Here is a 288,358-nt window from a genome sequence, read left to right as displayed (position 1 = left end):
GAAGCAGCACCATCCCCCATGTCACCTCTGACATCTGGTTGAAGAGATTATTTCCTCTATTAGCATGTGTGCTTGGAATTGTTAACCCAACTGCTGGACTATTCTGTACAGGCCCTTTCTGCACAGGCCCATTCCGCACAGGCCCATTCTACACAGGCCCATTCCGCACAGGCCCATTCTGTAAGGTCCATCCTGCACAGGCCCATTCTATATAGGCCCCAGAGATTGTTGAAGATCTCAAAGAGCCAGCAGGGCTTAGAGATTCAAGTGACTCACAGACTGTAAAGATCAGTTTATGAACTTATTGTTTATGGGATCCACCCTCATTAGTTTTTTTACATAGGTAGTTCCTCAAGGATGACCTTTCAACCTAAGAATATGTGGCCATTCTCAAACAACCTTTCCTGTTAATGAACACAGTATTTTCATCCTAATAGGATTCGGTGTAAATGACATTTACATTTGCATTGTGATAAATCCACAAGAAATTGGAAAACGGATCATCTCAATTCTTTAAATCCATGAAATCGAGATGAGACGAAGCATTCCGAATGGATAGGCCTGTTAATAAGGAACAAAGAACAAAGAACAACACAGCACAGGAAACAGGCCCTTTGGCCCAACAAGCCTGCGCTGCCATTTTAACATTGTGAGTGCCCTCTTTTACCTGTGACCTCTGTCTACGCCTATTGGACTCCACAATAAAGGAATTATAACCAGAATGAGGGACACCTAATGTATGATCACCTCTGTGCTTGCTGATCTATTGACTCCAGGTCCCGTAAGACCTCCATTAAATTTCCTCCTATTAATTTCTTATCCTTGTATTCAAATTTCTCAATGCTTTGTTTTAAAGTTTAGTTATTGATGTCACAAGTAGGCTTACGTTAATACTGCAATGAAGTTACTGTGAAAATCCCCTGGTTGCCACACTCCGGCACCTGTTAGGAGGAGAATTTAGCATGGCCAATGTATCTAATCAGCACATCTTTTGGACTGTGGGATGAAACTGGAGAGCCTGAAAGAAACCCACACACATAGGGGGAGAACATGCGGACTCCATACAGGCAGTGACCCAAGCTGGGAATTGAACCCTGCACTGTGAGGCAGCAGTGATAACCACTGTGCCACCATGCTGTCCTTGTCCTTTCCTATCTCTGTAATCTCCCCCAGCCCTACAACAGGTTTTGTTACCAGACTGCAATTCAGAGGGCTGGAATGACTATCCTTTCACTTGTTGTCTTCAAAGTTCAAGTTGGATCCCATGAAATCTGATGGCATAAGTCAAACATTAACAAGGAAATCTCCTGATGATTACCACCTACCAGCCTCCCTCAGCTAATGAATCGGCACTCCTCCATGTTGACCAAACCTTGAAAGAAGCAGTGAGAGTGGCAATAGTGCACAGTGTTACTCAGGGTGAGGGGGTCCAACGTCCATCACTAATAGTAGCTCAGTAGTAGCAGCGTTGCTCAAACAGAGTGAGACCTGAAGAACATGGTCGGCACGGTAGCACAGTGGTTAGCACTGCTGCTTCACAGCTCCAGGGTCCTGGGTTCGATTCACAGCTTGGGTCACTGTCTGTGTTGAGTTTGCACATTCTCCTCATGTCTACATGGGTTTCTTCCGGGTACTCTGGTTTCCTCCCACAGCCCAAAGATGTACGGGTTAGGTCGATTGGCCATGCTAAGAAATTGTCTGTTAACGTCCAGGGATATGTAGGTTAGAGGGATTAGTGGGTATAATATGTAGGGATATGGGGGTAGGGCCTGGGTGGGATTGTGTTCGGTGCAGACTCGAAGGGCCTCTTTCTGCACTGTAGGGTTCTATGGTAACATGGCTGCCTTATTGATCTTGTGGCAGATGGAGAAAGGACCAACGTGACAGAAAATCCTCACCCTCACCAGTCAACGTTACGGATTCATCTCTCCATAACAATATTGGCAGAAGTGACAACGCACAGTGCTTGTGGAGTCAAAAATCCCATCTTCACTTTGACAATACCCTCCATCTTATTGTGTGGCACTAACATCATCCCAAATGGGATAGAGTCAGCACAGATCCAGCAGCTCACAACTGGGCTTCCATGAAGTATTGTAGGCCATCAGCAGCAGAATTATACTTCACTACATCTGTAACTTCATGGCTGGTCATATCCTCCACTATATATATGTACAATATATATATCTCCATTACCATCCAGCCAATTGATCAGTGCTAGTTCAATAAAAAGTGTTGGAGGGCATGCAAGGAACAGCACAATGCGTACCTCCAAATGATGTGCCCATCTGGTATAACACAGCAGGAGCAGCATGCTAAAGACAGAGTCAAGTGATCCCACAGTCAATGGATCAAAGCAAAGCTCTGCAGATGTGCAACATCGAGCTGTGAATGGTGGTGAATAAGTTAACATCTAACAGGAGGAGGATACTCGCCTTATGACCATTACCCCATGCCCCTGTGACCATGCCCATCCCATTTTCAGCCCAGTACCCCCATCATTGAGACTGGGACGGTGCCCAGAGCCTGCACACTGGGCTGTGACTGATCCCCATTGAACTCATAGGCCTTGCCCCTCCCCAGAGCGAGAACAATACATCCTGTCGCCTGGCCCGTGAAGCCCCGAGACTGCTCTTAGTCTCTCACCCTGACATTTCAGCCTCAGTGTCTGGACTGTGATTGCCTCAGAGTATTGTCCTAGGCCCCCACCACCTTCATCAATCGATCAACTTTAAATGATGCATTCACCTCAGAGTGATGAGCAAGATGCAGATGGACAGCTGCACGCCACCGATATTCAGCTGGGGTCCAGACCGGTCTAAATCCCCACTGGGATGGGATGTAATTGGGAAGGAGAATGTGATTCTGATGACCTGTATTTTTAATGAGCTAATGCATACAGATGCGGTTCTCTACATGGACTAGCAGGAGATCCAACCCACCATCTTCCCACCAGGGAATTGTTCAGGAGAAAATTCCAAACTGATTTCCCACCAGCAGGAAATATGACTTTTGGGCTGACTCCAAATTTTTCACTCCATAAAACCACAACTGGAGAGACTGGAAAATTCCGTCCAGAATAACTGCCCATTTCATTTGTTGTTGCGTAACATTAGTGGGTCCAAACTGGCTGCTGCTTTTACGTTTAACAATACTGCCACATAATAAGTAACCCATCATCTTAAGGCTGTGAAGCTACCAGATAAACATAAGAACATAAGAAATAGGAGCAGGAGTAGGCCATCTAGCCCTTCGAGCCTGCCCCGCCATTCAATAAGATCATGGCTGATCTGAAGTGGATCAGTTCCACTTTCCCGCCTTCTCCCCATAACCCTTAATTCCCCTGTCTATCAAAAACCTATCTACCCGTGACTTAAATATATCTAGTGAGGTAAACTCCACCACTTCAACGGGCAGAGAATTCCAGAGATTCACCACCCAAAGCAGAGGTGTACTGAAAGCTCCAAGTCAAAGAGAGTTTCAAGAGAGGAAGTGAACCTCCCCAACACACCCTGTTCAACACATCTAGGTATGTCCTTGGAGCAATGCCACTGCATACTTTGCTCCAGTGTGACTCACTTTTTTGGCATGTTAGAAATGGGTGTGCTGATTGACACTCACTCTTCATCTCATCCAAAGTCCAATACAATAATCTCTTTAGGTGAAGAGTAAATTTCTGATTTGGTGTTAGAAGCAGAATGGTGGGGTTGTAAAGGTAAAAAAAAAAATTGACTCCGTGCAATTCGACATGACAATTTCTAATATGAATTAATGTTTTTCAGACTAGGTTCAAACAAGACTCAGTAATGTAATATCTTCACAGGTACACATTTTCATCTTTGATGACACAGATGTCGCAAGGGTAGCTGTTGCTTAAAGCAGCGAATCACTGGGGAGAACAGGAGCATGAAGTGTGGAGGCAGCAGCTACTCCCAACGGAGTGTCAAGGTCATACACTCTAACCTGATAAAGCTCAATGTCTCAGGTCGTTTGGATTCTGCAGATTACTACTGAATAACCAATGATTAAATTCACTGAGTTACAATTGCATTGTATACAGTCAACCAATGTTATTCGGAATATAAAATACAAACTCGGCTCTGAACAACTGTCATATTAGACTCAAAATGTTATCCATGTTTATCTAAGCCAGACCTGCTGCATTTTGCCAGCATTTTCTGCTTTTATTTCAGATTTGTAGCACCCGCAGTATTTTGCTTTTACAGTAACCAATGTTGGGAATTTATTGTCATAAGCTTTTATGATTATGCACAGATTATTCGGTCAATTTAATAAGACAGTCATTTATAGGTTATATTTTCATATATTCACGCTCATCAAAGTAAGCCCTGGGTCATCAAAGTGAGATCTTTCCATTGTGGATATGCAGTGTCAGCTGCAGGCAGTATCTACGATACAGCACAGTTAGAAAGGAACAGCAGGGGGAAGTTTAGTTCAGTCTGCTCTACCATTTAATTAGATCAAGGCTGATTTGAGCTTCAATTTCACTCATTCATTGGTCTTTATTACTTGATATTGTTATTTTACCAACCTCTGTCTGAAAACCTCCAATTCTTCCATCATCAACACGGGGAAGGATTATTAGAATCCGACATGCCTTATGTGGAAACTTTCTTCCTGATTTCACTCCATATGGCCTAGCTCTGATGTTAATATTTTGTCTCCTTCTTACCTCTCCTACCAGAAGAATGAGTTCCTTCTTGCCATCTGCCTGACCGAATCCTTTCAATATTTTAAGTACCTTCTTCAGAGCACACCTCAATCTTTTATACTCAAGGTAAAAAGAGTCAACCTTTTTTTGCAACCTGACCTCATAATTTAACCCTTAAATTTAACACAAGGGCTCCAAACCTATCCCATTTCCATCTTCTTTCAGTTCTGATGAAAGGTCATCATTCTGCAATGTGGATTCTGTGTCTCCCTCCGTACATGCTGCCTGACCTTCCAGGGTTCCTAGTTTTTCTGGTTTTCATTTCAGATTCCCGGCGTTTACCATGGGTACAATTCACCCGTTTGTACTCTGCTCCAGCTGAGCATGAAAACGGGAATGTTTCACGTTGGCACTGGCAGTGCTGAAGGTGTGATTCAGGCTATTCAAATTGGCCAGCCTGGCACCCATGTGAATTATGCAGATTCTCCGACCCCAGCGGTCTCTGATTCTCTGGAGTCCGGATATGCGGGAGGAGAGTATAAACACTCCCCGCAGCCCCCACTCTCAATTCATCATCAAACTGGGCGGTGAACAGAGCTGCACCTCACTTCCTGGATGTGGAAATCGACAGGATGCTGTCGCGAGGAGGAGGGGCACCCTGTTCCCAAGGATTGGCAGGAGACCCCATGCCAACGTAGAGGTGGAAGCCTGGGAAGCGATGACTGAGGTGACAACAGCCTTACCAAGAGGACCACGCTTCAGTGTAGGAAGAAGGGTGGCACGGTGGCACAGTGGTTAGCACAGCTACCTCACAGTGCCAGGGACCCAGGTTCAATTGAGTCACTATCTGTGCAGAGTCCGCACATTCTCCCCTGTGTCTGCGTGGGTTTCCTTCAGATGCTTTGGTTTGTTCCCACAGTCCAAAGGCACGCAGGTTAGATGCATGGCCATGCTAAGTTCTCCCTCAGTGTACCCAAACAGATGCTGGAGTGTGGCGCCTAGGGGATCTTCACAGTAACTTCATTGCAATGTTAATTTGCTACTTGTGACACTAATAAATAAATAAGATGAATATCCTTCTTTGAACTGCAAGTGTGAGTACTCACCTGTCTTCCCCTGGCATTCCATAACCTCTGCCAACAAACCCTCAAGCACCCAGCTACCAGTATCTCTTTAGCACCCCGTCTCTTCACCCCGCCCCCCCGACTCTGAAAATTGCAGGGGGTGCCCTGAGTGAGCACTGGCTGACTGTGAGGTCGGATTGGCCTGAGCTGGAGTGAGTCCGATGCACCCTTATCCTGATGACCTATCCAAAGTGAGTCTATCATTTCACACACCCTTGATTTTCCCAAACACTGACCCCATCTGCTTTCTCTTCCAAGATCTCAATCAGATGAGGCCTGCCCACCCGGGGATGGGCCGGGCTCCTGTCCAAGTCCTCAGAACGCCCCGGACTTCCGGGGACGACACCGAATTCTCAGCACCAAGCACCAACACAGAAACACTCACCTTGGTGGGATATGTTTGCGGACAGGCCTCAGGGGCCCTCTCTGGTGAACATTACACAGATGCCGCTGCACATCAGCTGGAACTTCCAAACAAGCTGGAATTTGGAAGTCTGCTGGCTCCCAGGAACCAGTTGCCCCCAAGGCAGATGTCGATTCTCTGGGAAAGCTCATCCCAGTGTTGCTACAGATGCAAAAGCAAAGCCAAGCTTTACAGGAAGGGTTTCCAGAACGTTCCAGAAAGGGCAAGGCCATCTGGAGGAGTCTCCTCTCACAGGAGATAGTTCCAGCAGTAGTCTCAAACCAACACTGCAATGGGCAAGACATCTGAGCCACAGCTGATGATGTCCAAAGCTTGGCTCACTCCGTGATGTCTATGGCTGAGGCGCAGGACAGCAGGGTGCAGTCACACACGCATATGTTCCAGCTTCAGAGAAACATTGCTGAGATGTTCCAGAACTTGGCATGGTCACAGAGGACCATGGTTAAGGGCATCGCCAACATAACTTAGACAATGGTGGCTCTCCAGGACTGGCATCATCAGGTGATGTTGAGGCATCTGGGACTCACTCCAGCAGGCCCACGATCGATTGGTGGTACACCCCTGGCATCTTCCAAACTCCTGGCCCCTTCCATTGGCTATACCTTACACTGCAGTCCTGTAGCCTTCAGGGAGCTGCTGGCCACTCCTTGGAAAGTTTCACTCCTCACAATCCCTCCCTCACTCATAAGGAGCTTGTGAGTGTGATACTATCTAATCAAAATGCTGTGTGACCCTTCTCCTGGATTTCCCGGTTGAAGGAACCTCCTCAGTGAGGTTCCCTTGAGATTGTTTGTCTGAGCTGTGGCAGCTGGTTGTGTGTTCCGGATAATTCTGTGCTGGTAAGTGTCTCCTCTGAAGAAGCTGAGGTGGTACCACATCCTGAGGGTTTTGATCAGAGAGAGATTGTGTGCCTTTACTGGAACCTGAGCTGCACTGAGTGGTCTGGTCACTGGTTACAGTCAGAGTCACAGGCACTGAGATCTCCACTGAGAGTGTTAATATTATCCAGAGGGAGAAGGATGGGGGCAGAGGGAGTAGCTATGGGCAGGGGCAGAGGGAGCAGCTATGGGCAGGGGCAGAGGGAGCAGCTATGGGCAGGGGCAGAGGGAGTAGCTATGGGCAGGGGCAGAGGGAGTAGCTACGGGCAGGGGCAGAGGGAGTAGCTATGGGCAGGGGCAGAGGGAGTAGCTATGGGCAGGGGCAGAGGGAGTAGCTATGGGCAGGGACAGAGGGAGTAGCTATGGGCAGGGGCAGAGGGAGTAGCTACGGGCAGGGGCAGAGGGAGTAGCTATGGGCAGGGGCAGTGGGAGTAGCTATGGGCAGGGACAGAGGGAGTAGCTATGGGCAGGGGCAGAGGGAGTAGCTACGGGCAGGGACAGAGGGAGTAGCTATGGGCAGGGGCAGAGGGAGTAGCTACGGGCAGGGACAGAGGGAGTAGCTATGGGCAGGGGCAGAGGGAGTAGCTATGGGCAGGGGCAGAGGGAGTAGCTATGGGCAGGGGCAGAGGGAGTAGCTACGGGCAGGGGCAGAGGGAGTAGCTATGGGCAGGGACAGAAGGAGTAGCTATGGGCAGGGGCAGAGGGAGTAGCTACGGGCAGGGGCAGAGGGAGTAGCTATGGGCAGGGACAGAAGGAGTAGCTATGGGCAGGGGCAGAGGGAGTAGCTATGGGCAGGGGCAGAGGGAGTAGCTATGGGTAGGGGCAGAGGAAGTAGCTATGGGCAGGGACAGAGGGAGTAGCTATGGGCAGGGGCAGAGGGAGTAGCTATGGGCAGGGACAGAGGGAGTAGCTATGGGCAGGGGCAGACAGTAGCAGCTGGCCTGTTTTGACAATGTAATGTTGGATGTGATACGCACTGTCAGCACATCTTTTACCTGTGACAGGGGTAGATGGTTGTGTGCAGTAACCTCTGCGTACCCCAACCCTCCTCTGCTGTGGGACTGTGAGTGAAAGGAGTTCATTGAGCTTTGCCAGCAGTTTGTGCCCATTCAGGCTGGGAAGGCAGACGGCCCGTGGAGCGCTCACACACCCTGTGAGAGAGAGGAGTTCAGAGAGGGCTGGCAAAAACTGACAATAAAGCCAGGGTGAGGCCAGATTGTGAGTGTGCTGCTATAGAGGGATGCAGGGGTCCAGATGGACATGGATTAACACTGAGCAGAAACCTCACAGCTGTTACATGAGACAAAGAGGCATAAATACAGGAGCCTGAAGGTGACATGGTGGGACACAGTGAGAACTGGTTAAATGCACCATTGAGCCAGTCATCCAAGACACCCCCATCCAGGGGGACCCTCCCCCGAGGTCAGCCCCTTCCCTCCAGCTCGAACTCTCGCTTCCACCAGTTGAGATGTTCAAACCAATCCTCATCCTCCCAATACAACACTGAGAAGTTTTAAACAGGCCACTTACCCCCTTGTTCCCCCTCAGAGGCCATAGCACCAGGGCTTCGCTTTCCAGGAGCAACACCAAATTACAGTTGGCTGAGGAGGTGGGTGCATGGTGGGTGGAGACTGAGTGGGCCATCCAGCTAATGGTATTGAAATTATGGGTTTAGCATCATTATCAGGTTTGCGCCTCTTTGGGTAGGAACCCGACTGGGGCCTACCCAGTGGGATGGACTGGATGAATCTGAAACACTCCCACATCTAGCATAGATCCCAATTTGGAGCCAGTGCCCTCTTCGGGGGCATTGGGATTCCTGCTAGTCACAAGTGGGTGAATCCCCCACCCCCATATTTTGTTTTTGTTTTCAATGAAGGTAGCTGTGCTCTGAAAGTGTGGCTGACTTCTCTTGAAAATGATGAGCAGGTAAAACTCTGGCATAGAGGAGAAAGCAAACTGAAAAATCCCTCTCTGACCCCGTTAACTGATTATAACTGGTCCAGGAAAGCTAGCAGGCATGAATTTCTGCAGAGTTTCGCTTGCTCACCAAGTGGGAGAGACACCATCGTGACCTGGATGTGGGTGAGTAAATATTTCAGATGTATCGGCTTGTCTGCGAACTCCACCAAGGCGTGTCCTGAGAACAATTGCCAAATCTTTGTGTGTTACACAACTTTTTGGGTTAACGTTGTGCATCTTCCAGGTGTGAGTATCTGGCAGTGGAAGTGTTTAGGGTGGCAACAGAAGACAGCAGATCATAGAAATGTAGAAACTAGAAGCAGGAGGAGGCCATTTGGCCCTTCAAGCCTGACCATCATGGCTGAATGTCAAAATCAATAACCTGATCCTCCCCCTTCCTCTCATATCCCTTGAGCCTTTGGCCCCAAGAGCTATATCTAATTTCTTTTTGAGATCTCGCAATGTTTTGGCTCAAGTATTTTCTATGTTAGGAGTTCCATTCTTCCACGACCCTCTGGGTGAAGAAATGTCTCCTCACCTCAGCCCTAAAAGGTTTACCCCTTATCCTCAAACTATGACCCTCCTAGTTCTGAACTCTCCCACAATGGGGACATTCTTTCTGAATCTACCCTGTCTAACCCTGTTAGAATTCTGTAAGTTTCTATGAGATCCCCTCTCACTCTTCTAAACTCTAGGTCAGAGGATCTAGGCTACATTGATAGTTTCTGGTTGGGAACCTGGCTCCTTATGTTTACTTCTGAGCAATTATATTTATCAAAAGATCTAAGATTTGAATGGTTTTACTTGTTAGTTCTTCCACCGTTAATGACCTTTGTATATGAAGTTGTCTATAGTCATCACCTCCATTCAAAACCTTTCTCCTTTAGGTTTCCTTCCTTACTTCCAGAACTCATTACCAGTGATCCAGTTGACCCAGGGTTCAAGCGGGGTGCGTTAACCTCCTTCTTTGAAAGGAGTTTGAAAGTTCAGGTGAGAGAAATATGAAGGCACAGAAATAAATTCTTATAACGTTTATCCAAGGATTTATACACATTTGAGTTACTTCTGCTCGGCAGGGAGTGCTAAACCTTATTGCTAATTTAAAATAGATCTCTGGACCAACCCTCATGAACATGACAAGTCGTTTCTTGATGTGCCCCAAGTCTCTCCAAGGAGTGCTATTTTTATTTTCTAATATCCTTAGAACAGGCTGCAGCTGAAGAAAACTCTATTGAAGACACATACTGGGAATTTCATGCGTACGAATAAACTCAACTTCATATACTAACAACAGCAATATCATGAATGGTTATTTATATCATTCTTTGAAAACCTTACTGTAAAAAGAACTTGTGCTTCAAAATCTGGATACAGAGCTGGATATAGGTTTAATACAGAGGCTTAATTACTGTTCCACAGTATCAACTGCAGTTTCACATGGCTTATTGAATTGAGGGGAGATATATGAATGTAGCAGTGATATATTTAATCACAGAATCCCTAGAGTGCAAAAGGAAACCATTCAGCCCATTGAGTCTTCACTGACTCTCTGACAGAATATCTTACCCACGCCCTATTCCCATAACTCCGCATATTTGCCATGGCTAATCTATCTAACCTACACATCTTTGGACACTAAAGGGCAATTTAGCATTGTCAATCCACCTAACCTGCACATCTTTGGACAGAAAAGGTTAATTCTCTGAACAAAGTGGTATAAAATATGGTATATTTGCCAATATTCCATATTGAATTATGTTACCATATTACCATAGAATCCGTACAGTGTAGAAGGAGGCCATTCAGCCCATCGAGTTGGCACCAACTCTCCAAAAGAGCATCTTACCCAATAGGATCACTCCCCATCCTATCCCCATAACCCTACACATTTACTATTGCGAATCCACCTATAATACACACCTTTGGACACTAAGGGGAAACTTAGCGTGGCCAATTCACCTAACCTCCACATCTTTGGACTGTGGGAGGAGATTGGAGCGCTCGGAAGAAACCCAAGCAGACTCTGGGAGAACGTGCAAACATCACACTGTCACTCAAGGCTGTAATCAAACTTGGGTTCCTGGTGCTGTGAGCCAATCACTGTGCAAACATGCCATCCATATTGAGGATTTTTACATAACATATCATTAAATTAAAGAGTTTTTTTTTAATATACCATATTAATATACCAAGTTAAATGGTATGTTTGAATTACAGTCTTTTTACTAAGGTGTCTCTATTACCCTTTCACAATCTGTGCATATCTGTGTACATGTTAACCCTGTTTCTCTCTCCACAGATGCTGCCAAACCTGCTGAGTTTATCCAGTATTTTTACATCCCATGTCCATCAGAGAGAATAAATCCTTTTAATGAAGGAACCATCATGTTCAGAGAACTTCTACCCATAAATTTTGAGTTGAGATGCCAGAAGTGGAGGAATGGTGTTATAAGTGACTACATTAACTTGTTGTCTTCCAATAAACTTCCTCAATGAAACATGAGATTCCTTTGGAACTTCTGTCAGAGGTCGGTTTCATCTGCTTCTTTTGGCAGCAGGAGCCTGTTCAGTGCACAGGACAAGGGGAAAGCTCTGTCTATGTCACTTTGGAATCTGCTGCTACTCTGGGATGAGTCTGGGTTAAATAATTTGGATTAAATCCCTTCGTTATTCTTGCCTCTTCATGTGATGGTTATATGCGAGAGTTTGAGTATGAGCAAACATGATGGAGTTCTGTAACTGGGAGAAAAGCAAGGCGCAAACTCACCCAACTACTTGGAAGTTATTACTACTTCTTTAAAGTTCAAGGTAAGTTAGCATGATGATGCAGAGTAATTTATTAAACAACAGAAATGGATACAGTGCCTTTCATACCTCATGAGAGCACTTTACAATCAATTAGGTACTTTTGAAGTGTAACCACTGCTGTAATGCAGAAAAGGGCACAGCCAATTTCTGAAGAGCAAGCTGCCAGAAACAGCAATGAAGTAATGTCCTGGCAATCTGTTTTATAATGATATTGGTTAAGAATAAACATTCGTCAGGACACCAGGGAGGTATCCTTTACTCTTCTTCAAAATGTTGCCATGTGAGATCTCTTGTACCTTTAATAATGATTCTTTAATTCTGCACTGTCTTGGTGGAAAAGCAGATGCCCGTGACAGGATTGCTGAGCTCAACATGTCAACCCACCCCAAAATCTAACTGAGAGTACATTCCTCCAGCATGACACAACCAAATGTTCAGCTAATGATCAGCAGGCAGGAAATGAATGAGGCCTGGTCTAACCACTTTATGGTGCAAAGGATCTTAGGCGAGAATGATTCGATAGTACGAAAATACTTCAAGGTAGGAGCCTTTTAGCCAGGTTGGGACACAAACGTTGGGTGGGATTTTATGGCTTGACTCATCCTGAACCAATGAAATCCCTTCTGAAATGAACAGACCTTCCCATGCTCTGCCCCTCACCCGCTCCGATACCCATGGTGGGCAGGACGGTAATGTTTCAGCCATTGTGTTTTCAGTTACTTTGCATTGGAAATGGACCTAAGTCTTTCAAAACTTATGGAACAAAGATGACTTTTGATCCAACCATGCTCACTCTTTTCACAGACTATGTATAACCTACCCTACTTCCAACGTTGGCAAGTCACCGAGGAGGAAAGAAAAGAATTTCTATTTCAGAGGAGCTTGATTATATGCTCAAAGGCAGTTCATTTATTTTTAAGTGTAATCATTGTTTTAAAGGAAAACATGGCAATCTGGCAGTGCATAGCAAGATCTCATTAACAACAAATTAACACTTTCTCTTGCTGTGGGAAGAATGTTGGCCCAGGTACCTTGCTCTTTATTCAATTATTATAATTGTGAAGTATCTATCTCACAGGGTTCTCTGTTTCCTCACCATAATTTTTGAGGTATATAATTTACACCAAAATTAAAGCTGGGAATCGGCAGAACTCCCATGGAAATTTTAATCTGGAATCATCTATGTCCAATTAAATAGATGCCTAGGGCCTTGGCATAACATCTTATCCCAAGGGTCAGAACTGCTAACAGTGCAGCACTCCCTCTGTACCTCACTGAACCCACATTATGTGCTCAAATCTGTAGTGGGGCTTGAATCCACAATCTTTCAACTCAGAGGTGGAAGATGCTTCCACTGAGCCAAGAAATCATTTTTTCCTGAAAATATATACTTTATTCATAAAATTAGTAAAAGTACATTACAGAACATTCTGTAAATTATAGGAAGTGCAATAAAATTCAACCTCTCTCCATACAGAGTGTTCCACTCTTAGTTGTCTCAACACAATTGTAAAATTCTTGATATTTACAATATATATTCTACATCAGGCATACAGCCGGAGGACAAAAACGTTTCAAATTGAAAATTCCCCTAAAACGTGCAATAGAATTTAAGTTTTCTGCATACAGCAAGTTCCTCTCTGAGGTAACTCAACACAACTTCTATAGTCTTGATTTTCGCAATGTCCAATATACAGCCTGAGGGTTCCACGTAATTTCTAGTCCCTTAATGCACTATGACTAAAAGCCTTAGATAGTGACCATTCCATTGTCCCTTTAAGGTGGCTGCCCCTACCTTTAGCTCATCCTTCAGCACATAGCCCTGCAACACTCGGTCAAGGACGCTTCTTTGCACTGGAGGACCTGTAGGTTTCAGGAAGGCTGTAGAGTATCTTGTAGATGATCTTCCAGCAGAAAGCCTCTCTTTGTTGCAAAAACCCGCTTAATTCAGAACATTTCTAAAAGAACATTACAGAACATTTGAAAATGGTCATTGCGGAAATTACAATGATATTTAAAATTTCTACATAGACCGTGTTGCACGTGCTTCAATACAGTTGTGGCAGTGTAAGGAGCAAAGAGTCAACTGCTCCTCCTGGCTGCACATTAAAATAAGTTACAAATAAACTTCCCTGTTCGCTAGCAGCTGCTGCTTCAGACATAGCAAATCACTGAGAACTCAAAGCCCTGCATCAGCTCCATTCAGCACTGACACATGTCTCCAAGGGATCCTTAAACAGGCAGTCGGTGTCTCCTGACCATATTCAAGGAGCTTGATCTGTTTTAGGTAATTGTCCAGGATGCATAAAAACAATGGGACCAATGAATTTCAGAGCGCTGCCTCTTCATCAGGCGAGTGGGATTTCAATTCACAAACAGGGCATATAAAAACACAAACTCAATTTACAAAATAATGGTTGGAATGCGAGTTTTTACAGGTAATCAAGTCTTAAAACAGTCAATGTAAGTGGAAAGAGTATTAAGCAGAGGTTAAGGAGATGTGTATTGTCTCCAGCCACGACAGTTAGTGAGATTTTGCAAGCCTAGGCAATACTTACACGAAGTTCAGAGGCCGAATGCATTCAGCCAAAGGCATTCAGCCTCTGATCTTCGGGTAAGCTTTCTCCAAGGTGGCCTTCATGACACACAACACAGGGTTGCTGAGCAGAGACTGATAGCCAAGTTCCGCACACACGAGAGCGGCCTCAACCGGGATCTTAGGTTCATGTCACACTATCTGTAACCCCCATGACTTGTGTCTTTATATGCCCTGTTTGTGAACTGAAATCCCACTCACCTAATGAAGGAGCAGCACTCCAAAAGCTAGTGGATTGTGCTACCAAATAAACCTGTTGGACTTTAACCTGGTGTTGTGAGACTTCTTACTGTGTTTACCCCAGTTCAACGCTGGCATCTCCACATCATGGCTACAATGAATTTAACAGAGTGTGCATTGGACCAGGCCAACCCATTGCCTCATTGGTTAGCATTGCATCATTTAATGCACATATTTTATCTGTAAAGTATAGCAATTTCTATCACATTCCTTTAAAGGACAGCTCAAATACCTTGTTCAATATTTCTTCTATGAGCACCTAGCAAAGACATCTTCCTGGTTGTATGGTTGTCCCAGGAGTAACACTTTCCTGGCCAATGTTGGTGTCCCATTCAGATCTTTCTTGCTTGTCTGTGGTCAGACCACACTGTGGTGGGAGTTGCAGGGTTGTGAAACATGCTTGCAGGCCTGTGTATTCCTGGACCTACCCATGAAGATTGTGACAGATTCAGGCTCAATACTCCTGATACAGAGCTTTGGGAATTAGTGCAGGGTGTAGAGTGAGGCAGAACACTGGGACTAAGGTGGGATTGGTAGGGAAGACAGGCAGGCAACAACAACGCTTTGTGGGAGAGAGCGAGAGGACATGGGAACTCAGGTGTATTCAGTAGGGGAAAGAGACGAGCACTGGGATTAAGATGGGGTCAGTGAGGGAGAGATGTCTAAAATGGGGTCAGTAGAGAGGCAGAGGACAGAGTTTAAAAACAGTTAAATAGAGTGCATTTTCTACTGATTTCATATCTGTACTGTTCCCTCCCCAAAAAAAACTTTCTGTTATAAACAATTGGTGAAAGTACTCCTGTAATACAGGGAATTCCAGGATTTTGAGTGATATATAAGGGTGGAATCAATGAAATGAAAATTAGGAGAGTTCTATAGAAGATGAGAGATTAGTTACACCAGTTTACTGTCCTGACAATGAAACCTCAAATCATATTCAAACCTTAAGCTGCTCCCAAGGTTTCATAATAGTGAAAATTCATAACTTGCAAGTGATAGAAGTCACAGCAGATCCATCTTTAAATGGAAATCATGAGGAATTCATTAAATAAATCAGGATCCTAACTGTAACATACAATCATAGAACCTCTACAGTGCAGAAGGAGGACATTCAGCCCATCAAGTCAGCACTGTCTCTCCAACAAAGCATCTTACCCAGACCCTATCTGTGTAACCCCATGTATTTACCCTGCTAATTCCCTTAAACTAAACATCTTGGGATGCTAAGTGTCAATTTACCATGACCAATCCACCAAACATGCACATCTTTGGAGTGTGGAAGGAAACTGCAGGAAACCCACTCAGATGTAGGGAGAATGTGCAAACTCCACACAGAGAGTCATCCAAGGTTAGAATTGACCCAGGTCCCTGGAGCTGTGAGGCAGCAGTGCTAACCGCTGTGCCACTCAAGGTATCTGAGTCTTGATAAGCTGGCCAACATTTCCAAGCAACTCCATCCTGTTTGTGTTTATATGTTTCGATCATTCGTATGTCCTGTTTGAATTTCATGGTTCTGGAGGTTCTTATTGCTGTTGTCTCTGGGGCAAATGCTAAAACAGGATTTGGATTGGGGATCAGGATTCACAGATATAACCAGACAAAAATCGATAGTGAGTTGAAGAAGGAAACATTTGGAAAAATAACCAAAGATTTGGCCAACAGAGTACTTTAAGCAGAGTATTAAAGGAGAGCAGAGACAAAGAGGTTTGGTGGTGGTTTGATTTGAAGACAAGGGTCAGAGTTTTACCGTTAGGGAATTGCAGAGTGGGTGTCCATGAAGGGCAGTGAGTGGAGGGCTGATGGGTGAATGGGACCTGGTGTAATTTAGGATATGAGCAGGTGGGTTTTGGATCAGCTCTAGTTTATGGATGGTGGCAGTTGGGAGAACATTAAAATAATCAACTCCAAATGGCAACGAGGTTTGGTGGTGGGGTGGGGAAGGATTTGGGGGGGGGTTGGAATTCAAGAATTTAAGGCCATGTCAATGGTTTTGTTAAGGGGAAGTCGTGTCTGACGAATCTATTGGAGTTCTATGAGGATGTGTCTAGGGCGGTGGATAGAGGAGAGCCGGTGGATGTGGTGTTTCTTGATTTTCAGAAGGCGTTTGATAAGGTGCCTCACAAGAGGTTATTACAGAAGGTCAGGGGACATGGAGTTGGGGGTAGGGTGTTAGCGTGGATAGGGGATTGGCTGTCAAATAGGAGGCAGAGAGCGGGGGTTAATGAGTGCTATTCGGATTGGCGGTTGGTGACTAGTGGAGTGCCCCAGGGGTCGGTGCTGGGGCCTCAGCTATTTACCATTTATATAGATGATCTGGAGGAGGGAACCGAGTGCAGGGTGTCGAAATTTGCTGATGACATCAAATTGGTGGAATGGCTAATTGTGCGGAGGGTGTGGAGAGTCTGCAGAAGGATCTAGATAGGCTGGGCGAATGGGCCAGGAACTGGCAAATGGAATTTAATGTTGGCAAGTGTGAAGTTGTCCACTTTGGTAGGAATAATGGTAGGAAGGACTATTACTTACATGGTGAAAAGCTGCAGCAGGCGACGGTGCAGAGGGACCTCGGGGTCCTTGTGCATGAGTCGCAAAAACCCAGCCTGCAGGTGCAGCAGGTGGTCAGGAAGGCGAATGGGATGCTGGCCTTCATAGCGAGGGGGATTGAATATAAAAGTAGGGAGGTCTTGCTGCAACTGTACAGGGCACTGGTGAGGCTGCAGCTGGAGTACTGTGTGCAGTTTTGGTCGCCGCACTTACGCAAGGATATTTTGGCCTTGGAGGGAGTGCAGAGGAGGTTTACTAGGCTGATACCGGAGTTGAGGGGATTGAACTATGAGGAGAGGCTGAATAAACTAGGCTTGTACTCGTTAGAGTTTAGAAGAATGAGGGGAGATCTCATTGAGACATATAAGATGATGAATGGGATAGATAGGATAGAGGTGGAGAGGCTCTTCCCACTCAGAAAGGACAGTAGGACTGGAGGGCACAGCCTCAAGATAAAGGGGGAGCGGTTTAGAACGGAGTTGAGGAGGAACTTCTTCACTCAAAGGGTGGTGAATCTCTGGAATTCTCTGCCCGTTGAAGTGGTGGAGGCTGCCTCGCTAAATATATTTAAGACGCGGGTTGATGGGTTTTTGATAGGAGAGGGGATTAAGGGTTATGGGGAGAGGGCGGGAAAGTGGAACTGAGCCACGACAGATCAGCCATGATCTTATTGAATGGCGGGGCAGGCTCAAAGGGCTAGATGGCCTACCCCTGCTCCTATTTCTTATGTTCTTATGTTCTAAAAGCATGACGAGAGTTTCAACAGCAGATAATGTCTGTCAATGGCAGACATGAAGATGGATAAAAGGTTTCAATTATATCAAAGATATAACCTGATACAGTTTCAATCTGATAATCCAGAGAGTTGTACTTTATCTCTGGGAGCTGTATCATCTCATACCAGTCACAATAATTACTCTATCCACCTACCTCGTAATGAAATCTCACCTACAGTACTTTGTTACTCATTAGTCATCTTGCTTTTAGTGTATATCTATCTGGAGTTTGTCATCATTGCTAAATGGTTACGCTCCAGTATCAACACTTCTCTTTTTTCATCAGCTTTCATGCTCCCAAGTCTATTCATCTTACATTGCTGCCATTGATTTGTTTCATATATTTATTCACACAGATTCCTGGCTGCTTTCCGAAGCGCTTCATTTCACCTACTCTCAATCTTTAGACACTATTGTAACATACTTAACTTTGAGTTAGCAATACAGAGGGAAAATCAGAAAACTAGGAACAAAGAGAATGCATTTAAATATGTCAGGGCAGTCTTCATCATTTCTAGGTCAAAATCCTGGGACTCTCTATCTTACAGGAATAACTTCACCAACTGAACTGGAGAGATTCAAAAAGCCAGTTCACTTATCAAGGGTAACTAGAAACAGATAAAACTGCTAGCCTTAGCTGCAATGTCCAATCCCAAGAATTCATTAAGAAAAGGATTGGTTACGTAAGAACATAAGAACATAAGAACATAAGAAATAGGAGCAGGAGTAGGCCATCTAGCCCTTCGAGCCTGCCCCGCCATTCAATAAGATCATGGCTGATCTGTCGTGGCTCAGTTCCACTTTCCCGCCCTCTCCCCATAACCCTTAATCCCCTCTCTTATCAAGAACCCATCAACCTGCTTCTTAAAAATATTTAGCGAGGCAGCCTCCACCACTTCAACGGGCAGAGAATTCCAGAGATTCACCACCCTTTGAGTGAAGAAGTTCCTCCTCAACTCCGTTCTAAACCGCCTCCCCTTTATCTTGAGGCTGTGCCCCCTAGTCCTACTGTCTTTTTTGAGCGGGAAGAGTCTCTCCACCTCTATCCTATCCATAACGTAATAAGACATAGGAGCAGAATTAGGCCACTCGGCCCATCGAGTCTGCTCTGCCATTCAATCATGGCTGATATTATTTTCATCCCCATTCTCCTGCCTTTTCCCCATAACCCCTGACCCCCTTATTAACAAAGAATCTTAAAGACAGTCAATGACCTGGCCTCCACAGCCTTCTGCGGCAAAGAGTTCCACAGATTCAGTACTCTCTGGCTGAAGAAATCTCTGTTTAAGGTATCTCATCTCTGTTTAAAATATGTCTGTTTAGCCTGAAGTTGTGCCCTTTGGTTCTAGCTTTTTCTACTAATGGAAACATCCTCTCCATGTCCACTCTATCCAGGCCTCACCGTATCCTGTAAGTTTCAATAAGATTCCCCCCTCATCTTTCTAAACTCCAACGAGTACAGACCCAGAGTCCTCAACCGTTCCTCATATGACAAGCTCTTCATTCCAGGGATCGTTCTTGTGAACCTCCTCTGGACCCTTTCCAAGGCCAGCACATTCTTCCGTAGATATGGGGCCCAAAACTGCTCACAATACTTCAAATGGGGTCTGACCAGAGCCTTGTACAGCCTCACAAAAGGTCATAAATTCTTGGGGACACGCACATGAAAGGAGGGCATCAACAATACTGTAATATGGGACCACTTACAGACACACACAAGGAGCTGGCTCCTGATTTATACAATAGCTCACTTCCATAATCTCAGGTCTCATTTAAATGCTTCATCTGGAGTTCAGTTTCTTTTGTTAAATGAACAAATGTGGCAGATTGCACAGTGTCCCAAATAGCTAATAAGATGTGAGGCCAGTAAATTTGTTTTTATTTTTGGTTGATTGACATAGGACAGTTGTCTGTCAATATAGCCTGTCCTAGAAATTTGGCAGCATAGTACCAAACTTTGGTATCTTGAACAGTCTCCTAAGCCGGTGTGTCTGGCAGCAAGTGCATTCTCACTACAAGCCAGGAAATGCAAAATGCCAGTTGTGTAGTAACCATGCCTGCAATAGTGATTGGACTCTTGGCTGTCATAAATAAGGAACCTAATCCTCAGCAAGGCTGGCTTGTTCAGGGGGGAAAGCTGCATTGAAGAAAACCTAATAAATCATCCTTGAAGTGATGGCAGCAGCCTCAAGTCAACTAGTGTTTTATATATTGTTACCTGAATGTGGAGCTGGGAGGTGTAGGTTACTCCCAGTCCCACATTGAAAGCATGTTGGCCATCATTCATATATTTTGGAATTATAGCACTGAGGTTCTACCTAACCCATGTATTATGAAGGATGGGTCTGGGAACACTGCCACAGAAACACTCCAAGTAGTTAGACCATGCTGTACCACCTCATGGTAAATGTATGCGGAAAAACACCTTTGACCACAAGTCTTATCAGGCAGTGGTCTGCATGTAATGTCCGACAGGCCCTATAAGACCATCGTAAACTGCCTGTAACGTTTCTTTTACTGTATTGAACATCTCAGAGTGCTACTTGATGTATGTAAAGAATACTGTGCTTTGTCTGATGGCTGTTTTGGAATGTTTGTAATGTTCTTGCAGAGTTCTTATGAATAAAGTATATTTTTGGGAAAGGAAATGCTGGAATTACAGCAGCACAATCATCAATATTTTCAGGCAACTCACTGAATTCCACCTGATCAATTTGAGCAAATACCTTGTGGGCAGCTAGCTGAGCTCAGGCAGGTCCCGGGACAGAATGGGGAGTCACATGGGATGACAGTGGAGCTCCAGTGTTGAAGAGTTTGCGAGGAGGAGCGGAAAGAATTCAGGAAGACATTGGTAGCTTAACAGAATGGGTAGAAAGATGCATTTTAATGTGAACAAGTATGATTAATAGTTTCGGAGAGAAAAACACAAGTAATGGGCATAGATACTTCATAAAAAGACACTAAACGGTGGGAATCAACTGAGGGACTTGGGGTCAAACACATAATTCTCTGAAAGTGTGAGTACAGATAGATAAAACCATAAAAAGGGCTGTCAGTCCTGTACTTAGGACTACAAAATGCATGGAAATAAATGTCATGAAAAGTTTGTCAGAACAATGGTTAATCACAGTTCAAGTACTGAGTGCACTTCGTGCCACCCTATTATAAAAAGAACAATAGCTCCAAAGGCCATTCAGTACTGATTCACCAGGCAACGCTGGGGAAATATGTTCACAAGGGAGTATAAATCTGAGATTATTGCCCTTAAAGGCAAAAACAGTATTTCAAAGATTATAATGCAAATTGAATTACATCTTCCAAATTGGACACCACAACCCTTTATTTAAGGCCCGGTACAGGAGCTTACCTACAAACATATAACAAACAATTCCTGTAGTACATGAACATGCAAAACCAGCAGGATTGATGTAAACACTTTGCAGTTAATTTGGTCAAAGCATTGGGAACAGGTATTAAATAAGGAAGAAGTTAAGAACTGAGGAATTTGAGCATATTCTTTCAGTGGGGATAGGGAGGGGAGGACAGCACTTCCTGCAGATCAATGGTGAGGCCCCAAGATACACCTGATATTGGGCCTTAATTATCATCAATTCACTGCAGTGTGGAACCTACAGGTGGCTCTGGATAACTCTGGCAAAGCGAATTTGATGATCAGATTTCAAGATTGTGCTTTTTATGTTCAAGTTCAAATGACTGATATACACTTAAAGCATGAACTTACTGACCATTCATGCTCCCGTTGCAGCGAGCACCCAAATCTCTGTTCACTGGAGCAGAATGGGAACATCCCACCAGTGTGAACAGCTTCACATTCCGGCCTGAGAACTACATTAACTCCAGCTTCCGGCAAAACCCTCCAAGCTAGGAATTGGCCTATTTGAGCTTTTGGGCCTAAAACAGGCTGTAAGCACCAGAGGGTGAAGTTCTGAGGCTTGACCACAATCAGGCTTATTTTAATAAGTGAAATGAGTAGCTGGCACCTGTTGCCTCTTTTCAGGCAACTCACTCAATTCCACCTGATCAATTTGAGCAAATACCTTGCGGGCAGCTAGCTGAGCTCAGGCAGGTCCCGGGACAGAATGGGGAGTCACATGGGGTGACACTGGAGCTCTGTGGAACTTGGGACACTAATTCATGATCTACCTGGGTCCACGTGTCGATAATATATTGGGCCACATCTTGTAGCAGGTATACACGCTGACTACTTCTGAAAGTCCATGCCTGCCTTTCTGGTTGGCTGCATTAGAAACTTGCTCTCTTGTTTGCAGTGTGAATACATCAGTAAGGTGAGTAAGGAGGCCTTGCGGCGAGGCCCACTCCCAGAAAAGTCAAGCCTCTTTTGGTATCATGAGCTGAAGAGATACCTCCCGAGATCTATAACCACAGCTAAGTAGTTTTGAGCCGCTTCATATTTTTTTCTTTGATCCAATATTCATTACAACTCCCCCAGCACCATTGGCTCTTCAACAGCCTTGTCTTTTAGCTCTTAACAGGCTTTTAGCTCTTCGAGGGCATTGATGGGACTAAAGAGTGGGAGGGACAAGGGTATGTGGGACATTAATGGGGTAAAGCTGAGGGTGTGGGGTAAGATCTGACCTGGAAATGCTGAGATTGGAGAAGAACAGAGTTAGGCTGGGGGGGAGAGGAAAGAGCAGGTGGATGTTAGAAGGAGGGGAGGAATGGGGAAGGGAGAGGAGGAATGGGGGAGGGAAGGGAGATAGGTGAGGGAGGGGGAATGGGAGAGGGAGGGTGGAATGGGGGGGAGGGAGGGGAGGAATGGGGGAAGGAGAGGAGGAATGGGGGGATGGATGGGGGAATAGGGGAGGGGAGGAATAGAGAATGGGGAATGGGGGAGTGGGGAATGGGGAAGGGAGGAGACAATGGAGAAGGGAGCGAGAATGGGGAGAGATGGGGAATGGGGGAGCGAAGGGAGAATGGGGGAGTGGAAAATGGTGGAGGGAGGGGAGAATGGGGAAGGAGGGGGGAATGGAGAGGAAGTGGGCAATGGGGAGGAAGGAGGGAATGGGGGGATTCGAGAGGGAGAATAGTGGAGGGAGGTGAGAATGGGGGAGAATGGGGGAATGGGGGAGGGAGGGGGAATGGGGGAGAGAGGGGGGAATGGGGGCAGGAGGGGCGAATGGGGGAGGGTGGGGAGAGTGGAGGAGGGAAGGGGGAATGGGGGAGGGAGGAGTGGAATGGGGAGGGAGGGGGAATGGGGCAGCAAGAGGCAGAATGGGGGAGCCGCAAGTGCCAAAAAGATGGCTTTTGCGAACATTTTTGAAGATAGTGAAGAAAATTTGGAGTATATTAATAATACCATACATAAGTATGACTCGATATGAATACTAATTGCTTTACATTAGTAGATAGGTCCCTCCAAGGAGTTTACAGTTCTCAGCCTGTCTGAGTAAATTCATATAGTTAACCAGAATATAGACAATATCTCAAGACAGAAAACCTTTTAGCTCTCTCTGTTCTCTGGAGAAGGTGCAGAAAGCAATGATAGCTGAGTTCCCTGATGTGTCTGAAGACACTCTTATGACTTATGTGCATTTTATGTGGTAGATTTTACCAGTTAATACCGCTGGTTTGCAGATTTGTACGCTAGACACACAATTTCCCCTTGATTCTGATCTCCACACCAGGCTGCCTGACATATAATTCCTTTCCATGAAGCCCCAAGTCTGCCACATACGTATAACGGGATTGAGATTTTACATCTGAACACATACACCATTTATCCTCCCTGCTCTCTATCACATCTTTCTTAGTCACCATTTCTGCCTCGCTGTGGTGTAACCATGCAAGTAAATGCACATTGCCTGACAGCTCATTGAAGAGTGACATGTTTTACACTAAGCCAAGTAACTGATAATGAGTAATATTGTACTAGAATTGGCAACCAGGCTCTGGATAAACAGGAGAATAGCACATGGTCTGTTTACCTCACGGCATGGCTTAGAATCATCATATATAACAGAGTGAACTGATTGATACAATAACAACCCTGCAGATTAACCGGCCTATTTTCATTACAGTAATCAATGTTTCATCATTGTCGCTTCAGAAAAAATCCCAAACGTCTCATGGAATGTAAACAAAACTGTCCTGGTGCATCTTCCCTTCCGAGAAGCAATTTTCCCTTTAAAACAATCCTCACGCCAAGATTTCTAGTGCATTCAGCTGACAAAATGTTTCTACAGGGATGTGACAATTGTCCAAAGATTTTGATATCCCAAGGAGTAGGTAAGGATTGTCAGTTTTAACTTTGATTTCTAACATGTATAGAGCCCGGTGTGAAGTGTACCTGCTGAGGGCTCTCAGTGAGTTTTACTGTTCCTGTACTTTGACTTCTCCTTTTACATTTGTTAACTCTGTCCTTTTCCATATCCTTGTATACACACAAGCTTTCTACTCAGCCCCAGGATCAAACCCATCAAGAACGATTTTCGCTGACCATGTTGAAAACTCGCTGAGATTTCAAGTGCAAAGTAATAATTCGATGTGTCTTTAGACACCTTAATTCCTGCCTTTTATTGGATAATCACATGCCCTAACATTGCAGCCCTGGACTCCTCAGCAACCCCACCCTGCCCCAACAGGGAAAAAAAACCGAGTGCAGACCTGTATTCTCATCTCCCAGCTTTTACTGGTGTTCTATTTTAAGGTATACAAGACCAGTTTGGACCAGTATTCTTATTTCTCCATTTTCCCTGTTATTTTCATTCTGTGGATTCTGACTGTGTCCTGAGTTCTGTGGGTTGGAGGTTTGAAAAGGGCTTTTCTGTGCATTGTTTCTTCATTGGTGGACAAATTGTAGGCCAGATTGAGAGATCTGGTAGTGTCAGCAATTGGAGATAGCTGAGCTTATAGCTACACTGACCGAAACTTAACAGTCATCATAGTTCAGTAACAGTCATTTTTGACTTGATTGGCATGTAAGATAGGCCAGTCCTACAACATTGAGCACTCTTCCCTGCCAGTTTACAGTCCTGAAGTCTCACAACACCAGGTTAAAGTCCAACCAGTTCATTTGATAGTAAACCCACAAGCTTTCGGGATTTGCCCCTTTGTCAGATGAGTGGGGAGTTCTGGTCTCAAACAGAGCATATAAGAGGCACACTCAGTTTACAGAATGCTGATTAGAATGTGAGTCTTTACAGCTAACCTGCTATTCAAATCTTAAAGATGCAGTCAGTGTGAGTGGAGATAGCATTAAGCACAGGTTAAAGAGATGTGTATTGTCTCCAGATAGGACAGTAAGTGAGATGTTGCAAGTTCAAGCAAGTCATGGGGGTTACAGATAGTGCAACGTGAACCCAAGATCCCGGTTGAGGCCATCCTCGTGTGAGTGGAACTTGGCCATCAGTCTCTGCTCAGCGACTCTGCGCTGTCGTGTGTCGTGAAGGCCGCCTTGGAGAACACTTACCCGAAGATCAGAGGCCGAATGCCCGTGACCTCTGATCTTCAGGTAAGCGTTCTCCAAGGTGGCCTTCATGACATACGACAGCGCAGAGTTGCTGAGCAGTGACTGATAGGCAAGTTCCACACACGTGAGGAGGGCCTCAGCCGGGGCCTTGGGTTCACGTTGCACTACCTGTAACCCCCTTGACTTGCCTGGGCTTGCAACATCTCACTTACTGTCCTGTCTGGAGACAATACACATCTCTTTAACCCGTGCTTAATGCTATCTCCACTCACACTGTCTGCACCTTTAAGACTTGAATAGCAGGTTAGCTGTAAAGACTTGTATTCTAATCAGTATTCTGTAAACTGTGTGTGCCTTTTATATGCTCTGTTTGAAACCAGAACTCCCCACTCACCTGATGAAGGGGCAAACCCTGAAAGCTCGTGGGTTTATGATGAAATAAACTGGTTAGACTTAAACCTGGTGTTGTCAGACTTCTTGCTGTGTTTACCCAAGTCCAACGCCGGCATCTCCACATCAAGTTTACAGTCCTGGCCGCAATGGTGAAAATGACCATCAATAAATCTTTGATAAAATCAGAAAATGCTGGAAATACTCAGAGGTTCATCACGCCAGTCGAGCAGCAAGGCCAGCCAATAAGATCAGTTGAGAGGCAAAAATCAGGTTTGCGCCCGGTTTTTTGGCGCTTGTGATGTTACCAGCATTGAATTGCCAGCGAAATCAGCTTCGCGCCATGTTCAATTATCAGGATCTTATTTAAATCTAATCAGTGAGTCCTGGGTGCGATTATCCGGGCTCACTTACACTTACCTGCTCATCGGTCAATATCCTCACCAGCGTGGACCTTGTATGGCCCTCACCATCAGGGACCTTACCTGATGGTCTCGCAGGTAGGACTGGAGGTCATTAAAGCCCCCAGTGTGGTCAGAGGCAGGACTGGGTAGTGCCCTTTGTCCTGGCATCACCAGCCTGGCACCCTGGCACTACCCACTGGGCATTAACCCTCTCTCCACTCACATTGTCTGTACCTTTAAGACTTACCTTTAAAGACTTGCATTCCAATCATTATTTTATAAATTGAGTTCGTGTCTTTATATGCCCTGTTTGTGAACAGAACTCCCACTCACCTGATGAAGGGGCTGAGCTCCAAAAGCTAGTGGCTTTTGATACCAAATAAACCTGTTGGACTTTAACCTGGTGCCATGAGACTTCTTACTGCATAGATCAGTATGCCTTCTGTATGACTTAGGTACCCAGATCATTGGTTTTGTAATATCATTATTTCCTGATTTGATGCAACTGAATGTTTCTGCTCTGGCACAATGTGGAGTCCTGGCCTCTGCTAATACTGCCTGTTCAGTTCTAGTATAATTGTAAATATTTACCTTTATTTATGTTTTTTGAGAATAGTTGACTGAAACTGAAAAGTTAATTCGAAGGGTAAGTACTATAGTTGGATTTAATCTGAAAAGATTGAAAGTATCTAAATACAAGCAGTCCTACATTCTGAGAAAATGTTGCTTCCTTTGTTGCGATGTACTCAGTGGGAATAAACCCTGTGCTCTCAGGCTAATATAAGCGTGGTTTTCCGAAACAGTCTCCCACTGCAGTAACAGAAAAGGAATAGAACATTGATTTATATTTAACAAAGTATTACACTCTCTCCAGAAGCCCTAGACAATGAGGCACAGTCCCTGGAACAGTTTGTTACAGGAAGCCACCTATGTCAGACAAATAGCATAGATCAGGCTGCAACATCAGCAGCCCCTCCACCAACACACTCTCACATTGTGACTGCAATTCATATTACAGGCTGCACTGCAGCAACTCAATAAGGTTTCTCAATACCAGATCCACCAGCCTGAGGGAGCAGGGCAGTCAACGCATGTAAACAGCTTCAAGTCACACACCAGCCCTGAGCTGGATTTACATTATTATTCCTTCATTGTTTCTGGGTAAAGTCTTGGAACTCCTTACTCAGCAGCATTGTGGGAGCTCTTTCTCCTCCTAGTTTAAGGAGGCCCGATGTGGCCTTCTCCAGGGCAACTAGAGATGGGCAATCAATGCCCAATGCTAACTCATATCCTCAGTTTGAACTATATAAGTCCTACTGGAATCAAGTACAAAGGTGCCACTTACGATATTGAAAGCAAAACAGCTCAATAACCACTTCCCAGCCTGTTTATCTCCTGCATATATATCAGTTTATACATTGCTTCACTACCGTTCTCTGTCTGAACTAGGTTGACATTTTTAAGCACTGAGGGATTTCTGTGACAAACTGGTCCAAGTTCAACTGGAGTTGTGAGGTTGCAGAAACAATTGTTTTTGTGTTTGTGTGGCTGGGAAAGCAGGTATAGTTCGATGTTGAGGGGAACAGACCATTCAGCGGCTCCTGCTGACAGTGTGAATGGTTGCCTGGAATGGATCTCTCAACGCAGAAAATCAGAATATGGCTAATGGTCTGACTTGGATGGCCATAATCATAATTGGACCTGTTCCTCATGTTAATCCCCCCTAGCCCATCCTCGAGCAGTTGAGGGTTGCTCACATTTTCACCTAGAACACTGCTTTTGGAAAACCTAGATATGTTCTATGGAGCTCTAGTAAACACTTTACACTGTTCAACATTTTCTACCTACTGTCCACATTCTGAGTGGGCCTTCCCCTTTAAGAGATGTTGCATGTCCATAAGTGACACTGAGGTAACTGATTTTCTGTCCCCCAAACATGCACACATCCACTAAGCAACAAGGGGAATGCTGATTGGCCATCTAGCTTTAATTATCCAAATATAGACCAGGATAGCAGGAAAGGACAGTGAAGGACAAGGGTTCCAGAAAGGTATTCAGGGGGATTTTCTACAGCAGTATGTTTCAATTCAACATGCAAAAAGGACTTGGTCCTTGGAAATGAGGTAGGCCAAGTAGATCAAGTGCCAGTGAGAGAATATTCAGGGGCGAATGATCATGGTGTCATAGGGTTAACAACGGGAAGGGACAAAGAACAATCCAAAGAAATAATAATTAACTGGGTTTAAGCCAACTTCAGTAGTGTAAGAACAGGAAAGGGCTGAATAAATTGGAGTCAAAGGGTGGCAAGGAAAATGGTCACTGAACAATGGGCTAGCTTCAAGGAAGTGGTGATTTGGGCACAGCTAAAGTTTAGTCACTCAGAAGAGAAAGATGGGGTAAATAACTCCAGAGCTCCCTAAATCAGCGATAGAAATTAAAACGATGAAGAAAAAGACGTCGGGTAGAAAATTCAGTTGAGAACCGGGCTGAATGTAGAGGGTTCAGGGGGTAAATGAAAAAGCAAAGAGGGCATATGGAAAGGGTCGGCCAGCCAACATTAAAGGGAATCGCAAATTGATTTACAGGTACAGAAATAGTAAATGTGTGACGAAAGGAGAAGAGGTGCTGATGAAGGATAAAAAGGGAATTTAAGGCTGGAGACAGAGCGCATGGCTGAGATGATAAATGAGCTCTTTGCAATATGCCTTTATCAGGGAAGAAGATGCTGCCCAGGCCCTGGTGAAATGAACATAGAACATTACAGTGCAGTACAGGCCCTTCGGCCCTCGATGTTGCACCGACCAGTGGAACCAATCTAATGACCCTCTAACCTAAACTAATCCAATGTTATCCATATGCCTATCCACTGACCATTTGAACGCCCTTAAAGTTGGCGAGTCCACAACTGCTGCAGGCAGGGCATTCCATGCCCTTACTACCCTCAGGGTAAAGAACCTACCTCTGACATCTGTCCTATAATTATCACCCCTCAATTTAAAGCTATGTCCCCTCATGTTAGCCATCACCATCCGAGGAAAAAGGCTCTCACTGTCCACCCTACCTAACGCTCTGATCATATTGCATGCTTCAAATAGGTCACCTCGTAACCTTCTTCTCTCTAATGAAAATAACCTCAAGTCCCTCAGCCTCTCCTCATAAGACGCTCCCACCATACCAGGCAACATCCTGGTAAACCTCCTCTGCACTCTTTCCAATGCCTCCACATCTTTCTTATAATGCGGTGACCAGAACTATACGCAATACTCCAAGTGCGGCCGCACCAGAGTTTTGTACAGTTGTAACATGACCTCACAGCTCCGAAATTCAATCCCTCTCCCAATAAAAGCTAACACACCGTACGCCGCCTCAACAACCTTATCAACCTGGATATCAACTTTCAGGGATCTATGCACATGTACACCGAGATCTCTCTGCTTGTCAACACTACCAAGAGTCCTTCCATTAGCCCTATATTCTGTAATCCTGTTACTCTTACCAAAGTGAATCACCTCACACTTTTCCGCATTAAACTCCATTTGCCACTTCTCAGCCCAGCCCTGCAGCTTATCTATGTCCCTCTGCAAACTATAACATCCATCCTCACTGTCTACAACTCCTCCGACTTTGGTGTCATCAGCAAATTTACTAACCCATCCTTCTACACCCTCATCTAGGTCATTTATAAAAATGACAAACAGCAGTGGCCCCAAAACAGATCCTTGAGGTACACCACTCGTAACTGAACTCCAGGTTGAATATTTCCCATCAACCACCACCCTCTGTCTTCTATCCGAAGTGGGAGGCAATTCAAGCAGCAGAGGGCCTTCAAATTGCTGAGGTGAAGGATTGTATAGGCTGGTTATACTCAAAGTTGATAAAGCAGTGGGACCAGATGGGATACATCCAAGGATATTGAGGGAAGTGAGAGTGGAAATTGCAGAGGCACTGACCATAACTTTTCAATTTCCCTTAGACGTAGAGGTGGTGCCAGAGCACTGGAGAATTGCAAACACTTCACCCTCGCACAAAAAAGTGTTTAAAGATAAGCCCAGCAAATATAGACCTGTCAGTTTAACTCTGGTGGTGGAGAAACTTCTAGAAACAATAACTCAAGTCAAAATTAATAGCTATGTGGACAAATTAAAGAAAGCCGGCATGGGTCTCTTGAGGCAAAATTTAACTGTTTTTTTGAAGAGACAATAGAGAAGGTTGATAAAGGTGATAGGCACTTCCAAAAGGTGTCTGATAACAATACCACACAACAGAGCAAAGTTATAGCCCATGGAATAAAAGGGACAGTAACAATATGGATACAGAATTGGCAGGAAGACAGGAAGTAGTTAGTAAAAGAAGCAAAAGCAACATGAGAGAAATCTTTTATATGTAGCATTTGCTGTCCATCCCTAATTGCTCTTGATCTGAGTGACTTGCTAGACCATTTCAGAGGACACTTTATGATCAACATTGCTGTGGATCTGGAGTCACGTGTAGGCCAAAGCAGGTAAGGATGTCAGATTTCCTTCCCTAAAGGACATTCGTGAACCAGCTGTGCTTTTACAATGATCAATGATAATTGTTGGTTTCCATTACTGAGGCTGGCTTTCATTCCAGATTTGATTAAATTCTTGAATTGAATTTAAAGTTACACCAAGCACCAGGGAGATATTCGAACAAATAGAAATAAATGGGTATATGATATGTTAGCTATTACAGAGATACGGTTACAATTTGCCCAAGGCTGGTAACGGGATACGCAATTGTATTTGACATTCCAGCAAAAGAGTAAAGGAGATAGGTAGCTCTCTTAACATAGTAGTACAGTACCAAGAAATGATCTTGACTCAGAAGATTAAGATGTAGAATCAGTTTGGGTGGAGATAAGAAACAGCAAGGGGAATAAATGATTGTCCACAATTTCTCCTTTTGCATCAGAGTTGAACAAGTACTTAGTATTAGTGATTTAAAGATGTCTTAATAAAAATGGTGATTAAAGGTTAAACTTTTCCACCTATTGCTGGAGTTAATTATTGATTACATATATCAATTATTGTATGAGCTCCGACAGCTCTCTGGAGAATAGAAGTACAGGCAGAGGGTCAGGTTGATCTGGTTTTCAAACCTTCCTGCACAATCAAGTGTTAAATTAGCTCTGTCTGCTGGTGAATTGGTTCAATGCTTTTGCAGACAGGTTCTCTGGTAAACAGAAGTTACTGGAAGATGCTGCAGCAAGGCTCTGTATATTAAACACATTGTGCATGCAATGATCAGTAACGCAGGTTTTTTTCCATCAGAAACTAACAGTAGCTGATAGTGATGGTCTGTTGCTGAGTTGTGCTAGCAGCAGTCATATGTGAAAATCATTTTCCGTTTACAGGGAGCCTCCAGCAATACATGCAAGAGAAATGGGGATTTTGAGTCATGGTTACTGTGGCAACATCTTATGAGTCACTGGGGCCTGTCAAGGTGGAGCACCTGTATTATGTCATGTTCAATTTTGCAGCTTTCTGCAAGCTTGTGTGTTTTCCACGTTTATCTGCAGATAGATCTTTTTTATACTCTGGAAAACAAACTGATTAATGGGATTTGGGGTCTGAGGGCTGGGGGAGGGGAAGAGATCAATCAGTGTGGCTTTTGAATAATTATTGAAAATTGGGAATGGCTGGAATATCCGTGACGGGTATTTTTTCCAAACCTGGGAATTGAGTTGCGCAGTGCTTCCTGTTTGCCTGGGAATTGGAGGTTCCAATATGGCACGTGTGCAGCAGTCTATCTACAACAGGAAAATGCCATGCACTCAATTGGCTTCAACATCCTAGGATTACCCTGAGAACATGCCTGCAACTACGATTAGATTCAGAGTGGATGCAAAGGCCCAAAGACAGTCTCAGTCACTTGGTGACATGTCACAACGCTGGACATGCTGAGGTCTATTTCCTCCGGTCACTATCAGCTGACTCACTGTCCTTAAAGGAGACTGCCACAACAAAATGGCTGAGCAAATGGGCTTATCAGATTGTAGCATCAGGGCATGCAGGTGCACAATCTCGATCATTTCCTGTATTTAGGAGAAGGACGTCTGCAAAATTACTACATTTAAAAATAAAGACCCAAACTGATTGAAGCCATCCATTTTGCTTCTCCCAGCTGCACAGCAGACATGATGTACGCCAGTGTGAATCAACCTCAAGTTTTATTCAGTGTAATGCCGATGTGGAAACGGCATTTTGGGGAATTAAGGGAATGTTTGGGATGGATTCAAAAATGGGGGCAGCAGCTTGGCTGGAATTCCTCCTGCCTGCAGTAAGGAGGAGGATGCCATTCCCCAGCAACAGGAGCACGAATCAGTGCTTTTCCCTCGGAGGATGTGGTTAGATGGATCTGCAGAGGTGGGCAGCAGGAATATCCCGCTTTGCTGCTTAAAGAGAATAAAAGTTCACATTAAACCAAATTTTAAAAAGCTCAATTACAAATCTCACAATCAAATCACAGGTTAGTAACTATAGAGATATATTGGGCCTCATCAGATTGTTCACTATCTGAAATTTGCTTGGGCTTGGCATGTCTCTTCATGTTCAGAGCTGCGGCAGTGAACTCAGGCACTGGTATTTAGTGTGCAGAATGACACTGCCTCTCCAATCAAGGGATCACCTTTGCTTTCATCAAACGTTTGTGTGTTCACTTGAAGGGTAAACCTTGAGTGGTAGCGATCTCAGCCTCGAGTGGGAAGCTTACAGACTGAATCCCATCGCACAAGTGCTGGGCTGACACTCACCGATTTACTCGTATCCAATGGCAATGCAGTGACAACTCCCTCTCAGTCATACTTAGTGGGTTCTTCTGGTAAGAGGCGGTGAGTCAGGCTAACAACCTGACCAAGTCAAAAAGAGACTTTGTCATGGAAACAGTGCAGAATCCAGTCTGCTGCTTATAGAAACAGTGGGTTGACAGCCACTAGACAGTGAAGAGAAAGAGTGTCCATCTTTTCATAGGGTACGTGCTCTGCAATTCTCTCCCTCTTATTAATGCTGAGCTTGATGTAGGTCTTATTGATTGTGTTCTTTTTTAATGTAAGATGTGATTAATCTGGCAATGGAACTAAACATTTAGCACTAGTTTAGTGGATACATCAGCAATAGGTTTAGTTAACCTTATGGTGATTCATTAAACATTCTCTCTTCTGGACAGATCGAGGTAGATTGAAGTAAGTTTAAAAGCTTTGATCTTATTTGGTGTTAAAAAGACTTCAAACAAACCTATTTACATATTACCCCCAGACCAAACCTGCAGCTGCATCACTTAATATATATATTTAAAAAATTATAAATCCTCTTTTTCTTAACCACTTCCAATCTCTTATCACCATGAATGAAAGCAAGCTTTAACATTTCTCCAGGGACTCAAACTTCAAGAGCTGTCAAGGAAAGGCTGATTTATTTTTCAAATCAGTGGCAATTTTATCATTGAATCCTCTTAACTGTGACTGGTCTCACTGGGATTACTGCAAAGACAGAAATGTGCTTTAATGATGATCAGCAATATTAAGAAGCATTCAAGGGAGAACCACAGAATTCCTACAGTGCAGAAAGAGGCCATACGGCCCATTGAGTCTGCACTGACTCGCTCAAAGAGTATCGCACTCAGGCTCACCCCTCCAACCTATCCCTGCAACTCTATGAATTTACCATAGCTAATGCACCTAACCTATGCAGCTTTATTTAGCATGGCATAACCAGCACATCATTCAGATTGTGGGAGGAGACCAGAGCATTTGGAGAAAACTGGAGCATTCAGTTAGCACAGTGGCACAGTGGTTAGCACTGCTGCTTCACAGCACCAGGGACCCAGGTTCGATTCCCAGCTTGGGTCACTGTTTGTGTGGAGTTTGCACATTCTCCCCGTGTCCGTGTGGGTTTCCTTTGGGTACTCTAGTTTCCTCCCACAGTCCAAAGATGTGTGGGTTAGGTAGCTTGGCCATGCTAAATTACCCCTTCGTGTCAAGGAGACCAGCTAGGATAAATGCATGGGGTTATGGGGATAGGGCCTGGGTGGGATTGTGGTTGGCGCAGATTCGATGGGCTGAATGGCTTCCTTCTGCACTGTACACTAATACCCATGCAGACACAGGGAGAATGTGCAAACTCCACACAGACAGACACCCAGGTCCCTGGTGCTCTAAGGCAACAGTGCTAACCACTGCGCCACCACCAGGAATAGAGATTCAAGTGGAGTATAAATGTCAGCATAGACTGGTTGGGCCGAATGGCCCGTTTGAATGCTATATATCCTATTGACTAAAACGTGGGGTAGGCCATTCAGCCAGTTCTGCCATTCTGTTAGATTACAGCTGATCTGTACCTCAACTCCATTCACCTGCCTTTTTTCCATGTTCCTTGATACTCTTACTTTAACAAAACTAAATCAATATCAGTCTGAACATTTGCAATTGACTCAATATCTATACCCCTTTGGGGGCTGTGAATTCCAGCTTGTTGCCACCCTCTATATGAAAATGTGCTGGCTGATTTCACTCCTTACCCAAGCTTTGCTCTAATTTGAAAATGTTGCCTTTGAACTGATGATTAAAGTATTATGGATTTTATTCATATCGACTTCCAAAATTCATTTCATAAACTCCTTCATAAGATAGTGCCAGCTAAAGCTGAAGCTCATTGAATTGATAGTAAATTATTGAGTTGGTTAGAAAATTGGTTAAATTACCAAGAGATGGAGAGAGACACATTCCCGAGTTTGCTGCTGACACAAAGATAATTTGCACTATATGCTGTGTAAATGGAAGCATAAAATTGCAAAGAGATGTTGATATGTGAAATGAATGGGCAAAACTATGGCAAATGAACTTCAATCTAGCCAAATTTCAAAGTAGGTCATTCACTTAGTGTTAATTGTATAGATTAACGTGTACACAGGTGCTGGGGGAGGCACCCATTGGATATGCAGTGGTCTGTCCTGCAATTTAGCATGTAGAGAGGAGAACAGAGAATCACATCACTGCAAACAAACAACAGCTGACACTTCTAGTAGCTGAAATTAACTCGCTTGTGAATTTGTATTCTACAATCCGAACATCAAAAGGACCTGTCACTGTGGAGAAAGTTTACATGTTTAACTGAAACCAACTACGGAAAGTAGATACTAATGTGAAAAAAAAATACTCTTCTATTATCTGACTGGGCTGTTTTTGATTACACTAGCGCCGTATGCTCCTGATCTTTGGCTAACTGGTGTGGAGGAATGCAGCGGGAGGACCTCCTTATTGGTCTGCTCCTGATTCCAGCCAAGGTGGTTATTAATAGGTCCAGGTAGTGGGCAGCTCAGAGGCTCAATCAGCCTGACTTCCTGCCTTTCCTACACAGCTACTTCTCGGCCCACTTGAGACTTTCTCTGGGCAGTGAGTGCCAGATAGGGGACAGTGAATGGGTGGAGTGGGGGGGTAGGGAATGGGTGAGAGGGCAGGGAGTGGGCGGGCTGGACTGCATTACCACCCCCAGAAATCACATTTGAATTGAAATTGGTAAGTTTCCTCTGAAGTTTTCATTTTGGTTTCAGTGGTTTAAGAGTACCCCTATCAAATGGGGCACCCAATTGGTTTATGGATGCCAAAAGGAGGTATAAAGTTAGGCTAATTGACACTGTTGAACTGGAAGCTATACATTTGTAATATCTCACTTTGTGATCTAAAAGTGAGGTTGATTTCTGGTTGTCTCCTTCACTAACTGGCCGTAAGAGGATTAAATATTTTGGGATCAAAAAGGACAGAACCTTCCAAATGGTGAAAAATTAATAGTACTGGAGGTTCAAAGAGATTTTGGAGTCCAGATAGTCTGATCACTAAGATACCTGACAGTTACTGAAAATAATTTGAAGAAGTGACTGGAATATTAGCATTTATTCCCAGAGGGCTGGAGTATAAGCTGACAAGTCATGCTTCAGTTATCCAAATCTTTATTTAGATCATAGCTGGAGTACTGTAAGCAATTGTGATGGGATGGATGGATCTCTGGGCTTTGGCGTGAGTGCAGTAGAGGTTCACCACAATGATACCTGGACTCCAAGAAGGACAGATGATGCAGAATTTGCAATCCCTGGAATTTAGATAATTCTAGGGCATTTTGATCAAAACACTAAAGAGAAGAGCTTGGAGAGAGAAGGGAAATTATTTCCAAATGTTGGGGAATCTAGAACAAGGGAGTTTAATCTAAAATTAGAGCCAGATTTTTCAGGAATGAACTGAGGAAGCACAATGAGGTAGAAATTGGGAATCTCTTCTGCAAACAGAATTATGCTTGAGCACTTGTCAGTTTTAAGTTTGAGGGCCCGATCTTACCATTAAGTTGTGTCTGTTTTTAGGTGTGAAAACTTGGTAAAGTTGGGCGTGAGGCAAGTAGTGCAATCTGCACCCACCTCCGCGCTGGTTCCTTCTTTATCAAGGCCCAAAAATGGCTGCCCAAAATGGGCACAGCGGCCATTTAAATACATTTGTATATATTTAAATTGGATTAATGGGCTGCACACCCAACTTTACCAACACGTTCACCAATCCCGAATTGGCGCGAAACAAGCATCCTCAATATAAGTCCGATTTGAGTCCTCCATCTGTGAGGGTTAGTGAGGGGGTAAGTGCGGAGCATCTCTCTGCTGCTTACGGTGTCCTTTTGTTGTGGTCATTTTCTGTTTCGGGTCGGTGGCTCTGTGAGTGTATGAGGGTGGGGGGCTGTTGTTCTGCAGGGTCTCTGATGTCTGACTTGCAGCACAGACCCAGTTCTCAGCATTGACCTCGGATCTTGCGGTGCTGCTGGGTCCTAGTGCACTCAGCTCACTTCCAGCTGAAGGATGTGCTCAAAGCCCTTGCAAATTGAACTGCCGCAGCCTCTCAACTTTATCAGGAGCTGTGATTGTGGGGAGCATGTGGCTGGGGGAATTGGGGGGGCTGTGAATGTGGGGAGCCTGTGGCTGGGGGAATTGGGGGGGCTGTGATTGTGGGGAGTGTGTGGCTGGGGGAATTGGGGGGGCTGTGATTGTGGGGAGCCTGTGGCTGGGGGAATTGGGGGGGCTGTGAATGTGGGGAGCCTGTGGCTGGGGGAATTGGGGGGGCTGTGATTGTGGGGAGTGTGTGGCTGGGGGAATTGGGGGGGGCTGTGAATGTGGGGAGCATGTGGCTGGGGGAATTGTGGAGGGGGAGCTGTGACTGTTGATGAGCTCGGGGCAAGCAGCGTTCCTTAACCTCTACATGCGTTTCTCTCCATCTCCCCTCCCATTCCTTCAGAGAGACAAGATGGCTTTTGCGATGCAAGCCATTGACCTTGCTGTTCTTTTGGTTGCTGCTGGAGCTGAGTATGAGGAGCTGCAGGAAATATTGCAGGCACGGGAGGCCGGGGCCTTATCACTTGGAGAAGTAGAGGAAGACGACAACCAGAGGCAGGAGGTGGCAACCATTCACCCAGTGGAGGGGCACAGGAGAAGGAGGGAGAAGAGACTCTGGCAGTTCAGTGCAGAGTGTCATTTGAGTAGATATCGGACACTGTGTGCCACCGATATCTCTGTGTCTGAAAGGAGACAGTGCAACACCAGTGCAAACTGTTGTGGGACGGTGTGGGGAACCCCACTCTCGGTGGCTGTTAAATTGACAGCCGCTCTATGCGACTGGCTCCTTCCAGACTCTCAGCGGAGATGTCTGTGGCATCTCCCAACCAGCTGTGCACACCTGTGTCCAACAGGTCACAGAAGCCCTGTATTCCGGGCTGGGCAGTACATCAAATTGAACCTGGACCAGGCCCATCAGGAAGCCCGGGCTGCAGGAATGCCTAATGTACAAGGGGCCATCAACTACACACACGTCACCCTCAAAGCCCCCCTACAGAATCTGCAGAAATTCATCAACAGAAGAGGGTTCCACTCCCTGAATGTTCAACTCATGTGCAACCATAATATGAATATGATGCATGTCTGCGCAAGACATCCAGGTAGTGTGTACATGATAGCTTCATGGTCAGGAGTTCTATCATCCCAGAGGATTCAAGGAGAAGCCCAGGCTGGGAGGGGTGACTTGTGGGTGATATGAGTTACCCAGTTTGGGCATGGCTGATAATGCCTGTGCGGAGGCCTGTGTCTGAGGCGGAGGGTGGTACGTATATAGAATGAAGTGGTTGAGGCAGAGACATTGACAACATTTAAAAGGTATTGAAATAGAGAGATGGATAAGAAAGTTTAGAGGAATATGGGCCAAATGCAGGCAAATGGGGATAGCTTAGACGGGAATTTTGGTCAGCATGGACCAGTTTGGGCTGAAGGGTCTGTCTCCATGCTGTATACTCTATGATTCTATGAATTTGACAACTCTACATAACGTATTCCTCCTTCAAGGGCATTTATGCCTACTCTAAAAATGTGTAACTCACAGACTGCGGGATAAGCTTCTTGTATTGAGGAAAATGGGATCTGACTGAACTCATCATAGACCATGCTGAGATTGAGTTTCTCACATGTATGAGTCATAACCCCACCCCCTTAGCCACCAGCACCCAACCACCAGGCCATGGTGCCAGGCTTCCAGAGGCTGATGTAAAAAGGCCAACATCTAACCCTCTAGTTCAAGCCTGCAAGACAATTCCCTCCGGAATTGACACTCGGGTATATTTTTTGGGTGGATTATAGTATTGGTCCTACCGTTCTGTACTGCCTCTTTTGGAATATAACAGCAGGGATCTCCAAATCAGATTCCTCGGGAGAGACTGGGGCTTGAAATCAGGAGGAGGGGGAGAGGAACAGCGTGACAAATGGTCACTAACTGTCGTGTCTAAAAAGGAACATGAAACAGGCAAAATAGTTAGACCCTAACAGTTAATTTGCATGCAACCTCTCATGTGAGAGAAAGCCCCTTTCTCCACACCAAATGTCCCAGGGAAATGTAGAGCCTATTTCATTGCCTGGACAATTTTCTAGTATATATTATTGCACACACTTATGAATTTTTACTTTCATTAATCATTATTCCTTGTTAATCAGACTTCCACTGGCTGTCAAACACTCAAATCTTCTGGCAAGTCTATACAAGAATGGCTGCATATAATGCATATAATGCATATAAATGATATTCCCCATGTTGCTACTGTAATTATTATTCAAAATAGCTATAAAGGCCTTTTGTTGTTGTTCTTTTTTTTCCTTTGTTCCATCAAGTTTTAATATTAATTTGTTCCCCGGTGTTTGAAGTTCAGAGTATTGAAGATGAAGAGGTGAGAAGCCCGTGTGTCACATGGATGTTATGTAAGCTCAGTCGTGTTGATATGAGGGGATCAGAGTGACGGTCAGTGGAAGGGCAGCACTGCAAACTGGCGGGATGGGGTGAGCAGCCACCCCTGACAGTAGCTGCCCCAAGAGTCAGGCTTAAAGAGCGTCCTGTTTTTCAAGTGCAGTCCTACTATCATGCTTTAACTGGGCACTAAGGTTACAAACAGTTTGGTTATGGGGAGGGGTGGGGAAGGTGGCAATGGCATGGGGGGATAGTGGAATGTAGTGATAGTGAAGACAGAGTTTGTTACAGCATCTGTAAGTAATAGCTTTGAACTTTCTCATGTTCAGTACAGCTTATTCTGCTCAAACTTGCTCCCAATTTAAACCACTTCCACCTCTTCCCCTTGTCTGCGAGTGATGAGGAAGAGACAGCAGTAAATCCATCGGGAACTCCAGAGTTAATGTTATAGGAATTGGAAGAGATGCTTGCTTTGGGATGGTTAGGTGAGAATGTAACCAAACCGGATGTGAGTTGCTAGTAAGGAACTTTAGATCTAGCTAAAGACTTCCGACACTTCCGCCCTTTCAGGCAGGTATTTCATACCCTGCTAGGGGTTGGCACAGGGGCAGATGGTGCCTGAACATACTGGCACCAGTTGGCGTGCCAGTTCTGCTGATCACATTCTAAATGCCGGCCATTTAAGGTTGAGACACTTTCAGGGGGAACAGGGATACCCGTCCCCACAAGGCATGTAACTAATTAGGCTTTTAAAAGCCTCATTAATTGCAACTAATTCCAGTTGGGATTTTCCAGTTGGCCTGAAGCATTGGCGGGCAGTTTAACTGCCTGGAGGCCAGCAACCAGCAGTGGGTGGGGGAGCCGACTGGACTGGCTACGAGAGTAGCCACAGCCACCCAGTGGTGGCCTGGCTGCAGGCAACGTTTTTACATTAAAATTTCACAATGGTTGGTGAGAGGGAGCCTCCATGATGAAGCACACTCTCTGTAACTTACCCTCTCCTGCACCCTGCTGCTCTTCTCAAGCTAGGAAGCCTTTTGGTTGGCCCTCTAACTTTGAGAGCCTGTCCATCTCCGTTAATTGGATAGCGAACCTGTCTCCATACCAACTGAGGGGGCACTTCATGAAAATTTCAAAGAGTGACTGTTTTACCTGGGGGTATGATTGGCACCCAGGAACAGTCCCAGTTTCTGTTCCCCACTCCCAGTGCAAAAATAGAGTCATCTTACCAAACGCAGGAAATAATCTCACATCATGAGACTCCTGAAGATGGCGTTCACACCAGAGCGAATACACACTGAACTCCTGAGGAAAATATGAGTGTGAGTTTCTGAAGTGGATTCATGATGGATGTGGTTCAGTGTGGGGACACTGATTTTATAAACAAACTGCAGTAATGTCTCAGTGAGCTGCTCTTACCTGTGGGCCCAGTGCAGCACAATTACCGTACCAATAACCGTAAAACAAAAGAACATCCTTCAGAATTGTGAACATCAAAAATTACAGTACCTTTTCCATGGAGAGACTAATTAACATTAAATATAGAAAAAATTGACATAAGTCTGAAGGAGAAAAGTAGCACTTGTATTTATATAAAGGTTTTTATGACTTCCGAATGTCCCAAAATGCTTCATACTCCACGGAATACTTTTGAAGTGTAGATGCTGGTGTAATGTAGGAAACACAGCAGCCAACATGTGCACAGCAAGACCCCACAAAAGCAATGTGATAATTACCAGACAGTCTGTTTGAGTGAGGCTAATTAAAGATGAATAGTGGCCAGCACACCAGAGAGAGACACCCTTGCTTTTATTCTAAATAATGTCATGGGATCCTTTGCTCGACCTAAAAGGGCAGGCAGGATCTTGTTTTAACAGTTCATCCAAACAGGGCATTCTGACAATGCAGAACTCCTTCAACACTCCACTGAACTTTGAGTTAAGAATAGTGGATCGTCTGGATTGGGTTTTTTGCAGAATGTGTATATCGATCAGAGATATAGACTACTATAGTGATTAGCCTGGATCTTCTCGTCCCATTTTGTTGCCAAGCTTGATTTTCCACTCAGAGACCTTCAGACGTCAATCATTAAATGATGTCCTAATGTATTAATCAGGATTCCATGTAATTTGCCCATTAGCACCCAATGATTATCCTGTCCATAGAACCCAGGGGTGTAAAAGACAAACCAGAGCATCGACACGGACGCCATAATCTCATGTAGGAACACCATCCACCAGCTACACGGTACAAACTCTTGTGACTTGGCCAACATTGTCTATCTGATATGTTGCAGGAAAGGATGTCCCGAAGTATGGTATATTTGGGGAGACCATGCAGGCGCTATGGCAAAGGATGAATGAACACCTCTCAACAATCACCAGGCAAGAGTGCTCCCTTCCAGTCAGGGAACACCTCAGCAGTCACAGGCATTCAGCTTCTGATCTTTGGGTAAGCGTTCTCCAAGGCGGCCTTCATGACACGCAACAACACAGAACCGCTGAGCAGAGACTGATAGCAAAGTTTCGCACACATGAGCTCAGCCTCAAGCGAGATCTTGGGTTCATGTCACACTATCTGTAACCTCCACGACTTGCCTGGGCTTGCAAAATCTCAACTGTCCTGGTTGGAGACAATACACATCTCTTTAACCTGTGCTTAACCATCTCTTCACTCACATTGTCTGTACCTTTAAGGCTTGATTACCTGTAAAGACTCGCATTCCAACCATTATTTTGTAAATTGAGTTTGTGTCTGTATACGCCCTGTTTGTAAACTGAACTCCCACTCACCTGAAGAAGGAGCTTAAGGCTGTGACAGGTGGTGCTGCCAAATAAACCTGTTAGACTTTAACCTGGCATTGTGAGACTTCTTACTGTGTTTACCCCAGTCCAACGCTGGCATCTCCACACCTAAAATTGCCAGTGATTGCACTGTGTGTAGAAATGCATTTAAAAATTCTTGTATGGGTCCTCATTATTGTAACTGGGGGCTCATTGTGTTTTTTATTATATTTCTGTTTTCCTTATCAGCTCATACTTACCCAGCAGGTTCTGTGTTGACTGGTTCTTCCTTCCACTTTGAGATGCAGCAGAGGAATCCTCCGATCACACAGGCAGTCTAGAGGTAGGTGAGCAGGATGAAAAGCAGGATACCCAACCTGGTCAGGATGGATGGGGTAGCCATACTGAAAGATCTGAAAGACTTGCTGGTTAGGTGCATTGGCCATGCTAGATTCACCCTCAGTGTACCCAAACAGGTGTCGGAGTGTGGCGACTAGGGGATTTTCACATTAACTTCATTGCAGTGTTAATGTAAGCCTACTTGTGACACTAATAAATAAACTTTAAAACATACAGATTGTACTCATTTGACAGCACCTCACATTTACAGAGAATCACCTCAGTGGAGCTGTCAGGAGGCAGTAACCGAGCTATACCATCTCTTCTAAGACACCTGCATTAATATGCACTGTGGGATTGAGAGTGCCATGGCAACAACACATAGCGATGCTCTAAACTTGTGTCTGTTTCCAGGTGTGCAGCAGGAAGCTGCCACAGGAAGAAAGAACTTGTATTTATACAGCGCCTTTCCTGAGCTCAGGGTGATGAATGCTGTTGGATCTTATCACAGATACAGCACCTGACCTGAGCCTGAGCCTGACCTCACAGGCAACAAAATGGACACGTTCATACATAGAACATGAGGGGAACATCGCGTAAGCAGTGCCCTTACGTGCTACCAGCTCCAATATGGGACCATATCATACCTCAAGCCACTGCAGTACAGGAGTGAAGTTTGACTGTGGGTGGAGTGCAAGGTGAGATCGGTGGGCTAGAGGAGAGTGGTGGGGGGTTGGGGAGTGGTACTGCAGACAAGGGGGCAATGTGAATGTGCAAGATTTGGTGGGGTGGGTCAGGTGAGGTCTTTAAATGGCAGGCAGAGAGACAAGACATGCATGAAGAAGGCAAACAATGCAAGGCAGAGGAAAGACCAAAGGGAATCTGACAAAGCTGTTTGAGAAGCTTACAAACATTGGATCAAAGGAATATCACATTGTTTACTGGGAGGGAATAGACAAGGACTCCAGTGGGTAGTGGGTAGAGGTCCAAGTAGGGTTTGTGCACCTTGCTGGTAGTGGGCTCGTGGGTGGGTGGGGTTGAATCGAGGAAGAGATTTCTTCTTGAGGCTGCTTGCCTTTTCTCTCTGGGTTGTTGACCATTCTGCACAGTCTGGTGAAGACAGGTCGGCAGGAGAGAATGATATTAGTGTGCTGGACCGGTGTTTAAATATAGTTTTGAGACCTTTGAACCCATCAGCTGACAATGGGCAGACAGATCAGGTGGTTTGGAGAGAATTCTCCTGTGCATAAAATTCCAAGCAGATAAGCTGGCGCGAGTTCCTGTGATTCTGGGAAAGGACAGTCAGAAGTCTGACAACACCAGGTTTAAGTCCAACCGATTTATTTGATAGTAAACTCACAAGCTTTTGAGGTTCCCCTCTTTGTCAGTGGGAAAGGAGCCATTGGAGCTGCCTGTCCCCTATTTAGAAGCTCAGAGACCTACACAAGATTTTGAATGGTGTCTTGTTGGCAGAGGTGTAAAGAGGATAACCAGAATCCTGTCCAATTTCTTTTCCGCCTGCACATATTGATCAGCTCTCAAAGTATCACCAGCGTCTGTTCTGGGGGAGCATCTTTTACTGGAACATATTAAACTGTCATAGGGAATCACCAGGGAGGCCACATTTACAGTGACATACAGAAGAGACCAGAGATAAGAACATGGCTGATTGAGTGAAAATGTACAAAACAGTTGCACAAAATCAGGGAAATATAGATGTCCAAATATCACAGGGTGAGACAGAGAAAAAAGGCCAGGACTTTACACTGGAGTGGAATTAGCCACACCCCAACCCCCACCCCAGTGAGTAGGGATAATGAGGTCAGAGAATAGGGAGAATGGATATATACTCCACCTGCTAAAATGTGACTCATAATGCTCCCAGGATCTGTTTGAGATTTTCACTGTGTTAATAAATGACATAGAGAGAGAGCCACGTATTCAGCTTTGCTGATACCACTGTTAGGTGGCACAGTAAGCAATGTAGATGGGAGTAGAAAGTTGAAAAGGGACTTCAATAGTTTGGTAAGTGTGTGGGTGAAAGAGTGGCTGATGAGATTCAGTGTGCGGGAGTGTATGGCCAGCCCCTGTGAGAGGACAGCTTCAAAAAGAATTAGAAAGGCTAATAGAATATTGACCTTTATCTCAAGGTGGCTGGATTACAAACAGGTGAAATTTATGTTACAGACACACAGAGCTCTGGCTAGGTTCCATGTGGAGTACTGTATTCAATTCTGAGCACTGGACCTTGGTAAGGATGCGTTGGCCCAGAGTGTAGAGCAGATTTACCAGAGTGAGAGCAGGGTTAAAAGGGTTAAGTCCTGAGGACAGACCACATAGACTAGATTTGTATTCCCTTGTGTATTGAAGATTAAGCAATGATCTAATTAAGTGTTTAAAATGATTACAGGATTTGACAAGAGTGGACAGAGAGGAACTATTTCCACTGGTGGGGGAGTCCAGAACAAGGCGGCATGTTACTAAATTACATCTATAGTCAGATCAGTGACGATGTCAGGAAGAACTGTTTCACACAAATAGGAATCTGGAATTCTGTCTCCTAAAAAGCTATTGAGGCTCAGTCAATTGAAAATTTCAGAACGGAGATTGAAATTTTTTATTAGGCTAGGATTAAGAACTAAGCTGTTGGATTAGTTAGACTCAACCACGATCTAGTTGAATGGCACAATTGCTTGAGGACCTGAATAGTTTCCTGTTTCTCTATTCTTAATAGTAATACGTTTGCCAAGACCCAACAGGCCAGGTTGCTGCTCTAGAGTTCTTAGTCACATTTAAATCCAGAGACAGGAAGTTTGAATACTCAGTTCCTTCAGAGGTATAGGATACCTCCCTGTCACCTGGCCCAAAATTGGCGTTTACAAGTTTAACCATGGGCTAATGCTGTTTGGCACCTACAATAATGCTTGTGGAGGATTCATTGAGTGTTAAAGTGCAAACAGACACCACAGTGAAGACTGCTTCCCCCAGACACTGACACTACTTCACTTGAGTGTCAAGTCAATCCCTGACACTGGATTAAGATTTAAATTCTCTTTAATGATACAAACTTGGGTGGAAGGGTGAGCTGTGAGGAGGATGCAGAGATGCTTCAGTGTGATTTGGACAGACTAAGTGTGTGGGCATACGCATGGCAGATGCAATATAATGTGGATAAGTGTGAGGTTATCCACTTTAGTAACAATAATAGGAAGACAGGTTATTACTTGAATGGGTGTAAATTGAGAGAGGTGGATACTCAATGAGATCTTGGAGCCTTCGTGCATCAGTCGCTGAAAATAAGTGTGCCGGTACAGCAGGTAGTAAAGAAGGCAAATGGTATGTTGGCCTTCATAGTGAGAGGATTTGAGTATAGAGATGGGAACTGCTGCAATTGCATAGGGCGTTGGTGAGGCCACACCTGGAGTATTGTGTACAGTTTGGATATCCTTATCTGAGGAAGGATGTCCTTGCAATAGAGGGAGTGTGGCAAAGGTTTACCAGGCTGATTCCTGGGATGGCAGGTCTGTTGTATGAGGAGAGACTAAGCTGGTTGGGATTATATTCATTGGAGTTTAAAAGAGTGAGAGGGAACCTCATAGAAACTTATAAAATTCTAACAGTGTTAGACAGGGTAGATTCAGAAAGAATGTCCCCAATGATGGGGGAGTCCAGAACTAGGGGTCATCTTTGAGGTTAAGGGGCAAACCTTTTAGAAGTGAGGTGAGGAGAAATTTCTTCACCAACAGGATGATGAATGCATGGAATTCACTACCACAAAATGTAACTGAGGTCAAAACATTGTCTGATTTCAAGAAGAAATTAGATTTGGCTCTTGGGGTTAAAGGGATCAAGGGATATGGGAGAAAGAGAGGGGGCGGAATCAGGATTTTTTTGATGATCAGCCCAGATCAAAATGAATGGCGGAGCAGGCTCGAAAGGCTAAATGACCTACTCCTGCTTCTAGTTTCTATGTTTCTAAACCACAGCACACTGCACAACAGTGGCATGAATGCACTCTCAAAGCTCCACAATCAGAGATACACAAATAAATATTAGAGACGAGCACAAAACCTAGGCTGACACCCCAGTGCAGAATTGTTAGAGAAGGCACCTTCTGTTGGGACATAATACTGAGGCCCTATCTATCCTCTGAGGTGGATGTGAAAGATGTTAGAACACTCCAGGTTGCAACACACATGTAGAAGGGTATATTGCTACAGCAACTCGGACACCTTGCGTGGTCCAATTGGTTGGATGGCTGGTGTGGATCAGATCGGCACAGGATTTGAATTCCTGGTTCTGGCTGGGGTAGATTTGGGGCCAGCCGCCATGCCCTTCCTGAGCAGGAGACAGTGGATCTAGCTTTGAGCAGAGAATTCAGGAAGAAAAAAATTCATTGCGGATGTTCTATTTTCCAAAATATCCTTGATTTAGGAACGGCTCTGTTAGTTTGAAAAATTGTACATGCAATTCCACTATTTAGGAAAGGTGAGAGAGAGAATTATAGATTAGTTAGTTGACATCTGTTGTCTTAAAATTATGAGAGTCTGTAAGGATAAAGTGATTGAATATCTTGAACATTTTCTGCTAATCAGCGAGAGGCAGCATTGATCTGTAGGTCACGCCTGACAAACCCGATTGAATGTTTTGAAGAGATGGCTGAAATAGTGTCCACTCCACTGACTGTCCACGGATATTATTACCTGGACATCCAGACAGCATTTGATAAATGCCTTGTCAAATAATGTTGTTAGCTAAAGTTGAAGGTCATGGAATTGAAGGCAGATTATTGATGAGGTTAGGAAATTGGTTGAGCAGCAGAAGAGAGAGCGAGCAAGGATAATAGGCAGTTACTTTAATTACGACCTCAAGAACATAAGCAGGAGTCAGTAATTCAGCCCCTTGCGTTGCTCCGCCATTCAATACAATTATGGCTGATCACATCTCAGCCTCAACTCCACTTTACTGTCCGTTCACCACAGCTCTTTAAACCCTTAAAAAACTGTCCACCTCTTCCTTAAATTTACTCAAAGTCCCGGCAACCAACATGCTCTGGAATAATGAATTCCACAGATCCATGAGCCTTTGAGAAAAGTAATTTCTCCTCATCTCTGTGTTAAATCTGCCACTCCTTATCTTAAAATGATGACCTCTTGCTCTCGATTGCCCCAAAAGAGGAAACATCCCTGTCATGTTTAATTTGTCAGTCCCCCTTATCATCTTGTACACCTCAATTTAATCTCCTCTCATTCTTTAAGATCCAGGGAGTATAGGACTAAACTGCCCAATCTCTCTTTGTGAGACAAACCTCTGACCAGTGGTATCATACAAGGGTTCATTTTGTTCCAACAGATTTATTAATGATTTAGATGATGGGAAAGAATATCACATATCCTAGTGACATAAAGATAGATGGTGTTGTGTACATGGAAGCATAAAATTACCAAGAAATATTAATAGATAAAATGAATGGGCAAAACTGTGGCAAATGGATTTCAGTGGTGGCAAATGTAAGGGCATCCCTTTTAGACCTAAGACAGATAGAATAGAATACTTCTGAATTAGGAAAAGTGAGCAACAATGGTCATCCAAAGAGGCTTTGGGGGTTATGTTCATCACCTTTTAAAATGTTATGAGCTGGTACAATCAAATAATGAAACATCAAATAATCCGACCTTTACAATTCAAGGAGTAGAATACCAGTGGCAGAGGTTCTGCTCCATTTATATAAAGCCCTGTCTAGACCACACCTAGAGTATTATCTGCGCTTCTGGGAATCATACCTTGGGAAGGACACCTTGGAGACTGTGGCATAGATTTACCAGAATGATACCTTTGCTGTTTGTAGTGTATGTAGACGATTTGGAGGAAAATGTAACTAGATTGATTAGTAAGTTTGCGGACAACACAAATGTTGGTGGGTTTGTGGATAGCGATGAGGACCATCAGAGGATACAGCAGGATACAGATCAGTTGGAGACTTGGGCGGAGAGATAGCAGATGGAGTTTAATCTTGACAAATGTGAGGTAATGCATTTTGGAAGGTCTAACATAGATAGGAAATATGCAATAAATGGCAGAACCCTTACGAATATTGAAAGGCAGAGGGATCTGGGTGTACAGGTACACAGGTCACTGAAAGTGGCAATGCAGGTGGAGAAGGCAGTCAAGAAGGCATACGGCATGCTTGCCTTCATCGGCCGGGGTAATGAGTTTAAAAATTGGCAAGTCATGTTGCAGCTTTATAGAACCTTAGTGAGGCTGCACTTGGAATATAGTGTTCAATTCTTGTCACCACACTACCAGAAGGATGTGGAGGCTTTGGCGAGGGTACAGAAAAGATTTACCAGGATGTTGCCTGGTATGAAGGGCATCAGCGATGAGGAGAGGTTGGAGAAACTTGGTTTGTTCTCACTGGAGCAACGGAGATTAAGGGGAGACCTGATAGAAGTCCACAAGATTATGAGAGGCATGGACAGAGTGGATAGTTAGAAACTGCCTACACTTCCCACACCTCAGAAAAGCAGCCAGCATAATCAAGGACCCCATGCATATCAGACACATGATCTTCCATCTTCTTCCTTTGGGTAAAAGATGTTAAAGTTTGAGAGCATGTATCAATCGACTCAAGAACAGCTTCTTTCCTGCTGCCATCAGACTTTTAAATGGACCTTCTTCATATTAAGTTGATCTTTCTCCACATCCTAGCTATGACTGTAACACTACATTCTGCACTCTCCAGTTTCCTTCTCTATGGAAGCTATGCTTTGTCTGTGTAGCGTGTAAGAAACAATACTTTTCATTGTATACTAATACATGTGACAATAATAATCAAATCAATTATGAGGCAAGGTTACACAAACTAAGATTGTATTCCCTGAAATTTACAAGACTAATGGCCTTGGATGATTTGATTAAAGCTTTTAAGCTATTAAGGGGATCTATTAGTGTAGATAGAAATTATTTCTACTGTTAGAAAGAGTCTAGATCTAAGGATATTGCCTATATATTGGGTGACTTCCAAGGATGAAATTGGGAAACACCTCTACAGGTAAGTTAGTTGAAGTTTTGAACTCTGTTCTGGAAATTGCAGTTGATGCTGGGTCAATTGTCAATTTTAAATCAGAGATTCAGAGATCTTTGTTAACAAAAGGTGTTGAGGGAAAAAGGACAAAGACAGACCCTGGAATAAGGTTGCATATTAGTTAGGATGGCACAGTGGCTAGCACTGATGTCTTATAGTGCCAGTAACCCAGGTTCAATTCCCAGATTGGAGCGCTATCTGCGTGGGATTATTCCGGGTGCTCCAGTTTCCTCACACAGTACAAAGATGAGCAGATTAGGTTGATTGGCCATGCTAAATTGACCCTAGTGTCAGGGGAATTAACAGGGTAAATGCATGGGGTTGCGGTGATAGGGCTTGGATGGGATTGTGGTCAGTGCTGACTCAATGGGCCGAATGGCATTCTTTTGTACTGAAAAGATTCTATGATTCGTAAGAACCAGGAGCAGGACTAGGCCCCTCGAGCCTGCTCGGCCATTCAATAAGATCATGGCTAATCTTTTTGTGGACTCAGCTCCACTTACCCGCCCACTCACCATAACCCTTAATTCCTTTACTGGTCGAAAATGTATCTATCCTTGCCTTAAAAATATTCAATGAGGTAGCCTCAACTGCTTCACTGGGCAGGGAATTCCACAGATTCACAACCCTTTGTGTGAAGAAGTTCCTCCTCAACTCAGTCCTAAATCTGCTTCTCCTTATTTTGAGGCTATGCCCCCTAGTTCTAGTTTCACCTGCCAGTGGAAACAACTTCCCCACTTCTATTTTATCTATTCCCTTCATAATCTTATATGTTTCTATAACATCTCCCCTCATTCTTCAGAGTTCCAATGAGTACAACCCCAGTCTACTCAGTCTCTCCTCATAAGAGAGCGCAGTGGAGATTTACTAGGATGCTACCGGGACTTGATGGTTTGGTTATGAGGAGAGGCTGAATAGACTGGGACTTTTTTCTCTGGATCATAGGAGGCTGAGGGGCGATCTTATAGAGGGAGATAAAATAATGAGGGGCATGGATCAGCTAGATAGTCAATATCTTTTCCCAAAGGTAGGGAGTCTAAAACTAGAGGGCAAAGGTTTAAGATGAGAGGACAGAAATACAAAAGTGTCCAGAGGGGCAATTTTTCACATACGGGCTGCTGAGTGTCTAGAACAAGCTGCCAGAGGTAATAGTAGAGGCGGGTACAATTTTGTCTTTTAAACAGCATTTAGATAGTTACATGGGTTCGCTGGGTATAGAGGGATATGGGCCAAATGCGGGCAATTGGAATTAGCTTGGGGGTTTTAAAAAGAAAAGGGCGGCATGGACAATTTGGACCGAAAGTCCTGTTTCCATGCTGTAAATCTCTATCATTCTATGAAGCCAACTCTCTCAACTCCAGAATCAACCTAATGCATCTCCTCTGCACCCTCTCCAGTGCCAGTATATTCTTTCTCCAGTAAGGATCTAGCACCATGAGCTCACTGAGTGGCAGAACATTGTGCCTACTCTTGTTCCCATCTTCCTCAGCCAACAGCCGGAACAGATTGTCTGATCAACACAACATTGCTGTTTGTTAGGGCTTGCTGAATGTTAAATAATTGCTACATTACTATAATAATTGCTATATTACAACAAAGGCTATACTTCAAAAATAGGCGTCCTGAAGTCATGAAAGGCACCATGGAAATGCAATTTCTTTTAGTTTATTTTAAAACCTCGAGCACTGTTAGTGATACACAAAGAATGATCACTAAAATACTACTCGATGCAACAAAAAACGGAAGAGTTCTCCTCCCATTTCTCACAAGATGGGTTGTTCACATGTCCGATTGTAAAGGGCGCAAGATCCTGGGAGGAATCCCCAGTCTCCGCCAAAGGAAAAGTGATCCCATCGTCCTCAGTTTTAAGGAATAAGCCTGTGATTTCCTTCACTTTATGGAATGAAGGGGCGCGAAGGCAAGTGTTGGGGATGTGCAGCTGAAACTACATGGCAAACGGGACAGAGATGTCAAGAATAAACATGGGATTCTGCACGCTCTTTTCGATCTAGACATGAGCTACGTTGGGCACGGTATAAGCGGGTTAGTCTAATGGCAGGCGTGAGCTGGAACAACACTTTATGGAGTTTGACCATTCTGGCTGCATCTTCAGGGAATTCAGTGGTGTGTGGCTATTGACGGAGGGTTACTCAATCTAGTCAAAGAACAAAATCAGCCTGGGAAACAGGCCCTTCGGCCCAACAAGCCCGCGCCGCCATCTCAACACCACCAGTCCACCTCTCTACCCATGACCCCTGTCTAATGTTTTATGGCCATCCAGATTGAGGGAAACTGATTTAGGGACAATTTATTCCTGCCAATCAGCCTAACAGTAATAATAAATTATTAAAATAATTTAATAATTAAATATTTAATAATCAATTAACAATCAGCCTGAACCGGGACAGCTATTTGCTGGAGGCCTGACTTTCTTTCTTTCTTTCCCAGCGCTGGTAAACAGGAAGCTGATGCCAGCTGTGATAATGGAATTATCCAGTGGCCCTCAGCACTTTATTTGCTCACCATTTAAACAGGCTTTCCACTGAGAAAGACCTCTCGGAGCTCAGCAGGACTGGCGAGTCGGGTTGGAATATTCCCAATTTGCTCTTTGATCCTTCGTGTTTCTTCCAGCTGTAATTAGGATTGGATTTTGATTGTAATTATTTCCGGTTATTTTCAGTCTGCATCACGAATGAACCGAGGTTGTTTTACATTTGAGAGACCTCAGTTCCTTATATTGTTTTTTGTTGCATCAAATATTAATTTAGTATTCAGAAACCTTCAGCTCAACGGTTTTTATTATGCGCCCAGTTGTGACTTCCTAACAGTAGAGTGTGTCACTAAATTCGGAAGCGGAACTCCACCTTAGTGCTGGGATGGAGTTGAGAGACTTGTTCTTGTGCTGTGTGACTCATCTCAAGTGTTGAGCATAATTGAAAGGACCACAGGAGTGATCTCCGTAATATGTATCATTATAATTTCCACTGGTAAAAATACACTTCCCAATCATTCAGGCCAGATATTCTTATTCATAATTGCATTACTGTTTGCTTGTGATTTGGTGTTGTGGCTCCATCAGTTGCTGCAATTTATTTTGTATTTACATAACTCTCCATTCACTGAACTGTCTTGTAAAGAGTTTTAGCAAGGTCATGATATAAATAGTACCTAAGTGGGGCTAATTGCATTTGGACACTGTCTCATTACACTGATTGCCTAGGTTGACTGGCATCAGAGCACCTTTGTTGGAACATCTGGCATCCTGTTTACATCCTGTGGATTAAAACAACCCCTTCCTGTTCCATTAGTAGAGTCTGGGGAAGCTTGAGCGCTGACATTAGACACATTGCAGTTTTACTGATGGCATGACAGGCTAATCCCTCCTGCAGCTTGTCATGTGGATCAGCTAATCCTAGTGGCTCTTTGGCACTTTCTAAATGAGGTTTATCCAGAATAATGCAGTGGGAATTTTGTCTTTGGGCAGAGTGTAGAAGGGGCAATATTAGATCAGTCACTTGTTAATTCAGCATCTGATTTTAATTTCTAATCTGATATCGACTGTTTCCACAATGACCACTCTAAGTCAAAACTGGTCTCAGTGAGAAAGAAAATCTATTCCGTTCCCATCTGTGCAAGGCTGAGTGAGTCATCAATCTTCTGCTGCTGGATAGCTTGCCCTTGGGGACAACGGCTCTCACTGGGCCCGAGTGGCACAGTTGTCACAGATCCATATCAATCTGCACCTCCTGCTCTCAATTGCTTTGCAGAGCCTCTGAACCAATGACCTCTTCTTGCGTGTCTGCAGGGCTGCTGTGCAATGTTCCCTGCAACTATGTAACAACCCAGAAGTCCCTGTCAGGTCTCGTATATGTCCGTCCCTTTAAATAAAGGGGCAGCGCACTCTACAAACAAAAGAGGGAATATTGGTGCTGCTCCGATAGTGGACATTCTTCAGAAATGACACAAGCAGATCGTTGAGGTGAAGATCATCTCTACTTTTTAAAAGCTGCAGGCATATTTCCGTACAACCTAACATATTACACAGTTTTTACAAAGAATTTATGCCAATGTTATTCCAATACATATCTGAATGAGCTGACCCAAGAAATTTTGATCTAAATTTACTACAGGCCATCAGAGAGTGTAACTTCTCTTCAATTGGGATGTAAGTGGTACAACTGACCATTTAGAATTTCTTGGCATTTCTAAGTATTTAACTACATTGGACTCTGCTTCCAAATAGTACAGCATTTTTCAAAACTTTGGTAGATTAATGCAAATCATTGATTGAGAATGGATAAAATATATTTATACAAGAATAGTCTACTGTCAGTTCTTAAAACAATGGTTTTAATTGGTTAGAGTGACCCAGTTAATTGCCCTCTGGTTCGACAACCGAGATTGGTATCAGCCTCCAACCCCTTGGCCTTCAGCTCTACCATTGGTGACTGTGTCTTCAGCTCTCTAAAGGGCGGCACAGTGGTTAGCACTGCTGCCTCATAGTGCCGGGGACCCAGGTTCAATTCCTGGCTTGGGTCCCTGTCTGTGCAGAGTCTGAGCTGTAGAGAATCGAAGCTTACAATGTGGTTGATGGTGACTGATGGAGCAGGTCTTGTGTTGATGATCGATTCACTGAATCAGGCTGTTTACAAAGTGGTGAGTCATGAATTAACTGACCAAGACTGGTTGAGACGAATGGAATCACTGAGTCAGACTGTGAGCAGATGAAACAGCAGACCTGGATTTTCAGCACGGCTTCCACTGCTACTGGGGGACAGCTCTCACCTTAACTTTCTGATGTTGTGAGCATTTTAAAATGGCAACATCTGGTGTTTGAAGACATTCGAACTAATGCTAAATTCCTCATCCTGGGGTGGTAGAAGCCTAGAAATGACGTCAGTTTGCTTAGTGTCACCTCTACACTTTCATTCAGGCTACACAACCTTGCTAAGATTCTGTTTCAGCTGGGTGGCTACTTGTAATGTATAGTTTGGGATCCTATGATGTGCCATGCACTTTTTTACAGGGTGGAAAGAGCTCTAACCAGTGTGTAATATGGAGCTGCTGATATGACCCTGGAAGTGTTTGGTGAGGCTAAAAGGAGCAGGTGAACCCTACCTAGATTGCCTAACCCAGCACCAACTCCACTCCAGGTTTTGACTGTTGCCCAGTATGCCTTTACCCAGCTGAGAGTGCTAGATTGTGGATTTTCATCCTGGTGAAGATTGATTTAAAATTAGCTCACCACATCGATAGATTGACTAACGGGGACTCGTTATGCTTGTTTATATTGTTACACTCATCCTAAGTCATTAAAATATTGACATCTCCAAACATTTCAGCTGCTGTTCAGAGTTTGAATGTTATGTGTATTGAATTGTATCAAGACTGAAAATGATATGGAAATTGGAAACTAGAATGAATTTGTTCAACATTCTATTTTTCAATCTGAAGACTTTGTACATGGGATCATTGATTAATTGCTGCCTTTTCTCATTGTATATTGAACTTTGTAATATTCCTGTTTAGCCATAACCCCAGTGCTCGTTGATCTACATTGGTTACTGATCCACCAACACCCTGATTTAAAAATTCTCATTCTCTTGTTCAAATCCACTTATGACCATATCGCTCCCTAATTCTGTAACCTCCCCTAGCCTACAACCTTCTGAGAATGCTGGTTTCCTCCAACTCCAGCCTATTGTCCATTCTTTATAGCTTTAAATTAAGGGGTGGTAGTTATAGGACGGATGTCAGGGGTAGGTTCTTTACCCAGAGGGTGGTGAGGGATTGGAATGCCCTGCCTGCTGCAGTTGTAGATGCACCTAGTTTGGGGGCGTTTAAGAGATCCGTGGATAGGTTTATGGATGGAAAGGGATTGGTTTAGGTTAGAGGGTCATTGCTTTTTTAATTGGTCGGCGCAACATCGTGGGCCGAAGGGCCTGTTCTGCGCTGTAATGTTCTATGTTCTATGTTCTTCACACTCTTCAACCAACTCTACAGCAGTGCCTCCAACTGTCAAGGTCCTATGCTGTGATATTTTCTATCGACCTTCCAACCTCCCTCTTCTCCTTTAAACAATCTGTAAAATCAACCTCTGACCAAGTGTTTGGTCATGATGTGGAGATGCCGGCATTGGACTGGGGTAAACACAGTTACAAGTGTTTAGTCACCAGTTTTAATATCTCCTCCTTTTGGAATTTTGTCTGATTATGTTTCTGTGGTGTATTTAATGTAATATGAATGCAAGTTATTGTTGTTAGTGTTTGCCAGCTTCGATGTTCGGTATCTCCTAACTAAATTAATGCTGTTGTTGCTGTGGACTGTACAACCTGGCTTGACCTTAATCTCCATCAGTGAGTGGCTGGGTTGAATGTAAAATCCAGTAAGTAGGTCACTACAAATAGGGTCACTGTTGAGCTTTAGGTCAGACACATCTGCTAAGGGCAGATTATTGGTTAAAAAAAAATGGTATTGTATCTGGTCTGTAAGGAGAAGATTAGTTTGTAGAGGTGCTGCAAAACTTTCAAGGGAGAAATAAAAACAGAAAATGCTGGAAAATCTTGGCAAGTCTGGTAACATCTGTGGAGATGGAAACAGACTTATTGCTTCGAGTTCAGTATGATTCTTAAGTGAAGTTGAGTTGATCTGAGTTTTTTGGTAATTTTCTGTTTTTACTTTAGATCTCCAATGTCTGCAATATTTTGTTTTTATCAAGGGAGAATTTTGATTTAAAACTGGTAATTGTAACAGTTGAGGTGGCAGGTAAAAGAGGTGAAAAAATGACCTTTCGGATTAGGTGACATATGAAAACCACTGGTGATTGTGGCCAGAAGAAATTATACTTGTGAATCTTTTCTGCACTCCCTCCTGCACCCTCTTTAAAGTTGTACCCTTTATTTTATATCGTCTCTCAATGCTCATTCTACCAAAATGAATCAAAGTAACTTCATTGCAATGTTACTGTAAGGCTCACTTGTGACTAATAAATAAATAAACTTAAAATTCCCTTCTTGCAGTAGAAGTGGATTATGAGGTAAGTCATCATCTCATGTGGCAGCAGAGATTGTGTGTGATTGAGGTGTTTGTTGAACTGATTATGTTTTGTTTAGCTGGTATATTCCAGCAAGCGTCTGCATCAGATGATTGGCTATTGCTTTAGGTTTTAGTGAGCTTTCTCACTCCTTGTTTGGAAAAAGATAGATTTGCATTTATATAGCATCTTTTCACGAACGCTGGATGCCTCATAACGCTTTACAGCCATTTAAGTACTTGTGGATGTATTCACTGTTACGATGTAGAAAATGCAGCATCTGATTTGCAATATAGTAATCTGTCTTTTAGCAGCGTTGGTTGAGCATTTGGCCAGGTCACTACACCTAAATCCATAGTTTTTCTTCTCAGTTATGCCATGGGATCTTTTATGTCGACCTGCAAAGGCAGGCATGGTCGTGGTTTAGCATTCCATCAGGACTGCGCTGGAGCGTCAGTCTTCATTATTGTGCACAGACCTGGAATGGGAGTTCAGACTCCAACGTTCTGACTCTGAAACATGATTACTACAAACTGACTAACACTCAGTAGATCCTGATCTCTTTAGGAGTGGGTGAGTTAAAGAAAATAAACTGTCTTTGCCAAGGTGTTGACATGCTTTCTCTCCTGTTCTTGTTCCCCTTAGTCTTTCATCTTGCGTTTTTCTTTAAATGAAAACTGTTGTCAACTAAAACAAAATGCATTGCATCAGTGTAAAGGGCCTGTTGCCATTGTAACAAGTAGACATGCATAGTGACTACTGATAATATTCATGAATGAGGAGGGTATATAGTCCAGACAGTCTGAGTGGAGATGACAGCCATTCAGTAAGATACTTGCAACCATTTGGGTAGCCCCAATCCTTCATTGTGTGGGTCCTGAGAGATCATAAAACCCACTCACCATATCAGATTGACCATCATACTGGCTGATATAAAGATGGTTATGGATATGGAAGAAGCGTTCACATCACAGCCTGACAGACCATTAATCAGCCTGTGAAATCTTCAGCTACTTCATTCATACTAGTTACCAAGGGAAGATTGTGAACAACAGCAATCAATTAGAAATGTCACCTACTGCCACAGACTGTTTTTATTTTAATTTGGCAACAATGACCAAAATGTTTCTTACATTTTCCTCCTATTTTCTCAAGCTTGCAGTTTGTAGATGGTTTTGATGTCACTGTCCCACCATGGTGATAATAAACACCCTTCTCTTAGCAGAGCGGTTCAGTAATTCCACACACACTCACTGATCATCTTCCTCAGCAGCGTGCTTCCAGATCACACTCTGTCGAAACTCAGGTCACAGTCAGTCAGGTCACAGAATGTGGAACAGGATACATTGCTCTAACCTGGGTTGATTACATGGCTAAACTGCCATGGCAGTGACTGATTGGCCAATTAACTTAGACTGGTATGTTGCCAGAAGTGATTGATGGACTCGATGACTCAGACAATGAATGCAGTCTGTAGTGACGGCCACAATCACTGATTCATTTGCTAGCCTAGTTGGCAGTGACTGGAATTTATTGGTTCACTGAATACAAATCTGTCCTCTCTTGATCTGTCACTTTCTTCATGTAGTTCTTCTGGACATCTTAAACATGCAAGAGGATCGTAGAATCCTTTAGAGTAGAAGGAGGCCATTTGGCCCATTGAGTCTGCACTGACCACAATCCCACCCAGGCCCTATCCCCATAACCCCATGCATTTACCCTAGCTATTCCCTCTGACACTAAGGGACAATCTAGAATGGCCAACCCGTCTAACCCACACATCTTTGGGCTGCATTTTAATTTTCCTCATGCAGCGGACACCTGGGTGTTAAAATTAAAAGAGATCCACGGATTTCTCTTGTTCCATCCTGTTTATTTTACAGCCAGGTGGCTGAGGCCTTTCAGTGACTTGGGGTGAAACTGAAAGTGACCTGTCACTTTGACCAGCCCCAAATGTCCAAATGGGTGAAGTCTTCCACAGTGGACACCATTCTGTAAAAGCTGCCAGGCACCCAGCAATACATCAAGAGATAATTCAACACAAAGGAAAAATAAACCAAACTCTGATTTTAATTCTGGGCTGCAGTCAAGTGAACAGGGGGAGGACAGGAGGGGAAACTGCCCAAATGTCAGCAGCTGAGACCCAGCCAATTTAAACATCTCGTGCTGGTGAATGTGGCCTATGCACCTGATTACATTCAGAAATCGTCAGTCTGACCTTCTGCTCCGTGCACTTTGTGGCAGGCCTCTAGGAGCCTGTTTTAAAGTAGGAATAAACTACCTCTTAATCATTGGGACTCTCTTAGATTTGCTTGTTACACTGATGCAAGGTAGATCAAATAGGGGAATGAATCAGAGGGCACCCCACAGCTTTGCTGCTGCTTCCCTGCAAGTCCTGGAAAGAATACTCAGGGCAAGTAGAGAGGCAGAGTTCTCCAGTATTCACAGAAGCGTCCCCTGGGTCACCATCCAGCAGACCTGGCCCGGATCAAGGCAAGTAGCACAAACCCCTAGGGCTATGCTTCAGTGTAGGGAAACATTCAATAATCTCATCAGAGCAGCAAGGCTGAGTACACCTCATCATCTTTCTCTCTCAATAAGTCTTTCACACTTAACATTACTTTCCCTCCATTACATCTGTCAACATATAATCACAAACGCTCATCTTTTATCAATGCACCATGCACATTATCACCATTCTCCTTTGATATCTTCATTCTTGGACAGCCACCGATTCCTCCCATTATTCCTTCCTCATCCAAATATATTCAAAGCTGAGTTTGACAGATTTTTGACTGACAAGGGAGTCCAGGATTATGGGAGACAGGTAAGGAAGTGCTGTTAAGGTCACAACTAATTCAGCTATTGTCTTATTTCTTAATTCTTTAATGGGATATGGGTGTCATTGGCAAAGACACAATTGATGCCCATTCCTAACTGCCCTTGAATGAAGTGGCATGCTTGTCAATTTCAGAAGGGAGTTACAGGTCAACCAAATTGTTGTGGGTCTGGAGTCACATGTAGGCCAGATCAGGTAAGAATGGGCAGCAAAGTGGTAGTGTGGTTAACATTGCTGCCTCACAGCACCGGGATCTGTGTTTGATTCCAGCCTTGGGTGACTGTTTGTGTGGAATTTGCACATCCTTCCCATGTCTGTGTGGGTTTCCCCCAGGTGCTGTGATTTCCTCCCACAGCCAAATGGCCTCTTGCTCCTATTATGTTCTTACTTCACACTGTTGCTTTCTTGTTCATCACCACCTTATCTTTATTCCGGCTTTCCGTGCAGGTTAGCTGGATTGGCCATGCTAAATTTCCCCTTCGTGTCCATAGGTGTGTAGGTGGATTAGAGCTGTGTGTTGTTTAAGGGGATAGCTGGGAGGGGGGCCTGGGTAAGATGGTCTTCATTTTGCTTCTTCTCCACCTCTCAGCACATGCATTATATGCATTTGCCTTAAGCGCCTCCATTTTCTTTTGCAACAGTCACTCTGTCTCTCTTTTGCAGGGCCAAAAATGGCAAAAGAAATGTCCAAAGTCATAGTTCTCACTCAAATGGAGCCCAAAACTCTAGAGATTATTGGCCCAAGCAAAGACATGGGTGTCAAGGAAAGTTTATCCAAGCACGGGTCAGCAAATTGCTTGTAACCAACCCCTCATTCATCTTGGAAAGTATTCACCTAACTTCACAACTTCGTTACATTTTCACAGCTGCCTGTTGCTGATTCCCAGCCTGTCAGTGTATTAACTCTGTGCGCATTCTTTAGTGATTGGACCTTGCAGGATAAGACAGTTTGTTTATTTCAGGATGTCCCAAAACACTTTTATAGCCATTTTTGAAGTAGTCTTAATTGTACATAGCAAGGTCCACACAAATAGCACTTAAATAATTGGTTTCATTTGGTGTTAGTTGATCTCCACTTCCTAGTCTTCTTTAAAATGCCCTGAGATCTTTTATGTCAGTCTGAAAAGGCAGATATTGCTGCGTGTCAACCTCTCTCAATGACAGCATCTCCACCAGTGTAGCACTCAGAATGGCACTGAATTGTCACGTTGGATTATGTGCTTAAGTCTCTTTAGTGGGGCTTGAACAACAGATGTCTTATTCAGAGGTGTAAGTTTTGCCACTAGACCATGGCTGTCTCACAATCAAAATTCAATAAAATATAGATAGGTACATTATATCGTTAGGTGCATTGACCATGCTACATTCTCCCTCAGTGTATCCAAACAGAGTGTGGCGACTAGGGGATTTTCGCAGTAACTTCATTGCAGTGTTAATTCAAGTCTACTTGTGATAATAAATAAACATAAACTAAGGACCTTTTACTGGTATTTAATTTTTCAATTCATTCTTAGATTCAGATGTCACTGATAAGATCAACCCTTTTGTCATCCTAAGTGGTGGTGGAATGACTTCTTGAACTGTTGATAGTGATTTGATTTAAACTGAGTAGCTTGCTAGATAGCTTCCGCTATCAGTTCAAACTCAACTAAGAAACTAGAGTCACATATAGGTCTGAAGGTATAAGGGTGGCAGGTTTCCTTCCTTAGAATACATTGTGGAATCATAAAATGGTTCAGCACAGGCCATTGTGCCAGTGTCATCTCTTTGAGTTATCAAAGTAAGCCCATTCCCCTGCTCTTTCCCTAGAACATTTCTTCCCATTAGTGAACTAGTTGGAGCTTTTCAAATAACAATCCATATTTACAAACTTTTAAAAAGTGAATTAAAATTGTGAAATTGTCAGTGGAACAATTTGAACTCATGGGGCTAAATGTGTATGTTCAGGAAAGTGAGAAACTTTGGAAGCCCTGCCCATATACGCACTTCCTTGTGCGTAGGCAGGGTTTCCAAGACCTGGTTTGAAGGCCTGCCATACTCTGTCGGAAGATTAGTTCAGCCCTCCAACATATTTTTTATGCCTCCATAATATTACTGCCGCGCCTCTCATATTCCCCATGCTCCCTAATAATTCCTCAAGCCCACTCATACACGGCAACCCCGCCCCCCACCTCCACCCCCACCCCCAACCCACCTCACCTACCAATCACCCAGCATTCACTGAACAGACCTCAGGAGCTATGTCTGTGAAATGGGAACAAAAAATTTCTAACAATCTAATGCAACGATCATTCAAACATCCTTCATTGGGAAAAAAATTTTCATTCCAAATAAAAATAAAGCAAATTGAATCGCTCAAATGGTTAATCTGTCGTGAAAACAAATTTTATTCACTTCCCACTTTTCCATACAAAAGAGCTCTGAATGTTTAAATCACTTCAGATCATTACACTAGAGAATTCTAATTGTGTTTTGCTTAGCTCTGAATGCATAATAGTAGTTTTCCCAGAGAAAACACAGCATCTAATAACGGCATCTTTGATTTGATTTATTATTGTCACGTATTAGGATACAGCGAAAAGTATTGTTTCTTGCGCACTATACAGACAAGGCATACTGTTCGTAGAGGGAAACGAGAGTGTGTGGAATGTAGTGTTACAATTATAGCTAAGACGTAGAGAAAGATAACTTAATGCAAGGTAGGTCCATTCAAAAGTCAGCAGCAGGGAAGAAGTTCTTGAGTTGGTTGGTACGTGACCTCAGAATTTTGTATCTTTCTCCTGACTGAAGAAGGTGGAAGAATGTGTGGGGTCCTTAATTATGCTGGCTGCTTTGCCGATGCAAGGGGAGGTGTAAATAGAGTCAATGGATGGGAGGCTGGTTTGCATGATGGATTGGGCTACATTCACGACCTTTTGTTGTTTCTTGTGGTCTTGGGCAGAACAGGAGCCATATCAAGCTGTGATTAAAACAAGCAAGAATGCTTTCGATGGTACGTCTGTAAAAATTGGTGAGAGTCATAGCTGACATGCCAAATTTCCTTAGTCTTTTGAGAAAGAAGAAGCGTTGGTGGGCTTTCTTAATTATAGTGTCAGTATGGGAGGACCAGGACAGGTTGTTGGTGATCTGGTCACGTAAAAATTTGAAGCTCTCGACCCTTTCTACTTTTTCCCGTTGATAGAGATTGGGACATGGTCTCCTTCACATTTCCTGAAGTCAATGACAATCACCTTCATTTTGTTGACATTGAGGGAGAGATTACTGTTGCTGCACCAGTTCACCGGATTCTCTCTCTTATTCCTGTACTCTGTCTTATCATTGTTTGAGATCTAACCCACTATGGTGATGTTGTCAGCAAACTTGAAAATCAAGTCAGAGGGGAATTTGGCTACACAGTCATAGGTGTATAAGGAGTGTAGTAAAAAGCTGAGAACACAGCTTTGTGGAGCACTGATGTTGAGGATGATCTGAAGCTATCAAACCATTAAACACTTACCTCTCACAACATTCCCAACTCCTCACCAGATTTTCCACCAGGCGGGGTTTTCAGAAATCTTCCAAAACCTACTGGGCTTGACAAAAATATTGTGGGATAGGAAATACAGATTTCTCATGAGCCTTATTGTAGGAACCCCGATGTCAGCGGAGTCACAACCCAAGCTCTCCCCTCCCCACCTACCCCCCTGTGCAATGGCCTTAAGAAAATGGCATGGGGTTGGGAAAGCAAAAGAAATTCAAATTTGCAGCTAAAATAACCAAAGTTTTTGCCACTCCTGATCCTAATCCAGCCTCCAGGAGGACATGAACAGCAGACCCATGGTGTATGCATTACAAGTCTTGTAGCATAATCACTACACAACTAGTTAGCCGATGAGAATTATCAAGGCATGTGAAATTTGGTAACCTACAAATTGAATGTATTTAAGGTGGAGGTAGGTAGATTCTTATTGGGCAAGGGAATCAAAAACTTATTGGAGTATATGGGAATGTGGAATTCGGAACAAACAGATCAGCTATGATCTAGTGATTGGTGGAGCAGGTTCAAGGGCCAAATGGCCTCCTTCCTGCTCCTATTTTGTATGTTGTATAATTACATCATTAACTTACTAATCTGCCAAAAGTATAGTCTTTAGATATCACCAGTGGAAAATTGAAGGAAGATGGTTCAGAATTTCAGTGGCTACTTTTGCAGCCGCCTATTCCTTTAAATAACCCCTGGTAACTGATCTCATCTAATTTGATGGAGTGATGAGTAGTGACAGAGCGAGAGGTTCTAAATGTAATAGAGGTAGATTACCAAGCACATTCACCAAGTTCACAGTGAGCAGGGTTCAGAGTTGGGGGTTCAACACTGGAATATTGATGTTCCCCAAAAGGCGGTTCCTCACTAGCAGTGTGTGATTGACAATGAGATTGAGATTAAAAAGGTGCCAACAAAAAAGAATGGAAGAGTTACTGATTCCAGTGGCCACCATGGATATGCATCCTCAAGCAGTGCTAAATAATGTCCTCACAAATTGATCAAAGAACATAGAAAATTACAGAACAGAAAAAGGCCCATCAGCCCTCCAAGGCTGCATTGACTATGCTGCCTGACTGCACTAAAATCCCCTATCCTTCTCAGGACCACATCCCTCCATTCCAATTCTACTCACGTATTTGTCAAGACGCTCCTTAAAAGTTACTATCATATCTGCTTCAACTACCTCCCCCGTCAGCGAGTTCTAGGCATCCACCACCCTCTGTCTTTAAAACAAAACTTGCCTTATACATCACCTTTAAACCTTGCCTCTTGCACCTGAAACCTATGCCCCCTAGTAACTGACTCTTCCACCCTGGGAAAAAGCTTCTGACTATCCACTCTGTCCATGCCCTTCATAATCATATAGACTTCTATCATGCCTCTCCTCAACCTCCGTCATTCCAGTGAGAACAAACCAAGTTTCTCCAACCTCCTCATAGCTAATGCCCTCCATACCATGCAAATCCTGGTAAATCTTTTCTGTACCTTCTCCAAAGCCTGCACATCCTTCTGGAAGCGTGGCGACCAGAATTGAACACTATATTCCACATATGTTTGAACTAAGGTTCTATAAAGCTGCAACATGACTTGTCAATTTTTAAAGTCAATGCCCCAGCCGATGCAGGCAAGCATGCCATATGCCTTCTTGACCACCACCTGCATTGCCACTTTTAGTGACCTGTGTACCTGTACACCAGATCCCTCTGCCTATCAATATTCTTAAGGGTTCTGCCATTTATTATATATTTCCTATCTGTATTTGACCTCCTAAAATGCATTACCTTGCATTTGTTCAGCTCAAACTCCATCTGCCATCTCTTCGTCCAACTCTCCAACCAATCTATATCCTGCTGTATCCTCTGATGGTCCTCATCACTATCCACAAATCCACCAACCTTTGTGTCATCCACAAACTTACTAATCAAACCAGTTACAATTTCCTCCAAATCATTTACATATATTACAAACAGCAAAGGTCCCAGCACTGATCCCTGAGGAATGTCATTTGTCACAGTCCTCCATTCAGAAACGCATCCTTCTGCTGCTACCCTCTGTCTTCTATGACAGTGCCAGTTCTGTATCCACCTTGCCAGCTCACCTCTGATCTCATGCAACTTCATCTGCACCAGTCTGCCATGAGGGACCTCATCAAAGGCCTTACTGAATGAAGTCTATGTAGACAACATCCACTGCCCTACCTTCAACAATCATCTTTGTCACTTCCTCGAAAAACTCGATCAAGTTAGTGAGGCATGACCTCCTCTTCACAAAACTATGTTGCCTCTCGCTAATGCCTCCACTTGTTTCCAAGTGGGAGTAAATCGTGTCTCAAAGAATCCTCTCCAATAATTTCCCTACCACTGACATTAAGGCTCATTGGCCTGTAATCAGCTGGATTATTCTTGCTACCCTCCTTAAACAAAGGAACAACACTGGCTATTTTCCAATCTTCTGGGACCTCCCCTGTTAGAAGTCTGATAACACTAGGTTTAAGTCCAACAAATTTATTTGATCGTAAACTTACAAGCTTTCGGGGTTTGCCCTTTGTCAGATGAATGGAGAGTTCTGGCCTCAGACAGAGCATATAACAGCACAGACAGTTTACAAATTACTGATTAGAATGCGAGTCTTTACAACTAACCTGCTATTCAAGTCTTAAAGATGCCGACAATGTGAGTGGAAAGAACATTATGCATAGGTTAAAGAGATGCGTATTGTCTCCAGACAGTACAGTGAGGTTTTGCAAACCCAGGCAAGTCATGGGGGTTACAGATAGTGCAACATGAACCCAAGATCCCGGTTGAGACCGTCCTCGTGTGTGCAGAACTTGGCTATTCTCCAGAATTGGTTGCATTCTTGGACACATGCGTCTCCATTAAGGACAGTCACCTCAGCACCTCACTGTACCACAAGCCCACAGACAACCTCACAATGCTCACTTCTCCAGCTTCCACCCTAAACACTTTAAAGAAGCCATCCCCTACGGACAAGCCTCCGTATACACAGGATCTGCTCAGATGAGGAGGATCGTGTTAGACACCTCCAGACGCTGAAAGATGCCCTCATAAGAACAGGATATGGCGCTCGACTCATCGATCGATAGTTCTGATGTGCCACAGCGAAAAACTGCACCGATCTCTTCAGAAGACAAACACGGGTCACAGTGGACAGAGTACTCTTCGTCGTCCAGTACTTCCCCAGAGCGGAGAAGCTACGACATCTTCTCCGGAGTCTTCAACATATCATTGATCTCACCAGGGTCATCCCTATACCTCCACTTCTTGCCTTCAAACAAGTGCACAACCTCAAACAGACCATTGTTCGCAGCAAACTACCCAGCCTTCAGGAGAACAGTGACCACACCACCACACAACCCTGCCACAGCAACCTTTGCAAGACACGCCGGATCATTGACATGGATGACATCATCACGTGAGAACACCTTCCACCAGGTACATGGCACATACTCTTGCAACTCGGCCAATGTTGTCTATCTAATACGTTACAGGAAAGGATGTCCCGAAGCATGGTACATTGGGGAGATCATGCAGATGCTACGACAACGGATGAACGAACATCACTCAACAATCACCAGGCAAGACTGTTCCCTTCCTGTTGGTGAACGCTTCAGCGGTCACGGGCATTTGGCCTCTGACCTTCGGGTAAGCGTTCTCCAAGGAGGCCTTCACGACACACGATAGCGCAGAGTCGCTGAGCAGAGACTGATAGCCAAGTTCCGCTCACATGAGGACGGTCTCAACAGGGATCTTGGGTTCATGTCGCACTATCTGTAACCCCCGTGACTTGCCTGGGTTTGCAAAACCTCACTTACTGTACTGTCTGGAGACAATATACATCTCTTTAACCTATGCATAATGCTCTTTCCACTCACACTGTCAGCATCTTTAAGACTTGAATAGCAGATTAGGTGTAAAGACTCACATTCTAATCAGCAATCTGTAAACTGTCTGTGCTGTTATATGCTGTCTGAGACCAGAACTCTCCATTCATCTGACGAAGGGCAAACCCCGAAAGCTTGTGAGTTTACTAACAAATAAATTGGGTGGACTTAAACCTGGTGTTGTCAGACTTCTTACTGTGTTTACCCCAATCCAACGCCGGCATCTCCACATCATGACCTCCCCTGTTGCCAGTGAGGATACAAAGATTTCTCTCAAAGGCTCAGCAATTTCCTCCCTTACTACTTTCAGTTTTCTGGGGTATATCCATCAGATCCAGGGGCTTTTCTACTTTAATACTTCTTGAGAACTCCAGTACCACCTCCTTTTTGATCTCAACATGACTAATGTTGATCATTTCCATGTTTTGCCTTTGGAACTGCTGGTTGGAAAACTGTTTGCTATGGTGCCCAGATTCATAATATGCAACAGTGGCTGGCAATTCTCCATGGCAGGAGAGCAAAGTTAGAAAATTATCCCTTCAATGTCTTTGCCATTTACTTTAAAAGAGTCACCACTGCCTCTGAAATCAAAATTTTTAATAAAGATATTTTCTATAGTAAAATTAAGACATTGTAGCCACGTTTTCTTGTTGTGTCTTTCAAAAGCAAAAATAAGACATTTGATACCTTGTGAGTACAATACCGAAAAATCTCATGCTGAATTATGACGCAATTACATCCTGTTGTAGCAATAATGTTATTAGGTTTGCAGTATTGTACAGTGATTCGCTGATCATACAGTTCATTGATAGATGATGTGTTGAATTTTCAGTGATTTTGACAGTAGTTGATGGAGAGCACTAAGTTTTGCTGGAACATGATGTGAACCTAATTTTGGGGTCTTCGGCAGGACGGGAGACAGGGAGCCATTTGTATTCCAGACTTTGAGTGGGAGGGTCCAAATCCCAGCAATAATGATTTAGCAAATATCCAGCAGCTGTCTATTAAAAAAGAACATCCAACATATCAATCACACGAATAAAGAACTGACATAAAATAAAAAATAGATAAGACTGAATTTAAGCCCTCTCAGAGACTTTGTGCAATGGAAAGCACACACAGGAGTAAATTCATCAAATCACACTTTAACATAACTCTGGCTACAAATGGGGTAACTCCTCAAAGCGCTGTGGATTATGAATCAACTGAAGCTCAAAACTGAAGTCAACAGATGGGGGGTGGGTGGGGGCTTGAGGGCTGGTGGGTGTCAGTTTTGAAGCTACCTAGGTGTTAGATTACGTTTAATTTCTTCACCAGCACAGTACTGAATGAGTGTTGGACTACTGGAAAGCTATCTTTTTGATGAGAAGTTAAACCATAACCTGATTGAAAAGATTCCACGACAATATTTTGAAAAAGTACAGGAGAGATTTCCTGGTGTTGGAGCCAATAAGAACATAAGAAATAGGAGCAGGAGTAGGCCATCTAGCCCTTCGAGCCTGCCCCGCCATTCAATAAGATTATGGCTGATCTGTCGCTGCTCAGTTCCACTTTCCCGCCCTCTCCCCTAACCCTTAATCCCCTCTCTTATCAAAAACCCATCAACCCGCGTCTTAAAAATATTTAGCGAGGCAGCCTCCACCACTTCAACAGGCAGAGAATTCCAGAGATTCACCACCCTTTGAGTGAAGAAGTTCCTCCTCAACTCCGTTTTAAACCGCCCCCCTTTTATCTTGAGGCTGTGCCCCCTAGTCCTACTGTCTTTTTTGAGCAGGAAGAGTCTTTCCACCTCTATCCTATCCATCCCATTCATCATCTTATACGTCACAATGAGATCTCCCCTCATTCTTCTAAACTCTAATGAGTACAAGCCTAGTTTATTCAGCCTCTCCTCATAGCTCAACCCCCTCAACTCCGGTATCAGCCTAGTAAACCTCCTCTGCGCTCCCTCCAAGGCCAAAATATCTTTGCGCAGGTGCGGCGCCCAAAACTGCACACAGTACTCCAGCTGCGGCCTCACCAATGCCCTATACAGCTGCAGCAAGACCTCCCTACTTTTATATTCAATCCCCCTCGCTATGAAGGCCAGCATCCCATTCGCCTTCCTGACCACCTGCTGCACCTGCAAGCTGGGTTTTTGCGACTCATGCACAAGGATCTTTACCCTCAAACGCTATCACTAAATCAAATTATCTAGCCATCAGCTCTGTAGAAGAATCATGTGGATTCAAAACATTTACTCTGTTTCTCTATCCATAGATGCTGCCAGACCTGCTAAGTTTATCCAGCATTTTTGGTTTTTATTTCAGATTTCCAGCATCTGAATATTTTGCTTTTATCTGGCCATCTGATTGCCCTATGTAGGATCTTGTGCACCAATTGGTTGCTGTGATTTTTTACATTGCAACAGTGATTACGAGTATTCAATTTTGTTTATTTATTAGTCATAAGTAAGGCTTACATTAACACTGCAATGAAGTTACTGTGAAATTCCCCTAGTTGCCACAGTTTGGCGCTTGTCCGGGTCAACACACCTAACCAGCACATCTTTCAGGATGTGGGAGGAAACTGGAGCACCTGGAGGAAACACATGCAGACATGGGGTGAACGTGCAAACTCCACACATACAGTGACCCAAACTGAGAATCGAACCCAGTCTCTGGTGCTGTGAAGCAGCAGTGCTAATCACTGTGCTACCATGCTGCCCATCTTATTGAGGTTGGGAAAGAAATTATACATTGCAACCTCCTTCTCCTTTTCATTCTGTACATCCTTCAATTTGTTTCCTCCAAATTGTTTTGAGTCTGCATCCAGTTGCTGGCTCTGCCCATTGATTGCCACTGTGAAGCAATTGTTTTTTTTCCCCTCCTGCTGCTGGCAGTGCTTGGACATGACCCTCCATCCAGCAGTTTCTGCTCACCAGACCTTTGTTATGGGGGGCCTGCTGTGATTCATGAGGGGGAAATAATATCAGGTGAATGTGCCTGATAATATGTAAAAACATCCAAACAGGGATTCTTGTTACGTCATGGTATGAAGGGAAATAAACGGAATGGGAAATCCTGCTGACACAAATTGCATTTTGGGACTCCTGAGGGGTTTTCTGCTTCTGGAAAATGGGAGCAGAAAATCCCTCTGAGTCTGCAAAAGAATATAGAAAGGTTAAACGAGCAGGCAAAAAAATTGGCAGATGAAGTATACTGTAGGGAAATGTGAGATTGTTCACCTTGCAGTCTCTCTCCATTTAAAGAGTATTTTGTTTTCCTACTCTACCTGCCAGAGTACTACTGTAAAAAGTCTGACAACACCAGGTTTAAGTCCAGCCGATTTATTTGATAGTACACTCACTAGCTTTCGGGGTTAGTCCCGAAAGCTAGTGAGTGTACTATCAAATAAATCGGTTGGACTTAAACCTGGTGTTGTCAGACTTTTTACTGTGTTTATCCCAGTCCAACGCCGGCATATCCACATCAAGAGTACTGCTGTACAGAAGGACCTGGGTGTTGGTGTGCATGAATCACAAAATGTCAGCATCCAGACACAGCAAGTAATTAGGAACACAAATGGAATGTTGGCCTTTATACAAGGAGATGGAATGGGGAAAACTTGTTACAAGTGTAGAGGGCATTGATGAGACTGCACAAGCACTGCATGCAGTTTTGAATTCTTTATTTGAGGAGGGATATAATTGCTTTAGAAGCAGTTCCGAGAATATTCACTAGGTTGCCTGCTGGGTAGAATTTGTCTTCTGATGAAAAGTTAAGCAGGTTGTGCCTTAATCGGAGGTTATTTTATTGAAACGTAGCATAACACCGAGGGGGGCTTAACAGGGCAGATGCTGCAAGGATGTTTTCCCCTTGTGGGGAAATCTAGAATGAGGAGACATAATAGGGGGTCTCCCATTTGTGACAAAATGTGAAGTGATTTCTTCCGAGGATCATTATTCTATGGAATTCTTCTCACTGAGAACGTTGAAGGCTCAGTTAAACAGAGTTTTGATCTACAAGAGAGTCATGTTCTGGTCTAGGAAGGAAAGTGGAATTAAGGCCACAATCAGAACAGCTAGGATTTTGATAGATGGCAGAGCAGGCTTGCTGGGCCAAATGGTTTATCCCCGATCTTTACTAAATATTAATTCCATTAAGATGGTCATTCTCATTAGATTTTTGGTTTCCCATTATTTGTGCTTTTTTCGTCTTCTGGTGTGAACAGACACTTCTCTTATTCTCAAATATAATTTCTCCTGTCTCAGCCTCTAAGGGACCCCACTTCTACCAACTGCTTCCTTTTACATATTGTAAAAGCTTTTTACAATTTGTCCTCATATTTCTTGCTAGTTTGCTCTCATTTTGTTTTTCTCTTAATTTTTTCATCATCTTTTGCTGGTATCTAATCTCTTCCAATCCTCAAGTTCATTATTCTTAGCAACAATACTAGTTCCTTCTTTTCATCTAAATACCATCTTAATCTCTTTAGTTAGCTGGACCATTTTTTCCATGCAGCTTTCCTCAATTTTTGTTTGCCAATTGCCTGGGATCTGATTGGTTAGCTTTGCTCTCCTTCCTCAGTAGTGTAATATGCCGACTGCTTCTACCCACTGGTTGTCTCTTTCCAGCGACTGTTAAATCCTCCTACCTCAGCACTGAACAGCTACTGCCAGGACTCTCACTAGACCAGAATATCGATCACAATTCTTGTTTCATTCCCATAAAAATCTTTAATGAACAATTAGTCAAGGTGACAGCTCTCTGATGAAAAGAGTGCCCTTAAGATATTAATGATCATCTATATGTTGACTGCTCATTAAGCACACTAATTCCACTGTGAACCAGAACACTGTATTTCAGTGGGGTTCCATTTCTGTCATCCTTAGATCTGAAATATTTTAATTGTCATGAAACATTAATAGTCCATCTTCTGCTACGTGATTATCCTTCTGACCAGAAATCTCCATCCCCTTCGTAACCATAAATGTTAAAATTCTGTTTGCTTTACAAAATCAAAAAAAAATCACATACACATCGAAAAAATGAAACATGTGCTGAGAATTTCCACAGATGTTCTCTCCATCTGCTGTCTTAACTTTGATGGAAGATCAGCTGAACTCCTCCAGGGCTGATTTTGGCCACAGCAAGTGTGGCTGAAGAAAACCATACACTAGCTTCTTGCTGTGCACTTTTTGAAAAGAGCCTTTCACTAATTTATCACTTAATAACCATGGGTGGTCAATGGGCTTGAATTTGATCGTTACCACACCAGCATAAAAGGCAAAAATAATGCAGGAGGAGCTATCTAATCATTCCTGTGACATTCCAATATTCTCTGTCTGTAGCAGCAGAATTTCATGAAACGGTGAAGATAGAATTGGGGTTGGATGGGGTGGAAATAGGGATCATCACTTTCCCTGAGGACTCAGTTGAAAGGAACAAGCTACAAGAGTTTTGAACTCTTGTTGCTTTAGCAATAGTTCAATTATTGTACTACTGGTTACTTACTGACTGAGACTTCTGTGTAATTGTCGCAATTGTAAATAAATTCATCTTTTAGCTTTAACCTCAACAAAGTTTTCTAACAACAGGATATTTCTTGTCTTTTGGGAGCGAATGGGAGACTGTGGTCTACGCAGGTTACAGTGTATGGGTAGCTGTGACTGCTGGGGAATACATCATACCCTATTCACATTAAGCAAAATGTCCAAATTTCAGTTCACAAAAAATGCAACTTTTTTTAAAGAAATTCATTTTGCTGTGTTGAGAGAGCTCAGATTATACTAGTGCATTACTCCAATTTGGGTTGAGAAGGAAAAGGGAAAAATAACAACCAGAAAGGGAAAACAGAAAGCCAATAGTGAGCTATAAATGTCCTGAACAATATTGATCCTTCAATTCAGATCACTAAACCTGGTCATCTGAATTTATTTTTGTTTGTGACATTGCTGAACGCAAACTGACTGCTGTGTCTTTATATTGTAAAGTGGCTAACGTTTCATATAGGAAGTCTGTAATCAAAGAGTTAACCAGTAAAAAGCTGCAAAATGTGATCATCATAGGACAGAAATGTAGGTAGAATTCTATTTTTGAGCATGTGGCACCAGCCTTGAGTCAATGCTTCTGTTGAATTTAAAGCTGATGAAGCATAGCCAAATTAATATTCATCAGCTCAGGCAGATTAATTGTGGTATATTTCTGCAGTTGGCATTTTGCCTTTTTAATTAATTCAGTTGTAGTTCACATCTATTAGCATAAATTATGTCACATGTATAATGGTGCATTTATTTACATATATGTCAGTGGACCTCATGTGGCACTATTCAAAGACACTGGGCGAGATTACAATCTTTATTTCCTAGACACTAAATGTCATTGGCAGAGCGCAGAACGAAGACTCTAGTCAGGAGAACTGAAGGCCTGCTCCTGAACCGATGCCAATTTTGTGTCCACTAAACCAAACATAGGAAAATAAGGTGTGTTCTATTACTGGTGCTGAGTCCTCTCCAAACAGTTTTACTCAATACATCCCCATTCAGGTGAGAAAGTCTACTTCTGTGTGCCTTTGGCGACTTTACTGCTCCTTGCTATTCTCGGCCTGTTTCTATAAGAGGTCAGCTTTCATTTCTACTGCCAAGTATTAACAGCATTGGTAATGACCTCAAAATAGGGTCAGTGGCTTTACCACACTTCTAACACTAATAATGAGGCTGCCAACTAATTGAAACAAGCAATGGCATGGGAGATCCACAAGTATGTGTTCGTGCAATATATACATATATTTATACACATAAATGATAGAATTATTCATTTTAGATGGGATTTACTGTACAGCCCCCTGTATGTTTCGTGGCAGTGGAGGCAGCCTGCCATTGGCCGATGGCGGGATCTTCTGGTCCTTCCATTGTCAACGGGGTTTCCCATTAAATGCACCCTCACTGTTGGGAAACGCAAGGTAGGGGTGCGCCATCGACAGAACCAGAAGATCCCACCAGTATGAATGACCAGAAAATTCTGACCACTCTAACAGCATTGAAGAAGGTTTAGAACTATCCTCTTAGCCATATTCACCTGCCCTCTCCCTTTCCTCTTTTACATTTGGTTTATCAAATACTTATCTATTTCTCTTTTCTAAATATGTATTTGACTTGCAGCACAATTTCTGTCACTCCAAATGTTAGCCCCCAGATTAAAAAACTCCCCTAATCTAGGAGTGAAAACTACTTGAGTGTTTTTTTTTGCACACAATCTCTCTTGACTTTGGGGAATTTGAGACAATGGTGGGAACTCTACCATCTTGCCCGCCACGGAATGGGAATAGGTGAGGGTCCGATAACGGAAATCTCTGTTGACCGCGGTGGAAATTTCTGGTCTCGCCCAATATGTCAAAGGGTTGAGGAATTTGATAGATTAGATACATATAAATTATTTCCTCTGGTGGAGATTTCAGAACAGGAATATAACTTAAAATTAGAGCTAGGCCATTTAGGAGTGAAATTAGAAAACAATGGTTTGTCAAAAGAGGGATGGAAATCTGCAACTCAGCCCCCAGTAAATGGTTCTATGAAGAGACTGTGGATGCTGGGTCTATGAAATTTTCAGGTCTGAAATTGAATGTTGTCAGGATCTCAGAGGATCCTCTGGCCCTCTGGGTGCTCTGGTTTCCCTCCACAGTCCAAAAAACTTGCTTTCCAAGTGCATTGGCCATGCTAAATTCTCCTTCAGTGTACCCGAACAGGTGCCAGAGTATGGCGACTAGGGGATTTTCACAGTAATTTCATTGCAGTGTTAATGTAAGTTTACTTGTGACACTAATACATAAACTAAACTTTTAAAAAAATTGCTACAAAAGTGGGCTAACTGAGTTGAAGTACAGGCCAACCAGGGTCTAAATAAATGAAGGACAGATGCAAGGCTTTGAATGTCCTATTTCTTTTATATGTTCTTTAACTTATAGTGAAGAATAAAAATGACTTGAATTTTATTTTAGCAAATCCTATAATTATGAATGTTTGTTCCAGTTTTAATAGCACCTCAAGGAATTTGTTACAAAGTAGTAACTATAATTATGATAAAGAATTACTGAATGTGTCTTTAACATCCAAGTTATCAAGGAACATTTGTTGTGGAAAACATGGAATGGAATATTGTAACAGATCAGTGCAGGAGAAATGTGATATTTCTATATTTTTGCTGTCAGGGTATCTGGGTTAGGACATGGCTATTGTACATCACTGTCTAAAAACTCTCTTCTAACAATGCAGTTCCAACAAATTAGCGTGTCCAGGAATGATTTAAGATCCTGCAGGTTGACATAACTCAACTCAAGCTGGAAAGCAGTGTTGGAAATTGACTTGGTCATATTGTTAGAATGAGCGCATCAATCTTCAGAATTCTTGACCTTTGGAGCCAATTATCAGTTACCTTCCTTAACATAGTTAAAATATTTAAAATTAATAGCAGGATCAAGGGAGTAGTTGGTGTAAAAGGGAAGTGTTTTAAACATCAGTTTTTAAAGAAAATAAAGAATAGAGCTTTCTCTTCATGTTGGGCGTGCAGTCGGGAGATTTCCTGGCCCTACTCATACTCATGCCAACATATACCAACTCATGCTCCTACCCTCATCCCCTTGTCCCTTCATGCCAACCTAGCCTTTTAGCCATCGCCATGACCTGGCATACCAACCATTTGCCTCCACCCCTTCTACGCCAACTATTCTTGGATACTTCCTTGATAGCTGTGACATTTCCTTGATATTTCTTTGACAGCTTGTCAGTTCCAGTGATGTGTGGGTAATGCCTGAGTGGCATTTAATTTGGCAAGTCTTGCCAAAAAGAGGCAATGTAAGGCTCTAACGAGACCCCCGTCACCTCCATAAAATATCATCTTTGGATTGAGACTGCCACTTGTGTTGAGGGAATAAGCTTCAGTGCTGACTGACATGACAATAAAGTCATAGGGTAGTATTTTACTATTTTTTGTCTAAGTGCTGGGTGGACTTGAAACTGGGAGAGTTTCAGATCCTTCTTTTGAGTGTTTTTTTTAAGGCCCCCCCCATACACATTCTCTGCCTGCAAAATTCTGAGCAAGCCTGTTGCTTGCTACAGAAGCCTGTGGGTGGGGCTTAATGAGCCCAAAAGCCTGCAGAGGGAGGTAGTGCACATGCGTAGGCCTCTGATGCTGCACATGCTCATTAGCAGTAGTAGGGGTCTGACAGATGAAGAGAGCGCTGTTAGGTCCCTGCTAGTGCAGGCAGCCTGAAGCAGCTCTCCTCCACATCCCCACCACCCGCTCCCCTCCACCTCCCCTCCCCCGCCATGTAATTGCAAACTCCCTCTCCCTCCGATTGCTATAAAATGGCAACAGTCTCCCTTCCCCCCACCATTCCCTCTTTAGTCGTCCCCACAGGCCCCTCCCTGGCATTGCCTGGTGAGCACTGCCCAGGTGCCAAGGTGGCAGTGCCAGTTTGGCATTGCCCACTGCCCAAAAATAGTGGGAGTACAGCTACCACTAAAGTCAAACACTTGTCCCATATCTGTGAATGGTATGATATTTCGTGCACATCCAAATTTTATTTAAAGCTTGTAAAGGTTTCTGGTCTCCACTATCTTCTCAGGCAGTGCATTTCAGATTCTCCCCATCCTCCGATTTTTTGTTTTCAAATCCCCTGCCCCTCACTCTAAAACTATGCCCTCGTGATTGACCCCTGAACCAAGGGGAACAACTGCTTCCTATTTACCCTGTCCATATCCTTCAATTTTATACATCTCAATCATGACCCCTCTCAGCCTTCTCTGCTGTAAAGAAACCAATCCCAAGCCTATATCTCCTTATAGCTCAAATGCTCCATCTCCTCTTTGCCCTCTAGTGCAGTCACATCCTTCCTATCGTGAGGTGACCAGACCTGCACACAGTACTCCATCTGTGGTCTAACCAACATCTACACGGCTCCAACAAAACCTCCTTGCTCTTACTCTATGCCACAAGTGATAAAAGCAAGTATCCCATATACCTTCTTAACTACTGTAATTACCTGCTCGGCTGTCTTCAGGGATCTGTGACTAAGTATCCTAAATCTGTTTGTTCCTCTGAGTTTCCTAGTGTCATTCATTAACTACTCCCGTGCCTTGTTACTTCCAAACTACATCACCGCACACTTATCAGAGTTAACTAACATCTGCCACTGCTCTGCCTGTCTGACCAACCCATCTATATAATCGTGTAACCTATGACCTCCTTCACTATTAACGAGCCTACCAACCTTGGTGTCATCTGTTGCTTATCATTCCTCCCCATATTATCATCTATATCATAAACAAACACTAAAGGACCCAGCACTGAACCTTGTAGTATGCCCTGGATAACTGGTCTCCAGTCACTCAAACAGCCTTCTACCATCACCTTTTGCATTCTATTACTAAGTCAATTTCAGATCCATTTCACCAAATTTCCCTGAATTTCATAAGCTTCAACACTCTCAATCAGTTTCCCATGTTATAACTTATCAAAGGCTTTGCGAAAATCCATATAAACTACATCAACTGCACTTCCCTTATCCATAAACTTGATGCAATTTTCAAAAAATTCTATCAAATTTTGTTAAACATGACCTCCCTCTGACAGAGCCATGTTGCCTATCTGGCCAGCACGTCAGAAAAATCTTTACAGGCACCAGGAAGACACTACATAAAATTGGAAAGTTTGCAGAGGGTCTCCAGAAGTCACAATAACAGCGTCAATTCAGGTTTTGATAGAGAGTAAAGTAATATATTTTGGTATGGTATATAAGCAATGATCATTGTTTTATTATATAATTTCACAAAATATTGAAAGTAAAATTATAATCCAAATTCTTCTGTAGCAGTTTGAACTAAATCCTCAATCTAAAGGCATTTTTACAAAAACAATGTTTGTCCAGCTGACCTTCTGTATATTATTAAATAAAATAACCACCAGCCTTTTAATTTTAAAATGACAGCAGTGTCATTAGTTGCCTGGAATAGCATTACGTTTCCTTTTGATCTGGGCTTAACTTAAGATACTTCATACCAATTCCTTTATCTGTTCCAAAGTAAATCGTTATTGAGTATTCTTTTGTTGGCTACGTACAAGTTTTTGTGAAACTTGTGTAACTTGACAAAATTATACTGTTGCTGGTATGGGTGAAGCATTTATTGTTGTCTGCCATGGTTTAATTGGAAGTACTCTCGCCTCTGGGTCAGAAGGTTATGACTTCAAGGCCAATGCTCTTGTGTGGTAGTGAGCTGGTGTTCTGCTATCTTTTGAATGAAATATTAAACTCCTCAGGCAGATATCCCTTGAAATTATTCTGAGGAAAAGTAGGGGAGTTATCCTCCATGTTCAGGCCAGTGTTTATCCCTCAATCAGCATCACAAAATCAGATTATATGGTCATCATTACACTGCTGTTTATGGGAGCTTGCTGTGTACAAATTCACTGCTCTCTTCTCCACGTTATGACAGTGACTTAACTTCACAGAATTCAATTGGCTGTAAGGTACTTTGGAATGTCCTAAGGTCATGAAAGGTGACAATAAATGCAATTCTTTCTTTTCCATCCAAATTGCAATCTTCATTTATTGACCTTGTTTGTGATTTTATCTTCAAAGTCAAATATGGTTTATAAACATGAATCTCTTAGTTGAAATTCTGGGATTACCTTTGAGAAGACTATTGCCTTTTGAGTTTTTCGTTAGTTTCAAAATGGGCTTCACATTGAAGAAGAAACTGAGTACGTTGTAATACATGTTTTGAAATATGTCTTTTGCAGTAGTGGCACCAATATTGTTGTTTCAGTAGATATGTAGTGTGATCCCAAACTCTTCGTTCCTCTGACTTTGGCCCAGACATTTAAAATTATAGTCCACCCACTGCTCCAGTTGTTCTACCTCTGTCCTCATTCAAACTCTGGCTTCTAATTCTTGGCCCCTTTACTTTTCTATCCAAGTCTTGTGACCCATTCTCCTTGGAGGTGGCAGAGTTAACTAAAAAAGCAAAATACTGGGAATGCTGAAAATCTGAATAAAAACAGGAAATGCTGGAGATATTCAGATCTGGTGACATCTGTGGAGAGGGGAACAGAATTAGCATTTCAGATTAAGGTCCTTTCTTCAGGACAGTTCCCATCCCCAAAGATGTTGTCAGATCTGCTGAATATATCCAGCATTTTCTGTTTGGCATTCCCACCTACCCAAGTTTGATCAAGCAGATGCAGCACGGATTCGTGAAGGGGAAGTCGTGTTTGACGAATTTATTGGATTTCTATGAGGATGTGACTAGTGCGGTAGACAGAGGGGAACCGGTGGATGTGGTGTTTTTAGATTTCCAGAAGGCGTTTGATAAGGTGCCGCACGAAAGGTTGCTGCAAAAGGTTAGGGTGCATGGAGTTGGGGGTAAGGTGTTAGCGTGGATAGAGGATTGGCTGTCTAATAGGAAGCAGAGAGTTGGAATCAATGGGTGCTATTCTGGTTGGCGGTTGGTGACTAGTGGAGTGCCGCAGGGATCGGTGCTGGGGCCTCAACTATTTACCATTTACATAGATGATCTGGAGGAGGGGGCTGAGTGTAGGGTGACGAAATTTGCTGATGACACAAAGATGAGTGGAAAAGTAAATTGCGTGGAAGGTGCGGAAAGTCTGCAGAGAAATCTGGATAGGCTGAGTGAGTGGGCAAGGACCTGGCAGATGAAGTATAATGTTAGCAAGTGTGAGGTTATCCACTTTGGCAGAAATATTAGTAGGAGGGATTATTATTTAAAGGGCGAAAAGCTGCAGCATGCTACGGTGCAGAGGGACCTGGGGGCCCTTGTGCACGAATCGCAAAAACCCAGTCTGCAGCTGCAGCAGGTGATCAAGAAGGTGAATGGAATGCTGGCCTTTACAGCGAGGGGATAGAATATAAAAGTAGAGAGGTCTTGCTGCAACTGTACAGGGCGCTGGTGAGGCTGCAACTGGAGTACTGTGTGCAGTTTTGGTTGCCGCATTTGCAGAAGGATATATTGGCCTTGGAGGGAGTGCAGAGAAGGTTCACTAGGCTGATACCGGAGATGACGGGTTAGCCTATGAGGAGAAATTGAATAGACTGGGTCTGTACTCGTTGGAGTTTAGAAGGCTGAGGGGGAATCTTATAGAGACATATAAGATAATGATTCTCTGGATTCTAGGATTCTCTGGGAGGCAAGAGAAGTGATTGCAGAGCCTCTGGCTCTGATCTTCAGGTCGTCGTTGGCCTCTGGTATAGTACCGGAAGATTGGAGGTTAGCGAATGTTGTCCCATTGTTTAAGAAGGGGAACAGAGACTTCCCCGGGAATTATAGACCGGTGAGTCTCACTTCTGTTGTGGGCAAGGTTTTAGAAAAAATTATTAGGGATAGGATTTATAGTTATTTGGAGAGTAATGAATTGATTGGAGATAGTTGTTAGATATGTTGCCTGGTATGGAGGGGAGATCCTATGAGGAGAGGCTGAGGGATTTGGGGTTGTTTTCGCTGGAAAGAAGGTGGCTAAGAGGGGATCTTATTGAAACATATAAGATGATTAGAGGTTTAGATAGGGTGGATAGTGATAGCCTTTTTCCTCTGATGGAAAAATCTAGCACGAGGGGGCATGGCTTTAAACTAAGGGGGGGTAGTTATAGGACAGATGTCAGGGGTAGGTTCTTTACCCAGAGGGTGGTGAGGGATTGGAATGCCCTGCCTGCTGCAGTTGTAAATGCGCCTAGTTTGGGGGCGTTTAAGAGGTCTGTGGACAGGTTTATGGACGAAAAGGGATTGGTTTAGGTTAGTGGGTCATTGTTGTTGTTTTTTTTTAACTGGTTGGCGCAACATCGTGGGCCGAAGGGCCTGTTCTGCGCTGTAATGTTCTATGTTCTATAGTCAGCATGGTTTTATAGCGGGTAGATCGTGCCTTACTAACCTTATTGAGTTTTTTGAAGAAGTGACCAAAGAGGTGGATGGGGGTAAGGCAGTTGACGTGGTATATATGGATTTTAGTAAGGCGTTTGATAAGATTCACCATGGTAGGCTTCTGCAGAAAATGCAGATGTATGGGATTGAGGGTAATCTAGGAAATTGGATCAGGAATTGGCTAGCAGATAGGAGACAGAGGGTGGTGGTTGATGGTAAATATTCGTCATGGAGTTCGGTTACGAGTGGTGTGCCTCAGGGATCTGTTTTGGGGCCACTGCTGTTTGTAATTTTTATTAATGATCTGGATGAGGGTATAGTTGGGTGGATTAGTAAATTTGCTGATGACACCAAAGTCGGAGGTGTGGTAGATTGTGAGGAAGGGTGTCATAGTTTGCAGGAAGACTTGGACAGGTTGCAGAGCTGGGCCGAGAGGTGGCAGATGGAGTTTAATGCGGAGAAGTGTGAGGTAATTCACTTTGGTGGGAATAACAGATGTGTTGAGTATAGGGCTAACAGGAGGACTTTGAATAGTGTGGACGAGCAGAGGGATCTAGGTGTATGTGTACATAGATCCCTGAAAGTTGGGAATCAAGTAGATAGGGTTGTTAAGAAGGCATACGGTGTCTTGGCGTTTATTGGTAGGGGGATTGAATTTAGGAGTCGCAGCGTCATGTTGCAACTGTACACAACTCTGGTGCGGCCGCACTTGGAGTACTGTGTGCAGTTCTGGTCCCCACATTACAGGAAGGATGTGGAGGCTTTGGAGAGGGTGCAGAGGAGGTTTACCAGGATGTTGCCTGGTATGGAGGGGAGGTCCTGTGAGGAGAGACTGAGGGATTTGGGGTTGTTTTCGCTGAAAAGAAGGCGGCTAAGAGGGGATCTTATTGAAACATATAAGATGATTAGAGGTTTAGATAGGGTGGACAGTGATAGCCTTTTTCCTCGGATGGAGAAAGCTAGCACGAGGGGTCATGGCTTTAAATTAAGGGGTGGTAGTTATAGGACGGATGTCAGGGGTAGGTTCTTTACCTAGAGGGTGGTGAGGGATTGGAATGCCCTGCCTGCTGCGGTTGTAAATGCGCCTAGTTTGGGGGCGTTTAAGAGATCCGTGGATAGGTTTATGGACGAAAAGGGATTGGTTTAGGTTAGTGGGTCATTGTTTTTTAACTGGTCGGCGCAACATCGTGGGCCGAAGGGCGTGTTCTGCGCTGTAATGTTCTATGAAGGGGATAGAAAGGGTAGAGGTAGAGAAATTCTTCCCGCTTAGAAAGGATAGCAGAACTAGAGGGCACAGCCTCAAAATAAGGCGGGGGGGGGGGGGTGCAGTTTAGATCAGAGTTGAGGAGGAATTTCTTCACTCAAAGGATGGTGAGTCTCTGGAATTCTCTGCCCATTGAAGTGGTGGAAGCTACCTCACTGAATATATTTAAGTCACCGGTAGATAGGTTTCTGATAGATAAGGGAATTAAGGGTTATGGGGAGAAAGCGGGAAAGTGGAACTGATCCACTTCAGATCAGCCATGATCTTGTTGAATGGCGGGGCAGGCTCGAAGGGCTAGATGGCCTACTCCTGCTCCTATTTCTTATGTTATGTCTCTCGTGACACGTTGACAATTTAAATTTTATCCAGTGAGATTAATATTAATATCTTCATTACTACTTTTCCATCTGAGACCTGGAGCCCACACAAATGAGGGCACCTAGACTTAGAGAGAACAGCAAAAAAAATGAGTTTAAGGAAAAGGAACAGTAAAAGAGTCTCAGGAAAGGATCCGAAGGGAAGACAACAAAGAGATCAATCAGCAAAAACTGAGATCATAATGCTGGGGGAGAATGACAATGGAGAGAGCATAAGAATGACAAAAAGTAGGGTATGACATCAGGGAGAGAAATGTGCTGCGTAATGGATTATGGGGGAGAAAAAGGAGGACAATTTGAAAGAGAGATCCTCATACATCAGTGATAAAGATCCAAAAGAAAATTAACCAAGTGATTATTCAAAGCAAATCAGGTGAGGGATCCACAGACCAGGAATACAGAGGAGCACAGGGCCATATTTAAAATAATGATCCTGATTTGCACTTCACTATAATAGTAAATGCAATGATTTTATTTTTGGCAAATCTCAATGATCCTAATATCAAATAAATAATGGTATTCATCAAATCACTCAAAAATGTCTCACATTACTTTCATGTACATTGACTTCTATTGTGAAAGCAAAGAAACATATTACGTGGGTCATTCTGCTGTGCATAACTGTGGTTCAGATGGTTGAGACAGGGGATAATGAGTGAAATTGATGATTGAATGTAAATTTTCTTTCCATTTTGGCATCAATTCATGAGGTTAACTAAAAATAAAATCAATAACACATAACTCTCAGAATAGCCTGACATCACTTTTTTGGATAAGATTATTTGAGGGTGCAGGCTCCTTTTAGGGATTTCAGCATGAATAATGAAGTGCTCTCACATGACAGGACTGAGATGGCAACCTAGATTGTGTGATCATTTCCTCAAATGGACATAAATCCACATCCCACTGACTCACACGCAGCGAAAACTTAAGAAATTTATAAAAAACACTTAGAAATAATAATACTCAGGAGCAGATGATGGGGCTATGTAATGCAGGAAGGTTCATGTGTGTTAGTCCCTCTCTGCAGTTTAATGTAATTTTGAGTACCTTCAATATCATGTTGTTCAGATCAATACCAATGCAGTTTCTAGATCCATTTCCAAAACAGCACAGAAGTTTTTCTTGACCAGCATTTCTGCAAAATAAAATTATAAATATTTATATTTCTCCAGTTTTGTACAATTTAACTTAATTTTCAGTATAAAGTCAGCAATCCTTTTTTTAGATTGTCTGGGAGTCTCCAGAATCCAAAATTAATCCTATGCAGGAGAAAAATCATTCAGGCATTTAAAAAAATTGGAAATGGGGGAAAAAAGGCTTGACTTTAAGCATCAAGAATTGTTCAAAGTTTGTGTGCTTCCCAATTAATAGTGGAAAGCATTGCACCATTGACTTGTTCAGTGACCAATGACAGGAACATTGAGGTGAGTCATGTGATGAAACGTCCCAAAATACATCTAATCAGAATTTTACAACTTTATTTCAACAGCATGAACAGCAAAATCCATTTTGAACAGATTATATTCTCTGGGGAATATGGTGATAACTCGGACAGGGATGGTATTGAGATCTGCCATTTATAGTTCCTTAGTGGCTTTTGATCTCCATATTCGAAAAGCCAACATCTGCTTGTGTAGGCTAAGCTCTTTATCAGGAACTCAGATTAGTAAAGTTTACTCTATAACATCAGCCTTTAAGTGAAAATCATGTTCAGTTATATAATACCCGTCATGATGTGAGGATGTTCTGAAGTGCTTTACAGACAGTTAACTAATACTGCAATGTAGTCAGCGTGTTTTGAAAATCCTCACAATTTGCATTCATTTAACGTCTAATCTCAGACACACTATCTCAAACAGTAGCTCTCCCTCGGTGCTGCACTGACCTGTCAGTCAAATAATGTGCTCGTTTTTCAACAGAGTAGAACTTAGTCCACACCTCTGGGACAGAAGGTTGTGGTTTCTAAGTAACAGGAGTATTTCTAACCATTCACTCTCTTTTTTAAGTGTAGCTACTGTTGTAACGATAGCCAATATTCACGTAGCAAACTTACACATCATTAATGAAAATATGGCCAGATAATCTATTTTTTTTTAGGGTACTGGTTGAGGGATAAATGATGAAAGCTATGACACCAGGGAGACGCCTCTCAATGCCAAGGGCTCTTCTACATCCAGCTGGAAAGGCAGAGACAACTTTGATTCAATGCTTTGTTTGAAAGCAAGATACCAGTATTGCTAACCAGAATGAAAATGATTGCATGATTTCCCCCACCAACCATGCTTGGAGACCCTACAGCAGTGGCTATGATTGATTTTTGCACATTTAGAAGTTTGCTGGCAAAATCGTCCTATTATAAGCCAAGTGATGAAAATGATTGTTTTTGTTCTGAAGGTACAAAACATACTGACATACTGTCAACTGTAATCCAGGCAGGAAGATAACATGGGACAACTATGTCTTTGGTGTTATGCTGCAATTACACAATCATGAGATCTTCAAACCGTCTCCCACTCATCACAATAGTCAGTCTGATAAAGTATATTCGATCACAGCAACACACTACAAGATGCAGACCACACTTCAAGATGCAGAGGAAATTAAGGGGCCTGATTTCTGTATTTCCGACTAATAGGTGCTAATTGTATCCTGCTGTCTGGAATTTCAAATTAATTTACGGGAAGGAAGAGGATGATTAACCAATGGCTTACTCCAGCACTGCTTGATTGGGCTTTCAAACTGTCCTGTTTACTTCTCACAGAAAGGCTAATGATAGATGATGGGGCTGCTACTGTTTTTATACTGCTTGGATGATATGATCAGTCATTCATGTCACTTTCAGCAATTGCTGCTTCCACCTGGCACTCACTTGCTGCGATTACAAGTGATTGAACAACTTTCCTCTATGCTGTGACAGATTTCAGATGGCTGAGACAGAGGATAATGAGTGAAATTGATGATTGAATGTAAATTTTGTTTCCATTTTGGCACCAATCCATGAGGTTAACCAAAAATAAAATCAGGCAGTAACTCCTAACTCTCAACTTCCAAACTGAACTGCAGTTATCAATATTTCCCAATGAACCAGGAGAGAGCTTTCAATAAAGTACAAAATGAGGTGAGCTCACATTGTAGAGCAGGAAATAGCTTTTACACACCAAAGCAAAACTGCACAAACTAAGAAGCATAAATCTTTCACAGGACACTGGGACTCTGGCTTTGTCAATACTAGGACACAAACAATCTATAATAATATTTCAGGAACACTATTCAACTCAAAATATGCCCTCTACTAAAGAGCAGAAGATAGATGCAGGGACACAACTGAAAGACGTAATTAAAGTGGGAAGAGGCTTATATGTAGTACAAACAGCAACATACACCAGTTGGAGCAGGTTGTCAGTTTCTGTGCTGTAGATTTAATGGCTAGGAATTCCTGCGCCTATTTGCGTTAGGTGGGTTAGGCAGCAGGAATGGAAAATATCATGAAGGCCAAAGCCATGTTTCACAACAACAACAAACCAGGAAGTGATTATCCCCTCAACCTTCAGTGATGGGCCATGATTCCGGATGTTCTCAATTCTTTGGGAACATTACGTGCGCAGTAGGTAATGGGGAATCTGTGGATGTGGTGTATCTGGATTTCCAGAAAGCATTTGACAAGGTGCCTCACCAAAGCCTGCTTCATAAGATAAAGGTGCATGGTGTTACAGGTAATGCATTAGCATGGATAGAGGAATTGTTAACTAACAGAAAGCAAAGAGTGGGGGTAAATGGTGTTTTTCTGGTTGGCGATTAGTGGCTAGTGGTGTGCCTCAGGGATCAGTGTTTGGACCACAATTGTTTACAATTTACATAAATGATTTGGAGTTGGGGACCAAGTGTAGTGTGTCAAAATTTGCAGATAATACTAAGATGAGTGGCGGAGTAAAGTGTGCGGAGGACAAAATCTGCAAAGGGATATAGATAGTCTAAGTGAGTGAAGTGAGTGGGCAAGGGTACGGCAGATGGAGTACAATGTTGGTAAATGTGAACTCATCCATTTTGGTAGGAATAACAGCAAAATGGACTATTATTTAACTGATAAAAGTTGCAGCATGCTGCTCTGCAGAGGGACTTGGGTATCATTGTGCATGAATCACAAAAAGTTGATTTGCAGGGGCAGCAGGTAATTCAGAAGGTAAATTTTGTCCTTCATTGATAGAGGGATGGAGTTTAAAAACAGCGAGATTATGTTGCAGCTGTATAAGGTGCTGGTGAGGCCACACCTGGAGTACTGTGTACTTTGGTCTCCTTATTTGAGAAAGGATAAATTGGCACTGGAGGGGGTGCAGAGGAGATTCACTAGGTTGATTCTGGATTTGAGAGGGTTGGTTATTAGGTAAGACTGAGTAGACTGCGGCTATATTCATTGAAATTTAGAAGAATGAGGGGAGATCTTATAGAGACATATAAGATTATGAAGGGAATAGATAAGCTAGTTTCACTGGCAGGTGAAACTAGAACTAAAGGGCATAGCCTCAAAACAAGGGGGAGCAGATTTAGGACTGGATTGAGGAGGAACTTCTTCATCCAAAGATTGTGAATCTGTGGAATTCCCTGTCCAGTGAAGCAGCTGAGGCTATCTCATTGAATATTTTTAAGGCAAGGTTAAATAAGGTTTTGAACAGTAGAGGAATTATGGGTTATGGTGAGCAGGCAGGTAAGTGGAGTTGAATCCATGAGAAATCCTTATTGAATGGCGGAGCAGGCTCGAAGGGCCAGATGCTCTATACCTGCTTCTATTTCTTCTGTTCAATGATGCAAACCTCATAGCAATACATTAGCATATAATTACGATGCCCATACATTGGAATCACCTCCCCACACAGCTCAAAAATAATGTCAGAACTGGTCTCAGAAGGCATGCAGCTGGTGAGCAGTTCTGCTAGGGGAGCTTGGAAGTGAATACAGTGCTTGGTGGGTGGTTGGGGGGGGTGGGGTGGGGGGGGGGGGGGGTGGGGGGGGAGGATTCAGGGTAGTACTTGTTTAATGCCAAGGTAGTGCCAGCTAAATGGCAGGGTGTACACCTGGGTGAAGATCGTTTCCTGGTTTGCTAGCTGTGTACTGGGTTGGCCTTCAAAAATGGTACCCGGGTCATCACGTGTCTGATTGGATGGCAGGTGAGCAAACCAGAGGCTGCCCATCAGCAACGTCTTATGGAAGCTGTGACTTCAAGTTATTTCTAAGTCCCAGACTATATAGCAAAGAAAGTTGCCATTGGTGGCTTCAATGCCACCTTTCCCACCAGACACCAGCCTTTGCCAATATTGGAGAAAATCATGGCCAGTATGTGAATCTTAGTGCCCTCTCCCATGGCGAGTTTGGTATTGGGTGCGGAATTTAATCAGGCAGCTGGGTGCCAGGTGGGGTCCCCACTATTATCCAGTCAGTCCATGGTGAAAAGCCCAGGGTTCTGTGCTAACTGCAGCTCCTCACCCCACCACCAATGGCATTAACCTAGTGACAGACATTGGGTTTGCTATGCAGGAAGCATGACAAGCAAATCTATACTAGCTTGCAGACTCCAGTGGGTGAGGGAGGGGAGACAATGGGGCCTTCCCTCATTCAAAGGTACTTGTGTCTGATCTAGGGACCTGGCATTGAGAAGGGTTGGGTGCTCCCTCATGAGAGCCTGTGGCCTAGGATCCATCAACAACCCTATGCCTTAAGTGGATGTAGTACCAGCAGAAGCATTGCTCCTTGGTGGCACTATCATTCAATATAGCTGCTGACCGCTAATTGGTCAGTAGGTCTTGGCAGACAGGATTTCTGCCTCTGAAATCTTTGATTCCAGGAAGGTTTGCCTCGGTCCAGTTAAGTGCTGCAGTAGAACTTAATGCGGTGGGCCAGCTCCAAAAGAGGTAATGCTGGTTCTCCAACTGGCAGACAAGTCTCCCATCATCTGCATTAACTCCAGCCTTATATAATTCTACATGATTAAATGTAATGAAATAAATGTAAAGTTATTTTCTTTGACACAATGGGTCGGATATCCGTCTCCTCATGGAGGCATGAATTGACTCGCAAGATGTCTCATTTCTTCTACAAGAAAAGCAATTTCCATATACTTTCTGACTCCATGCCCCTTTGTGGCCTTTTTGCGGGTTCGGAGGGCCTTGAATGCAAAACAAACATACGCATCTCTTCTGAGGTCAGAGTCCCCATTGTGAGGACCACAGGAAAATTGTATTTCCTCCTGCACACTATTTTCATTGTGCTGTTGTGGGCCATCTTGCATAGTTTCTGACCACAGAGAAGTCTGCTGAGGAACATGGGAAAGCTGAGGAGTGACATGATTGAGATGTACAAAATTATGACGGCTAAAGATAGAGTAGACAGGAGGAACCCTTGGCAGAGAGTTCAAAAACCAAGGGTTCTAGATTCAAGCTAAGTGGCAGAAGGAATAAAGGGGACATGCAGAGGGTAGTGGGTATCTGGAATTCACTGCCCGAGTTGGTGGTGGAGACAGAGAACCTAAACTCTTTTTCTGTGGGGCTATGGGCTGCGTGAAGGAAGATGCGATTAGAATGAACACCTGGATGTCTTTGGTCAAGATGGGATGAATGGCCCCCTTCTGTGCTGTATAATTTCTATGGTTCTATGGAGTCAGCTAACATTCTGACAGGTAAGTGAAAAATGTTTTGACATCTACAAATGTTACTATTAGATGCTACATTTTAGCGTAGATGCTTTGGTTAATTAGAGGACTCGGTCTTTCACAAGTTATGTTGACTATTACATTGACTAGCATTGTTTAAGCATTGACATGTATTACAGTACTTTTTTTATTGGAGAAAAATTTAAACCCTCCTGTTTGTTACTGTGATGTAAATGCACAGACAGTTCTGACATTTAGAACTTTCAACAGCAAAGTTTTGTTATCAAAAATTCGAAGCAGGGAAGAAGCTGTTCTTGAGTCGGTTAGTACATGTCCTCAGACTATTGTACCTTTTGCCAGATGGAAGGTAGAAGAAAGCATGTCCAGGTTGCGTGGGGTCCTTGATTACACTGGCTGCTTTTCCAAGGCAGCGGGAAGTATAGTTAGAGTCAGTGGATGGAAAGCTGGTTTGCATGATGGGCTGGGCTTCATTCACGAGCCTTTGTAGTTTTTTGTGGTCTTGGATAGAGCAGGAGCCATACCAAGCTGTGATACAATTAGAAAGAATGCTTTCTATGGTGCATCTGTAAAGGTTGGTGAGAGTTGTAGCGGACATGCCAAATTTCCTCAGCCTCCTGAGAAAGGAGAGGCACTGGTGGGTTTTCCTAACTATAGCGCCGGCATGGAGGGAGAAGGACAGGTTGTTGGTGATCTGGACATCTAAAAAACTTGAGGCTCTTGACCATCTCCACTTTGTCTTCATTGATGTTGACAGGGGCATGTCCTCCAATACGCTTCCTGAAGTCAATGACTATCATCTTCTTTTTGTTGGCATGAGATTGTCATCACATCAGTTTCTCTACCTCATTCCTGTAATCTGTCTTATCATTGTTTGAGATCAGACCCACTACTGTGGTGTCATCAGCAAACTTGAAAATCAAGTTGGATGGGAATTTGGCTACATAATCATAGATGTTCAAGGAGCTGAGAACATAGCATTGTGGGGCATTAATGTTGAGGATGATCTTGGAGAAGGTGTTGTTGCTTATCCTTACTGATTGCAGTCTGTGGGTTAGGAGGTCTAAGATCCAATTGCAAAGGGAGGAGCCGAGTCCCTGGCCACGGAGTTTGGATATGAATTTTGTAGGAATAATTGTGTCGAAAGCTGAGTTGTAGACAATAAATAGGAGTCTGATATAGGTGTCTTTGTTGACTAGGTGTTCCAGGGTTGAGTGTGGGGCCAGAGAGATAGTGTCCACTATGGACCTGTTGTGGTGGCAGGCGAACTCTAGTGGATCCAGTCAATCTGGAAGGGTGGAATTGATTCGTGCCACGATTAATCTTTCAAAGTATTTCATGATGATGGATGTCAAGAGCCGCCGGATGGTAGTCATTTAGGCACACTGCCTTACTTTCTTTGGTACAGGGATGATGGTCATTTTCTTGAAGCAGATAGCAACCTCAGATCGGTATAAAGAGAGGTTAAAGATGTCTGCGAATACCCATCAGCTGGTGCACACAGGATCTGACTGCTTGTCCGGGTACTGCATCTGGGCCAGATGCTTTCCTTGGGTTGACTTTTGAGAAGGCTGCTCTGACGTCTGCGATGCTGACCTCAGATAGAGGTTCATCCGAGGCTTCTGGGATAGAAGGTGTGCTCTTGCTGACCTCTTGCTCAAGACAGGCATAGAATGCATTGAGCTCATTGATTTTACATGCCTTCATCTTGTAACCTGTTATGTCTTGCAAACCTTGCCATAGGCAGTGAGAGTCCATGTGACTAGCCTGGGACTCTAACTTGGCCCTGTGCTGTCTTTAGGCATCTCTGATAGATCTCCATGTGTCATATCTTGATTTCTTGTACAGGTCAGGGTCGCCTGACTTGAAGATTTCAGACCTGGACTTTTCAGCTAGCAGCGGATATCCCTGTTCATCCATGGTTTCCAGCTGGTTACTGACTCTTGTGCTAGTTGAAAATTTCTCAACTGGATAACTTCTTTGGCAGACAGTCTTCTACTCACTCACTAACGAATTCAGTTACTGTAGTGGCGTACTCGTTCAGGCTGGTCACTGAGTTTTTAAATATGGACCAGTCAGGCTGTTAGTTAATGTTTTGATAGCAGTAGCTATTATAAATATTTAGTTAAGTTTCAAAAACTATTAATGGTTTGAGCTCAGCAGGTGTCCTATTAATACAGCTGTTCAGGCAAATGATGAAGGTTTTAAAGAGGCTTTGATAACACAATCCATCTTTGATTTGGTTCCTGGCTACATGGTTATTTGTTAACACAACTTAATGGACATTTAAGAGATTTTTTTCTGCAGGAGTTATTTTCTTTGCAATGTCACTGAGTTTATGAATGAGTTTTATATTAGATTGTCACATGTTCAATTTTTTACATTTAAAATAATTCCCATTGCTATTACATGCGAGTGTACATAGTAGATAATGGATGAATGGTTATGGAAGATACATAGAGGAGCATTGCAGTGGGGTAAGGGAGGTTTAGGGGACTTTAAACAATGTTGGGAGCTAGACTGCTGTCACAGACTATTGAGATTAGCCTTCCATCAGCTCCATGGCTGGCAATGCAATAAATGTTACTTTATCCAGGAAGGCTGGTATTGAACCTTCTCCTGATTCCTTGCTCAAATGGAACAGGGCATGTGAACATTGAACCAGATCTCTACTCACCAGATTGGGCAGTGCAAGAGGCCTTGCCCCAGATAGGCAAGGGTTTCATTCACATGCAAATGTCAGCAGTGTGATCATATGAATTACAACATGACATCACATTACCATGGATTTGCTGTCCTATCCTGATCTTGCCAGGAGTAGCAGGTCCAGAAGAGTGCCTCCAATCCACCAATGGCAATCACCCATCTGCCCCAAAATCTAGAGACTGTGTTCACTTGTCTTCCATCCAACTGTCTCACCTTTAATAGTGGAGTTGGAATGAAATCACTAGAAACATAGAATGATTCAGCAAAAAAGCACATAACACCTGTACTGGCTTTTTGAAAGAATTATCAAACTAATTTCATTTCCCTACTCTTTCCTCCTTTTCAGCATTTATGCAAAGCCCTTCTGAAAGTTGCTGCTGAATCAGCTTCTAACATTCTCAGTGATTCAATGTAAAATCTCACCTCTGGTTCTTCTGTCTATTATATTAAACTTTTGTCCTCTGGTTACTGACTCTTGTGCTAGTTGAAAATTTCTCTTTTTTTACACTATCAAAGTCTCTGATAATTTTGATCAGCTCTAAGAATAGCTATAGTTTTGTTACTCTTTCCATATAACTTGCCTGGTGTCCTTTAATGAGGCCTAGCAGTTAAAATGACTCTAGACTCATGTTGGTGAACTGAGGAAAGACTAATGCTTTCGCTACAATCCCAATTAAAACTGATAAACACAAAATACTGTGGATACTGGAATCTGAAACAAAAACAGAAAAATGTTGGAATATCTCAGCAGTTTGACAGCATTTGTGGGGAGAGAATAGAGAGAACGTTTTGAGTCTAGATGACTCTGATGAAGGGTCATCTAGACTCTAAACATTGGCTCAATTTTCTCCCCATTTAAAATTGGGCCATTGGATTTATTAATCATGTCAGCCATGTTGGTAAAGGAAAATAATAAATAGCAAATTGTCACAGTAAATTTAAACTAATCTTGTAGAACTTTACCTCCAAGCAGATCATCTGGGAGCCTCCCATTTGGGCAATTCTCTACCCCCACGCCATAGAATTATTCCTCTGCCTGGGGCTGTAGGCTCGTTTTGAGCTTGTTTCTGAATCCTTGATCCTTGTACCTAATCCTTGACAGTTGCAAACTCTACTAAAGGTGTTTGCTGACTCAGACTTTAATCGCTGACTAGTTGGATGGGTCATTAATATAGAGGGAACATTGGAAAGGTTGGCTGCACTTAAAAGTTGATATGTTACCTGGACGAGATGAATGCACGTGAGGATACTGAGGGAGGCAAGAGTGGAAAGTATAGAGGCACTAGCTATAATCTTCCAAACCTCCTTAGGCTCAGGCAAGATGGCAGAAGACTGGAAAATTGCAAATGTTTAAAAAAAGGGAGCAAGAATAAACCCAGCAATTACAGGCCAGGTAGTCTAACCTCAGCATTGGGAAAGCTTTTGGAAATTAACAGAATGGAAGAGACATCACCCTGGTGTTAAAAGCATTGACCCCCATGGATATGGGAAGAAATATTGTATTTATAAAGTCCCTTACCTCTAGACATCCCAAAGTGTTTGCAGTCACCGTCGGAATGAAAATACGGCAGGTAATTTGTGCACAGTAAACTTCCATTAATAGCAATGAGGTTATTGATCATATCTACTATTTCAAAAGTTGATCGAGGATTAAATCTTGACGAAACTATGGGGGGGGCAACTCCCTCATTCTTCTTCAAGTAATCAAAAACCTAAGCGTTCTGCTGAAGCATGGTCCATTGTAAATGAATGTTAACAGCAGGATTTTAAACATTGTTTTTCCAGCCTGTAGCCTCCGTACTCCAGCATCACCTCTATCCTGAGCTACTGCAATCCCCTAAAGCTACAGCCAGAAGTTTGAATGCAAGTTTGGTCATCACTTGCTGCAGGCTGCTCAATCTAGCATTAGACTAGAAGAGGTCCATTACTCCTTGCTCATTTATATAGGCATCAAATTCTTTGAACGATAACAGGAATGAAATCTACAAAACTTTCGTCCTTGTCACTGTAAACTCCAGCTGCAATGTGTCATTTTGTCATTGTTATACAAGTAAATAAAAAAACTGATTCATTTCCTAGCAGTTTCCTGCTGCAACTATTTTAGTTTATTCTGAAAGGAGCTCTTCTCATGATAACCTTTTACTCAAAAGCTTTCTGCCGTTCATTAATTTAACAGTGTAGCGCATTGATCTATCCTCCCAGGAAGCTGTGACTCACACCTGACTCATACTCAGTCAAGCTGCAGCCTTCAACCCACTTCCTGCACAAAGCATCTGTTAGATTCAACTCAAAGATTAGCGTAACATCACTGTAAATCAGAGATGATAAGTGCACAGAGTTTGCTGATTCTGCTCAGCAGGAAAATGCCTCTCAGATAATTGCTGATTATGTATCCATACATCAAGACCAAATACTATCTTTGCTCATCGAAGAGCAATTTCCCTGACATATGGCGTATAAAACAAGTTTTCTTTATCTCTTGGTGCAAAACCTGGAGTAGGCTTTGAACCCCAAATCTTGTAAAAGATGCGTACTACAAAGTGAGCTAAAATTACATCATTAAATGCTCCTCTTAAATTTGAAAAGAAAATGTTTTAAATACTCACTATGCTAGGCAGCATCTGTGGAGAGAGATCTGTTAGTTTTAAATATCAAATAACTATCAAATAAATCAACTATCAAATAAATCAACTATCAAATAAATCGGTTGGACTAAAACCTGGTGTTGTCAGACTTTTTACCCAGTTTTAAACAAATACAGAGACAGAAAGTACAAAGTATTTCATTGTGGAAGACAAAAAGGATGATGGGACAAGGTAAAAGGGGGCAGTATTTGGACAAGTAAACAATAAAAGATGGTCTAGACAATTCCAATAGCAGAACTATTACTAGTACCTATTATCGGAAAAAAAAATGGGAGAAAATGGTTACGATCAAAACTTTTCAAAATCCATGTTGAGTAGTAAAGTGCTTCATCAAGAGACAAAGTGTTGTTTACTCAAGCTTCCATTTAGTTTCTCTGGAACAGTGTTGAATGTCAATGACAAGTCCGAATGAGATGGCTCTCTTTAAAAAGTCAATTTGAATTGTTAAAACAAAGATATTGACCTAAGGTGGCTATCATAAGTCATCTGAAATTTGGATGGCAAGCTAGTCAAGTTTCTGGAAGCTTCTAATAGTAGATTACAGGCCAGACCATACCCTTGTGGAATGATAAACCTGCAATCATGACTTACCCCAAAAGAAGAAGGCTTTAAGACTTTCAGGAAATAAAGGATAGCTCACAAAACTGATTATGCACATGGGAAGAGCTAAGGGTCCCCATCTGCCTCTTTAAAAAAAAAAGTTCATTTATTAGTCACAAGTAGACTTGCATTAACACTGCAATGAAGTTACTGTGAAAATCCCCAGTTGCCACACTCCGGCACCTGTTCGGGTACACCGAGGGAGAATTTGCATACCTAATTCACCTAACCAGCACACCTTTTGGATTGTGGGAGGAAACCAGAGCACCCAAAGGAAACTCACACAGACATGGGGAGAACATGCAAACTCAAATAATAATATACAAGAAAAAGAAAAAGAAGACAAGGGGCCACAAGATAAGGCAATGCATCACAGGAGGCAATAAGGACTGGACGTGAGCCGAAAGAAAAAAGTGGTAGAGAACATGGAAAAAGGGTTATGTCCTCTCTCCGTTCAATCCCAAGAACCACCCAATTTTTCTTGGAGCTATCTGTAATCTCTGAATATATTTACTCCTCAATTTCCCCATAACTATTTGGGAGCCTATAGTACCACCCTATCAGTGATTTCTCCCTTCTTATTTCTCAGTTCTACCCAGATGGACTCAGTGGGCGAACCCTAGGATATTTCTCCTCAGTACTGCCGTGATGTTTTCCCTAATCAGATATGCAACTCCCTCACCTCTCTTACCTCTTGTTCTATCTTTCCTATAGCATCTGTACCCTGGAACATTGAGCTGGTAGTCCTGTCTCTCCCTTAGCCATGTTTCAGTAATACCTATAATATCGCAGTCCCATGTACCCATCCATGCCCCGAATGGCGAAAAACTGCAGCATGCTACGGTGCAGAGGGACCTCGGGGTCCTTGTGCATGAGTCGCAAAAACCCAGCCTGCAGGTGGTCAGGAAGGCAAATGGGATGCTGGCCTTCATAGCAAGGGGGACTGAATATAAAAGTAGAGAGGTCTTGCTGCAACTGTACAGGGCACTGGTGAGGCCGCAGCTGGAGTACTGTGTGCAGTTTTGGTCGCCGCACTTACGCAAGGATATTTTGGCCTTGGAGGGAGTGCAGGAGGTTCACTAGGCTGATACCGGAGTTGAGGGGGTTGAGCTATGAGGAGAGGCTGAATAAACTAGGCTTGTACTCATTAGAGTTTAGAAGAATGAGGGGAGATCTCATTGAGACGTATAAGATGTTGAATGGGATGGATAGGATAGAGGTGGAGAGGCTCTTGCTGCTCAGAAAGGACAGTAGGACTAGAGGGCACAGCCTCAAGATAAGGGGGCGGCAGTTTAGAACGGAGTTGAGGAGGAACTTCTTCACTCAAAGGGTGGTGAATCTCTGGAATTCTCTGCCTGTTGAAGTGGTGGAGGCTACCTCGCTAAATATATTTAAGACGCGGGTAGATAGGCTTTTGATAGGCAAGAGGATTTAGGGTTATGGGGAGAAGGGGGAAAGTGGAACTGAACCACTTCAGATCAGCCATGATCTTATTGAATGGCGGGGCAGGCTCGAAGAGCTGGATGGCCTACTCCTGCTCCTATTTCTTACGTTCTTATGAATCCATCTGCCTTGCCCAGCAAGCTTCTTGCATTGAAATAAATTCAGTTTAATCTGGACTGCCCTTGCTCTCTGTCTTGCTTTTGCCTGATCTGTCTAGTACTGGGATTACTGACACCGCCTTTTCTATTTTTTGTGCTCTCCAACTTTTGTGCTGTCCTCTTCTGTCTTACTACTGCTTTGGGGTCCCCCCTCCACCACCCCGCAAAACTCGTTTAAAACCTCCTGAGTGGCTCTAGCAAATCTCCCCGCCAGGATATTAGTACCCCTCCAGTTCATCATTAAGCTCCAAAATGACCTCAAATCAGCATTGCATGATGATTGATGTCATGGTCTGCTTTCATCATAGCAAACAAAATCTACTCACTCAGCAAAAAGCAAAGGAAACAAAGTCTATTTCAAAAGTTTTCTCCATGAAATGGAAGTTGACTAAAACTGCAGCCATTTCTTCCAATAAAAAAAATGTATTTTCCAACAAAATGCAGTAAGTGGAGGATAGTTACATACACGGTGTATGTGTGTGTCAGTTAGTTACAGCAATGGGGTCTCCAAGTGTGACTACGGAGGTGGTGTGTGTGTGTGTGTGTGTGTGTGTGTGTGTGTGTGTGTGTGTGTGTGTGTGTGTGTGTGTGTGTGTGTGTGTGATCTTGCACCTGTGGGAATACAGAAATCTCAACAAAAGCCAGTGCTCATGCCTCCTGGCTTGCTTGCCTTTGCAAAAATTGCATGGGGTCACCTGGATAGATCTGTGGGTGAAGATCGAGCTACTGCATGGATCCCCAGTGGAGCCCTGGAAGAAGCCAGTGCTTTCGATGTGGTGGAGTATGATGGTTACGTTTACTGAAACTGGGTCTACTCCCAGGCCCTATAGTACCAAATCCTGCAGACCACTTGAAATGTGCAGACGTCAGGAACACGGGTTCTCTCATATGCAGATAGGACATAGAATGTTGATACACCCAGGCACCTGCTGTCCCTTTGTCTTAACGGTTCCGTACCTCACTTTGGCAAATCAAGCACCTCCTTCACTTTCTTCTGTCCATAAACAATAATGTAGATGGGGTCAACCTACTGGACTACCTGTTGCCAGGAAGTTTTTATAGCCATGAGTGCAGTTGTTGGCATCAGGCCTCCTCAAAGAGACAGAAGAGTCGGCATTTATTTCTAAAGCTTCATTTTTGTTCAAGGACTCACCTGTGATTCACGGCCCCTACGGACATGCTGGGGAGTCCTGGTCCCTGAAATGATGTGGGTTGCACATGAACATTCACCACATTCTTCTGTCATCCCCATCCCACATGGCCAACTTCTGAAGGTTCCGCCTTCAGCCAAGGCACTGGGATCATCATGACCTGCACACCAAGACTTGTTTGGCATGACCACAAGGGTGGATGTTCAGCTTCAGTTATATTAACCTAAGGAAGTGCAGCCTATGATGCATGGTGCTGATCCCTATCAGCACTGTGTGAGGGAAGTTTGCAAACTCACCTCGGAATGCTGAGCGAAGTGCCGGTCATTTAAAAGTCATTGCGAAATGCGTTGTTCTAATTGCACGCTGATGTGGACTCTTAATGCAGTGTGAATGAAGTATTATGGCAAGAAGGCATTGTAATGACAAGTTGATGATATTTACGACATTCAGTGGGAGTCAAAGCAGTAGAAAGACACAAGAGAAGGTTGAGGACAGCACAGAAGTTAGAGAGCACATTAAGTAGTAGAGGCAGTGTCAGTAATCCTAGAACCGGACAGATCAGGCAAAAGCAAGACAGAGAACAGGGGATGTCCAGATTAAACTGTATTTATTTCAATGCAAGAGGCCTGATGGGCAAGGCAGATGAACTCAGGGCATGGATGAGTCCATGGGACTCGGATATTACAGCAATTACTGAAACATGGCTAAGGGAGGGACAGGACTGGCCGCTCAATGTTCCAGGGTACAAACGCTATAGGAAAGGTAGATCAGGAAATAAGAGAGGAGGGGGAGTTGCACATTGATTAGGGAAAACATCACAGCAATGCTGAGAAGGGATATATCCAAGAGTTCGGCCACTGAATCTACATGGGCAGAACTGAGAAATAAGAAGGGGGAAATCACTTTGATAGGATTGTATTATAGGCCCCCAAATAGTCAGCAGGAAATTGAGGAGCAAATTATGTAAGGAGATTACAGACAGCCCCCCAAAAAAATAGGGTGGTAATAGTAGGGGATTTTAACTTTCCCAATATTGGCTAGGACAGCCATAGTATTAGAGGATTGAATGAAGAGAAATTTGTTGAGCGTATTCAGGAGGAATTTCTCATTCAGTATGTGGATGGCCCCCTAAAGAGGGGGCAAAACATGTCCTCCCTCTTGGGCAATTGGGAAGGGCAGGTGGCAGAATTGTTAGTGAGGGATCACTTAGGGACCAGTGGCCATAATTCTATTAGTTTTAAGATAGCTTTGGAGAATGATAGGTCTGGCCCAAAAGCTAAAATTCTAAACTGGGGCAAGGCCAATTTTGATGGTATCAGGCAGGAACTTTCAAAAGTTAATTGGGGGAGTCTGTGGGAAGGCAAAGTGGCATCTGGTAAGTGGCACGCTTTCAAAAAATGTGTTAACTAGGGATCAGGATAAGCACATTCCTCTTAGATTGAAGGGTAAGGCTGGTAGAAGTAGGGACCCTGGATAACTCGAAATATTGAGGTCCTGGTTAAAAAAAAAGGAGGCACATGACATGCATTAGCAGCTGTGATCAAGTGAATCTCTTGAAGAGTATAGGGGATGCAGGAGTAGAGTTGAGAGAGAAATCAGGAGGGCAAAAAAGGGGACATGAGATTGTTTTGGCAGATAAGGCAAAGGAGAATCCAAAGAGCTTCTTAGGAACAAAGGGCAAAAGAGTAACTAGGGAGAGAGTAGGGCCTCTTAAGGATCAACAAGGTCATCTATGTGCAGATCCACAAGAGATGGAAGAGATCCTAAGTTAATATTTCTCATCAGTATTTAGTGCTGAGAAAAACATAGATGTTAGGGAACTTGGGGAAATGAATAGTGATGTTTTGAGGGGTGCACATATTACAGAGAAGGAAGAGCTGGAAGTCTTAAAGTGCATCAAGGTAGATAAATCCCCGGGACCTGATGAAGTGCATCCCAGGACACTGTGGGAGGCCAGGGAGGAAATTGCGGGTACCCTAGCAGAGATATTTGAATCATCGATAATCGCAGGTGAGGTGCCTGAAGATTGGAGGATAGCAAATGTTGTGCCTTTGTTTAAAAAGGGCTGCAGGGAGAAGCCTGGGAACTATAGATCAGTGAGCCTCACATCTGTGGTGGGTAAGTTGTTGGAAGATATTTTGAGAGACAGGATCTACAGGCATTTAGAGACGCAAGGACTTATTAGGGATAGTCAGCATGGCTTTGTGAATGGATAATTATCTCACAAATTTGATAGAGTTTTTTTGAAGGGGTAACGTAAGAACATAAGAACCAGGAGCAGGAGTAGGCCATCTTGTCCCTCAAGCCTGCTCCACCATTCAATAAGATCATGGCTGATCTTTTTGTGGACTCAGCTCCACTTACCCGCCCACTCACCATAACCCTTAATTCCTTTACTGTTCAAAAATTTATCTATCCTTGCCTTAAAAACATTCAATGAGATAGTGTCAACTGCTTCACTGGCAGGGAATTCCACAGATTCACAACCCTTTGTGTGAAGAAGTTCCTCCTCAGCTCAGTCCTAAATCTGCTCCTCCTTATTTTGAGCCTACGTCACCTAGTTCTAGTTTCACCCGCCAGTGGAAACAACTTCCCTGCTTCTACCTTATCTATTCCCTTCATAATCTTATATGTTTCTATAAAATCTCCCCTCATTCTTCTGAATTCTAATGAGTATAGCCCCAGTCTACTCAGTATCTCCTCATAAGCCAACCCTCTCAACTCCAGAATCAACCTAATGAATCTCCTCTGCACCCCTTCCAGTGCCAGTTTATCCTTTCTCTAGTAACAAGACCAAACTGTACACAGTACTCCAGGGGTGGCTTCACTAGCACCTTATACAGCTGCAACATAACCTCGCTGTTTTCAATCTCCATCCCTCTAGCAGCGAAGGACAAAATTCCATTTGTCATCTTAATTACCTGCTGCACCTGCAAACCAACTCCTTAAGATTCTTGCACAAGGACACCCAGGTCCCTCTGCACAGCAGCATGCTGCAATTTTTTACCATTTAAATAATAGCCCATTTTGCTGTTATTCCTACCAAAATGGATGACCTCACATTTACCAACACTGTACTCCATCTGCCAGACCCTCGCCCATTCACTTAGATTATCTACATCCCTTTGCAGACTTTGTGTCCTCTGCACACTTTGCTCTTCCACCCATCTTAGTGTCATCTGTGAATTTTGACACACTACACTTGATCCCCAACTCCAAATCATCTATGTAAATCGTAAACAATTGCAGAATGGAAAACAAATGCCAGTCATGTCCTAGTTGACCCAGTTTTAAATAAAAAAATTGAAATGCACAGGGCAGAGACAGATTGTGTGTGAAGCTCGCATAAGCATGGGCTTCATGGATCAAAATGCTGCTTAAATTACTATGGTTCTACATTTGAATTCCATTTGAAAAACTTGCTTTCATCCTACTCCTAAAAAAATCTTACCCTTTCCACTTGTCATCACCTTTATTCAGTTTTCCATTCATAATTCCTCAGATAATGATGCAGTCATGCATACATCTAGCAGGACCAGAACAAATTTGGGTTTGGGTTAAGTCAAACCACACAAATATCAGGCAATAGCCCTCTTCAACAAGAGATCATTTAAACATCTTCCACTGTCATTCAATGGAATTACTGTCACTGAATATTCCACCTTCAACGTGCTAGGGTTTCTCACTGACCAAAAACTTCCCACTGACCAGGAGGTCCAGCCTCAAAATACTGTGGCTCCCAATAGCAGATCAGTGGTTAGGAATTCTGCGGTGAGTGATAACCTCCCAACTCCTCACGTCTTTCCACCATCTACTAGGCACAAGTCAGGAGTGTGATGGGATACTCTCCTTTTGACTGAATGAGTGCAACTCCATCAAGCAGGTCAATACATTCACAACAAAAGGATCCATTTGATGGCCACTCCATCCAGCAATTTGAATATCTTTTTCCCCATTTGGTGGCTGTAGTCTGTAGTGCTTATTACCTACTTAGCATCATCTAATTACGAAGGCTAGAAGTGACTGCTTCTGATATCAGATTGGTGTATTTGTAAGGTATTCCTGTCAGCCTCATGAAAGCTGTTCAATGTTTATTTTAAACTGGTCAACACATCACTTCCAATCTTGCTTTACCTTGTCTTTTGTACTTTGGCCGAGAGAGTGGCTTGGTTTCTCAGCAAGGTCATAAATCCAAGCTTCACCCAGAAACTTAAGCAAATAATCAAGTCCAATACCTGTACTGTACTACTGGAGGTGCCATCTTTCAGATGAGATGGTAAACTAAAGTTTGGTAAGAAGTCTCACAAGTGAGGCTTCTTCCCAGTCCAATGCCACAGCTCCACATTAATTTAAAGTCCGCTCAAGTGAACTTTAGATCCTTGGTACTATTCAAAGAAGAGCTGGGGAGTTTGCCTGGTTTTCTAGTCAATATTTAACCCTCAACCTAGGCTAAAAAAGCAGATCATTTGACCATACATCTCACTGCTGTTTTGTGGGACCTTGCTGTGCCTAAATTGGTTGCTGTATTTCTCATTCAGCAGTGCTTCAAGAGTATTTCAATGACTGTGAGGCATTTTCAACGATCCCCGGTTGACAATGTACTGTGTCAATGCAAGTCCTTCCTTTCTTTACTGCTTGGAGCCTTGATGAGGTAATGCTGTACACTTTGGGCTTGGCCCTTCAATTAGGTTAAATTAAAAATAGCTTCCAGCTTCCAGTAAAGAACTAAAATCTTACCAATTAAGGAAGATATCACTCAGAGATCATAGATCCCTACAGTGCAGAAAGAGGCCCTTCGGCCCATCGAGTCTGCACTGACCACAATCCCAACCTGGCCCAATCCCCATATCCCTACATATTTTACCCACTAATCCCTCTAAACTAAGCACCTTAGGACACTAAGGGGCAATTTTCAGCATGGCCAATCAACCTAACCTGCACATCTTTGGACTGTGGGAGGAAACCGGAGCACCCGGAAAAAAAACACACGCAGACACGCGGAGAATGTGCAAACTCCACACAGACAGTGACCCGAGCCGAGAATCGAACCCAGGTCCCTGGAGCTGTGAAGCAGCAGTGTTAACCATTGTACTACCGTGCCGCCCCTCAAATAAACAGTATGTGAGGCTACTGGTGGCTTCATTAAAGTGGCTCTCAGTTCGTGTGATGAGCTATTCATGGATTGCATGCTAGTCAACAAATTTCTCACTCACGATGGGAAGCAGCAGTTTCGGCCAATAACTCTGAAGGCTTCATGGCACCTTGTGTAATATTTTCCTTGTGTCTTCCGGCATCATGTGACTTTGTCTGAGACAGATTCTAACTTATTGCCTTCCACATGACAATACAAACATGAGCCAATTTCATTCAAAAGACCGATGAAATAGTTTAGTTTTCAATTATTTTGTAATGTTCAGTTACTGACAAGATAGTAAACTGTTTCACGTCTTATTTAATCAGTAGCCAAACTATGTAAGGAAACGTCAAAAATCTAGTACTCCCTGAACACTTTCTACTAAAGTACAGAGAACTATTTGGATTTAGTAAAATTAATTATGTGCTTCTAATTAATATATTCACAAGATCGTTCTAGATGTGGATGACTATTCAGCCAACTGAATTCATGCATCCAAAAAGTGATCTGAATGCAATCTCCAATTGGACCTTTTAACTGTTTTGTAAATAGCTCCAGGGTTTTGCTTTGACTATTCTATCTGGAAGTTATTTACTCTGTGTAACAAAGAATTTTATGTTATCTGTCCTCAAGTACCTTTCTGTAGTTTAAATCCTTTGCCTAATTTCACTCTGACATCTTAATTTAACGACAGCAAAAACAGAAAATGCTGGAAAATCTCAGTAGGTCTAACAGCATCTGTGGAGCGAGAATAGAGCTGATGTTTCAAGTCAGGATGACCATTCTTATAATCTATGCCTTAATTTTCTATTGGATCCCCCAATCAGCCTCTTCTGTTCAATAGAAAACAAACCCAGCCTATCTAGTCTTCCCTTGGCTGAAACCTTCCATACCAGTTGCATCCTGATAAATCTTCTCTGCACCCTCTCCAATGCAATCACATCTTTCTGAAAGCATGGCAACCAAAACTGCACACAATGTTCCATCTGTGGCCAAACCAATGTTTTATAAAGTTGTACCAAGACTTCCCTTCGCCTATATTGTGTGTCCTGGCTAATGACGGCAAGCATTCCATGTGCCTTCTTCTTCACCCTATCTACCCATGCTGCCACCATGAGGGAACTATGGACTTGTACACCAAGGTCTCTTTGTTCCTCAATACTCCCTAGGGACCTATCATTCATTGTTTATATCTCAACCTTATTAGACTTCCCAAAATGCATCACTTCACACTTAGCAGAATTAATTTTCATCTGCCATTGCTCTGCACAACTTGCCAGCTGATCAAGATCAGTCTGAAGCCCAAGACTACCCTTCTCACTATCAACAACACCACAAATTCATGTGTCATCTGCAAATGTATTAATTATACCCTCTACATTCACATCCGAATTGTTAATGTATATTACAAACATTCAAGGGTCCCATCACCAATCCCTGTGGTACATCAATGGTCACAGGCTTTCAGTCATAGAGTCATAGAGGTTTACAACATGGAAACAGGCCCTTCGGTCCAATTTGTCCATGTCACCTTTTTTTAAACCCCTAAGCTAATCCCAATTGAGCGCATTTGGCCCATATCCCTCTATACCCACTATACCCTTGTAACTATCTTTTTAAAAGATAAAGTTGTACCTGCCTCTACTACTACCTTTGGCAGCTTGTTCCAGATACTCGCCACCCTCTGTGAAAAAATTCCCAGCTGGACACTTTTGTCTCTCTCTCCTCTCACCTTAAACCTATGCCCTCTAGTTATAGACTCCCCTACCTTTGGGAAAAGATATTGACTATCTACCTTGCCTATGCTTCTCATTATTTTACAAACCTCTATAAGGTCATCCCTCAGCCTCCTACGCTCCAGAGAAAAAAATCCCAGTCTATTCAGCCTCTCTTTATAACTCAATCCATCAAGTCCCGGTAGCATCCTAGTAAATCTTTTCTGCACTCTTTCTAGTTTAATAATATCCTTTCTATAATATGATGACCAGAATTGCACACAGTATTCCAAGTGTGGCCTTACCAACGTCTTGTACAACTTCAATAAGACGTCCCAATTCCTGTATTCAATGTTCTGATTGATGAAACCAAGCATGCCGAATGCCTCCTTCACCACTCTGTCCACCTCTGACTCCACTTTCAAGGAGCTATGAACATGTACCCCTAGATCTCTTTGTTCTGGAACTCTCCATAATGCCCTACCATTAACTGAGTAAGTCCTACCCTGGTTCAATCTACCAAAATGCATCACTTTGCATTTGTCTAAATTAAACTCCATCTGCCATTCGTCAGTCCACTGGTCCAATTGATCAAGATCCCGTTGCAATTGGGAGATAACTTTCTTCACTGTCCACTATGCCACCAATCTTGGTGTCATCTGCAAACTTACTAACCATGCCCCCTATATTCTCATCCAAATCATTAATATAAATGACAAATAACAGCCCAACACTGATCCCTGAGGCACACCACTGGTCACAGGCCTCCAGTTGAAAAACAACTCTCTACAACCACCCTCAATTTTGTTTCCAAAGGCAAAGGCAACCCTCCACCATCACCCTTTGCCTCTTATTAAGAAGCCAATTTTGGATTCAATTTGCCACCTTGCCTTGGATCCTAGGCGCTCTAATCTCTTGGACCAGCCTTCCGTATGGGACCTTGTTGAAGACCTTACTGAAGTCCACGTGAACCACATCAACACAATTAAATTAGTTAGACAGGATCACCCACAAATCCATGGTGGCTATCCCTCCTTAATCCCTTTGATTAATCCTGTGCCTCAGATTTTTTTTCCAAATAACTTCCCTACTACTGACTAACTGGCCTGTAATTACCTGGCTAATCCCTGCTGTCCTTCTTGTACAAAGATACCACATTACTTATCCTCCAGTCATCCGGCACTTCAGCCATGACCAATGAAGGCTTAAATATCCCCATCAGGGCCCCTGCAATCTCCCCGCTTGCCTCCCATAGCCTTGCATAAATCTCATCAGGCCCTGAGGATTTATTCCTCTTTATGCTCGCTCAAACATCCCTTCTAATTAATCTTAGCGTGCTCTAAAGTTTCACCATCCCAACTAAAATCACCAGCTACAATGTCTTTGTCCTGTTGATAGGTTTTTGATAGACAAGGGGATTAAGGGTTATGGGGAGAGGGCGGGAATGTGGAACTGAGACACGACAGATCAGCCATGATCTTATTGAATGGCGGGGCAGGCTCGAAGGGCTAGATGGCCTACTCCTGCTGCTATTTCTTATGTTCTTATGTTAATGAATACAGATGACAAATATTGATTTATGGCCTCATCCATGTCCTCTGGCTCCATGCACAAATTGTCCCTTTGGCCTCTAATGGGCACCACTCCCTGCTCATCCTCTTGCTCTTAATATACTCATAAAATGCCTAGGGGTTTTCCTTAATCTTGTCTGCCAATTATATTTTGTGGCTTCTCTTTGCTCTCCTAATTTCTTTAAGTTCCCCCTCCCACATTCTTTATACTCCAGAAGGGTCTTCCTTGTTTTTAGTGTTCTATATTACCATATGTTTCCCTTTCTTAACCAAACCCTCAATATTCCTTAACATCCAGTGTTCCCTCAACAAGCTGCTCTTGCTCTGCATTCTTAGAGGAACACTTTAGCACTGAACTCTCTATTTAACTTTTAAAAGATTCCCAATTTTCAAACGTAGATTTACCTGCAGGTAAGTGCTCCTAGTCTGTGTTTGTCAGATTCTGTTTAATGATATTGAAATTGGCCTTTCCCCAATTCAGATGCATATATACCACAAAAAAAGGTACAAACCTGCCAGACCATCTTTCTGGTTGGAATTCTTCAGGATCTTCAAAGATTTCAGGATCCCTGTGGACAGCAAAGGCGACGAACAATGCTAAATAACCCTTTGGGACCATGTAACCACATAGTGTGGTGTCCTGTCAGAAACAGCATAAAAAAGCAAAGATTTAAAAACATTCTCAATTTATAAAGACCACTTTTAAATTTAGTTTAAGGCAAGAATCTTACACATAGATGTATAGCACCATATCACATTTCTCAGGACATTCCCATGAATTATCTTTGGAGTACTGTCACTCCTCTTACACAGACAAAAACTGCAGCCACTTAATACCAACAACTTGTAATATATAGAACCTTTATCATCATAATTTATCCCAAACAGTTTTGCAGGATTGTCATCAAGCAAAACGTGAAACTGAAACTAGAAGAATCAAGGCAGATAACAAAAGCTTGAATAGAGGCAGATATTATGGAGCATCTTAAAAGGGAGAGGCAGGGAATTTCTGAGTTTAGGTCTACACCACTAAAGGCACGGTTGCCAATGACAGACTGATTAAAATTCTGGATGTTCAAGGGGCCAGACTTACAGATATGCAGATATGTGAAGACTGTAAAGCTAGTGCAGTTACAAAAATAGTGAGGGGCAAGGTCATGGAAATCTTAAAATCAAGGTGCTGCTTAGCAAAGAACCAATGGTAGATCAGTGATGGGAGTTGAGTTAGGACATGGACAATATTGTAAATTGAGATCATCCAAAACAGTGAGTAGATCATAGGGCATTGGCCAGGAGTGTTTTGCAATAGTCAAAGGTACGATTGAGAATTTTAGCAGCAAATGGACTGAGGCAGAAGTAAACATATGGAGATCGAAATAGGTGTGGATGTGATTGAAAGCTCATCTCAGGTTCAAGTATGACAGCAGGGTTAGACACAGTCAGATCCGACCTTGGACAATTGGCAGGAAGAGGGATTGTGATTAGGGAACAGAGTTTGTGACAGACACTAAAGACAATGGGGACGATTCTCCCCAAAAAATTAAGTGTCGAATTTGTGTGAAAACTGCAGTAAATCACACTGTTTTTCTCAGTGGGAGTTCAGAGAAGAATCTCTGACATTCTGTACACGGCTGAGTGTATTCGTGTAGATCATATTGGAAATCAGTGGGCAGGGTCTATTCCTGCTGAAGGGGCCAGCAGCATAACGCTGAGTGGGCCACAGTGCATGCGCCAATCTGCCAGTGCAGACATCACCACATGCGCAATAGCCCCTGTCTGCCGGCCTTCTGTTGCTGGCCAGCCCCGCGATCCCCACAACACTGGCTCTCTCACCACACCATGGCCTGATCATTAGCCCCCTAAACATGCCCGGGCCAGCCCTGGCACTCATCACTGGCCCTAATCTCCAGCATCCAACTCCCTGACCTCCCCCCCCCTCCCCAAACAGCAGTCCTGATACCCTTGCCCCAATCACTGGTCTCCCTCCCACCTCCACTGATTCGACTGCAGAGTGGCAGTGGGACCCTCCACCCAAAATGATCACCCCATCAGGCTCTGCCCCCACCCCCATCAGGCCCCATCTCCTCGGCATTGCCAAATGGGCAGTGCCAAGGTGCCACCAGGCATTGGCCCCTTGGACAGTACTGGACACCCAGGCTGGCACTGCTAAGGTGCCAATGCTTGGGGACAGCCCCCTTCACATGACCCTCCATCTGGCCCCAATTGCTCCCCTTCAATCCAGCGGGATTGGGCCGCTAGAACCCCACAAGTGGGGAGCCATTGTAATCCCCATTGGAGCGAAATACTCCTGGTCAGGGTGGTGGGAGGCTAGTGGGCCCAAAGACATCAGTCCCAGGCCTGCTAATTATATTTAAAGTATATTAAAACTACCACGTGCACGTATTATGCAGCTCTGCATCTATTTCCAGGTGGGACTCATGGCACCAGACATCCGGCACTGGGAGACACATTTTGGAGCCAACGCCTAGTGCAGAACATGCTAATCCGGCCCCGTTTAAACCTCCCATCTCACCTTGATAAAAAAAATCAACATAGCAGGATGGGAAAATTGCCCCCCCAAAGGCTTTGGTCTTCCCAAAATTTGGTTGGAATAAATTTCAAATGTGTAGTATTAGATGAATGACAAACACTCTGATAACTTAGACCAGGGCTCTCCAAACTATGGCCCTCTGGTCACATCCGGCCCGCAGCAACTTGAAATATTTATAAATAATAAAACTAATTATTTCCCTTCATTTTTTCCCAACCATACGGTCGGACAGTTGACATGTGCAGTTCCTGTCCACCGCACTCCTTGCCATATGACCACAGTGGTGTCAGCTTGGCGAACCCTTATTTTCAGTCAGATATACCCTTCAGTTATGGAAGGGAAAAAGAAAAGTGGACAGTGAGTGCCACCTGTTTAATGAAGAATGGGGCATAAAAACTTCTTTGTACAAGCAGGTGATAAAGCCTTGTGTGTTGTATGCAACGAAACAGTTGCAGTTTTGAAGGAGTACAATGTATGTCGGCACTATGAGACCAAACATGAACCAAGTTATTCCCAATTCACAAGAACACAGCGCTCGGAAAAAGCTGAATCAATTCAACGCAGGTTGCTTTCCCAACAAGCTCTTTTATGCAAAGGAGAACTGAAAATGAAACTTTAACCAGGGCCAGTTACAAACTAGCTTATGCGTTCGCTAAAAGAGGGAAGCCATTCATCGAGGGAAGCCATTCATCGAGGGAGATCTCATCAGAGTCTATGATAGAAGCAGTGGGAAAGTTATGCCCAGAAAAAGCAAACCTGTTCAAAATCGTCAGTCTTGCGACAAATACTGTTGCTTGTAGAATTGAGGATATAGGAAGCAATATATTTCATTAAATTGCAGACAAAGCAAGAAATTTTCACTTGTATTCTCTCGCACTTGATGAATCAACTGATGTGTGTGACACATCACAACTCCGAGTTTTCATCCGTGGCGTTGACAGTGAATTTAATGTCACACAAGAATTAGCACCAGTGCATAGCATGCACAGCACAGTAACAGGAGAAGACATCTTCAAACAATGGCAAAAAACTGGTTTAGAATATAACCTGGAGTGGAATAAACTGCAATGCATGACAACTGATGGAGGAAAGAACATGTCTGGGGTGAAGAAAGGTTTAGTTGGACAAAATTACAAAAGCTTGTAAGATTGGTGGATGTCAAAGCCTATGTTTCTGCATTGCACTATCAACAAGCATTGTGCGGAAAATATGTGGATACATCTTGCGTTCTGAAGCCTGTTGTTTCGACAGTGAATTTCATTCGATCTCACAGGCTTAATCAATGCCAGTTTCATGATTTTCTGAAAGAAACTGATTCTGAGTTTGTTGACTTGCCTATTATACTGCAATTCGATGGCTTAGTTGTGGAAAGGTTCTATCATGGCTCTTTCAGCTCAGAGAGGAAATTGATTCATTTCTCACAGAGAATCGACCCGAATCACTTATATCAAACACTGACTGGCTTTGGAAATTGGCATTTTTTGCAGATGTGACAAGCCATATGAATCAATTGAATCTGAAGTTGCAAGGTGAAACAAATTTGATTTGTAATCTATTCGCGCGTGTCAAGGCATTCAGGGCAAAACTGATGCTATTTCAAGGACAGGTGAAAGTTCATAACTTGGTCCATTTTCCATGTTGTGAAAAATTTCATGAAGAAAGTGAAGCAGAATTCCCTTTTTCATTTGCAACAGAAATCATTAAGGATTTGCAAAAACAATTTCAGGAACAATTTTCTGATCTTGATGGAAACAGATGAAATAAAGCTGTTTTAAAATCCACTTGACTGCAATGTTGAAACACTCCCAAGTCAGCTTCAAAAGGAAATTATTGATCTCCAATCAAATGACATGCTGAAAGACAAATATAAAGAAGGAAATCTGATCCAGTTTTATAAACCTTTGCAGCCTGAGCAGTTTCCAAATTTGAAGCGATTTGCTTGTGAATTTGTATCAGTTTTTGGTACGATGTACCTGCGTGAACAAACATTTTCAAAAATGAAGGATGTCAAGTCCAAATATCGAGCAAACTTATCTGATGAGCATTTGAAGTCCATGCTAATAATTGGCTCCTCAAGCTTGAAACCTCAGTTCTGCAATATTTTGAAATTAAAAAAGCAGTTCCATCATTCCCATTAATCATGTGCAAAACTTCATGATTTGTTGGTTACGATTGATAACTCCAATTGCCAGAATTGTGTAGAAAGGTGCAGACGGAATTTATTTTTGTTAGACCTTTACTAATGGTTCAAGTTTATTTTGAATTTCTTTGCTTTGTTTTACTGAAGTTCTTTCTTGGGGCATGTTTACTTTTCTTATTGTGTGCCACAAAATTTGGCAAATTCTCATTTCAGGTTAACACTTGTAAAATTTCGGTAAATAAAATTAATTAAAAAATGAATAGCCTGTTTTTCTCATCTGCAGTTAAGAAATTGATTATTTTATCAGAGCATTTGCTAATGTTTAACATTTTTACTCATTATATATCATTTCTCAGTCTAAGCATGGCATTGTTTCTTTGTAATTGTCACATTTCTCTTTTGTTTTGAATCAGATCATGCCGATTACAAAAAAGATCCAAATAAAGCTTATTCATTCATTTAAATTTTATTCATTCATTTATAAAACTAATTTTTTTTCCTTGGCCTGCGAAAATGTGTAAAATCTACAATGTGGCTCTCATACTGAAAAGTTTAGAGACCGCTGACTTAGGAAATGGAGAGGCCAAGAGAGGTGTTTTTGAGGTACAGTTGGGTGTCAGCATACATATGGAAACTGACATTGTTTTCAGATAATGTTGCTAAGGGGCAGCAATTAGATTAGCAATAGGAGGTGCAAAGATAGGTCCTTAGGGGACACCAGAAGTAAAGATGCAGAAGCAGGAAGTAAAGCCACTGCAGAAAACTGGCTACAATTACAGAAGAACGCACCTAGGCCATTGTAATCCTACCAATCTGGGTAAAGGTGGAGAAACATTGAAGTGGGATTGTGTGCCTAGAGCAGCAGGTCGAGAGATAGTTTACTGAGTTGTTTCAGCACAATGGCAGAGGAGTAAACCTGATTGGAAGGTTTCAGACATGAAGCTCCAGGAAAGTTCGATGTGGATTTAAGATACAGCAACAACTTAAAAGACTTTCAAGAGGTTGGAAAAAGTGTGATAGCTTACAAGGATGGAGAGGTCCAGGATTGGCTTTTTTGCAGACAACAGCAGATTTATAGCAGAGAAGGATAGACCATACCCAAGGAGTATTAGTATTAACAGCTATTAATATTAATATAACAGCTAACGTGGGAGCCAAGAATGTAAGTTGGTGATCTACAGTTTAGTGGGAACGGAGTTGAGGGAGTAAGAGATAGGTTACGTGGATAAGATAAGCTCAGAGGGCATGAGGGGGTGATAGGAGAGAAACTAGAAAAAGTTGCATGTTCAGAGCTTGGGTGGGAAGAGGAAACCTTCGAAGTTATTTAACTTGGAGACCTCAGGGGAGGGAGGGAAACGGCAAAAGCAACTAATTAGATACCATGTTCAGGATTTCCTTGCACATTGTGTTGAAGATGAAGGTGCAGGAGATGGGAAGAGGTTTAAGATGGTTTATGGTAGAAAAAAGACTGGGGTTATCCACATTTCAGGATAAGCTGGAATAGTGAACAGTTTTGGCAGATGAGCTGGGTTCACTATTGCTTTATGTGGAGCAGCCAGATCTGCTGGTGAATGGCTGATGTAGCTGTCTGAGTAAAAGATTAATTCTGGATCAGAACAGATCTAGTCTAGTGCAATCCCACCATCTGGATAAGGGTGGAGAGGCATTGAAGGAAAATTGTTCGCTTACTGCAGCAGATTGAGAAAGACTGTAAAAGACAGTGAACATAAGAAGTAGGAGCAGGAGTAAGCCATCTGACTCCTCGAGCTTGTTCCGTCATTCAATAAGATCATGGCTGATCTTTTGGTGGACTCAGCTCCACTTACTGTCCATCATCATAACCCTTAATTCCTGCAGCAGGCGATGGTGCAGAGGGACCTCGGGGTCCTTGTGCATGAGTCGCAAAAACCCAGCCTGCAGGTGCAGCAGGTGGTCAGGAAGGCAAATGGGATGCTGGCCTTCATCGCGAGGGGGATTGAATATAAAAGTAGGGAGGTCTTGCTGCGGCTGTATAGGGCATTGGTGAGGCCGCAGCTGGAGTACTGTGTGCAGTTTTGGGCGCCGTACTTACGCAAGGATATTTTGGCCTTGGAGGAAGTGCAGAGGAGGTTTACTAGGCTGTTGCCGGAGTTGAGGGGATTGAGCTATGAGGAGAGGCTGAATAAATTAGGCTTGTACTCATTGGAGTTTAGAAGAATGAGGGGAGATCTCATTGAGACGTATAAGATGATGAATGGGATGGATAGGATAGAGGTGGAGAGACTCTTCCCACTCAGAAAGGATAGTAGGACTAGGGGGCATAGCCTCAAGATAAAGGGGGGGCGGTTTAGAACAGAGTTGAGGAGGAACTTCTTCACTCAAAGGGTGGTGAATCTCTGGAATTCTCTGCCCGTTGAAGTGGTGGAGGCTGCCTCGCTAAATATTTTTAAGACGCGGGTTGATGGGTTTTTGATGAGAGAGGGGATTAAGGGTTATGGGGAGAGGGCGGGAATGTGGAACTGAGCCACGACAGATCAGCCATGATCTTATTGAATGGCGGGGCAGGCTCGAAGGGCTAGTTGGCCTACTCCTGCTCCTATTTCTTATGTTCTTATGTTCTTATGTAAACCTATCTATCTTTGCCTTAAAAACATTCAATGAGGTAGCATCAACTGCTTCACTGGGCAGGGAATTGCACAGATTCACAACCCTTAGGGTGAAGAAGTTCCTCCTGCACTCAATCCTAAATCTGCTCCCCCTTATTTTAAGGCCATCCTCCTTAGTTCTAGTTTCACCCAGCAGTGGAAACAAACCTCCCTGCTTTGATTTTATCTATTCCCTTCATGATCTTATACATTTCTCTAAGATCTCCCCTCATTCTTCTAAATTCCACAAGTGTAGTCCTGTCTACTCAAGTCTCTCCTCATAAGCCAACCCTCTCAACTCCAGAATCTCCTCTGCACTCTCTTCAGTGTCAGTATATCCTCTCTCAAGTAAGGAAACCAAAACTGTACACAGTACTCCAGGTATGGCCTCAACAGCACATTGTACAGCTGCACCAGAACCCCTCTGTTTTTAAACTTCATCCTTCTAACAATGAAGGACAAAATTTCTTTTGCCTTCTTAAATACCTCTCCCCAACCTGTCTAAAGTCTAAAGTCCTTGAACTTGCTGTAGTTTCCCAAATCCAAGCCAATCTTTTCTGGAGCTTCACGTTTGAAACTCTCCAATCAAGTTTCCATTCCTGCAATAGGCAGCTGTGAATATGGAGTAGGAAATTTGGACCCTTGCTGCACGCGTGCTCTGGTTGCAGAATTGGGAGCTATCATGCTGTAACTTTCCCTCTGATCTGCACTTGAATCTTATGATGATCCATTACCAGCATGGCATAATCACATAAATATCGAATGGTTTTTAATATCGTAAGAGCTCCTCTGGAGTGGAATCGGACAATGCTCAACACCAATCCAATGAAGCAGACATTAGGATAGTGTGGAAATACTCAATCAAAGACATAGGTTTAGTATCTTAAAAAGAGGGGATGTGGAGAGGCAGAGGGATTTAGTTAGCAAATTTCAGAGTTTAGGATGCAGGCTGCAGAAGGAACAACCATCAATGGTGGGGGAATGCAAATTAGAGTTGCATAATGTATCAGAATTAGGGGACAGCATTGTTCTCAAATTGTTGTAGGGCTGGAGGAAGTTAGAAATAGGGAGAGTTGAGGCTGTGAGGAATTTGAACATGAGAATGAGGTTTTAAAATCAAGGACATGTCTAGATGGATGACTCTGCGATTTAACTGGATAACTTTTTCAAAGGTCTGGCACAGCACAATGGGCATGCACCCTCTATCTGTGCTATCAGATTCTAAGAGATTTCATTAAATACATTTGTTACCATAAAGCTACAAGTCAATACCTGTTTTGCAATTCTTCGACCACCAATAAAGGATGGCCAGAGTCTTTCAACCTCTAGCAGCACATGGTTCAAGTAATCTTCATTTTCTTGAGCACGTTTACGAATATTGATCTAATGAAAGACAAAGGCACCAACATCAAAGGAGATCATGTGACAGCAGTGGTACCATCCCTACATTTGGATCAGAAGCTCTGGGTTCAAGTATTCTTCAGGACTTGATGGCCATGGACGATGTTTTAAAACATGGCTAAAAGGACTGATCATCAGCCTGCAAGTCCTTTTGATACACACAATGATATGCAATAAGAGCAAGAGATTTTCCTGGTCAGTCAAAACCAATGTCGTCTTAGGGCATAGTACCTGGAGGAGGAGGTGTCATCCAAAACACTACAGGATAGAAATTGCAAGCTCTACTGCTGCTGTGAACCTTACCAGATTGGGGTAAGGCCATGTACTATAGCTACCAATTCTGCAACTGAAGCACACATGTAGAAGGGCCATCTAGCAATGAGACTACTATTTTCTGCTCTTCTGTTGTGTAATGGTTGCTATTCTCCTACACAAGTTTCATTCTGCACTATTCCAGAACAATTGTTAGCTAGATATTTCAATGTTGGATTACAGAATATTTTGGGGATACGATGGCATAGCGGTTAGCACTGCTGCCTCACAGCGCTAGGGACCGGGTGCAATTCCCAGCATGGGTCATTGTCTATGCAGAGTCTGCACGTTCTCCCCGTGTCTGCATGGGTTTTGTCCACGTGCTCCAGTTTCCTCCCACCATCCAGAAGACTTCTCCTTCAGTGTACCCGAACAGGTACTGGAGTGTGGTGAGTGGGGATTCTCACAGCAACTTCATTGTGGTGTTAGTGTAAGCCTACTTCTGACACTAATAAATATACTTTAACTTTAAAATCTTTGGAAACTCCATGAAATCATATCAGCCAAAAACATTCAATTTGGTGAGTTTAAGTGACCTCAATCCCTGTCTGGATACAGAATAATTCCATGTATAGTTTATTCTGCTGTCACATCAGCCCAAAGCAATTACTTGTGATTTTTTTCTCTTTCAACTGCAGTTGCCATCCCAAGTGCTCTGCAAGCACCAATTATACGAATGGTCTGTTAATTTGTTTTTGATGGCTTAAATCCTGACCAGCGGACTGGAGAACTTGCTGCTCTTCAGAGTTTGTGAAATTTGATCAAATAAGGGTAGGCTTTTGAAAATCAGCTCAAATTCACAGTAACAGCACTGTGCCCAGAAGAAGTTGAGACATCTGAAGTACCTGTCCTGAATTTTCAGTGTTAGGAATTTGTATTGTATGTTTTTTGGCTTACTGTAGAGCCCTGCTGTGGTAATGTATGCATGGAAGTATTCTTGCAAGGTTTCACCTGTTCATGCACACAGTCGACATAATGAGATATAGAGCTGAAAATAATGCAAGCAGACACAAGACTGAACACACACCACAAATAAAGTTCCATTCATTGTTACGAAAGTGTTTCTAAGTGTCATGTCTCCAAATACACAACAAAACTGGAGACAAGAATAATGGACGTGCACTTGCTAAACTTGAAAGCAGTTTAAGAAAAGTCACATGGAAGGAACAGCACAGTGGCTAGCACTAGTGCTTCACTGTGCCAGGGACCTGGGTTCTGTTCCAGCCTTGGGTCACTGCCTGAGGAGTTTGGTGGCTGCTGGAAATGTGGTTATAAAATGCGCACATGGGAAATCTGTATGAGGAAAAAAATGGTGGGCGAATTTGGCTGTTCTGTGTGTCTGAATGAAGAACTGGTTGTTGAAGGTGAGGACATTGTGGTCCAGGATGAAACAGATGAGTTATAAAATTGCATCTGGAGATTACGACAATTGCATTGCTGCAACTGCCTCAATACTCAATGCCGACAATTGCCAATCTCCAGATGCAATTTTGCAACTCATCCGCTTCATCCTGGACCACAATGTCTTCACCTTCAACAACCAGTTCTTCAACCAGACACACAGAATAGCCATGGAGACCAAATTCACACATCAATATGCCAACATCTTCGTGCACAGCTTCGAACAAGACCTTTTCACCACACAGGATCTTCAACCGATGCTATACACTAGATACATTGATGACATTTTCTTCCTTTGGACTCATGGTGAACAATCACTGAAACAACTATAAAGATGACATCAACAAGTTCCATCCCACCATCAGACTCACCATGGACTACTCCCCGAAATTGGATGCATTCTTGGACACATGCATCTCCATCAAGGACGGTCATCTCAGCACTTCACTTACCGCAAGCCCATGAATAACCTCACAATGCTCCACTTCTCTAGCTTCCATCCTAAACACATTACAGAAACCATTCCCTACAGGCAAGCCCTCCGTATACACAGGATGTGCTAAGAAGAGGTTCGCAACTGACACTTCCAGTTGCTGAAAGAAGCCGTCATAAGAGCTCCAGCTCGGGTCACTGTCTGTGTGGAGTTTGCACATTCTCCTCGTGTCTGCATGGGTTTCCTCCGGGTGCTCCGATCTCCTCCCACAGTCCAAAGATGCGTGGGTTAGGTTGATTGGTGATGCTAAATCATCCCTTAGTGTACTAGGATGCTTAGGTTAGAGGGATTAGTGGGTAAATATGGAGGGATATGGGGATAGGGCCTGGGTGGGATTGTGTTTGGTGCAGACTCGATGGGCCAAAGGGCCTCTTTCTGCACTGAAGGGTTTCTATGATTCTAAGAGGATATGGCACTCAACTCATCGACAGTTCTGACGTGCCACAGTGAAAAACTGCACCGACTTCCTCAGAAGATGAACACGGGACACAGCGGACAGAGTACCCTTCGTCGTCCAGTACTTCCCAGAGTGGAGAAGCTACGACATCTGCTCTGGAGCCTTCAACATGTCATTGATGAAGACGAACATCGTGCCAAGGCACACCCCCACTTCTTGCCTTCAAACAACTGCACAACCTCAAACAGACCACCGTCTGCAGCAAACTACTCAGCCTTCAGGAGAACAGTGACCACAGCACCCCACAACCCTGCCACAGCAATCTCTGCAAGATGTGTCGGATCATCGACATGGATACCATCATCTCACGTGAGAATGCCATCCACCAGGTACACGGTACATACATTTGCAACTCGGCCAACTTTATCTACCTGATACGCTGCAGGAAAAGATGTTTCGAGGCATGGTACATTGGGGCGACCATGCAGATGCTACAACAACGGATGAATGAATACTGCACGACAATCACCAAGCAAGAGTGTTCTCCTCCTGTTGGGAAACACTTCAGCGGTCACGGGCATCCGGCCTCTGATCTTCAGGTAAGCGTTCTCCAAGGCAACCTTCACGACGCACGACAACGTAGAGTCGCTGAGCAGAGACTGATAGCCAAGTTCCGCATACATGAGGTCAGCCTCAACCAGGGTTTTGGGTTCATGTCACACTATCTGTAACCCCCACGACTTTCCTGGGCTCGCAAAATCTCACTAACTGTCTTGTCTGGAGACAATACACATCTCTTTAACATTTGCTTAACGCTCTCTCCACTCACATTGTCTGTACCTTTAAGACATGATTACCTGTAAAGACTCACATTCCAATCATTATTTTGTAAATTGAGTGTGTATCTTTATATGCCTTGTTTGTGAACAGAACTCACACTTACCTGATGAAGGGGCAGTGCTCCGAAAGCTGGTGGCTTGAGCTAACAAATAAACCTGTTGGACTTTAAGCTGGTGTTGTGAGACTTCTTATAACATAAGCCAGCCAGGGCTGTTGCCATAGAAGACAACTCTGTATAATTAACAAATATTTCTCATTTAAAACATGTATTTTGAATTTGCAAGTTGGATGTGTTTTACTTTTGGTTACATTTTGAGAAACTTCAGTCAGTGACAAAATACAGCAGGCCCTGGTAGGAAAGGAACAATAGTTCCACTGAAAGCAGTAACGCTTTCAGCAGTGGTCGGGTACAAGATAGCTATCAACGCTAGCCTTATGAATAGGGTCATTCAACTCTGAGATAATGCAGGTGGCAAGCAGACAAAGAATTCCTCAGGGTTGGATGAAAGTCACATGGATTCAGGTCGGTGGGAATTATTCTTTCATTTCACTGTCCAGTGTCCCATATTGCTCCTTTACACAAGGGAGGTAACGTTGTAATAAATGACAAATGAAATCCTGTGAGGTCAGGATGTGTATTGTTATTGGCTAGAGTTAATGACAGGATAATTTTGACTGATTTGTATTAATGATTATTGGATTATGTCTACTGGAAAGGTGGCAATATGATTTTGGGAATGTATAATTGCCTTCACAGGGATATTGTTCTTCAGACTGATGTCTGACTGCTCGTACTTTTACCCTGAGTGTGGGGCTTCCTCATATCATTCTCCCATTCAATCGTTTCATTAAATAAAGTCACGTCTTCAAAATCAGTACACTGCATTTTGAGTCTTTGTATTAGCTTAAGTTTAAGCAAATACATAGCCTCAAGGGGGAACGCCCATCTTCATTAAATCAGGATATCCTGCTGCTGAATGCTGGTGTAAATATGTAGAATATTGGAGCTATGGAAGAAAGGACACAAATGAAAACAACAAATCAAGACAACAAAGTAAAAGGAAAAATATCCTCGCCGTATACCAGGGTCAAGAAGAACAGTGACATACCAGTACTATAGACAGATACTGGGTCATTCCACTGCTGGAAGGATGCCCAATAAAAATGAAAGTTGACACTGGGTCTGCAGTCTCGCTGGTGCCAGAGACTAACAACAATGAGAAACTCAAACACATTTCCTTAAAGCCACTAAGGATAGAGGGCTGAAGATGTGCACAGAAGTGGTTCCCCGATGGGTCGGGCATTTGACTGAACTGGGCTAAAATCCACATGATGGACATTGGAGAATGGCTCATTTTCTGAAAATCTTTAAAAAGCACACTGTTATTTTCAATAGAGAATTAGGAATCATGAAGAACATTACAGCCAAACTAAAAATAAAAGATGAAAGCCAAGCAAAAATGTTTGAAGGCATAGTCTGCATCATATGCTATTAGGCCGAAGGTGGAGGCTGACTTGTAGTGACTTGTGAAAACTGGAATTTTGGAACTTGTTGATATCAGCAAATGGGCTATGCCTATTGTTCCAGTTATCAAGAAGAATGGATCCTGAGGATTTGAGGGGACTTCAAGATCACCATAAATCCTGAGTTATGCATTGAACAGTATCCATTACCTCACACTGACAACCAGTTTGCAGGATTGGCATCAAGCTAAAGTTCCAGCAAAAAAAAATGTGGACAAGTCGTCACAGGAATTTCTGACAATTGTGACACAAAACGGCTCGTTCCGGTCCAAAAACTGCAATTTGGTATCACATTTGATCCTGCATTGTTTCAAAGGGCAATGGGTCAGATCCTGATCGGACTGATTGGAATCAAGTGTTATTTGGACATCTGAGATGAAGAGGAACATCTTCGAAACTTCAATGCTATTCTCCAGGGATTGGAAGACTGATGTCTGAGAGCCCATAAGGACAAGTGTGAGTTCTTCCAATTCTCTGGAGTACTTGAGACATGTGACTGACACAACTGGCATTCATAAATCTCTTTCTAAGGTTAAGGCCCTTATTGAGGCACCTGCACTCCAGAACAGAAGTCAGTTACATTCCTTCCTGGGATTGTTGAATCATTATGGAAGATTTGTCCCAAACTTGGCAACAACTCTGAAAACGTTACATAACCTCTTGTGCCAGGATACGATGTGAAAATGGTCAGACCAATGCAATAACACCTTCATACAAGCTAAAGAAACATTACTTAAGCCTGAAGCTCCCATGCACTTTGATCCGACTTTTCACCTTCAGTTTTATGATGCATCCCCCTATGGTGTGGGGTTGTGGTGTCTCATATCATGCCATCGGATAATGAAAGACTCATTGCTTTTGCTTCTTGAACCTTGAGCAAAGCAGAGAGTAACAATGCCCAAGTTGGATGGAAAGCACTGGGAATCATCTTCAGAGCCAAGAAATGCCATCAGTTCCTGCAGTGGAGAGAGTTTACATTGCATATGGACTATCGCTAACTCACTACCATTTTTGGGCCACACACGGAAATTCCATCACCTGCAGTAAGATGCAAATTTGGGCATTGCTCTTATTTGCACACACATCATTAAAACTGCCAATCATTGGTAACATTGCAACATGGGCGGACTTTGACGATTACCACTACCTAATTCTTCAGACTGCTTGAAGAGGAATACATTCTACTTTGAACATTTAGTCAACACACCAGTCACACCTAAGCAAGTGAAAAACACATTCGGAATGACCCTGTCCTTTTACAAAGACAGACTTCAGGTCCAATACCTAGCCTGAAAGTCCAGGAGAATGGAGTTGTCAGTGCAGTCAGGTGTTTTCAATAGAGGCTCAGAATGATTATTCTGCCGCTGTTGAGGAAACTGGTGTTAGAAAAGGTACATGAAGGCCTCTAAGGATTTGTATGAATGAAACAAAATGGCAAGGAGTTATTTCTAGTGGTCTGGACTTGATGCTGAGATTGAAGAAAAAGATAGAACATGTTCTTCCTGTGCAAAGCTAAGAAACCTGTTACCCTTTAGCACCACTGCATCTACAGGAATAGCCTGAAGAGTCTTGGCAACATGTGGGTTTTGCAGATCCTTTTGAAGGATACATGCTTTTGGTAACTGTTGACCCTCACACCAAATGGCCAGAGATTGCTGAGAAGATCACTGAAAGGCTAGAAGTAGTGTTTATTTGCTTTGGATTTCCAGAACAACTGGTAAACAATAATTAGCCTTGCAATTTTGAGAACTCTGTACAAGAAAATGGCATTCAACACATTACGTCTGTGCCATATCACCCTGTTACTAATGAAATAGCAGAACATTCACCCAAACCATGGAAGATACTTTCAAAGCAACCAAAGAACAAGGTTCGCTTATTTAACGTCTTGATAAATTCTTACTGGTCTATCAGAGTACAGCACATTCCACAACTAAAACCTCTCCTGCATTACTTATGATGAAAAGGTGGGTGCATTCTGCATTCAATTGTCTGAAACTTCCAAAAACCAAGGAGATTGTGCGATGACAACACCAAGCACAAGTAGAATGGCATGAAAGCAAGGCAAAGCACAGAGTTTTCCACAAATGATAAAGAGTTTTGGCCAGGAATGGGTTTCAAATGCAATCCTTGTGCAGACTGGACCTGTCTCATATACTGTCCATACCTCAGATTACATTATCTGGAAGAGACGTACAGTCCAACTACTAGCTGCGCAAACAGATCTGTCAAGATTGGAGCCTGTCAAGAATTCAGGCTCCGACTTTGAGAGTTAGGACTTTCTATGACCTCTATGTCACCAGATACCATTGAAGAAGTCAACACCTCACTCTCCCTATTCAGGCACAGAGGCAACCTCTAGTTCCTAAGTCAATGCCAGTTAACCAACCGCCACTGATGCCAGTGCGAAGACTAAAACGTCAGAGGTTCACATCAGAGTGAAGAGGAAAACACCAGAGGTTCACGGTCAACTGTTCATAGAACGATGATCTCCAGACCGCCTGATATTTGCAGTAGTGATTCACTCGTTGACAATTGTTATGTTGAACTTGTTTGGGGATGTTTAAATTAAAAGGAGGGGGTAAGGAAATGTTACGTATTTGTGTTTTGACTTTCTATAGTGCCCTGCAAAGAAGTATTTTTGCGAGTTTGACCCATTCACATGCACAATCAACATAATGAGATGTAGAGCGGAAAAGCAGCAGACACGAGAGCGTACACAAACCACAAATAAAGGTCCATTCATTTTTACCAAGTGTTATGTCTCCAAATACACAACAGAATTAGTATTCTGAAAAGCATGCAGTAAAAGATTCTAGTTAACTAGAAAGAGTGACTACATAAATGGTAATCATCTTTCAAAACTCAAGCCCGTTGAGGAATGCAGTCACTTTAATGTGGAATTAAATACATCATGTCAAACTCCACTTAATTCAGGGCAAATGTGACTGATGTCCCAAACCTCCTTTATGTCAATAGTAAATTCACTCTATAAGCATAGCATCATACAAACTAAAAAGCATATTTTACTTCAGATTTGACTTTGATACATTTTCTGTTAACATATTAAATACTGATCTACAATAACATTCAAGTCTTTATGTCTGCGCTTTTGATGAATCAGTGGGTTAAGCTGCTGCATGTGGGGTAGAGGATCTTACTTCAGGTGCTTCTTTCATCAGTTGCATCAAAAATTATTATACTTGCAATATTCGGGTGCTAAGTGTACCAGTAAAGACTTAAAGTATCTACTTGACCACAGGTGCAGAAAAACCTCACCAAACACAAGACTCATAAACCTAACAGCAGTCATTCCTTCATTGCATCACCCTCTGTGGGTGCAGTGGGTAAATCTGTGTCAGCAACAATTCCCTGAAGGTTTCCTCTAGAATGTCACATTGTCAGCGTATCACTCTGTTTATGGCACTGAAGGAGTGGCATGGGTAGAATGGCATGGGAAAGATGGACAATAACGACTGCCAACGTAGTCTCCTCTCCCAACTCTGTCTTAAGAAGCAAAGTCAGGATCTTGCTACATTTTGTCATTTGAAATTTTAATTAGATGATTTTCAACATGAGTTTGCAGGAGTGAACTAGTTGTCAGGGTCAATATGACAATGTGAAGGGATGGAGATGGAATGGGAAGATGGATTGAATTTCAATTGGGAGGGCATGCACACAATGGAATCAAAGGGGTGATACAGGACAGATGTGTTTGGCGTGGGGGAGGCTGGTGTGATGATAAATTATTATGCTTGATCAATTCTGAGTTGAGTTATCATTACTGACTTTGTATATGTATTCGACACCTGACTGAATGCTGTCACCCCTGGGAGGGTAGTTGGAGCATTGTCAATAGCGATTACCTCATTTCATTACTTTCTCCAAGAAGTTAAGACCTCATATTAGTCACCACATTGATTCACCCAGCACTCAATGAAATTGGGGTGCAAATGGGTTAAAATATTGGCAAATAACTTTTTTTCATTTATAGAATCATAGAATCCCTACAGTACAGAAGGAGGCTATGTTAGCATTGCGCTTGCCTTGTGTGGTTTGGGCAGTCAGTAGCACTTATCCCAAGTAAGGTTCTGACTGAAATTTAGATGTTGGGATCCACTGATATCATTTGGGCACCTTGACGTTCGTTGCCCTGTGCTAGCGTCACCAGGAGTAGCAAACATGAATGCGCAGAAGGCCTAGAAGAGGTCCTATGGGCCTGGAAGAACAGAATCACAGAAAATTCTCTTTACATTACCAGAGGCTTTTCCCCAAGTTTATGATGATTGTAATTCTGACAGTCACAGGTCAGATAGCTTATGTGGACTGCAGCTGATAGCAACCTGAAGGTAACTTCTATATTGAGAGGAATAGTGAACCAAAGCTCCCTGTTCAATGGAGACGTGCTCAAAAGATGTAACGTTGGCATCCTCTGTGGTCTCAGTCAAGCCAATGGTGACTTAGATGATGGTGCATCTTCCAGCAAATTGTTATCAGTGCTGTTATACCACAGGAGATTTCAAAGAGATGTGCTTATTTCGACTTAAAAACTCAAAAATCTTGATTTTTTTTTAGAAGGGTACCTCCTAATTTATGACCTGGTGGGAAAAATCTGACAAGCAATGTGTGGATGAGGGAAATTCCACAGATCCTAGATGCGGCACCAGCAATCTACTTAACATGCACGCCACCTACTGATTAATTTGCAATGTTGCAGCATTCATTTCAAAAAAATACACAAAGGTCAGCTTTAACATATTGCTGAGGCCCTCTTATGGCAAGAGCCAAGACTTCACATCATTGGTATATGTAATAAGGCTTACAAAATCAAACTGTACTGTACACGGGCTTAGCAATGAAAAGTCTTAATATGTATTATTGGGAATGATTCGTAAATTTAGTTATGCTGTTAAGAAAATCAAAGTTGGCATTCTTAAGGAAGAAAACATGGCGGGCAAGCAGCAGATAAGAGAGTAGCAGGCAACTTGAAAATGGGTAGTTTAAGGTAGACTGGGAAGCTATAGGTTAAACAATCTGCTAGAGTTGAAGTCTTAAAAAGGGATCTGTTTGCATGTTACAGTTAAGTTGGCCCAAACTAAAATCTCAAAAGATATTGCAAGTCATCAACCAGGTTGAGGGAACCAACAGAAGACAAGACCCAGAACTCCCAAGATCCATGGGAAAGATAAACAGGTGCATGTTGAACTTGTATATCATACCATTCTTTAACTAATGAACTGTTAAATATCAATCTTTATGATTCAATAAACCTCATCTGTTTGCATTCTAAATTAGTGGCCATCTTTTTTGCCAATATAGCTATTTCTAAACAAGAATTTTCTGACTCTGGAGTTTAGTACAGTCTAAATCCTTACATCTTGTTCTACAACTGAGGGAAAAAAAATCAAAACGATTTGACACCATCCTAATACTCAAACCTTTATAAGAACATTACCATAATGGTTATGTTACAAGAAAAGAAACCCACGGGCTTGAATCTGTGATTTGGAGATGTGTGTTCAAATTCTACCAGAACAGCTAGGGAATTTAAAATCAGTTAATTAAGTAAATCCAGAACAAAAAGCTAAGAATTAAGAGGCTGAGCGCACACTGCCATCAGGGCTTTGAAGATGCTGTTGACTATTTTGTCCTTCTGCCAGTTCAACTGAATAGCTGCAATACTTCAATTGGCACATTTGGTACCCAACATTGAAGAGGAAGAGGGAAGCTGCGCTTGAAGTAAGGAGTGAAGATAGATTTACCTCTACATATCCCAAGCTATTTGGCGGCACGGTGGCAGAGTGGTTAGCACTGCTGCCTCACAGCACCAGGGACTTGGGTTTGATTCCTGACTTAGGTCACTATCTGAGCAGAGTCTGCACATTCCCCCAGTGTCTGTGAGAGTTTCCTCTGGGTGCTCCGGTTTTTCAGACTGTGGGAGAAAATGTGCTGATTAGGTATATTGGCTATGCTGAATTCTCCCTCAGTGTATCTGAACAGGTGCCGGAGTGTGGCGACTAGGGGATTTTCACAGTAACTTCATTACAGTGTGAATGTAAGCCTACTTGTAACACTAATAAATAAAATAAACTAAAAATGATTGGCATTGTGTTCAAAGAGAATACCAGCTGAACAATGTCCGACTGGGAGCATAGTATTAATGAATAAACTCAAATTATTCTTTATGGCTCAAGCCTGAATGAAGTCATTTTTTATATTCGTTATAATTACATTTCTCCCGAGATTATTTGCTCCTCTAATTCTGGTCTCCTGTGCATTCCAGATTTTAATCACTCTACCATTGGCGATCTTCCTTCAGTTGCCAAAACCCTCTGGAATTCACTTCATAAATCTGTCCACCTCTATCCTCCTTAAAATATACCTTCTACAATCAAGCTTTTGCTCACCTATCCCAATATCTCATGTGACAGTCAAATTTTGTTTGATAATGTTTGCATGAAATGTTTCAGGTATTTTATACTATGCATTCTATAAATGCAAGTTGTTTTGTATCAAGGCTGAACTTTCCCAGAAAACATGCTCTAACGCTTGCAGCAATTACAAACATAAACTAAATTAACAATTCCACCAAATGGTAAGTCAATAAATTAGAAATGATTAATTCCACAGATAAAATCTGAAGAATGAATAAAAACAAATAAATTGATACATTTGTAGGTTGATTTTGTAGCCTAGTTTAACCATGGTTTAAATCATGACTAATTATCAAATAAACCTGTTAGTTTACATTATGGAATCATAGAATACCCACAGTGCAGAGGGAGGCTATTTAGCCTATCGAGTCTGCACCAACTCTAACAAAGCATCCCACCCAGGCCCTAATCTTATAGTTCTACACATTTAGCCCACTAATCCCCCTAACCTACACATGTTGGAACACTAAGAGAAAGTTTAGCATGGCCAATTCATCTAAGCTGCACATCTGAGGATCAGTACAAATAATTGGAATATTTAGAGACCAGCATATTAAAATACTTGCAAAAGAATTGTAAAATAACATGTTCAAACGCACCAGTGAGAGAGATAAAGCTACAGAATAGAGGAGAAAAAGAGATAGCCTGGTGACTAGTGGTCGGTACTTGGTCAGAGTAGCCCACAGTATATAAAGAACTGCAAGAAGGATAGGCAAGTAAATACTGCGGGTTTAAAGAACATTCAGTAATATTACACTACATGAGAAAGAAATGGTCAGACTTGCGAAAAGAAATACACAGAAACAAACAGTAAATTAATCAATTTGGTAATTATGGCTGACAGAGATCAATCTAGATCACGGTCTTAGGAATTATAAAAAGGAGAGATGAGTGTACCTTGTCTTTTCCAGCTAGTTCCACTGTAAAGGAGGTCAACAGCGATGCAAGTGCCTTGGGGATTAGTGCTGATATGAACAGGAGAAGGTGCTGTGCTGCGCTGGTGCTTTCTGGGAATGGTATGTTCTTTATTTTGGAGACGAGCCTGATTAAGTTAGAAAGACAGAATTTCATGTTTAGGTACCACAGTTATTAACTACTACTGGACTAACATAACTACAAGAACATGACCAATAAAAGGTTTTTATTAGAAAACTTGAATATTGCGGGGAGGGGAATTGTTGCACTAATTAGCTATTCAGCATTTTCTATTGGCATTAAATGAATTGCTAGAAGATTCGGGGGCTAAAGTTCCAGCTGGCAGAGGTGAAACAATAATCAGGCAGGGGATGAGACTAGCCCTTTGCACTAGGGTTGTGTTGATGCTTGTGAATGTGGTTTGTCTCAGCTAGGGTAGAGGAAAAGATCAGAGCGGCCAATGAGGTAAAAACAAGGCTTTACAAGGTGCAATTTTTCAAAGCCATCTTGGCCTTTTGGCCAAGATGAAGCATCAGATCAAACCCAGGAAGGGGTGAAACACCTTGCCCTATCAGCTTCAATCTTGCTTGATCGAAGCCAAGGTGGGGTGCGAAGTTTTGTCAGCTTGGATCTCATTTGCCCCTCATGTGGGGACCATGATTGGATTTAATTTGAATTGAATTTTTTTGATTCGAAGCAAAGTACCAAAAGGTACAAAAAAAGGCTAAAAATCCAGCTGGCCTACGATTCATAATCTGCCCAGGCAGGTTCCATTGGACGTGGGCAGCTTGCTCAATTACTCTGATGGTAGAATGGATCTAAGCATCTTTTTAATGCTAGTTTCCTCTGCACTAATAGGGGATCAATCAGCATTCTGATGATAGCTCATGGTACAGCCAGTCTGCTCTTATGGATTTATGTCAGAATTCTACCAGCACACCTGTCCTGGAATCTCTGTTGGTCTTGGGCAGGAAGTTACATGCCTCAGTGGGGGCGAGGCGGTAAATTCCGGCAATAGTCTTTATTTGAAAGGAAGTTGTACAGAATACTGGAATTTAAAACATGGTAAATTCAAACACCAGACCAGAGACAATGCTCCAAAGTGACTGTCGTAGCACTGTGAACATTAGAGGTGGAGATGGACAGGAAGGGAGATACCGTTATCAGACCTCAGAATCTGGTCTGTATGCATAGCAGCTGTTCCACAAAATGTTTAATGACTTCAAGTGGGTGATCAAGATCAGTGAATGCATCATCACTTATTGCATCATCAACCACCCATGTTACTTAATGCATCATGCCATCACACAGAACTCACACCCAACGTTCAGGTATTCCACCTCACTCCCACGCACCTATCAATGCTGTCAGCCTCACACCCACCACCCTCCCTGCTCTACATACCTCAAGCTATGTGGTTACCATGTATATCACTACACAATCAATCAAAGGTGTTCTGCAATCTTTCTTGCAGGCCAAGAGCACACAATACAGTGGACAAGTCTATATCTCCTCAGCCCAAAAGAGGAGATGGCTCTTCCCAACATGAAGTCAGCTGCAGTGAAGTGCCAACTAATCTAACTGAGAATATTGAAAACAACTTTATGTTCCTGCCTTGGGCCCCTTTTCAGCTCCCAGCTCATCATCATTTTGCTATCTGGTATGACAAGAAAATTGCTGATCACATAGGATTATGCCCGATTGTGAGGAGTGCTTTTGGAGTTGGGTGAAAACAGGGAGTTCAAATGGTAAGTTATAAGGAGGTAAGTAGTCACTAAACTTGCCTTCAGATGAGCTAAAGTAGTTCTTATTTGGGAAGTTAAAAGCTGCACTTCAGTGCATTCCTGGAACAGGTATCAGCTGAGTCAGCTCTCAACTGAACTTGGTTGGCTGTTTGTACAACTAGTTAAAACTAATTCCAGGGCTTGTAAGTTGTGCCTATAAAAACAAAGGCCTCACAATGCTGCTCTGTGTGCACAGTGAGTGCTGCCTGATTGTGAGGAGTGCTTTTAGAGTTGGGTGAAACAGGCAGAGGCTACAAGAGAGAACGCTGATTGGTCTGGGAGTGTTATTCTTGATTTTCTGAAACTGACAGAGAGTTTGGACTAAAAAATCTTAAGTGACATCACAGGAGGGCTGTGATTTGAATGGCTAACAGGAAGCTGTACTAAATTTGAAAACCCATTTAAATTACTGGTTAGACATTACATTGAGACTGAGATAATAAGGAGATATAAAACTTTTTAAAAAAGAATTTAAAACCCAAATTAAAAACTAGTTAAATAAGAGAGAGAGATGGAGGATCAAGTGGTGTGTTGTTCATGCATGATGTGAGAGCTGGTGGACCCCATTGTGATTCCAAGTGAGCATGTCTGTAGTAAATTGGTTGCTTGACGAACTCTGGCTCAGAGCAAATGAGCTGGATTCTGAGCTTCAAACACTGCAATACATCAGGGAGGAGGAGATACCTGGACACCATGTTCCAGGAGGCAGTCACACCCCTTAGATTAAATATCTTGAATTCAGCCAGTGGACAGGGATAGGAGGGTGTGGCTGCAAGTGAGGCAGGTAGAGGGATCCAGGAGGTAGGGTTGCAGGAGCCTCAGTCCCTGAACTCGTCCAACAGGTTTGAGATTCTTGCTCCGTGTAGATGGCAATGGAAACTGCAGGGAGGCACGGTAGCACAGTGGGTAGCACTGTTGCTTCAGAGCTCCAGGGACGGGATTTGATTCCCAGCTTGGGCCACTGTCAGTGTGGAGTTTGCACATTCTCCTCGTGACTGCTCTGGTTTCCTCCCACAGTCCAAAGATGTGTGGGTTAGGTTGATTGGCCATGCTAAAAATTGCCCCTTAGTGTCCTGTGATGTGTAGGTTAGAGGGATTAGTGGGTAAATATGTAGGGATATGGGGATAGGGCCTGGACGGATTGTGGTCGCTGCAAACTCGATGGGCCAAATGGCCATGATCTAATGATGAGCAAACTCACCACAGCACCATGGTATAGGGAGCTGCTCAAGTGAGGGAAAAAGAAGAAATGTAGTCATAACTGGGGATACTATAGTTAGGGGCATTGACATTGTTCTGTGACCAGGATTGAGAGTCTCGAAGGTTGTGCTGCCTGCCTGGTGCTCGGGTTCAGGATATCTTTCTGCAGAGGAACCTGGAGTGGGAAGGTAAAGACTCAGTTGTCATGGTCAACATAGTTACCAATGACATAGATAAAACAAAAACAAAGGTTCTGCTAAGGAAGTATGAACAGCTAGGAGCTAAATTAAAAATCAGAACCAAAAATGTAAATGATCTCTGGATCACTGCCTCAGCCACGTACTAATCGGCACAGAGTCAATAAGATTAAGGAGGTAAACATGTGGCTCAAAGATTGGTGTAGTAGGGATGGGTTTGAATTCATGGGACATTGGCACCAGTATTAGGGAAGAGGGGACCTGTTCCAATGGGATTGTTTTCATCTGCCTCGTGCTGGTACCAGAGTCCTGGAGGGGGGCGGGGGCATCGGAGAAATAGAAAATCAAAGTTAAAGGAGAGGGTAGAAGTGCGGATTAACCGAGCTGAGGGTTTAGGAGAGGTTCGTAAAGTTTCCAAACCACGTAATAGAACAGAGAGTATAGAAAATGGCAGGAATCTAACTTCAGACAGAGCAAAAAAGGTGACAGGTATCGGAAGGGAGATGGTCAATGCAGGACTGAGGGTGTTGTACCTAAATGCGTGCAGTATATTGAGCAAGGTAAATGAGCTTGTTGCACATATTGAAATTGGCCAGTACAATATTGTGGGCATCACAGAGACATGGTTGCAAGGGCTTCAGGGCTGGATCTAAATATCCAAGGATATGTCTCCAACTGGAAGCACAGTAAGAAGTCTCACAACACTAGGTTAAAGTCCAACAAGTTTATTTGGTAGCACAAGCTTTCGGAGCATTACTCCTTCTTCAGGTGAGTGAGGAGTTGTGTTCACAAACAGGGCATATGAAGACACAAACTCAATTTACAAGATAATGGTTGGAATGCAAATCTTTATAGCTAATCAAGTCATAACATAAGAACATAAGAAATAGGAGCAGGAGTAGGCCAACTAGCCCTTCGAGCCTGCCCCGCCATTCAATAAGATCATGGCTGATCTGTCGTGGCTCAGTTCCACATTCCCACCCTCTCCCCATAACCCTTAATCCCCTCTCTCATCAAAAACCCATCAACCCGCGTCTTAAAAATATCTAGCGAGGCAGCCTCCACCACTTCAACGGGCAGAGAATTCCAGAGATTCACCACCTTTTGAGTGAAGAAGTTCCTCCTCAACTCTGTTCTAAACCGCCCCCGCTTTATCTTGAGGCTATGCCCCCTAGTCCTACTATCCTTTCTGAAGTCTTAAAAGGTACAGACAGTGGAGTGAGTGGAGAGAGGATTAAGCCAGATTAAAGAGGTGTGTACTGTCACCAGCCAAGACAGTTAATGAGATTTTGCAATTCCAAGCAAGTCATGGGGGTTACAGATAGTGTGACATGAACCTAAGATCCAAGTTGAGGCCATCCTCATGTGCGCAGAACTTGGCTATCAGTTTCTGGTCAGTGATTCTGTGTTGTCATGTGTCGCGAAGGTCACCTTAGAGAATGCTTACCCGAAGATCAGAGGCTGAATGCCCTACACTGCTGAAGCGTTCCCCGACAGGAAGAGAACATTCCTGCATTGTGATTCATTCATCCATTGTCAGTGTCTGCATGGTCTCCCCAATGTAGCATGCCTCGAGACATCCTTTATTGCAGGATATCAGGTAGACAATGTTGGCCAAGTCACAAGAGTATGTACCATGTATCTGGTGGATGGTATTCTCACGTGAGATGATGGCATCCATGTCAAAGATCTGACATGTCTTACAGAGATTGCTGTGACAGGGTTGTGTGATGTCGTGGTCATTGTTCATTTAAAGGCTGGGTAGTTTGCTGCAGACGATGGTCTGTTTGAAGTTGTGCGATTGCTTGAAGACCAGAAGTGGGGGTGTGGGGAAGGCCTTGGCAAGATGTTCGTCTTCATCAATAACACGTTGAAGACTCCGGAGAAGATGTCATAGCTTCTCCACTCTGGGGAAGTACTGGACGAAGAAGAGTACTCTGTCCGCCATGTCCCATGTTTGTCTTCTAAGGATGTCAGTGCGGTTTTTCACTGTGGTGCGTCGGAACTGTCGATCGATGAGTCGAGCGCCATATCCTGTTCTTATGAGGATGTCTTTCAGTGTCTGTAGCGATCTTCCTCATCTGAGCGGATCCTGTGTATATGGGAGGCTTGTTCGTAGGGGATGGCTTCTTTAACATGTTTAGGGTGGAAGCTGGAGAAGTGGAGCATCATGAGGTTATCCATAGGCTTGCAATACAATGAAATGCTGAGGTGACCATCCTTGATGGAGATGTATATGTCCAAGAATGCAACCGATTCTGGAGAGTAGTCCATGGTGAGTCTGATGATGGGATGGAACTTGTTGATGTCATCATAAAGTTGTTTCAGCAATTGTTTGCTATGAGTCCAAAAGGAAGAAAATGTCATCGATGTATCTAGTGTATAGCATTGTTGAAGGTCCTGTGCAGTGAAGAGGTCTTGTTTGAACTTCTGCATGACGATGTTGGCATATTGAGGTGCAAATTTGGTCCCCTTAGCTATTCCGTGTGTCTGGATGAAGAACTGGTTGTTGAAGATGAAGACATTATGGTCCAGGATGAAGCAGATGAGTAGTAGAATTGCATCTGGAGTTTGGCAGTTATGAGCACTGAGGCAGTTGCAGCACTGCTGTTGTCGTGGGGCATGCTGGTGTAGAGTGCCGAGACATCCATTGTGACAAGCAGTGTTCCTGGTTCAACTGCTCCATGTGTGCTGGGTTTCTGTAGGGAGTCCGTAGTGTCGTGACAGAAGCTGACAGTTCTTTGTACAATGGGTTTCAGGATGCTCTCGACGTAGCCGGAGGGGTTCTCATACAGGGTCCCAATGACTGATACAATGGGATGGCCAGGTATGTTGGCCTTGTACATCTTTGGGAGGCAGTACAGATCTCCAACATGGACAGTACATGGGATGAGAGCATGCTCTGAAGGCCCGGATCAGTCTGTTGAGTTAACAAGTATGTTCTTTGGTCGGACCTGTGGGTAACTGTCTGTAGTGTTCCTCATTGTTCAGTTGTTGGTACACTTCTTTGCAGTAATCTGTTCAGTATGACAATAGATCCTCCTTTGTCTGCTGGTTTGATGACAATTTTGTGGTTGGTCTCGAGCGCGCAGATGGCATTGCGTTGTGCTTGGGTGACGTTTGGAGCTGTACTGAGTGATGAATCTGGTGCTGACGCACCTCCTAACAGCTTGGGTATACATGTCGAATCAAGGGCAGCGGCCTTCCGGAGGAGTCCAATTCGACTCTTTCCTCTGCGGTTGCTGCACCATGAATCTCTGTCGGCTGTTCCAGTTCATTGGCTGTTCATTCTGTTTGCCGTTGCCACTTCCACGAACCCCAAGGAGGTCAACGTATGACTTGTTGGACATATGCATTTCTGTGTTGAGTTTGTACATTCTCCGTGTCTGCATGGGTTTCCTCCAGGTGCTCTGGTTTTCTCCCACACTCCATAGATGTGCGAGTTAGTGGATCGGCCATACCAAATTGACCATGGTGTCGGGGGATTGGCAGGGTAAATGGAGGTTACAGAAAAAGGGCCTTGGGTGGGATTGTGGTCAGTGCAGACTCAATGGGCTGAATGGCCTCCTTCTCTACTGTAGGGATTCTAATGATTTTAAGAAGAAGAATCAGGCATTAAAAGACAATTGGGTACTTCTCAAAAGAGACTGTACTGCCACCAAATGATGTATTCCACTATAGACAAAAAAAAACCTGTCAGACTGCTATTAACTCTCAAGCATTTTGAAATGCACATCCAAAATGGACATACTGAAACTTACGTCTACACAGATCACAGTGTTTTAGCATTTGTAGAGAAATTCAAAACACACAACACAAGGTTATTGCACTGGAGCCTGCTTCTGCAACCTTATCACTTCAAGATTACACACATTGCAGGAAAAAAAACAATGTGATAGCGGACTTGTCACCTAGAGTTCAACTCGGCACAAAATCATCTCAAAAACTGAATAATGCAAGATTGGTTCCAGGCTGTGCAACACAGTGCCCAAGGTATATGCAATTGTTTGAATATGAAGGTGTATTTATTTTTTTCTTTCTTCTGAATGAAATTTTTTTTGCCTTGGCAGAGCGACCATAGAATCCTTATCAAGAATAGGGAATCATAGAATCCCTTGTCAGTCCATCAAGCCTGCACCAACATCTCATGCAGGCTCTATCCCTGTAACCCCACGTATTTACCCTATTAATTCCCCTGACACTAAGGAGCAATTTCGAATGGCCAATCAGCCTAGCCTGCACATCTTTGGACTATGGGAAGAAATCCATGCAAACTGTAGCAGAATGTGTCAACTCCACACAGTCATCCAAGGCCAAAATTGAACCCGGGTCTGTCACTGTGAAACAGCAGTGTTGCCCAATAAAGCATTACAAAAACCCATGTTTTTATATCAAAAAGTAAAATGATTGAACAACACTTTTTTTAATTTCTTAAAATATTAGTTTCTAAGATGTCTGAATATTTGCATAACTGTTCCCTACAAATTCCAACACATTTAGAATGGCATTAGCTTGTCTAGAATATCCCAGCAGAGATAATTAACCTAGATAAGTGTGAATGACCAATCTCCTGAACCAGTCACGAAACATCCAGCAATCCATCATCTGTGTATTTTGCTAGGTGTGGAGCAAACTATTAGGCTCAATCAATTTGGACAACGAGAAAGGACATATACAATGAACTTGGAAATGGTTTGCTATGACAATGTTTGGTTAACTGGACAGTTTGCGAGAGGTGATAAGTATTGAGCAAACAAACCCCTATTTGTCCGATCCAAAGCCAGTAAACCAACCGGAGGAGACTGCTGCTACCAACCATGGAGATCAGCTTCACCTTAATTCTCTTCCCCATCTACTCACCCGATTCAGAACCGTTCAACCATTCTCAATCTTTTCTGCCTATTTATCTTACATATATCCAAATTCTTTTCCTTCCAACAATGCTGTATTGTTTTCCATGCATTGCTGACCAGACAGACAAAGATTTGAATGTAAAAAAATTGCTAAACTTGTACAGCTAAACGAATATTTACCTTGACAATAAAACCAAACTGCTGGGATTACTCAGCAGGTCTGGCAGCATCTGTGGAGTAAGAGTTAATTTTTAAGAATGTTATTCCTTTCTCAAAGTTACAAAGTCAATGCAGAAAGTGGACAGGGCAAGCCCTTAATTCATTTCCTTGCTTGCTTGAAAATTGAATCCAATTTATGATCCCCACAAGAGTGACAAGATTCAAGCTGACAAGAGCAGGTATAACGCTTGATCTCAGCCAAAAGTCCGAGATGTCAAGTCTAACATGATTCTTCTTCAGAGTAGCTCTCCATAGGTGTTGTATGGCCAAAGTATTTCTAGCATCCATAATATTTCGATTTATTGTCTAGACAATACTCACCCATCCTTCTCACTCTTGAGGCGTTCATTGATGATGTTAAGCAGCTTTTCTTTCGCTTCCAGGGCCTGAGTAAATGCTGAGGACCACACTGACACTTTCAACTTCACAGGAGCAGAGATCAGTCCTATAAATCAAACAATGTCATTGCCAGCTATGTAACAAAAGAAAATCCATTTCAATTGCATCTAATGATGTGCTTTTAAATACTAACTTGCTTGACTGGGCTGTTCAATATATCATGCTAGCAGCTTGCATTCCTGTGACTGAATCCCACACAGCTTTCTTGCACATTTCCAGTATTTTTCTCCCCTGAAACTAACTTGCATATATACTTACTGGGTCTGACCCTGCTCAGACAAGGCACAGACAATAACTGGTTTTACCCTCTCTCTACTCACTAGGTTAAATGCGTCACTCAATCCCACTTCATTGAGCTATAAATTAAATGAAATCTGTGTATTAGGTACAATGTAAATATTGCTCATGTTGGTGAAACAGCACCTGTAAAAAATCAAATTAGTGTTATTTGTATTGCTAAAATTCTCAAAATAACTGTTGTGGTGATTATGCTTTAAGGGCAACATAGGACAGCAAGAGTCACCTGGCTTGGGGACCAATTGGGACTCAAAATGGGTAATTACCCCAGAGGATGGAGTCCCCTCTTGGATAGGACACAAGCAGAGAATACGCTTCAGCCACAAGGCTGCTGTACAATTCCTAATTGATAAATATCTTTTATGTTCATTAATGAAGTCTGTGAAAATGCATCATTACAGCTTGTTCTTTAATGTCTTCTCTGGAGCTTTAATTCCTTTTTGCTGATTTCTCTTCAGGTTCAATAGGTCCGAGTTTCTTTTGGAATCTTTAATTTCTGGATTTCTTCCAAAGGGAATCCAGCATGTTTTTGTTGGACATGTACATTTTGCAAATGAAGTCTTCAGTTCCACTTGTCATAACTCCAGCCAAACTTTTTTGGCTTCACTGTTGGTCAGGTCTAGATGTAATGATTCACTTTCACAGACTTCATTAATGAACATAAAAGGTATTTAATTAAGAACTGTACAGCAGCCTCATGGCTTTAGCTTGTACTCTACTTGTCTCCTACCTAAGAGAGGACTCTACTCACCGGGGTAATTATCCATTCTGAGTCCCAGTTGGTCCCTCAAGCCAGGTGATCCTTACTTTGCTGTGTTATCGTTGAAGGGACAATCACCACAACACCAAACTCCCTTGCTGTGCACAATACTCCTTGGTTATCTGCAAAATATTTCAAGTAGTTATAGCACGTTGCAAAGCACTCTGAACAAGAGTGCAGAAAAAGCAGCAGCATCAGAGTACTAAGGGGCTCCAGGTTAGGTTTCTCAGCATCATTATCTGGGCTTGTAATTTAGTATTTGTCTTTGAAACACTTTCTGATTAGGTGGTACTGGTTGACAGTACAAACCAAAGGCTGGTCATCTTTCAATAGTCATCTTTGATGACTGCTCTAATTCTCTGGCAAATCCAATCCCAAAAGATGCCAACACTAGATCCTTTACATCCAAAATTAATCCTCATAGAGAAAAGGAAGGTAAGACTTTAGGAATCAGTCAACTATGATATGTCACTCAATACCATGCACAATAGGTAATCTAATAGTTGGGGAACATTAGGGGAGTTTTTCTTTATGTATCCATGGGACATGAGTGTCACTGGCTGGCCAGCATTAACTGCCCATCCCTAGTAACCCTCGAGGTGGTGGTGGTGAGTTGCCTTCTTGAAACGTTGCAGACCACTTGCTGTGTGTTGACTCACAATGCCGTCAGGGAGGGAATTCCAGAATTTTGATCTAGCGATTGAGAAGGTACAGCAATATATTTCCAGGTCAGGATAGTGAATGGCTTGGAGGGGAACTTGCATGTGGTGGCATTCCCCTATACCTGCTGCCCTTGTCCCTCTAAATGGAAATGGACGTTAGTTTGGAAAGTGCTGTCAAAGGATCTTTGGTGAATTTCTGCTGTGCATCTTGTAGATAGTACACATTGCTGCTACTGAGCTTTGGTAGTGAAAGGAGTGGAAGTTTGTAGATGTGGTGCCAATCAAATGGGTTGATTTGCCTGGATGGTGTCAAGCTTCTCAAGTGTTGTTGGAGCTGTACCCAAATAGGCAAGTGGGGAGTTTTCCATCACACTCCTGATCTGCGCCTTGTAGATGGTGCACAGGCCCTGGGGAGTGAGGAGGTGAGTTACTTAGAGTATTCCTAGCCTCTGGCCTGCTCTTGCAGTGTTTATGCAGCGAATCTAGTTGAATTTTTGGTTAATGATAACCCCAATGATCTTGACAGTAAGGTATTCACTGATGGGAACACCATTGAATATCAAGGGGCAGTGGTTAGAGTAACACTTATTGGTGATGATCCTTGCCTGGGTACATGTGGCTCAAATGTTACTTGCTGCTTGTCAACCCAAGCCTGGAGATTGTCCAGATCTTGCTGCATTTGAATATGAACTGCTTCAGTATCCGAGTCGTCGCGATTGGTGAACATTCATCGCAATATCATTAGACACAATGCAAGGCACGTATAATGGTAACAAATACATTTTGTCAATGTAAGTACACAGATACAATGAAAGGAAAGCTAACAATTGTAAATCAAAAGTTTAAACAAATGACTGAAACAATGTTTATGATACATACTCCTTTCTTTCCTACTGGAACGTATCAAAACGTGAGAATCCACTGATCAGAACCAATTCAAATTAAGAACAAGTTTAAAGAAAATAACTTGCATTTTATATAAAGGTTTATGCAGCATCTTTCACATCTTCAGAACATCCAAAGCACGTTACAACCAATGAAATGTTTTTGAAATACAGTTATTATAATGTTTTGGAATCTGCCAACCATTTTGCTCGCAGCAACATCCCACACATATCAAATCAGTTCACACCAAATAATCAGTTTTTGACTATCTTGGCCAAGGAAAAAATATTGATAACAGGATGATCCTCTGCTTTCCTTGAAAAGGTGCTATAGATAATAAAAAGGCTTTTTCTAGAGAAAGTAGAGGTCAGGCAGTTAAGGGATGAAGGAGGCAAACCTTTACTGGAAAGAGAAGGACTGGCAGAGATACTAAGTAAGTTTGCTTCATTTTACATAGAGCATGATATTGGGATTGTAGAAATACTAGAAGTGGGTGTAGAAATGTCAGGAGAAATTATTATTCAAAGAGCAATGGGACTAAAAAAGTTGTTCAAACTGAAGATGGCAAATAAGCAGTCCACAGTTTACAGTGAGGAGCCCAAGAGAAACTAGCGAAGTAATAAGGAGGCTACGTCTACAATCTTCTCAAATTCTGTATGAAGAAATCTTGTTTGGGGTGGGGGTAACTACTTCAAAGGCAACAGACGTAATCCAAGAAATTAGCTATTGGTAAATGTTGGGGTATTCTATTTTGGCAGAATAGCACCATACCTGAGGATGAACGGGACATCCTCTTGCCTATTATTAGTATAGATGCTTAACCCTAGCAAACCTTCTGGGGCAAGCTTCATTAGAATAATTATAATAGCCTCCTAATCAATAAATTGAGAAGCACCTCTGGCCAGAGGAGAGGTCAATAGCATCTGAAGAGATCAAATATTTAAAATTAAAAAGTTATTTTGTGCACTGGAGATATATTCAATCACACTTGAAATTCTATCCACCATAACAAAACCTTGCCTTATGCCTAGTGCTAGTGTTGTGATATTAGAATAAGCTCCAACATTTCCCAACTGTGATCCATTTTTGTGGCTTGCAAGTTGCTGTGATCCCAGACTGAGAACCAGGTGAGAAGAACGAGAGCCATTTGTGAGGGGAAAGGGGAGAGGTGAGGGATTTGTGAGAACAAAGGGAGATTTAAAAGAGTAAAGCGTTTATTCAGCAAGATTTTTAAAGTATCTTTTCACAGACCTTTTCAGGCTTCAACAGATCTCTGCTAGGTTAAGCTGAACATCATAAATAACGCAATGATTGAAAGTAGCCAAGCAGCTTCTAGAACTCACGGCATTGGAGCACCATGCAGCCACTGGTCACGACTCCAAATTCTGGTCTTCTGACTCCACTGGGGTCTGGGAAGCACTGAATAAGCCACTGAGGCTTTTTTTTTAACCATACCACTCAGACTAGTTTTATAATCCTAACTCTAAGATTGTTCAGGAAGACATTACTGAGAATTTTACAATGGAATATTCTCAGTTACTGCACTTCAGTAAGAGTCAGAACGTTATGCAGCTACACCATATTCCAGTGTGCAAGAGCATAATCCAGGCCTACAACACTGCAATACTGAGAGAACGTAACACTTTTGGTGAGACAATAAATCGAGTCCCAACAGCTCACAGGTAGATACAAGAGATTTCGAGCAACAATGTGAATATTATTTTCCTGTTATCCGGCTAACATTTATATCCATCCATCATCAGAACAGATTATCTAGTCATTTATTGCCTTGTGGTTTACAGAACCTTGCATGTTTATTAAATTATCACCATAACAGCACAACGTGAGGTGGCTGAGGTGCTTTGGGATGTTCTGAGTTTGTCACAGAAGGAATATAAATGCAAGTTCTTTCTTTCATTAACCCCAAAAAGATTAAAAGGATTGGAAGGTGTCATCAATTAAGCAATCTTTAACATTATCCAACTCTGTTACTGGCTCAGCTCATGCTGAAACACTCGTTCATGTTTTTGTTACCACTGTATTTGACTTTTCAAGCATACATCAGTCAGGTTCTATTTTACCATGTCCTCTGTAAATACAAGGTCATAAGAACATAAGAAATAGGAGCAGGAGTAGGCCATCTAGCCCCTCGAGCCTGCCCCGCCATTCAATAAGATCATGGCTGATCTGTCGTGGCTCAGTTCCACATTCCTGCCCTCTCCCCATAACCCTTAATCCCCTTGCCTATCAAAAACCTATCAACCCACGTCTTAAAAATATTGAGCGAGGCAGCCTCCACCACTTCAACGGGCAGAGAATTCCAGAGATTCACCACCCTTTGAGTGAAGAAGTTCTTCCTCAACTCCATTCTAAACCGCCCCCCCTTTATCCTGAGGCTGTGCCCTCTAGTCCTACTGTCCTTTCTGAGCAGGAAGAGCCTCTCCACCTCTATCCTATCCATCCCATTCAACATCTTATACGTCTCAATGAGATCTCCCCTCATTCTTCTAAACTCTAACGAGTACAAGCCTAGTTTATTCAGCCTCTCCTCATAGTTCAACCCCCTCAACTCCGGAATCAGCCTAGTAAACCTCCTCTGCACTCCCTCCAAGGCCAAAATATCCTTGTGTAAGTGCGGCGACCAAAACTGCACACAGTACTCCAGCTGCGGCCTCACCAGTGCCCTATACAGCTGCAGCAAGACCTCCCTACTTTTATATTCAATCCCCCTCGCTACGAAGGCCAGCATCCCATTAGCCTTCCTGACCACCTGCTGCACCTGCAGGCTGGGTTTTTGCGACTCATGCACAAGGACCCCGAGGTCCCTCTGCACCGTCACATGCTGCAGTTTTTCGCCACGTAAGTAATAGTCCTTCCTACCATTATTCCTACCAAAGTGGACCACCTCGCACTTGCCAACATTAAATTCCATTTGCCAGTTCCTGGCCCATTCGCCCAGCCTATCTAGATCCTTCTGCAGACTCTCCACACCCTCCGCACAATTTGCCGTTCCACCAATCTAGGTGTCATCAGCAAATTTAGACACCATACACTCAGTTAATAAGAACATAAGAACATAAGAAATAGGAGCAGGAGTAGGCCATCCAGCCCTTCGAGCCTGCCCCGCCATTCAATAAGATCATGGCTGATCTGTCGCTGCTCAGTTCCACTTTCCCGCCCTCTCCCCATAACCCTTAATCCCCTTTCCTATCAAAAACCCATCAACCCGCGTCTTAAAAATATTTAGCGAGGCAGCCTCCACCACTTCAACGGGCAGAGAATTCCAGAGATTCACCACCCTTTGAGTGAAGAAGTTCCTCCTCAACTCCGTTCTAAACCGCCCCCCTTTTATCTTGAGGCTGTGCCCCCTAGTCCTATTGTCTTTTTTGAGCGTGAAGAGTCTTTCCACCTCTATCCTATCCATCCCATTCATCATCTTATACGTCTCAATGAGATCTCCTCTCATTCTTCTAAATTCTAACGAGTACAAGCCCAGTTTATTCAGCCTCTCCTCATAGCTCAACCCCCTCAACTCCGGTATCAGCCTAGTAAACCTCCTCTGCACTCCCTCCAAGGCCAAAATATCTTTGCGCAGGTGCAGCGCCCAAAAATGCACACAGTACTCCAGTTGCGGCCTCACCAATGCCCTATACAGCTGCAGCAAGACCTCCCTACTTTTATATTCAATCCCCTTCGCTATGAAGGCCAGCATCCCATTCGCCTTCCTGACCACCTGCTGCACCTGCAAGCTGGGTTTTTGCGACTCATGCACAAGGACCCCGAGGTCCCTCTGCACCGTCGCCTGCTGCAGTTTTTCACCTCGTAAGTAATAGTCCTTCCTACCATTTTTCCTACCAAAGTGGACCACCTCACACTTGCCAACATTAAATTCCATTCGCCATTTCCTGGCCCATTCGCCCAGCCTATCTAGATCCTTCTGCAGACTCTCCACACCCTCCGCACAATTTGCCGTTCCACCAATCTTGGTGTCATCAGCAAATTTCGACACCCTACACTCGGTTCCCTCCTCCAGATCATCTATATAAATGGTAAAAAGCTGAGGCCCCAGCACCGACCCCTGGGGCACTCCACTAGTCACCATCCGCCAATCCGAATAGCACCCGTTGACCCCCACTCTCTGCCTCCTATTTGACAACCAATCCTCTATCCACGCTAACACCCTACCCCCAACTCCATGTCCCTCGACCTTCTGCAATAACCTCTTGTGAGGCACTTTGTCAAACGCTTTCTGAAAATCTAGAAAGACCACATCCACCGGCTCTCCTCTATCCACCGCCCTAGACACATCCTCATAGAACTCTAGTAAATTTGTCAGACACGACTTCCCTTTAATGAAACCGTGCTGCGTCTGCTCTATCAAGCAATTTCCTTCAAGATGCCTCGCAATTTCCTCCTTAATGACAGATTCTAACATTTTACCTACCACAGATGTTAAACTAACCGGCCTATAATTCCCCGCCTTTTGCCTGGCACCCTTCTTAAACAACGGCGTAACATTAGCCGTTTTCCAATCATCCGGCACTTCCCCGGAATCCAGCGACGTTTGGAAAATAACCACCAAGGCATCCACTATCACCTCCGCCATTTCTTTCAGAACCCTCGGATGCATTCCATCCGGTCCTGGGGACTTGTCCACAATCAGCCCCTCCAGTCTGTCGAGCACCGCCTTTCTAGTAACAGTAATGTCATTAAGACCCTCCAGTCCTACCATCTTTCTATCGCTAACACCCGGCAAATTATTCACGTCCTCCTCCGTGAAGACAGAAACAAAAAAGTTATTCAATACCTTAGCCATATCCCCATCCCCTACCACTAGGTCCCCTTTCTCATCCTCTAAAGGACCAACATTCACCCTAGCCAGCCTCTTCCTTTTTATATATTTATAAAAACTCTTGCTATCCTTTTTTATATTAAGCGCTAGCCCAGCTTCATAGTTTCTCCTACCCTTCCTTATCAACTTCTTTGTCAATCTTTGTTGACATTTAAACCTCTCCCAATCCTCTTCTCGCCCACTACTCTTAGCTACTCTAAATTCCTCCGCTTTTTGTTTAACACTTTCCTTCACCTCCTTCGTTATCCATGGCTTATTACCTCTCCTCCTACTATCCTTTTTGACCATCGGAATAAATTTCCGTTGAGCACCAAGAAAGATCTCCTTAAAGATCCTCCACTGCTCCTTAACAGACCCTCCCTCCAACGCGCTCTCCCAGTCCACATTCGCCAATTCTTCTCTCATCCTACCGTATTTCCCTCTATTCAAACAAAGGACGCGTGTCCGGGAACCCACTTTCTCCTCCTCCATCTGCACCAGAAACTCCACCATACAATGATCACTCTCCCCAAGAGGATCCTTCACCACAAGGTCCCTAATTCTACCCGCCTCATTACATAGCACCAGATCCAAGATAGCTCGCTCCCTCGTCGGCTCCAACACACACTGTTCGAGGAAACTATCCCGGCAGCATTCCAAGAACTCTTCCTCGAGCCCCCCACGTCCAACATGGGTCGACCAATCAATATGCAGATTGAAATCCCCCATAACTACGGCCGTCCCATTCCTGCACGCCGCACTTATTCGCGCGTTAACAGCCCGCCCCATCTCCAGATCATTATTCGGGGGCCTATAGACGACACCCACCAGCGTCTTCCTCCCTTTGCTGTTCCTAATCTCCACCCACAACGATTCCACCCTTTGCTCCTTGGCTCCAATATCATCCCTTGCTACCACCGTGATGCTATCCTTAATCAGCAGAGCTACGCCCCCCCCTTTTCCCTCCTGTCTATCCTTCCTAAACACTTGATAGCCCTGTACATTCATCTCCCAGTCCCTGTCACCCTGCAGCCACGTCTCTGTAATGGCCACCAGATCGTATCCATTTGTGTCGATCTGCGCCATCAGCTCATCCACTTTATTCCGAATGCTTCGTGCATTCAGATAAAGTGCTTTCATCCCAGCCTTCACCTGGACCCTATTTGCCGCAACGCCACCAACTATACTCACGCCCCCTACTCCCTCTATTATTGGGACATCCTCGGCCTCTTCCCTTACATGTACACTCTCCTTAACTTTAGACCTCGTAAGGTCACCTACCCTCACACCCTCCCCCCCACTAATTAGTTTAAAGCCCTGTCTACAGTCCTCTTTACTCGATTCGCCAGCACTCTGGTCCCAGCACGGTTCAGACCAACCCCATCCCTCCCGAACAGGTCCCACCTACCCCAATACTGGTGCCAATGCCCCATAAATTCAAACCCATTCCTCCCACACCAATCCCTGAGCCACCCATTCACTTCCTTAATCCTGTCAACCCTACGCCCGTCTGCACACGGTTCAGGCAGTAGCCCAGAGATGACCACCTTGTCGGTTCTACTTTTTAATTCCATTCCCAGCTTTTCATACTCCCTCCCCAGATCCTCAGTCTGCATTTTGCTTACGTCGCCGGCACCCACATGTACCACAACGACCGGACTCTCACCCTCCCACTCCAGGTTCCTCTGCAGCCCAGCTGCGACATCCCGTACCCGAGCACCAGGCAGACAACACATCCTTCTGTGCACTTTGTCATTGTGACAAAGGACAGTGTCAATACCCTTCACCCCACTATCCCCAATAACTACTACGTTCCTTTTCCTTTTCTCTTTGCCTATGTCCTGCTGCAGCACTGTACCGTGTGCAGCTTGCTCACCAACCTCACCTGCCTCGTTCTCGTCCAACTTGGAAGCAAGAACCTCAAACCTGTTATGCAGATTAAGAGGCTGAGGCCTCCGCTCCTCACCCCCCTTCCTCTTCCCAGTAGCCCCCTCTTGTCCCTGACCCTTAGAGTTAGCCAGTCTAGGGGGGGTGGATGTCACTTGCACCCCATTGACAATGGCACCCTCTCTCCCCTTGATGAGCCTCAGTGTCTGTAGCTCAGAGGCCAGCTCATTTACCCTGAGCTGGAGCTCCTCCAGCAACCTGCACTTACTGCAGACATGGTCACTGGGATGAACCCTAGGGTCCACCAGTTCCCACATCATACAGAAACCACACATCACATGCCCCTCCATTATTTACTGTAGTAGTTTTGAAAAAATTTTTTTTTTGGTTTTTTTTTGGTTTTTTTTGTTTTTCAAACGAACTCACCTGGCCTTTTTTCTTTCCAGCCCTTTTTGATATTAAGCCCTAGTAGCTCACTCAGTTCCCTCCTCCAGATCATCTATATAAATGGTGAATAGCTGAGGCCCCAGCACCGACCCCTGGGGCACTCCACTATTCACCAACCGCCAATCCAAATAGCACTCATTGACCCCCACTCTCTGCCTCCTATTTGACAGCCAATAATCTATCCACGCTAACACCCTACCCCCAACTCCATGCCCCCTGACCTTCTGCAATAACCTCTTGTGGGGTACCTTGTCAAACGCCTTCTGAAAATCAAGAAAGACCACATCCACCGGCTCTCCTCTATCCACCGCCCTAGACACGTCCTCATAGCACTCCAATAAATTCATCAGACACGACTTCCCCTTAACGAAACCGTGCTGCGTCTGCTCTACCAAACAATTCTCCTCAAGATGCCTCGCTATTTTCTCTTTGATCACGGATTCTAACATTTTACCTACAACAGACGTTAAACTAACCGGCCTATAATTCCCTGCCTTTTGCCTGCCACCCTTCTTAAACAACGGCGTAACATTAGCTGTTTTCCAATCTTCCGGCACTTCCCCGGAATCCAGCGACGTTTGGAAAATAATCACCAAGGCATCCACCATCCTCCGCCATTTCCTTCAGAACCCTTGGATGCATTCCATCCGGTCCTGGGGACTTGTCCACAATCAGTCCTTCCAGTCTATCGAGCACCGTCTCTCTAGTAACAATAATTTCATTCAGGCCCTCCACTCCTACCATCTTTCCATCGCTAACAGGTCATCGAAAACTCTGCTGCTGCCTAAGCTCCAACTCTCAACAGATCCTGTAAACCCATCACCCATTCTTGCCACTCTACATTGACTCCCAGTTAAGCAATGCCTTGATTGTAAAATGCTCATCCTTGATTTTAAATCCCTCGTGATCTCATCTCTCCTAGCTCCACAACTCAGATGTCTGCATCCCTCTAGTGACACCCTCTTCAACACAATTTTAATTACTTCATCATTCGTTGTAATGTACTTAGCTGTCAAGGCTCCCAAGCTCTGGAATACCGTGCCTAAATCTTGCTGCCTTTCTACGACTTAGCATATCCTTTACCATCTACCATTTTGATGAAGCTTTTGGTCATCAGCCCCAATATCTCCTTATGCAGCTCAGTGACACATTTTGCTTTATATCACTCTGTGAGAAACATTTACATTAAATATGTTATACAAGTGTAAGCTAATAAAGCAGAGCACAAAAATTCTAAGGGAAACTGGATAGGAGATCTAATAGCAGGAATATAGATGCATGATACGTACAAGAGATTGGGTTAGTGGCAAATTAACAGCGTTGGAGATCAAGAGTGTAAGATTAAGTTCAGTGGAAAATTAGAAGTACTCATGTCATGAGCGGAGACATTAGACCACACGGTTCACATTGAAATAAATACTACTGTGGAACTGATGGGCCAAGGGGCACATTTCAGTACTGGATTACTCCGAAATTCTATGATTTCATATAGTTGCCACCTTTTGTCATTCACTTGAATTAAAGCCTTACCATGCCAGTGTTGCGTTGAAAGCTGTGTAATCTGTTTGGAGAGTGCTGCAGATTCCTCTGCATCAACATTAAGAAAAATTCCTAGCACCAGTTGTGTAGCCAAATGCTTGAACATAGTATAAACTTCAATGGGCTCACTGCTGGTAGAATAAGAATTTAAAAAAAAAGTCAAAACTCAATAGAACAAGCCATGCATTTAAGACATCTTTTGGAAGAATAACTTTGGCAAAAATCTTTTGAGTATCTGCCAATCCACTGCTCAAATACCAAGTGAAAATTCAACCATTTTTTAAACGACTAAATGAGATTATATAAGTGTACATATAAAGAAAAACTTTATAAATAACTCAATGTCATTTTTTTCTCCAAAGAAATTTCATGATTTTAATTTAGATATACAAATAATGTAAACACTGGACATTTAATGTTAAATAAATTGATTTTGCATCATTTGATTTGAGTTATTCTGAACTAAAGAGGATTGGACTTCATCCATCAATTCTTCTCAGGATGTGAGAAACATGGGCACAGCCATATTTGTTGTCCGTCCCAATTGTCCGCCGGTGGGTCTTCCTGAACCACTGCAGTCCTGGGTGGTGATGATGGTCCTGCAGAGTTCAGTCAGGAATATCAGGATATTGACCCAGTAAAGATGAAAGTATGGCGATGCATGTCCAAAATAACATGCTTTAACATAACAAATTTTCCAGGAGCCTGAAATGATCCACAAACTGCTTCAGTCAGAAAGACAAAATAAATCATTCATCTCCTACCAAAAGATAAAATGCCTACTTGGACCCTGGCCTAAATTCAACTCCTGTTCCACATTATGGCCAGGATCTTCTGAGCAGCACTGATAGTAGTCAGATTGCTGCTCTTCAAAAATCCCAGCTCATTGTTGTGCATTTCTTCCTGATAGTCCAGTGGGGAGGGTACAGTTTTCAGGGTTCAAATGTGTGGTCTACCCAGGTGTTAAACTAGGTTTCAGTCAATCATTTCCTGGGTAACTGCACAAATTAGAGCTGCGGAACTGTCCTATGTCTCAGACTCCACCTCAGAGTTTGTGAAGGGTCATAAGGAGCAGGAAAATTTCCCATTGGAATTTGAAACTTGCAAAGCAATTCCCACATTGATCTACGGGTTAGGACTTCTGCAGGGTCCCAAAGCGCAGTTTCAGCCATTCACCCAGTCTATGATGATCCAGAGACTGGGGAAGATTTGGTCCTTTATAATTATTGACTATGTCCTCAGGGAAACTGAAATGTATAGTTAATACTTCGGATGTAAACAAAACTGCAAAGTCAGTATTTATTTTAAAACCTACTTGATAACAGAAAACGCGGTTGAGAATGATTTCTGCTCTATAAATGAGGCAGCTCTCATTTACAGCTAAGAAATTGTTGTTTGACTTCATTATACCAAAAGCATATTTGCCAAGTCATTATTAGTTTGATTATAATCGCAGGTTACACACAGTCATTGCGGCATTTGCCAATTAGTTCTGATAGTAGAATGAATGATGAATAAATTATGAGGGCAGAGAGATTCAACAAACATTTTATAGGGACTTTTATGTATAACCTTATTAATTAATTACAAGGCAAACATGTGGTGCTGAAGAAATTGCTATTTAAGTAACAGGTATTCAGAACTAACAGCTACATCAAAATTGCTAACTATGGAATTTTCAACATCAGCAAAGGCATCAGGAAAAGGCACTTTAATATTTGTTAAAAGTACACACACCTGCTACCAACTCTGTCCTCTCCCACCTCCCCACTCCTCCCAGCCACTCCTTAAATCTGAACCAGTTTATAGGACATTAGCATTTTGTTCAATTGAATATCTAATTTTGTCAATGACAAAGGATATTAAGGAGTGAGAGTGTAAAATAGAGACATTGACAGATTCTTAAAATGTGCACAAAACTGGTGGACAGATTTCAATGCAGGCAAGTGAGAGATTACCGATTTTGGAAAAATAAAGAACAGGTCCAAGTATTATTTAAACAGTAAAATGCCAAGAACAATGGCGATCCCAAAAGATTTAGTGGTCCATGTATACAGGCTACTACATCTTTTGAACCTGACTATTAAATTTATCAAAAAAAACAGTAAATGCTATGTTGGCTTCATAGCTAAAGGATCAAAATACAATGGCAAGGAAGTTTCATTACAATCATACAAGACCCAGGTTAAGCCAGATACGTGCCATGTACCAATCCAAGCACTGCTCATTAGAAAGGGTATACTGGCCTTGCATAAGCAGATATTATGTAAACTAGGAAATATAAGGGATGATTATTTAGCCTTTTGTTTAGGATTTTTAAAGGAATTGATAGCATGGATAGATAGCAACATTTTTCTCTGGAGGGAAAGTCCCCGACAAAGGAAGATAACTTTAAAATCAGAGCTAGTTCATTCAAGAAAGAAGTTGGGAAACACTTCTAAATGCAAAGAATAGTAAAAATGTGGAAAACTCTCCCCAAAAAATTAGTAGATGCTAGCTCAATTAACAACACTGGGGGCATCGTACCAAAAAAGGCAGTGTTGTTTCCAATGAGAAAACGGCTATGTTTCTCTGTTTATTTTTTCCAAATCTTACAACGCATTGCCTAAAATGATCAAGGGGATAAGTTTGACACCATCATGCAAGAGGATTGGCTGACAAAGGCCAGCTGCACTGAGATTGGAACATTCCGGTCACAACAGGGATAAACATTGGAATCGGTACTTCTCTCCCTCCATCCCCAGGGAAATCCCACAACATGTTTGATGTCACGCTGGGAGAGCAGGGAAGAGTCCCATAAAATGTGCTCACTAATGGCATGCTAATATTTTAAAATGAGCTTCCTGGGGGTCCCATGGCATGTTTCACATTACACTGCTGGTGAGGGGACTGGAAGATCAGAGCTCAGAAATTTACTAGTGCAAATAACGCTTTGAGCCTCTCTGCATTTTTAGCGCATGCAATCATTCCCACAGATGCAGAGCACATGCTCAAAATTGCCCAAGATTTAAAAGGTTTTTGCTAGTCAAGGGTAGAAAAGGATGGCTAGCGTCAAGACCACATTGAAAAGAAGAACAAGATCTAGATTTTCACCACAATGGAGAATCTCTCAGGTGTGGCAAAAATCTTAAGTTTTGCATCTTCAGGGACAGGGCACATACTTGCACATTTAATGGAGGCAATTGGTCATTTAAATTATTTTGGTAGCCAAAAAGCAAGAATCCCAACGTTTTCAAAGCAGATCTAGTTAAAGCAGATCTGAACTTGGCACATTTCTTTGTATAGTCAGGAGCCCTTTGGACAACTCTAGTTTCCCTGTAGAAATTGCTTTATTGTATTCACAGCCCCACAAGTGCCACAAAACAGATTTCAACTGTCTCCCTTTAATCCTTGGGAATAGAAGGTTGGTACTCATGGTCTCACAGGGCAATTATTTTTGCCCTACTGACTCATGACCTGGAAGAAGGTGCATGGTGCTTCATGCAAAAGAACATAGAAGGTGATAACCTTGTACAGAGGTCACCGAAGCCAGTTATCCTGAATGGCTGAAGGCCAGAAGATTTGAAAGGAGAAGCTGCTGCCTCTGTACCAGGCAGGAGTAATAAAGGCAGGGCAACCAGATACTAGCTTGTAGGTATACAAGCCTTGGACACCCTATCTCAATATTACAAAGATATAGTGTTGAAGGTGACTGAGGCTAAGCTGAGAGATGGTGAAGGATATATGTCACATGGTCTAGCAACAAGCCAAATTTCATCAGTCAAGTTAACCATTGCTCTCAACTTCTACACCTCAGGCTCTTTGCCAGGTTCTTTAGGAGCTAAGTTTGGTATATGCCAATCAGCATCTCACAGCTGCATTAAGGTTGTTAACTGAGCCCTGCTTAGTTGTGTTGAGGATCACTCCAATTTCTTGATAGATTTGGCGTTGCTGAGTCAGAAAGCCATGGTCTTTTCCCATTACCAGGCTTCCCTCAGATGCAGGAAGTTGACTGCATGAATATTGTCAAAGGTTCCAACACATATCAACCTTCAATGTGCTTCTATTCAAACAGGTGGTTTGTGACCACCACAAGATCTTCCTTCATGCACGCATATAAGGTTCCCTCACAACTCCTTCAGAGGAAAGCCCTCAACACACTCAGCTACTTCAGCCACTAACAGAGATCTGTGGTTATCTTCTAGAGGACAAGGCTCAGCTCTTTAAAATCCCCCTTCAGTAGTCCACAAACAGCGTCAGAATGCAATTATATTAGCAGTCATATCATCATCAGGAGTACCATTGAACAGGTAATGGGGTGAGGGAGGGGGAGGAAGAGATGAGCGTGGAGAGGCAGCCTCTGTCCAGTCCAAAAATTCTGAAACAGAAAAGAGGCTGCCAATGGCAGCTGCAGTTAGGAAGCATGGCCATGTAGCCAGGGCTTACTCTGTGCAAGTGGGGATCATCATCAGACAGGTCCTTAAGCAAAACAGATTCTCAAACGTCCTCTAATATCAGCCGGTCCCTTCTGACATACTTCCACCTAAAGAACATTGTACATTAACACCACAATTACTCAGGGACTGCCCAACCCCCATAAGTGAACAATAAACAGTGAGTTGGGATCAGTCACATGCCAACATTCACTTGACTGAAACTCTCATCATCATATTGCAAACAAACACGGAACTAAACAATTTGCAACCTGAATCTCCCTAAATGAACGGCAATGCCTATAAAAAATGGGCCCATGATGGCAATGTGCACAGTCAAACCATGCCCACAATGCTGAGATTAACATGTTAGAATTCAAACCCTATACATGCTGCTAGCATTATATGTTATAGCACATGCAGATAATATAATTCACACACAAGGAACCTGAAGGAGGGAAAGGGTTAATGAATTTTGTATCTAGAATATATCACAAACATAACCTTTCATCATGGCTGATCTTCCCAGGCTTACACTGCTCCTGGCATTAATGTAAATTACTTGTTCATGTCTTTCATTCTTTAACTCTCAAAGACAAATGGTCAGATGTGAATGTAAAGACAGATGATCAGGAGTGTGAATACAAAGTCAGATGGTCAGGTGTGAATGTTATTTTGCAGACATTGCAAGCCTTGCTTGTTTATATTAATCACACAGGTAACTTCAAAGACAGAGATGCTGAAGCAGTCACATGCGTTGTAATTGAAGGAAGATCAAAGATTTTGACCGGAATTGGAAGTTTGTGTCATGTTTGTTATGAAGACTCATGATGTATAAATACCTGCTTGTATGTGTGTTCCATGAGAAGTCTGGCAGTCCATTCTTAGGAACCAGTTCTCCCAAAGTCTGGAATAAAAGCCAGCACTTTGAAATAAAAACCACTGTATTTTGACTCACTAACAGTCTCAGGTATTATTTTACCTACAAAGAACATATAACTGCACAACAGTATGTCTTTGAAAGAGCTTTGAAAGAACCATCGATTCCGACTGATAGTCCAATTTGATATGGATAGCACGTGCAACATTTCCAGCTTCCAAATATCTCTGCTTACTGCACAAAGTAGTCATGATGTGGGTATGCCGGCGTTGGACTGGCGTAAACACAGTAAAAAGTCTGACAACACCAGGTTTTAGTCCAACCTATTTATTTGATAATATACTCACTAGCTTTCGGGGTTACCCCGAAAGCTAGTGAGTATATTATCAAATAAATAGGTTGGACTAAAACCTGGTGTTGTCAGACTTTTTACTGTGTTTACTGCACAAAGCACATCCTGTGACACCTAGAATGCAAATACAACCCTGTAAGATTCAGGTCCTTCTAAGCTGCAGCTAAGTCAGTGTGCAGCACTGCAGTGCAGGTGTATGCTCTTCACCCAGCATTCATGCTTGAGATGCATCTGTTCATGGAGTTTCATCATTGAGCATCTTTTAAAGTAATGCATGAATGGACAATAAAAGATAAAATGGGCATCTCAGTGCTGGAGCTGTTGAACACTGACATCTTTTATAATACAACAGAGAAGGAAAAAAAACTCTCCAATCCATCACAAATTAGTCAACAACCTTAATCCTGTTGACAACATATCAAGATGGACCTCAGCATACTGGCCTCATTATTACTGGTAAGAACTGCTTTCATAATGTTACCATTCTTTCCGAGCTCTCTCCTGTACATACATTTACTTACACCATACATGCCTTGGTATATATATTCATGACATTCTCAAATGTGCTGTGTGAAGTGTAACCATACTAAACCCAAGATGGTGCCCTTCAGTCCCTTCATCCTCTTCAGAGACCTGCACAGCTCTAGGTTGGACTTCAGGTGGGGTTGATGAGGCTAGCTGCTAGCCCACAGCAATCATGTACTCCAGCAACTGCTGTGCTAACAGTGCAACTATCCTGCTAAGGGAATGTAGCTCATGTATTCCATTGATGTCAGTGTTCATAATCTGAGCAGGCTGATCCAGGCTGTTGAGGGTGGTTTGCACCCTTTCCTGTTGAATATTGATCTTGCATCCGCTTGTGTTGATGCATGTGTCTGACCATGGGATTGGCCAATCTCTCATGGTCACAACTCGAAGCAGAAATCATACTGGAGATGTACTCACTCCTCCATTCCCAGTATAAGAGCTTTCACAGCCTCAGGAAACTCAGTCACATAACTGGTGGTAAATAATGGTGGTATCTAAAAACTGTGTCACAATAGATGACACCTGAGGCTCCATGATCTTGCCCAATACAGCATCATTCTGATTTTCCTCTCTGCTCAGAGGGAGACTGTGCACAGATGATACTGACATATCCTCCTGTGCGCTGGTGCAGTGACTTTCATCCTGTGCCACCAACTTTACACGTGCACTCTGATATGCTGATACCCAATTTGGTGAAGTATGGACTAGTCAGATGTGACGTTGCCTCCTCAAACATCTCTTTCTCCTCTTAATGCTGGAGGGGTGATCTAGTCCAGGGTGGGATAAGGGAGCAGAGCAGAAAGGTGTGCAAGACACAAAGGGAGTTCTTTAGGTATGGCACTTCTCTATGTGAAAGAACGCTCTGATGCCTACCTTGACCATGCTTGCACTGCCCTTCTGATACGACCCCATCCTTGCACTCCCACTGTGCTCAACAAAATAACAGCATGACCTCCACTATTACCACTGATGACTGCAATACTGCCTTCATCAGTGCTAAGAGTAACACTATCACCAGACAGCTGTTCTGGTACCCTGGTGATTTCCATGGCCATTTGTTCCATCAAACTGATACATTTCAGTCAGGCTGACCCATCCCACGGTCTGGGCCATTTTTCACACTTTCAACTGCAAAGACAACATGAATTTGTTAGCCTGATATACAGTGCATGAAAGGATATTGTTCTTCACTGTGTTCATTCACATGTGTTCTGCACACACATACATGAGCTATGTGCACATAAAGCCTCAATGCTGAAACAGAGGTATGTGCCATGTCTTGCGCCTTGGCTTGTAACATATACATATGATCCCTCCTTTAAAGCTGCTCATGTTCCCAGAACACAATTTATTGAATCTATTCCTACAGAATCCAAAAGTGCTGATGGTCTCCTGCTGCACTCACCACAGTTAATGTGAATCCAGGTTGCCTTGGCTGCTGCAGGAATATTATGGTAGCAAGCAGGGTAGAAGCCTATTCTCCTCAACCACTTTCCATCAAAACTTGAATATCCTGGCCACAAAAATATTGGTCAGCTGGACTCACCCCCTCCCCATGTGCCCCTTCTATGAACAAAAATGTAAGGTGAACAGAGTCATGAATCAGATGATAGTGCTCTCACTCACTTTTGTATCAACACTAACAATTTGCACCATATTAATGATTACTGGTAAGGTATGGCATATAAACTGGTTCTGTGCAAATGCATGGTGCCATATATGTTGCAGCTGTGAATCCAAGGTAGCATGTTGTGCTCCGTAGCCTTACTGGTTTCCTCCTTCTTAGTCATAGTTATGTTGTGACAGTGACAGCGTGCAGATATAACAGACCTAGTCAAGGGTCAACTGTGTTGATAAATGCTGATAAACATGTGGCAAAAGGGATGGGATAATGAGCATAGCACAGTTCATCGTTTAACCACCCATTGGGCCTTGGCAGCTAACTACACAACTGCATAATATCTGTATCAGGTAGTGGCAGCAAGACCATGGATGTCATCTCCATGAGAATCCATGCCATGCTTTGACTGGTTCACTAATACACTTTGATTAGACAGCAACAATGACATTTCTGCCATTAATAATCATTCATTAGTTCTGAGGTTGCCCACCTCCCCCACGCCCACTGATTGAAAAATCAGAAGTTGGGGCAGACATGTAGTTGACCCAGAAGCGAAAGTCTGGGCCGAGGCCTGATGGGCCTAATGACCGATTCCTGTGTTATGGTACCAGACTTCAGCTTCAAACCTCATATCCTAATCATTACCAAGTTAGCTTCATCAATACCAACATCACAGTCTTATTCATCAGGAGACAGGTTCTTAAAAACTGAGAGGTGGTATAAAACTTGAAAAAATATTGACAGTTTGTATGTAATCTCCATTAGTATCCCATCTAATCATAAAAACACACTTAATTTCCTTGTTTAACCTATGATTGTAAAAACAGATGTGCTGCTCAGATTCAGGACATGTCACATCTTTCCCCTGTTTAATTTCCTTTTTGCCCCAATCCAAATCAAGGCAGATTAACATTCCCATCAGGAACTTGAATTTCAGGCTCTTATGTAAATATAAAAACATTCCTAGCTGTAAACTGAGACCTGATGATAGCATCAGTTGTTATGAAAATCAATCATACTGACATAACTACTGATTCAGCATTTAATGATTTTTGGAAAAAAATATATTCAGTATTTCAATGTTTTAAATTATGCAAATTAACTTTGCAAAAGAAATTAGAAATCAATTTATGACCATAAAATGTTTTATATGTACTTTTACCCAACATGAATGTAACGTGTAGTCATTTAATGTATATTTTTACACAAAGGTTGTGTATGAACTGTTCAGTAAGTGTAATACTGTAATTGTTTATAAGTACATGATGTGCTTTCAGTAGTGGAATACTTGCCTCTTAGAAGTGCTGTCTGTAGGAAACAGTCAGGGGATGAGAAAAATATTTTTTTAAATGCCAGCAGCAGCTTAGGGAGTTTGCTGGGCTGCCTCTGTAACCAAGTGATGATCAGCAAACAGCAAGTCAGTGACCCAGCTCCCTGAGCAGCAATCAAAACAGCTGGAAAATGTGCAGCAATAGCTAACAGCTTGTTTCTATTTTAATTCTTCCCCAGTGCAAAGGTGCAGGGTCAACAAATAGATCAAGGATTTAACAATTGGTCTCAGTTTTAATTTAAAGTGACTCTGCCAGAGGGCAAGTAAATATATTAAGAAGTCTCCTGCTTCAAATCAATTATTCACATTTGACATGGTAGAAAATATGTTGAGAGGATGTAGGAGCCTGTGAAATATCATAAGATTTGATGACACACCACCATCCCCCGCCCGTCACAGGCTCAATTTCACTAAGAAATTGCATCTTTCATGATTACATTTTTTTCAAGAGTGGGCACATCTACAACTTGCTTATTAAACTGCTCATTTCTGCCTTACACTATTCCCATAGCAATTGACATACATTTCTATTCCTTTGTGACCTCTAAACCCCTCCTTAATAACCTTCACGTATTGACACTGAATAAGCTCCAAACCACCCACATTCTGGTCTGTTTATCCAACATTCCCATCTTCAATGGTCTATATCAAATCTCTTTTCGCATCACAAAATTGAAATCCTCATCCCCAGCTATAAATCTATGGCCAAAACCAAGCCACTTCAACTCAACTTGTGCACATGCAAAGATTGACTTTTTACCTTAAAAGGCCCAAAGCACCTGTGCAAGAGGGAAAGCAGTATGAAAACCCAGGTCAACTGACCAGGTGCAGAACACCATAACTAGCAAGTGGCAGAGAAAACAGGGAGAGGTCCCAAAAGGAAGTCCCAAGTAAGAGACAGAGAGAGACATGTCTTCGTTGAGGAGAGAAAAAGCAGAGAAACAGACAGAGCTGTAAAGAACCTTTAAGTGAAGTGGGCTCAGGAGAAGCCACAGTAATCAAAGAGGGATCAGGAGAAGTTTTGAAAGACCAAGTTGGCAGCCTAAGATTGGTGGCTCTGTGCTGCAAAGGCATCTCTATAGAGCAACAATGTTTTATCTGACATGGCCAAAGAACTGAAATTTTGCTTTGAATTGGTGTTTAAGTGTAGATTTGGGAATCTAGGGGAACAGAATCGCAGGAGACAAGATTGAAACCCTACAAGGTGGGCCATCATTGAAGCCATCAGATTTGGAGTGAACTTTGGAGAGAATTCCAAGAGGAGATCTCCGAAGGTGTAGTCTGGACTCCTTAGAGAGAGAGAGACAAAGTTCAGTGAGATTGATTGATTCAGATTTTACTAATGTCTGGGTTGGTTGTTGACAAATCCATTGAATCTATTTTGATAGTATCTGACAACTATTGTGCAGTGTGATTTGTTCAACCACAGTTTGCCTGTTGTTTCATATGAACCTCAAATTAACCTTGTTAAAATATAAAATTGATCATGGACTATCTAGCGCAGGTGGTCATTCGGCTCTTCTAGTCTGCACTGATAGAATGTAACCAACGATAACATTGGATCTGTTGTACTGTGACCAATGGTAACAAGCTGTAAAGACCAGCTTATCCAATAAACTATATAGTCTATGACAAAGTGATGTGGTGGTCAACTGACGAGCTGACTAAGGATCTGTTGGGAACTGGGGGAAGCTTAGAATGGCCCAGGGTGAGGCCTTAAGTGTTGGAGCAATGAAGTTTCTTTATTAAACCTTTTTCTTTGATTTATAAGTTGGAGTAATTCTTGTTTAATTTTATTGCCTACAATTGAAGAGTTCCTTCTGGCGGATCAACATGTACTGACCCTTATTCATGCTTACCCTGTAACCCCACTTATTTATTCTGCTAATAAGAACATAAGAAATAGGAGCAGGAGTAGGCCATCTAGCCCTTCGAGCCTGCCCCGCCATTTAATAAGATCATGGCTGATCTGTCGTGGCTCAGTTCCACTTTCCCGCCCTCTCCCCATAACCCTTAATCCCCTCTCTTATCAAAAACCCATCAACCCGCGTCTTAAAATCCCCTTAGCCTACATATCTTGGGACATTAAGGACAAATTTAGCATGCTCAATCAACTTAACCTGCACATCTTTGGACTGTGGGAGGAAACCAGAGCACATATTGTAAACTGTTTCATCTTTCTGACCTTGTAGAGTAAATTTTATATTTGTTTGCCCAAAACCCATGAAACTTTGTGACTATATTGACTGAGAAAGTGTCTGAAATCTCAAATTGTTATTGGCTCCCTCACACCAGTAGCTTGGGAGTCTGCCCAAGGATCAGGTGTCTCTAACTGGCCTCCTTTGAAACTTCCTTCTCACTTCTCCCTTGAATAGACTTACTTGGGAAATTTCCTCCCAAAACATTTCTTTCTATGTTCCTCTCCATATTGAAAAACATTTTCAAAACCGCTTTTGGTTACCTAATTTAACTTTCCCCCTTAACTCCAGGCTATTATCGTTAATAAAGGAAAGCCAAGTACAGTTATAGGAGATGGCAGCTTTACAAACTTGTAAAGTAACTACCTATGAAACCCAGGTTTATTCCACATTGGACTGGACTGTAGAAATGGATGACACAAAACAGCCACAACAAGCCTCTAACATCCAACATGTCAGATCAACATGCTCTGTCAACAGGTTGGCTCAGTGCAGCATTCTTAATGCAATTAAAGATGGTAATCTAGATTGAGGATGGAATGCTTCATTGGTGAAGCCAACTTAAAAATGCCAGAGTAGCATTTCTGCTAGGTTACATAGATTCATGGATCATAAATTGCCCAAGATTAGCCAAACTAGTGTAAAAAAATTGCAGAATTTAAAATGTAAGTTACAAACAGGGTCCAGCACAAACTAATCTTTCATAATCTTTTGCTGGTTTGGTCAATCACTATTTTAGGAAGGTTGCACAGGACCGACTCACAAAACTAGCCATATTCCAGATTGAATCACCTTGACCGCCTTTGTTTGCATCTTTTGCTGCAAAGGCCTCAGGCCTGCTCCAGTCAGCTTTTCTGGATTTGATGGGGTTTCTTCCCACAGTCCAAAGATGTGTAGGTTAGGTGGATTGGTCATGTTAAATTGCTCCTTAGTGTCAGGATACACGGGGTTACAGGTATAGGGCTTGGGTGGGATTGTTGCTGGTGTAGGTTCAATGGGCTGAATGGCCTCCTCCCGCACTGTAGGGATTCTATGATTCTACCTTATCATCTACAGGGCAGAGGAGGGAAGGAAAATGTTTTCTGGAGCCAGCTGGAACTTTCAAAGTCCTTGGGGATGCAGTGCACAGCTAAAGGGGGGGAAGAAACTGGAGTGTCAAAAAGCAGCAGCAAGGTACAAGTGCATGTTAAAATGCCTTTGATCTGGAAATTAGAACAATTCCACCCCTAAATAGAAAAGGGGGACAGTATATTAAAAGGATACATTATGTCTTTGTAGCAAATGAGATAAGAACTGAAGTAAGGCAGAAAGGTTATTCTGCTCACTGTTGTGGTCGACAAACTTACAATTTAATCAGAAGTTTATCATATGCTCCAGTTACCAAATCTTTTTTTTAAACCAGAAAGTTGAGCTGGTTGGAAATCATTTCAATCCTGACCCTCAATCATTACACTGAGGTACAAATTTCACTCAGCCGTCCAGGAGCCAGTCTCACGCTTTGTGCCAGGTTGAGAGGATCAGCAGAGCACTGTGAATAGGGCCCAGCTTTCAGAGAAATGTCAAGAGACCATTTGGTTTGTAGTATAAATTGCTTAATTATACAAATGAATGATGTAGAGATGCCAGCGTTAGACTGGGGTAGGCACAGTACGAAGTTTCACAACACCAGGCTAAAGTCCAACAGGACCTGATAAAGGGGCAGTGCTCCAAAAGGTCTTGTTACCAAATATACCTGTTGGACTTTAATCTGATGTTGAGAGACTTCTTACCATACAAACGAAGTTACTGACCGAGACCAAAATTTCTCTAGAAGAAGCTGTGCAGCTGGCCCAGGTGCCTGAATGTGCAGAACAGGGTGTAAGCAAGTGGCAAGGTATGCCAAATGAGGTAAAACACTTGTGGCAGGATATGGCTGTTTTGAAGGGCAAATCAGATGTTGAAGAGTCTAGTAAAATGGATACAGCACCGAGGGCAGAAGCTCGTTTTCAGAGTTCGAGTGAACATTCCCAAGAAGTGTAGGAGTTGTGTGTGTTTCAGGTGCAACAAAGAGGGTCACATTACAAGCATGGTGCAGAATAAAGTTGTCAGGAAAGAATCACAAAAAAACCCCACAACGACTAGTTTAACTCCTTCAAAGCAAGTAGATGAGGAGCCTAAGGACCTGAAACATTCACCCTTAAAATAGGTCCAGCTGAGTAAAGTACTGCCTATAGAGATAGCCTTCACGGTAATTGGCAGATCTCTTAAAATGGATATTGGGACTGCGCAATAGTCATAGGGGAGCAGGCATTTCGTTCCCTTCAAAAAGGCCTCCAGCCATCGAGATTGAATGAGTCTGGAGCTATATTGTTTACCTATACCAGAGAAACATCGTAGATTTTGGGGCAGCAACAGTCAGTGTCCTAAAAGAATCAGACAGCACAGTTACCTGTCTTGATAATTAAGGGACACTGACCATGTTTAATGGGGCTCAAGCAAATTAAACTGAATTGGTTAGAGATATTAAATCTGCACGATGGAGATTTTCAGGAACTATGTAAATATTCTGAGGTCTTCCAAAATGATCTAGGACTTATAAGATGAGGTAAAACTAAAATGTATTTGAATCCAGAGGCAACGCCAAAGTTTTTCAAGACTCGCGTAGTGCTCTGTGTGCTTCAACATAAAGCTGAAGTTGAACTCAAAAGACTGGAAGATTTAGGTATCACAAAGCCTATTCAATTCTCAGAATGGACATCACCCATTATCCCGATCCTTGAGCTGGATTAAGGACTGTAAGAATGTGGAGACTATAAATTGAGAGTCAATAATGGAGCTCAAATAGATAAATACCCCACTCCTAAAAGACCACTATGCCAAATTAACTGGAGCATTAAAATACACCACGTTAGATCTCAGTCATGCTCATCAGCAATTGGAATTGGACAAAGGTTGGTTACCAGCAACACTCTCAGCCTGCAGCATTTTCCAATGCGTGAAAAGTTTATTTATTCCAAGGCATCCTGAATGTAGTGGTTAATCTTGATGGCATTTTAATTATAGGAGCTTTATGTAAAGAAGACAGGGCACATTTGGAGGAAGTTTTAGGATGTTTTAAAAGGCGTTAGGCTGAAATGGGAGAAATTTACTTTCCAAACAGACAAAGTTACCTATGTAGAGTTTAGGGTAGATGCAAAAAAACAGTTTGCATCCTTTGCAAGACAACGTAAAAGCCATCCACATTCAACAAACATCTCTGAATCAAAGTCATTTCTCGGAATGGTGAACTATTGTAGGAGGTTTTTACAAAACATATCAACCACTTCAGCCCCACTCCACCAATTATGAAAGAAACATCAACATTGAAGGCAGGGAGAGGACAAGAAAGGGGCATAAATAAAAATCAAACAGGCTCTGCAGTCATCAGCATTATTGGTGTACTACAATCCAACCATGCCCTTGGTGGTAACTTGCATTAGTGAATGAAGTGGGAGTAATTTTGTCCCACAGAATGCTTGATGGAGCAGACAATTGCCTTTGCCTCAATGGACCTTTGTCAGATGTGGAAAAGAAATATTCCCAGATAGATGAGGCAAACTTGGCGGTCATATATGCAATCAGAGTTTCATCAGCACATTTATGGTAGGCATTTCACTACAGTTTCAGACCACAAGCCATTGCTGGATTTATTCAGAGAAGATAAGCCAGTGCCACCAATAGCTTTGACAAAACTGGAAAGGTCAGCTCTCTTATCGGCAGTGTACAATTATACTTTTCAGCATCTTCCAGGGACACATATGTGGATGTGCTCAGCAGGTTGTCCTTGCTGGTTCTGCAAGAGCCAGTGCTGGCACAGCATATGATAGAGACTTTGCTGGTTTCAATGAAACACAAGGACATGACAGAAAGAGACCCAGTATTATTGGAGGTAAAGAAGATAGTCATGCGAGGGATGTGATATGAGAAGTCAGAGCTGCTTAAGCCCTACCAATAAAGAAGGATGGAAATAACTGTGAAAATGGGATGCTGTTGTAGGGAGTCTAGGGTTATAGTCTCACCCCAAGGAAAATGACTCTTGTTGCAAGAACTACATGGCTCAGATCCGGGTCAAAGCAGAATGAAATCACAAGCCAGAAGTTGTATTTGGTGGCCAGGCCTGGATAGAGAAATAGAAAGGATGGTTAATCAATGGCGAGTTGTCAAGCTCAATAGGTTTAGCCACCACCAGCTAATATGCACCTTGGGAGTGGCCAGGAAAACCCTAAGCAAGAATACAGACTTCACAGGACCATTTTTGGGCCATATGTTTCTAATATTAGTGGATGCATGCTAAGTGGCTGGATATCTAATTGATGAAGTCCACGATGGCCGCTGCCACCACTGATAACTTGAGAAAAATCTTTGCCATTCACTGTATTCCAAAGGTTTCCGTATCAGACAATGGCATATCCTTCACGGCGATGGAGTTTCAGAAATTTGTAAAATCAAATGGCATTCACCATGTTAGGTCAGCACCTTACCACCCAGCCTCAAATGGGTTAGCAGAATGCGCTGTGCAAACTTTCAAGGCATCTGTGAAGAAACAAGTCACTCTACCCTTACGTTTTGCCAGCTATCTTATAACATCATACCAAATGTGACCGCGGGGGTCACACCAGCCGAGTTGCTAATGGGAACCATTTAAGAAAGCATTTATATATTGCCAGATTTGGTGGGGTGGATGGAGGCTAGGCAAGCCTCTCAAAGAAAATCATGATTCAAGAAAGAATGACAAGCATTTTCCAAGTCGAAGATTTAGTCATGCTCAGAAATTTTGCAGGAGGATGGCTGGTAAGATGGCAGAAAGACCAGAACTGGTCTCCTATACAAAAGACTTGCAAGGTTATGGCTTCAAAAAACATGTAGATCGCTTGATGAGGAGAATAGTGTTGGATTCAAGGGATCAACAAGAGACTCCAACAGTAAATTTAGATTGACCAGGATTAGATACAGGGGTCCTGGGTGTAAATGTGGAAGCAGAGCAATCAGTGGTTTCTGTACTGAGAACGTAGCAGCTACCGAAGATGATCTAGACCCTGGGTTGACAAGTTTGTCTTTCACCTCATTTCGTCTCTATTTTTCACTTCCAGACAAACCTAACTCAGAAATGAGAAGTTCTCCTAGAAGTTGCTTTCGGGGTTTCCCTGGTTTTATTTTTAAACTGTAGCTTACGTTAATGATATTTTCCTTTGGTTTCCACCTTAGGTGACTTCAGGAGTTTTTTTTTGGGGGGGAGAGGCGTGGAAGGGGCAGAGATGATAGAAAGATTGTAGGAACATGGCCACTTTAAGGGAATATTTCCCCAAGGGCCACATGCTCAGGACGGATCCTATTAAGCAGCAGGGTGGGGAAGCTGAGCCAATTGACTGCCAGAATGCATATCCCAGGGAAGGATCTGCAGTTGGAGCTAGGGAGGAGTGTTGTACAATCGTGTCGTTATTCTGTCTGATCATGTTTGTAGAAATAGTTGTGTGTTTGTTGGCAATTAATCCTTTTGTTCTTAAACTCATCGACTCACCCTTGATTTACTACAAACTTACAAGACCAAAACAGCACAAAACATGGACCAGAGTAAACATGGTATATCATTTTGAACACATTACAGAAAGGTCAGTGGAGCTATAGGAAATGCAATGCAGCTTTGACTAGGGATGGGAAGAATTAGTTATAAGTTGAAACTGAGATATGGTAACAGGTTAATACAAGTTTTTAAAATCATGACAACTTTTGATTGTCAATCAGTCTTTCAGCATTTGCAAAGTCTGAGCAGTTATCAAAATAAAGTTACCAATGAGAAAGTGAAGTGGGGGTAGTAGGAAAATCTTTGATGAAGTGGATGTCTGCACTGTTGAATGTTTTGGGAATGGTTAAGACTGAAGCCATTGTATTATTTAAAAAAAAGAAAAACAGGGTACATATTTCAAGAGAAGGGAGATGATAGGAAGAATGAGGTGAATAGTGTTTGTTAGCTTTGGATTCCAAAAGAACTCAGAGTGGAGTGGAAGTACAAATCAGTTATTATGCAAATGAATGCGGAATTCTGCCCTAGGGACTGGGTGATCTATATGTTGCTATTATGGGACAATTGGTCTCTTTCTGTGCTGTAAACCTCTCTGGTTCAACAGGCAAGTAGGTTCAGACAGGCTTAGTTTGAATAGATGACACCTAGGATAATAGAAATAAAGAACAGAGTTAAAGCCCTCCCAATGTATCACAATAGCAGAGTGCAGCTGAGTCTTGACCATTTGGAGGGCCGAAGGGCCTGTTCCTGTGCTGTAACTTTCTTTGTTCATGTCAGGAAGGTGCCAGCTTCCATCCATGCTCTACACTTAGTTAACCTCAATAGGTTATCTAATGTAATGCATGCATGTGAAATGAATCAGCATCATAGAGCCTTACATTCAGCTCACCATTCCTCTCCTTTAAGCAAGCTATACAATTAATCACACTCCACCACTCTTTTCCTTTTCTTCGAGTATATATCCCATTGCTTTCTGAGAGTTACCACTTAATCTACATCCACCAGCGGCAGTAACATGTCAATACCAGGTTGCTAAGAAGTTTATTCACGATAGAGGCACAAGTTAGTTATACAGGTCATTCATTGCATTATATGCAAATTAATTAAGATGTCAATATTTTTGATTTTTCTCCTTTTAAAGTTTAGATTGCATCTTTAATGCATTAAGTTTAAGGTTTTTCACAGAAGTGCAAGCAGACCAAAACTGACACCAAGCCAAAGAGTGAGAACGAGTTTAGCACAAAAGGTAGCCATTCAGCTCAATATGCTTGTGCAGGATCTCTGCAAGAACAAATCAGCTAATCCCATTCCCCTGTGCTTTCTCCATTGCCCTGAAAATTCTCTCTCTTCAGAAGCTTATCCAATGTATTTTAGATAGCCCAAGTTGTATCTACCTTCATTATACTCCCTGTAGTGCATTTCAGATGTAAATCACTTTCAGAGCAAGAAACATTTTCTTCATGTTGCTGTTGCTTCTTTTGCCAACCAGCTTCAGTCAACATCTGCTGATCCTTGGCAATTCTGCCAAAGGGAACAGTTTCTCTCTAACTACACTATCTAGACCTAAGAAGGTTTTAAAGACAGTTGGTGATAAGCTTGGTTGAAGACAGAGGAGGAGCAAATGAATTTGGATAAGGAATTCCAGAATTTATGATCTAAACAACTGAAGGCATGGCCTCCATTGGTTGAATAAAAGGGATCTAAAAATACATAAGGAGACAGAATTAGATGGAAGTAGAGATCTTGGAGAATTGGAGACATTTAGAGATAAGAAGGGACAATTGCAGCATTTTGGGATTTTCAGAAGGCATTCAGTCAATCAGATTTTAAAGCATAGTTTTGAGAAAAAATGGAGCAGCATGGAAAAAAAGTTGGTTAATGGGCAGGAAATAAAAAATGTAAATAGATATTCCTCAGATCATTAAGAGCAAAATTATGCTAGTGCTGTTCTGGAACATGGGCCTCAATTTTCAGGATGGTGGTCTGTCAATGGGGAACACATCCCCACCAACTTTAGCATGGTGGCACAGTGGTTCGCATTGCTGCCTCGCAATGCCAAAGACCCGGATTCAATTCCTGGCTTGGTTCACTGTCTGTGTGGAGTTTTCACATTCTACTTGTGTCTTTGTGGGTTTCCTCTGGGTGCTCCAGTTTCCTCCCACAACTCAAAAATGTGTGGGCTAGATGAATTGCCATGCTAAATTATCCTTTAGTGTCAGGGGGACTAGCTAGGGCAAATGCATGGGGTTATGGGGACAGGGCCTGGGTGGGTTTGTGGTCAGTGCAGACTCAATAGGCCGAATGGCCTCCTTCTGCACTGTAGGATTCTATGATTCTATGCCTGATATCATTTCAGGCTGACAGGAGTTGATTGGCAGGAAGCAGGACCACCAGTCATCACTGTCGAGAAAGCCTAAAGGCATCAGGGTGGTTATGAAGGTCTGGAGGTCTCCTACCAATCCCTCATCCAGGCTAAATACTGAGCAGAAGACCAACCAAAAGAAACCATTACCAGCCTTCATTTGTAAACTAAACTGTTTAGTTTGTAAACCGTGATCTGAACATTCCAAGTGAGAAAGAGAAAGAGAACAAGTCAGGAAAATATGCATCATTTTTTAATCCCACCAAAAAGTTATCCAGATAAGTCAAACTGATGTTCTTACCTGAGCGAAAGGTCCTTCAGATTCCTTGTACAAACCCTGAATAATAAAATAAGTCATTTACAAAAAGGTGTCTTTTATAAGAAAATTCAGTCAAATGACTTATCAACTTCTCATCTGAGACTTCACTTAGTAGACGCTCGCTCAACAGGAGGTAGAACACTAGGTGCAGGCTGATTAACTGTCGTTAGCAGTGTATTGGAGCTCCTAGATATAAAAATGGACACTTCTGTCTAATGAGTCTCCATGCCCAGAACAGAATCTCAGGAAACTAACCCCATTGTTCAAAGTTTATATAAATTGGAACAAGTAGTTAAGGAATATATTTAGTTTAGCCATAATCAAATAATTTTCCATATTCACTGGGCTCTGAGGAAGTGCTGGCTGATTGGAAAACAGCTACTGTTACGCCGCTGTTCAAAAAAGATAGCAGACAAAAGGCGGGTAACTACAGGCCGGTTAGCTTAATGTCCGTAGTTAGGAAAGTGCTGGAATCCATCATTAAAGAAGAAATAACAGGTCACCTAGAAAAGAATGGTTCGGTCAAGCAGACACAGCATGGATTCCCGAATGGAAAGTCGTGTTTGACGAATTTACTGGATTTTTATGAAGATGTAACGAGTGCGGTTGACAGAGGGGAACCGGTAGATGTGTTGTTTTTAGGTTTCCAGAAGGCGTTTGATAAGGTGCCTCATAAAAGGTTGCTGCAGAAGATTAAGATACATGGAGTTGGGGGCGAAGTGTTGGCTTCGACTGAGGATTGGCTATCTAACAGGAAGCAGAGAGTTGGAATAAATGGGTGCTTTTCTGGTTGGCAGTTGGTGACTAGTGGCATGCCACAGAGATCGGTGCTGGGGCCTCAACTGTTTACCATATACATAGACAATCTGGAGGAGGGGACCGAGTGTAGGGTAACAAAGTTTTCTGATGACACGAAGATGAGAGGGAAAGCAAATTGTGCGGAGGACGTGGAAAGTCTGCAGAGAGATTTGGATGGGCTGAGTGAGTGGGCAAGGATCTGGCAGATGGAGTATAATGTGGGCAAGTGTGAGGTTATCCATTTTGGAAGGAATAATAGTAAAATTGACTATTATTTAAATGGTGAAAAATTACAACATGCTACTGTACAGAGGGACCTAGGGGTCCTTGTGCATGAATCGCAAAAACTCAGTCTGCAGGTAATCAAGAAGGCAAATGGAATGTTGGCCTTTATCACAAGAGGAATGGAGTATAAAAGCAGGGAGGTCTTGCTGCAATTGTACAATTGAGGCCGCAACTAGAGTACTGTGTGCAATTCTAGCCCCCTTATTTGCGAAAGGATATATTGGCCTTAGAGGGAGTACAGAGAAAGTTCACCAGGTTGATACTGGAGATGAGGAGGTTAGCTTATGAGGAGAGATTGAGTAGATTGGGCCTGTACTCGGAGTTTAGAAGGCTGAGGGGTGATCTTAGAGACATATAAGATAATGAAGGGGCTCGATAGGGTAGAGGCAGAGAGATTCTTTCCACTTAGAAAGGAAACAAGAGCTAGAGGACACAGCCTCAAAATAAGGGGGAGTCAGTTTAGAACAGAGTTGAGGAGGAACTTCTTCTCTCAGAGTGTACTGAATCTCTGGAATTCTCTGCCCATTGAATCAGTGGAGGCTACCTCGTTGAATATGTTTAAGTCACAGGTAGATCGATTTCTGATCAATAAGGGAACTAAGGGTTATGGGGATCAGGCGGGTAAGTGGGACTGAACCACTATCAGATCAGCCATGATCTTATTGAATGGCAGGGCAGGCTGGAGGGGCTAGATGGCCTACTCCTGCTCTTATTTCTTACGTTCTTATGTTTTAAACCCAGCAGTTACACATATTGCTATATTTTATCAGAGAAGCGATTCCATTAACGGGTGATGAGCAAGGAAAGGGGGATGTCAGATATTGGCCTTAGGAAGATACATCTGCATTGAACACCATTCCTTTAGAAACTTTGGAAACATGCTCAAACTCAGGTTGCTAGGTGGACAGAAAGGAAAAAAGGTCTTGCTTTCAGAACTTGGCAGATTGCCAAGGGGTCCTGTCCCCAGATCAGCCCAGCCCCCTAGGTTACCAGCATCTCTGCGAGATGGCAAGCTCTGTATCACTGCTAAACTTGGCCCCAACTAACCAAAATTCCCCAGTTTTAGGAGTTACATCTGTCTAAGTTGATGCCCCCACAGGCTTTCCCAGAAAACATCAAGTTCAAGATTTGCCAAATCAAAACGCTGACCAAGTCTGGAACTGTTCCAGTAAACTTGCAGTGGGAGTTCACAGGAATTGCCATGGATTTTCAAGGTCTACATACATTGCGATACATTGTAGTCATTAAAGTACATTCATGCATTAAAAGGAGAACCACACTTCAGATACATGAAAACCTTCAACAGAGCTCCAGTTTTGCATTATTGCTCAATTAAACAACCATAATCAGCCTTGCGTATTTAATGCATACACAGACACATACCTGTTAATATAATCTGCATAGGTAACAACTGCTTTTCCTTTAAACAGCTGCATTAATGACAGCCTTAATAATTGTGCTTCTTCTCCTAAAAACCAGGGAGAAAAAAAAACTTTTGGTAAAAACACCCACTGAAAATGCATTTTAAAAGCCTCTCTTTGGGGATCATGGCTACAAAATACCATTCACTGAAGTTATACATTGATATTACCAATTAAAGTCAATTGACAAGTAACTTTTCTTTACAAAAGGATATCCCAAGTGTTTCAAATCCAAAGAATGTGAAATATGTTAACGAAGGGATTGAAACAGAAACTTTGCCAATATTCAAGAATAGATTAAACAGATGATTGAAAAGGATGAGAACAAGAGGGAGACACCTGGGATTAGGGTTATTGTTCAGGAGTGGGATAAGCAACAACAGAGACTGATTAGACCAACAGTCTATTTCCATGTTCTATTTCAATTTAATTCAAATAATTATTTTTGAAGTGCAGTTAACTGTTAGATAGACAACACAGCAGCCAATTTACACACAGCAAGGTTCCACAAGCAGCAGTTACAATTCAATTTGCTTTTTGTACAGTTAAGATTCACTTTTGCTCAGAGCTAGAGGAAAAGGTCTTTATTTTTTGAATTGTTACCAATGCATCTTTTGTATCTATCTGAATAAGCTCAGGGCTTCAATTACATCAACAATACAGCACTCTCACTCCTTCAGGACCGCACTCTTCTTACATCCTGGTTTGAACTCAACTGGACTCAAACAAAGCATTAAACAGAGGGTCCCATCTGTCTGCCCCGCTGGATGCAAAAGATCCCAAGGCACTACTAGAAGAGTAGGAGATGTTATCCCGTGTCCTGGCAAATATCTATCCTCAAATCAATATCACAAAAATAAAACAGATTCTTATTTCATGATAGTATTGTTAAACATATTCAGAAATGTTGGCAGAATATGCATGTTAGTTGATGACAACATAACCAAAGCAGAAACAGCAGCAGAAGGCTCTGTGGCAGAGTACAGCTAACTGAGGCAAACTGACACTTTGCTAATTATTTTTTGATGCTCATAGCTTAACCATCTTTATAGATATTCACTCATGAACATTTTAAATCCTTTTTTTCCTTCCAAGTTTTTAAACTATTTTTAGTTTAGTGTTTTAAGAGTTAAGATAACATGGTGTAATTGTTCTATCACTGATTATTGTTGAGAATTTGAATTAAAGAAACAACTTTTGAAAATTTATAGGTAAGGTGTTCCAGTCTTAATCAATATGGCACAAGGAGGCCATTCAGCCCATCAAGTCCACACCAGTTCACTGTATAGCCATCTAATCAGTTCCATTCGCTCTGTTGCCCTGCATGTTTACTGCATTTTCCTCAAATGCTTATTCAATTTCTTTCTGGAATCATTGATCTAGTCATGTTCTAGACATGGTGCAAGAGTTCATCCTCACATATCCCTTGCATCTGTTTCACAAAATCTTAAATCTGTGTCCCCTAATCCTTGTACCATGAGCTAATCAAAACAGCTTTTGTCTACCATAGCCACACCAATCACCCTTGTACACCACTAACAGATCGCCCTTCAACCTCCTTTGTTCCAAGGAGAACAATCCCTTCTTCTCAAACCTAACCTTGTAGCCAAATTTTCTCATCCCCAGGACCATTCTGATAACTTTCCTCTACATACTCAAGAATCTTCACATCGTCCCTAAATATATAGAATCTTTACAGTGCAGGAGGAGGCTGTGTGGCCCATCAAGTCTGCACCAACCACAATCCCACCCAGGCCCCATACCTCCCATCAACTCCACATATTTACCTTGCTAGTCCCCCTGACACAATGGGCCAATCAACCTAATCAGCGCATCATTGGAGTATGGGAGGAAATTGGAGTATCTGGAGGAAACCCATGCAGACATGGGCAGAATGTGCAAATTCCACAGTCATCCGAGGCCAGCATTGAACCTGGCCTCTCTGTGAGGCAGCAGTGCTAACCACTGTGCCACCATGCTGCTCCAAAAGTGATCGATATACATGGAGTCAACAAGTGGTTGCAGACTAATTATTCAAATATGTCCAAACTACAGGAAATTTCATAGTCTTCTGTGGATCTTCTCTTGACTGAGGAGTCCAATGCATAATTGGCATGGATGTTCACAGAACTGGCAGTTCATGTCATTGTTGGTGCTTGGGGAAGTTTGTGCCAACTCTGATCATGTGGAATGTTGAGAGTTTGGCATAGACAGTCCTCGAAACATACAACCAAATTTCAGTGCCCGCCTGCACAGGCCAGTCAGCTGCAGCGCTCGCCCAAGAAAGATGACCTGCAAAGCATAAGTTCACCTTTCTGAGTAATGGACAAGATGTATGAATCTTGGTTTCTCCATAGTGGACGGCAGCTCTAACAGCAGATTACACTAATTCATTCAAGTAAGGATCTTCACCGTTAAGCAACCTGGTTCATTGGATGGGTGGGGGTGGGGGGAGAGAGAGAGAGCGAGAGCGAGAGCAAAGAGAAGTAGGGATAATAAGATTGATCTCAATCTCTTTTGATTTCTTTGATAACCATCTAAAATGGCTGGGTCATTCAGGACACCTACACTCCTGTAACATCATGATTGGTTGAACAGCAGGCACGCCCAACAATCCTTAAGCCTCAAGGCATTCAAGGGAGATTATCTCACCAATAACTGAAAGAGTAGCTACTTGTCTACAAGCTGTTAATGCATTCATAGTTTGATGGCCAAAATATGCTTCTGGACAATACCACTGCAGATGTAGGCCATTTAGGATCAGCTCATGGCCTGCTGGAAGGCCTGTAAGAGACAGAAGTCTTCATATGTGACCTTGTGGTAGTTGATTCTGGAAAACATTGGCCCTGATTAAAAAATCTAGAACATTTCCTACATCAGTGCAACAACTGCACAGCAGTGCAAAATATGAAAAAGAAACCTCTTAGCCTGAAGTCCCTTTTATTGAGCTTGTTTCATGGGCAGGACTTTGTATGCATTCATCCAAAATTAGTGGTTTTGGAAAAGCTATCACCAACTGATATAGTAACAATCCAATATTTAGTTGGACTTATTCAACTCCAAGCAGGTTTCTCCCACAAAAGTGCTCAGAAATTTAATACAAAATGCTTGAGTGGAATTGGAACTGAAATGACTCAAAAGTAGCAAACATCAGCAGCATGTCAATCTTTATGTTTTATCTTTATGTGGTCAAGTAGGCGTATGGCGTACTGGCCTTCATTAATCGAGGGATTGAGTTTAGGAGTCGGGACATAATGCTGCAACTTTGTAGGACCCTTGACAGACCCCACTTGGAGTACTGTGCGCAGTTCTGGTCGCCTCATTACAGGAAGGATGTGGAAGCTATTGAGAGGGTGCAGAGGGGATTTACAAGGATGTTGCCTGGATTGGGACGCATGCCTTATGAAGATAGGTTGAGGGAGCTAGGTCTCTTCTCCCTGGAGAGACGAAGGTTGAGAGGCGACCTGATAGAAGTTTATAAAATGTTGAGAGGAATAGATAGGGTGGATTCTCAGACGCTATTTCCCAGGGCTGAAATGGTCACTACGAGAGGACACAGGTTTAAGGCGCTGGGGAGTAGGTACAGAGGAGATGTCAGGGGAAAGTTTTTCACTCAGAGGGTGGTGAGTGAGTGGAATCGGCTGCCGTCGGTGGTGGTAGAGGTGAACTCGCTGGGGTCTTTTAAAAGATTTCTGGATGAGTATATGGGATCTAATGGCATTGGAAGTTACAGATAGTTTATGGCTTGGTAGGTATAGATGTGATTGGCGCAACTTGCGGGCCGAAGGGCCTGTTTGTGCTGTAGTGTTCTATGTTTTATGTTTTATAATTTCAAAAGGAAGAAGTTACTGCTGCAGAATGGACAAACATTTGCTAATACATGAAGAGCACCAACAACTGTGATGAGATAAACAATCAAAAAAGAGCTCCTAACTATAAATTTGAAGATTACAATGGCCTATAGGTGATAAAATGGAGCACTGTCCTTTAAAACTGATTGTTTTCAAGCCACTAAACACACCACAGAGACTTCAAAGAATGTTAAGACTCAAAGTATCTTCTAAAAAGGACAGAAAAAAGATAGCCCAGCAGACAAAATGAGCAGAGCATAACTGCCACACACTAATGTTTGAGGTTTTATATGCAAGTTGGAGAAAACTATTCACTGCAAAGCACTTCCAGTTGGAGATTCAACAGCAACATCTTAAATCTTGCTGCAGTAGATGATCTGATTGAGAAGCAATTGTGTCATTCAGCAAGGAAAACCTGGGACTAAAATTAGAGATACTTGAATGATGTCACCTTTACTTTGATTATCAAGGTGAATTAATTGTCCAATGAGACTTGATATTCAAAAGGACAGCAATTAATGTACCAGGTACTTTGTGTAAGAATTAAGTAGCTCATTCAACACAAAATGTCACAATGTTGTACCCATAGAGTTGACGCCAGCATCTATTGGCCCAGGAAAAACAACTTTGACAAATATATTGGGGCATGTCCTAACTGTACAGCTCATTGTAGTTTTCCAATTAACTATTACTGCAGCATGAGATTTTAGCTAGGCTTTGGTCAAAGAAATGAGGCAAAAAAATGAGTTACAAGTCATACCCTGCTTTTCGTATGTGATTATTATAGTAACTTTATTAGGAACAGTGTTCTAAGAGAACCTGAAGGGATGTGTGCAGCATTTGGAATACCAGACATGCTAGTAACAGATAGAAAGTTAACAATTTGTACTCACTGAACTGGCAGTGTTTGTCAAAAGATGGGCAACTGAGCCATTGTCTAATGGCAAAGCTGAGAATGGTGTTAAAAAGTTGTCAATCTATTTTTAATGAAATACAGAATCTGATCATAGCTTCTGGCTCTGGGAGATTAGCACAACGCATCAAGTGTAGGTATAAGCCCATCATTAATGGGTTAGAGATACAAGAACTGCTTCCAATGAAGGAACACTTGCCTACAGTCTCAAAACTTGACAAAGGAAGACATCCCTGCATCTCCAGGCATGAAGCAACACCAGCAGCAAGACTACGAAAGGAATTCTAAGCAAGTTTGAAAAATACACCTTGACAATACAATATATATGGAACTCCTCGGCCTGAGTACTTGAGATTGCTGACACGTACATTTGGTGGGTCCCAGAAGTTTTGTACAAGTCAGAAACTCATTATACTGCAGGAATTGCCAATAGTTGATTTAAAGTGATGACGTAGCAATAAGCAAGACTCTTGTGATTGAGATTTCTGAAATCCAGTTTGCTAGCACTCCACTGAACTGCCCAGTCTCCAAGGAAATAAACAACAACTTTAATACCATGAACACCTGGTAGTTGATCATAACTACAGACCTGGATGACCGTGTCAGCCTCCATTGCAAATCAGGAACTTTTTCAAAAATCTATGTATGTTTAGGTTACAATTCTGGAGTTCCTTTCTTGAAACTCAAATTGTTAGTTACACACTACAACATGGTCAGACCACAAGGCCACCATCCCCACAATGGAAAGAATGGATTATAAGCTGTGTACAAAACCCTGTGAGGCTATAAGTGTGTAGCATCCGAGTTATCATGGGATTCATCATAATACCAGTCAGGTGACTTTTTTTCCTGTCTCCTTCTGCAGTCCATTAAAACATCAAGCACTTACTACAACTTACCTTGCTACAGGGATTGATACTTGATAATTCTCGCCTACTATTTAAAGAGTCTCAACAGATTGTGCAACTTGTGGTTCCACAGGAGCACTGAAAGCTGCATCTCAAATAATACATTTCTAATTCATGTGTATACTTATTTAAAAGCAAAACTAACTCCTCAATCTTGTTCTACCAGCTTTTTGTACAATGTGGAATGTGTCATGTGTCATGATTCAACACCCTCACGTGAAGAAATTGTGCAGTAGCTACAATTTGCCAACTCCATAATACCACAATCTGCACTAGAGGCAAGTTTAATCTTGCTCACCTCCTTCAAACGCAAAAGAACTGATTATATATATTCCTTCATTTATCATTCATGAAACCGTCACGTAAAGATACACTCCAGCATCCGTAGGCCATCTGTGCATTTTCAATTTGTAACCAAGCATCTAGGGGAGATATATTAGAGGAATGGCACACATTTTGTTTCAACTTATGGAAGTAAGAGAAAACAAAGGAATCAAGATTTTTCTCATGCTGAGGCAGAAGCAATTGGCTTTCAGCCAATTATAGTGACATCAAAGTGAATGATTCTAAGCGCTTTGCAAGTTTCTAAAGAAATTCATGACTCACAATGACTTAGCAAAACCCAAAGCAGTTCATTCAGTGACCACAAATCAACAAAAACTTGTTTCCTTGATGAATACAAGTAGTATCCTCCACTATTAATTTTACTGTGATCAAATAGATTACAAAATTAAGCGCATTAGAAAGCTTTTAAAGAAAGGAAAAAGGGAAAGTATCTTATTTTTATAAAATAAAATGTTATCCCAAAAGGAAAAGGTAATTTGGGTGGCAGAGTGGCATAGTGGTTAACACTGCTGCCTTACAGCTCCAAAGACCTGGTTCGCTTCCCAGCTTGAGTCACTGTCTGTGCAAAGTTTGCACATTCTCCTCGTTCTGCATGGGTTTCCTTTGGGAGTTCCGGTTTTCTCCCACAGTCTAAAACTGTGCAGGTTAGGTTGATTGGCCATACTAAATTGCCCCTTAGTGTCCCAGGATGCATAGGTTAGCGGGATTAGCAGGACAAATATGTGGGGTTACGGTGATAGGGCTGGGTGGGATTACTGTCGGTGCAGATTCGATGGGCCGAATGGCCTTCTGCACTGTAGGAATTCTATGATTCTATGAATAAAACAGGGAAATAAAAATATTGGTCCGAACTGTTTTCCCTTCTGGGTTGGAATATGTTGATTGGGCTCCTAGTGTCAGCATCAAACACTTTCCTGGTCTGATGTTATAATAATTTGCATTTATGTAAAGTTTTATTTTTATATACATATTTATATTAAAAACTTTCTGGAAATACTCAGCAATTTTTGACGGGGAGGAGGCATGGGTTTGGCGATGTTCACGTAGAGGACGCCAGTTACTAGTTGCCTTTATTCAGCCTAGCTTTCTCCAGCCATCTTGGATTTGACAAACTGAGGCAAAATGCCTGGTGAAGCCACAGAAACCGTTCCAGCCACAGAGCAAGAAATGCAGCAGCCTCAAGCTGAAACAGGGTCCGGGACAGAATGGACAACAATGAGTCGATACCAAAACTGGAGGAACAGCAGACAGCTGCACAGCAAGCTCAGGTTGCAGCTGCAGCCGGAATAGATGAAGAGCCAGTCAGCAAAGCAAAACAGAGCAGAAGTGAAAAAGAGGCATGGAAAGCGATGTCAAAGCTAGGGCTTTGCCAGGTTACTGGGGTAACTAGACTCACAATAAGGAAATCTAAAAACATCTCGTTTGTCATCACAAAACCAAATCTCTCAAGAGCCCTGCATCAGATGCCTACATTGTTTTTGGTGAAGCCAAGATCAAAGGCTTATCTCAGCAAGCTCAACTGGCTGCTGCAGAGGAATGTAAGGTACAGGAAGAATCTATTGCCAATATCCAAGAAAACACACAAATTCCAACCGTACAGGAGGAGAGTGAAGAAGAGGAGGTTGATGAGACTAGTGTGAAGGTCCAGGACATAGAATTAGTCATGTCCAGGACATAGAATTAGTCATGTCCCAAGCTAACGTGTCCAGGGCCATGGCTGTCTGAGCATTGAAAAATAATAATATTATAAATGCTATTATGGAATTGACCATGTAAACGTCAGAAAATGCAGGAGTGAGTACCAATCCCATTGGTGCAGCTTCAGTACATTTGTACCATTTATATTGAAAAACTTCAAATAAAAATGTGGCTTGAAATAATTAAATGCAAAAAAATTTTTTAAAGTTTTTAAACTTACAAAATGTAGCATATAGATATATAATCTGACACGGTCACAGGAGGAGGCATTAGTGCAGGTGACCAAAGGAGTAAGTTTTAAGCAGCATCTTGTTTTTATTCCAATTCAATCCAAACAAGTCCAATTCAGAGTCTCAACAAGTTGAGACATTCCCGATCCAAGCTGACAAGACAGGGTTCTCACCTCCTGTCTTGGGCTTGATCTACATGATCCAAGCTGATTGGAGTAGGCATAGCTCCTCCTCCAAGGCTTGCACCTTAGCCAAAAGGCCGAGATGCCACTTTCAAAAATTGCTTCAAATGAAGCTAAGATGTAACCTAATGACTTCAACCAAGCACAGCATATCAATATCACACTTGAGCACCAACGACATACAGCATGAAGCTCCTTGCATAGTTACAACAATGAGTACCAGTCACAGCCTCAGAAGCAACTCCTGCATTCATTCTGAATGTACTCATAATCAAGATTGTCAATTTGGTGGCAATTGTGTTGCAAACTCAGGTCCATTAAGAGCTGGACAAAGATTGCATTAATTAGGTTTGCAGGTTTACCAGCTTAGGAGAAGCAGCGGAATCAGAGAAAGCAAATCAGAAATCACAGAACAAGTAAACAGAACAACAAATGAAGTTTCACAGACAAGGCATTAAAGAACTGCAAGTGGGCAGCATGTACTCCATGAATAGTGTTGAAATAACTACGAATGAAGTATAATGACATTAAGAGGTCTTAGTACTCAACATGTCCAACCAATGCACAGCAGGAATAAAAGCCAATAAAACCAATAGCCCATAACACCAGAAGACAAGTTAGAGGAATTCATGATCACATTGCAGAAGGATCTCATCAGGGCACACTTTCAGTATCATGCACAGTGCTGGTCAAGGAAATAATCAAGCATTAGGGACAGTATAAAGTTTAGGAAACCAAACATCTTGTTTTGTCACCTTGAAAGTAGTCTTCCAAAGAGGTGGTCTTGTAGAGGTAGATAAAATAGCTTTGGGAATGGAAAAAATAAATCCAGAGCACTACCGCACAATGCAAAAGTAGTATTCAAACCAGTAAAAACACTTCTAGGATTAAAGTGAGGAAATTCTTCTTTACACAAAGGGCAATGGACTCTCAAATAGACTGAGGAGTTTGAAACCCTGGACTCATTTAAGGTTGGTGGACTTTGGGTCCTTTGAGATGGATGAATTATGATAGGCTAAACAGACATCTGTGGAATTGCCTTGTTTGATGCAAGTCTATGTAACGAGAAATTCAATGAAAACAAGCAAATATATTTGTCACTACGGACTCAATTTTAAGCCTACCTGTCTGGCAGGAGGGCAGATTAAATCTGTTAGAGAAAAAAACATGAAAAAACCTAAAAGTAGCACAATAATCTGCAATTTTACCACAAAGCACACCATTTAACATAACAGTTCCATTATATCACATACGTGCAGGAGCAAACTGAAGCAGGAAATCTGGAGACCCAATATAAAGGAGAGACACCAAGCAGTCCAATCACAAGAATCAAGGGGTTTTGGAGACATACTTGAACATGTGTCTCCATGTGTATGCTGTTTAAAAAGACAGACATCTTGGGTTTTTCTGACCTCACCTCAGACATTAAATTTAGTTTCAGATATTATAGTGTAAAATTGCTTTCAATTCAATTTTGATAAAAATATTTACCATTCTTAAGGACCTATAACAGATGATGTTTCCTGAATGTGGTACAGGGTGCCTTCAACAAATTAACTTATTTCACAAATACAATCAAACATATGGATCTACTACAATCTGATTATTTACTTCAAATTACATTCAAATAAGTTTGTACTATTTCAAGAAATAACTTGCTTCAGCACTAAGCCCCCATCCCTGCAAGTTGCAACATCATTCACAATTCTCATGATCTCCATTATTCTATAGTCTACGGCACTTCAGATCTTAGGACGTCACCCACAACTATCCTGGTATAAGAGACCATGAAGCTTCAGACAAAGATCCTGGGGCTTATTTATATCTTTCATGGGGCATGAACATCAATAAGAAGGCTAGTATTTATTACTGATTGTCCTAGAGAAGTGGAAATGCCACCGTTGGATTGGGGTGGGTATTGTAAGAAGTCTCACAACACCAGCTTAAAGTCCAACGGCTTTATTTGGTAACATGAGCTTTTGGAGCACTGCCCCTTCATCAGATGAGTGGAGAGTTGAGTTCACAAACAGGGCACATATATATAGACACAGACTCAATTGCAAGATAATGGTTGGAACGTGAGTCTTAACAGGTAATCAGATCTTTACAGGTACAGACAATGCGAGTGGAGAGGTGGTTAAGCACAGGTCCTGACAAACAAGGGACATGGCCAGAGCACCCTTCGTCATCCAGCAATTCCCTGGAGCAGACAAACTACATCTTCTTTGTTGTACAACATGTCATTGATGAAGATGAACATCTCGCCAAGGCCATCCCCATACCCCGACTACTTGCTTTCAAACACCATGCAACCTTAAGCAGACCAATGGTTACAGCAAACTATCCAGCCTTCAGAGCAGCGACCATGACACCACACAACCCTGCCACAGCACTCAGCAAGATGTGCCGGATCATCAACATAGATGTGATCATCTCACGTGAGAACACCATCCACCAGGTACACGGTACATATCGGCCAATGTTGTCTACCTGATACACCACAGGAAAGGGTGTTCCGAGGCATGGTACATCAGCGAGACCATGCAGACGCTACGAAAAGGGATGAATGAACACCGCTCGACAATCACCAGGTAGGAGTGTTTCCTTCCTGTTGGGGAACACTTTAGTCGAAGGCATGCAGCCTCCGATCTTCAGGTAAGTGTTTTCCAAGATGGCCTTCAAGACACAACGCAGAATCATCAAGCAGAAACTGATAGCCAAGTTCTGCACACGAGGACGGCCTCAACCAGGATCTTAGGTTCACGTCACACTACCTGTAACCATTTGGCCTGGGCTTGCAAAATCTTACTAACTGTCCTGGCTTGAGAGAATTCACACGTCTTTAACATGTGCTTAACCCTCTCTCCACTCACATTGTCTGTACCTATAAAGACCTGATAGCCTATTAAGACTCGCATTCCAACCTTTATCTTGCAATGGAGTCTGTGTCTATATATGCCCTGTTTGTGAACCCAACTCTCCACTCACCAGATAAAGGGGCAGCCCTCCGAAAACTCACGCTACCAAATAAACCTGTTGGACTTTAATCTGGCATTGTGAGACTTCTTACTGTACCTTAGAGGTGGTGTTGGTGAGCTGCCTCAAGAACTGCCGCAGTGTGTTGTTGTTGGAATGCTCACTGCGCGATTAGGGAATTCCAAGATTTTGAAGGAATGGCAATATAATCCCCAGTCAGGATGGTGTGCAACTTGGAAGAGAAGTCACAGATGGTGTTCCCATATATCTGATACCCTTTAAGGTGATATACGTCACTGCTGCAGCATTTATATCGTTGGTCCAGTTCAGTTTCTGGTCAACGGTAACTCACGAATGGCAGACAATGTCAAAGGGAGATTATTATTTTCCCTCTTGTTGGGTATGGCTATTGTCTAGCATCAATGTGGCCTACATAACATATATACCACTTATCAACCCAAGCCCGAATGTTGTTGTGAGCCTGAACTGCTTCAATATCTGAAAAGTCATAAGTGATACAGAGCACTGTGCAAATCAACAAACATTCCCACTTCTGGCCTTTGGAAGGAAGATCAATGAAGCGGCTGAAAATGGTTGGACGAAGGGCACTATCCTGAGAGCCTTCTGCATGATATACTGGGTCTAAAATAATTGGCCTCCAGCAGCTGCAACCATATTTCTTTGTGCTAGAATCAACTCCAATCACTGGAGGGTTTGTTCCCTCTTACAAAGCTCCAATTTCCATCATCTTCAATTTTTTGAGGGCAACTTGATGCTACACTCAAATGCTTCCCTGAAGGCAAAGGCAAATCAGTCTTAACCCATTTCTGGAAATCAACCATTTTGTTCGTGTTTGGACCTAGGTTATAACGAAGGGGTCTGGAGCAGAGTGCCCCTGACTCTTCTCTGAGCAAGCTATTGCTTGACAGCACTGTCATAAACATATTCCATCACTCTGCTGGCTGAGTAGACTGATCGGCTGGATTGGATTTGGTCTGCTGTGTGGAGAAGACAAAGGGAAGTTTTCCACATCATTGGGTAAATGCCAGCATTAAAACTGTACCAGAACAGCTTGACTACGGATGCATCCAATACTGGAGCACCACGGCCAGGATGTCGTCAGGGTTCATAGTCTTTGCTGTATCCGCTGTCTTCAGCCACTTCTTAAAATAAGAACACAAGAACATAAGAAATAGGAGCAGGAGTAGGCCACCTAGCCCCTCGAGCCTGCCCCGCCATTCAATAAGATCATGGCTGATCTGTTGTGGCTCAGTTCCACATTCCCACCCTCTCCCCATGACCCTTAATCCCCTTGCCTATCAAAAACCTATCAACCCGCGTCTTAAAAATATTGAGCGAGGCAGCCTCCACCACTTCAACGGGCAGAGGATTCCAGAGATTCATCACCCTTTGAGTGAAGAAGTTCCTCCTCAACTCCGTTCTAAACCGCCCCCCCTTTATCCTGAGGCTGTGCCCTCTAGTCCTACTGTCCTTTCTGAGCGGGAAGAGCCTCTCCACCTCTATCCTATCCATCCCATTCAACATTTTATACGTCTCAATGACATTGAATGAATCGATTTGGCTGAAGACCACAATGCTGGGGACTGCAGGAGGAGAAAGAATGTGTCATCCACTGGTCACTTTTGACTGAAGGTGGTTGTAAATGCTTCAGCCTCATCTTTTGTACTGACACACCAGGTTCCTCCTCATGGATGATGGTGATATTTGTGGAGCTTCCTCCTTTAATTAATGGTCCTCTACCATTTATGACTGGATGTGGCAGGACAGCAGAGCTTTGATCTGATTGAATTAAGCATCTGACAACCTATCACATGATGCTTCTATCGTTCAGTTGCAAATAATCCTGCATTATTTGCTTTTCAGGTGTGCCTGTTGCTGCCCTGACATCAATGATCAGTGTAGCAGAGTATGATAACGATAGAGTGAGGGACATGCTGGGCCACAAGGTTATCGAGTGGGGTGAAATACAATTCAGTTGCTGATCACCCACAGCATCTCAGGGGTACTCACTTTTGAACTGTCTTCTCTGTACTCAGTCCTTGCCATTTAAATGCAGTTGGATCACACACAACATGAAGGGTACTCTCAGAGCAAAGACAGGACCTATCTCATGAGGACTGATTGACACAGTCAGTCACTCATACCAACGTTGTTGTGAACACCTGCAACAGACAAATCAGCAAGGGGAAGATCAAGTAGGTTTTTCCCTCAATAGTTCCCTCAACTATTGCAAGCCTCATCTATACGACCATAAGATACAGGAGCAAAATTAGGCCACGTGGCCCATCGAGTCTGCTCCACCATTCAATCATGACTGAATTTTTTCTCATTCCCATTCTCCTGCCTTTTCCCCATAACCCCTGATCTCCTTTTCAATCAAGAACCTATCTCTGTCTTAAAGACACTTAATGACCTGGCCTCCACAGCCTTCTGCAGAAAAGAGTTCCAGATTCACCACTGTCTGGCTGAAGAAATTCCTCCTCATCTCTGTTTTAAAGGATCGCCCCTTTAGCCTGGGGTTGTGCCCTCTGGTTCTGGTTTTTCCTACTAGTGGAAAATCCTCTCCACGTCCACTCTATCCAGACTTCGCAGTATCCTGTAAGTTTCAATAAGATCCCTCCTCATCCTTCCAAACTCCAACAAGTACAGATCCAGAGACCTCAGCTGCTCCTCATATGACAAGCTCTTCATTCCAGGGATCGTTCTTGTGAACCTCCTCTGGACTCTTTCCAAGGCCAGCACATTCTTCCTTAGATAAACATTCCAAAACTGTTCACATCTGGTAATTGTGTCCTGCAGAATTCCACAAGCTAGGTTAGCAGTGGCACTATTGAGCTACTCTTTGTGATGGACATTTCGTACCTTTGGTACCCTGTGCTTCCTCCAAATGATGAAAGAACACTATCCATCAGCTGTGGCGGGATGGGATGTTTGAATTGATGCCATGAGCCAATGTTGAAGATTTTAAGAGCCAGTCCCTTCCAACTCTATACCACTCTTCCCTACATTTACTGATAGGACATAGCATATCCAAGGATGATAATGGAGAAGTCTGGACTATTTAAGGAATGATTTGGCAAGCATGACTATGTCAACTGTTACTTTACTAGTGTGTGGGGCAGTTTCCCTACCTTTGAACAAGCCCCCAGATATTAATGTGAATTATTTTGCAGGATCAACTCGGCAGTGAGACCTTGTCGACGGTTCATCCAGCTTTATTTTTATTCAACATTTTTGCAGCTGAAGCAATCCATGTCGATATGCATCAAGACCTGGGCAACATTCAGTCTTTTGCAGCAATGGCAAGTAATATTTATGCCAATCAAGCCAGATAATGACCATAGCCAACAAGAGAATCTAACCATCTCCCTTTGACAGTCAATGGCATTACCATCACTGGATTCCCCACTAACAACATTCTGGATGTTACCATTGACTAGAAACTGAATTAGACGAGCCATGTAAATGTGGCTAAAACAGCAGGTTTTACCTCCTCACTCCCCAGGCTTGTTCACATGGCACAGGTCAGGACTATGGACAACACAGTGGTCAGCACTGCTGCCTCACAGCGCCAGGTGTTAGAATGTAACCAGTGACAAATTTGTATTGGATGTAATGTGACCAATGGGAACAAGATGTAAAAGTCAGCTGAGCTAGTAAAACATGGAACCAATCGCAGAGTGATGTAATAGTTGGCCGACCAACTGATTCACTATAAATAAGGAACTATGTAGAATTGTTGGGAACTTAGAGTGGCCCAGGCAAGGCCCCAAGTTTGGAGTAATGATGTTTCTTTATTAAACTCTTTCTTTGATTTATAAGTTGGAGTAAGCTTTCTTGTTGTTTCAGTAACTACATTTTGAAGAATTCCTTCTGAAGATACATCAGGGATACAGGTTCAATTCCCAGCTGGGGTCACTGTCTGCGTGGAATCTGCACATTTTCCATCTATCTGTGTGGGTTTCCCCTGGCTGCTCCAGTTTCTCCCACGGTCCGAAAGACGTGCTGGTTAAGCACATTGGCCATGCTGAATTCTGCCTCAGTGTAACCGAACAGGCTCCAGAGTGTGGCGACTAGGGGATTTTCATAGTAACTTCATTACAGTGTTAAAGTAAGCCCACTCAGGATACTAATAAGCAGCCTGCTTAATTGGCACCCCATCCATCATCTTCAATATTCACTCATCCCACCACCAATGCACAGCAGCAGTAATATGTGGCTTCTTAAAATAAACAATTGTACCATTCCTTAGCTATTCTAAACAACAACTTCTACAACTCCTTATCCAGTTGTCAGGATTCACATCTTAGTTCAATGTAAGAATACTTTCAGGCATGCAGAACATTAAATATACAAAAGGTATATTTACTCACATCCACAGCAGACACACAGGTGGAAATACTTTAGTTCAACATTAATGTGCTCTGCGGTATGAGCTTCATACAGTCACAGCCATGAATCTGATCTCATACAAGCTTCTGTAATGCTTTGTAAAACTAGGGTTAACTGGTTTGTGGTTAAAAAAATGTATTGCTGCAGGAACATGAATGAGCTACTTGCAAAACACCATCTTTTTACTTCTGATCTCCTACTACTTCCAGAGCAGCATGTATGTAAAAATTCAAATCACCACATTATGTAAAAATTCAAATCATCTCAAAGCAGTACACCATTTTCAAAAATACAACTTTCATCTCTGCAGATCAAGCCTTGCCTCATTTATCCAATTCCCCAGCCCTAAAGCTCAACATGTATACCTGAATACTGAGAGAGGCAAGGGGAAAATTGCTGAGGCCTTGGCCTAAATCTTTGTATCCTCTTGAGCCATGGGTGACGTCCCAGAGGTTTGGACAGTAGCTAACATTGTTTCTTCTTCCCTCCTTAAACAGAGGAACAATCTGGAAAATTACAGGTCTGTGAGCCATATATCAGTGGTGGGGAAGTTATTAGAGAAGATTCCTCACATCAGGAAGAGAATTGGCTTACTATGATAGGCAGCATGGTTTTGTGAACGGGAGGTCGTGTCTTGCAAATTTGATTGAGTTATTTGAGGAAGTGACAAGAAAAACTGGCCAAGGCAGGACAGTGGATGTTACATATATGGACTTTAGTAAAGCCTTCAGTAAGGTTCCTCATGGCAGGCTGATACAGAAGGTAAAGTCATATGGGATCTGAAGTGAGTTAGTAAGATGGATACAAAACTGGTAGAAAGCAGAGTAGCTGTGAAAGGGTACTTTTCTAACTGGAGGTCTGTGGCAAGTGGCAATCCACAAGTTTCAGTGCTGGGGCCTCTGTTGTTTGTAATATTTTAAATGATCCGGAGGAAAATGTAGGTGGTCTGGTTAGTAAATTTGCAAATGATACAAAAACTGGGGGAGTATAGCAGGATATAAATCGGCTGAAGACCTGGGTCAAAATGTGGCAGATGGAATTTAACCTGGACAATTGTGAGGTGATGTAATTTGGAAGGTCAACTGCAGAAGGAAAGTATACAGTAAATGGTAGAGCCCTTAGAAATATTAGCATACAGAGGTATCTGGGTGCGCAGATCCACAGTTCCCTGAAGGTGGCAACTTAGGTGGATAAGGTAGGCAGGAAGACTGGTCTTCATCGGTCAAGGTATTAAGTATAGGAATTGGAAAATCATGTTGCAGCTGCATAGGATTTTGGTAGGTCACATTTGGAGTATTGTGTACAATTCTATTTGTCACACTACTGGAAGGATGTTGATACATTGGGAAGAGTGTGAAGAGATTTACCAGGATGTTGTCTGGTTTGGAGGACATGGACTATGAAGAAAGGTTGAACAAATTTGTTTTCAGTGCAGCATCAGAAGACTGGGGCAGGGCGGGGCGGAGCAGGGCAGGGCAGCAGCACCTGATAGTGCAGGAGGCGGCCATTTGGCCCATTGAGTCTGCACCAACCACAATCCCACCCAGGTCCTATCCCCATAACCCCACATATTTACCCTGTTAATCCCCTGATACTCAGATCAATTTAGCATGGCCAATCAACCTAACCTGCACATCTCTGGATTGTGGGAGGAAACTGGAACAGCCAGAGGAAACCCACGCAGACACGGGAGAACGTGCAAACTCCACACAGACAGTAACCCAAGGCCAGAATTGAACCCAGGTCCCTGGCGCTGAGAGGCAGCAGTGCGCATCACTCTGCCATCGTGCTGTTAGAAGTTTATTAGCTTATGACAGGCTTGGATAGAGTGGAAAGTCAGAGGACCCTATTTTACCTTTTTTGATTCTAAGTGCTGGGCGGACTTGAAATTGGCAGTGTTTCAGATCCGACTTTTAGACCCATGCTTAGGTGTCCCCATATGCACTCTGCCTGAAAAAATATCAGCAATTCCGAATCGCACTGCACAAGCCTGTGGGCAGGGCTTAACACGCCCAAAACCCTGCAGCTCTGATTGGCGCCTACAACTGTGCATCCGCAGAAAACAAAAAGGTAGAATGCGATCCCCTTGCCACATCACTCCTGGGCTGGATAATGCCTCCTGCTGGCCCCTACAGACATTGCCCCACTCCCCCAACATTAATAACCCCTTTATCCACCCACCCCCTCTGCCACCCTGACTTATCATGGGCCCCTCCTCCTCCTTCCCCATCCCTTTTCCCCCCTCCACTGATCTTAGGTAGAGTGGCAGTTGATCCCCACTTCCTCCCCACTGATCTCAGGCAGAATGGCAGTGGACCCCTCCCTTCCCTCACCCCCAATCTCAGGAAGTTTTACCTGCGTTAGCTGAGGAAAGCAGGAAATGTTGGACAGGCCCAGTTTCTCCATCCCTTGGAATAGTCTCCAGGAATACTTTGATTTGATTTATTATTGTCACATGTATTTTTCAGTGTATATTAATACAAGTGACAAGAATAAATCAAAACTTGTGGTGATTTAACCTTCAGCAGAGGGGCAAGGTTGGCCTTCATGAATAAACTCAGCCGATAAGCGATTTGAACTTGCACTGTTGAAATCACTCTATCATATAAGTACTGCGAGTGATTTGGCTGATTCCCAGTCACTTCGAAGAACAAAGAACAGTACAGCATAGGAACAGGGCCTTCAGCCAACAAAGATGCCTCTCTAATCTAATATTTTCTTGCCTTCACATGGTCCATAATCCTCTCTTCCCTGCCTATTCATGTATCTATCCAGATGCCTCTTGAACATTGTTATAGAAACTGCCACTTCCGACAACGCGTTCCAGGCATTCACCACTCTGTGAAAAACTTACCTCTTACATCTCTTTTAAACTTTCCCCCTCACTCTGAACCTATGCCCCCGAGTAATTGACCCTTCGACCTTGGGAAAAAGCCTTCACGAAGGTCAACCTTGCCCCACCGCTGAAGGTTAAATCACCACAAGTTTTGATTTATTATTGTCACTTGTATTAATAGACAGTGAAAAGTACATGTGACAATAATAAATCAAATCAAAGTATCCCTGGAGACTATTCCAAGGGATGGAGAAAGTGGGCCTGTCCAGCATTTCCTGCTTTCCTCAGCTAACACAGGTAAAACTTCCTAATATCCATCAGCTCTGCCCTTCAAAAGGAACATTCATCATCATAAAATGAATAAGCAATTAAATTTCAATTTAGGGACACTCAGTGATTACAAATTTTAAACGATATTACATGTCTCTTTCTTTGTAAACCTGAAAATAACAATTCAGATCCTACAAGTACAATCTACAAGTTGCAACTCACCGAGGCTCTTTTGGCAGCATCTCCCAAACACACAGCCACTATCATCTAGAAGGACAAGGACAGCAGACATGACACTGCCACCTGCAATTTCTCTCCAAGCCGTAAACCATTCTGTCTTGGAAATATATTATCTTTCCTTTACTGTTGCTAGTTCATAATCCTGGAATTCCTTCTCTGACAGCACTGTTGGTGTATAAACGCCACATAGACTGCAGTGGTTCAAGGTGGCAGTTCACCATTACTTCCACAAGACCAATATGGGAGGGCAATAAAATCTGGCCCATCCAGTAGTGCCTACAATCCTTACCAAAATTTACAAAAAAGCTGAATGAGCTGAATTTCAGAACTAAAGCAAGAATGGCTGCTCTCAATATTGAGCCAGCATTTGACTGAATGTGGCATCAAGAAGCCCTAGTAAGATTAAAAGCAATGGGAATTGGGGAAATGCCATCCACCGATTGTTGTCATGCTCAGTACAGAGGAAAACGGTTGCGGCTTTTGAAGGCCAGCCACCCCAAAACATCACTACCAGAGTTCTTCAGGGCAGTATTCAACCCAATCAGCTTCAGCTACTTCATTAATGACCTTCCCTCCAAAGTTGGAAGTGGAATGTTCAATGATTATACAGTGTACAGTGCCATTTGCAACTCCTCAGATAAAGAAGCAGGCAGCGATCATACGAGAGACCTGGACAAAATTTAGGCAAGTTAAGTGGCAAGTAATATTCACACCACTTAAGTATCAGGAAATAACGAGAGACTAGTGATCTCCTCATCATTCACTGGTAACACATTGTCAAATTCATCCTACAATCAACATCTTGGAGGTCTTCATTGACCAGCAGCATTACTGGACCAGCCATATACTAACTAGCGACCAGAGCAGATCATAGGCTGGTGAGTGACCCAACTCCTGAGTCCCAAAAGGCTTTCAGTATCTTTAAAAACAACATCTGCGACAAAGCAGCCTGTTTGATTGGTACGCCATCCACTGCCTTAAACATTCACTCCTACCACATCCTGATTGCACTAAGATGGACTGCAGCAAGACACGGGAGCAGCACTGAGGCAGAGGAAAGATCAAACAATCAAATGACTGCCGCTCAAGGGCCATTATCAGTCTGTACATTCCCTCTTGGTGAGCCCTGAAGCTGGGGAGATCTCGTAGTTAACTCCTCTTGACTACACACGTTACCCGTTGGAAGCATTAATCAGAAACACAAGCACCAATTTTCATGACAGAAGCAATCAGTGTAAGCTAATGTAAAAGCAAACCGGAAGCTACCTAACTCTCTGAAGGACGAGACTGCCGTGGAATTCAATTTCTTGGCTTCATCTGTATGATTGTCATCAGTCTCCCATGTCACCATGGCATGATCTGGTCCACAGGTGGGAAATAGTTCAATTTCCTGCAACTTCCTGTTGCCCAAACAGGAATAATCTCCAACATGAAGCTAAATGGTTGCGTACAAGAGGAAGAGGCTATAATAATACCTGGATTCCACATCCCCATTAGTTTATCTGCATAAACAAGGGAAACACTCATCATTGGTGCCTGACTACACTATTTTAGCCTGGTCTTCATATTTAACAAAAGGTTCCACTGCCGTTCAGCAGACATTGAACTCAAACTATCAAAAAAAACCCCAGCAAATTATCATCAGGATCCCCATTGGCATAGATGGTGGTGAGAATGCATCAAGTATCACCAGCGGGTTGCGAGTTTCAAATCTGAGAAAGAAACGAAGGGAAATAGTCAAGTGTGAATAAATGGAGGTGCAGATTACCCACAACCTTATAAAATAATAGAAGAATCCTAGGGGGCTGAAGAGGTCTTGTTTCTACCATGCCAGTTCAAACTTCTGTCTGATAGTAAAATCTGAGGGAAGCAATGTTCTGAACAATATTTATCCTTCAATCAGTATCATTTACAGATTATCCCATTATTTATTTCATTGCTGTGTGGGAGCTTGATGCCAGCAAATCGGTTTTTGTGTTTTCTACACAACAGGAATTACACTTCTAAAGTAATTCATTCGCTGAAAAGCATCCCAAGGATATTAAAAAAAACAAGTTCTTTGTCTTCATTTCTAGCTGATTCAAAGAAAAGCAGCAGCCTGGAATCACTTTTCTTCCCCCCATATTTATTCTAATGTTAAGCCCCTCTCCCCCACAAAACAAAACACTCCACAAGTTTCAGATCATTCAAACAGGTCTCAACTGCAATCAGTCCTTCTTGCTGAGTTCTCTGCTCTTGACATCCTGTTCTGCATTCCCCTCACTCTCAAAGTACCAAATGCCTCAATATGCCAATTTCAACACTGTCATCCTCATTTTCAGAATGTTTCAGAGCCTCACCTTACCCTACTTTGGTGAAGTCTTCCTACCCTCCTCACCTCAAATGTTAGACATCCCTTGCTGACTCTACCAAATATGGATCTTCCCTTCAAACTCTAGACACTTCCTGTGTTCTACCCTCGTCAGCTTCCTCCCAAGATTCTTTCAACCTCAGTACTGCCACTCTCTGGGCCTGCTAGATAAAAGGTAGTGTTACGTCCAGAGTGCCAGAAATAAAAGCCCCAACTTTTTCCAATGAGAAAGATGCTCCTCAGCTCATACATTTGTAGGCATCAGCCTCTACAAGTCTTCCAACAGCTGCAGTTTCTGCTCTCTTTTGCCCTTTAATTTCCTACCTCCTGCAATGCCAACAAATTTTCCTCCCTTGTACAATCAGCTGTCTCTAGACAGCAGGAAACTTACATGCATGGTAAATTACTGCTGACCTAGGAAAATAGCTCAGAAGTGCTTTGGAATCATACCTTTGCTGAAAATCTAACTATATGTTTTCCTTACGATGATAAATGCTTCCATTTGTCCAAAGGCGATCCTGCCCATAAAATAGTTGGCCCTAGATTGAAACATCTACTTTTCACCCCTTCAGTGGTATTTATCATAATCTGCACAGGGAACCATGAACATGTGAAACCAGCTTCAATTGCCTATACCTGCAGTGGTCAGCAGTCCACTGAAGCCAAACCCAGGTATGTCTCTCTTGTTGATCCTTAATGATTTAAATTTTTGTTGAAATTAGGCTAAATTCAGTCAATTACATCATAACAGGCCTCACCCACGTGGATTCAATGCCTGGTCACCAAAAGGAATCAATCTAAGCCACTTAAAAAGCAGAACCAAGAGTATTAAATCAGAAAACTGAAGAATGGCATACGTCCTAACAACCCCAATTACTTGTGATGCTGGAGTGCCATAATGAGCCACAAATAAATTATAATCAATTACGCTCCTTCATTGCACTCATCTATGGGAGATTTTTAAGTTCAGACTCATTGTTATGTTTGTGAAAACTTGAACTTGGCAAATCAGTGCAGTGTCCATATATTTTACTGACCATGCCCCAGCAGAAACTCCATACTAACATTGTACTTGCTTTCCTCAAGAAAAATACTGGAACATACCATTTATGAAGCAGACGGTGTCTCCAAACAGCTTACACATAGAGGTAGTATAGGAGGTGTCAAAGACATTGACTTTCTCTGTAAAATAGTGACACATAAATGGCATCAAACTATGAACATCTGACAGTAAATATTCTCCTTCAGTGTCCTCCATACACTTTTACACATTCAGAAAGATACACCATTGTAATGAGCTTACCCTCTGTTGTTACTAGATTGGCACCATATAATTCATGCATAACTGCAGAAGGATCCTTTTCAAATACTGACATCCTAGCTGCAAAAGCAACAATTGTAGGTTACAGCACATTTCATTAGGTATCCAATTGCTCCTGAGAGTTGTTCAATAGCACACCCATCTGTTGAATGTTTCATTATAAGAAATAGGACACTTGCACGTGACTGGGTATAATTACAAATTAATTAAGATTGGCACAATCACATGACTGTTGCTGATGCAGACTACCTATTTTCTATATAGACATTACCCAGTCACAATTCATACCAAAGCAATGCTTTGAGAAAATTAGATCTTCTTATAGGCATTTTTTAGTATAAAACACGATTAATGCAACTCTTATTCATTGTGGTATTGGTGATGTCCAAAGTGCATTGTGTTTCATCTTAGTTGGTTTCCATCTCTCAAAATAATTCGTAAATAATTATTGGTCCTAATCTTCAGACTGTCACTGTACTACTCAATTACTCCAACTTCTTGGGGTTGTTAACAGCAACATAATGTTACAGGACAACAAGGAGCAAAAGGGATACCCCCCAGCATGTTGGTAAAGATTGCTAATTGTACGTCTGTGATCATCCTCAATCAGTAATTGCCGCCCAGATTACAGGCTCATCTCACAGATCGTGTTGACAATTATACTCCAAACTGCAGGCCATATCTCCCCAACAGTGGTGCGTTCACAATTTGAGCCGAATGCCAGTTGTAAGCAGCTGCGTGCTAAAGCTAAATTTGTGGGGCTGTTTACATTCAAGGTTCCTTCCGATCTCCCAATGTAACTTCAGCAGGAGGTCTGGAGTCACGGCATGGGCATTTCTGAACTGCAAATCGAGGGCAAAGGCCCCAATCAACACTCTAGAAAAGCAGAATAGAGATACTTCCTTTCCTAGTCACTCTGCTGTGCTTTGGCACTAGCCTCAGCTGTGAATTCAGGCTGCAAGTCAATACCACCTCCTGTCAGTCATTACATTTATAACCATCCAAAAATAATTTTGAAATATTGACAACTAGATAGTGGCAAAAGAAATCAAGCCAAATAATTTTTAGAAATTGAGGAGTATTTTCCTAGCATCAACTTTCAATTAATGTCTGCAAACAATAGTAACTGGCAAAGATTAATGGAGGAGAAATTGGCAGTCAGCCCAGCACAATGTGACATGACCATCAGCCTATTTAAAAATTTGCACCATCATGCACACCTATAAATTATTTCAATTTAAGCAATGTACCTCAGTGGCTCAACCATTGCATGCTTTAGCCAGTGCAGAATGGAGTCATCAACCAGGAAGGCTCTATATTTGATTTCTGACCTGTGCTCAATGGGCTCATGTTGACAACCAATTAACTTAAACACTTTTACATCAAATGACAAAAAAGCAAAATGAAAAAAATGTCAAGGTTTCTCGGTAATAACTAGCAGTTAATCTTTCTAGAAAGTCAGCACAGCTAAACACTGAAGTGGTCAGCTTGGGCTTGACTACAATGTTTCTCAATGTTCCCCTGATACTCAATAAGTAAATCGTTTAAATCAGGGAGCAAGTCTTTTTATTACAAAGCACAAGTTGGAGGTGAGCTACAATATTATGGGCACCCATTCTGCAAATGGAATACTGTCTGAGTAGGGGTCCCCAGCATGGAGGGATTGATGAATTCACCCACTGCTGGCCACATATAAATGATAGAAACTCTGGATGAGATACTGGATGCTGATGGTGCCCATACCTTCATACCCAGCACAAGTCACATTACCCAGGCTATGAGGAAACAAAGTTAGTTAAGAATTTAAGATGTGGCAAGCAGAGTGGAAAAATTAGAGATTTTTTTAAATATACACAGTGAGCTATGATCAGCATTACACTGCCTGCAAGGGTAGGGGAAGCAGATTCAATTGTAAGTTTCAAGAGCAAATTTAATAAATAGTCAAAAAGATTATAGGGCTATTGAGAAAGAGCAAAGGAATGGCACTAATTGGATAATGCTTTCAAAAATCCAGAACAGAAATGATGGGTCAAATGGCCTTCTAACATGTACCGTACATTAAACACTTTACAGTTACAATATCCATATTTCTTTAGCATTTCAAAGTTGTGTTCCTTTTCAACATATTCTCCAAAAAAAGGGCAGTGTGTTTTACAGCTTTTATTAATGTCGAAGTTACATAAGAATATAATCCCCTTTAATAAATACAGGACAATTTACTGACCTACACATGCCCAAACAAACTATGTTATCAATTGTGCCCGAGGCTTGAATGGAAATGCGTGAGCTTCATTGTTGACTTAATCACAACAAATAAAAGAAATAATGTAACGTAATCAGAAGTAATTCAGTCTTCAGGCTGAAATGTTATCACAATGCATACATGCCTCACAATGCAATAGTTGTCAAGACTGAACAGGTTAGGCACTATTACCTGAAAATCCAAGACAAATTCTTCCAACTAAGAAATTCTGTGCTTTGCTTTGGGACACCCCAAAATCCAGCCACTCGCCGGTGATGTTCAGAATCCACATCATGCAAAGGTATTTGCTCAAAGCATAATGTTCCAAAGTTGAAGACTTCAGTCACTGTCTGCCCACAGGCAAGGTGATATAAGGCCATTCAGCCTCTCATGTCTATTCTGATATTCAGGGCATCACCAACCTGCATCTCAATTCAATGTACCCAGGCTGATTTATTTTCTTAACTAAAAAAGCCAATCTCAAAAGTTCCATCTAATCTAGCATTTAGAGCCACTGTTTTTTGAAGGAATAACTTCAAGATTTCAACTATGATTTATGATCACTTCCTGATTTCACTCACTCTAATTTTAAGATTGCGTCCCGTTGTTTTAGATACCCTTCCCAAGGCCAATACATTCATCATGAAATACAGTGCCCAAAACTGAACATAATACTCCAGATGAGATCTGACCTAGAATTGAAGCACAACTTTCTCCCCTTTGCATTCCCAGCCTAAGATGAAAAAGAGTTTGGCATTCCACTAGTCTTTATAATGAACTGTGTACATGAACATCCTTCAACTCTTCGAAGTTTCTAGCTTCTCCCAGGTACAAGACGAATCAATCGTGTAGTTCTTGGATGCAAAAGTAAATGACATCACACCAAACTCCATCTGTTGGATTATTACTCACTTAATACACTTATGTCCCTCTATTACTTCCTTCTCTGTTCACGCAACTTACCCTACCATCTGCAAACTTGATATAACCTTATGCTTCTCCATTTAACTCACTGATTTTATTGAGGAAAAACTGGGGTCCTACAACAGACCCCTGGGACCACTGTGTCACATCCTGTCAAAGAACATCCAATTAGCACTAATCTACGCCTCCCACTTAACTTATTTCCAACCCACGTCATAAAATTATCACTAACTTTTATTAACAATCTCCTGGGAAGAGCCTTATCAAATGTCTTCTGAAAACCAATTTAAGCAACATACATAGACACATCCGTTCCATGCTATTGATGGTCTCAAAATAGAAATCAAAGATTAGCTAAACATGATCTGTCTTTCACAAATTCACAATCAACTTATACTTGTCCAAGGGCTGTCAGTTAGTCAATCTATTCCCAACCTAATATTAAAATCACAGGTCTGTAGGTTCCCCATTTTGCCCTCTCTTCCTTTTTAAATAACAGAGCAGCAACATATCAAGAAAAAAAAGGAACAATTTCTGAATTGAGTATTTGGGAAAATTGTGATCAATGCACCTGCAATTTTATCTATGTCAAAGTTACACATGATATTAAAGTAAGGATGGCAGAGTGGATCACATCAATAACTGCATAGATTTCTTAAACAAAAATATGTAGGAGTCAAAGCTTAGTGTGGGCATAGAGACAAGACCAGCTTTGATACGACTGAAATATTGTTTTAGCAGAAACGCTGCTCTGGTACTGAAGTAACATCAATGCATAGAGACTGATTAGATAATAGTGATAAAACACAAAGAACATGGTTACCGCCAGCACTGGCAACCAGTTCAAAAAGATAAAAAATGCAAATCATTGATGTTGATGGCAGAAGAAAAACAATATAGCCAAATCTTTAGGAGGGAAAAGGATCATTAGATTTCACTTGATTAACAAGTCAATCCTAACGTACATGAAGGATAAAGAAAATGAAGTCGCTACAACAGGATGGCAATATGCTCTCAACACTACATAGACCTTAGTGTAAGCAGTCAGTTCCCAATCAGAATTAGGACAAAGGATGCAAGACAAAAATAAGGGAAAGGTGATAGTTAAAATATACAGCAACCTGCAGACAGAGCTGTTACCAGCCAGGCTTCTGTCAGGCTGATGGGTTCCCACTCACATAAGAGCTGTTTAGGAACCCTGACATGGAGAGGCCCCAACAAGATCTGGTGCCCTTCAGGCACTTAACTGGGCACTGTCAGGTCATCCAAGTGATTGAATTATCCATGGCAGAAGTTCTACCCACCAACAGTCTTCAAAAATTAGGATAATAAATATAAATAAATGTCCAGGCATTTTGCCTAATTCAATAATTATTGACTAGTAAAGTGTGATGTGTCATCCACAATCCCAACCTCCTTTGGTCTTTGGAAAGTTTTGATGCTGCATTGCTGGAGTCCCAGAGCAATCTGCTTGTAACATCCAGCCTGTCAACACCAAACCTGGACTCTAGACTGATAACACTGCCTGCTTTAAGTCTGAACTTTCTCGAAGTCTTGTTCTTTTGAAGATTCCTGTCACCACCTAAAGATTGGATCATATCTTAGTACACAATCACAGAATTACATTAAATCAACATCTTGGGGTTACCACTGACCAAAAACTGAACTGGACAAGTCCATGGCCTAGGACTTTGCTCCTGGGTCCTCTACTTCCTAACCACTAGACTGCAATCAGTAAGGAATGGTAATGACACCTACTCCATGATTATCATCAACACCGGTGCCCCCCAAGGCTGTGTCCTCAGCCCCACACTATTCCCTTTATGACTGTGTGGCCAAATTCTTCTCCAACTCTATTTTAAAATTTGTTGATGTCACCACTGCAGTGGGTCGGATATCAAACAACGACAGGACGGAGTGCAGGAAAATGATACAGAATTTGGTGAAATGGTGCAACGACAATAATCTCTCCCTCAATGTCAGTAAAACGAAGGAGGTGGTTTTCAATTTCAGGAAACATAGTGGAGAACATGCCTTTGTCTATAGCAATGGTGATGCAATGGAGATAGTCGACAGCTTCAAGTGTTTAGGTGGTTAGATCATCAACAATCTGTCCTGAACTTACCATTCTGTGCCACTGTTAAGAAAGCTCACCAATGTCTCTACTTTCTCAGAAGGCTAAGGAAATTCAGCAGGTCCACTATGACTCTCACCAATTTTTATAGATGCACCATTGAAAACATCCTATCTGGATGTATCATAGATTGGTATGGCTCCTGCTCTGATCAAGACCACAAGAAACTACAAACTGTTGTGAACGTAGCTCAGACCAACAAGCAAGCCAGCCTTCCATCCATTGACTCTGTCTACATTTCCAACTGCATCAGGAAAGCAGCCGACATAATCAAGGACCCCACACACCCCAGATACACCTTGTCAGGAAAAAGATATAAGCGTCTGAAAATATGTACCAACAGACTTAAAAGCAGCTTCCTCTCTGCTGTCAGACTTTTGAATGGTCCAATCACATTAAGTTGATCTTTCTCTTTACCCTACCTGTAACTGCGACATTATATTCCGCACCTATCCTTTCCCTTTTCCTCCACGTACTTTGCAAATGGCATATTTTGCCTGGTAGCATGCACGAGACAATACTTTTTCACTGTATCCCAGTACGTGACAATAAAACAAATATGGATACTGTGGCTACAAGGTCAGAGGCTAGGAATCCAGTGGCGAGTAACTCACCACTTAACTCTCCAAAGCCTGTCCAAAGATTGCCTTCATCTATAAGGCAAAAATCAGGAATATTGTCCCCTTGCCTGGATAGTGCAGTTCCAACAACACAAGAAGCCTGGCACAATCCAAGACAAATCAGCCTGCTTGATTGGCACCCCATCTATAAACATTCCTCCACCACTGATGCTTAGTGGCAGTTTTGTGTACCATTTACAAGATGTACGGCAGTAACTCATCAAGGCTCTGAGATCACACTTTCCAAATCCACAACTAATGCCATCTGGAAGAGTATGGGCAGCAGGTACATGGGAGTTCCCCTCCAAGCCACTCACCATCCAGACTTGGAAATATATCACCATCTCTTCACTGTCACTAGGTTAAAATCCTGGAGCTCCCTCCCTAACAGCACTGTGGACGGCACTGGCTCAAAAAGGTAGCTCACCACAAGCTTAAAGGACAACAAAAGCTGGCCTAACCAGCGAAGCCCACGTTCTTTTAATTTTTTTTAAAAACCGTTTTGCGTGATCACCAACTTTGAAGAAATGTGGCAAATCCTGCTTTCAACTGGCTGAACGCACTCAACTTTAACTCCAACATGAATGCACTGTCACAGGGTTCCAAAATTCTGAGCACTGATATTCACTTTTTTCTTGTCTTAAGTTATTCCTAGATGTAAAACTCTTTTCTTTCCTATCTTCTCCTTGGGTACGTAAGTATTTGCGAGAACCATCCCCTGGGTTTGAATATACAAATAAGCTCTACTTCCGATTTAACGCTAAAGAAAATTTGTTGCAATTCACTTTAAAATTGACTTTACAAATAGAGGTTTGAAGCTAGAGGTTAGAAGCTAGTTCAACAGACAGCAGGAACAAAAAAAGGAGTTCAGTTTGCCACGCTCCATTATCTGTAACATTATGAACACTCCCAAGTACTGTACACTGGAATTACAGACACAAGTCAAAGAATCAACCAGGTGGTGTTTCAATGTTTTGGAGAATTCCCTATTCATGCACAAAAACCTACTCTTCAAGCTGGCTATTGTATAAATAAAAACATTTAAATAACTTACACTTGTGACACATACATTGGGTAATTGTAGTTAGCTGCCCAGGATTTTCTATCCATTAGTGGACAAAAGGGACCCCCATATGTTCTAACTAGTCAAAATGCCACAGCTCCATTCTGTGAGCACCTGTTACCAAATTCACCCTTAAAGCTCATTCTCACCCAAAAGGATTTAAACAATTTAAATAATATATTCCAAGTTATTCAGCCAGTTAGTAATAGCATGCAATCACTGTTCATGGTCCTGCTTGGTTAAACACGACTCTTTTACCTTCACTTGTCACAGTCAACAATAATTGAAACTTCCAGCAATTTGACAGGTTAATACTTACCACACAGCAGTTCTTTCATTCCTTTCACAGAACAGATAAATAAAGTTGGCTTGTTGAGGAGGCGTGCTTGGAAAATTCTGCTTCCGTAGCTATGTATTCGACTGTTGCAAAAATGCATTGGATCTTTATAGAATTCTAATGATTTATCACTCATTAAAGCATATCCTGAACTTCCAGGAATCCTGATCCCGATCTGAGACATTGTGCTGGCTGTTGTGCAATAATCTTCCTGAAAATATGAAAAGGGTATTATTCTCAGCCATCGTCTGATAAAATTATACAACAGTCATTCCAAATGACATTTTTCTTATAGCACCATGCAGCTTAATAAGTACCAGTGCTAAAATCTTTGCAGCAAGGCCTGAATCTACAACATTCTAACACAGAGGCAAGAGTTCAGTTAAGACAAACTCTCTGAAAAAGCAGGATGAGAAGTGGAGTGAATGACAATTCTAGTACTGCTGCAGGTGTTGATGAGTATTTCAGCAGCAGAGGTAATGGATCAGTGTAAAAAGAAGATAGCAGAAGGCAGGAGCGGCATAGACTGTCATCAACGTACACATGGAAGATAATTCTATGCTTACAGAGACATACATAGAACATAGAACAGTACAGCACAGTTCAGGCCCTTCAGCCCTCAATGTTGTGCCGAGCTACATCCAAACCCAAGATCAAGTATTCCCACTCCTTATAATTCTGGTACTGCTTGAAAGTTCCTAAGTGTCCAACTCCACTATCACAGCAGGCAGTCTATTCCACACCCCAACCACTCTCTGGGTGAAGAATCTACCTTGGACATCCCTCTTATATCTCCTACCATGACAATGTGCATTTGCCAAGTAGGAAGAGATCAATCATTGTGAGAATATATGTATGTGTGTGCATATATAGAGATAAATATCATTTAATATTGGCAAATCTAGGGGAATATCCAGTATTATCAGTAAACCCAGAGGGAATTTAGGCAGAGCATAAACCTTTACCCTGGACCCCATTGAATGCAAGTGCAAACAAAGAATTTACAGCAAAATGTCTGTCTAAACATAAGCAAATCTCCAGTGAAGTTCCATAGATTTTTCGTTGACACCTTCCAAAAACCACAGAAATTAGGTTTGTTAAATAACAAGTCACCAGTGAGAAGACACTTCATAAACAAAAGCTTTTGTAGACAGACATTAACATCTCCAAAAATAGGGTTACACCCACTCTTATGCAAAGCAAGGTGAAAGTTCATCATTACATTTAAACAAAAATAAAGTATTATAATTACAATTCTCAAACTAAAACAGAAACACACCTTTTGCAAGCTCTTGGCATCAAAAGCAGCATCAGAATGGTTAACTTGAACTCCACAATGTTACACCTACTTTACAAGAAATGATGATCTAAATACAGAAGTGTAACCACAAACATAGCTTGGTGCCAGCTTCCCAAATGTTTCAGCAATAGTCATGTCCAAAAAATGCAACAAGGACGATTGTGGATGAAAGTCCTGGAAATACGGAAGCACAATGATATTGAGTGAGTACATGGAATGGCCCAGCTATAGGCAGCTCAGCCCAAAACAAAATAGGAATGTGAAAAAGAAAAAGGCAGGTGTCACACAACTGAAATCTTATAGGGAAATATATTTAATGCAAACAAAGAATCTCTCATAGACCACTGGCTGTGAAACTCTTTAGGATGTCAAGAACGTGGAATGTCCTCTCTAAACGGTTGTTCCTTCTTTATGAACACCTATTATTTCCTGAACATTTTATTGCATTTTCTACTATAGAAATCAGCTTTGCAATCACAGAATGACGATTTTAAAATGTAATATTTTTGAACATGAGAGGCACACAACTATTTAAGTGCCTTTCTTGTTGTTTTGTTGGCATTGATTGAAGCATTGATGTTGGCCAGACTGAGGAACCTCTCCTGGGTTTTGTTTTTGAGCATACAAATGGACAATTTAACATCTCGTTAAAATGGCATCTCTGACAATGCAGCATTCCCTCAGTACTGCATTGAATTGGGCAAGTTTGAGTTACTAGAATGTGACAGGAACCAAGATTTTTCAACTCGAGCAAGAACGCAACTAACGAACCAAACCAAGGTTTAACAAAATTACCAGATTCCGCCAGTTATTCAGAGCTTAACAGACAATTTCCGATTCATCCCATTATTTAACCTCATCTTAAAATAACATCACAAGTTCACTATTAAAAAAAAATGAGTAAACTTATAAAGAAATAAACAGAAATATGTTTCACAGGCATCCTCTTACCAGAAATAAGATCAGGTGCAGCGTTCAGACCATTTAATTCATGGTGAGAAAATAAAGCCAGTGCTCCCCCAAGTCAAACACTCCCTGTCAGAGTACACTGATCGAAAATTATTCGTTAAACTGTCAGGTGTCTCTTTGCAGAAGACAATTAACTTTACGAGCATAAAGGATTGAGCTTTAATTTGAAACGGTCCAGATGCTGCATGATTTATTTCCAGTTTATATTACTGTTAACCTTCACCAGAGATTTCTAAGAGGCGGCAGAGGAACAGACACCAAGCACTGGAAGAGGATGGACAGGGACGCGGTGGGTCCAAGACCACCCAGAGACCTCTCACCCTTTCTACCGACTGACAGCTACTAACCGAGCAGCGGGTCCCGAGCCAGGCGGGCGGGCAGACCTCCCTCTCCTCTCCTCTCAGAGCACTCACTCACTCACTCACTCCCGCTTCCTTCTCCTTCGTCTCACAAAGCAGCAGCTCCCCAACCACCGAGCGACAGGTGCACAGGTAGGCGGGCCGACTGACCCCGCCCCTCGCGGCTGTCAATCACAAGCTAGACCACCCCTTCAGGGTTGTCACTCACTAGCTGCCGTCTCCCCCTCCTCCGGGATGTCAATCACGAACTTGCCCCGCCCCTCAGGGGGCTGTCATTCACGGGCTGGCCCCACCCCCTCCTCAGGGCTGTCAATCACGGTCTAGCTCCTCCCCTCCTCCTCCAGGCTGTCACTCGCGGGCTCGGCCCGCCCCTCCCCCACAGGGCTGTCAATCACGGGTTGGCTCCTCCCCTCCCTGTCAGAAGTCTCACAACACCAGGTTAAAGTCCAACAGGTTTATTTGGGAGCAAAAGCCACTAGCTTTTGGAGTGCTGCTCCTTCGTCAGGTAAGTGGGAGTTCAGTTCACAAACAGGGCATATAAAGACACAAACTCAATTTACAAAATAATGATTGGAATGTGAGTCTTTACAGGTAATCAAGCCCCAAAGGTACAGGCAATGTGAGTGGAGAGAACATTAAGCAATGGATAAAGAGGTGTGCATTGTCTCCAGGCAGGACAGTTAGTGAGATTTTGCAAACCCAGGCAAGTCGTGGGGGTTACAGATAGTGTGACATGAACCCAAGATCTCGGTTGAGGCCGTCCTCAAGTGTGTGGAACTTTGCTATCAGTCTCTGCTCAGTGACTCTGCGTTGTCGTGTGTCGTGAAGGCCGCCTCGGAGGACGCTTACCCAAAGATCAGAGGCTGAATGCCCGTGACCGCTGAAGTGTTTCCCAACAGGAACAGAACACTCGTGCCTGGTGATTGTCGAGTGGTGTTCATTCATCCGTTGTCGTAGCGTCTGCATGGTCTCCCCAATATACCATGCCTCGGAACTGTCCTTGATGGAGATGCGTGTGTCCAATAATGCAACTTGTTCCGGAGAATAGTCCATGGTGAGTCTGATGGTGGGATGGAATTTGTTGATGTCTTCATATAATTGTTTCAGTGATTGTTCACCATGATTCCAAAGGAAGAAAATGTCATCAACGTATCTAGTGAATAGCATCGGTTGAAGGTCTTGTGCGGTGAAGAGGTCTTGTTCGAACCTGTGCATGAAGATGTTGGCATATTGAGGTGCAAATTTGCTTCCCATGTCTGTTCCCTGTGTCTGGATGAAAAACTGGTTGTTGAAGGTGAAGACATTGTGGTACAGGATGAAGCAGATGAGTTGTAAAATTGTATCTGGAAACTGGCAGTTGTCGGTGTTGAGTACTGAGGCAGTTGCAGCAATGTCGTCGTCGTGGAGGATGTTGGTGTAGAACACTGAGACATCCATTGTAACGAGGAGTACTCCTGGTTCAACTGCTCCATGTGTGCTGACTTTCTGTAAGAAGTCCGTAATGCCATGGCAAAAGCTGGGGGTTCTTTGTACAATGGGTTTCCTCCCCTCCCCCTCAGGGCTGTCAATAGCAGGCTGGCTGCTTCCCCCCCTGCTGTCAGGGCTGTCAATCCCGGGCTGGCCCCTTGACTTCAGGGCTGTCAATCCTGGGCTGGCTCCTCCCCTTCCCCTGATGACTGTCAATCCAGGGCTAGCCCCTCCCCTCAGTGCTGCTTCCACCTCCTAATGCACCTGAACAGGTGTCATCCACCTGTTCCTCCTCTGTCATTGGTCAATCAGGGTGATTGATGGAAAAACTGTGCAATCAGCCAAGAAATCTGAGTCTGCCCCTCAATTGTCTCCCCACCCTTACGGCAACTGTTCATAGACAATCCCTAGCGTGCAGGTGGCCATTCAGCCCATCGAGCCTGAACTCTCCAACAATGGATCTCACACAGTTTCTATCCCCTTAGCCCCAAGTATTTATCCCAGTAATCCCCCTGACACTAAGGATCAATTTAGCATGGCCAATTCATCTAACCTGCACATCTTTCAGATTGTGGAGGAAACTGGAGTACCTGGAGGAAACTCACTTTGACATGGAGAATGAGCAAGCTCCATGCAGACAATAACCCGAGGCTGGAATTGAACCCAGGTCCCTGGCGCTGTGAGACAGCAGTGCTAACCACTGTGTCACAGTGCTGACCCCATTTCTGCTAAAAGAAATGTATATATTAATTATTTAGTTCATTGTTTCTAATTGACCCCCAGTGTCAGTGAACTTTATGCACCCAGAATGTTAATCTGTTTTGAAGACTCTGATACTGCTTTCACACTCCCAAGTTAAACATTTTTGAAAACTCACTGTGGTTTGGCAGTGAATCTATGTTTATATGGTACAAATCAGGTGTTACGGACTGAATGAGCCCTGGAGAAAAATGGATTGGTTCTCCTTCAGGGAATCTTACATTGGGTCCTAAAGTGATTGTCAGGTTGATTCAACAGCAGCACTCTTGCCACAAGTTCAAAGGTTGCCAGTTCAACCTCTACTAGTGTTGAACACCCTTCAGCACAGTGCTGAAGGAGCATTTGCATTGTTCGTAGTACCAAATTTTGGATGCAATATTAAACTGAGGACCTGTTTGGCCTCTTGATAAAATATTCCGTGGCACCATTTAAAAATCAGCAGTGTCCTAATCTTTAGAATCATGGAATGATTAATCACAGAAGGAGGCCATTTGTCCTGTTGTGTCTGTGCTGGCTCTCTACAAGAACCATTTACCCTTCAACCAACATGTAAAACTGACTATCTGGTCATTTATTTCATTGCTATTGATGAGAACTCTGTGTGTGTTTACCACAATAATAATACTTGAAAAAAGTACGTAATGGTTGTAAAGCAATGTATGATATCCTGACACCATGAAGCTCACAATACAACTGTAAGTGATATTTTCTTTCCTGAGATGAGTGCGCAGTGTGGAGTGTGAAAGTTGCCTCATACCCAAAGCCATGGTTAAAATGTAGTTACATCCTAATTTCAGGAATTTTCTACTCAACTCAAATAAATACACCCACACTCACTTCAGAACTGCAATTTTGCAATCTAATTTTAGCAATTCTCCACTAAATTTTTGTTACAAAATGACTCAACTTTTTCCAGGAACTGGTTCAAAATAAATCAATTTGAGATTAAGCTCAGTTCTTAGAAAGGTACTATTTGAATATTGAGTATTTGGTCACATTAAGTGTACGTGGTTTATATAGGGGTATAAGAATTGCTAGAGGGAAGAAGACCAAATCTTCTGCTGTATTCATACACGAAAAAATGCTGGAAATGTTCAGCATTCAAGTCAGCAATGTGGATGTCAACAACCTTTAATCAGAACTGGTAGAACTTAGAGATGGAACTGGTTGTTTTAATCCAGTATAGAGGTAGGGAAAGGGGTGGGGATGCAATAAAAGGGAGGATCTATTTATAGGGTGATAGGGATTAAATGATTCATTGAATGTGGACGTGGAAACAAGTAAAACTCTATCTTGGTTCTGGAAAGAAGGGTGGGGGTGTGAGACATTTCTGGCAAAGTAGAACTTATGATAGATGAGAGCCATTAGCTCTCAAAGCGATGCCTTCATCAGGTAAGTGGGAGTTTTGTTCAAAAACAGGGCATATAAAGACACAAACTTAATTTACAAAATAATGGTTGGAATGTTTGACAATTACCAGACAAGAGTGTCCTCTTCTTGTTGGGGAACACTTCAGCAGTCATGGACATTCGGTCTGTGATGCCCTGTTTGTGAACAGAGCCCCACTTACCTGATAAAGGGGCAGCACTCCAAAAGCTAGTAGCTTGTGCTACCAAGTAAACCTGTTGGACTTTAATCTGGTGTTGTCAGAACAAGGTCAACCAGGTGGAGAAGGATGGTAGTGGGGGGTACTGGTTGAACTTCCATTCATTTAAGAAGCAGAGTCCTCAGTCACAGCCGGTAAGGTTGGGGGTGTAAAGCAAATGGCTGGTCATGACAAAAAGAAAACTAGAAACTGTTGAAGTGATGGAAGGCATCAGAAGAATCGTAGGTGTAGTTGGAAAGAGTTGGGACAAGGGGAGAAAAAAACCCCGCAAGTTTTGATAAGAAGAAATGAGTTCCATGGACAAGAACAGGCTGATGTGACTGGGCAATCCCAGTTATGCTGTTGGAAAAGAGATAGAAGTGAGTTATGTGGATTTAGGGACTATGACGTTGGATGCCATGGAGGCAGACTCTCCAGAGGAAGGGTCAGTGCCAGTCCTGGAAATGATGGTTTGATCCTTCGATGGAGAGGTCATGGTCAGTGGCAGAACTGTGCATGTCCTGGAGGTGAGCTGCAAATCATCCTGCAACACATTACACAACTAACTGCCTTCCTCATGGAGTGTAGCCACCAAAAGTGTTTCTGCTCTGTGTGATGAAGGAAGTTGCAATATATGTGGCTAGCAGTGTAACAGAAGGGTAGATGCTCTCTTTCTATAATAATGTTTTACTTCCCTGATATTCAAAAATGCTTTCCTTTGTTGTCCCCTCTTTCAAAGTGACAGATGTCTTAAGGAATTGGATTGGACTTGCTAACTATGAACTCCCTAAGAGGTCCCTTGTCTTTAAGCTTCGCAGCTTTTGAAGAATAGCATGGGGAGAATAAATGCCAACAAACGTGAGGACAAACTGCAAGCAACAGAAATAGAGAACACCAAGGGTAGGAAGGATGGCATCAATTCAAATCTCTTTGTGTTAAATTAAAATTTAAATGTTTAGAAAATGTGAATGAGATAGAGTAATAAGTAATAGCAAAATGCTGCAGGTACCAAAGATTGGAAATAAAAACAAAAAGTGCTGGAAAATCTCAGCAAATCTGACAGCATTGGTGGAGAGAGAAACAGAGTTAATGGGCGGAATTCTCACGAAAAAACACTAAATGTCATAACAGGGAGAATACTGAAGTGAATGGCACCGGCCTCTCAGGCACTCTCCACACTGCAATCCTCCCACACTTGGTCACTCTATTGGACAGTTGGGAGTTTTGCACCAGTACTGCAGGATGGGACCTAAACACACCAGTGAGCCTGGTTTCAGAGTGCTTGGGCGCCATTTCAAAAGGGCATCCTGATTTCACAGTGCAATGGGATACCCCCTCCCTCCCCCCATGGACATTGGGACCCCCCACTCCACCCCCCCATCTGCAGCATGTTCCCCCAACCCCTCCCCAACATGGGTTGCTGGCATTGATGCATGGGGCTCTCTTGATGGTTCCTTCTGCCTGGTCCCTGAATGACCACCTATCATACCCCTGACTGACATGCCCCACCATCATGACCGCCTTCATGATCCACCCCTTGGCATCTGAACCCCCATCATAGCTCCCACTTAGGCCCCATCCAATGGCACTGACTTGGCACACTGGCGGTGCCCAACTGGCACCACCGGGGTAACAGGTGACTACTTCCAGGGTGTCCAGTGGGCACTGTCAGTGTGCCATGTGGGCCCCACTGCCTGATGGACACTGTCCAGCAATGCCCCTGACTACCCAGGGGCTTCAGTGGTCTCTGAGCTCCTGCAGTGACCACTGAACCAGGTCTCTGCTGGTGGAGACCAGAATCGATTCTCACCATTATCACACCGAGGCCAAAGGCTGGAGAATCCTGTGCACTGGGATTTGAATGGGCTTTGCATATCTAAATGTTACTTTATATACTCTAATTGGCCTTGCACTCTTGAAACGGCACAGTGAGGTCAGAGAATTGCCACCTATGTGTCCAATATGATTCTTCTTTGAAGAAAAGTAATTTTGGACTCGAAATATTAACTCTTTTTATTTCCACAGATGTTGCAAAGATATAAGTGACTTCCTTTCCCTTTGCATTGTTCCTCAGTTTAGGGACATCCAGGTTGCAATTCAGTGTAGAATCAGCTCATGTCAATCAACGCAATTGACATTCAATATTAACTCTACCTGCAGTACTGGGATGTGCTTGTTGATTTTATTTGGATTGATAGAAGCTGCCGGTGTGGTTGAGCTGAGATAATGCTGCAAATGTTACATAAGGACATAGAAACTTGGAGCAGTAGACCACCATTATTAAGCGCTTCGAAAGGCTAGTCATGGTACGAATCAATTCAGGACTACCTGGGTCCACTCCATGTTGCCTACCACCACAACAGGTCCACAGCAGATGTCATCTCCCTGGCGCTGCACTCAACCTGGAACACGTAGTTAACAAGGACACCTATGCCAGACTCTTATTTATTGGCTACAGTTCAGCCTTCAACACCATTATTCCCATGAAACTCATCTCCAAACTCTGTGGCCTGGGCCTTGGCACATCCCTCTGCAACTGGATCCTGAGCTTCCTAATTCACAGACCACAATCAGTAAGGATAGTCAACAACACCTCCTCCATAGTCATCCTCAACACCAGTGCTTCACAAGGCTGTGTTCTCAGTCTCCTACAAAAGTCCTTACACACCTATGATTATGTGGCTAAATTCCGCTCCAATTCGATTTTCAAGTTTACTGACGATACCACCATAGCGAGTCGGATCTCAAATGATGGTGAGACAGAGTACAGGAATGAGATAGGGAATCTGGTGAACTGATGCAGCAACAATAATCTCACCCTCAATGTCAACAAAATGAAGGAGATTGTCATTGACTTCAGAAAGTGTAAAGGAGAACATGCCCTGTCCACATCAATGGGGATGAAGTAGAAAGAGTCGAGAGCTTCAAGTTTTTAGGTATCCAGATCACCAAAACCTGTCCTGGTTCCAGCAATGCGGAGACCATGGTTAAGAAAACCCACCAATGCCTCTATTTTCGCAGAAGACTAAGGAAATTAGGCATGTCAGCTATGATTCTTACCAATTTTTACAAATGCACCATAAAAAGCATTCTTTCTGGTTGTATCACAGCTCAGTATGTCTCCTGCTCTGCCCAAAACGGCAAGAAATTACGAAAGGTTGTGAATGTAGCGCAATCCATCATGTAAGCCAGCCTCCCATCCACTGACTCTGTCTACACTTCCCACAGCCTCAGCAAAGCAGCCAGCATTATTAAGGACCCCACACACCCTGGACATTCTCTCTTCCACCTTCTTCTGTCGAGCAAAAGATAGAAAGTCTGAGGTCATGTACCAACTGACTCAAGAACAGCTTCTTCTCTGTTGCTGTCAGTCTTTTAAATAGACTTACCTTGCATCAGGTTGATCTTTCTCTGCACCCTAGCTATAACTGTAACACTACATTCTGCATGTTCTCATTTCTTTCTCTATAAATGGTATGCTTTGTCTATACTGCACAAGAAACAATACTTTTCACTGTATACATGTAACAATAATAAATCAAATTAAATCATATCAAATTGAGCCTGTTCTGTTATTCAATATGATCATGTTTGAGCTTTCACCTCAACTCCACTTTTCTGCCACTCTCCATTCTGATTGATTTCTGCAGACTAGAATTTGGTCCATCTCAGCCTCCAAATATATTCAGTGATGAAACATCCACAAACCTCTGGGGTAGAGAATCCTAAAGATTCACATCACTTTGAGTGAAGAAATTCCTCCTCTTCTCAGTCCTAAATAGTCCATTCCTTATCCTCAGACTGTACCTCTGTGTTCAAGATTCCCTAGCTTAGGAGAACAGTGTCCACGCTGTCAAGCCCATTTGGAATCCTGTCTTTATTGCTGCTAAGGATCAGCTATTGATGGGTTTGGATCAATTTGGCATTGTTAGAGTAGGAGCTTGGTATAATTATTGAGATGGAAATAGGCAGCTGATGATGCTGGATAGGAATATGGCTGCTCGGGTTTTGGGTTAAGGTTAACCTGCGAACCATGGCACTTGATTATAATAAATCTGCTGGCATTGTTAGGCCATTATTGGCCTAATATTGCTGTGTCTGGACAAGGCAGCTGGTTTTGCTACAGGTCTACAATCACTTTAGGTGTTGCTGCTTCATTAAGTCCCTAATGGTGTTGCCACTGACCTTGGAGCAACTGGTGCTATGGGCTGAGCTCAACATGTTCATGGCACTGCCAGGCTACATCATCATATTGGTAATGCTGCTAGCTTCAATCTGCTTTTCTTACTGAGTTTATTTCATCTTGCATCTGCCTTATATCTGCTACTGAACTTAGACATTAGGGTCCTATGCGTTCATCAGGCACCAGCTATTGTTGTGATTATGCTGGGAAAGACGTGCTGGTCCAATTTACTTTGGGTTAAGCCTGCAGATACTTCTGTGCTGGGGTAAGGTTTTTATGAGCTGCATGTAGCCTGTTGGTTTGGTTCTAATCAGACTAATCTGAGCTGGATAAAGTTCCCGTTTTGGCTACAGGCTTGGCTGTCTGCAGCTGAGGTTGTAGGGTTGAATTAAAGCTGCTAGACTGGGTCAGTCAAAGGATGCAACTGATTCTGTGAATAATGATACCTGCATTGAAACAACCCTTATCATTAACCAAAATACTGTTTTGCTGGGAGCAGCCTGCTGATAGATGGTCATGAATGATTCTGTTGAAGATTTCAGGATTCACTCAACATGACTTGTTCTTGTTGCTGGACAGGAACTACCCTGATGTTGTTAAGCGAGACTGAAGGTTGGGACCAACGATGCATCCAGACAATCCTCAGCATTATTTAGCCTGCTAGTGTTGCTGTGGGCCTCATGTTTGCTTTGCTTAGAGTAAAATCCATCTTCTAGTGTCATTGTTCGATTCATCCTCACGGTGCCAATGGAAAGCAGGAAGCAGCCTATTGATATAGCTGTGTGTCTGCTATGCACAGTGAGAAGTTTGACAACACCAGGTTTAAGTCCAACCGATTTATTTGATAGTAAACTCACAAGCTTTCGGGGTTTGCCCCTTCTTCAGGTGAATGGAGAGTTTTGGCCTCAGATAGAGCATATAACAGCACAGACAGTTTACAGGTTACTGACTAGAATGTGAGTCTTTACACCTAATCTGCTATTCAAGTCTTAAAGAGGCCAACAATGTGAGTGGAAGGAGCTTTAAGTCCAGGTCAAAGAGATGTGTATTGTCTCCAGACAGTACAGTAAGTGAGGTTTAGCAAACCCAGGCAAGTCATGGGGGTTACAGATAGTGTGACATGAACTCAAGATCCCTGTTGAGACTGTCCTCATGTGTGCGGAACTTGGCTATCAGTCTCTGCTCAGCGACTCTGCGCTGTTGTGTGTCATGAAGGCCACCTTGGAGAATTCACACACTCCCACTTCTTGCCTTCAGACAACTGCATAACCTCAAACAGACCATTGTTCACAGCAAAATACCCAGCCTTCAGGAGAACAGTGACCACAACACCACACAACCCTGCCACAGCAACCTCTGCAAGACATGCTGGAACATCGACATGGGTGACATCATCACACGTGAGAATACCATCCACCACTTACACGGTACATACTCTTGCAACTCGGCCAACATTGTCTACCTAATACGTTGCAGGAAAGGATGTCCCGAAGCATGGTACATTGGGGAAACCACACAGACGCTATGACAACGGATGAATGAACATCGCTCGACAATCACCAGGCAAGACTGTTCCCTTCCTGTTGGCAAACACTTCAGTGGTCACGGGCATTCGGCCTCTGACCTTCGGGTAAGCATTCTCCAAGTTGGCCTTCACGACACAAGACAGCGCAGAGTTGCTGAGCAGAGACTGATAGCCAAGTTCCGCACACATGAGGACAGTCTCAACAGGGATCTTGGGTTCATGTCGCACTATCTGTAACCCCCATGACTTGCCTGGATTTGCTAAACCTCACTTACTATACTACCTGGAGACAATACACATCTCTTTAACCTCGGCTTGCGAGTTTGCTATCAAATAAATCAGTTGGACTTAAACCTGGTGTTGTCAGACTTCTTACTGTATTTACCCCAGTCCAACGCCAGCATCTCCATACCATGTCTGCTGTGCCTCAGATTTGGTACTGTCTCTTGCCTCTGAGTCAGAAGGTCATAAATTCAAAGCTTCCAAAGACTTGGCCATATAATTGCAGCTGACATTCCAGTGTAATACTACACTGTCCAAAGTGGATGTAAGAGTATGAAATGTTATTGATCTGGGACAATGCTGCTGGTGTTCTTGTCTTAAATTCTCTGTCCAAAGGCAGGTCTAATTTAGCCTCGTGACCTCCATCACAGGTAGAGCTGGGAGATAGGTCCTAGCTCTACCCCAGCCAGAACTGCAATTGAACCAATACTGGAAGGATTTGGTACCTAAAGGATTAACAGACTGAGTACAGTACTGCCCACACAGCATGGAAAAAGGCACATGAGCTAAAGCTAGGGCCAGTTTGAGTTATTAATAGTGTATGAGACCTAGTATGGAGCCCTCCCCATATCTATTATAAATGTGTACATAGTTAACCATTGTTAATAAAGACTTCCTTGTAATTTATATAAATAGGACTGCTTCATGGTCCCCAAGCAGTATCCTTCAAATACCAGGATATACCATGATAACAGTGGTAGAACCCATCGTGGTGGCAGCAAAAGATAAAAAGATCCACACCTTCACTGCAAAGCTGAAGAACTAAAGAAAAGGACACTTTCAATGCTTTCTGCACTGGAGAAACCTTATCCCAGAAGCTAAGACATCGTAAAAGCTCACCAGACAAGATCTAGAGACATGAGTGCCTGGAAGCAGGAAGAAATTTAACCTCAGGGAAAACATTAAAGCATAGAAAATAACAGCACCAATAGTCCATTCAGCTCTTCTACTCTGCTTGGCCATTCATTATGATCATGGCTGATCAGCCAATCCAGTAACCGCTTCCCGCTTTCTCCTCCCATATCCTTTGACCCCTTTAGCCTTAAGAGCTGTATTCTCTTTTTTGAAAAATAAAATGTTTTGGTCTCAATTGCTTCTTGTAGCTTCTTGATTTCCACAGGCTCACCCCCTCTCTGAGTGAAAAATTTTCTCCTCATCTTAGTCCTAAATGGTTCAACCTGTATTCTTAGACTATGACCCCTTGTTCTGGACATCCCCACCATTTGGAATATCCTTCTTGCATCCAGCCTGTCTAGTCCTGTTGGAATTTTATAGATTTCTAAAAGATTCCCCCTCATTCTACTAAGCTCCATTGAAGATAATCCTAACTGACTCAATCTCTCCTCATACGTCAATCCTACCATCCTGAGAATCAGTCTGGCAAAACTTTGCTGTACTCCCTCGATAGCAAGAACATCCTTCCTCAAATAAGGAAACCAAAGCTGCACATAATATTCCAGGCGTGGCCTCACCAAGTCCCTGTGCAATTGCAGCAAGGCATCCCTACTCCTATATTCGAATCCCCTTGGTTTGAAAGTCAACATACCATTTGTCTTCTTTACTGCTTGCTACACCTTCATGCTTACTTTCAGCAACAAGTGTACAAGGACACCAAGATCTGCTTGCACATTCCCCTCTCCAGAAACTCCAAAGACTCCACTGAATCCCCTGTAGAAGTTAACTTCCTCCTGTATGGAGAGTCAACGTTTCATGGGAAGGAGACACATCTCAGTCCATCATATCAAACCACAGAAGCTCAGAGATTACCCAAGTCAGGGTAAGCCATCCATCCATCCATCTTTTTTTTAAAGGCAGCCCATTGCTCAGTTACTGTTTTGCTTGGAAGGCTTTGACTCCAGTTAATTTGGCGCAGATCCATTCTTACCCCTTGAAGATGAGTTCCCTCAGATAATTATTTCTGCTCTGGATTGTTTCTTGGCCTTTTCCATAGCTATTCTAACCCTTATGATACAATGATCATCCCGTTTCCCCATTGATACCTGGTTCACTTCATTCCTAAGAACCAGATCTAGCAATATCTCCTTTCTCATTGAACATGAAGCATACTGTTGCAGAAAATTTTCCTTTGCCCCTCTCTGTCCTTCACACCAGTCTATATTCCGATAATTAAAGTCCCACAAATTAACTGTTACAATTCTTGCACTTCTCTGTCACTTCCTTACAAATGTGTTCCTCTCCATCTTTTCCACTAGTAGCCTGTAGACTATACCAAGAAATGCAATTGCATATTTTTTATTTCCTAGCTCCAGCCAAATAGAAATCAGCTCGGGTCACTGTCTTTGTGGAGTTTGCACATTCTCCTCGTGTCTGCATGGGTTTCCTCCGGGTACTCCGGTTTCCTCCCACAGTCCAAAGACGTGCGGGTTAGGTTGATTGGCCATTGCTAAGAAATTGCCCCTTAGTATCCAGCGATGCGCAGGTTAGAGGGATTAGTGGGTATAATATATAGGGATATGGGGGTAGGGCCTGGGTGGGATTGTGTTTAGTGCAGACTTGATGGGCCGAAGGGCCTCTTTCTGCACTGTAGGGTTCTATGATTCTATAATGAACCACCCTGCTGAACATCCTTATCATTACTGCAGGAATGACAAATTCCTACACAGGAATGACAAATTTACTGTGAGTACTGACCAGTGCTGCTACTGCCACAGGTGGACATTTTGGTAAGCAGTGTAAGCTGAGACCCCAGCATTTTACGAAAACCCAAAGGCTATCAACAAGATTGAGGCCAGTGACCCAGGATGTCTGTCTTCTTGGACAACATGATGTGGAGATGCTGGCATTGGATGGGGTAAACACAGTAAGCAGTCTCACAGCACCAGGTTAAAGTCCAACAGGTTTATTTGGTAGCAAAAGCTTTCGGAACGCTGCCCCTTCATCAGGCAAGTGGGAATTCTATTCCCAATCAGGGCATATAAAGACGCAAACTCAATTTACAAAATAATGGTTGGAATGTGTATCTTTACAGGTAATCAAGTCTTACAGGTACAGACAATGTGTGCAGAGAGAGTGTTAAACACAGGTTAAAGAGATGTATATTGTCTCCAGACAGATCAAAGTGAGATTTTGCAAGTCCAGGCAAGTCAGGGGGTTACAGATAGTGTGACTTGAACCCAAGATCCCGGTTGAGGCAGTCCTCATGTGTGTGGAACTTGGCTATCAGTCTCTGCTCAGCGACTTTGCGTTGTCATGTGTCGTGAAGGCCGCCTTGGAGATCAGAGGCCAAATGCCCGTGACCGCTGAAGTGTTCCCTAACAGGAAGAGAACACTCTTGCCTGGTAATTGTTGAGCACTGTTCATTCATCCATTGTCGTAGCGTCTGCGTGGTCTTCTCAATATACCATGCCTCGGGACATCCTTTCCTGCAGCGTATCAGGTAGACAATATTGGCCAAGTTGCAAGAGTATGTACTGTGTACCTGGTTGAAAGGTCTGGATAAGATGTTGTAGCTTCTTCCAGTACTTCCCTGGAGTGGAGAAACTATGACATCTCCAGAGCCTTTAACATGTCATTGATGAAGACAAACATCTTGCCAAGGCTATCCCCACACCCCTTCTTGCCTTCAAGCAACCGCACAACCTCAAACAGGCCATTGTTCGCAGCAAACTACCCAGGAGAACAGTGACCACGACACCACACAACCCTGCCACAGCAACCACTGCAAGATGTGCCAGATCATCGACATGGATGCCATCATCTCACGTGAGAACACCATCCACCAGGTACATGGTACATACTCTTTCAACTCAGCCAATGCTGTCTAACTGATACGCTACAGGAAAGGATGTCCCGACGCATGGTACATTGGGGAAACCATGCAGATGCTACAACAACGGATAAATGAACATCCCTCGACAAAATTACCAGGCAAGAGTGTTCTGTTCCTGTTGGGGAACACTTAACAGTCACGGGCATTCGGTCTCTGATCTTCAGGTAAGCGTTCTCCAAGGCGGCCTTCACGAAACATGACAACACGGAGTTGCTGAGCAGAGACTGATAGCCAAGTTCCACACACATGAGGTCTGCCTCAACCGGATCTTGCATTCATGTCACTCTATCTATCTGTAACCCCCACGACTTGCCTGGGCTTGCAAAATCTCACTAACTGGCCTGTCTGGAGACAATACACATTTCTTTAACCTGTGCTTAACGCTCTCTCCACTCGCATTGTCTGTATCTTTAAGGCTTGATTACCTGTAAAGGCTTGCATTTCAACCATTATTTTGTAAATTGAGATTGTACCTTTATATACCCTGTTTGTGAACAGAACTCCCACTCACCTGATGAAGGAGCAGCGCTCCAAAAGCCAGTGGCTTTTGCTACCAAATAAACCTTGTTGGACTTTAACCTGGTGCTGTGAGACTACTTACTGTTCTTGGACAACATCAGATGATTTGACTCTTCATTCTGGTGAATTGCCATCATGGTGAACAGCCGTCTAACAACTTCAAGTTCAGTTCAGGTGCGGGAGTGACATTTCTATCTAATGAAGAAGTATGACTACAAGGCTTCTGGATCTGAATGACGGACACCCCATTTCACTTCGCAGGGGGAGTCAAACTCCTCCGCATTGGCATGATACAGGAAGCCTTGATGTAAGACAATAAACAGATCATGACTGTATTGACTGTATTGCAAAATCAGCCTGTTACACCATAGGAGGATGTCTGCATAGCTTTCAATCTTCTCCAGCAGGCAGGAGAGGTGAAGATAACTCAGGTCCCCACCCAGCAGGGATGGCAGCCTCCTGAAGATTCAACCATAAAACGGCATTCAAACATTGACTTTATTAATAACCTCACTTCTGTGCATAAGGCTACCACAACACCTCCAGTGCAAGTGACTCCAGAGTTGGAACAACCTTCAGAGAAGCCTCTACCTCTACCATCAACAGGAGACCTGCTGACCACCTTACAAATGCAACCACCTCCAGCCTGTGTGCCAAAACCACAGTATCTGCAGCAGCCAAGTAGCAGACTTCACACAACCTATGCTGCTAAACAAAGGTGAACTACTGATCCAATCTGCTATCTACAAAAAGGCTCTCCCTCAACCGCAAAGAGATTGGAGACACCTCAAAAAATGAAAGAAGAAGAAAAGCACCAACTTAGGAACATAGAAATTAGGCACACAAGAAGGCAAGTTCAGCCTTTTGAGCCTGCTCTGCCATTCAATCAGATCATGGCTGATCTCTCCCTGGTCTCACATACATTTCTCCACCTGTTCCCCATATCTCTCTTTCCCTTTTTTTAAAATTAGAAATATGTCTATTTCCCTCTTGAAACCATTCAACCATTCAGACTCCAACACGCCCTGTGTCTGCGAGTTCCACAAATTCACCACCCTCTGCAAGCAGTAGTTCCTCCTCATTTCAATTTTAAATCTATACCTGTGACCTCTTGTTCTTGATTTCCCCCTATAAGGAAACATTTGGCCTGTATTTATCAATCCCTTGTAAAATTTTGTCTCCCTCAATCATATCCCCTCTCATCCTTCTAAACTCCAGCAAGCACAATCCCAAACTGTTTAATCTCTTCTCATACATCAAGCCTTTTATCTCCAGAATCAATCTGGTGAACCTTCTTTGAACTGCCTCCAAAGTCACCACGTCTTCCTCAAAAAAGGAGACCAAAACAGTACACAATATTCAAGATGTGGTCTCACCAACATCCTATACAATTGCAACAACAGTTCTCTACTTTTACATTCCAGTCCTTTTGCAATAAATGCCAACATCCCACTTCTGTTTTTTTATTACATGCTGTACCTGCATACCAATGACTTCCTGCGATTCATGAACATAGACACCCAGATTCCTCTGCCCAGAAGCATTTTGAATCTGCTTTTCATTTAAGCAACAATTTGCCTTTTTTTTGCCAAAATGGATAACTCACACTTAAACACATTAAACTCCATCTGCCAAATTTTGGCCCATTCTCCTAGCCTATCTATATCCATCTGTAGAATCTTCATATCCTCTTCACTGCCTGTTTTCCCACCTACTTTAGTATCATCTGCAAATTTTGCTATGTTACATTCTATCCCTGCTTGCAGATCATTTATATAGATTATAAACAGTTGAGGTGCAAGGACTGACTCGTGCAGCATCCCTGCGGCAGCCCGCTAGTTACATTTTGCCAGCCGGAGAAGGACATATTTATCCCAACTTTCTGCCCTCTGTCAGTCAGCCAATCCTCAATCCAATCTAATATTCTCCCTCCAATCCCTTACAATCTCACCTTCTAGATCATTTTTTTTTATGTGGCACCTCATAAAATGCCTTCAGAAGTCTAGATATACCACAGGCTTCCTGCTATTCACCTTGCTGGTTATGTCCTCAAAGAACTCAAGCAAGTTTGTCAAGCATGACTTTCCCTTCATAAAACCATGTTGACAATGGTGGATTGAGCTTTGTCTTTCCAGACGCTCAGTCATCTCCTCCTTAATGATTGATTCCAACAACTTCCCACCACAGAGGTCAAGCTAACCGACCTATAGTTTTTCACTTTTTGCTTCTCTTTTTGAATAGGGGCATCACATTAGCATGTTTCCAATTCACCAGGATCTAACCAGAATTTAAGGAATTTTGAAATATCACAACCAATGCATTCAATACCTCTGCTGCCACCTCCTTTAATAACTTAGGGTGTAGGCCATCAGGTCCCAGAGGCTTATCTGCCTTTAAACCCATTAGTTTATTCAATATCTTCTCCCTAGTGTAGTTATTGCACCAAATTGCTCTGCATTATTTACAGTTTTGGAAAATCTTCATTATTGTCTATCGTGAAGTCAGAGGCAAAATATTCGTTTAGTGCCTCCACCATCTCTGTGTTCCCCAGTAATACCTCACCAGTATTGTCCTCTGAAGGGATAACATTTACTTTAGCTATTCTCTTTCTCTTTATATACTTGTAGAACAACTTGACGAACACTAGTTTCATCCAAGTGGAAAAGAACAATCACAACTAACCACAGCCAATCACGGCCAAACTACCCAGACTGACCAGGCATGGGGTACCATCTAGCAATGGAAGGAAAGAATGAAGGCATGTCTCCATTCCAGTATGACTTTCAAGCCATTGCCAAAAGCAAGGACCTCAAAAGCCTACCACTCTCTGACTAGGCAGCAAACAACTCATAGCAGGGGTGTAAGACCTTCAGACTACCCAAATCTCTGATGTCAAGGACTTACAGGGAGATGGAATAGCAAGGGCATAGTTAACGAGTTATTATGAAGTCCTTTGGGATCTGACTAATCCGTCACCTGTACTGTTACCATCCCAGCTGATGGATTAGTCAGATCCCAGAGTCACATTTTCTTGATAGATCCTCATTTTCTTTTAAGAAACTCTGAAAGAAAGTTACTAAACAAAGTCACAGGAGTCTGCTGATGAACTTGTATTTATTAAAACAAGAAAAGTGAACTATATTGCACCAGACAAAAATGTTGAAAAGATCTCAATGTAATTGCAAGAAGACAATAAATCAGTGAAAAGTTGCCACTAGCTTGGCACAAAGACTTCTCACTTGGGACTGGCACAGTTACCAATGGTAACTGTCAAACTCTATCCAGGGGATAAAGGGGGTAACTGAGCTTTAATGGTAATGCTCTTCCAGTGAACTCCTGAACATTCACTTGATACTTCTCTCCCTAAAACCACACTCTAAACTCACTGTTTCTTCAACTGCAGAGCAAACAAATTAGTTCCCTAAACTCAGTCTTCCAGTAACTCCTCTGCTCAGCTTACTTTACAGAACCTTACTGAGTTCTGTAGCTGACTATTCAGTCAACGACAGTACACAATAACATTGTAGCCTTTCTTATCAGAAACCTGAGCATTCCTGTCCTCCCTCTCTGGCACACACTGAACTCTCTCTTCTGTCTTTTCTCTGTGTCTGTGTCACTAGTCAACATTACAGTTTTCCCACTGAGCATTTTTATTTCCTCCAGGAACTCTAAACTCTTAACCCCTTTTAATCATCTGTTTTACTTCAGGGTGTGTAAAATCTCATTAAAACTGTACAAACAAACCCAAAAGACCTGATCTCTTAGTCAGGAGTCTATCCATACTTCCAGGCACCAAGACTCACAATCAATCTAAATGAAACTGAAACCATTTTACTTTTCTTAATACACAAATATACAAATTAAAAATTATACATTATTCATAACAGTACATAGTTATGAATTGTTCATAAAGGTCTTCTTGTAACTTATATAAGACTGTTTCATGATGTCCAAACGGCATCCTTCAAGTGTAATGACAGCAAAATACCATGGTACCAATGGTAGCATTCATCAGAAACGCGGGCTGTTGGCCATAATCTGATCCATGCAGTTCAACCAACTGAGTCAATCATCCCCCACAGGGTCAGAGTTGTTGTGGCAACATACAGCTTTACATTTATGTTGTCGTCCAATATAGAACCATAGAAACACTACAGCACATAAGGAGGCCATTTGGCCCATCTTGTCCATACCAGTCCAAGGACACCCAGGTGTCCTTTCTAATCCCACCTTCCTGCATCCAGCCCATAGTCCTGTAGTTTACAGCACTTAAGGTGCAAATCCAGGTACATTTTAAAAGTGTTTTAGGTCTCTGCCTCCACCACCAACTCAGGTAGCGAATTCCTGACACCCACTGCCCTCTGCATAAGAAAGTTCTTCCGTCAGTGAGGATTAGTGAGGAGGTAAGTGCATAGCATCCGACAGCTCTCTGCTACTCACGGCTGTCCTGTTGCAGCTATTATCTGTCTCGGGTTGGTGCTGGCTCTGCGCGTATGTGGGGTGTGGGGGTTTGTTGTTCTGCAGAGTCTCCGATGTCCGACTTGCAGCATGGACTCGGATCTCAGCACTGACCGCGGGTCTCATAGTGCTACTGGGTTCATAGTGCACAGTCACTTCCAGCTGAAGGATGTGCACAAAGCCCTTGCAAATAGCACTGGTGCAGCCTCTCAACTTTGCAAAGAGCTGTGATTGTTGGGAGCATGTGACTGGAGGAATTGTGGGGGCTGTGATTGTGGAGAGCATGTGGCCTGGGAGATTTGGGGAGTATGAACATGTTGATGTGCTAGAGGCAAGCAGCGTTCTACATGTGCCCCTCTTCATTTCCCCTTCCCTCTCCCCTTCAGAGTGACAACATGAAACACCTGAGCAATCTGTTACAGGACCTAGCACAGAGAAGCGAGGGGAGGGGGCTGGGGGTTGGGGGGCAGGGGGAAGGCCCACTCTAAGTGACGGTCAAACTGATGTTTACTCTAAACTTCTACATGACTGGCTCTTTCCAGACCCTGAGCAGAGATGTCTCCCAATCTGCCGTGCACGCCTCTGTGAGGTAGATCACTGAACCCCTGTGTGTCCGGGCTGGGCAGATCACCAACTTTAACCTGAACCAGGTGCAGCAGGAAGCCCAGGCTGCAGGATTCACAGCCATTGCAGGGGGCGATCGACTGTACCTACATCGCCCTCAAGGCCCCCCTACAGAATCCATGAAGATTTGTAAATAGGAAGGGGTTCCACACCCTGAATGTTAAGCTAGTGTGCTATCATAATATGACCATCGTCCACGTCTGCCCCAGACATCCAGGTAGTGTGCATGACAGCTTCATTGTCAGGAGCTTGGACATCCCGGAGGCATTCAAGGAGGAGCCCAGGCTGGGGGGGGGCGGATCCTGGCTGATATTGGTTACCCGCTTTGGACACTGCTGATGACGCCTGTGCAGAGGCCTCTGTCTGAGGCGGAATCCCACTATAATGAGGCCCACGTAGCCACCTGTGCAATAGTGGATTGGTGCATTGGGGTCCTCAAAATGTGACTGCAGTGCCTGGACTGATCTGGCGGGGCCCTCCAATACAGCCCTCTGATCTCTTCCCACATAATGGTCATATGCTGTGCTTTGCACAATCTAGTTCTACAGAGAGATGACCTATTGGAGAAAGAGAGGGAGGAGAATGTGGAGGCTGACCAGCCGGGTGTCACTGAGGAGGATGATCAGCAGGAGGAGGAAGAAGAGAAGAGGAGGAAGATGAGGAAGAGCATGTTGAGGAACACCAACCAGGCGCTCGAGGGCTGGCAGCTGAAATGAGGCATGCGAGTGTGGCAAGGGAGGTCCTGATCACCAGGCGCTTCACTCACGAGGGATTGTGTCTGTGGGCTCTCCCCCACCCCATCCCCACCCACCAATTCCTTCTATATCCTGCACATTGTCATACCAGAGTGGTGGGCCTGTGGTATGACAATTGCTGTGTTAGTGAGTTTTTTGGCAGGCAGGAGGGTGAAGACAACTCACTAAGCACCATTATGATGATGCCCTGGCACAAACTAGTCTGACTCCTACCTGAGCCCTGCATGCACGCTGGCACCTGGGCCCACGTCTGTGGGTAAGAGATCTGAAACACCCATACAGGGCCCAAGGTGGATGGGACAAGAGGGAAACGCTCATGAGGTCTGGGGAACCAATGCCTTCTTTTCCTCAGTGTCACAGCATTAAGGGGCCTCCCTAACTGACATCAACATGAAGCATTCCTCGAGCAATCATCAATGGAAGAGGATTCGAGACAAACTAGTCACAGGTGGGTGGTGAAAAACATTTATTTACAATAAAGGTGTTTAAGTAAGACGTTCTAACATGGAAATTTGTGAATAGAAAATGTTAAGGTACTTAAATATCTTTCTAACTTGTGCAGCCCTTCACCCATGCCATCTCAGTACAACTACAACTTCCTAACCTTACATGGCCTACCTCTATATTTCAGTGACTCCCCAGAATGTGCATCAAAGGTGGAGGGAGCCAGCGGCCTATCTCACCCATAGCCTGTGATGCGCTTGGCAGATATCCTCTGGAAGCCCGAGAGCTTGAGGGCCCTGGCCTGCTTCCAAGTGTCTAGGACATTTCCATGGCATCCTCTTCATCCCGCTGTCCCTGAGATGCCATGAGTCAGGAAGGGGAGAGTCAGAAGGTGTAGTCACGGCTACAGTCTCCTGCTTGGAAGGCCCTGGTTTGGGCTCGAGCCCTTCCTCCTCCCTTGGGGTACATGTGTACTCCTGGGCCACTCTATGGGATGGTGGTGCATCTGCAGTGAGCTCCAGAAGGTCCGGCATTATCTGGCACTGACAGTCCTGGGGGACCACCTGTGTCCTATCCATGGTGGTCAAGCAATCTGTGATGGCCACTTGAGTTGAGGCCACCTCTCAATGGCCATAGTAAGTGCCTCTGAGACTGGGCCACGTTCTGCAAACCCTCACCCATGATCCTCTGAGACTGGGCCATGTTCTCAATGGCTGCTGCCATTTGCCACTGTGTCTCAGCTCTGTACCGTTGGGTCTCCCGCAAGCTCTCATGCCCCTTAGCCATGGGCCACAGAACCTTGAGAATCCTATTCAATCCCTCAGCTGTGGCCCACTGTGAGTCAGCCATAGCCCTCTGGGACTCTGTTGTGGCCCGCTGTGACTTGGCCATCGCTTGGAGCCTGCCACATGGTGAGGATCTCCTGCTCCAGGCTTTCCACTGCAGACGCCACCCTTGGGAAGCACTCAAGACAGACAACAGCTAGTCCACCTGAAAGCCTTGGCTCTCCTCCCAACAGTCTTGCAGTCAGTCTAGTGTAACCGTCAGCCCCTCCTGCATTCCCTGGCTCTGTTGCTGCATCTCCAGCAGCTGAAGGAGAAGTCATCTCAGACGGCCAGCATGTAGCCTGGGGCCAGCTGAGTCCTCACCTCCGGCAGGCCTTCGCATGCCAGAGGCCTCGGGCATTCCCTCCTCCACCCGATGTACATTATCAGATGCGTCATGCTCACCAGAGAATGACCCAGAAGCCTCAACACTAACTGGGCCCACCAATGTTTCAGTATCTGGGATGGTGAGTTGTGAGGTTACAGCTGATGCCAAAATGGTGCCACCGTCAGATGTCATTTCACCCATATCCTCCGAGGACTCATCCAAGTTGTCTGGACCAGGATGTGCAGGAGCTGTAGCTGAGGCCTGTAGTCCAGAAGGCCCAAGGATGTTCGGATGTGTTCCTACAACACAGGACACAAGGTTAAGTGCAAGGGAAGAAGAGGAATCGGGGATACCAAACACATGATTCACATTTCTCCATCGAACATAGAACAAAGCACCTAGAAAATTACATCACAGGAACAGGCACTTCGGCCCTCCAAGCCTGTAGTGACCAGGAAGCACATCTGATTTGTAACTCCTTACCCTTCTGGGGGCAATGTGCTTCTATTCCCATCCCATTCACATAATTGTAGAGATGCCCCTTAAAGGTCATCATCATACCTGCATCCACAACCTCCCCCGTCAGCGAGTTCCAGGCACCCACGAGCCTCTCTGTGCAAATAAACATGCCTCATACATTTTCTTTAAACCTCGTCCCTTGCACCTGAAACCCCCGAGAAGTTGCCTCAAAGTGATTGAAGGAATGACAGGTGCTCACGTCTTGACGGTAGCCCGACCATGCTGTTGCTGACAGCCTACATCTTCCCTTCCCGTGAGAGCTCCAGCACCCACTCCTCAAAGAGGGTGAGGACCTGGAGGCCTACTCACTCCCCCCTGTCTTTGGCCTTTCAAGGATGTTATACTTGGCCTTCTCCTGCGGAGATAGAAGGAGCCATGAAAGAAATGGTGGCAAGACTCCTGCAGAGTATCAGGTAGTGGCCTTTAGAGGACAAGCACAGAAAGTTCTGAACTTCTGTCACCCTTTATATGTAGAAGGTTTTCCTAATTTCACCCTGACAGGCCTGACACTGATTTTTAGACTATTCCCTTAATCCTAGACTCTCCAGGCAATGAAAATAGTTTCTCCCCATTTCCCCACCTGCTGCCATTAATATTTTATAAAGTTGATCAAATCACTCTTTAATGTTCTAAATCCCAGCGAATGCAGCCCTAGTTTGTTTAATCCCTACTTGTTATTTGAACCTTGGAGTTCAGGTACCATTCTGGTAAATCTGTGCTGCACTCTTCTGAAGGCCAGTATATGCCTCCAAAGGTATGATACCCAGAAATGTTCATGGTACTCCAGGTATGGTCTAACTAGGGATTTGTATATCCGAGCAATGACTTTGACCCCCTTGTATGCTAGTCCTATAGAAATACAGGCCAACATACTATTACCCTTTCTGATTATTTACTGTAACTGTCTGTGACATTTTAATGATTTACTTGCGTGGACTCCAAGTCTTAGCTGTTGTTGAGCTGCACATAAAACTAATGAACTCTGATTAAAACCCAGCATGCTTGGTGGGAATTGTGCAAAAGTCAGGTACTACCTGCTGGAAGAGGTGGTGGTGCAGATGCATTTTCACTGGACTGGGCTATTAGTCCAGAAACCTAGTCCAGATCTTGGGATCTGGATTTGAATTCCATCACAGCAGATGGTCAAATTAGAATTTTTTAAAAGTCTGGAATTTAAAGTCTATTGATGATCATGAAACCATTGTCAATTGTCATAAAAACTCATCTGGTTCATTAATGTCCTTAATTTCCTTAAGGGAAGGAAATCTGCCGTCCTTACCTGGTCTGGCCTACATGCAATGACAGATCCACAGCAATGTTGTTGACTCTTAAATGCCCTTTGAAATGGCGTCACAAACCATTCAGTTCAAGGGCAGTCAGAGATGGGCAATAAATACTGGCCTAGTCAGTGACACTCGGATCCATGAACAAATTTTTAAAGATTGGGACATCATGGGCCCCAAATCAATAAGCTTGATTAAAGTAATTTAAGCTTGACTTTATTTGAACCTTGGTCTCAAAATAATTCTGGCATGTTTCACAGTACCATTGTTTCTAAACTATAATCAAACTGCTGGGTTGATGTTGTTTAATTCTTTTGCTAGACTAAGAAAAGCCTATTGCTATTTCTAGGATGTTGGTGTTTCTATGCTGGGTTTAAGCATAGACAAACAAGTCAGCCTTAAAGGAAAATGGAATGTGAGATTTAGTGAGAAAATTCCAGGGATCAAAAGTACAAACAGCATGATCACCAATGGATTGGAGAAGAAAGTGCGAGATGCATAATTGGTAGTGAAGTTCTTAATAGTTTGTATGGCGTGATGAGGTTTCAGAGATAGAGAGGGTCCGTGCCATGAAAAGATTTAAACACAACTATATAAAATGAAAAAGAATGGCTAAAGTAAACATTGGTTCTTTAGAGGATGAGAAGGGGCATGTAATAACTGGAAATGAGGAAATGGCTGAGGCATTGAACAGGTATTTTGTGTTGGTCTTTACAGTGGAAGACACAAATAACATGCCAAAAATTGATGGCAAGAAGGCAATGGTAGGTGAGGACCTAGAAACTGTTACCAAGAAAGAGATAGTGTTGGGCAAGCTAATGGGGCTCAAGATAGACAAGTTTCCTAGCCCTGATGGAATGCATCCCAAGATACTAAAAGAGATGGCATGGGAAATAACAAAATAGCAAATGCTCTAGTGGTAATTTACCAAAATTCATTGGACTCTGAGGTGGCTCCTGTAGATTGGAAAACAGCAAATGTGACGCCACTGTTTAAAAAAGGAGATAGACAAAAGCGGGTAACCATAGCCGGTTAACTTAACTTCTGTAGTAGGGAAAATGCTTGAATCTATCAACAAAGAAGAAATAACGAGACATCTGGACATAAATTGTGCCAATGAGAAGACGCAGCAAGGGTTCACAAAGGTTATGTTTGATTAATTTGGTGGAATTCTTTAAGAAAATTACATGTGCAGTGGACAATGGGGAACCTGTAGATGTAATGTATCTGGATTTCCAAAAGACATTTGACAAGGTGCCGCACCAAAGGCCACTGCATACGATGAAGGTGCATGGTGTTATGGCTAATATATTAGCATGGACAGAGGGTTGGTTAACTAACAGAAAGCAAAAAGTGGGGGGTAATTGTGTGTTTTTCTGGTTGGCAATCAGTGATTAGTGGTGTGCCTCAGGTGTTAGGACCACAATTGTTTACCATTTACATAGATGATTTGGAGTTGGGGACCAAGTGTAATGTGTCAAAATTTGCAGATGACACTAAGATGAGTGGCAAAGCAAAGTGTTCAGAGTGCACTGAAAGTCTGCAAAGAGATATAGATAGTCTAAATGAATGGGCAAGAGTCTGGTAGATGGCGTACAATGTTGGTAAATGTGAGGTCAACCATTTTGGTAGGGATAACAGCAAAATGGACTATTTTTTGAATGGTAAAAAATTGCAGCATGCTTCTGTGCAGAGGGACCTGAGTGTCCTTGTGCATGAATCACAAAAGGTTGGATTGCATGTGCAGCAGGTAATTAAGAAAGCAAACAGAATTTTGTCTTCATTGCTGGAGGGATGAAGTTTAAAAACAGTGAGGTTATGTTGCAGCTGTGAAAGGTGCTGGTGTGGCCACACCTAGAATACTGTGTATAGTTTTGGTCTCCTTACTTGAGAAAGGATATACTGCACTAGAGAGGGTACAGAGGCGATTCACGAGGTTGATTCATAGTTGAGAGGGTTAGCTTATGAGGAGAGACTGAATAGACTGGGGTTATACTCAATTGAATACAGAAGAAATGAGAGTAGATCTTATAGAAACACATAAGATTATGAAAAAAATAAATAGAAGCAGGGATGTTGTTTCTGCTGCCAGAACTAGGGGACATGTCCTCAAAATAAGGGGGAGCAGATTTAGGACTGAGTTGAGGAGGAACTTCTTCGCCCTAAGAATTGTGAATCTGTGGAACTCCCTGCCAGTGAAGTAGTTGAGGCTACCTCAATGAATGTTTTTAAAGCAAGGATAAATTTTTGAATAGTAAAGGAATTAAAGGTTTTGGTGAGCAGGCGGGTAAGTGGAACTAAGTCCATGAAAAGAAGAGCCATGATCTTATTGAATGACGGAGCAGACTCAAGGGGCCAGATCTTACTCCTGCTCCTAATTCTTATGTTCGCCAGAATGAGAATTGTACATTTGCAGCTTGGGGGACAATCTAGTTCAGTGAGATAGGTGTGATGAGTGAACAAGGCTTGGTGTGAGTTAGGGTAGGAGCAGCAGGGTTTTGGATGATCTCAAATAATTGAGGAGTAAAGACAGAGGGCTGGCCTATTGTAAAGTTGTGATAGCCTGGCCTAGAGGTAATAAAACATGGATAAGAGTTTCAGCCACAAATAAGCAGAGATGTGAGATGTTATAGAGGTGGAAGTATGCAGTCGTAGCAATGGAAAGGACATGTGTTCAGAAGTAGGATTTTGAGTTCAACTGAGACAGAACTGAAGAAAGGTATAGAATCAGGGCTAAGGACATGGACTGTAAATTGCAGTTCATTTGGGATTGGATTTTAAATAAGCAAACATGGAGATTAAACCACATCTGCAGATGATATCACCATTGGTTAAATGTGTATAAGGAAGAGGAGGAAGACACTGGTAGATTTTGAGGGATTAAAAGCAGAGCAAGGGGAAAGCGATAGTTGGGCAGAAAAACAATTTCTCTGACTACAGTTGGATATCTAAAAATGGAACACAGTGAAGTCCCACAAAACTAGACAAGAGTATTGGGAGGCAGGTGGTATGGTCCACCTTGTCAAAAAAAGGGTCAAGAACAATGGCAGGATTCTCCGCTCCCATTTTCAGGGAAGGTGGAGGTGGCAGAAACAGCAGTGGGAGTGGAAAATCCTGTGGGAGTCCCAAAGTGGCTTTTATGTCAGTGGGATTTCCCTAATCAATCATTCCATCATGGCTACAGGCATAGAGGGTCTCAATTTAAACTTCGATTAGAACCATTTTGTGCCCTTATTTGAAATTTGATTGAAGAGATTCAGATTTGGAATCGTGAGCAAGAAGAGCACTGAGACTATAGTCAGTTCATGGGTTTTGAAGAGGAAATGGAGGTTGCAGATGGTGTAATAACTTGAAAGGTGGAATCAAGGTTTTTTTTTAAGCATGGAGTAATGAAGCAGATTTGAAATGGAGGGCATATCATTTACAATATCAGCTTACATGCACTCCTGGAAGGGAATTTCGGTAATCAGCAATTTAGGGGGAATAGGGATCAAAAGAAAATGTTGAGTCCTGAACTTCAGCAGGGCACAAGAGGAGATGAGAGAGATATGAAAGATGCCAGCTCAGGCTAAGATAGAGGGAACCTTGAAGGAGGTTTGACTTGATAGTCAAGGGTGAGGAGATGGTGCAGATGTAACTGCAAAGATGATCACAGTCTTGTTGACACATATGTCTCTGAATTCCTCACCTATGAAGAAACAACAGTGACATGAGGAAAAGCATTTCTTACACAGTGAATAGTTAGGATCTGATAGTGTGATCAGGAGGCAGATTCAGTCAGGGCTTTCAGAAGAGAATTGAATAATTATCTGAAAATATTTTCAAGATTATGGGGAAAAGGTAGGGATGTGGGACTAGGTGAATTGTTCTTGCAGAGAGCCAGTGCAGATGCAATAGGCTGAATAGTCTCTTTTTGTGACGTAACCATTCTATGCTTCCATTTAAATCCTTATGTGATTTGACCCTTCTATCCAAAGACTTTCAGTGTAATTAAAAATAAAAGATTTCCCATTCAAGATGGAGATGACAAGACATTTCTTCCCTCAGAGAATCATGAAAGTGCTAGGCTAGTTCATCTTAGAATTGAATTAAACGCTCCCATTCAAATGAGTGCAAAGGGAATGTTCTATGCGAGATACCCACAATGCCAACTAAATCATTAATTTCAATGGAAAGATTTTCAAATGGGTTTTCTGAAAGGTGAGCCCCATCACATCAAATTATCACCCCTTTGAAGATTAAAATTGACCAATGTTACAATAGCACCGCCTCTACAATCAGCAAGAACAACAAGATAAAAGCAAATTACTATGGATGCTAGAATCTGAAACAAAAACAGAAAATGCTGGAAAATTTCAGTAGGTCTGACAGCATCTGTGACGTGGGGATGTCAGCATTGGACTGGGGTGGGCATAGTAAGTTGTCTCTCAGTACCAGGTTAAAATCCAAAAAGTTTATTTGGAATCTCGAGCTTTTGGAGCACTGCTCCTTCATCAGGTGAGTGGAGAGAGAATAGAGCCAACGTTTAGTCTGGATGACCCTTTGTCAGACTAAGAGTAAAGAAAATCAGAAAAGGTTTATACTGTGAGGGCGAACAAGCAAGAACAACCGTTTTTTTTAATGTATAAAGGAGGCAGCCGCACTATTCTGTGGTAGAACCAAGAATTGCAGATATCACTGCCATACATTCAATTTCATAGACTGAACAGGCACACACACATACACCAGACAGGCTGTTTTAAAATTATTTATTGAAAGATCTTTTCATTGTGACCACTGCAGTTGGCAAAAGAGGGCTGATTCTCCAATTAATGCATTCCTGATCAGCACTCTCAGCAAGCACCTAATCAGCGGATCTATCAAACATCATGTGGTTTTCTGAGGGTCTTTTGCATCTTTCTTCACTGTTTTACGCTTCAGCAGTTTCCATTCTTCGCTATTTTCACATCCTTTTTATATTCCCTAAGGAGGAAGAAAATTAAATGTATTGAGTAAGTGTGTCACCTGTGGACTGGCATGAGAAGAATGAAATAGCTGGGACTGCAGACAGTGAGGTTACTGAAAGCAGATTTGCACAATCTTCCTGCATAAGCTGGGATAATTCCTTGTTAGAAGGCAGGAATGTTGGACAGATGATGTTTTTACCTATTTTCTCCCCCCACAGTATATCCCTAGAATTTCCTTATGTGATTTGACCCTTCCACCCAATGAGTGTCAGTGTAATTAAAAATAAAAGGTCTCCCAGTTAAGATGAAGATGAGAAGATATTCCTTCCCTCAGAGGATCATGTGTTTCTGGAATTTTCTCCCCCAGGGAGTGTAGAGGCAGGGTAGTTGAATATTTTTAAAGTAGAAATAGATAGATTCTTGACCAACAAGGGGATCAGAGAGTATTGGAGGTACGCAGTGTAGTGGCAGAGGCCATAACCAGATCAGCCATGATTTTTTCGAATGGTGGACCAGGCTTCAACGATCCAATCCTGCTCCTAATCTATTCATAAATAGATGAAAAGACAAGAGTCTTATCACCAAATCGTAGCTTGAAGTAAGAATGCAGATAATAGGTTCCTTTGATGGAATACAAAAGAAGGCATTACTTTGAGATCAAGGGGGTAATTTTGACAAAAACTGGAGGGTTGGAAAAGGGTGAAAATATTAAAGTTCTGGACACTGAATCCAACACAGCGACTTATAAGTTTTATATAGAAAGGCCAAGGTGAGCAACAAACCTGCTCCCAAGAGGCAAATTAAAGGTTAATGAGGCTCTAGCCTCTGATTTTGCGTTATTGGACTGGGGGCGAGCAGGATTCTTTAATCTCTCCATCTTTCTCTCCCTTTCCCCAACCCACCTCCCTTCAGATTGACAAGATGGCATTTGCAGTGCAAACAATTGATTTTGCTGTTCTTTCAATTGCTGCTAGAGCTGGGGAGGATCAGAGGAGGATGAATTGCAGGTGGAGGAGGCCCAGGCCTTACCACTCGCAGGAGTAGAGGGAGATGGCCACCAGAGGTAAGAGGTAGCAAACCATCAAGTCCCAGTAGCATCCCAGTAAATCTTCTCTGCACTCTTTCTACTTTAAGAATATCCTTTCTTTAATAGGGTGACCAGAACAATATACAGTATTCCAAATGTGGCCTCACCGATGTCTTGTATAACTTCAAGATGCTCCAACTCCTGTATTCAATGTTCTGACCGATGAAACCAAGCATTCTGAATGCCTTCTCCACCACTCTGTCCACCTGTTACTCCACTTTCAAGGAGCTATGAACATGTACCCCTAGTTCTGTAATGCTCCCCAATGCCCTACTATTAATTAAATCCTGCCCTGATTCGATCTACCAAAATGCATCACCTCACATTTATCAAAATTAAACGCCATCTGCCATTTGTCAGCCCACTGCCCCAATTGATCAAGATCTTGTTACAATCTGAGATAACCTTCTTCACTGTCTGCTATGCCACCAATCTTGGTGTCATCTGCAAATTTACTAACCATGCCTCCTATATTCTCATCCAAATCATTATTAATGACAAATAACAGTGGACCCAGCACTGATCTCTGAGACACACCACTGGTCACAGGCCTCCAGTTTGAAAAACAACCCTCTACAACCACCCTCTGGCTTTAGTCATCAAATCAATTTTGTATCCATTTAGCTACCTCACCTTGGATCCTGAGATTTAACCTTATACAACAACCTGTCATGTGGTACCTTGTGAAAGACCTTGCTAAAGTCCATACAGACAACATCAACTACACTGCCCTCATCTACCTTCTTTACCCCTTCAAAAAACTCAAATTTGAGAGACATAATTTTCCACTCAAAGCCATGCTGACTGTTCCTAATCAGTCCTTACATCTCTAAATGCCTGTAAACCCTGTCTCTCAAAATACCTTCCAACAACTTACCCACCACCACAGATGAGGCTCAGCAGCCTGTAGTTCCCAGAATTTTTCCCTGCAGCCCTTTTTAAACAAAGGTACAACATTTGCTATCCTCCAACCTTCAGGCACCTCACCTGTGACTATTGATGATTCAAATATCCCTGCTCGGGACCTCCAATTTCCTCCGTAGCCTCCCACAATGTCATCAGGTCCTGGTGATTTATCTACCTTGATGCGCTTTAAGACTTCCAGCACTCCCTTCTCTGTAATATGTACACTCCTCACTATTTATTTCCCCAAGTTCCCTAACATCCATGCTTTTCTCAATAGTAAATAGAGAAATATTCATTTAGGATCTCACCCATTTCTTGTGGATCTGCACATAGATGACCTTGATGATCCTTAAGAGGTCCTACACGGTCTCTAGTTATTCTTTTGTCCTTGATGCATTTGTAGAAGCTCTTTGGATTGTCCTTTGCCTTATCTGCCAAAACAATCTCATGCCCCCTTTTTGCCCTCCTGATTTCTCTCCTAACTCTACTGCTTCAGCTCCTATATTCTTCAAGGGATTTACTTGATCCCAGCTGCCTATGCAAGTCATGTCCCTCCTTTTTGACCAGGGCCTCTATATCCCAAGTCATCCTGGGTTTCCTGTTTCTACCAGCATACACGCGGTGGGTCGTGCGAGGGCTGCTCATGGATGTTTCGAGAGTAGCCTAGTGCTTCACGTCGTTAGTGTGTGCTTAAACTGGACCAGCTGATGGGCAACACGACAGCTCAGTGACTATCACTGTTTGCTGTGCAGATACATGGATTTGGGCCAGTGTCTGTGGGAGTTTGCACGTTCTCCCCGTGCTTGCGTGGGTTTTCTCCGGGTGCTCCGGTTTCCTCCCACACCCCAAAGATGTGCTCTTAGGCTGATTGGTGTAACAAATTGTCCCTAAATTAGTCTCCCCTCAATCTGGTTTCCAGTGTGGAGTGCCATAAGCGCAGACAAGGGTCATGGGTGGAAGAGGGGACTCACAATGTTGAAATGGCGGCACGAGCTCGTTGGGCTGAAGGGCCTGTTTCGCGTGCTGTGTTGTTCTTTATTCTTTGTTCTTTCCCTTCACTCTAAGAGGAATGTGCTTATCCTGAACCCTGGTTAACACTTTTGAAAGCCTCCACTTCCCAAACATCCCTTTGCCTTCCCACAGACTCCCCCAATTAACATTTGAAAGTTCCTGCCTGATACCATCAAAATTGGCCTTGCCCCATTTGGAATTTTAACTTTTAGGCCAGATCTATCATTCTTCATAGCTATCTTAAAATTAATAGATTTATGGTCACTCGTCCCAAAGTGATCTCTCACTAATACTTCTGTTACTTGCCCTTCCTTATTTACCAAGAGGACGTCAAGTTTTGCCCCCTCTCTAGACGGGCCTTCCACATACTGAGTGAAAAATTCCTCCTGAAAACTCAAATTTCTCTCCATCCAACCCTCTAATACTATGGCTGGTCCAGTCATTGTTGAGAAAGTTAAAATCCCCTATTATTCTTGGAGCTATCTACAATCTCCTGACATATTTGCTCCTCAATTTCCTGCTGACTATTTGGGGGCCTATAATACAACCCTATCAAAGTGATTTCCCCCTTCTTATTTCTCAGTTCTACCTAAATTGACTCAGTGGCAGTTGGATGTATCCCCTTTCAGTACTGGCATGACGTTTTCCCTAATCAAATATGCAACTTCCCTCCTCTCTTAGCTCCTGTTCTATCTTTCCTACAGTATCTGTATCCTGGAACACTGAGCTGCCAGTTCTGTCCCTCCCTTAGACATGTTTCAGTAATTGCTATAATTTCCCAGCCCCACGTATCCATTCATGCCCTGAGTTCGTCTGCCTTGTCCGTCAGGCCTCATGCATTGAAATAAATGCAGTTTAATCTGGACTGCCCTTGTTCTCTGTCTTGCTATTATCTGATCTCTGGTACTAGGATTACTGACACTGCCTTTACTACTTAATGTGCATTCTTTACTTCTGTGCTGTCCTCAACCTTCTTTTCTGTCTCCCTATTGCTTTGAGTCCCATCCCTCTGCCAAACTAGTTTAAACCCTCCTGAGTGGCTCTGGCAAATCTCCCTCCAGTTCTGGTGTAACCTATCCTTCTTGAACAAATCACTCCTTCCACAGAAGAGAACCCAATGATCCAAAAATCTAAATCCCTGCCCCCTGCATCAGCTCTCAAGCCACACATTCATCTGCCTAATCCTCCTATTCTCACTGGCACATGGCACTGATAGTAGTCGTCCATAAATTACTATCTTTGATTCACTGTAGCCAGTGAATTATTTGAGTGCCTTGATTATCTCAGTAGCAACGCGTTGAGGGGTCTTCCCCACTGAATGTGCTGGTTTCTCTGGTGACCATCAGGGTAAATACATACCTGTTAGAGGCTAATTAGAGATAAGTTTGTCATAGGTGTGGGGTGAAACATTTATTGCTGCCAATAAAACTGCTTTCCAAATAACTGATAATATTAATGTCTCACGTTCACATGTTTCTAAGGGCCTAAATATTCTGTCTACCCAGTGTTGCCCTTCACCTGTACCATCTTAGTGCCACTACAACTTCTTAACCTTACGTAGTCTACCACTACATCTCAGTGTCTCCCCAGGATGTACATTGGAGGTGGAAGGGGCCAGCTGCCTAACGCACTCCATGGCCTGCAATACCCTTGGCAATCATCCTCCAGAGGGCCTGGTCCTTGAGGGCCCTGGCTAGCTTCTAGGTGTCAGGGACATTTCCATGATACCCTCTTCATTCCGCTACCCCTGAGATGCCCCAGCGTCAGGAGGAGGAGAGGGGGGTCAGAAGGTGTAATCACAGCCAGTCTCCTGGCTGGAAGGTCCCGGCATGGGTTTGAGCCCTTCCTTCTCCCTGGGGGTTTCTGTGGGCCCCTGGGTCAATCCATGAGATGGTGGAATCCTTCTGCAGTGAGTTCCAGAAGCTCCGGTGTCACTTGGCCCTGCCAGTCCTTGAAGACAAAGAACAAAGAACAGAAAAGACCATCTGTGTTCTTGCCATGGCGGCTGAGCCTTCTGCACCAGGGGCTGTCTGTCAAAGCCTGATGGCATGAGTCTTGCAGGGTTTCAGGGGATAGATCTCAGAGAGCAAGGGTTGTGGCACTCTGGGTGGGGAGAAGGGAGATGCTTGGGGATTGGATGCTGAAAGCATGCAAGGTTCTCAGGATGGAGGGGATCTGGGGATTATTTAGGGGAAGATGCTAGATGAGGTTAAAAACTCACCCTTGCTGCCCAGATGAAATCATTCAGTTTCTTGTGGCACTGCTTCCTGGTTCTCCTGGCCAGTGCCTTGGCACTAACACATATGGCCACCACCTCCCAGGCTGCGTTTCCATTCCTTCCTCTTGGACAGTGTTCTGCTGGGGCGGTGGGGGGGGGTGGGGGTGGGGTGGGGGGGGGGGGGGGGGGGAGGGGGGTGGGTGTTGTGGGTAAGGGGATATACTGCCTTGCCTCCACCAGGCAAGATCTGCATCCGAAAAACAGGGAGCTGTCTTCCTGGAGGCCATTCCTCCCTGCACTGCCTGCCTGTCTGTTCATCCCTGGAGTTTTTAATGGAGTTTTCCCTTTCAGACAGTTTGGGTGAGCCACACACCCATTAGAGCATTCCATTGAGTTTAAAGCTGTTTGCCTTGTTACCATGGAGGGGAAGCCAAATCAGTGCTTGCAGGTATGTTGATGGAGGGGAGAAGGGCAACAAGATTTGTGCCTCTGTGATGATTGGGGACAGGGGAGAGAGAGGGTAATGTCAGTCAGCCATCGGGGCCAGAGTGTGATGAGGGGCCATGTAAAAGGGGGTGGTCCCCAATGTCTATGGGGGAACATGTTCTGTTTGGAGAGCTACATTTTCCCCCCGGCTTTTTCTGTGCATGTGCCGTTTGTGGCTCCAATCTGAGCTGCAGGTTGTCTGGTGAATTAAGTCCCACCCACTGCCTCTAATGGCTAGAAATGATCTAGTCCACTTTTTCAAAGACTGAGTGTGTAAGATTCAGCTTGAAAACTGGCTCAAAACACTGATCAGGAACACTCCCATTTTCAGGCTAGCTGGACACTTTAAAAAATCTCGTAAAATTCCACCCACTGTCTCACTGCACAGTTCAGTAAACCTGCTCTCAACAGTGTTTCCCAATCCCGCATCCTTTCACAACTAAAAGTACTAGGGTAACAGGTGCGTGGGAACACCATCAGCTCAAAATTTCCTTTCAAGTCACACACTATCGAGAATTGGATCTACATTCCTTCTTTGTTGCTGGTTTAAATCCTGGAATCCTATACCGTGTGGATGCAGCAGCTCAAGACATCCGCTCTTTACTGCCTTCTCAAGGGCAATAAAAAATGGCGTTGCTATTGACACACACCCCAAAATTGAATTAGAAACACGTTTGGTTTCTTACCAATTGTGTAAGCACAGCATACACTCATTTGGAAATGTTATGCCATTTGTTCCACAGACTGGTTCCCGTTCCCGTGAGCAAAGTCCTTTCGTGTACTGCGTACAGTCAGGCTAAAACCAAAAAGAAAAGTAGAAGCAAGCTCAGCAATACTCAAAATCTGGGATGAAGATCACCCTGCAAAAACAACTTAAAAGTATAGGGAGTGGGATAACTTGATCTTGGGATTCGTCATAGCTCGGCACAACATTGAGGGCCGAAGGGCCTGTACAGTGCTGTAATGTTCTATGTACTCTATGTAGACAGGATACATCACATTAAAAAAGGCCTGGAAAAGTGAAGTACTTAAAAAAATACTCAGGTCAGGCCGCAGCGGAGGAGAAACTGAAGTCAGTTAGGCAACATTACATCTTACAATATATTGACCATAATAATTTACATTTATAGAGCATCCTTGATGTAAACTTTCCCAGTGTCCTTCACATGCAAGATTTAACACTGAGCTGTCAAGGTATTAGGACAAGTAACCTGAAGTTCGGTGTTAACGAGCATTTATTGACACTGGGTCAAAATCTTGAAACTTGTTTCCTAACACCACTGTGGGTGTACCTGCATCGATTCAAGCAGGGAGCTCACCACCACCTTCAAGAGAAATTTAAAAGCCAGCAACACATCCCATGAATGAATAACAGTTGGAAATACAGCTACTAATGGTGGAGTGAAAGAAGTGGAGTTGGTGGGAGGTGGTTACAAGAGGCCAGAATTGGAGGACACAGTCTTGCAGGACTGCAGAGCTGAAGGAGGTTGTTAGAAATAGAGAGGAATGAAGTCAGTATCAGATTTGAATACAGCTGAGAACGTTCACACCCACTACAGTGTTTTGCTTTTGTGTTAGTGTTAAATTTACTGCTACTTCTCTTCCAGGAATGTCATCTTGAAATGTTCAGTTCTTCTCTCTGGTGGGATTGCCATTTGTCTCTTCAGGTCAGGTGACCCATGACCTCCAGGATTGTTACAGAATTAATAGCTTTTCATGAGCATGGATAAACTCAAAAGCTAAGTTTAAACCTAGCCATACGCTGCAATTTGCAAACTGCAGAGCTGGAATAGACAGCATTCTTGCAGCCAGGCCTCAGACAATCAACTTCCTGTCGAAATCAGACAGGCCTGGAAGTGTCCAGTCAGGTGTTAACGGCCACATTGCTTCAGAACAATCCGTTGTTTACACCTCCGGTCAACCTGCTTTGTTAGAAATAAATCGGTTGGACTTAAACCTGGTGTTGTCAGACTTCTTACTGAGAGAAAAAATTCTACACAGACTTTGTGGCACCCAGCTCAGTATGAGGCAAGGGGAAAGCACTGAACAGCTGAAGGTTCAAAACCATGTCTTTGACCTCAAAATATGGAAAGTAGTCACCTCATTTGATCTTCCTGCCCCTTCCCAATGCTAGGGCGGCACGGTAGCATAGTGGTTAGCACTGCTGCTTCACAGCTCCCGGGTCCTGGGTTTGATTCCTGGCTCGGGTCACAGTCTGTGTGGAGTTTGCACATTCTCCTTGTGTCTGTGTGGGTTTCCTCCGGGTTCTCCAGTTTCCTCCCACAGTCCAAAGATGTGCAGGTTAGGTTGATTGGCCATGCTAAGAAATTGCCCCTTAGTATCCAGGGATGCATAGGTTAGAGAGATTAGTGGGTATAATATGTAGGGATATGGGGGTAGGGCCTGGGTGGGATTGTGTTCGCTGCAGACTCGATGGGCCAAAGGGCCTCTTTCTGCACTGTAGGGTTCTATGACAAGCCATAGAATCTTTGAGAAGGGCACAAAGAGGAGGACAAAAGGAGCAAACTAGAGCCCCAGCTCTCTGCTTTTGCACCTCCTTCAATTGTGTCTCCGGAGAACACCTTTGACAGGCAGCTGAGCAGCACAGCAAGTCCAGTTCCTTGTACCTCGTGGTGAGAACCATTAGACAGACCAGACCCAGAAGACCACCTTGGCGAGACAACCTGACGACTAGAACCAGCCTTAAAGAGGGGAAGCCCAAATTGATGCTGGAGATGCTAAAACATCAACTACTCAGAAGGAACAGCCTGTCCAGCTTTATTGAATGAGAATTGATAGTCTTTTCAGACAAACAGTTCAAATACAGTGATAGGGATCCTTGGATAGAGTATAGCAAATTCTTGGAAGAGCATGTCAGAAGTATAGATAGCTGGTGTAGATTTGAGACTGTTTACTGAAGAGTCCTGTGAAGAGATTGATAAGAGTTTAATAAAAGTACAATAGTTGGGTCTGATAAATATTATTTTTCCTTGATAAAATGTTGGACCTTCACTTGACTCTTGTCCCCTTTGTCTAACTCAGTGTATAACACGCCTGAGTTAAAAAGGTTTTATTACAAACTGGTCAAGGTTAGTACATTTACCCAGCTTTCACCTTATAACACTCTTTCATCTTGCTCACCATTCATTGCTCTCTAGTCCTCTTCTTGTTTTTGATTAGCTATCTACAAAAACCTGCTTTCACAGCCAAGTCTTCTTCCTTAGCAACTATCTCCAGTTCCAACTTATTCCACATAGATTCCGACTGAAACTCCACTTTCTGGTGGAATTCTTTGGCCGTTCACACTGGTGGGAGTCTCAGACCGCCAAATTCTCCATCCTCGCTGGCACAAGGCACAGGGCATAAATGACCAGAAAATCCAGCCAAATGTTTAGGATCTACCCATGATTACAGATATCTACTGGACATTCAGAATCGGTGTATTTGATGCATTCTGAAATGCAATCTTAATTTCATGTGCTGCCACATGTACACTCAGAAGCACCACCTTACTCTGCACTCATTTCATCCTTCACCTTATTTGGTGCTTTAACAAAAAGAAATTTTCCTTTTTGGTGTGAAAGATTGTAAGCTTCACCAGCTCATAGGCACCACCAACCATCCAGGCCCTTTCTCCCAATCCCTTCCACCCCATGTCTAAATTTCACCCCTTGCCTTGTATTCATGATACCCTTTGACCTTCCACTCTGACTCTGAATACTCTGTCCTCAAGGCCCTTGTCTTTCCCCCTACATCTGTGACTCTTTACACACCCCCTGTCACTTCACCATTTTCTAATTTCCTGGCCCTAACTATTCCCCCATCACTATGGATGTGCCATCCTTCTACACATCCATCAGATCTTCTTCGTCCTTGAATGGAGTATTGAACTTCTGCAATGTTGGTGAAAGAGGCAGCTGGGGGCATGATTTTATGGTTGTGTTCATCCCAAAATCCCCCCCAAGATCAATGGGCCTTGCCATTGTCCGCCCCTCACCTGCTCTGATTCCCATGGCAGACAAGGCGGTAAAAGTTTGGCCCAGAAGTCAATCATTACTCAGTTTTATATTTATTCACGAGGTGAGATGTTACAAATATGTAACTCCTAATTTTATGTCCTCTCCACTCGAGCCAATAACTGCCTCTATCTTTTTTACTTAAATGCCTCTTTTTATATATATATATATATAACTGCCCCCATGTGCATACACTGAGTCCCCATCCACCACCAGCCTCTTCTGCCTAATTGACCTTGTTCTCACATTGATCGCCTTCTTCAACTCCATTCATGTCCTCTAAATAAAAGGCGCTACTCTGTGTACCAGCAGAGCTCCGAGCTATGTCTGTTTTTTGTGGGCTATTTCTGGAACGTTACTTGTTTCGGTTCTATTCAGGAGCCCTCTCCCGTCTTTTTCCCAGTACTCTGATGACTGGATCAGTGCCGCTTACTGGAAAATTTCATTGACTTTTTCTCCAGTTTCCACCCGTCTCTCATCATCACCCAATCCACATTTGAGCCTTCCTTTCTTTGTGTTGATTGTTGGTTTTCATTTCTGGGATAGGCTATCAACTCACATTCAGTACAAGCCAATGGATACCCAGAGCCAACTGGACTACATTTCCTCACATTCCTCTTCCTGTAATGTCACTATCCCATTCTCCCAATTCTTCTGTCTCTTTTGCATTTGTTTCGGATGATGCAACCTTCCATACTAGCATTCAGGCATGCCTTCCCCTTTTCTGGATTTCCCCAGGCTGTGATTGATAGGGTTCTACGCTGTGTCTGATTTATTTTATGCACTTCTGTCCTCATCCCTTCCCAGAATCATCTTAGGGTTCTTGTCTTCACCTTCCGTCCAACTAGCTTCCTTATGATGGATTGTTCTGATGTCAGCACCAAACATATTGGAGGCAATTCTTCTAAAACAAAAACTAAGTGCTCAGCAGGCAGGAAAATGGGAGTTTTTTCAGTGTATTTAGTTTTATGAATCTCTGGCATTTGTGTTCCACAGAGAGCCACAGGAGGTTTGACACCAGTAGAGGAGGGTGGGGCTGCATCTCATTGGAGAGGGAAGAATCAGTGCGCTGAGTGGGTCATTGCACATGCACCAATTGGTCAGTGGGGAGATTGGTGCCAGCCTCCCCGATCCTTGCCCCCCTCCCCACCTCTCCCGCCCCAGTCACTGGCCTACCTGTCCCTCCTTCCTGGGCCAGCCCCAATCAGCCTCTATGGCCAGCCCTGGCTTTTTCCCCCCCCCCCAACCCTCTCAAATGTCACATCCCTCCCTTTCCCATCTATCCCTAATGCAGAGTGTGCAGCGTACTCCCCCACAAATCAGCCCTGCCACCCCCAGCATTGCTCAGTGCCTGGTGGGTAGTGCTAGGATACCTGGTGGGCAGTGCCAAGGTTCCAGGCTTTTCTGGTGGCAGGATGGTGGGAACATCCTGGGCTTGCTAATGATATTGAAATTGAGATTTCATTATTTTTATCAGCCTTGTGCTGATTATGACCTGCTAAAAGGCCCCCGCTGATGAGAATCACCCCCATTTATTCCTCTCCTCCCCTTTCTGCATTTCAGGAGATCGTTCCCTCTGTGACAGCCTGGTCCACTCCTCAGTCACCCCCAACATCCCTCACCCCTTCCCTTTCATTCAGGAAGATCAGATTTTCACTCCGGGGTGTGGCAACACTGAATTGAGTGTGAGGGGGGCAGAGATGGACTGGTTCGAAGGCCTGCCTTCGTTCAACAGCACTGTTTAAGAAAAACAGAAAAATAAAACAGTCCTCCAACCATCACCTGTCACACTCCTTTAAGGCCCCGCTCCCCACATTCCTCATCCATGCCACCTCATTCTCTCATGGCCCCTTATACTCTCCACACCAACTTATGCCCTCTGTTTACCTCCCATGGCTCCTCATATGCTCCATGCCAACCAACTCCCTCTCCCAATATCACCTGGTCTCTAAACCATTTATGTCAACCTACACCTCCCAACCACCACCAACAACATTTTAAAGCCTCATGCCAACAGTACCAACACATACTAGCCCATGCCCACTATCCATTTAGTATACACCATGAGCAGACCTTAAGGCCCATGCTGAGATTAAATAAAAGAAAGGGCAGCACAGTGGCCAGCACTGCTGCCTCACAGCTTCAGGGTTTGATTCCCAGCTTGGGTCACTGTGTGGAGTTTGCACATTTCTACTAGGGTCTTACATGGGTTTCCTCTGGGTGCTCCGGTTTTGTCCCACAGTCCAAAGATGTGCAGGTTAGTTTGATTGGCCATGGTAAATTGCCCCTTTGTGTCCTGGGATGTGCAGGTTAGTGGGGTAAATATGTGGGATTATGGGGATAGGACTTGGGTGGGATTGTTGCTGATGGGCCGACTGACCTCTTTCTGCACTGTAGGAATTCTATGAACAAAGTTAAGTGTCTACTGCAGTTTTTTTTAAAAGCAAAAAAGCCTCTCCTGCATAAAAATCCATTTATTATATTTATGTCTCCCTTTAACTGCATTAATCCTCAGAACAAACATTTTGTTCAAATGCATTATCTTTTATAAAAGCAAGTATTGGAATTAATTCTACTATGCTATTGGATAGTTATGAAATCAGCCATGCAGCACTAATCTGGTATCAGTAGCCTGCAGGCTTATATCTATGTTAGAGTGCAACAGGAAACAATCATTTGTTTAATACCGCAGAGACAGTTTAAAATAGAGGGCAGGAATTTTAAATGCCTTGGTCACTTGATGGTTAATCTTGATACTTGAGACAGATGTTTTTTAGCAGTTTCTTCTGACATCTGGCCTTTCCCAAAGGGTACCTGATCTTGCCCAAAGGCAACCCAGGACCAGGTCCAAAGAGGTATCCTTCTCCTCCAAACAATCCACAATTTTCAGATCGGCTCCTACCAGGTCTAATCTACGTATGTTGAGTTTCAGACAGCTATCTGACTGAACCACGTAAGAATGGGGGCAGCTGTTCTTTTATATCAGTAGCTGCCTCCACAAACATGCATGCATGAAACATGACCCAACTACATTCCCATCCCTGCAAAAGTGGTAGGTAGCATGTCTGGTGACAGGACTTTCAATTTTTGGGCTCAATTGTCATTTTTGGAATCGAGGTAAGAATGTGCTTTATTCTGAACATCTAGGCGAAAGTCTGCAAAGTGATATAGATAGGCTAAGTGAGTGGACAGAAGATTTCGCAGATGGAATAGAATGTGGGAAAATATAAGGGAATATAAAAATGCAATATTATTTAAATGGAGAGATGCTGCAGAATGCTCTGGTCACAGAAAGATCTGGATGAACTTGTACATGAATCATAAAAGGTTAGCATACAGATTCGGCAAGTGATTAGGAAGGCAATTGGAATCTTGACCTTTATTGCAAAGGAGATGAAGAATGTCATATTGGACTTGAAATGTTAACTTTGTCATTTTCCATCCACAGATGCTGCCAGACTTTGAGTTTTTCCAACACTCTGTTTATGTAAAAGTAGTGAAATCTTCTTACATCTGTATAGGGCATGAATGAGACCACATCTAGAGTACATGTACAGTTTCAATCTCTTTATTTAAGAAGGGATACATTTGCATTCAAGGCAGTTCAAAGAAAGTTCACTAGGTTAATCCTTGGATAAAAAGTTATCATATGAAGGAGGGTTAATTTGATTGAGGCTTGGAAGAATGAAAGGTGATGCTAATGAAACATAAGATTCTGAGGGGGCTTGACAAGGTTGATGTTGAGAGGATGTTCCTCCATTTGAGGAAAGTTTTGGATTCATATAGACAACTTTGGAGGCAAAGATAGATTTGTGTGAGGTAAAGGTATTGGGCATAGGTGGCAAAGAAAGGTAAATGCAAATCAGCTACAATCTGATTGAACCACAGAACAGGCTTCAGGAGTTTAATGGCATAGTCTTGTTCCTATCCAAGATTCTGAACTGGACAGAGAAAGTAGGGCAGGTTTCACTGGCCATTCATGCCAGTGGAATTCTCCCGTCCCGCTGCAGTGAACGGAGATTTGGTTGAGTGTCAAATTCTCCATCTTCTCTGGCAGCGGGCTGTGGACAGCCAGAGAATTCCGTCCGTAACCTTAGAAAAGTGCAGAACAGATGTGAACGGCAAGTATTTATTCTCAAAATGAATGATTAACATTTACCAATGAAGGGCAGGAAGTGTGGTTGAGGCTGGGACATTAGACTCAGTTATGGTCATACGGGTTGAAAGGCCACATTCACGAAGACAGTTTGTGATCCAACACAGAATGGAAATATCAAAATTTGCTTCTTTGGATTGTTCATTTCACTAATCTGTAAATAGTGGGCAGAAATCCTCCCCTGCCCCCCACTCCTCCACCAGTTCCTTGTGCCATGTTACAATGGTGACGATGGCCTGTCATTGACTGGCAGTGGGATCTTCCAGTCCCACCATTGACAATGAGGTTTCCCATTGCTCACAGCTTCCATGCTGGGGAACCTGCAGCAGGGGTAGTGTCTCTGTTGCTGAACAAAGAACATTACAGTACAAGAACAGGGCCCTATGCTCTCCAAGTCCGCACCGACCAGAAGATGCCAGCAACAGGAATGGTCAAAAAATGCCACCCATTTGCCAGAATTCTCCCACCCTGCCCACCTGGAATGGGTGAAGGGCAGATAATGGAAATGTCCATTGACCTTGGGCAGGATTTTCCAGTCTTGAGTCGTGAGGCTGTAAAATCCTGCTCATTATGTCTAACAGAATGAAAATTGATAGCTTGTAAACATTCTATTAAAATATGAATCCACCCATTGTATAAAAGCAAATTACTGCAGATGCTGGAATCTGAAACCAAAAAAGAAAATGCTGGAAAGTCTCAGCAGGTCTGGTAGCATCTGTAAAGAGAGAAAAGAGTGATGCTTCAAGTCCAGATGATCCTTTGTCAAAGCTCCAATCCACCTATTGTGTTTTACATATTATACAACAACTCAAAAAGAGCACAAACATTATTTTCCTCTTTCACCACCAAAGTTTCTTACAAAGAAATTCTCTTTGGGTAAAGAAAGACTTAATCATTCTTCAAGCCAAGGGAGGTCCAAATGTATAGCATTAAAACTATTTAGATCATTAGATTTAAACTCTTGGGGCAATACTCTTCATCATACATCTCACTCGCTTCTAGTCACACTGAACCTATTGCAGGCTCTGGATTTACTATAACCTAGTCTCGGAGAAAAGGAATAAATTCAACTGCAACATTTAAGTAATTTTCCATTAAAACAGCAATTCTCAACTAGGGCCAGTGTTACTAATCATAGAATCCCTACAGTGCAGAATCCATTCAGCCCATCGAGCCTGCACCAACAATAATCCCACCCAGGCCCTATTCCCTTAACCCCACGTATTTACCCTGCTAAACTCCCTGACACAAGGGTCCATTTAGCATAGCCAATTCACCTAACCCACATATCTTTGGACTGTGGGAGAAAACTGGAGCACCCAGAGGAAAACCACACAGCCACAGCAACTACGTGCAAACTCCACACAGTCACCCAAGACTGAAATCGAACCTAGGTCCCTGTAAGGCAGCAGTGCTAACCATTATCCCACAATGCCACCAAAGCTGTCCACCACGAGCCTCCAGGGTTCCACAACAAATATCAGCTTCACATTGATATGGGTGACTTGATTAAGAGAAAGAGTGAGTGCCATGCCCTACTCCCCTTCTACTATCTCCAAACACTGTTTCTCACCCACGCTCCTGTCACCCCATATGCCGGCTCTCCCTGTTGGACCTGCCCTCTCCTTGCCTCTCTAGCACTGTTCGCTGCACGTTCTTATTTAGTCCTCACACCTGCGCTCCCTGTTCTGTCCCTTCCCAATGAACCTGCTGTCTTCAGCTTTTCTCCTCTATCCGCTGAGGATTAACGAGAAGCAGGCATACCCATTCACGGAACAGCTCAAGGGAAATGCAAAACTTATATTTTAAGTTAATACTTGTTTTCTTTAAAGCAATTTATATGCGGCATTTTCATGAGTATTATATAATATGACAATATAACAGCTGTGGAAATGGGTCATGATTATTAAACCATTTGAAAAGGAATCCTCAACCAAAAAGGCTTGGGAAGCACTGTAGTAGGAAAAGAAAACCGGTACTTACAGTTTTACCTGATTTCCCAGGCAATGCATCAACTGGGTGAATAGCCAACACTGGAATCAGAGAAAGACATTTGTTAGGTGTTAGCATGTATTGGAACCTCTGATAAAGCCAGCAAGATTGCCACTCCAATCTAGAACCTGCGTTACTCTCGTGCAACCTTCCTTAAACCAACAGACTGCATCTCCCACATCATTCCCAAACTCCAACTTGCCCTAACTGACTGACACAATTCCTTCAAATAGAAGCAAAACTCCACAGATGCTGAAAATTGGAAATAGAAACAGAAGATGCTGGAAAATTTCAGCAGGCCTGGCAGCCTCTGTGGAGACAGAAACAGCGAGACAGCGAGTCTGAGTCATGCAGACTTGAAATGTTACCTTTGTCTCACTCTCCACAGTTGCTGCCAGATTTGCCCTGGCCTTCCAAGATTTTCTGTTTGTATTTGTGACATCATTCCTTCCCTTGCATTTTTGAGACCAATACCCTAACCAGATTGTTCTGTTAACTATTAAACTAACATGAATAACCCTAGCTGTCTATTTAAAATATTTACAATACATTGCAAAATGAAAAATTATTTCTGCTTCTCAGTTACTGCTCCCACTTCCTGCACGGTCCACATTTACAGACAATACAGCAGAGGCGATACCTGTAACACAGACAACCACCACCACAAAACACTTCATTTTCAGCTTACTAACTGAAGCTCAGTAAGTGATCTGGAATAGCACTGCCGCGGGCTCCTTATATGTGTTCCTGGGAAGGTTGGAATCACACAACAGCAACAATTGCTAATTGCATGAAAGTGACAGGGTGAACATTAAAGTCACGCCCACAACAGCAAACCAATCTGAAAGGATTCTGATTTTGCCCCACCACTATAAGCGCAAGAGTGCAGTGCTTCTTTACAAATAATCCAGTAAACTATATCTGTTCCATACTTGAAATGATGCAACGTTTAACAATTTTGATGTTTTATTACATTAAAGGCGCCATACTAGTTTAACTTGTTGGTATTGTGGTGATGATTAACTGGATTAAAAGGAAAATAAAGACTTGTATTTATATGGCGACTTTCACAACCTCAGGATATCCCAATGCACTTTACAGCTACTCAATGTACTTATGAAGTGTAGTCGCTGTTGTAAATGTGGAAAACACAGCAGCTAATTTTCACTTAGCCATGTCTCATTGAAATAATTAACAAATAATCTGATCTGGTGTTGAAATAAACTTCAACCAGCACAGGGGGAGAACTTCCCAGTTCATGGAGTCATACAATACAGAAGAGGCTCTTAGGCTCATTGAATGTGCACCAACAAATCTACACTAATCCACTTTCCAGCACTTGGTCCATAGCCTCAAAGTTATGACATTTCCAGTGCTCATCCACCTACTTTTTAAAGGTTGTGAGGTTTCCTGCCCCTACTACCCTCATAGGCAGTGCATTCCAGACCCACACCACCCTCTGAGTGAAAAACATTTCCTCAGATCCCCTCTAAACCTCCTGCCTTTCACCTTCAAATCACGTTGCCTCATTATTGACCCTTCAGCTAAGGAGAGCAGCTGCTTCCCATCCACCCTGTCCGCACTTCTCATAATCTGATACACCACAATCAGGCCCCCTCCTCAGCCTTCTCTGAAAACAATCTGAGCCTATCCGGCCTCTGTTCATAGTTCAAATGCTCCACCTGAGGCAACATCCTGAGGAATCTCCTCTGTAGCCTCTCCAGTACAATCACATTCTTCCTGTAGTGAAGCGACCAGAACTGCACACAGAACTCCAACTTCAGCCTAACCAAAGTTTTGTACAGTTCCATCATAATCTCTTTGTTCTTATAATCTATTCCACGACTGATAAAAGCAAGTGTCCCTTATGCCTTGTTAATTACTTATTAACCTGTCCTGCTGCTTTCAGGGATCTGTGCACAAGTACCTCAATGCCAATCTGTTCCTCTGAGCTTCCTAGTGTACTGCCATTCATTGAGTTCTTCCTTATCTTGTTACTCCTTCCAAAACTGCATCACCTTGCATTTTGCAGGTTAAATTCCATCTGCCACTCATGTGCCCATCTGACCAACCCTTCTTCTATCCAGCTATCAGGTAGGGCATTAGCTTAATGTGTCATCTAAAAGATGTCCTCAAACGGTTCAGCACTCCCATAACACTGCACTTAGGTTTCAGTCTTCAAGATTAAGGAGGAACTTTCTGCAATTTACGCTGGATCATGGGGTTAAGGGGTGTGTTCAACACGAAACTCCGGTGACAATGGTAGACCAGAAGATCCTGCAACTGACCAATGATGGGCATCTCAGCCGCCACGAAACACACAGTGGGCTGCGCAGAACTTCCCACTCCAAGACTTTGAACCCACAACCTTTGGGTTTATAGGGAAAGTAATTACCAACTGAACCTAATTGGCTAATTCACTGGTGCTAATTATCGTCAGAGTTACTTGCCATGATGTTAGTACTTCTGCTTAGGTTTAAAAATGCCATCCTCCTTAAACCTATGAAACTTCACTCTCTTAAACACATCTTTGAAGGTCAGCTGAATTCTGCAAAAATCTCCCAAGCAAATGTTCTACAACGTTTTAGAATCTCCTGACCCTTCCAGAATTCTAATTTGATTTTAAAATACCTTTGAATTGTTACAAAGGAAATCCACATGTAGCAACTTAACAAGTAATAGCCAGTTAAAGTAGCAAATTCAAATGCTTGGGTCACTTTCCATAGTGCCATTCAAATAAATAGACTGATCAGGAATTATAATCATAGAATCGTAGAATCCCTACAGTACAGAAGGAGGCCATTTGGCCCATTGAAAGTGCACCAACAACAATCCCACCCAACCACTATCCCCAAAGCACCACACATTTACCCTGCTAGTCTCCCTGACACCAAGAGACAATTTAGCATGGCCAATCCACCTACCCGCACATCTTTGGACTGTGGGAGGAAACCAGAGCACCCAGAGAAAACCCATGGAGACACGGGGAGAATGTGCAAACTCCACACAGACAGAGACCCAAGCTGGTGTTATGAGACAGCAGTGCTAACCACAGTGCCACCGTGCCACCCAGATAATAATTTGTCATATTATAATTAATTTTACAAGAGACATTTATTGTTTCTTTTCGGAAACCTAGCACTGCACAAGGTAGATGTTTATCTGATTCTATAGCAAGTTTTACCTGGAATAGATTGTTAGTCTGTCACCAGGTGCTTATAGCTTTGAGGGCTACCACTCAACATCAAACATGGCTGACCAGAAGACTTTTCGCTCTCACTACCAGCCATTGGCATGTTTGTAAGGATTTGCATGTTGTCATTCAACCTGTTTGGCCACGTTGTGAATGCATCTTCCATCAAGGCCTGGGGTGGGACTCGAACCTGGTACTTCTGGCTCAGAGACAGGGACGCTACTCACTGCACAATAAGACTTCCTCTGCTGTAGCATTTTCTGAAAATTAATGTGAAGTCGGAGGGGGGGTGTATAATGGGATACTACCACCCATGTTACAGCCCTGCTAGCATTGAACATTTCACCTTGAGCACGCTGCCCAAATCATAATAATAAATTCTAGGAGGCTGTTGCATACTTGAACTGCATTAAGAAATTCTGTAAAGGATTAACATTGAATCCTGAAATAGCAAAGCCATAAGGAGCTCTCAGACAGATTAACAGATAGCTGGCGTCACTGCTGTTTTTAAACTGTCCCAGCAAACAGTAATAGATGGATCCATCATAAAATTAGCCATAACTGAATCTGTGCTTTCTCTTAACAGAATAGATTAGGAATGATTAGTATTAAGAAAATAGTCAGTTGACAAAATGATCAGGAATCATCCTATTATCCTGTCACAACGCCTATTGATGGCAATTGTAGGCAAAAATGACAATATCAATCACCAAACGTAAAGAAAACCAATGCTCAGTATAATAACTGCAACCTCACTGACTAAAACATCATCCACTAACTGTCTAATGTAATGCTAACTTTAAACTAAATGTTTATCAAAGGCTAAATCATTAACTTGCTGTCCCCTGTAATCTGAGGCCAGTCAAATGCTTACTGCACTGAAATGTACACCTTCTGTTGTCAATGGAAGGTCTAACTAAACAATTGTTGATAATGCTGGACTGTAGAGTTGAAAGTGAAAAGAAATGGGGACAAAGTAAGAAATCATCAGTCATATATTCACAATATATATTAATGATTTGGATGAGGGTACAAAATGTAACATCTCGAAGTTTGCAGATGATAGCAAGTTGGGCGGGAGGGTGAACTGTGATGAGGATGCAGAGATCCTTCAGAATAATCTGGACAGGTTGGGTCAGTGGGCAAATCAATGGCAGATGCAGTATAATTTAGATAAATGTGAGGTTATTCACTTTGGAAGCAAAATCAAGAAGGTAGGTTACTCCCTGAATTGTTGTAAATTGAGAGAGGGGAGTGTGCAGCAGGGCCTGGGTGTCCTTGTGCACCAGTCACTGAAGGTACTGCAGGTACAGTAGATGCTAAAAAAGGCAAAAGGTATGTTGGCCTTCATTGTGAGAGTTTTGAGTACAGGAGCAATGATGTGTTGTTGCAATTATGATGTGGAGATGCCGGCGTTGGGCTAGGGTAAACACAATAAGAAGTCTCACAACACCAGGTTAAAGTCCAACAGGTTTATTTGTAGTAAATGCCACTAGCTTTCAGAATGTTGTTCCTTCGTCAGGTCAGTGGAGAGTTGTGAGGGGAGAGTAGGCCCTGTTTGTGATCAGATAATTGTTGCAATTATACAGGGCCTTGCTGAGGCCACACCTAGAATATTGTGTGCAGTTTTGATCTCCTTTTCTGAGGAAGGATGTTCTTGTTCTCGAGAGAGTGCAGCAAAGGTTTACCATGCTGATTCTGGGGATGGCAGGACTGATGTATGAGGAGAGAACGACTAGGTTAGGATTGTTTTCGCTGGAGTTCAGATGAATGAGGGAAGATTTCATAGAGACTTATAAAATTCTAACAGGACTAGACAAGGTAGACGTAAGAGGGATGTTCCTGATGGTGTAGGAGTCCAGAACCATGGTTCGCAGTCTGAGGATTCAGGGTAGACCACTTAACACAGAGGTGAGGAGACATTTCTTTACCCAAAGAGTGGGGAGCCTGTGGAATTCATTACCACAGAGAGTAGTTGATGCTAAAACATTGAATGTATTCAAGAGACTGCTGGATATAGCACTTGGGGCGAATGGGTTATGGGGAAAAAGCAGGATTAGGCTATTGAGTTGGATGATCAGCCATGATCGTAATGAAAGGTGGAGCAGGTTCGAAGGCCAAATAGCCTCCTCCTGCTCCTATCCGCTATGTTTCTATATCACCATTGTGTTATTGAATATCATGATCACTCATCACTAGCTTTTCTGATTCTAATAGTTTAACTACATAAACAAATTGGTCCTTTCATTATTTTAAAGATCAATGAAATGTACCCACAGCCCACGCCAAAGCTTCCCAAATTATGTTCTAATGTGACCACATTCTAAGACATCAGGAAAAATAAAAATATGATAAAGCAGCATTTAAAATTCAGCATGTAATTATTGCAATTTGGATATTATAGACCAACGTATAATATTACATCATATAAGTGTGAAAATTGGATGCAATTCCCATAATGACTGCCAAATCTTGCAAGATACCAAAAGCGCAATTCTTCACAGCATGATTTTTGTTTGCAATCTTCCCAGCTCCGTCCAATCAGATTCCCACCCATGAATGTGTGCAAGCGTGATGAATGCTTTGTCATCTCATGGGCAGACATCATTTCACATTATCCATTCTCATTGCGTCTTCCCACCAAGTCAGCACAAATCATTACGGACGGTGGGAGCGGTGAGTGATGGGCGAGGTGGGTGGTGGGGGAGAAGGGTGGTGAAGATGGGGGAGGTGGGCACTGGGAGAGGTGAGTGCTGGGCACTGGGTACATTTGATGGATCTTTGAATTTTGAGATTCTATTTTGTCACTTTGTGAAAGGGTGTGCACCACAGTGCCATGTTTTGTTGCCTTACCCAGTTGTCCTGATTCCCCACACTCTTTCTTTGTTATCCTTTCAATATCCGTACAAGAGGAAGTGGCAATCGCAATGACAGAGATTGTGATATTTGATCCTTTGAATTGTTGATCTTTGCTGGCCTTCTCCATGCGTATATGTGAAATACTGGTCATCTGTACCTTGCTGAACTCTGAGAATTTGTTATGTGTCAGACTGAATGTAAGGATATAAGGATTTCATAGCTCAGGATTTAGAAGGCAGTGGTATAATCAGACAAAGTCAGCGTTGATTTTACAAAATGGAAATCATGCTTGACAAATCTATTGGAATTCTTTGAGGATGTAACTAATAGATTGACCGAGGAGAACTAGTAGATGTGGTTTATTTAGAGTTTCAGAAGGCTTTCAATAAGGTCTCACATAACAGACTATTATATAAAGTTAAAGCACATGGGATTGCAGATATCTTGAGATGGATAGAAAGCTGGTTAGTAGATAGGAAGCAAAGAGTTGGCATAAATGGATCTTTTTCTGATTGGGAGTTAGTGACTAATGGGGTTCCGCAGGGATCTGTGCTAGGATCCCAACTGTTCACATTATATATTAATGATTTGGAAGAGGGAACTGAATGTATTATCTCCAAATTTGCAGATGATACAAGGTTGGGTGGGAGACAGAGCTCTGAGGAGGATGCAGAGATGCTTCAGTGTGATTTGGACAAGCTGAGTGTGTAGGCATCTGCATGGCAGATGCAGTACAATGTGGATAAACATGAGGTTATCCACTTTGGTAGCAATAATAGGAAGACAGATTATTACGTAAATGGGTGCAAATAGAGAGAGGTGGAAACTTAGCAAGACTTTGGTGCCCTTGTGCATCAGTCCCTGAAAGTGAGCGGGCAAGTACAGCAGGGAGTAAAGAAGACAAATGGTATATTGGCCTTCATAGCAAGAGGATATGAATATAAGGATAGGGATATTCTGCTGCAATCGTATAGGGCACTGATGAGGCCACATCTGGAGTATTGTGTGCTGTTTTGGTGTTCTTATCTGAGAAAAGATATCCATACTATGGTGGGATACAGCAAAGGTCTACCAGGCTGATTCCTAGGATGGCAGGGCTGTCATATGAGTAGAGGCTAAATTGATTAGGATTAAATTGGATCAGCCATGATCAAAATGAATGGCGGAGCAGAGCCAAAGGGCCGAATGGCCTACTCCTGCTTCTAGTTTCTATGTTTCTATAATGTTGAAAATTCTTAATAAAAACATTATTAAAAAAAACTCACCACTGAATGAGTTAAATTCCCATGTGTAGATGTGACACAGTTTTCCTGAGTCTTGCGTTCAGAATCTGCTTTCTGTACAATCAGCACAAGAAGACAGTTCTAGCCCAAGCTATTTTTCCCATTTTCCCCATAGTACACAGGAGACTGTGGGGAAGTGGCAAGCTTCATTGACACTTTACACACAGGTCATTGCCATTATTTGTTACAATTGGCTTGATGGAGGAGTAGAGTGAGATAAAGGGCTTGTTGTGAACATCAGTAAAGGGGAGCAACTCTAAGTGGCCTTCAACTAATTGTATCTTTGTAGGTTCTTACTGTCCTGGAGCTGTGCATTGTTCAACACATCGCTGTAGCATTTGTTCCAGTTTAGTAGATTAACTGTTTCCTCACTCATTCACTTGGCCATCCTTAGTCTATGTTTCCCTCTGCGTGTTTTGTATTGATAATGAGTCACTGACTAGCCTCCCCTTTTTATAACCAGCTCCATCATGTGCAGTAACCCAGAGCTTCTGTGAGAGATTAAAACCATTCTCACCTCTGTTCTTATTTGCACTGTGGGTTAGTTTCTCTGACCAGTACCAGTTAGTCAAGGAAGTATATTTGTCCCACTGTTCATTTTTTTTTGCTTTTCTGATTTGCCTCACTCCAAGACTTGAGTCCACAATACACGCTAATGCTTCAGTTGAGTGCAGGCTTCAACATGCCATTCTCAGATTAGCTATTGAAACAAAGTCTGGCTGCCTGTTCTAGTGCAGCAAGTAGACGGGGAAAGTCCAAAGATGAGCTGAGCCAATATTCATCCTTGACTTAGCACCAGCTGACATAGATTAGCTGGTCACTTGTCTGTGTTGTTTGGGATATCTTGCTAAGCTTTTCCAAGATTTGCCCACAAAACCATAGCAACTGTATTTCATAAAGTATTTAGTTGGTTGCAGCGTGTTTTGTGATACCTTACAGTTGTGATCAGGTGATATATAAATGTAATGGCCTTGGGAAAAGAGAATGTTCTTTCTGTACTACACTCTCTAGAGTGGGGATGATTCCATCTGTTCTCCCTTGTACTACATTCTTAGTGAGGTTACTGATTCCTACAGCACCGAACCCCTTTACTGCAGTCTCAGAGGATTCTGCTGAGGGGAAATGTGCCACTGAGAAATAAATATCATTCCAGGATAGGTCCTTGGAAATCTCCGCAAGTGTCAGCATGATGGCACAATGGTTAACACTGCTGCCTCACAGCGCCAGGGACCCCGGTTCAATTCCCAACTTGGGTCATTGTCTGTGTGGAGCTTATACATTCTCCCCATCTCTGCATGGGTTTCCTCTGGGTGCTCCGGTCTTCTTCCACAGTCCAAAGATGCGCAGGTTAAGCGGATTGTCCATGTTAAATTGCCCCTTAGTGTTAGGGGTACTAAATAGGGTAAATACAGAGGTTATGGGGATAGGGCCTGGTCGGTACAGATTTGACGGGCCAAATGGCCTCCTTTTGCACTAAGATCATAGGAGAAGATAGGTTAGCAGCAAAGACAGCTGAATGGATGGTCTCAAGCTTAGTGAGTCTATGAACTCCTTGGAGGTGAGGATGGAGGGGACAGGAGAGAAAGGTTTAACAATATGGCCTGTGTGGAGAAGCTAGAGGTTATCTTTGCATTACAGGATGATCCTGCAATGGTGAGCAGTTTTGGTAGATGAGAGAAGGACTCGAGGATACTTGATGTGGCCCAGCCAAAGCTGGCAAAGATTGGCTAGATCAGTTATGTCCCATATGCATTCAAGACTGCGCCTCTTGGACTTAAGGGATTGAAGGTGGGAGCCATAACAGGGAGAATGAGCACAGTGAGAGTATGTTTTACTGGGGACAAAGTTAAGTAAATCAAAAGCCATTGGAGTGTTGCAGTAAACAAATAATCAGAGGCTTGTCGGCTATCAGTTTAATAGAAACATTATAAACTTTTGCAGAGGGAAATGCAAAAGGGGGAAATTAAAGTAAACATTACAATTTGGGAGGAGACAGGAGAAAAAAGGAGGATAAAGAGAAGACTAAGGAAAGGAAGATTAGAGAAATGGATGTCGGCACAGAGCTGCAGCCAAAATTTGTATGTGCATGAACACAGGGAACATGGTTACATACTTAGTAAAAAACTTAGGATGGAAATGTCCTGGTCGTAAATGGCGAACATACAGGAGACAGTAAGAGAGTCTCTATAGTTAAATTCAGAGACATGGTGGTGGGATGAAGTCAATATAATTATGATGGAGTCAGCTTGGAGCACCACCAGTGTGATGTTCAGATTCTGACACACACCTGTTGGGTCAGTGAGTCCAGGAGCTGTATGAGGGACTGGGTATTCTTAGTCACATTATTGAAGTTATTCGATTTGTCCTGCAGTCACTACCTGTGATGTGTACTGTACCCCGTGAAGCAGTCTTGTTATAATTACAAAGCAGAGAGTAAGTTAGCGGGGAGCATAAAAACTGACTGTAAAAGCTTCACTAGGAATGCAAAAAGAAGAAGATTGGTGAGGATAAATGTAGGTCCCTTACAGTCAGAGACAGGGGAATTTATAATGGGGAGCAAAGAAATGGCTGACCAACTGAATACACACTTCGGTTCTGTCTTTACAGAGGACACAAATAACGTACCAGAAATGTTGGGGAACACAGGGTTTAGTGAGTGGAAAGAGCTGAAGGGAAAGATGGAGATTGAGGGGGGACATGATAGAGGTATATAAGATACTGAAGGGAATAGATAGAGTTAATAGTGAGAGACTGCTGCCTAGACTGGGTACGAACACAAGAGGTCATCACTTAAGGGTGAGGGGGGGGAGGTATAATTTGGAGGTAAGAGGAAGGTTCTTTACGCAGAGAGTTGTGGGGGTCTGGAATGCGCTACCGAGTAGGGTGGTGGAGGCAGGAACGTTGGACTCGTTTAAGATGCAGTTAGATAGGCACATGAGTGAAACGAGAATGGAGGGATATGGTAGGGGCTATTAAATAGGGTTAAACCTCGGGAGACACCAGAAGGGCAGGCTGTATGATTAATATTTTTTGTCTTTATTCCACAGGTGGAGGTCCACCTCGTGTCAAGCGAGGGGCATGCACACGGCGGGTCGTGCGTGGGCTGCTCTTGGAAGTCCAGGAGTGGCCTAGTACTTCATGTCGGTGTGTGTGCTTGATCCTGGACCGATAGACGGGCGCCACAACAGCTCGGTGACTAGCACTGCTGGCTGTGCAGATACATGGATTTGGGCCTGTGTCTGTGGGAGTTTGCGCATTCTCCCTGTGGTTGCGTGGGTTTCCTCCGGGCGCTCTGGTTTCCTCCCACACCCCAAAGATGTGCTCTTAGGCTAATTGGTTTCCACCAAATTGACACTATTTCTTCCCTGAATCTGACTGAGTAGGGTCCCATTCGTAGACATGCAGGGTAGAATAGGTGTAGGGCGATGCGGCGGCGCGGGCTCGTTGGGCCGAAGGGCCTGTTTCCCGTGCTGGGTTGTTCTTTGTTCTTTGTTCTTTTGAATCAGGATTAGTAGGGAAACGGTGTTGGGGAATTTGATGGATTTGAAGGCCAATAAATCCCCAGGACCTGGTAATCTACACACCAGAGTGCTTAAGAAATGGCCCTAGAAATAATGGATACATTGGTTGTCATCTTCCCAGATTCTATAGACTCCAGGATACTCCCTACAGATTGGAGGGCATTAGCACAACACCACTATTTAAAAAGGGAGATAAATATAAAACAGGGAAGTATATATCAATCAGTCTGATGTTAGTAGAGGGAAAAATAGAGTCCATTATAAAATATGTAATATGTGGCCAGGTAGCAGTTGCCTGGGCAACTAGGCCCAACACAGAATTGGACAATCTAAACATTAGTCTACAGCCTCCACAGACAGGCCTGATGGGAATTTGGACAGGCTCAGTTTATGGCAGAAACACAGGTCAGAGACTAACAAGGGCAAACCTTGTGGCTTCACACACAGTTTGCCCCTTTGGTCTCTAATGGATCCTATCCTTCCCTGGTTAATCTCTTCTCCTTGATGTATTCATAAGATATCTTAGGATTCTCCTAATCCTGTTTGCATGTCCTTTTCCAAGCTCTCTTTTAGCTCTTCTAATTTTTTTCTTAAGTTCCCTCTTGCACTTCCTACATTCCTCTTGGGCCGCAGCTCAGTTGTTCCCTTTGGGCTTGCTTAAAGCCTAACTCTTCGTCCTAAACCAGTTCTGAATTGTCCTGGACATACAGAGTTTCTCAAACTTACTACTCTTGCCTTTTCCCCTAAAGACGACATGTTGGACCTGTACACTCTCCAGCTCTTTCTGAATGTCCCATACTTCACTGCTATAGACTTACATGCAAGGAGCTTTCCCAGTCAACTTTGGCCAGATTCTGCCTTATTTTAATAGAGTTTGCCTTTCTCCAATCCAAAGCCATCTTTTTCAGGCCATCTTTCTCTTTGTCCATAATAAAGTTGAAGTGTACTGTGTTGTAGTTGCTATTACTAAGATGCTCCCCCACTGCCACACTGAACACTTGTTTGGCCTCATTCCCCAGAACCTGATCCAGCACTGCACCATCCCTAATTGGGCATTCCAGATATTGATAAGGAAAGCTCCCCTGGATACATTTCAAGAAATCCACCCCTTCTAAATCTTTAACACAATGACTATCCCAATTTATGTTGGGAAAATTGAAATCCCCTAGTATCCTCAATTATTACTCTTAATTACCTCTGTGAACTGTCTACATAGCTGCTCCTCTGTTTCTGCTAACTCTTTGGAGGCCTATAATATTTTCCCAGTAATGTAGCTGCCCCCTTTATATTCCTAAGTTCTAACCACAAAGCTTTCCAGGGTATCAACTTTCCTTATGGCAGTAATTGACTCCTTAATTATTCGTGCTATCCCACCTTCCTTTTGACAGCCTTCTCAGACTCGCCTAAAGACCCTATACCCTGGAATGTTGAGTTGCCAGTCTTGCCCTTCCTCAATCAAGTTTGTGTGATGGCAACAATATCGCAAATGGTGGAGGATTATCCCTTGAAAATGTAGCTTGGTAGAGTGGAAAGTGAGGACAAGGGAACCCTACTGTGCTTCTGGAAGAATGAGAAATGATTTGGACATAGTTGAGGGCCTTGTCAACTGAAGTCGTCAGTTCAGGGAAAAGCAAGACATTTTGGAAGAGTAACGGTGAAGGTAGCATCATCAGAAAAGATGTAACAGAGATGAGGAAACTGAGAGAATAGAGTAGAATAGAGTCATTACAGGGAGCAGAGTGTGAGGAAATGTAGTCAAAGTAGCTGTGGGGGAATCAGTAGGCTTGTAATGAATATATTAGTGGATAGTCTATCCCAAGTAATGGAAACAGAGAAGTCATGGAAGGCAAATGTCGGAGATGGACCATGTGAAGATGAGCGAAATTGGAGGCAAAATTGATGCTTTTCTCCAGCTCTCGATGAGAGTAGGAAGTGGCACTGATATAGCACAATGTGGGAGGCCAGAAAGGAGTGTTACAGACAGGAGACAGACGTACTTACTGTCCCTCACCCGCCTATCCATAAGCAGAAGGTGTTATGAATCATTTTTAAAGTATGCAGTGGTTTCCCAAACCCTTGGTTTGTGTGATCTAATTCACTAATAACTGCAGGAAATTTGTGTTATGATTAACTCAGAAGGTTAGTTTAATTCACACTTAAAACCAGGGAGAGGAGTACGAACAATTCCCACACTGTACAAAAACACACACACATGCACATGTACACATGCACACATATGCAAAACACACACATGCACACATATACACGCACACGTTCACAAACGTGCAAAACACATACACACATGCACACGTACACACACATATATACACACATGCAAAACACACACATGCACACATATACACGCACACATACACACACACATACACACACATGCAAAACACACACGTGAATACATATACACACACACACAAATGTACACAAATTCATGCACACATGCACATGTGTATGCATGCACACACAGACACACACACACACATACACACACACACACGCACACACATGCTAACTTCTTTCCCAGTGTACCTGCACAGGTGTCGGAATGTGGTGACTAGGGGATTTTCACAGTAACTTCATTGCAGTGTTAATGTAAGCCTTACTTGTGACACTAATAAATAAACTTTGAGTTATGTGTGTGTTGATGCAGCCTGGAAGTGAATGCAGCATTGTGCAAAAAACCCATAAATGCTGGAGTAGAGAACATCTTCATCGTTGATAAATACATTATCGGTTAGATTTTTGCTCAGCAGGTGGTTGACATACAGAAACTCGCTATTTTCATCTCTATATACATCAATTCATTCTGTAATTACCCTTGAACTTCTCATCAAAATCTTCAAGATAGTGGTTCATGTTATGAGAAAGGACAGATGAAGATTTTGTCCCTTTGTTCTCATCTCCTTCCGCGATGCCAGAAATTCATTTGTTGCATTATCAACATTAATTGTAACTAACTTCTCTCTTTCTGTGTAAATATACTTATCTTGCTTCCACTAGGCTGCCCCTATAGTGCTTAACATTCCTTAAGTGATAACTGTATGAAATCTTGCTGTGCTGGAAACAATAATCTTTGGAGTAGATTGGGCTCATGGTAGAATGGTGACAATGTAACAACCAAGCAGCCACAAACTCTGTCATGTACATCTTTAATTTCAGATCACTTTTTGCCTTTCAGGGCTACAAGGGTGAAAATCATGGCTTAAACATTTGGAAAATGTTGAATTCATCTTCATGGAAACTAGCAAAGCACCCCAGCTAAATATCACTATGATCAGTCAAACTGACATGATCATCTGATCAGTACTGTTAACCGGCATTTACTCTTTAACATAATATTAATGACAATGTTCGACTGTTGCTGCTGTTAACAATGTAGTTGTTCAATTAAAAATAATTTGCAAATTTAATAAGTTCTATGATAATTCCTTTGATCTTCAGTTAAAAGAAATTTTGCAGAATTTTTAAATATATATACATGCTTGGGCCATTCTTTGTTTAATAGCTTTTCTGCTTGAAATGGTAGTCTCTGCGTATGCACTGATTGTTTTTGTTTCAAATTAAAGCATCCAGAAAAGTTGCTTCAAACTCGTCTACGATTCTTCAAGAAGAAAAGGAGCAGATTTGTTTCTTTTGCACTATTTACATTGTGTCTTATCGCATCTTCCAGGAAGATCTGAAACATTTCTTATACAATGAGCCACTGTGTTTGTTACTTCGTCAAAGATAACAACCCACTTGTGCACAGCAATCACAAATGAGCTGGAAAACCAGTCAATCTGTTCTTGATGAGATGTTGGCCAGGGTGCTGGGAGAACCAGGAGTTCCTTAACATCTGCCTGAACTACCCTGAAAGACAAGGCGTTCCACACTGCAGCACTCCCTTTATACAGCACATAAGACTGGATTGTGTTCCGTGACTATATGAGTTAATAAAGATGGGAATGTAAACATAGCAGAGACAAAGCATTCAAAGCTGAAATGCTTTGTCTTTGATGTACATCAACAAGGTGACAATTCATGACCTTCCATGGAGGTTGTGGCAAAGTTGTTAAGCTTGAAAAACAACAAGTTTGAAAGAATATTTCAAAACTAAAATGTACTTCCTGAGAGTCAGGAGATAATCTTTCAGGTTATTGATGAGCCTTCTGCATAAATTATCAAGGGGTTGGTCTGACAAGCCCTTTGCATTAAGTTTCTGGTTTCTGGACTGGTAAAATGACACTCTCTGGGAGGATGAGGAGTCTTGTGAAAGGTAAAGTCTTGTTGGAATACAACTAAAAGTCTCCAGCCAGGGCTGCAATCCCAGTAAGCCTTCTCGGGTAAAGGAGGGGAAGACCATGCCTTCAGTTGGCCCAAAGGTGGGCTGGCTGCCCGTCACCTCCCCCATTGTGTGCTTAATCGCATATGAGCTGGGATGAATAGATGGGCAGCAGGTAAGGTGCCCACTGGATATATGTGCCTACCAGTAGGGGGTAGTAAAATCCAACCTTTTAACTCCATTTCCATCTCCAATTACTGAATGTTCTTCATTTCACATTTCCAGCAATTGTAGCGATTGTATATATCTGCTTGTACATGGAATGTGAGCAGCACAATAATCCCTCCCTTCCCCAAGCAAGGTCAGAATGGGAATTTCCCAGGTGAACATTGAACAATCAATATCTACACTGTGGAAGAAGGATAAAGTTATGGAATGATGACACAATGGGGCAGAGTGAATCTCATGCTTTAGGAACGGGTACTCTTGTTAGTTTAAACATGTGACTTACTCTGAATATCACTGATTAAACATTGCTCTGTGAATTGAGCAGGGCAGCCCTCTTAGCTGATGTCCACCATTGCCCTAAATCCTTTCTCATTAGCACAAACATGAGCTAATTTCCTGTGGATCAATGAACCAGATACAGGTCACCATCTTTTTACTGTGACCTCAAGGCTAATGTTGAACTGTTTCGCTCAAACCTTCTGAACCTGCCTTACTTTCCCCTTCAAAGGTTGCTATCTGCTTTCAGCATTGCTAACCACATGGTGCAGTGAGGTTTCAAAGTGGGCAAAACATTAGCAACATTGCTTTTGTTGCATTTATTACTACACACACACAGGAAGGGCATGGAGAAGATGGCTGAAGGGAAACAAAGCAAGATTGGGTGAATAGTTGAACTTTTGTGACGGATGAGTTGCAGTTCTGATGGTGAAAGTGGCAGTGAGCAGGCATGGCAAAGTGTATTTTTGGTAGACCCTTTGAAATATGCTCACCAACTCCCACAGGGGGCTTGACCTCCTGGCTGAGAACTCCCTGATGAAGACCACTTCAAAAATGGGCAAAACAAAAAAGGTGGCGTCGATGTAAGAATGGTCCTTGATGCCATAACAAAGTCCCAATTACTGTTGAGAGCTCATATGAGCTGGGATGAATGATGCCTGTTGGGGAGGGTGGAGGCTAATCCTCCCCAACAGGCATCAACAGCCCGATAGCATCCCCAATTCTCTCCTCCACCCTCATCTGGCCAGCCCCAATTGCCTCTCTCAATGGCCAGCCTGACTCCGCTCCCATGGCTAGACCCAAACGCCCACCTCTCTCTCCCACTGATTGCTGCTGCAGAGTCCACAGCAGATCCACCCCCCACCACCACTGATCAGCCCGCCCCCAATCTGGCCCCACCCCATAAGGTCCCGCCCCAGAAGACCTCACCTCCTTGGCCGGGTTACCAGTGGGCAGTGCCAGAGTACCAGTCTGGCACTGCCCAAGGGGCACCACCCCTGCCCCTGACCTCCCGGAGGGGCATCTATGGCCTCTGTCTCCCACCGGCAAGTTGACCATGCCCCATCCCTTTGATGGGAAGCTGCTTTAATGCCCGCTGGTGGGATCCTCTACCAGCAGGAACATTAGTGAGACCGGACGATACCATCCTGGGTTTGCTAATAAGATGGAAATTTCAATATTCTAATCAGCCTTGCGCTGTTCCCTCACATAAAAAATGCTATAAAAAATGACTTGGGAAAGTTGTGACTGGCTCCTGTTTCGGGCCTCCCACTGACATCTCACAGCCCAGTGCACAGCAGGCCAGCAAAATTGTGCCATTTGCCTCACTGCATCCCCTCCAAAGCTGAAAGAAGCAATGAGCAACGTCCTCGGACATCAACTTTGGCTGAAGAGCTGAACTTTGCCCAACACCCTAATCTTTAAATACCAGAGGTTAGGGGTCTCAGCAAGTGATGTACCACATGATTACCTTTGTTTGGATCAAAGCAGCCCTTTCCTTGTTCCCATTAAGTCACACTTGGATACACTATGTTGCTGCCATTATTTTATCTTAGATTGACAGTACAAAATAGCACATTGTCCAAAACAAAATACGGAAATATTTCAATAATATAGCTTTCAGTTTAGGTGAAGCCTGCTTCATTTTAGAAAGGGAAATCACTGGTAATCTTTTTTCTATGCAACTTATACTGAATTACACCCCTTAACCTAACAATTGGCATGATTGAGTCAATCTCCTTCTGTTTTGTTGTGTGATAGTGATTTAGACACAGTTTTAGGGATTGTCTATTCTGCCAAAGTATGCTACACCAATCTGTAGATTCTGAAAATCATTATGCTTTAATTACAGTAAGTATTCACACATTTGGATTTCTACACAATCTTGGAGCCTCTCCTCCTTCCAGATCGCTTATTTCTCAGTCAATGATCTTTCTTCTGATATGATTTGATTTATTATTGTCACATGTATTGTTATACAATGAAAAGTATTGTTTCTTGCACAATACACAGACAAAACATACCATTCATAGAGAAGGAAAGGAGAGAGCGCAGAATGTAATGTTACAGAGATAGCTCGGCTGTAGAGAAAGGTCAACTTAACATGAGGAAGATCCATTCAAAAGTCAGAAGAAGCTGTTCTTGAGTAGGTTGGATCTGACATTATTATCACTTCAGCATTGTGGATGTTTTGGATGTTAATCCTTCACTCTACACCTTCTCCCTGAGATGTAAGCATTGACCTCTGGAGTGCTGAGGCATTGAACCCCTCAGTGGATGGGTTATCTTTCTCACTTAGATCCTTAATTCTTAATTGAATCTCTCGCAGGAGCTCTAGGATTAGGTCTAGACTTAACCCTTCCCTTTAAGAAATGAGGAAGAGAGCAGTTCAGGGACCATAGTCTTGTTAGTTTAATATCAGTAGTCGGCAAAATGCTCAAATCAATTACAGACATGGCAACAGGGGGCTTAGAAAATCATAATATGATGAAGCAGAGTCAACACAGTTTTATGGAAAGGAATTGTGGTTGACAGGGCTATTCAGAGTTTTTGAGGATATAATTAATAAGATGGCAACTGATAAGTGGGACCCAATTGATGTAATGTATTGAATTATCAAAAAGCACACAAGAACTTGCTACTCACACTTAGGACTCATGTGACTGCAGATAATCTATTATTATAGATTGAGGATTGATACTTGTTCTTTTTTTGTTTAATAGGTACTTTATTTTATTGAAAGTTCACCAGCAGTCCTGTGACTCTGTTCATCCACATCTCTAAACAAAATGTAAGGGGCCATCTTACCAAAAAATTAGAAGTGCCAAACAAGCGTGAAAACGGGAGAGAATCTTACTGATTCTTTGGGCGAGTTAAAAATCCAATCTTACCAAGCTCTGAGGAGAAAATGAAGCAAGATCTGTTTTCCACCGGCAGGAGAGAGGGCAGGGTCTAAGCTCACAGAAACCCAACTGATTACAGCAGAGAGCGCCATTGCACATCCGCAGATCTCTCTGTACTGTGCAGCAGCACAAAACAGAGATCGGTCACTGTCTCCCCTCAGCAATCATTTGCCTCCACAGTGGATCACTACCCCCATGCACGGCGCGCGGTTCGGCAGATCGCCAGTTGCAGAGTGTGCAGTGTTCTGCCCCCCTGATGCCAGTTGCAGAATGCACCGCATTTCCTCCCACCCGACCCTGATTGCAGAGTGCGCAGCATCCCTGCACCCATTTTTCCTTAGGCCCCACCTCCTTAGGCCCCACACCTTCATTGGCACCACCTAGTGCCTGGTGGGTACTGTAGGTACCAGGCTGGCACTGCCCAAAGAGCACCCCCTTCCCCTGACCTCCTGGGGGAGTCTCAATGGTCTATTGTCCCACTGGTGAGGCCTTCACGACAGGTCCCCATTGATGGACCGTACATAATTCTCGGAAGTGAATCCGGACAATTATATCCCAGGCCCATTTTACATTGAATTTAAATATTATAATCAGCCTCATCTCTTCTTCAGGCACGTGGCTGATCTCGCAGGTTTCCGGGGCAGGTAAGGTCACAAAAGACAAGAAATGGGGCGCAGACCCAATTTTTCAGCTCCCTCATGATCTTACCAGCTCATCCCATCCATCAACCGATGGGGTGAGAAGATAGGAAGGCCCCTTAGGATCTATCAACCAAGCTCTGGTTCCGCTCCAGGGCCTAACTAGATCCAATCTTAACATCAGCTAGGATCATAAGACTTAAGAGCAATATATCGAACCACCTAAGGGTGTAGAGAGAAATCAGTAGGGAGATTTGTGAAGCATTACCTGAGCGTCTTTAGACACTGGGAGATGCCAATCGACTAATTTGAGAGACCACTGGTCCAATGGACCAATAGGCTAATTTTGTCTACATATTTAAAAATAAACAAAGACAAATACAGCCCAATCTGCCTGCTGGACTCTACAAGTAAAATGATTATTCAGCATTATAAGTTTCCTTTTGTCTCATTGACTTTATTGTTTAATTCTTTCATTAGTTCTGCTCCTTTAAAGAAACAGGGGCAGATTGAAATGGGGTTTTGTTGATGATACTGGGGCAATCAATGTATCCTTGCAAATTGTGAGTTTCATTTTGATTCTATGGTCCTTCAATGGGTGAAGTGGGAAATTACTAACCAGTCAATAAGATTTTTAGACCCTAGAAGTTAAGGTACTGACAGGGCTAGCAGCAGAGAGTTAAATGATTCATTAAGCAAGACTATAAGGCAACAAGAGAATTGTTTACACATATATGAAATGCAGTAAAGAGATTTAAATAAGTGACTATGATTTAAAACATCTATATAGATATTTTGAATGTATTTTAAGTATTATATGAATTATAAACAAAGTTAGTCAAGGCAAGTTACCGTAAGACACGATGATTTAGGTGAAGGGTTTATTAACATCTTTGAAAAACCTTTGAGTAAGCAGACTGATATCAGATAGGGTCTTAAGCAAGGACAGAAAGCGAAACATTTATGAATTGTCTTTTCATTGTTCAGATCAGCTGGTAATGCACCCAGACATGGGAATGCATAGCGGTCTGATTTAACAGTGACCTAAAAATGAACCCATGAGAACATTCACTCTGACCTTTCCGGAAGGCATTCAAGGTAACTTAGCAATGGAAAGTTAGTCCTAGCCTGAATAAGTGGTAGCGTCTGGATTTAATGGACAAATAGAATACCATAATGCATATGGACAGCATGGTGACACAGTAGTTAGCACTTCTGCCTCACAGTGCCAAGAATCTGGGTTTGATTTTTGGTTTGGGTCACTGTCTGTGTGGAGTTTATACATTCTCCCTGTGTCTGCGTGGGTTTCCTCCGGGTGCTCTGGCTTCCTCCGACAGTCCAAAGATGTGTGGGTTAGGTTGATTGACCATGCTAAATTGCCCCTTAGTGTCCTGGGATGTGTAGATTAGAGGATTAGCAGGGTAAATACATGAGGGTACAGAGATAGGACGTGGGTGGGATTGTTGTCAGTGCAGACTTGATGGAATGAATGGCCTCTTTCTGCACTGTAAGAATTCTATGATTCTGTGGATGGTAAATGCCGATTGACTGGAATACATGACAATTATTATTCATTTGTATGTGATGACGATGATTTGATTTTAAACTAACGTAAGGCAGGAATAATTGATATGAAAAACTATAATTGAGCTGTTTTTGATTGTATATATCAGATTCATCGGAGAGACTCTGTGCTCTATTTCAGAGCTACTTAACCCTTTTGGTGATCTGCAAGCAGCTGCTTGTTGTGTTTTTGGTTTGAATATACAGGGGTATCTGCCTTGTGAGCTTTGTATTGTCTACAGTAAGACAGTACTGATCATCTTGATTTACCCCACAACAATAGGTTACTGTTTAAACAGAGAATTCCAATAAACAATGTTGAGATTGTAATTTTGTCAAAGAACTGACCTATTGGTGACTAAACCAAAATTCTTTAAAGATAGTTTGTAAATGGTTTGCTGTTTCTCAGTTTTAAAATGGATTAATTAACTGCACACAAAAGGCTGAATGATTCTTAAAGAACAAAATCAATCTGAATGGCAGAAATCCTGGTTTGATGAAAGCCTTCATTTTCCATTATTGTTATTCTCACATTCTCCGTTCTGTTGGATCCGGATATTCATCCCGGTTGCCCTGGAATAGTAGCAGAGCATTATTAAAATCACAGTCTAGAATGAAGGGAGTTATTCCAGTGTATAAGGTTGTTGAATGTAGTAGTACAGCCTTGCTGCTAGGTTGAAGAGCACTCCTGCAGCTCTCACTTATTTTACTGTGCTCTAATAGCCACCAAAGGCAATGGTGGTTATTTTAACAGAGAATCATAGAAACAGAAACCCTACAATGCAGAAAGAGGCCATTTGGCCCATTGAGTCTACACCGACCACAATCCCACCCAGGCCCTACCCCCATATCCCTACACATTCACTCACTAATCCCTCTAACCGACACATCTCAGGACACAAAGAGGCAATTTTAGCATGGCAATCAACCTAACCCGCACATCTTTGGACTGTGGGAGGAAACCGGAGCACCAAGACGAAACTCACGCAGACATGGGGAGAACATGCAAACTCCACCCAGACAGTGACCCAAGCTGGGAAGCGAACCCAGCAGCAGTGCTAACCACTATGCTACCGTGCCATCCTTTATTACTGGGTCAGATAAAGGATTGTATGTACAGGATGCTACTTTACATCCTGCCCAATTTCCTTCACTTTCATGCCATCCTATGTTGGTGGTGCCAGGTGAGGAATGGTGTAGGAGGCTCGTGTCAAGCAGAAACATCAGCATGGACAGGAACGGCCTGTTTCTGTGCTGTAGATAATGTGTAAAACTGTGTATACAGCCAGTTGTAAAGAATCACTGAAGGAAGGGGTCCATCACCATAACTTTCTCTGGGCAAGATGGAATGGGCAATAAGTGTAGCCCCGTCCATATTCCAAGAACAGTTTTTTAATGGTGTTTGGGGCAACTTGTATATTATTTAGTTGTTGAGTTTATTGACACAACAGCAAGGACAACACATCTAAAATAACCCATTGGTTATGAAAAACCTTCAGCTATTAGCTGGGCCTGGGTAGCTGTCAGTAGAGCATAAGGATTTTTAACCTGAGGGTCCAGGTCTCAATCCCCATCTGAGCGATGCTTCTGGGTCCCCAGGGAACTGCAGGGAAACGTAATGATTGCACAGAAATATAAGTAGCAATAGGCCATTTGTCCCTTCTAGCCTCCTCCCCCAATCATTATAATCATGGCGAATCATCCAATTCAATAGCATTCCCTGCCCGCGCTGCTCCCCACCCCCACATATCTCTTGATCATTTTTGTCCAAAAGATATATCTAATTCCTTCCTGAAAGCATACTGGTTTTGGCCTCACCTGCTGTAGGGAGGCATGGTGACACAGTGGTTAGCACTGCTGCCTCACAGTGCCAGGGACCCAGCTTTGATTCTGGCCTTGGGTGACTGTGTGGAGTTTGCACATTCTTCCTGTGTCTGTGTGTGTTTGCTCTGAGTATTCCAGTTTCCTCGCACACTCCAAAAATGTGCAGGTAGGTGGATTGGCCAACCAAAATTGTTCCTCAGTGGTAGGGGGATTAGCAGGGTGAATACAGGGAGTTATGGGGATAGAGCATGGGTAGGATTGTGGTTAGTGCAGAATCAATGGACCAAATGGCCTCCTTTTACACTATAGGGATTCTATGATTATGTTAAAGTTAGAAGTGCTATGCAAATAAAAATTCCTAATTTTCCTCAACAAAGGACTACTTTACATTAAAGTAGCTTCTTTTCCCCACTAGCTGCTGGCCACTCAACTCCCATTCTGCTCCCCCAATGCTAGATTTAAATAATTCCCTCTCCTTGATACTGTCAACATAAATAAAAATATTCTTGGCTCCTCTGCCCTGTAAAATAAAATCTCCAATGGCTTTTCTTTTCCAATTCCCTTGTATATGTTGTCACCTCTTACGTCTGTCCCAACTTTCCCGTAGCTCCATATTTGGATATTTGAAATCAGGTTTCCACCCGTGGCACTGATCTTTATCAAAATCACAGATGGCATGCTCTATAGTAACTATAGTAACTATCCCTCCTCATGTTTTTCCAGCTGTCTGCAGCCGTTCGCCTGGTTTACTGCACCATCTTCATCCACCCATCGCCTGTCCTGTCTTGTCCAGCTGGATGGGACAGCTTTCACCTGGTTCTAATCTTCTCTATCAAGTTGTAACTACAGAATCTGCTGCAATGGTTTTTTTCCTCCCCCTTCCTCACTCTTCCCTTTGTAGGTCCCTAAGAAGCTGAACTCTCTTCTATTTCTTACTTACACACTGCTCCTTGGCAACATCATCTGAAACCAGGTCAAACTCAACACCCAGACTGCACCCAGCACCATCTCACCACTACCTTTCTCAAACACTCAATCCCTAATGCTGCCTCGGATTTGTTCAGTGCTTGTCTGACATCCAGTGTTTTATGAGCAGAAACCTTCTTCAATTAAATATCTGAGATTGAAATCACGGTCTTCAGCTTCTATCAACAATTCAATGCCTGGATATTCATTCCTCTCTCTGACCAGGAGGCATGGTGGCACAGTGGTTAGCACTGCTGCCTCACAGCGCCAGGGACCAGGGTACAATTCCAGGGTTTGCATGTTCACACTGCGTGGGTTTCCAGTTTTCTCCCACACTCCAGCGATGTATAGATTAGATGGATTAGCCAAGGTAAATGTGTGGGGAAACAGGAGGGAGGAGGGCCAGACTAAGATATTCTGTATTGGTGCATGTGCATTGACCCACTCAGCGCTATGCTGCCGGCCTCTCCAGAGGGAATAGGCCTCACCCCCAGCTTTGTAGCGTCATTCGCGTGAGTGCACTCTGCACTGCACAGAGTATGGGAGATTCATTTTGAGAACCCCGTGGGATTTACTCCAATTTTTACACAGATTCGACACTTTCAATCTTTTTGGGAGAATCCCAGCCCTTATTTTTAAACTGTGTCCCTTTCGTAGAACTCTAGAACCCTACACTGCAGAAGGAGGCCATTCAGTCCATCGAGCCTGCACTGACAACAATCCCATCCAGGCCCTATCCCTATAACCCCACATATTTATCCTACTAATCCCTTGACATCCCCCTAACACTAAGGAGCAATTTAGCATGGCCAATCAACCTAACCCGCACATTTTGGACTGTGGGAGGAAATCAGAGCACCCGGAGGAAATCCACGCAAACACGGGGAGAATGTCCACACATATGGTGGCCCAAAGCCAGAATTGAACACGGGTCCCTGGCACTGTGAGGCAGCAGTGCTCACCATTGTGTCACCGTGCCTTGTTCTAGACTCTCCCACAAGGGGAAATGTCTTCTCAGCATTCACCCAGTTGAGTCCTCTCAGAATCCTGTATGTTTCAATAAGATCAACTCTCTTTCTTCTAAACTCCAATGAGTACAGGCCCAACCTGCGCAGCCCTTCCTCATAAAACAATCCTTCATCCACAGGATCAGCCAATTGAATCTTCTCTGAACTGCTTCAAATGCAAATATATCCTTTCTTAAATAAGGAGACCAAAACTTTGCATGATACTCCAGTTCATGAGTGGCCTGTACCTCTCTGTTTTTATACTCCATTCCCCATAGCAATGAGACTAATATTCAATTTTTCTTCTTAATTGCTTGCTGTACAGTTTTTGTAATGTAGGTGCAAGGACACCCTTTGTATTGCAGCATAGTATGGGTTTTCTCTGTTTAAAAACTATTCTGCTTTATACCCTCCTCATAATTTATTTTCCTACCTGGGTGGCACAGTAGCACAGTGGTTAGCACTGCTGCTTCATAGGCCCAGGGACCTGGGTTCGATTCCCAGCTTGGGTCACTGTCTGCATGGAGTTTGCACATTCTCCTCGTGTCTGCGAGGGTTTGCTCCGGTTTCCTCCCACAGTTCAAAGATGTGCGGGTTAGGTTGATTGGCCATGATAAAATTGCCCTTTAGTGTCATGAGATATATAGGTTAGAAAGATTAGCAGGTAAAATGAATAGGGATATGGGGGTAGGGCCTAGGTGGTATTGTGGTTGGTGCAGTGGCCTCTTTCTGCACTGTAGGGACTCTGTCTCTATATTATCAGTGAATTTGGCTATGATACAGTTGATCTCTTCATCCAAGCCATTAATACAGATTGTAAATAATTGACACCTCAGCGTGGACTTTTGCGACATTCCACCATTAACCTCAAATGATCCCTGTATCTGTTTCTGGAATTCTTTCCTCCATCATTGGTGGCTGTGCATTCAACTGTCTAGATCCCAACCTTTGGAATTCCCTCCTGGAATTCCCTCGCTAAACCTCTCGGCCTCTCTCCCATCTCTCTCCTCCTTTAAGGTGTTCCTCAATATCTAGCTGTTTGAACAAGTTTTTGATCACCTGTCTTGCTTATCTTCATGTGTTGTTTGGTGTTAAAATCAGGCCTATTAATGCTTCTCTGAAGCACTTTGGAACACTTTACTGTGTTTAACAAGCTACATAAAAGCAAGTTGTTGGCACTTTTCTTTCAGCGCTCGCTGAAAAGTTCCTGGAATAATAAGGAAAATTGAAATACAGGGACGATTCTCCCAGCCTGCTGCGCTACCAACGAGGGCCTTTTGTGAACTTTCCACTGGGCGTCATGGCTTCCGTGAGTCTCCAAGACCAAGATTTCCATCGTAATCAGCTTTGCACTGGAACTCGAAACGGCGCTGATTACAAATGGAAATCCCCTTTGCATTCAATTATCAGGTCCGGCACTGAGTTCTCTGGGCCCATGAGCATTTCTCCCCCTGCCAGGAGTGGGTCACTCCAGCAGGATTCATTCCTGCTTCCCACTAATGTGGAACAGGCAACCCGATCCCACTGGAGGGAAGAGAGGTAATTGAGGTCCCCCCTAGGAGGTCAAGGGCTGCCCCTTGGGGAGTGCCAGCTTGTCTCCCTGACATTGCCCAAGTGTAAATAAGCATTGCCCAGGGAACACCTTGACACTGCCCACCATGCACGGGGCAGTGCCAAGGGGACGGGGCCGATTGGGTAGGGGCCTACTGGGGCGATAGGTGAGGGGCTCCCTCTCCCACTCTGGAAGATGATCAGCGGCAGAGGGAGGGAGGACGCGATCGGGGCGGGGTGAGGGGGAGGGTGGGACTGTCCGCAGGGGAGCTCGGGGTTGTCGGGGTGGTTGGGGCTCGCTGAGGCTGGGACATACGGGCTGGCCCAGGAAGGTCTCGGAGGCCAGTGATTGTGGGGTGGAAGGTTCGGAAGGCCAGAAATGGGGAGTCGCGAGGCTGGCCAGCAACTGGGGGGCCGACTGTTCGGGGCCCTGCAGATGCACCGATCACCAAGCTGACAGATCGGCGATGCGCAATGGCCCACTTCCTGTTATGCTGCCAGCCTCTCAGTGGGAATAGGCCCCACCTCCTGATTTCCAGAGTAAATTCTGCTAGGACACTCTGTAATACTCAGAGAATGGAAGAATCATTCTGAAAATCGCGCTAAAAAAGTAGTGGATTTACTCCCATTTTCCCACATGTTGGTGACATAGAATATTTTTGGGAGAATCCTGACCTACCTTTAATGATTCTGTTGTAGGTTCCGATGTTAGCTTCCACCATCACAATATTGAAGTGTTAGAGTAGATTATATTATTGGGTAAGTCTTTGAACCCACTACTTTCTGATTTAGAGGCAAGATTTCTACCAACCGAACTATGCTGTCATTTTTGAAAATGATCTTTGGTTTTATTTAGGACTGACCTCTTGTACAAGACACAACCAACCTACACAGCTGCTGAATCCAAAGTTATTGTTTAAAGTTTTAAAGTTTATTTATTAGTGTCATAGGTAGGCTTATATTAACACTGCAATGAAGTTACTGTGAAAATCCCCTAGCCGCCACACTCTGGCACCTGTTCGGGTACACTGAGGGAGAGTTTAGCATGGCCAATGCACCTAACCGGCATGTCTTTGGGACTGTTGGAGGAAACTGGAACACCCAGAGGAAACTCACACATTGAGAGGTATTGATCACAGTTCCTTGGAATAATCAGGTTACCCAATGAAATAAATATCACCAGAATATAAGGCACCAAGTATAATAGATTGAGAATCATATCAGAAGAAGTAAATCAATTCATAGTTTATGTCCAGATTTGTTTGTACTGTAAAGAATGTTGCCATTTTGTAAAACCCCAGTCATTCGAGGGCAGCAAGTGTCTATTTTATTCTAGTAGGGCAATAAAAATGTGGCTTTACCCTCTTTTTGCACACAGTGTGCATTCATTGCTGTGCGTAACGCCATCAGTTCCACAGACTGGAACGTATTTTCGGTTGCATATTCCTTTAAAGTGGTTGGTTGTACAATGCGGCTGTAACATCAAACAGAATTATTGGTGACTATTGAATACTTGCACATAAACATTGTCCTGAAAAGGACAGGAAGCACAGGTGTTCTAGAATTGATAGTGAAATGTGAATAACAGGCAGTCCCGAATGGAGAGTGAAACGGAGGTATTGGTTTAAGATGTATGCACCACCAGAGGGCGTCTAAACAGAAGATTAAAGCAGATAAAAGAAAATCAAGTTTTAACAGCACATGCACTTCTGTTTCTGAATGTTTCTTACTGTTCTTTAACGTTTCCTTTCCAAAACCTTTACCATGACAATGAGGCTGGTAAAAATATAAGACAATACTTTCAGCTCCTTCTGGAAGGTCAACTTTGCAGAGGCCATATTTTATATTAGGGATTTGGTGAACATGTTGAGCCCAGTGATGGCAATCTAGGTTAGTGTGTGGGCCACAAGATTGAAGTCAGGCTTGTTCACTCACCTTGAATAAGATTAAATGTATTTAATACACACTGAATATTTCATATTGAATTATAGATGATGCTTAATCATTAATTAAAAGGACTATCATCAACTTCAAATGGTAAAACAAAATAAATATTTGTACTTTGGACGCAGAGGGAGCACTCGGCTCTCACAGTCAATGTGTGCAATCAGCATACACCTCATCTCACTTACCCTCACCTCATGTGTGGATCCCTTCAGTCATACAAGTAGGAAAAAAAAACTACACAAACGGAAAGCAGCAGAATTTGGCGACACTGAGTGTGGGCAACAATCAACAAAATATCTCCAGGGCCCCATTCTGAATGCAGATGGGCTGCGTGAGGCTCTGGGGCTGGAGGCTGCCCACCTCTACTATCATCTGTTGGTAGAATCACACAGCTCCAGCTCAGGGATGGCAACACAGAGATCGGCACAGAGTTCACACACTCCGATCTCACAATAATTACCATTCAAACTCCAAAAGAAATCTTGGATCCTAACAGAAAAGTTTCCTTTGCTAGAAATGCAATCCTGGATCCTTGATTAAACACAATCACTGCACTGCTGATCAAAGTGGTGTTTTAGATGCCAAATCTGTCAGTTTTTGATGAGCACTCTGAACCATCGCCTGTTTACCCACAGTGGCAGAAGTGACCATGACATTCTGAAGGTGCAATGGCAAGTTTAGCAAGCGTAGATGTCAAGAGGAAGATTTTACTTCTTCATTATGGAGGCGAGAAATTGGAAGATATTTTTGAACTCACTTACATTCAGGCAAAGTGACTCTGGTTCAGTTAAAGTGCACTTTCATACCCAAGATAAACAATTGTCTATCGACCTACAAAACAAAGGTTTAAAGTTTATTTATTATAGCCACAAGTAGACTTACTGTAATGAAGTTACTGTGAAAATCCCCTAGTTGCCACACTCTGGCGCCTGTTCAGGTACACAGGGAGAATTCAGCATGGCCAATGCATCTAACCAGCGCATCTTTTGGACTGTGGGAGGAAACTGGAGCACCCAAAGGAAACCCACCCAGACACAAGGGAAACATGCAGACTCCACACAGACGGTGACCCAAGCCGAGAATTGAACCCAGATCTCTGGAGTTGTGAGGCAGCAGTGCTAACCACTGTGCCACCATGTCACAAATGAGACAAAAGCTACAGAAGTTGATGCTGCCAACGGTAAATTGCCACACTCCAACTTCAACTCCTGTGAACACTGTTGATCCCTCATGTATCAGGAGACCACCTGAAAAGCAACAACAGCAGTCTCACAGATACAATTATGGATTGTCCAAATTGGCAGTGCTTACCACACAGCAACAGAAAGTCCAGTTGCTGGCAAAAAGTGTAAAGCTTGTGGAAAATTCAACTTTGCTCCTGTTTGCCACTCATCAGCAACGCCACCGAGTGAGAGCAATGCCAACATAAGGGTTCCACATACACGTACCACAGTGAAAGGATGAAAATACATAGTAACATAGAGGTGAACGGCCCTCAATATACTTTCTGTGCTCTCTTTTGGACACAGCAACCAGCCACATGTGAATGTGAGCCACACTGGCTGCTTGGAAGTTGATAGAATCATAGAGAGTTTATGGCACAAAAAGAGATCACTTGACCAACTGGAAATGAGCCACTCAGTCTAATCCCACTCTCCAGCACCTGGTCTGTAACTCTGCAGGTAATGGCATAGGAGGTATATCCCCAGACACCTTTCCATTCAGCTGAGGGTTTCTGCCTACGCTGCCCTTTCAGACAATAAGTTCCAGATCCCTACCAACCTTTGGGTGAAAAGGTGTTTACCTCAATTGCCCTCTAATCTTTCTACTATTCTAAAGCAGAATCAAACCTACTTTCTCTCCATAGATGCTGCCAAACCTGTTGAACTTTTACCATTTTTCACCATTTTCTGATTTTGCTTTAAAGCTATGCTCCAAAGTCACTGATCTCTCCCCTAAAGTAAACAAGCCCTTCCTATCCTCTCTGTTCAGGCTCTTTACAATTTTATACAAAGGCCCTTCACTTTTTCTACACTTCTCAACATTTTTCCATTATGAATTTCTTTATCTTGTTTGACTTCCCCAAATACATAATCTCACACTCTTCCAGGTTAGATTCCATTTGTCACTTTCCTGCCCATCTGACCAGTACATTAATACCTTCCTGCAGGTTACTGCTATTTTGTGTTGTCTGCATACCCCCTACATTAATGTTGAAATCATTAATATATATCACAAAAAACAGGAGACGTAGCACTGATACTGCAGAACCCCACTCAAAACAGCTTTCCATCTCAAAAAACACCCGTCAAAAATTACCTTCTGATTCCTGCAGCTGAGCCAGTTTTGTATCCATATATATATATTAATTTGCATAGATGCTCTCATAGAAACAGGTACATCAGCCATCGTCATGGGAGACATGTTGCTCAGGACTGTCTCACTTTTGGAACTGAGATTCTCATTTAGACGTCACAACAAATCCTGAATTCTACATCGTATCGAGAGAAAATGACAGGCTTCTCAATTTCCACATAGTGACAGATTGTTAAATGATCGTATTCTCATGCAGTTCCTATGCAGACTAGCCACACTCTTGAGTTTTATGCTGACTGTTTCACTGCTACCAGCAAACTGAAAAGTGTTACATGCAAGCTGCATGCAGACCCTAATGTGCTCCCATGTACTATTTCATGTCAGAAAAGATACAGAGAAGGACCTTAGTGCTCACTTGACCTGAACATAATTTGAGCATACTCTGGCATAAGAACATAAGAACATAAGAACATAAGAAATAGGAGCAGGAGTAGGCCATCTAGCCCTTCGAGCCTGCCCCGCCATTCAATAAGATCATGGCTGATCTGTTGTGGCTCAGTTCCACTTTCCCGCCCTCTCCCCATAACCCTTAATCCCCTCTCTTATCAAGAACCCATCAACCCGCTTCTTAAAAATATTTAGCGAGGCAGCCTCCACCACTTCAACGGGCAGAGAATTCCAGAGATTCACCACCCTTTGAGTGAAGAAGTTCCTCCTCAACTCCGTTCTAAACCGCCTCCCCTTTATCTTGAGGCTGTGCCCCCTAGCCCTAGTGTCTTTTTTGAGCGGGAAGAGTCTCTCCACCTCTATCCTATCCATCCCATTCATCATCTTATATGTCTCAATGAGATCTCCCCTCATTCTTCTAAACTCTAACGAGTACAAGCCTAGTTTATTCAGCCTCTCCTTCTCACCCATACAAGTCATCAAGTAACCCAAGGGCAAGAACAAGAATTGAATCTGTGTTGAAATGCAATGACCAAACAAAGCCGTACAAAAAGAAAGACATGATGCTGTCAACTAATATCATACAGATAGTGAATGATGCTAAGCCTGATCTCAATGCAGACTATCATCAAATCCAACCTGCAGAGAATCGAGCTTTATTACAGTGTTCTTCATTCATGTTGGACTTTTTCGACACCAGAAGCTCAACTTTGGTGTCAACTCAGCTGAGGTTCAGTCTGTACAGCAAGACATGAAGGCATGCTGAATATTAGTGATGACATTCTCATCTATGGTTGCTATGAAAATGAATGTCAACATGCATGTTTACAACATCTTAGAGAACGCAACCTTGTCTTGAACAAAAATAAGTTCACATTCAATAAAAGCAAAATCAAATTCTTCAATCGTGGGTCTAACAGTGAAAGAGTATCACCTGATCCACAGCAAGTTAAAGCCATTGCAAACATTACAGATCTGACAATCGTATTGGAAGTCCACAGGATGCTTGGGTTCAATTCAGACTGTAGTTGCTTCATTCCTGACTTTGGTACATTGAATATGCCCCGCCGCTATCTCCACCATGCAATCTGACAAAGGAGGCCATCAAGTGAGAGTGGGCTAAATCACCAAACTGGCTGTAAACCCAATCGAACAACAGCTGTCAGCAAGTTGCATAAATGACTACCCAGACTCTGAGAAAACCAGCCAGTTAGCTGTGAAAGGAAGTTCAGTTTAACTGCAATTCACATGTGGAAAAGGAAGGCAGGTACTTCTCGAACGCTGCTATACCAAGTTGGACTCTAACACCTAATGTTATTTGGAGACAGAGAGAGAAAAACACTCTCCATTACTTGGGCCAGCAGCAGGGGCTCGAGTTTGATTCCCAGCTTGGGTTACTGTCTGTGTGGAGTTTGCACATTCTCCCCATGTCTGCGTGGGTGCTCCAGTTTCCTCCCACAGTCCAAACACATGTGGGTTAGGTGGATTGCCCATGCTACATTGCCCCTTAGCGTCAGGAGAACTAACTAGTGTAAATGCATAGGGTTACGGGGATAGGGCCTGGGTGGGATTGTGGTCGGAGCAGACTCGATGGGCCAAATGGCCTCCTTCTAAACTGTAGGATTCTATGATTCTATCTGACACTTATCTCCACTTGTGTGGAAGTGGTTTTGAAGTAGTAAGTTATCATAGACCATTAGTAAGCTTGTTGGACAATCCACATACCACACCACCTACTCAGATAGAGATATCATTATGCAAAGTCTAGAGTGTAAATTCCCTGTCGAAAATCAGCTGCTATCTTTCATGACATCCTTCACTGACAGTCAGTCCCACTAGCGGTGAAGAAAAGGTTGCTGAACAGGATCTTGATTACATTAGCCTAAGTGCGGTGCTGCAATTGCTAAAACTAGCTGACATTAAAGCAAAACAAAATGAGTGTTGCAGCAATGTTTGGCAGTTATACAATCATGAAACTGGAAAGATATGATAGAGAGAGCACTTACAAACAAAATCACATACACAATACAAAGCCATCACAATATTCGCAGTTACAGTCACATCTGAGCTTGTGTTTTGTGGCATTTTTACTGTTATTCTATGATCATTCTCTCAATGTATTGCTCATAAATTGCATGAAAGTTACCAGGAGGCAAGGTGGCACAGTGTTAGCACTGCTGTCTCACAACACTAGGGACCTGAGTTTGATTCCAGGCTTGGGACACTGTTTGTGTGGAGTTTGCACATTCTCCCTGTGTCAGCATGGGTTTCCTCCGGATGCTCCAGTTTACTCCCACATTCAAAGATGTGCAGTTTAGGTACATCTAAATTGTTCGTTAGTGTCATGGGATTAGTAGGCTAAAATGCATGGGGTTATGGGCCAGAGTAGGATTGTGGTCGGCGCAGACTCGATGGGTTGAATGGCCTCCTTTGGCACTGTAGGGATTCCATGATAATCAAACAACACTTTTGGGAAAAGATATGAATCCCAAAATATGAATGCATGGAAGAGCACAAGATCAGTGTTTACCAGGTCAAGCAACCATAATGTCAAATCTTCATGATCTTAACATATCTAAGCTACCTACAGGACCATGAATTGAAGTTAATGATGATTTCCCAGACTTTCACACTGATCAGCTGCTTGTTGTCACTGATCATTACAGTAGCTTTGAGTTGTAGAAAGAGTTGTGTCTATTTCAGTGAAAGCATTCATCCCTAAGCTGACCAGATTTTTGCTTTGTTGAGAGCCCTCCATGCAATGGAGAGTGACAGGGGCTCCCATTCCGCAGTGATGAGTTGAGCAAATTTGTGAAACAGCTGGATATCACTCAGTGAAAAATCACACCCCTGTTGGCCAAGGGTGGATGGAAAACCCAAGAGGTTTATGCCTGGCCTGAAAAAGTAGTCAGCTGAGAGCTAGTCATGGAAGCAAGAGCTGTATCGCTCTCTTCACAGTTACAGAGCAATTCCTTTGATTTGATCTAATTTATTATTGTCACATGAATTAGCATACAGTGTTGTTTCTTGTGCACTAGTCAGACAAAACATACCATTCATAGAGAAGGAAAGGAGAGAATGCAGACTGTCGTGTTACAGTCAAAGCCAGAGTATAGAGAAAGATCAACTTAATATGAGATTAATTCAAAAGTCTGACAGCAGCAGGGAAGGAGCTGTTCTTGTGTCGGTTGGTACGTGACCTCAGATTTTTGTATTTTTTTCCCAACAGAAAAAGTTGCAAGAGAGAATGTCCAGGGCGCGTGAGGTCCTTAATTATGCAGGCTGCTTTGCCAAGGCAGCGGGAAGCGTAGACAGAGTCTGTGGAAGGGAGGCTGGTTTGCATGATAGATTGGGCTACATTCATGACCTTTTGTAGTTCCTTGTGGTCTTGGGCAAAGCAGGAGCCATACCAAGATGCAATAGATCCAGAAAGAATGCTTTCTATGGTGCAGCTGTAAAAGTAGGTGAGAGTCGCAGCTGACATGGTGTTGGTGAGCTTTCTTAACTATAGTGTAGGCATGGAGGACTAGGACAGGTTGTTGGTGATCTGGACACCTAAAAACTTGAAACTCTTGACCATTTCTACTTCATCCCCATTGATGTAGAGAGGGGCATGTTCTCCACTACGCTTCCTGAAGTCAATGACTATCTCTTTTGTTCTGTTGACATTGCGGGAGAGATTATTGTTGCCGCACCAGTTCACCAGATTCTCTATCTCATTCCTGTACTCCGTCTCGTCATTGTTTGAGATCCGACCCCCCACAGTGATGTCATCAGCAAACTTGAAAATCAAATTGGAGAGGAATTTGCCCACACAGTCGTAGGTGTACAAGGAGTGTAATAGGGGTCTGAGGGCACAGCCTTGTGAGGCACCGGTGTTGAGGATGATCATTCCTCACACAAAGACTCCAGCTACACTCACCTTTGCACACACTGTACATATGTGTTTCCTGTGCTACCTTGCAAAGCGAATGATCGACACAAACATGTTGGTGACTGAGGACAGAAGCAAATGCACAAAATTCAGAAAGCCAGGAGGGAAGATGTTCTCCAGATTTGATGGCAGGGAGTCCCCACAGGAAACACATCATTCTTCAAAGCAGTCAATGGGATTCAGCCACTGGAATCTCAGATGAAGAACATCAGTTAAGTGAGACTACACCTAATTTCAGACGTCAGTATCACGCTTGTGAGAGGAAACTTCCTTCATACTCAAGTGATTATGTTACAAAGTTCAAGTTTAAGCTTCAAGTTTTTAGATGTTTAGATCATAAGCAACCTGTCCTGGTCCCTCCATACCGGCATGGTGGCATAGTGGTTCACACTGCTGCCTCACAGCGCCAGGAACCTAAGTTCGATTCCTGGCTTGGGTCACTCTCTGTGTGGAGTTTGCACATTCTCTCTGTGTCTGTGTGGGTTTCCTCCAACATTCCAAAGATATGCAGGTTAGGTGCATTGGCCACGATACACTGCCCCTTAGTGTCAGGAGGACTAGCTAGGGGAAATGAATGGGGTTATGGTGATAGCGACTGGGTGGGATTGTGGTCAGTGCAGACTCGATGGGCCGAATGACTTCCTTCTGCACTGTGGGGATTCTATGAAAGTAAACTGTTTTCAAATGTGGAAAACCCTTTCATTGAATTTTTAAGTTAGTGTAGGCATATATGTGTGACAGTGTTACTAGTGAATGTGAAATTAAGGTTAAGTTTGTTATTTATATTTTTTACATTTTTGAAAACAAACCATTGAAACACAACATGCCTCTCATTTACCAAGCAGGATATAGTGACTGGGTTTCTCCTGTTTGCACTTTATTCCAGCCAGCAGGAATACCGGGATGTTAGTAGCGCCTTTCTGGTGGGATTCACCCAGCTTTATGATTATAATATCGGAAACATTAAACACATGCTTTACAGAGATTGGGACACTTTTTCTTAAAAGGTGCTGCAATCTCAGCACTGAGAGACAGGCCCTCCTTCACATGGCTACCCCCACTGACAAGGGGAGAACTCCCAACCCCTCAGCACAGAGGGGCATCCTCCCCACCAACACCCTCTACTCCCCACACTAGGTTAGCTGCATTGACCTGAATAGGCACCAGACTCTGGTGACTAGGAGAATTTCACAGTAACTGCATTGCAGTGTTAACGTAAGCCTTCCTTGTGACTAATAAATAAATTCTACTACACAGGCACGAGGATGACCCGACAGCCAGAGGCCCTTTGCCCCCCCCAAGAGAGACATTTTAAAGTGGGGGCCCTGAGGGGACCCCAACCTCACACTGCCCACTGGCATCCTGGCAGTGACACATTGACCTGGCATCTTGGACTCCAAGACAAGGGTAGGGAGGAAAGGTGCTGTGCTTATGTGACCCTCTACCACTGCCAGAAGGGCGCACAAAATCTAAATCACAGTTTAAAAAATGCATTCTAAAGCATAAATGCTTTAAATTTGAAGGTGAAATATATGCTTCCTACCTCCATTCCTCTGTCAGTGTTTGCAACTGTAATAATCAAAATGGTGGAAAGAGAAAGAGTTACCGCACTGGTTAATAACATCACTCAAACACAACACATTTCCATTCTTTAGCTGTATCTGAATAATGAAGTGATAAAATATTCCAAACAACATATTTAATCTGATTTACACTGATCGCTTGAATAACAATTAATTTTAACCCAACATTTTATTATTTTTTCTTGTTTACTGTCTGGTCAGGCAGCAGCTTCATCTCTTTGTTACTCTCTGAGCAACTGCTTTCATATAGAAAGAGCAGCTAGTGGATTGAATCCCCGTTTCCCCTTTATTCCCCAGGGTGAAAGCCTCACCTTGTGGCATCAATGCTGCTTGATGCCCAGAGTGAGGAACCATGAGTGAACATGTGCTTTCTGACCCCCATGCTCCCGACTATCAGAGCCAACTAGATATGGTGCCTGACTAAACAACTTTCAGCCATTGCTGTGTTCTTACTTGGAAAGCAATTTTAATAATACATCGCTTTTCATGAAGACCTGGATTACGCAGTTGCTGGCAATTTACCACAGGCCATTAATATCCACAGCGCTGAGGTAATTTAATATGATTTTCAAAGTGATTGAGTTTGAAAGTAGAAATCTATAAACACACAGGGCAATATCTCAATGGATTGATGGATTGGCAATATGTTATATCTGACAATTGCATTGGAACATCCCCACCCTGCCCTATCTCAGCTCATCTGCTGCTGGAACCCTCATTCATGACCTGGTTACTTCTAGATTGAACGACTTGGATTCACTTCCTTCACCTTCTGATATCACCCAAACTTTACTCCTATCCTACCCAACCCCAGACCCTTTATATTCATTACCATCTGAATGTAGGTCTACATTGGCTCCTGCTTAATCAGTGTTTCAGTTTAACATTCTCATATTGAAACACCTCTGTCTCCTTACTCATTCCTATCTCTGCTCCACCTCCAGCTAAACAACATAACAAAAATTCTGTGTTCCTCCAGTACTGGGCTCTCACACACCACCCATCCTCTTTGTCCCACAAATGGTGCTGTGCATCAGATATCTAGATATGAAGTTCTGGAATTGACAACCTAAACTTTTCCATTACTCTCTCATTTCCATTCTTAGAGCCTATCTCTTTTGATCAAGATTATAATCATTCTCTTAATATTTCCTTCCTTTTCTCAATGTGGATATTTGTTTGATTAGGCTTCTGTGAAGCTCCTTGGGATAGTTTTTATGATAAAATGCTGTAAAAAGGCAAATTATTATTGTTTATGATCTGAAACTGATTTTCTCCATTGGAAATGAGTTCATTATCCAGACTCATTAGATTGGGGGCAAATACAAGTTTACTGACAGTATTGGATGCACAAAAATGTGACAGTGATTTACATTGTGGGTATTTAATTGGCTGAAAAGCCTGCCTTTAAAGCCGATGAAGGTTCAGTGTTTTGAAAGGTGATCCAATGGGGGCAATTTTACCATCGCGTTGTGCCTGCTTTCGGGTGCAACACAGTGGCAAAGTGGGCTGTAAAGCGCTGAGCGGATATCAGGATGTGGTCAGCTTCTTGCCAGAAATGGGCAAGAGGCAGGTTAATATATTTAAATTTATTGAAATGATGATTTGCATCTGAAGTAAAGTAAAACCAAAGTTTATTCATTCGTCGCAAGTAAGGCTTACATTAACACTACAATGAAGTTACAGTGAAATTCCCCTAGTTGCCACACTCTGGTGCCTGCTCAGGTCAATGCACCTGCCCAGCATGTCTTGCAGACTGTGGGAGGAAACTGGAGCACGCGGAGGAAACCCACACAGACATGGGGAGAATGTGCAAACTCTGCACAAACTGTGACCCAAGCCGTGAGCCGAACCCAGGTCCTTCACACTGTGAGGCAGCAGTGCTAACCACTGTGCCACCGTGCAGCATCGGCTCAGCTAGCCTCGTACTAAATTGTTCAGGCTTGGCCTCCCATCATGACCTCTCGGGGAAAAGTTCTTGCCGGTGAGGATTAGTCATGCTCCCCATGTACAGAAAGCAGTTGACTTGACCTCGCCAGTGGAACTGGAAACCATTGAGGCTCCTCGGGGAGGCCTTAGAAGGAGGGGTGCCCCTTGGGCAGTGACAGACTGGCACCAGGGCAATGCCCACTGGGCAGTACAAGGGGATGGGGCTAATGGAGGAGGGGCCAATGGAGTGGGGCCAGTGGGGGGGGTGGGGCTAATGGGGGTGAGGCCTACAAGGAGGGGCTAATGGAAAGCTAATAGAGAAGGAGTAATGGGAGAGGGGCCAATGATGGGAGAGGCTAATGGGGAGAGGCTAATGGTGGGAGGGGGCTCGCTGCCACTCACAGGAATTTGTATGGGGGAGGGAGGGAGAAGAGGCCCTCTGCCACTCTGCCATGATCAGTGGCAGAAGGATGGCGGGTCTGTGATCAGTGGGGGAGGACAATCCACAATCAGTCTGGGCAGTGGGGCTGTGATTGTGTGGGGGGGGGGGGGGGGTGCTGCTTCAGGCTACCTGCAGTAGCAGGGGCCTGACAGCTGTCTCTTTGTCTGTCAGACCCCTGCCACTGTTAATGAGCACGTGCAGCATTAGAGGTCTAGACATACACAATATCTCCCTCTGCAGGCTTTTGGGTACGCTAAGCCCCACCCACCAGCTTCTACAGCAAGAATCTAACATGCTCAAAATTTTGCATGCAGAGTGCGTATGGGGGGAGAGGTGGACTAAAAATAGGCCTAAAAGTTCGATGTGAAACTCTCCCAGTTTCAAGTCAACACAGCATTTTGAATAAAAATGGTAAAATCACCTCCTATATCTAAGGTTGAGAGGAAGATTAAACTTTAGAGTAGGATTCAAAATATCCCAAAGCAACTCACAACCTATGAAGAATTTTTGAAGTGCAGTCAATGTTATAACCTTGAAGATACAGCAGCCAATTTGCGCATACCAACATTCCACAAATTGCAATGAAATACCAGTCCAGGGTGGCACAGTGGTTAGCACTGCTGCCTCATAGTGCGAGGGACCTGGGTTCAATTCCTGGCTCGGGTCACTGTCTGTGCAGAGTTTGCACATTCTCCCCAGTCCGTGCAGAGCTCTGGTTTCCTCCCACAGTCCAAAGATGTGTGGGTTAAGTTGATTGGCCATGCTAAATGTGTGCAGTAATGGGCATAGGACAAAGAGGGTAGACATGAGTAAGATGCTGAGTTGGTGCAGATTCAATGGGCCAAATAGCTTTCCTCTGCACCAGGTTCTACAATAATTTGTTTTTAGATATTGATTGCTGGATAAATATTGGCCAAGATTTCTCCCTGCATCAAATAGCACCATAGTCTATTACACCTACTTGAGAGGGAAGATAGGGTCTTGGTTTAATGTCTCGTCTAAAAGAAAGCCCTTAGCAACCCCTCAGTATTCTACCGAATCACCAGCCAGGACTATGTGGTCAAATCTCTGGACTGGGATTTCAATCCAAAGCTTTATGAGTATAGTAATTTCTATCTTTTATAAAAACCTCAAACGATAGTTCATTCAATCTGCGAGTCACTAGACAGCTAATTGACTGACAGGTGGCATAGCTGTGTTGTTGCTGGGCTGATAATCCAGAAAACCAGGATAATGTTCTGAGGGACTGGATTTGAATCCCACCACAGTGGAATTAAAATAAAAATCTGGAATTAAAAATCTAACCTGAAACTATTGTGGATCCTTGTAAAAATCCATTTGGTTTCCTGGTGTCCTTTAGGGAGGGAAATCTGCTGTCCATTCCTGGTCTAGCCTACATGTGACACCAGTCCTACAGCAATGTTGTTGACACTTAACTGCCCTCTGAAATGGCCTAGCATTCGGTTTAAGGGCATTTAGGGATGGCAACAAATGCTGTGATGTGGAGATGCCGGCATTGGACTGGTGTAAACACATTAAGAAGTCTCACAACACCAGGTTAAAGTCCAACAAGTTTATTTGGTAGCAAAAGCCACTAGCTTTCGGAGTGCTGCTTCTTCGTCAGATGAGTAGGATTTCAGTTCACAAACAGGGCAGAAAGAGAAACAAACTCAATTTACAAAATAATAGTTGGAATGCAAGTCTTTACAGGTAATCAAGTCTTAAAGGTACAGACAATGTGAGTGGAGAGAGCGTTAAGCACTCGTTAAAGAGGTGTGCATTGTCTCCAGGCAGGACAGTTAGTGAGATTTTACGACCCAGGCAAGGTGGTTACAGATAGTGCGACATGAACCCAAGATCCCGGTTGAGGCCGTCCTCGTGTGTGCAGAACTTGGCTATCAGTCTGTGCTCAGTGACTCTGTGCTGTTATGTGTCGTGAAAGCTGCCCTGGAGAATGCTTACCCGAAGATCATTGACTGAATTCCTGTGACCGCTGAAGCCTTCTCCAACAGGAAGGGAACAGGCTTGCCTGGTGATTATCGAGTGGTATTCATTCATCCGTTGTAGCATCTGCATGGTCTCCCCAATGTACCATGCCTCGGAACATCCTTTCCTGCAGTGTATCAGGTAGACAACATTGGCCAAGTTGCAAGCTATGTACCATGTATCTGGTGGATGGTGTTCTCACGTGAGATAGTGGCATTTGTGTCCATGATCCGGCACATCTTGCAGAGCTTGCTGTGGCAGGGTTGTGTGATGTCGTGGCCATTGTTCTCCTGTAGGCTGGGTAGTTTGCTGCGGACAGTCGTCTGTTTGAGGTTGTGCGGTTCTTTGAAGGCAAGAAGTGGGGATGTGGGGATAGCCTTGGCGAGATGTTCATCTTCATCGATGACATGTTGAAGACTCCGGAGAAGATGTCATAGCTTCTCCGCTCCAGGGAAGTACTGGACGACGAAGGGTACTCTGTCTGCCGTGTCCTGTGTTTGTTTTCTGAGGAGGTCGGTGTGGTTTTTCATTGTGGCCCGTCGGAACTGTTGATTGATGAGTTGAGCGCCATATCCTGTTCTTATGAGGGCATCTTTCAGCATCTGGAGGTGTCTGTTGTGATCCTCCTCATCTGAGCAGATCCTGTGTATATGAAGGGCTTGTCCGTAGGATGGCTTCTTTAATGTATTTAGGGTGGAAGCTGGAGAAGTGGAGCATCGTGAGTTTATCCATGGGCCTGCGGTACAGTGACGTGCTGAGGTGACCGTCCTTGATGGAGATGCTTGTGTCCAAGAATGCAACCAATTCCGGAGAGTAGTCCATGGTGAGTCTGATGGTAGGAGGGAACTTGTTGATGTCATCATATAGTTGTTTCAGTGATTGTTCACCATGAGTCCAAAGGAAGAAAATGTCATTGATGTATCTAGTGTACAGCATCGATTGAAGGTCCTGTGCGGTGAAGAGGTCTTGTTCGAACCTGTGCACGAAGATGTTAGCATATTGAGGTACAAATTTGGTTCCCATGGCTGTTCCGTGTGTCTGGATGAAGAACTGGTTGTTGAAGATGAAGACATTGTGGTCCAGGATGAAGCCAATGAGTTGTAAAATTGCATCTGGAGATTGGCAGTTGTCGGCATTGAATACTGAGGCGGTTGCAGCAATGCCATCGTCGTCGGGGATGTTCATGTAGAGCGCCGAGACATCCATTGTGATGAGGAGTGTCCCTGGTTCAACTGCTACATGTGTGCTGAGTTTCTGTAGGAAGTCCGTAATGTTCTGACAAAAGCTGGGGATTCTTTGTACAATGGGTTTCAGGATGCCCTCAATGTTTTCCCGAGAGGTTCTCGCATAGAGTCCCATTGCCCAATACGATGGGATGGCCGGGTGTGTTTGCTTTGTGTATATTCAGGATGCAGTAGAGATCTTCAACAAGGGGAGTACTTGGAATGAGAGCACGGAGGGTTTATTTTGTAAATTGAATTTATATACCCTGTTTGTGAACTGAAATCCCACTTACCTGACGAAGGGGTAGCATTCCGAAAGCTAGTGGCTTTTGCTACCAAATAAACCTGTTGGACTTTAACCTGGTGTTGTGAGACTTCTGATTGTGAACAAATGCTGTCCCAGCCAGTGAT

General features: G+C 43.1%; 2 protein-coding genes, 1 long non-coding RNA gene, 1 other non-coding gene and 2 pseudogenes across 13 annotated transcripts; 2 read left to right on the top strand and 4 right to left on the bottom strand.

Moving 5' to 3' along the window:
- Positions 1–67,780: 67,780 nt before the first annotated feature.
- LOC145342945 (uncharacterized) lies at positions 67,781–201,975 on the bottom strand. Of its 10 annotated transcripts, none has more exons than XM_080188590.1 (14): positions 201,878–201,935; positions 200,541–200,609; positions 199,244–199,472; positions 191,924–192,001; positions 191,725–191,802; positions 169,371–169,455; positions 166,887–166,922; positions 147,355–147,494; positions 135,978–136,101; positions 127,386–127,530; positions 114,959–115,069; positions 106,884–107,011; positions 83,638–83,725; positions 67,781–68,038 (listed from the first exon to the last, which is right to left on the bottom strand). In XM_080188590.1, exons 3-14 carry the CDS (start codon positions 199,443–199,445, stop codon positions 67,898–67,900), a joined length of 1,356 nt encoding a protein of 451 aa, XP_080044716.1. In that variant the 5' UTR covers positions 199,446–199,472; positions 200,541–200,609; positions 201,878–201,935; the 3' UTR covers positions 67,781–67,897. The 10 variants fall into 10 exon arrangements, with proteins under 10 accessions (XP_080044716.1, XP_080044718.1, XP_080044717.1 ...); XM_080188592.1 differs by having other exon boundaries at positions 200,541–200,606; positions 201,878–201,915; XM_080188591.1 differs by lacking the exon at positions 200,541–200,609 and having other exon boundaries at positions 201,878–201,975.
- LOC145343608 (U2 spliceosomal RNA) lies at positions 135,693–135,874 on the bottom strand. The gene has a single exon (XR_013886752.1). It is a non-coding gene; the product is annotated as a U2 spliceosomal RNA (small nuclear RNA).
- Positions 173,106–177,150, top strand: LOC145342944 (nascent polypeptide-associated complex subunit alpha pseudogene; annotated as a pseudogene).
- LOC145343417 (dolichyl-diphosphooligosaccharide--protein glycosyltransferase subunit 4-like) lies at positions 192,427–192,541 on the bottom strand (annotated as a pseudogene).
- A 316-nt stretch (positions 201,976–202,291) lies between the features above and the next one.
- On the top strand, positions 202,292–212,584 carry LOC145342947 (uncharacterized). Its single transcript, XR_013886663.1, has 3 exons — positions 202,292–202,394; positions 206,440–206,600; positions 212,327–212,584. It is a non-coding gene; the product is annotated as an uncharacterized LOC145342947 (long non-coding RNA).
- Positions 212,585–229,975: 17,391 nt separating this feature from the next.
- On the bottom strand, positions 229,976–246,791 carry LOC145343416 (trypsin inhibitor ClTI-1-like). The gene is made up of 4 exons (XM_080189645.1): positions 246,693–246,791; positions 246,044–246,093; positions 236,575–236,684; positions 229,976–230,196 (listed from the first exon to the last, which is right to left on the bottom strand). The coding sequence occupies exons 1-4, from the start codon at positions 246,727–246,729 to the stop codon at positions 230,151–230,153; spliced, it is 243 nt and encodes an 80-aa protein (XP_080045771.1). The 5' UTR covers positions 246,730–246,791; the 3' UTR covers positions 229,976–230,150.
- Between the last annotated feature and the right edge of the window lie 41,567 nt (positions 246,792–288,358).

This window comes from Carcharhinus amblyrhynchos, chromosome 5 (genome assembly GCF_965287045.1).
Source record: "Carcharhinus amblyrhynchos chromosome 5, sCarAmb.v2.hapA, whole genome shotgun sequence".
Classification (NCBI taxonomy): Eukaryota; Metazoa; Chordata; class Chondrichthyes; order Carcharhiniformes; family Carcharhinidae; genus Carcharhinus; species Carcharhinus amblyrhynchos.
The sequence above is the reverse complement of the archived record's forward strand: the minus strand, read 5'-3'. Positions and strand labels throughout refer to the sequence as shown.

Coding starts and splice junctions, on each gene's coding strand:
- LOC145342945 (XM_080188591.1), bottom strand. CDS start 199,445: ATGTCTCAGATCGGGATCAGGATTCCTGGAAGTTCAGGATATGCTTTA. Junction 191,803..191,923: donor CAATCTAGTAACAACAGAGG/GTAAGCTCATTA, acceptor ACTATTTTACAG/AGAAAGTCAATGTCTTTGAC. Junction 107,012..114,958: donor GTCGAAGAATTGCAAAACAG/GTATTGACTTGT, acceptor TGTTTCTGACAG/GACACCACACTATGTGGTTA.
- LOC145343416 (XM_080189645.1), bottom strand. CDS start 246,729: ATGAAGTGTTTTGTGGTGGTGGTTGTCTGTGTTACAG. Junction 246,094..246,692: donor GGTGGTTGTCTGTGTTACAG/GTATCGCCTCTG, acceptor CTCTGATTCCAG/TGTTGGCTATTCACCCAGTT. Junction 230,197..236,574: donor ATGCTGTGCTTACACAATTG/GTAAGAAACCAA, acceptor CTTCCTCCTTAG/GGAATATAAAAAGGATGTGA.